Here is a 288358-nt window from a genome sequence, read left to right on the forward strand (position 1 = left end):
AGCAACTTGGAGTCCTCCAAGTCCCTAGTAACCGCAGGTACCACAATAAGCTGGTTCAGGTGAAACGCTGACACCACCTTCAGGAGAAACTGGGGACGAGTCCGCAGCTTTGCTCTGTCCGAATGGACAATCAGATATGGCTTTGTGAGACACAGCCGCCAATTCTGACACTCACCTGGCCGAGGCCAGGACCAACAACATGGTCACTTACCATGTGAGATATAACAAATCCACAGATTTGAGTTGTTTAAACCAATGTGATTTTAGGAATCCCAAAACTACATTGAGATCGCCCAGTGTCACTGGAGACATCGAAGGGGGTTGTAGTACTCCCTTAACAAACTTCTGGACTTCAGTAACTGAAGCCACTTTCTTTCTGGAAGAAAATCGACAGGCCGAAATTTTGAACCTTAATGGACCCCAATTTTAGGCCCATAGACACTCCTGTTTGCAGGAAATGTAGGAATTAACCTAGTTGAAATTCTTCCGTGGAGCCTTCCTGGCCTCACACTATGGAACATATATTTTTACCTAAGCGGTGATAATGTTGTGCGGTCACCTCCTTCCTGGCTCTGACCATGGTAGGGATGACCTCTTCCGGAATGCCTGTTTCCCTTAGGATCCGGCGTTCCCCCGCCCTGGCGTCAACGCAGCTGCGGTAAGTCTTGGAACAGACATGATTCTTGCTGAATCAAGATCCTTCCTAGTATCTCTTGAAGTTCCGGGTACCAAGTCCTTCTTGGCCAAACCGGAGCCACGAGTATAGTTCTTACTCCTCTTCTTCCTATCATTTTCCATACACTGGGTATGAAAAACAGAGGAGGGAACACATACACCTACTGGTACACCCACGGTGTTACCAGAGCGTCCCAGCTATTGCCTGAGGGTCTCTAGACCTGGCGCTTCATGTGGGACGCCAGCATAACCACCTTTGGTCTTTCCCAATGGTTTACAATCATGTGGAAACTTCCAGATGAAGTTCCCACTTTTCCGGGTGGAATTCATTCATGCTGAGGAAATCTTCCCAGTCGTCCACTCCCGGAATGAACACTGCTGACAGTGTTATCACATGATCTTTCGCCCAGCGAAGAATCCTTGCAGTCATTGCCCTCCTGCTTCTTGTGCCGCCCCGTCTGCTTACGTGGGCGACTGCCATGATGATGTCCTACTGAATCAGCACCGGTTGACTTTGAAGCAGAGGTCTTCCTAGGCTCAGAGCAGTGTAACTTGCCCTTAGCTCCAGTATATTCATGTGGAGAGAAATCTCCAGACTTGACCACACCTCCTTGGAAATTTCTTCCCTGTGTGACTGCTCCCCAGCCCCTCAGGCTGGCATCTGTGGTCACCAGAACACAGTCCTGAAAGCTGAATGTGCTGCCCTCTAGAAGATGAGCACTCTGCAGCCCCCACAGAAAAAACACCCTTGTCCTTGGAGACAGGGTTATACGCTGATGCATCTGAAGATGCGATCCGGACCATTCGTCCAGCAAATCTCCCTGAAAATGTTTTGCGTGAGATCTGCCGAATGGAATCGCTTCGTAAGAAGCCACCATTTTTCCCAGGCCTCCTGTGCATTAATGCACTGATACTTGGCCTGGTTTTAGGAGGTTTCTGACTAGGTCGGATAACTCCCTGGCTTTCCCCTCCAGGAGAAATACCTTTTTCTGGACTATGCCCAGAATCATTCCTAGGAACAGCAGACGTATCATCGGAAAAACAGCTGCGATTTTTGGAATATTTAGAATCCACTCGTGCTATCGTAGAACTACTTTAGATAGTTCTTTTCCGACCTCCAACTGTTCTCTGGAACTTGCCCCTTTCAGGATATCGTCCAAGTAAGGGATAATTAAGATGCCCTTTTCTTTGAAGAGAATCATCTTTTCGGCCATTACCTTGGTAAAGGCCCGGGGTGCCTTGGATAATTCAACGGCAACTTTTGAAACTGATATTGACAGTTCTGTATCACGAACCCGATGTACCCTTGTTGAGAAGGGCAAATTTGGACATGGAGGTAATCCTTGATGTCCAGGGACACCATATAGTCCCCTTCTTTCCGGTTCGCTATCACTGCTCTGAGTGACTCCATCTTGATTTGAACCTTTATGTAAGTGTTCAAAGATTTCAGATTTAGACTATGTCTCACCAAGCCGTCTGGCTTCAGTACCACAATATAGTGTGGAAGACTAATACCCTTTTCCTTGTTGTAGGAGGGGTACTTTGATTATCACCTGCTGGAAATACAGCTTGTGAATTTTTCCCAATACTGCCTCCCTGTTGGAGGGAGCCGTTGGTAACGCAGACTTCAGGAACCTGCGAGGAAAAGATGTCTCGACTCTCCAATCTGTACCCCTGGGATAATACTATTACGATCCAGGGGTCAACTTGCGAGTGATCCCACTGCGCGTCGAGACTCTTGAGACTACACCCCCACCTAACCTGAGTCCGCTTACACGGCCCCAGCGTCATGCTGGGGACTTGGCAGACGCGGTGGAGGGCTTCCTTTCCTGGGAAGGGGCTGTCTGCTGCAGTCTACTTCCCTTTCCTCTATGGCTGGGCAGATATGACTGGCCTTTTGCCCGCTTGCCCTCATGGGAACGGAAAGATTGAGGCTGAAAAGACGGTGTCTGTTTCTGCTGAGATGTAACTTGGGGTAAAAAGGTTGGATTTCCAGCTGTTGCCGAGACCCCCAGGTCCGTTGGACCGACCCCAAATAACTCTTTCCCTTTATACGGCCATACTTCCATGTGTCGTATGGGATATGTATCACCTGACCACTGTCGTGTCCATGACATCTTCTGGGAGATATGGACCACGCACTTATTTTGATGCCAGAGTGCACATATCCCTCTGTGCATCTCGCATACATAAATATATAATGCATCCCATTAAATGCTCTATATCAATCAGATATTTTCAGTCAGGGAAACCGACCAAGCCAACCCAGCACTGCATCTCCAGGCTGATGGCGATCGCTGGTCGCAGTATAACCACCTTATGTGTGTATATACTTTTTAGGATATTTTTCCAGCTGCCTATCAGCTGGCTCCTTGAGGGCGGCCGTATCTGGAGACGGTAACGCCACTTGATAAGCGTGTGAGCGCCTTATTCACCCTAAGGGGTGTTTCCCAATGCGCCTTAACTTCTGGCGGGAAAGGGTATAACGCCAATATTTGCTATCGGGGTAAACCCACGCATCATCACACACTTCATTTTATTTTATCTGATTCAGGAAAAACTACAGGTAGTTTTTTCACTCCCACATAATACCCTTTTTTTTTGTGGTACTTGTAGTATCAGAAATATGTAACACCTCCTTCATTGCCCTTAACGTGTGGCCCTAATAAGGAATACGTTTGTTTATTCACCGTCGACACTGGATTCAGTGTCGGTGTCTGTGTCTGTGTCGACCGACTGAGGTAAATGGGCGTTTTTAAAGCCCCTGACGGTGTTTCTGAGACGCCTGGACCGGTACTAATTGTTTGTCGGCCGTCTCATGTCGTCAACCGACCTTGCAGCGTGTTGACATTCTCACGTAATTCCCTAAATAAGCCATCCATACCGGTGTCGACTCCCTAGAGAGTGACATCACCATCATAGGCAATTTGCTCCGCCTCCTCCAACATCGTCCTCATACATGTCGACACACACGTACCGACACACAGCGCACACACACCGGGAATGCTCTGACAGAGGACAGGACCCCACTAGCCCTTTGGAGAGACAGAGGGAGAGTTTGCCAGCACACACCAAAAAACGCTATAATTACATAGGGACAACCTTATATAAGTGTTTCTCCCTTATAGCATCTTTAATATATTTATATCGCCAATTTAGTGCCCCCCCTCTCTGTTTAAACCCTGTTTCTGTAGTGCAGTGCAGGGGAGAGCCTGGGAGCCTTCTCTCCAGCCTTTCTGTGAGAGAAAATGGCGCTGTGTGCTGAGGAGATAGGCCCCGCCCCTTTTTCGGCGGGCTCGTCTCCCGCTATTTATTGTATTTAGGCAGGGGTTAAATATCTCCATATAGCCTCTGGGGGCTATATGTGAGGTATTTTTAGCCTTATATAGGTTTACATTTGCCTCCCAGGGCGCCCCCCCCCAGCGCCCTGCACCCTCAGTGACTGCCGTGTGAAGTGTGCTGAGAGGAAAATGGCGCACAGCTGCAGTGCTGTGCGCTACCTTTAGAAGACTGCAGGAGTCTTCAGCCGCCGATTCTGGACCTCTTCTTGCTTCAGCATCTGCGAGGGGGCCGGCGGCGCGGCTCCGGTGACTATCCAGGCTGTACCTGTGATCGTCCCTCTGGAGCTTCATGTCCAGTAGCCAAGAAGCCAATCCATCCTGCACGCAGGTGAGTTCACTTCTTCTCCCCTCTGTCCCTCGTTGCAGTGATCCTGTTGCCAGCAGGAATCACTGTAAAATAAAAAACCTAAGCTAAACTTCTCTAAGCAGCTCTTTATGAGAGCCACCTAGAATTGCACCCTTCTCGGCCGGGCACAAAAATCTAACTGGAGTCTGGAGGAGGGTCATAGGGGGAGGAGCCAGTGCACACCACCTGATCTGGAAAAGCTTTACTTTTTGTGCCCTGTCTCCTGCGGAGCCGCTATTCCCCATGGTCCTTTCAGGAACCCCAGCATCCACTAGGACGATAGAGAAAATGATTTACCGGTAGGTTTAAAATCTTATTTTTCATACTGTGGGGCCCATGTATCAAGGAGATTTAGCTATAAACTCATTGCGTATGATAAATGGTGTTCCAGCCAATCAGCTTCTGTCATGAAAAATGAAAGTTAGGAGCTGATTGGCTGGAGTACCGTTTGTCATACACAGTGGGGGTAATTCAGACTTGATCGTAGCAGCAAAATTGTTAGCAGTTGGGCAAAACCATGGGGGTAATTCCAAGTTGATCGCAGCAGGAATTTTTTTAGCAGTTGGGCAAAACCATGTGCAGTGCAGGTGAGGCAGATATAACATGTGCAGAGAGAGTTAGATTTGGGTGTGGTGAGTTCAATCTGCAATCTAATTTGCAGTGTAAAAATAAAGCAGTCAGTATTTACCCTGCACAGAAACAAAATAACCCACCTAAATCTAACTCTCTCTGCAAATGTTATATCTGCCCCCCCTGCAGTGCACATGGTTTTGCCCAACTGCTAAAAAATTTCCTGCTGCGATCAACTTGGAATTACCCCCCATGTGCACTGCAGGTGGGGCAGATATAACATGAGCAGAGAGTTAGATTCGGGTGGGGTGCATTCAAACTGAAATCTAAATTGCAGTGTAAAAATAAAGCAGGCAGTATTTACTCTGCACAGAAAGAAAATAACCCACCCAAATCTAACTCTCTCTGCACATGTTATATCTGCCACACCTGCAGTGCACATGGGCCCTCATTCCGAGTTGTTCGCTCGCTAGCTGCTTTTAGCAGCATTGCACACGCTAAGCCGCCGCCCTCTGGGAGTGTATCTTAGCAGAATTGCGAATATACATTTCTTAGCAGTTTCTGAGTAGCTCGACACTTACTCTGCCACTGCGATCAGTTCAGTCAGTTTCGTTCCTGGTTTGACATCACAAACACACCCAGCGTTCGCCCAGGCACTCCCCCGTTTCTCCAGCCACTCCCGCGTTTTTCCCAGAAACGGCAGCGTTTTTTCACACACACCCATAAAACGTCCAGTTTCCGCCCAGAAACACCCACTTCCTGTCAATCACACTCCGATCACCAGAACGAAGAAAAATCTACGTAATGCCGTGAGTAAAATACCTAACTTTTGAGTAAAATAACTAAGCGCATGCGCTCTGCGAACATTGCGCATGCGCAGTAAGCAACTAATCGCAATATAGAGAAAATCGGCAACGAGCGAACAACTCGGAATGAGGGCCATGGTTTTGCCCAACTGCTAACAAATGTGCTGCTACGATCAGGTCTGAATTACCCCCAATGAGTTTTAAATAGCTAAAACTCCTTTATGACAGGGCCCCTGTATTTGTCATTAATAATTGTAATTTATTTTTTGTTTCTTTTCATTAACCATGTCTCATTTTACACATTAATACCAAATGGATGCCCTCATTCACTGATAAATCTGCAGTGTTTTTCTCATTTTCAGTTAAACACATCCGATAAGTATTGCTGGGAAAATCCTCAGACGACTGAAGATTGTTAAAGGCATATATATAACCACATTTTCTCTGCAAGTAGCACAGATATTAATTGAGCTGTTCGCAGGGCCTGATTAACCAATAGGCTGATATGGCTGCGGCCTGGAGCGCTGGGTCCTGGGTGGCGCAGCGCTGGCACAATAGATTGTGCTGGGATGGGAGCACTTCCTGGTGTCGCTGGAGTTGGGGCTGAGCAAGGTCTCGTGAGATCTCCCCCGGGAACTGTGGGAGCAGCGGTGCCTGCTGGGATTGCCGGCGTCACCGAGGCAGGGACGTCGGAAAGAGGAGATCCAGCCGGGGCTGTGATTGATGCTACTACTGCTGTTGCCAGCACTGCTAGGGCAGAAAGTGGCAATATGAATGGAGTTGAGACCCGAGCCTGTTACAGATTTTTTACTGAACGTGAGTGAAAAAATTGGTAGTGGGGAGGGGAGGGGTTGGGGGGGGCACTACTGTATTAGCCTAGGACGGCTGGAACCCTTAATCAGGCCCTGGCTAATCGTCATATTTCATCCCGCTATTGTGCCTAATTCTAAAGTTATAGTAAAGCACAAATGAGCATTTTACTGTGCACCTTTTTAAAACCATGCTGCACTGCGGGTGGGTCATGGGCAGCTGCACTGCGGGTGGGTCGTGGGCAGAGTGATTTAGATTTGGAAGAGGACGGTGTCCAAACTGAAATCTAAACTGCAGTGTAAAAATAAAGCTGGCCAGCATCTGTGGACTACAGGGCTGATTCAGATATGGATGCCCCCCTGATTTGTCCAGAACAAAAAAGAAAGTGAAAGCAATATCAAAGACGTGCTGTAGCAAAGGTGTAAGAGCAGTTTACTGGGTAAATCTAGTAAATATACCAGTTATATCCATGTATACCCTCCAACAGTGCCAAGCCAAAAATCGGTAAAAATAAGGGAAGGGGCGTGGTCATGGGTAAAGGTGGCGTGGCTAAGTGACACTCCCATAGGCTTTAATAAGAATAGGAGACACTGGAAAACGGTACAATGACTCTTTTGGCCGGTACAGACCATAAAAAAATGGTACTGTACAGGCCAAAAAGGTACAGTAGGAGGGTATGTCCATAAATACTCGATACTGCACTGAAAAGATATCACCACTTATAAAAACAGGTCCCTTAATAATATCAGTATGGGTAGACATTGCGATGGAAGGTGGCATCAGTGTGCAATGGAGGTTAGTCCACATGGCAGTCCGCTTATCCAGGTGAAGGTATATTAACCAGAAACAGAAGACTCCTATTGTATAACTAAAGGCAATGTTACCATTGTGTACAGTTGTTCATTTAACGTACTGTATTGCACTTTATAGTACACTTACTTTACAGCGTTCTCTGTCTTCAGGAAGGACTCTCATTGAGACCTTTATTTAACAAACCTCTGTGTAATCAGAGATTGTTATACTGGAAGGGCAGAAGCCAAATCAGATCTTACCCATTATTTTCTTCTGTTAAGGTTGGATACCTCCCTGCGCTCTTACTCCCCTGTTAACTGATCCTCAGCACACAGGGAAGAGGTAAAATTAGGAGTTATCCACAGAAACATTGACACAGTGGCATATCTATAATGGTGCACATGGCCCCTGGGTCCAGGGGGGCCCACACCGCACTCCCTGCACCCATTTTTTCAATGCTTACCCCTCTGGAGTTCCTTGACAGTGGCAGCAGCGCTGCACAAATCACTGGGAAAATGGCATGGCGGACATTTTCCCAGTGTTTTGTACATATGCCGTTGGAAAATCAGCATGTAGCGTATGACTCTGGCCAACACTAAATTTGTACATCTTTATGCCCGAATTGTTTGTCATTTAGGGGTTAAACTATACTTACAGCAAATATTTATGGTAAAGTTTGAAAGTGTCATTTATTTCCTGCAATTCAATGCATGCCATTTATACCGCTTTTACATCGTAAACCCAGGTTGGACTCGGCTTTTGAACCTGGGTTCGACCTGGGTCCGAGCAGCCTTAGACCCTTTCACATATTCAGGGTTGGACTGGCCCACAGGGGCACAGGGGAAACCCCCAGTGGGCCCCACTGCCTGGGGGCCCACCTGCCCCTCTAGGGATCAGATTCCAGACTGTGCACTTGAATTATACATTATACATATGTTACCTTATGTTGCACAGGACTATGGTATTGGGCAATGCAGTGATATATCTGGTACTTTATCATGCATAGACTAGCAGTATTTGCTATATATATTTATCAAGGGGCCAAGACCGTGCACTCTAATGGTTAGCCAAACCTCTGTGGTGGCTGGCCACACCCCTTTTGGAGACTGCCATACCCCCAAACATGGGCCCCTACCACTGCATTCCCCCGGTGGGCCCTTCATGCCCCAGTCCAACACTGTCTATGGTAGACACTGTGATGTGATTTAAAATGGACTTTTCTGGCTCACATTGGTGAGGTTTCAAAGGAAATAAAAGGAGGGACTGGGGAATGCTCTGAGCAGACACATACACAGCCAATCAGCACAGGCTTTCACACTGCACGGCGACCCAGGTCCGACCCGTGTTTAATACCCCTTTCACATCGCCAATGCCAGATTCCATCCGGGAATTGGAAACGGGTCTTTCCCGGGTGGGATCCGGCATTGGATGTTACTGCTGGCTTCCCGACCCGGCAATATGCCGGGCGGGTTGCCATAGCGGTGGGGGGCGGAGCCAGCAGCGGGAGATGAGATCATCTCTGTGTCGCCTCTCCCTGTTGTAGTGAACGAGTCCCAGGTTGCATCGACCCAGGAACCCGTTCACGCTGCCACTGACCCGGTATTCAACCTGGTAATTACACCGCTTTATTCCCTGGTTGAATTACCGGATCAGGCGACCCGGGATTTCCACTATGGCGCTTTCACACCGCACGCCGACCCGTGGCATATTGTGGGTCGATACCGGGTTATTTGTGCGGTGTGAAAGGGGTATAAGCCTTCTTTTAACCCTGGTTGAAATGCAGGGTTGCTCAACCCGAGTTATTCACTTTGGCGCTTTCACACTGCCCATCGAACCGGGTCGACCCGGCAATAACCAGGGTTATTTTGGCGATGTGAAAGGGGTATCATTTATACTGCTTGTTACATGAGACAACTGCTACATTTATCTATGTCTTCAACTTTTATAAAAACAGCCCTGCTGCTGTTGTGGTTTCTAATTACAACATCTGTAACGCTTCTATTCGGATCTTCTGCATGCGATACCTGGTGGCATATAAATCCTTTACAACATTTATGTCTACAGCTCTGTCACCTAAACTATGCATGAGAACAAATAACTGAAAATCTTGTTTATACATGGAACATATACACTTTTATTTTGGATTAAGACACACGAAGCGAGCTGATAAAATATTCATGCCTCCAGCTCAGGGGGAAACGTTATTCTATCACCTGCATACTGTATTAGGTTTGGGAATAAATAATTCATGCAGGAATCGCATGTAAAAATACAATCAACAGTAACTAATTGTAAAAAGATGCCTATTTTTGCAAATGTCAGTAAAAGTCAGGAATTTTTATCAAATGATTTGCGCAAGATTAATTTCCTAGATACACAGGCTATTTAGGTCACTGCTGTGCATTCTGTCTGTAGACATAACAAACAACTGGTACAATATATTTAAGGTGCTCAAATAGCAATTCAGCGGTCTGATTCAGATGTGGGTGGAGGTGCTATCGCTCTTAATATCTCCTCTGACGGAGATCCTGGTCTCGTCCCTACCGTGCTGCAACGTCGGCGATGCACCTCCAGTTTGAGAAATGGAGGCCATCGTCACGCCCTCTGTTCCCCCGAACGGCATCAGATCAATCACTGACAGTCTGATGCTACAATGTGACCAATGTGCAGCAAGGGTCAAGCGTTTGCGCAGTGTACCGAACATTATGGTGTGCCGCTACACCGTTGGGACCTGAATAAGGTCTAATATGTTTAATTGATACTATACTTTGTAATTAGTGATTGCTTAAAAAAATTGTCTATCTTAGATATTAAGAAGAATGAAGTAATGAAAAAGAATTTCTCTTACGTCCTAGAGGATGCTGGGGACTCCGTAAGGACCATGGGGTATAGACGGGCTCCGCAGGAGACATGGGCACTATAACGAACTTTAGAATGGTTGTGCACTGGCTCCTCCCTCTATGCCGCCCCTCCAGACCTCAGTTAGATCCCGTGCCCAGAGGTGACTGGGTGCATTACAGGGGAGCTCTCCTGAGTTTCTCTGAAAAAGAATTTTGTTAGGTTTTTTATTTTCAGGGAGCACTGCTGGCAACAGGCTCCCTGCATCGTGGGACTGAGGGGAGAGAAGCAGACCTACTTAAGTGATAGGCTCTGCTTCTTAGGCTACTGGACACCATTATCTCCAGAGGGTCGGAACGCAGATCTCACCCTCGCCGTTCGTCCCGGAGCCGCGCCGACGTCCTCACAGAGCCGGAAGATAGAAGCCGGGTGAGTAGAAGAAAGAAGACTTCAAAGGCGGCAGAAGACTTCAGTTCTTCAGTGAGGTAATTGCTCCCACACACACACACACACACAACAGCGGGCACTGTAAGGGCGCAGGGGGGGGGGGGCCCTGGGCAGCAATTAATAGCCTCAAGGGACACTGGCACATGTACAGATACTGCGGAGGCAGTATATTATTAACCCCCGCCAGTTTTTTTATTATTTGAGCGGGACTGAAGCCCGCCGCTGAGGGGGCGGGGCTTGATCCTCCAGCACTAACCAGCGCCATTTTCTCCACAGCACATGCAGAGAAGCTGGCTCCCCGGACTCTCCCCCGCGGAACACGGTCACAGAGGGCAAAAAAGATGGGGGGCACATGTAATTGGCGCAGTGAGTGTTATTATATATATTTTTATATAAAAGCGCTGTCCTAACTGGGATTTTATTCCAGGGTCTGGTGGCGCTGGGTGTGTGCTGGCATACTCTCTCTCTGTCTCTCCAAAGGGCCTTATTGGGGAACTGTCTCCATATAGTTATTTCCCTGAGTGTGTAGGGGTGTCGGTACGTGTGTGTCGGCATGTCTGAAGCGGAAGGCTCTTCTAGGGAGGAGGTGGAGCAGATGATTGTGGTGTCTCCGTCGGGAACGCCGACACCTGACTGGTTGGATATGTGGAATGTTTTCAATGCAAATGTGGCTTTATTACATAATAGATTGGACAAAGCAGAGTACAGGGATAAAGCAGGGAGTCAATCCATGGCTTTAACTGTGTCACAGGGATCTTCTGGGTCTCAGAAACGCCCACTGTCCCAAGTAGCAGACACTGATACCGACATGGATTCTGACTCCAGTGTCGACTACGATGATGCGAGGTTACACCCAAGGGTGGCCAAAAGTATTCATTACATGAATATTGCAATAAAAGATGTTTTGCATATCGCAGATGACCCCTCTGTCCCTGACACGAGGGTACACATGTTTAAGGAAAAGAAGCCTGAGGTAACTTTTCCCCCATCTCATGAGCTGAATGAGTTATTTGAAAAAGCTTGGGAAACTCCAGACAAGAAACTGCAGATTCCCAAGAGAATTCTTATGGCGTATCCTTTCCCGGCAAAGGACAGGGTACGGTGGGAATCCTCGCCCAGGGTGGACAAGGCGTTAACGCGCTTGTCCAAAAAGGTGGCGCTGCCGTCTCCAGATACGGCAGCCCTCAGGGATCCTGCTGATCGCAGGCAGGAAACTACCTTGAAGTCAATTTATACATATACGGGTGCCTTGCTCAGACCGACAATAGCGTCGGCTTGGGTTTGTAGCGCTGTGGCGGCTTGGACGGATACCTTGTCAGCTGACATTGATACCCTGGATAGGGATACCATTTTATTGACCTTGGGTCACATTAAAGACGCAGTCCTATATATGAGAGATGCTCAGAGAGACGTTGGCCTGCTGGGTTTGAGCGCCAAAGCCATGGCGATTTCTGCTAGGCGAGCCCTGTGGACCCGCCAATGGACAGGTGATGCCGACTCAAAGAGGCATGTGGAGGTTTTGCCTTACAAAGGTGAGGACTTATTTGGGGAAGGTCTCACGGACCTGGTTTCCACAGCTACTGCAGGTAAATCTACTTTTTCTTTTTCATCCACTAGGGGTCACTGGAGTACTCTTGGGATATGGACGGCTTCCACAGGAAGTAGGCACTGAATAAATTAATTTTGAAACTACACCTCCCCTCCATATCCCTGAGTACCTCAGTGTTTTTTCTGTGCTCGACACAGTTAGTAGGCTTGTGGAGTTTGTCCACATTTCATTGGAATTTTTTCTAAGTTTTTTCTTTTTTCAACGATTTACCACATCCCTTCCCCCCTTCCAATAGGCGTGGGTCCGGGATAGTGAAGGCTGCTATAGCAGCTGTGGGTGTCGGACCTCTCTAAAAAAGAGCTCCCTCACTACCACGTGCAGGACTAAAACCTGCAGTAAAGGCTGGACGGAACTTACAGACAAGCCCCGTCATAGCCCTCACCACAGGGTCCAGGTATGTTGAACGGGGCGGTCAGCTCATGCTGCCGCCCCGCTGTGTGGGATACTGTGTGTGTGTGTGGCCGCCCGCCGCTGCCTTCAGCCACCCGCCGCCGCCGCTTCCAGCGCCGCTGTTGAAGCTGTCTCCCCAGCCGCTCTGAGCCGCGTCGGCCACGTGGTTTTATGCATAGGCCGCTTCACGGCTCTATGCAGTGCGCTCCCAGGCCCTCGAGGTACACGAAGCACGGGGGGGCACACAAATGAGAGACAAAAGGCAGGCTCCTTAGCCTAGTGAGTAACTTTGCTGCCACAGTGATGTTCCCTGTACACAGAAATGTCAGGGTCACTGGATATAATCTCATGATTCAACTCTTATTGATAAAGGGAATACAGCAGCGCTGCATATGTATTACAATAGGCTATGAAGTCTTTGTTAAAACATGATTAACCATGTTTCCTGTTGTATTTCCAGAATTTCCTGTGTTACATCTCTCCTCCATTGAAGGCGCAGGGGAGTTAAGGGGAATTTGGGATCAGGCATATTGCTGGCGTGCACTGCACTTGGCCAGATATATATTTATAGAGACACCTTAGTGCTATTTACTGAGTCGTGCAAGTTGTCTGTCTTTGTATTTTTTTTTGTATTGTCTGTCTGCATGAGTAAGACACCAGCAATTACTAATAAGCAGTTTCCCTGCCATGTCTAAAACATGGGTATACACTCACTTCTCTTACTAATTATTTATTTCATAACTGTTTATAATGATCCTAAAGACTGCAAATCTGAATCATGGCTGTGGCAGCCAAATACTGGCTTTGTTCACTGTTGTAAAGTAAGATATGTTATAACAATTGGTCAGCACATGGTGCTTATAAAACAGTATCTGTGGAGCACTACAAAGCATTGTGAGTTCAGGTCTCACCTGCAGCAGCTTTGGCTTAATTCACTTGGCCACACCACACTGGATACGCCCAATCTCATCTGATTTTGGAAGCTAAGCAGTGTTGGGCCTGATTAGCCACCTGGGAGTACAAGGTGCTGTAGGTATTTTTAATCTACAGCCACACCACTCTGGATACGCCCAAACTCATCTGAGCTTGGAAGCTAAGCAATGTTGCATATTGTTTTGCCATCTGGGGGAAACTGGTGATCCAACTAGATTGCATACTAATACATGCTAGTTTAAACTGTTAAAAATAGCTCAGTTTGGGCTTACACTATCAATATAAACCTGCCATAGGTTTTACAGTCAGGATAGCTCTCCAGAGGCCGCTCCCAGAGCGCGCTCCCGGCGTCGGCCACTAGATAGGACCCATTAACTAAGCTGTGGTTAAGCAGCAGTCATCTCAGGTTTTAAGCCTGTGTGAGGTCACATTTAGTTTCAGACTTCTAAAAATGTATTATACCTCTGTATCAGGATATATCTGGATATTTGTATATGGGTATATAATATATATGTGTATGTATGCATATATGGAATATATATATATATTTATTAAGGTCTGAGTATGTGTGAATATACATTATTGTATGTATGTGTAGATATATATATATATATATATATATATATATATATATATATATATATATAATATGCTGACATTAAAAATCTATTTTGCAGTAAGCAAGACTAATTGGTCAGCACACAGTGCTTATTAAACAGTATCTGTTGAGCACGGCAAACATGGTGAGTTCAGGCCTCATCTGCAGCAGCTTTGCTTATTGTTTTTACAGGTGGCTCTGTAGCTAAGTGGTTAGGTTTTTCGGCCGCAGTGAACTTTGTGATTGCATGGACACTGGTTCAGATCCTGGTTTAACAGGTGTTAAAAAAAAAAAAAAAAAAACATGGTAGGACACCATTTTCTTTTAACGTTACTTCCTGGTTCTTTCCTGGAGGTTGCTGCTCTACAACACTTAGCATCTGGAGGAGCGAGGTGTTGTTAGGAGTTTAATTTATTAATTGGTTTTTGTACAGCATGACTCTACAGGAAGATTCACTATTGCTGGTAACCACATGCACAGTAATGCAGGTTAATACACACGTTACTTCCGTGGTGTACTTACTGGTTGGAGTACATGATCACTAAGTCTAATGCATAGTCAAACAAGCAGCTTCGCTGCAAAGTCGGTCACACAGTGTGTCGGACAAATACGAATCTGGGCCAGTGGCGCAATGTATAACGCATCTGACTACAGATAACAAGATTGTAGGTTCGTCTCCTACCTGGCTCGTTTAAGTTGCCGTGATCGTATAGTGGTTAGTACTCTGCGTAAAAACTGCACAGACAGACCCTTACCGGTCCTCTTTTGGGGGAATGCGGGGGCATGTACTGCCTGAGGGGGGGGGGGAATTTTTTTTTTTACTGTTTCAGTTAAATTGTTTGATTTGCCGCCAGCCCTCATAGCACCAGGCCAGTACGTCAGGTTCTCGGCGAAGGCAGAACGATTTCCAATGAGAGACAATTACAATTATTGGGTGTTTTACTACCTATCGGAGTGTACCCTACACAGCAGTAGGGCTGTTGCTTCGCCCTGCTTTGGTAAGGGTTTTGAGGTAACAAGGCTGTAGTGGCAGGGCACTCCAGTTCAGGTTTGCCCTAAATAAAGACCACCTTACACTTCTTGCTGCCTACAGCTTCTTTGGACGTTGGCAGTTGGTTCTTGCGTTTTCAGCTTCGCTAGTGGCGCATAACGTCCACTTTGGCTACATTCCTAACAGGCGGAGTCGGATTCCAAACGAGATAGATCGCAGACCAAGTAGGGGGGAAAATCTGATTTCCTACCATTGTCTACGCGAATTCCTGAATGATTCCGTCTCAACGACTTCAATTCCTAGGCATGATTCTCGATACGGTAAATCAAAGAATTTACTTACCCGAACAGAAAGTACAGGTCATTCGTCATCTGGTACAATTAGTGCTCAAGCCACGCACAGTCTCGGTTCATTTGTGCACTCGCCTATTAGACACAATGGTGGCGGCTTTCGAAGCGCTTCAGTTCGGAGGACTTCACTCACGTCCTTTTTTAATTGGATGTGCTCGCACAGTGGTCGGGCTCGCATCTGCAGATTTACCGCAGGGTGAGGTTGTCTCCAAGGGCCAGAGTGTCTCTACTCTGGTGGCTCAAAGTACAGAATCTAACCGCAGGGAAACGGTTTGGTGCCTGGAATTGGATAACTCTCACGGCGGACGCGAGTCTCAGAGGTTGGGGAGCTGTAGTTCAAAATTATCAGCTCTAGGGTCTCTGGGCGGTTCACGAAAGATTGCTGTCTATAAATGTCCTGGAACTCCGGGCAATTTACAATGCGCTACGACAAGCAGTGCACAGGCTGCAGGCTCAGGCTGTTCAGGTGCAGTCAGACAATGCGACGGCGGTCGCATACATCAACAAACAAGAAGGAACAAAAAGCCGTATGGCAATGCGGGAAGTAGCTTGAATCCTCTATTGGGCCGAGTATCACCAAATGATATTGTCGGCAGTAGTCATTCCGGGAGTGGAAAACTGGGAGGCGGATTATCTCAGCCGTCTGAATTTTCATCCAGGAGAATGGGCATTAAATCCAGAAGTATTTCACATGCTGGTCCAGAAATGGAGTTACCCGCAGGTGGACCTGATGGCATCTCGCCACAATCATCAAACGCCCCAGGTCGTGTCCAGAACGAGAGATCCAAAGGCAGTGGCGGTGGATGCTCTCACAATCACGTGGCCATACAGTCTCGTGTATCTGTTTCCACCGTTTCCGCTGCGCCCTCTGTGGCTAAAACGGATCAAAAGGAGAGTCCGTCACAGTTATACTAGTGGCGCTTCTTTGGCCTTGGAGAGCTTGGTTCTCGGATCTCCGCGGTCTACTCGCAGTCGGTCTTTGGCCGCTCCCACTACGTTCTGACCTGTTACAGCAGGGTCCGTTCCTTTACCCCGATTTAGCGCGGCCGCGTTTGACGGGGTGGCTGTTGAGACAGCCCTCTTAAGAAGAGAGGGGCATTCCAGAATCAGTTATACCAACCATGTTACGAGCTAGGAAGCCGGTTACGGCAGCTCATTATTACAGAATTTGGCGTGCCTATGTAGGTTGGTGTGAAGCTCGGAAGTTTCCGACATCATCTTTTAAGTTATCCTGTCTTTTGTTATTTCTACAGATGGGGTTAGATAGAGGTCTGAGTTTATCCACACTTAAAGTGCAGATATCGGCGTTGTCCATTTATTTTCATAGTAGATTGGCCCTATTGCCGTCGGTTCACACCTTTATGCAGGGTGTACTCAGAGTTCAGCCTCCATTCACTCCACCTACTGCGCCATAAGACTTGAATCTGGTTTTTAGATTTCTTACAGTCTTTTTATTATGAACCCTTACAACAAGTGGATATTAAATTTCTCAATTGGGAAAACAATTTTTCTTTTAGCCTTAGCGTCAGCAAGGCGTGTTTCAGATTTGGGTGCTTTGTCGTGCAAGCCACCGTATTTAGTGTTTCATGATGACAGAGCGGAACTCCGGACGAATTCTGCTTTTCTACCAAAGGTAGTGTCATCTTTTCACATCAATCAACCAATAGTAGTTCCTGTGTTACAGGAGACTTTGGTAGGTTGGATGTGGTACGCGCATTACGCATTTATGTATCCCGAACGTCGACCGTTCGTAAGACGGATACATTGTTTGCTCTCTATGATGCTGCCAAGATGAGTTGGCCAGCTTCTAGGCAGACCTTATCCAGTTGGATTAAACTGACCATACGTCAGGCTTACCTTCATGCTAGGTTACAGCCGCCTACATCAGTAACAGCTCATTCCACACGTGCTGTGGGAACATCATGGGCAGCGAGTCGTGGAGCTTCTATGACACAGCTTTGCCGGGCGGCTACATGGTCTTCGGTGCACACATTTGTGCGCCTCTACAAGTTTGATACGTTGGCGGCATCAGCATCTAGCTTTGGCCACCTAGTATTACAGGTGCCAAACAGCTCTCCCGCCCACGGGGGAAACTTTGGTACGTCCCAAGAGTACTCCAGTGACCCCTAGTGGATGAAAAAGAAAATAGGATTTTGGTACTTACCAGGTAAATCCTTTTCTTTGAATCCATAGGGGGCACTGGACGCCCACCCAGAGCAGTTTACCTGGTTTGGGGTAGGTTCAGTAGATCTTATGGTAACACATTTTCACCGACTGGTTCAGATTAACAAGTTATGGTGTCAACTGTTTAGTTGTCAGTAATGTTGTGTCAACTTTATTGTTGTCCGTTATGTTATATGTAATTCTACATTGTCAACCTCTCTATCGCTGCTGTTCGGCTCAGTAAAAAACACTGAGGTACTCGGGGATATGGAGGGGAGGTGTAGTTTCAAAATTAATTTATTCAGTGCCTACTTCCTGTGGAAGCCGTCCATATCCCAAGAGTACTCCAGTGCCCCCTATGGATTCAAAGAAAAGGATTTACCTGGTAAGTACCAAAATCCTATTTTTACCTTATGTTTCCTCACAGCAAAAGAAAACGCCACAATATCAGATGCAGTCCTTTCGGTCGCATAAGTCCAGAAGAGGTCGGGGCTCTTCCTTCCTCATCAGAGGTAAGGGTAGGGGGAAAAACTGCCGGCTACGGCTAGTTCCCAGGAGCAGAAGTCCTCCCCGGCTTCTACTAAATCCACCGCATGACGCTGGGGCTCCGTTGAGGGAGTCAGAGGTGGATCCCTGGGCAATGAAAATTGTATCCCAGGGTTACAAGCTGGAATTCGAAGACGTGCCTCCTCACCGGTTTTTCAAATCAGCCTTACCAGCTTCCTCCCCAGAAAGGGAGATAGTTTTAGCTGCAATTCGAAAACTGTTTCATCAACAAGTGGTTGTCGAGGTTCCCCTACTTCAACAGGGGAAGGGGTACTATTCAACCCTGTTTGTGGTCCCGAAGCCGGATGGCTCGGTCAGACCCATTCTGAATTTAAAATCCCTAAACCTGTACTTGAAATTGGTTCAAATTCAAGATGGAATCGCTCAGGGCGGTCATCGCCAGCCTGGAAGGAGGGGATTTTATGGTGTCACTAGACATAAAGGATGCATACCTTCATGTCCCCATATATCCTCCTCATCAGGCGTACCTGAGATTCGCGGTACAGGACTGTCATTACCAGTTTCAGACGTTGCCGTTTGGGCTTTCCACGGCCCCGAGGATTTTCACCAAGATAATGGCGGAAATGATGGTGCTCCTGCGCAGGCAGGGAGTCACAGTTATCCCGTACTTGGACGATCTCCTGATAAAAGCGAGACCGAGAGAACAGTTGCTGCAAAGCATGTCGCTCTCCCTAAGAGTGCTGCAGCAACACGGCTGGATTCTCAATCTACCAAAGTCACAGTTGGTTCCAACGACCCTGTTGACTTTCTTGGGCATGATTCTGGACACGGAACAAAAGAGGGTTTTTCTCCCGATGGAAAAAGCCCAGGAACTCCAGAACTTGGTCAGAGACATGTTGAAACCGAAAAGTGTGTCGGTCCATCAATGCACTCGAGTACTGGGGAAAATGGTGGCGTCCTGCGAGGCCATTCCCTTTGGCAGGTTTCATGCGAGGACTTTTCAGTGGGACCTTCTGGACAAGTGGTCCGGGTCCCATCTACACATTCATCAAAAAATCAGCCTGTCCCCCAGGGCCAGGGTGTCTCTCCTGTGGTGGCTGCAGAGTGCTCACCTTCTAGAGGGTCGCAGGTTCGGCATTCAGGACTGGGTTCTGGTGACCACGGACGCGAGCCTCCGAGGATGGGGAGCAGTCACACAAGGAAGAAACTTAGAGGGACTATGGTCAAGCCAGGAGGCTTGTCTGCACATCAACGTACTGGAATTGAGGGCCATATACAACGGCCTGCGTCAGGCGGAGAATCTTCTTCGCGACCTACCGGTTCTGATTCAGTCAGACAACGTCACAGCCGTGGCTCATGTAAACTGCCAAGGCAGAACAAGAAGCAGAGTGGCAATGGCGGAAGCCACCAGGATTCTTTGCTGGGCGGAAAATCATGTAAGCGCTTTGACAGCAGTCTTCATTCCGGGAGTGGACAACTGGGAAGCAGACTTCCTCAGCAAACACGATCTCCATCCAGGAGAGTGGGGACTTCATCAAGAAGTTTTTACAGAGATAACAAGTCATTGGGGACTTCCTCAAATAGACATGATGGCGCCACGCCTCAACAAGAAGCTTCAGAGGTATTTTGCCAGGTCAAGGAACCCTCAGGCAGTAGCAGTGGACGCCCTGGTGCCACCGTGGGTGTTTCAGTCGGTCTATGTGTTCCCTCCTCTTCCACTCATCTCAAAAATATTGAGAATCATAAGACGAAAAAGTGTGCAAACAATACTCCATGTTCCAGATTGGCCTCGCAGGGCCTGGTATTCAGATCTTCAGGAAATGCTCTCAGAAGATCCGTGGCCTCTTCCTCTCAGAGAGGACCTGTTGCAACAGGGGCCCTGTCTGTTCCAAGACTTACCGCAGTTGCGTTTGACGGCATGACGGTTAAACACCGAATCCTAGCTGGGAAAGGCATTCCCAAAGAAGTCATCCCTACTCTGATAAGGGCTAGGAAGGAGGTGACAGCGAAGCATTATCACCGTATCTGGAGAAAGTATGTATCTTGGTGTGAAGCCAAGAATGCTCCTGCGGAAGATTTCCATCTGGGCCGTTTTCTCCACTTTCTACAGACAGGAGTGGATATGGGCCTAAAATTAGGCTCCATTAAGGTACAGATTTCGGCCCTATCAATTTTCTTTCAGAAGGAATTGGCTTCTCTCCCAGAAGTCCAGACTTTTGTAAAGGGAGTGCTGCACATCCAGCCTCCTTTTGTGCCTCCAGTGGCACCATGGGACCTTACCGTGGTGTTACAGTTCCTGAAATCTCACTGGTTTGAGCCTCTTCAAACGGTGGAATTAAAATTTCTCACTTGGAAGGTGGTCATGTTGTTGGCCTTGGCATCTGCAAGGCGGGTGTCTGAATTGGCGGCTTTGTCTCTCAAAAGCCCCTATCTGATTTTCCATGTGGATAGAGCAGAATTGCGGACCCGTCCTCAATTTTTGCCTAAGGTGGTTTCATCGTTTCATATGAACCAACTTATTGTGGTGCCTGTGGCTACGGGGGGGCTTGGAGGATTCCAAGTCCCATGATGTAGTCAGGGCCTTGAAAATTTATGTAGCCAGGACGGCTCGGGTTAGGAAAACAGAAGCTCTGTTTGTCCTGTATGCAGCCAACAAGGTTGGCTTCTAAGCAGACTATTGCTCGCTGGATCTGTAACGCGATTCAGCAGGCTCATTGTACGGCTGGATTGCCATCACCAAATTCAGTTAAGGCCCATTCCACTAGGAAGGTGGGCTCTTCTTGGGCGGCTGCCCGAGGCGTCTCGGCATTACAGCTTTGCCGAGCGGCGACTTGGTCGGGTTCAAACACTTTTGCTAAATTCTACAAGTTTGATACCTTGGCTGAGGAGGACCTAATGTTTGCTCAATCGGTGCTGCAAAGTCATCCGCACTCTCCCGCCTGGTCTGGAGCTTTGGTATAATCCCCATGGTCCTTACGGAGTCCCCAGCATCCTCTAGGACGTAAGAGAAAATAAGATTTTAAACCTACTGGTAAATCTTTTTCTCCTAGTCCGTAGAGGATGCTGGGCGCCCATCCCAGTGCGGACTAAATTCTGCAAGACTTGTATATAGTTATTGCTTACATAAGGGTTATGTTACAGTTTTGATCAGTCTTTGGCTGATGCTGTTTTGTTTCATACTGTTGACTGGTTCGTATATTCCATGTTATACGGTGTGGATGGTGTGGGCTGGTATGAATCTTGCCCTTGGATTAACAAATATCCTTTCCTCGTACTGTCCGTCTCCTCTGGGCACAGTTTCTCTAACTGAGGTCTGGAGGAGGGGCATAGAGGGAGGAGCCAGTGCACACCCATTCTAAAGATCTTTATAGTGCCCATGTCTCCTGCGGAGCCCGTCTATACCCCATGGTCCTTACGGAGTCCCCAGCATCCTCTACGGACAAGGAGAAAAAGATTTACCGGTAGGTTTAAAATCTTATTTTTTCTGCCTTCTTTTCTATCAGGGTGATTTATCAAAGCTTGGAGAGAGAGAATGTTCCAACCAATCAGCTTCTCACTGTCATTGTTCAAACGCAGCCTGTACAATGACAGAAGCTTATTGGAACTGTATTGCTCTCAGCTCTTTCTCTCTCCAAGCTTTGATAAATCTTCCCCTATTTTCTTCCCTAAGGGGTTTATTTACTAAGCCTTGGATGGAGATAAAGTCGCTGGAGATAAAGTACCAGCCAATCAGCTCCTAACTGTCATTTTTCAAACACAGCCTGTAACATGGCAGTTAGGAATCGATTGGCTGGTTCTTTATCTCCAGCGACTTAGCCATATCCTTATATACTGAAGGACAGTTCCCTGACCATAAAGGTTCATTTAGATTGTGGCTATGAGACAGAACATAAATGATTAAATTAATACCCCTTTTCCATCTGTAGCACGGGTCGCAGCCGGGAGCCTGACACGGCTGCGACCCGTGCTACAGACCCCTTTCCCACAGCGCTCACCAACCCGGCATATTGCCGGGTTGGTGACGCTGCTAGTGACGCAGCAGGGGCGGCGCTGGGAGATCACATGATCTTCCAGCGCCGCCCTTCCATTCACCTCGACGCGGCTTCCGTTCACACTACACAGCTTACCGGGTTGAATACGTGTTCAAGCGGGCAAGATACCCGGGTAGGATTCCTGGATCACTTGATCCGGGAATTTGCCGGGGGGGACTTTTCCACTAGGCAAAAACACAGGTATAAATGAGTGCCTCACAAAAGCGTCTTCTACTTTTTCTTTTGTTTTCTATTTCTCTTTTGTTTTATGTTTGCTACATTTAACTCTGGGTGCACCACCAACATTAAAGGGACAACTTAAACCCAATATAGGGACTGAATACCCACTTATTGTTACTTCATTAATCTTTTACACAAATATGATTGTGTGTAGAGTCAACCTGCCAATAACAGGTCTACACAGGATTAGCAGCAAGTACAGCATACAGTATAAGGATTAGCTAGTTGGAGCCATGAGCATTCGGGTTGCTGGGCATTGTGGGGTTGCTAGGTTGAACTCACTGAATAGAGATTAATCAGTAGTAGCAGTGTGATATATTGCGATGGTGGCACAGTAGATATTGGGGTCTCTGTAGGGTTATGACAGTGTGGATTTGACAGGGACGGTGGCGTAACAAGGGTGGGGACAGCAGGACACTTGCCCTGGGTGTTAGTGCAGAGGGTGTGTGTAATATGTGTACTACTGGAGTTAAATGCCACAAACCATGCTGCAGGGACTCCCCACATAGAGAATGTGTGCTGAAAGCTGACAGGGTGTGACCTAGTGACAGTGCCCTGGAATCCGCTCACCATTAGCACAACATTAGAGTGCCATTAGGTTAGGAGTAAGTTTAGGTTTCGGACAAAGAGTTATAGTAGTACAGCATGTAGATGGAGACGGGTTGGTATCGGGAGACCAGGGTTTGGGATCCCGGAGGTCAAATGAAGAGGAGGAAGGTCGCACAAGTCTTCTGTTATTTTGAAATAACCCCCTTAGGTATTTTCTGTTTTATTCATATAAATAGTCTTTATTGGGGGGAGCTACCACAGGCAAGGTAAGATAATATGTATACAGGAAGAAAACAAGATTGCCATATAGTGGTGCACGTTATTACTCATAATAAAATGTAACTTTTAATTCATATTATTAAAAAGAACATTGCGAAATATAGGATAAAATAAAGAAGTGAAAGAATAGAAAAAGTTTTTAAAATATGTGACTTCCCACACACAGGGCGTCCGCAAGCTATAGTTCTGTATGCCTATTATAGTATGTGTATATCCTTGTATTTTCTTGTGCTTATTAATAAATAGGTCACAATACCGGGTTCAGTATGGTATGCCGGCGGTTGGGCTCCCGGCGACCAGCATACCGGCGCCGGGACCCCGACCGCCGGTTTACTGACAGGGTGGCGAGCGCAAATGAGCCCCTTGCGGGCTCGCTGCGCTCGCCACGCTACGGGTACGGTGGCGCGCTATGTGTGCCATGCTATTTTATTCTCCCTCCAGGGGGGTCGTGGACCCCAACAAGGGAGAATAAGTCGGTATGCCGGCTGTCGGGATTCCGGCGCCGGTATACTGTGCGCCAGGATCCCGTCAGTCGGCATACTTAAGACCACCCCACAATACCGACCCCGGGACAACAGGGACAGGGGGCCTTATTCAGTATGAGACACATCTGAGATGTGATTGCATACTCTCAAATCCTGGCCCAGTGTGATCGCATCTCAGTAATGTGAACGCCTCTGCCTGATTGACAGGTGAGTCTGGGACGTTTTCAGGGCTACAATGGGACAAATTACTATTTGAAGGAAGGGAGGAGACCACAGATTTAAACATCAGAGATAAGGACCCTCATCCTATTAAGATTAATACCAGTCAGAGGAGGAAAAAATTGGGTTTGAGGATAGGGACCAACAGATCAGATCCGAGAAGACAATCATCTAATAAGGGGGACGGTCACAAGAGGTTTCCTATTAAGATGCATACCAGTCAGGGGAGGAAAAAATTGGATTTGAGGACAGGGACCGACAGACCAGATCCTAGAAGACAACCACCTCATAACGGGGATGGTCACGAGGTTTCCAAATCATGTTCATACCTCATGGAACCATAACCATCCTAGAGGTGATATAAACCTTACTACTAAGTGGAGAGATAACGGTACCCCCAAGTAGAGAAAACAGGAACAATATAGATATAGGAGGACAATGCAGTCTTACCCCAATAGATGGGATATATCACCCATCAGGACTACGAACAGGTACACTGTATTAGATAGGGAATACCCACTAACACCTTTTTTTAGAGAGGGGCAGGAGGACTCCATAATGGAGATAATCCTCAATTGAAGAGGCAAAAGATGAGGGAAGAAGCATAAACATAGGAAAAGGAAGAACAACAAAAGAGCTAATAAAAAAAGCATTAAAGCCGATTACAGTAAAAAAGAAAAAATAGGTACTAAGATTTTCAATCTTAGCTCTCACATTTTATTAAAGGAAGAGAGATCTTTTTTGGAAAAAGGTCTAAAATTTTGTCCTTCCACAAAGGTGGATCACTTTGGTATTTTTGTCGATGTACAACATTTTTTCAGAAAATGGACTTTAAAAATTTTTTTTAGTCTTAATCTAGTGAGGATGAAGTTTATGAACAAGTTAATATTGCCCCATTGATGCCTAAATCTTCATTCTTTCCTTCCTACCTGAAAGGGTGTTTTATAGAGTCATTTGGGGTATTAGTTCTAGAAGACCTGTAAAAGTTAGATATAGGGAATATTACTTATAATCTTACATTCAAGGAATGTAAAGCTCTTAAGAATATGATGGCAAACAAAGAGTTGGTAATCAAACCGGCAGATAAAAAGGAGGCAGGGGGTGGGAGATGTCATATATGATAAGCCTGACTATGAAGCAACAGTTTACAAGTTATTGGAAGATAAGGAAATGTATAGAAAAACACGTGGAGATCCCACAAAAAAAGATGAAGTTAACTTTAAAAGGACTGGTAGACCAATATAAGAGTAAGGGCACTTTAACAGAGACTGAATCCAAATTTTTATGTATAGAAGATCCGAAAATACCCACAATATATATCCTCCCCAAGGTATACAAAAACCCACTTAAACCACCAGGGAGACCCATTGTTTCTGGAGTGGAAACTGCCAATCTCTCACAATTCATAGACTTTTACTTACAACCATTAGTTTTAAGAAATGCATCTCATCTGAGGGATACTACAGAAGCCCTGAAATTCCTTGATACAATAGAATGACGATTATAATTACAGTAGACGTTAGTTCGCTATATACAATAATCGATCATAATCAGGAATTGGAAGTGGTTAAAAAAGCACTGGAGAATTCTACTCTTAACAGTAACTTGCAAGAGTTTTTAATTGAAGGTATTAACTTCATCTTTTTTAACAATTATTTCACCTTTAAGGAATTTTATATCCAAAAATGGGGTACCGCCATGGGCACTAGGTTCACCACAAGCTATTATTATCCTTTATTTATATGGCGCCACAAGGATTCCGCAGCACCCAATTACAGAGTACATAAACAAATAATCAAAACAGAAAAACAGCAATTTACAGTTGAAGACAATATAGGACATGTACAGGGTAAATAAACGTAGCTAAATCAGAAGATAACACTGAATAAGTATCAGATGGCAAAAGACTGCTGGATTTGGTGCAGTTGAAGATTATTAAAGAAAGAAAAAGGATAAGCACATGAGGGAAGAGGGCCCTACTCATAAGCGCTTACATTCTAAAGCTATGCAAACATTTTTATGGGTGCATGGGAAACAGAACAAATTTGGAATAACAGTTCATTTGGGGTGAACCCAGTGTCTTGGTGGAGGTACATAGATGACATTATTTTTATTTGTAGAGGAGATACAGAGCTTTTAGCTAAATTGTGTGATTATTTAAATAAGAATGATAGGAACATAGGCCCTCATTCCGAGTTGTTCGCTCGGTATTTTTCATCGCATCGCAATGAAAATCCGCTTAGTACGCATGCGCAATATTCGCACTGCGACTGCGCCAAGTAACTTTGCTATGTAGAAAGTAATTTTACTCACGGCTTTTTCATCGCTCCGGCGATCGTAATGTGATTGACAGGAAATGGGTGTTACTGGGCGGAAACACGGCGTTTCAGGGGCGTGTGGCTGAAAACGCTACCGTTTCCGGAAAAAACGCAGGAGTGGCCGGAGAAACGGTGGGAGTGCCTGGGCGAACGCTGGGTGTGTTTGTGACGTCAAACAGGAACGACAAGCACTGAACTGATCGCACAGGCAGAGTAAGTCTGAAGCTACTCTGAAACTGCTAAGTAGTTAGTAATCGCAATATTGCGAATACATCGGTCGCAATTTTAAGAAGCTAAGATTCACTCCCAGTAGGCGGCGGCTTAGCGTGTGTAACTCTGCTAAATTCGCCTTGCGACCGATCAACTCGGAATGAGGGCCATAGTCCTCACATTTGAGACAAGTCAATCAACTGTAAAATTTTTAGATCTTAGTATCTATACTGAGAAGGGAAAAATAAAAACAAAGAATTATATTAAACCTACGGACTTCCGCTTGTATATAGACAAAGTTGTCATCATAAGAAGTGGCTGGATTCAGTGCCTTCAGGCCAATTCAAGAGAATTAAAAGGAATTGTACTAATAGAGTAGTTTTTATGATGCAGGCGAATTAAATTTCGTCTAACTTTAAAACCAGTGGATATGACGAGCAATACATTTCTGATTCTTTGGATAAGGTCAATTTAATAGATAGGAAAGACCTCCTCAGAAAACAGGAATATAAAAATACTGGTCAGGAAAACAATGATAAATTTAAATGGTCTTTTGTTACGACCTAAACTTCACAACACCATCAAGTGAAAAAGCCTTAAAAAAAAACACTGGAAGATCTCTAAAAAAAGATCCAGTGAGGGGTATGGAGTTACCAAATAATCCTAACTGTATCTTTTGGAGGGCTCAAAAATTCAAATAGAGGTTGGCAAAGAATTTATGTCCCTCCTCACCCAAAACCTCTAAAGGCCCCCATCTACTAGTCCGATTTGGGCACTTTTCTTCAGATTTCGATGTATCTGACCGAAAAATCTGAAGAAAAGTGTCACATCGGGTGGCTCTTCCGATCCGATGCGCAGTCCCGTGTCAGATATGTCTGAACTACAGATTTGTGTGGCTGCCCCAACTATTTATCTGAATCTGAAGTAATCAGGTGCACATCAGAGCGTTTTTTTTACTTCAGATGTATCTGATCAGATTCATCTGAAGCGTCACTTGACTGGCATCTCCCTGGCCACTCCCACCCACCACAGGACGCAGTGGCAGCAGCAGCATCAGATCAATCAAGTGTAGCATTTGTGCATTAGATATATTAGATGCGATCTGGCACATGATAGATTGCATCAGATATATCTGAAGTGAATGTAGTGAAAATTAAAGCCAGGGTCCGACCCAATTCCCAGGACGCTCCCGGGAGAGTTCAAGAAAATCTGATGCAATCTTCATTTCAGACAAGTCTGAGTAGTGGATGGTCACCTTAAGGTTTTATCCATGGGTTTGTTATAGCCGTTCAAAATAATTGAAGAAAAATTAAGTTTCTTTGATAAATTTATTGCATTGTGAAATTCACAGGGCTCACGATAAAAGAATATCATGAACTAACCATTAACACATCATCTTATATACTTTTCATTACAGCGTTACATGATCCAATTAAATTAGCAGGCCAATCATATACATAAACCAATCACAATTAATTTATCAGAATATATTATTAATTCATATACTCCCCTTATGGGGAATTTCCAATTAATTAGCTCGACATCTTGTGATTATGACTGTTTAATATCAAAATACATTTTACCTTTCACCTACTTTTAATTATCTTTATTCTGCTAAATACAATTCCTTATTCTGCAAAACACTAGCTAACCGCAGCTGGCCTTAACTTCTTATTTTGCCTAAAAATCACAGTTTCTGCAAAAATATAAAAATCACATTTAAAACAACAGTTTCTTTTAAGCAATAGACAAACTGACATCCAGCTTCCATTTTGTATTCACTTATCTATATCAGGTTTTTTTTAGATGTGGAAGTTGTGTAGGATGTAAGACTGTGCCCAGCACATTTGGGAATAAAGTTATGGAGGTAGAAATAAATGGGGAAAAACATAAAATCAATGATTTCTTAACTTTTAATGTCATTTATGGAATGGAGTGCACATGTGGCAGATTTTATTTAGGAAGAGCCAGTAGGGCGCTGAAAGTCAGAATAGGAGAACATTTCTGGAACATCCGTAAGGGATTAGATACTGTCAGGAATCGGCGCTCTGCTACGTCTCACTTACCAGCGCGCTGGTGTGCGGGCCTCCGGAGGTCTTGTCCCCAGTTGCGGCTGCATGGGTGTAGTAACCGCGAGCGTTCTTGAGTACTCCTGAGTCTGGTCCTGTGTGGCTTTTGCGGCGTGCCGATGTCCAGCCTGTGTGGACGTTACCATGACACATGCACGCAGCTGATTCTGATGTTCAATCTAGCTTGTATCTCCGCCTGCAGTTTGTGTCCAATCACTGCTGGGCAGGAGGTATAACTTCCAGCTTGTGGCTCTCTCACATTGCCTCGGACAACAAGTCACACACCGTGTGCCTTAGTTCTTCTGGTTCCTGTTTCCAGCGATCCCCGTGGTTACTTCCGTTTGTTCCAGTCTTCATTCTCACAGCTCTCCTGTTAAACTCCGGACTCCAATTCCATCCAGCCACAATCACCAGCAGCAGAGACTCTCCTCAGGTGTTCGTATTACCATCTCACTTGTACACTGGCTATCTGTATTCCATCCGTGCATTTCAGCAGTATTACTATTGATGGCTTAGAGACTGTTTCCTGCTTGAGCCTAGTAAAGCTATCTGGACTTGTGTGCTTTATAGAGACTGAGTGTGTCTTATACATACCGGAGTTCTGCCTTTCAAGTTACTTTATCTTACGTTATACTGAGACTGTGTGCTATCAAGTACTATTGGACTTTAGTTATATCATCTGCCTTCAGTTTTGTTGTTTCACATTTCATTTGCAAGAGACCTCAGCTATTTAAATCCAGTTATCAACCATTGTCATTCCATTACCGGTTTTCTGTTTATACTGTGTTATCCGATCTGCTCAGTAACAATAAAACATCAGCGCCTATGCGCAGGACTTTTATATTGCCTCCACGTTTTATCCATCAGACCAACACTGACCCACTAGCGCCCCCGCCGGGGACAGACAAACCTAGAGACCTGACAGATACACATGCATTATCAAAGCATTTTAAATATGTCTACAATTATGACATCAAATGTATAAAGAATTTTTTTGCCCTTAAAAAGTGTCATCAGATATTAGAGGAGGAGACATTTCCACAAAATTAGCTACAGTAATGCGAAATGTCTGTGATATACAATTTTAAAACCTTGGCCTGATAGGGTTAAATAAAGATTTTGAATTTAAATGGTTTTTATGATATACTGATAGGTGGAATATGTTGTCATTTTAATATATTAATTGTTCAGGTCTGATTATTAATCATTGTTTTTATTTGTTTATTTTTTACCGTATGGACGATGCAAAAATGTATTAAGAGACATGGACAATCTTACCAAAGATGGCCACGCTGAAATTTTGGGGACTACAGTTTTGACAAGGATTACTTCCCTATTTTAAAGATGGATGATTGCGAGCACTGTAAATATGTCACCGGAAGTGACGTTCTGTCAGATATACCGGTGGAACGCAAGCGATTCACCGCCAGTTCCGGCTTGAGGGCAGTGTGGCGTCAAAGAAATGCGGTAGAAGTATATAGGAATGTCCGTAATGGACAAATGGAACGGACTTCTTTGGTGATTTATTAATGGATTGAATAGTTAGTAGATGGTCTATGTCTGGAATTAGGTCTTTCTTCTGATTGATTAAGGATGTTACTGTGGGAGAATAAATATGCATCCCAGGACAATAACACACTATGCCTTGATAAAGATACCGTGCAGTATCGAAACGCTTTGGAAAGAAATCTGCACTCACGGGGGACTTTGGAATGGAATGTGGAGGGACTTATAAGGTGCTGGGAATGCCTGGTTGTTCTAACATCATGCCTTATCTCTCTGCTGGTTAATGATGGACAACCCTACATGGTGAGAGCATTGTTTGTTTTATATGTAATAAAAGTGGTATTATACTATACCAGTTTTTTCTCCTATTGTGGATATGGAAAATACGAATGATCCATACTGGATATGGAGCAAGAGACGGAGTGAATTTCCATTAAGGCTTCTCCTATTTAGGCGTATATTGTATACAGATTCAGTAGACACTATGCTTCGGTACAGAGCCAATATACAGTGTTTCAAATGACTGTATAGTTTATAACAGTATTACACTATTGTTTCTTTCCTCTGTTTTATTTCATGAATGAGGAGATTCTAGTGATCTGGTTGAAAATAGAAAGATAATTACTTCCCAAACAGGAGTAATCTGTCAGCAGTCTGGTGATATCTATCTATCTATCTATCTGTCTATCTATCTATCTATCTATCTATCTATCTATCTATGTAAAATCTCCCCTGAAGATGTCCCTAATGCCATAAAGAGGACGAAACGCATTGGGCTATACAGTACACCCTCTTCTACTGATGCAGACTGCAGATAAGCATAGCTTATTATGCAAATTGTACGGGGCCATTACCTATATATGGTGTTTGTTTTTTATGCTATTTTTACTTTTTTCACCCACAGTCAGAGGCTGGCTGGGAAGGGGGACAGGGTGACATCTGGTCCCCGGGCCAGGAAAATTTAAGTGATCCAATACCACCTGGCTGCGAGAGGTAAACAGAGGTCCACTTGCTCCTGACTGCTCTGAGTTATTTACCCCCCTACCTGGCTGCTGAACAGCAAGGGCTTGCTAGCCCTTGCTGTTCAGCAGCCAGGTAGGGGGGCAAATTGCTTCCCTCATAGCAGACTAAAAGAAAATGTCCACCGCTGACCAATAGGGTGCCCGGTGACCTTTCCCAGAACCCTAGGTTCTGGAAAGCGGATAAAGGGGTTTGGGGCTTATTGGCGCAGTCAACCTGCTCTTACTTTTGTTAGAGAATTGTATGTACAGGGAAGGTGGGGAGCAGAGGCCAGTGCTATGTGAAGTTCCTGCATAGAGAATGAACTTCTGGGCCAGCTTCATCTCTGGAGAGATTGTATTGGGAGTCGGCAGCTTTCTGCAAACTAGAGCAGATAAAAAGTAGTACACTGGTATTGTACTGTATAGCTCCACCTCTGCCCCACCTTGTAGACACTGCCACTGTAAAGCTCTACCCCATTGTGCTCCAAAACTCCACAGTCCCACCTGTGCCCCCACTCTGTATACTCAGTCACTGTGCAGCCCCCTGTCTCCCCAGCCTTTCTACACTGGTACTATGCAGCCCCACCTGTGCCCACTGACACCATGCATCCTCTGTGTGCCCCCACCCTGTGTACACTGGTACTATGCAGCCTACTTGTGCCCACTAACACCGTGCAACACCACCTGAACATCATCAGCAACTTGATAGGTGCTATAGTTTTTGGCAAAAAACACATTTGTGTACATCCATAACCTCCATAAACTATAAACTGATGCTTACTCTGCATACATGTCGTTGCTGAAATGAGTTACAGTACTGTGTCATCTGTATGCTCCTGGAACAGTGATGTTAATGGTTTATTGTGATTCATTAATTGCTTATTCAAACGCATCAGTGTTGTGAATGTGTTTTATTCTGCACCTTCTTACTTTTTTTGTCTTGCTATACATGTTATGTAATTTGGACAATATGGATATTGAAGGAGCTGAGGGAAGTGATGTGAGGTGGTTATTGTACAGTACTGTATGTTGGACCTCATTCTGGTCCAGTTGCTGTTGCTACTTGTGCTGTAAAGTACCGATTATTGGTACTTTGCTCAGGCACAGGAACCATTGAGTATATGCGGAAATGGGTCCTGTGATGTAGGAAGTAGGATGGCAACAGATTGTTTGGGGGGGTCTTCAGTTTGCCAGGTGTCGGGATCCTGGCGCACAGTATACCGGTGCCGGAATCCTGACACCCGGCATACCGACACCTTCTCTCCCTCGGGGGGGTCCACGACCCCCCTGGAGGGAGAATAGATACTGTGACCGCAGCGTGGCGAGTGCAGCAAGCCTGCAAAGGGCTCATTTGTGCTTGCCCAGCTGTTGGTATGCAGGGCGGTCTGGATTCTGGCGCCTGTATGCTGGCCGCTGGGAGCCCGGCCGCCGGCATACCATACTACACCCGATTGTTAGTGATAGACAGTCTGCTGCCATTTTGGGGTGGGTGGGTGGGGGGGGGTTGGCAACGCCCTCGATTTCCCATAATGGAGGTATGTTGCCGCTGTTTAGGAGGAGGGAAGAAGCCAGGGATCTCCATCATTGGACAGAGATTTCCTGGCCTCTGCAACGGGTGGCTTGCGCATCCCCATGGGTGCCACAAGCCACCCAATGGGGTGTCGGTGATCTGATGCCTGCGTCCTAGAACACAAGTCAGATGACTATAGATGCCTCCTGCTGCATCACCATACAACACTATCACTGCTGCTTCAAAGGAAGTGACCGCCACTCCGTCCACATCTGCATTAGGCCCATTGTTTCCTATGTTTTCTATCAGCAATTTGCATGGTTTCTGTTTCTCAGACAGAGCTGGTAGGCGATGGGTTTGATTTTTCAGATATTTCACTACACGTTTGAACTGCATACACACTAGATAAACCACGCCTGCAGTTTTTTTGCCACATCCATTTTGCTATTGCCGTGCGCTGGTAGAGAAGCTGGGGCCACTTGATTACATTTGCCCCCCCCCCAAGCTACAAGTTGGCAGCCAGCCCACCCCTGCCCACAGTTCATAATATAAATAAACTTTTGGGAGGGAAGAAGACATTTTGAGGAGGAAAGAAATAAACTGCTACAGGTGTATATTTCACATCTATCTGGTATGCATATACCGTAAATGTCTTTTTAAGGAGCAGTGTTACACTGAAGGTGCTGAGTCCTATCACGATTCAACAATTTATGGATATGAGTTACATTTTAGGACTTTCAGCGGAATACAGACTACTGACCGGCGGGCGGGATGCAGCTGTCAAGATCGCGACAGCGGCTTCCTGCCTGCCAGAATGCTGGCAGCAGGGCAAGCGCTGAGTTCCCTTGTAGGCTCGCTGCGATTGACATGCTGTGGGCTTGGTAGCTCTGTTCACTCACCACAGGTTCTATTCTCACTCTGTGGGTGTCGTGGGCACCCCAAGTGGAAATTTGTCCCTGTGTGCTGGGATTCCATCTGTCGGCATTTCCGGCTGTTAGGATTCTTGCGTTAGTATTCTGACCGCCGGAATCCCGACAGCTGGCACATTGATTGCATCCCCTATCAGCACCCACATCATGAGGGAGTGTGTCTAATAGACACTTGGACTATTTTGTTATTATTGTATTTTAGTTTGTTTTTGCACCTTGTATCTGTAGTTTGTTAAGTTAATCACTTTTTAGGTTGCAGCATTTTTACACCCTGTATATACATACAGCACATACAGTGAGTGACTGACCTCACTGCTGAGTTACCAATAGCCACCAGTTGGTCAGATTCTAATGTATAGACAATGTCTAGGTCGACAGTCAATAGGTTGACCTCACATGATTGACATGCATTAGGCCGACATGGACAAAAGGTCGACCTATAAAAGTTTGACACTGGAAAAGGTCGACATGCACAAAATGATGACTTGTTCAAATGGTCGACATGGCAATGAAAAACACACATAACCTTTAGTAACTTTGTGTTGAGTGAAGCTGACACTGTGCCCGATGCATGGCGAGGGAAACGATCCCGTGAGGGGACTTGCTTCTACAAATGGTGGTCCCAGATGGAAAAACTATCCACACTAACCCCAAAAATGTAGAGAAAAAAAATGGCGTGTTGACAATTTTTTGTCGACCATTGCCATATCAACATTTTGATCCTGTCAACCTTTTCTCCTTGTCAACCTTTTCCTGTGTCGACCTTTTGTCCATGTCAACCTTTTGCCAGTGTTGACCTAATGCATGTCAGCCATATGGGGTTGACCTAATGACTGTCAACCTAGACATTGTAGATCTTCTATACCACAACCCAGTTGGTTTGCCCGCTTGTCCTATGTGCTGCTGATAGAGTGAAACAGACTCTGGTCAGACAATCACCCACTGCCCCCAGCTGCAGCCAGCCCAGTGTGTAATATCACTACAGTTGTCTCTTAAGTTGTGAATACAAGATACAGAGAGTCAGCCAGCAGCCCAAAGCACCATATAGTGAGAGCAGCTGCCAGCGGCCAGCACAACCATAGGAAAAGTCTAGGTAAACATTCTGGATCCACCATTACAAGGCAGGGTCGCACTGGAGGTCTAAGGAGCCGGCTAATTCCCCAGTGGGCCCTGCTACTTCAAGGCCCCATCCCTTTATGTGAATGAGTGGGGCTCAGTGGCCACAATTGGAGGGGGTGTTACTGGGAACACTACACAGCATGTTCTGGCTATGGGGGTCATTCCGAGATGATCGTAGCTGTGCTAAATTTAGCACAGCTACGATCAATCACACTGACATGCGGGGGGACGCCCAGCATAGGGTTATCCCGCCCCGCATGTCAGTGCCGCCCCTCCACCACACAGAAGTGAAAAGGCATCGCACAGCGGTGAAGCCTTTGCACTTCTAGAGTAGCTCCTGACCAGCGCAGCTTTAGTGTGCTGGCCGGGAGCTACTCGTCGCTCCCCGCATGACATCACATGCAGCCGCTGCGGCCCGCCCCCCCATTCGGTCCGGCCACGCCTGCGTTGGCCGGACCGTGCCCACGAAACGGCGCCGTTATGCACCCCCTGCCCAGCAACCGCCTCTGCCTGTCAAACAGGCAGAGGTGATCGTAACGGCCCGACGGCCTACGGCCGTCTGGCATGCACCGGCGCACTGCGACGCCAGCGCATGTGCAGTTCTGATCCGATTGCACCGCTGTGATAAACTGCAGCGTGCAATCGGGTCAGAATGACCCCCAATGTCAGAACACAGGAAAGACTCTGGTGAGCTCATTTATTACTGGCAGTTGGTTCCCACTTGGAAGAACCAGCTGCCAGCACCTGAGCTGTAAAGGGCCAAGTACTCCTTCTCCTCCCTTATACCCCCCCCCAAGTCCCTGCCCCCCCCCCATATCTTCCACCCTGTCTGTCTATTCTGCTAATCCAGAGTTTCCACCATTACAGTCTTGATTTTCAAGATATCCATGAGTGAGCACTGGTGACTTAATTAGAACCTTAGTACATTTGATTTAACCATTTGGACTCAAGCATAAATATCCTTAAAATCTGGACTGTAATAGTGGAGTTTGGGAAACTCTGTGCTAATCTCTCCTCATCCGTGAGTCTCTGACTCTTCCTCTCCTATAGATAGTCTCTGTGTATTCCTTTCCTGGGCTGTCAAAGAGGTCACTGTGATGTTCTCTGTATTATATGGCAGTCACTGCATTGATCTCTGTATTTTAAGATGGTCACTGTGGTGCTCTCTATATTATATGGTGGTCACTGCATTGTCTCTGTTATATGGTGGTCACTGCATTGTCTCTGTTATATGGTGGTCACTGCATTGTCTCTATTATATGTCGGTCACTGTGTTACTCTCTGTATTATATGGCGATCACTACATTGCCTCTGTATTGTCACTGACCTAGGTTGGAGGTGTTGTGAACTCGGGGGTTCTCCCGATGGTAGGGGAGAGGAACCACAGTTGGGTCGGAACAGGGATGGCTTAATATAGGTTTTCCTCATACAGGACTCTGACAGTAAAGCTTGGTGAAAATATTAAAGAACTTTATTGCAGGAAGAGAGCAACACAATGTCACATGGCAGAGAAGAAACGTATGGGGAAATGTCCAGGCCTATAGGAGAACTTGTAAGCAGTGCCAAGGATTCCAGGAAAGGAAGTACTTGTGAGTGTTGGTACAAGACAATAATGACTGAAGAACCTGTAAGTGATGTTTTCAAAGACACCGGTGATTTGAAGAACCGGTGAACGGTGGTCAAAGACTTTGACGATTTGAAACACTTGTGAGCGGTGGTTAAAGACACTGATGATTTGTAGAACTTGAGAACGGTGGTTAAAGACACTGATGATTTGTAGAACTTGAGAGCGGTGGTTAAAGACACTGATGATTTGTAGAGCTTGTGAATGGTGGTTAAAGACACTGATGATTTGTATGACTTGAGAGCGGTGATTAAAGACACTGATGATTTGTAGAACTTGAGAGCGGTGGTTAAAGACACTGGCAACTTGCAAAACTTGGGAGCGGTGGTTAAAGACACTGATGATTTGTATGACTTGAGAGCAGTGATTAAAGACACTGATGATTTGTAGAACTTGAGAGCGGTGATTAAAGACGCTGATGATTTGTAAAACTTGAGAGCGGTGATTAGCCCGCAGCACACGCTGACTCCAAGAAGCACTGGTGACTGGATTGCAGAGAAACACACCAGCCGCAGTATACGCTCAACTGTGCAGCAACTGGCACCTGGAAGTGCCGGAGACACTGGGGTACGACTGCAGAGAGATACATCGGGAACAAGAGCACTGGCATCCACGTCAGGGGAAAAGACGATAATCAGGCGCCTCCGCTGGATTGGCGGAACAGTCCGATGACGTCACCTGCTCCCCGCCCACGTTATGCCTGGTATCATGGCGGTGCCCCTGCCCCGGGGAACCGCCAGGAGCCATGCCAGCAAGACGCCGGAGCCCGCGGACCACCGAAGGCGGAGGCCGCAACACAGACCAGCAGGCACGCAAGGGTAAGCGCGGTGAACACCGCTTATGGCATGTGACAGTACCCCCTCCTCCAGGAGTGGCCCCCGGACACTTTCCAGGTTTTGTTGGATGTCTGGAATGGAAAATCCGCACCAGTCGGGGAGCCATAACTTCAGTAGCCTTGACCCAGCTCCTCTCCTCGGGGCCAAAACCTTTCCACTCCACTAAATACTGTAGATTCTTGTGAAGATAACGAGAGTCAAGAATAGCTTTGATTTCAAAGTCCGTTCCAGCTTCAGACTCTGCAGAGGTTGGCCTCGGGGACTTTAAATGGAACAGGTTTAAAATAAGGGGGCGAAGGAGAGAAACATGAAAGGAGTTTGGTATCCGGAGGTGGGAAGGCAATCCCAATTTGCAGACAACCGGATTCAGGACTTGTAACACGGGGTAAGGACCAATAAACTTTGGGGCGAACTTCATAGTGGGCACCCTTAACCGGAGGTTGCGGGTGGAGAGCCATACCCTGTTACCAACCTTGTATTGCGGAGGTGCTCATCGCTTCCTATCCGCAAAGAACTTATAGCGGCCGGAGACTCTCTTGAGATTAGCATGAACTCGACTCCAAATTTGACTGAAGTGCCGAAGAGTAGAGGCTGCAGCAGGAACATCCTCCGGAGGACAAATGGGTAGTTCAGGAACTTGAGGATGGAACCCATAATTAATTAAAAATGGGGACTCATCAGTCGAAGAGTGGTACAGATGATTATGGGCAAACTCGGCCCATGGCAACAGTTCCACCCAATCATCTTGCGAGGGAGAGAGATAAACACGGAGAAAAGTCTCTAAATCTTGATTGACGAGTTCAGTTTGCCCGTTGGTCTGTGGATGGTAAGCGGATGAAAACTTGAGTTTTATTTGTAAGGCCGTACAGAGAGCTCTCCAGAATCTTGCAGTGAATTGTACCCCCCGGTAAGAGACAATTTCCTGAGGTAAAATGTGCAGGCGGAAATGTTCTCGGATAAATAACAAAGCCAACTTGGGCGCTGATGGTAACCCGGTCAAAGGTACAAAATGTGCCACCTTAGAGAAACGGTCGATAATTACCCAGATAGTATTGTGACCCTTGGAGAGGGGCAATTCAGTGACAAAGTCCATAGAGATATAGGTCCAAGGCCAGTGGATGCCACAACCCCGCAGGAGGCAAACGAGGAATTTTGTGCTGAGCACACTGAGGACATGAGTTGACATAATCTTGAATATCCTTCTTCATAGTGTCCCACCAGTTAAACCTTCGTAGAAACTCCCACATCTTTTGAACTCCAGGATGACCGGAAAACTTGGAGAAATGAGGCCACTGCAACAACCTTGGTCGAAATTTAGCTGGCACAGACATTCTCCCAGGAGGAGGACCCAGAGAGGTGGGAGCCGCCGACATAGAAACTGGACTGAGAATCAAAGCCTTCAAAGCCTTCTCAATGGAATTCTCCTCACCCAAAGCTGTTAAAGAACGGGATAAACTATCAGCCTTGGTGTTAAAAGTCCCAGCCAGGTACTTAATGACAAACGAAAACCGAGTAAAGAAGAGTGCCCATCTAGCTTGACGGGGATTCAAGCACTGGGCCGTCTTGAGGTACAGCAAATTCTTATGATCAGTGAAAAATGTAATTAGGTGTTTAGCACCATCCAAAAGATATCTCCATTCCTCCAAGGCAGATTTTATTGCCAAAAGTTCTTTGTCTCCAATGGTGTAATTCTGTTCCGCAGGAGAGAATTTGCGAGAATGGAAACCACATGGATGTAACTTCCCATCTGGAGCGTACTGCGAAAGCACGGCACCCATGCCTACCGTGGAAGCATCAACCTCCAAAAAGAATGGTTTTGAAAAATCTGGTTGCTGAAGTACTGGAGCGGACATAAAGGCTGCCTTTAACTGAGCGAACGCTGCTATAGCTTCGGAGGACCAATGACTTGGGTCAGTACCCTTCTTGGTTAGGGCAGTAATAGGTGCCACGATGGTAGAGAATCCCTTTATGAATTTCTGGTAGTAATTTGCAAAACCCAGAAATCGTTGTACCGCTTTCAAAGAAAGAGGCTGAGTCCAGTCCCGGATGGCAGTGAGTTTCTCTGGATGCATACGAAGCTCCATGCCCGAAATGATTTAACCAAGAAATCGAATAGAAGAAACCTCAAAGGTACATTTGGAAATCTTGCCATAAAGATGATTCTCTCGTAATCGAAGAAGTACCTCTTTGACCTGTATTCTGTGCTCTGTGAGATTTTTAGAAAATATCAGAATGTCATCCAAATATACCATGACACTTAGGTATAGCATATCCCGAAAGACTTCGTTAATGAATCCCTGGAAGATGGCAGGAGTGTTGCTGAGGCCAAACGGCATTACCAGGTACTCGTAATGCCCGTCCCTGGTATTGAAGGCCGTCTTCTGTTCGTCTCCCTGTCGGATACGTGTCAAATTATAAGCTCCCCTTAAATCAAGTTTGGTGAAAACTCGGGCTCCGCGAACTCTATCAAAGAGCTCCGTAATGAGCGGCAAAGGATACTTATTCTTAATGGTGACATCATTTAGACCACGATAGTCAATACATGGTCTTAGCCCTCCATCCTTCTTCTTCACAAAAAAGAAACCAGCCCCCGCCGGGGAGGTAGAGGGGCGGATGAATCCTTTCTGCAGATTAGACTTGATATAGTCCGACATAGCTTGGGTCTCGGGTAATGATAAGGGATAAGTGCGACCCCGAGGTGGCATTTTCCCCGGAATGAGCTCAATGGGACAGTCCCAGGGTCTATGCGGTGGTAGCAAATCGGCCGCTTGCTCCGAGAACACGTCAGAAAACTCCCGATAGGCCTCCGGAATGAGCCCTTCATCTGACTTGGAAGATACACGGAGCGGATAGACAGGTGTGAGACAATTTGAATGACAAAAAGGACTCCAAGATGTTATTTGTGTCGAACTCCAGTCGACGTGAGGGTTGTGAAGTTTAAGCCAAGGAAGGCCAAGAACCAGATCGTGGGGCATCTCCCGAATCACCAGGAACTCCAGATGTTCTTGATGCAGAGCTCCCACTTGCAGTTTGATTGGTACTGTACAACTTGAAATCAGACCGTTAGAAATTTGGGTACCATTGATAGCAGTCAACGTAATAGGTCGTTCGACCGACCGTAGCTGAAAACCCAGATTCTGAGCACATGAAAGGGAAATAAAATTTCCTGCAGCCCCTGAGTCCAGCAGAGCCTTAACGGGTTTGGCTATTGACTCGGAGAACAGAGACACGGAGAGTAAACAGTCCACTGACGGAGAAGGTTTAGAAGAAACCCCTAGCTCGACTCCTCCGGAACAAGCTAGGACTGCCCGTTTCCCGGACGAGACTTGCAAAACTTGAGAAAATGATCCGCGGCTCCACAGTAGAGGCAGAGTCTACCCTCACGACGACGCTGACGTTCTTCTGGGGACAGCCGAGATCGATTAATCTGCATGGGTTCATCAGGACTTGGAATAACCGTTTGCTTAGATGGAAAAGATCGGACACTTGATCGATCTGACCGACTACGTTCGCCACCTCGTTCCTGCATGCGAAGATCGACCTTTACACAGAGCGAGATCAACTGTTCTAAAGAATCCGGCAAATCTCTAGTGACCAACTCGTCCTTTAGACAATCGGAGAGCCCGTTCCAAAAGGCAGCCTGAAGGGCATCATTATTCCAACGCAGTTCTGAGGCTATGGTCTGAAAATTAATCACATACTGTCCCACTGAACGAGAGCCTTGTCGGACACGAAGCAAGTCTGCAGAGGCAGCGGTAGTCCTGCCTGGCTCATCAAAGATCCTCCGGAATGACGCAATGAAACCAATGGATCAGATCGCTCCCATAACGGAGACACCCAATCCAACGCTGAACCCTTGAGCAAAGAAATAATGTATGCCACCTTGGACCGATCAGTAGGGAAGTTATGTGAAAGAAGTTCAAAGTGTACCTCGCACTGATTGAGAAAACCACAGCAATTCTTAGGATTCCCATTATAGCGAGAAGGAGTAGGGAGCTGAAGGCGTGACCTGGTTCCAGAGGAGGATGGAACATTACTAGAAACAACCACTGGAGCAGGCACTGGAGCTGGGGCCGGTACTACTGAAGCCAGAGAAGTCTGAATTTGATCCAGCCGGCCAGACAATTCCTGGAGATAATGCATCACCTGGCCCCGTGCTGCTATCTGACTTTGTACTCGAGAAATCAAGTCCTGGATGGTACTTGCCTCTGGGCTCCGATCCCCCGGGTCCATGAGGCCTGAGTATACTGTCACTGACCTAGGTTGGAGGTGTTGTGAACTCGGGGGTTCTCCCGATGGTAGGGGAGAGGAACCACAGTTGGGTCGGAACAGGGATGGCTTAATATAGGTCTTCCTCATACAGGACTCTGACAGTAAAGCTTGGTGAAAATATTAAAGAACTTTATTGCAGGAAGAGAGCAACACAATGTCACATGGCAGAGAAGGAACGTATGGGGAAATGTCCAGGCCTATAGGAGAACTTGTAAGCAATGCCAAGGATTCCAGGAAAGGAAGTACTTGTGAGTGTTGGTACAAGACAATAATGACTGAAGAACCTGTAAGTGATGTTTTCAAAGACACCGGTGATTTGAAGAACCGGTGAACGGTGGTCAAAGACTCTGACAATTTGAAACACTTGTGAGCGGTGGTTAAAGACACTGATGATTTGTAGAACTTGAGAATGGTGGTTAAAGACACTGATAATTTGTAGAACTTGAGAGCAGTGGTTAAAGACACTGATGATTTGTAGAGCTTGTGAACGGAGGTTAAAGACACTGATGATTTGTATGACTTGAGAGCGGTGATTAAAGACACTGATGATTTGTAGAACTTGAGAGCGGTGGTTAAAGACACTGGCAACTTGCAAAACTTGGGAGCGGTGGTTAAAGACACTGATGATTTGTATGACTTGAGAGCGGTGATTAAAGACACTGATGATTTGTAGAACTTGAGAGCGGTGATTAGCCCGCAGCACACGCTGACTCCAAGAAGCACTGGTGACTGGATTGCAGAGAAACACACCAGCCGCAGTATACGCTGAACTGTGCAGCAACTGGCACCTGGAAGTGCCGGAGACACTGGGGTGCGACTGCAGAGAGATACGTCGGGAACAAGAGCACTGTCATCCACGTCAGGGGAAAAGACGATAATCAGGCGCCGAGGCTCTGCCCGGCGTCTGACTTTGAATCTCGCGCCTCCGCTGGATTGGCGGAACAGTCCGATGACGTCACCTGCTCCCGCCCACGTGATGTCGGGTGTCATGGCGGCGCCCCTGCCCCGGGGAACCACCGGGAGCCGTGCCAGCCAGACGCAGGAGCCTGCGGACCACCGAAGGCGGAGGCCGCAACATAGACCAGCAGGCACGCAAGGGTAAGCACGGTGAACGCCGCCTATGGCGTATGACATGTATTATATGGTGATTATTTCAATGTTCTCTGTATTGCATGGTGGTCATTATGATGCTTTTTATTATATGGTGCTCACTGCATTTCTCTCTAGATTTTATGGTGATCACTGCAATGCGCTCTGGATTTTATGGCAGGCACTCTGACACACCTTGCATTATATGGCAGTCAAATAATATGGTGGGCATTGAATTCTTTTTGCAACAACCCTTCAATCAGCTGGCCACATATCTTCTGCTCTGTCTCCCTTCAGTGGGCCCCTACTATTGCATTCTCCCTTTGGCCCTTCATGTCCCAGTTGGACACAGATTGCAGGGTTAAATATCGGTCATTGGAACCATTTGACTGATGGTTCTGATTAAATTTGAAATGATTCCCTTCCCTAAAATCCAGGCCGAGGATGCAGAGCTACAGCAAACCCTGCCCCAGTCACACAGAAAAGAATCTTGTACACAGAGGGCTTAGGAGGCTGACGACACTGCTATGGGGAGGAGGCAGAGACATATGGGGATAGGGGGCTCAGGGCACTGATGGCACTGCCATGGGGGGGAGACCGAGGCATATGGGGATTGTGGTTCAGGGGGCGGATGGCACTGTTATGGGGGGAGACAGAGACATATAGGGAATGGGGACTTGGAGGGCTAATGACACTGCTATGGAGGGAGACAGGCATATTGGGAGTGGGGGATGACAATGCTATGGGCAGGGGGAGGCAGAAATATGGAGAATGGGGGGCTCGGGAGAGATGACAATACTATGGGAAGAGGAAGAAGCAGAAGAATATGGAAAGAAATGTATGTCTGGTATCTGACTAGTGTTTTCATTTGTATATCAGCATTGCTTGATTATTCAAGCTAAAATAAACTAATCAGACACTTAGGGCAGGAGGCTCCAACATTTAAAACGCGGCCTCAACATTAACATGTTCGGGGCTGCCATAAGTGTCGCATATGCGGGCACTTACTCCCGGGGCAAGCCTAATTTAATTGAGGTAGTAAACTGCTATGTGGAGAGGCCTGTTTTACATGTGGGGAGGCCTGCATTATCCGTGCGGAAGCCTGCATTAAATGTGGGTAGGCCATTGTGGCATGTGGGTTTGTTCTGAGTGGAAAACCAAGACACATGAAGAAATCTTGAGTGTCATGCGATTGGGTTTAAGGTACTTTTTGCATGTGGGAGGTCTGAGTGGCATATAGGGGTTCAGTGTGATTTACCGACGTACACAATACCAACGGTCATAATGCCGACAGCCAGTGACCTACAGTCAAAATACTGACACAGTCAAAATACTGAAATTCATTATGCTGACATGTTCAAAATGCCGACATAGAATACTACCGACATTTTAAATGTTGGAATTATGACCATCGGTATTGTGTCTGTCGGTAAATCAACTGCTACCCACATATAGTATATCCATCAGTGGCGTGCGGTGAGGTCAGTGGCTGGTGAGGCATGCTCGCTAAGGCCGCTGCTATGGCTGCCACCAAAGGTGGATTTAGACCTCATGAGGCCCTAAGCAAGACACCGTTTTGGGGCCTGACTGCACGTCCCTGATAGGCATGTATATATACACACATACAGACACCCATATACAATCACCAGCAGTGCCGTAACTAGGCATTTTAGCGCTGTGTGCAAGAAATGGCATTGGTGCCCCCCCCCATGCAAGATAGGGGCAGCCTCAGGCGCGCAAAAATATATAGGGGCCGTAGCCACAAAATAATACCAATTCATACTACGGTGCACAGTAGTCTCCATTATTCAGATTACGCTGCACAGTAGTGCCACTACACCAGGTAGAGCCCCTTTTTCACGTTACAGCAGACAGTCCCCCTTTTTACACATTATGGCAGACAGCGTCCCTTTTTTACACATTACAACAGACAGCATCCCCTTTTTTACACATTACGGAAGACAGAGTCCCCTTTTTACACATTGCGGCAGACAGCGTCCCCTTTTTTACACATTACGGCAGACAGCGTCCCCCTTATTACACATTACAGCAGACAGCGTCCCCTTTTTACACATTACGGCAGACAGCGTCCCCCTTTTTTACACATTACGGCAGACAGCGTCCCCTTTTTACACATTATGGCAAACAGAGTCCCCTTTTTACACATTCCCCTTTTTACACATTACAGCAGACAGCGTCCCCTTTTTTACACATTACGGCAGACAGCGTCCCCCTTATTACACATTACGGCAGACAGCATCCCCTTTTTACAGATTACGGCAGAAAGAGTCCTCTTTTTACACATTACGGCAGACAGCGTCCCCTTTTTTACACATTACGGCAGACAGCGTCCCCCTTATTACACATTACGGCAGACAGCGTCCCCTTTTTACACATTACGGCAGACAGCGTCCCCCTTTTTACACATTACGGCAGACAGCGTCCCCTTTTTTACACATTACGGCAGACAGCGTCCCCCTTATTACACATTACGGCAGACAGCATCCCCTTTTTACACATTACAGCAGACAGCGTCCCCCTTTTTACACATTATGGCAGACAGCGTCCCCTTTTTACACATTACGGCAGACAGCGTCCCCTTTTTACATATTGTGGCAGACAGAATAGAGATAGATAGATAGATAGATAGATAGAGAGGGAAGCGCATCCCAGTACTCACAGGAGTGCCGGGCAGCCAATACGGAAGGAGAGGGGACAGCTGCAGTGGCGCCACTACCAATTACAAAGCGCTGCTGTGGCTCCAGTCCCCCTCCCTCCTCCTCCTTCTCCGCTGCCTCTGGTGCTGCTCTCTCCTTCAGCGCGGCGCACGGCACAGAACAGGCGGCATGTAATAAGTCAATTTGACTCATTACATGCCGCTGGCCGTGCGCCCTCAGGGCAACTTCGCTATGTGCCAGGCACACCTGGCACACAGGTAGCTACGGCTCTGGTCACCAGCTACACATTATAGTTGCACACAGTATAATGGCTACATGAAGCGCTGCAGAGTCGGATAAGACACACACACATACCTGAGCGATGGCATCTGGAGCTATCGCCGCATCTAGCACACACATACAGCCTGCACACCTTGGATACCAGTACTCGCTACTCAGCACTATGGAATACACATGCTGCTTTGGTAACACTGGCTATGGTATCCGGGGCTCTATAGCTTACCAGCAGCCGCTACATTCACTATACCTTTATCTGGATAGGTGCTGCCCCGCACCAGGCGCACAGCCACGGGAGAAAGTTGTATCCCGTTACTGGGGAGGCTAGCAGGGCAGAGCACACATGCTGCCAGGTGTGGGCGGGTGGCACCAGCTCAGTGTCTGCCAGGGGCAGAGGGTGGGAGCACAGCGGATGGGTGAGCGCACGTCTGGCAATGGGTAGCCTCCTCCAGCCAGCAGAGTCACAGAGCACCGGCCCGGAGCGGGAGCACAGTCCGTGTAGGGTTAGCCCTGGGAGTGAGGAGCCGGGGAGAGTGGCAGGGCGGATGTACACGCACACACAGCCCCTGTACACACACTCATACTACAGGGGTCCGGTGAGGTGGAAAGGAGTCAGTCAGTCACAGTAAAAGTGGGCTGGACCACAGGGAGATCTCCAAATCTGGCACCCAATCATATTTGCCTCAGTGACAGGGGCGTGCTTTTATATGGGCTAAAAGCACGCCCCTGTCACTGAGGCATTTATTCTAGTGCCACATACAGTGCATTTTTTAATGGGCTTTTACAGCCCTCCGCTTGCCCCCGCCTCCTGCTTCCGGACCCTTAACATTGGCCGTGGGAGGCATTGCTCTCAGTGCCTCCGAAACACATTTGAACCGGTTTTATAACGTAAAAATTATTACAATAATATAAAGCATATACTTATATTATTGTAATCATTAATGACAGGGGAGGCACTGCCTCCCCTGCCTCCCCTGACTGCATGTCCCTGATATGCATGTGGCTTTCATCCCCATCCTATTCCCTTTCCAATGTGTATTTATTGAAGTACACTACCAATGTTAAAATCTTAAAACAGTTTTAAAGGGGCGCCAATTTTTCATTTACTGTGGACGCCGTTAATCCTAGTTATGTCTCTGCTCAGGGATGGACTGGGGCTAGTTTTCAGCATTTGTGAACGTGTGCGCACGGCACGGGCGCTCATTCGATACGGGGGAACAGACACTGCTCACAGGGGCATGCCGTGAGTCAGTGGGCTGTGGACTCACGGCACGCCCCCATCTTTACTACATACACACACTTTGGGCAGGAGAGGCGGCTAAACCAAAGTGCCGGAAGCTCCGTGCGGCCTTCCTGGCTCTCTGTGGGACCGGCCCACGAGACCATCGGCCTTTCTGCCATATGCCAGAAGAGCCAGATAGGCAGTCCGGCCCTGGCTCAGGGGCCTGTTCGTTTGTATAGATGGAGCTAGAGGAAAGATGCTACAGGAAACAGGCATCTGCTTCTCTGAGTCCGAGTGCCAGGAAGCTTTAGCAGTAAACATAGGCAGACCAGAGTGCTCCTTTGACAATCAGAAAGAGACCCCATGATTTCTAAGGTAGACATCTGTAAGATCTTTGATATTATTTTTCCCTAGCTGCCTGGATTTTAAAAGAAAAATGCCAATAGTTCTTTGTCCCTGCACAAAAAGTGGCACTCAGTTATAGTATACAATTTTTCCTTTAATAAGCTCCTACAGGAATGTTTCATAAAATAGAATATCGCAGCATCATCCCCCCTCCCCCACTTCAGCTGCTTCACCTGCACTCAATATGCACGGCACACTCTTTTATCATTATCATGTCCTGGTGCAGCAGGTGGCTGGGTCCCAAGTCCTGAGTGTGAGGCGATCCAGATGTCGGGCTGCAGCGCAGTCCAAAATTCAAATAGGGGAGCCACACCAAAAAAAAGTGGCAGTCCCTGTTGCTGAAATGATTGGTTTGTTAAACTGTGTGCATTTCCTTTTTGTGTGCATGTACTTTTTGAAAAAAATACAGATCCAAAACCAAGACTAAAACAAATGAGGGAGGCTTTGTCAAATTTAGAACCAGAACACAAAATCAATACACATCCAAAACAAAAACATGGGGGATTGCGCACCTCTCTAATCTTAAATATAAAATTCATTGGTCTGTTTGTTTGTCTGTCCAGATATGCATTCGGACACCCTTGCACTGATTTGGATGAAACCAACATGAGGTGGTCCAGTTGGGTCCTGGTCAGACCTCCCATTGGTATACATTGGACAGAAGTTTGACCCAGGGAGCCTGTTCTGAGCCTTCCACTTGATGGGTTTGTACGAAAACTTTACTGAGTGGTAACATTAGATCTCATAAGACATACTAGGGGGTTGAAGTCCCGGTTGGACCTCCCGTTGGTGTATGCTGGGCAGAACTTCTACCCAGGGAGCCTGTTCTGGGCATTCCATGGATGGATTTGGATGAAAACTTCACAGAGTGGTAATTTTGGATCCCAGAAGACATACTAGGGGGCGGTGGGGTCCTGGTTAGACCTCCTGTAAGTGCTCACCAGTCAGAACTTTGACCTGGTGAGCCTGTTCTGGGCCTTCCACTGGATGGATTTGGATTAAAACTTCACATGTGATAATATTGGGGCCAAGAAGACGTACTAAAGAGTTGAGGTCCTGGTCAGACCCAGGGCCGCAACTAGGGCAGTGATGAGTGTGTTCTACATATGTCCTGTGGGTGGAGAATCAGCTGCACCCCCGCATTGATCGTGACCTGGCATCTGCGATCATTGCCTACTGCAATGTCTGTATTCAAGCCAGTCACTGCTCTGCCTCTCGCCAGACACCTCCATGACACTCCCCATTTCCACAAACTGGCAAACAGCACTACATATGCGCACACCAGCCACCAGAGCTACCCAGGGACATGTCCGTTTTCCTACGCCGCGCCGCTCGGTCAAACTGCTAAACTCCTAATGGTTAGTATGTGCTAGGCAAGCTACCGGTTTGGGGTCCCTCCTAGTCATAATTATATATGCTGAAGATACCTGCATCTGGATATGGAAACCTATCATAGCTGCAGTCGTCAAAATTACTATCTGGACTTTCACCATGCTATGTGCAAAAAAATCCATCTAAAAAGTTTTCTAATTTTCAATCAGTGTGCGTATGTCTAATTCGGGGCATGCACGGTTTGCTAAGATTGCAAGCTTCATCTGCATTTTCACTTGTGTCCAAGGGTACTTCTCACACTGTTCTCCTTGATGGAATTCTACTAACCTAGAAATACATTGGGGATTAACCCCCGGTGTCCCCCAGCACACTAAGCTGTACCTGTACCAAGACATGAAGGACTATATATATAATAGAAATCCAGAGGTCTTAGTTACATACGTTGGCAAATATATGATAAAGCCACTGGGCCCCGACAAGGGTCCTCTTATGCTGGTGGTCCTTAACTTTAGGTCTGGGCCTGGGGTGCAGAACCCCACAAACTGTCAAATGCCAGCTACCCTTGGGCAGCACAATGTAAGAAGGTAAAGTGTTAGTACGTGTTAATAAAATGAAAGCAAAATCTATATACAAAAATTAATATACTAGTGAAGGTGTAATTAAAAGACCACAAGGATTAATAAATGTGTTAAGGGGGTGCTATATAAGAGCGCGATGGAAGCCAGGAGAAGGGGGAGTGGGGGCTTGCGGCTCCCTATATTGTAACTGAATAAGAGATCACAGTCAAGGCTGGATTATGGGATACTACAGGCCCCCTTGGACCTGACGGGCCCTAGGTGGTTGCTTAGGTTGCCTACTGGTGAATCTGGCCCTGCTTTGGGTCACCTTGAGAGCTGGTGTGCGGTAGCCCAGAACTTTCTACTCACGTGCTGGTTCCAGGTGGTTTGTTTGTCCCTGTTTTTTTCCCCACTGTCACCAATGAATGGTGTATCAACAGTATGGCTCGAAATATCCCTCACTATCACCATTGCCTTAATTAAACATATAGTACAGGGCACACTATACATTTGGTTATTATTACAATAAATAAATGAATAAATAAACAAACAATTAACAATATACAAGGCTGGGTAGTTGGCACATGTGTACTGTATGTAAATGTGTATGTGTACTGTATTTGTAAGTTTGTGTATGAAAGCCTGTTACAAATGTTTAGTTATACCATTTGGTTTAGGCTACAGATGCTTTACCCTTGGTACATAATTGACCTTTCTACATAGGCACTACACTATGCGCATAACTTGTGAAAGGAGCACTACTACTATATGGGCTTAACGTGTGTAAGTGTCACTACTACTATTCCTATATGGGCATAAAATGTGGAAGGGCACTACTCTGTGTGCATATTGTGGGAAATGGGGACTACTACTATATGGGCATAACGTGTGTAAGGGGCACTACTACTATATGGGATAATAGTGGTCATTCCGAGTTGTTCACTCGTTGCAGTTTTTCGCAATGCGCTTAGTTATTTAACACAAAACTTAGTAGATTTACACAAGCTCGAGCGACGTTTTTTCAACACTCGAGTGATCGTAGTGTGATTGACAGGAAGTGGGTGTTTCTGGGCGGCAACATGGCGTTTTCAGGGAGTATGCTAAAAATCGCAGGCGTGCCAGGTAAAAACGCAGGAGTGGCTGGAGAAACGGGGGAGTGGCTGTCCGAACGCAGGGCGTGTTTGTGACGTCAAACCAGGAACTAAACAGACCGAGCTGATCGCAATCTAGGAGTAGGTCTATTTAGTAGCAGTTCTGCTAATCTGTCATTCGCTATTCTGCTATGCTAAGATACACTCCCAGAGGGCGGCGGCCTAGCGTTTGCAATGCTGCTAAAAGCAGCTAGCGAGCGAACAACTCGGAATGAGGGCCTATGTAAATAAGGGACACTACTACTGTATAGACATAACATGTATAAGGGGCACTACTACTGTGTGGGCATAATGTGTGAAAGGGCCACTACTACTATATGTGGATAATGTGGGTAAAGGGCACTACTACTGTATTGGCATAACATGTGTAAAGGGTGCTACTTCTGTGTGGACATAATGTGTGTAAGGGTCACTAAATACTGTATGGGCATAATAAGTGTAAGGGGCACTACTACTCTGTGGGCATAACGGGTAAGGAGCATAACTACCGTGTATGCATAATGGGGGTGATTCTGAGTTGTTCGCTCGCTAGCTGCTTTTAGAAGCATTGCACACGCTAAGCTGCCGCCCTCTGGGAGTGTATCTTAGAATAGCAGAATTGCGAACGAAAGATTAGCAGAATTGCGAATAGACACTTCTTAGCAGTTTCTGAGTAGCTCGAGACTTACTCACAAATAGCGATCAGTTCAGTCAGTTTTCGTTCCTGGTTTGACGTCACAAAAACACCCTGCGTTCGGCCAGGCACTCCCCCGTTTCTCCAGACACTCCCGCGTTTTTCCGTGACATGCCTGCGTTTTTCCGCACACTCCCAGATAACGGCCAGTTTCCGCCCAGAAACACCCACTTCCTGTCAATCACACTCCGATCACTTCAACGATGAAAAATCTTCGTTCGGGCGTGAGTAAATCTACTAAGTTTTGTGTTAAAATACTAACCGCATGCGCTCTGCGAACCATGCTCATTTTTGCCTTAATCTCTCCGTTGCGAAAATCGTCAACGAGCGAACAACTCGGAATGACCCCCAATGTGTGTAAGGGACTCTACTACTGTGTGGACATAACATGTGTAAGGTAAGTGGCACTGGTGTGGTGCAACATGTATACAGGGCTGCCATCAGAAATTCTGGGGCCCGGGACTCACAAAATAGGCAGCCCCCCCCCCCCCCCAAACAAATGTAATAAAATAAAAATAAATTTTACACACACACACACACACACACACACACACACACACACACACACACACACACACACACACACACACACACACACACACACACACACACACACACACACACACACTCTCTCTCTCTCTCTCTCTCTCTCTCTCTCTCTCTCTCTCTCTCTCTCTCTCTCTCTCTCTCTCTCTCTCTCTCTCTCTCTCTCTCTCTCTCTCTCTCTCTCTCTCTCTCTCTCTCAACTTACCTGTCACAGGCTGGCCGGTGCTGTAGCAGCCTGATCCCATGTAGCTCCGACCCTCCATTTGTGTAGCCCCACCCCCTTTTCATGACAAGTGAAATGTGAATTTGTACTATTTAGTGGCCACTCCCCTTCCCCATGAAGCTGTCTAGGTTTAAGCTGCAAACAGGGAAGATTAGGGTTAGGGGGCTATTGGGGGAAGGTAAGTATACTTACCTTTCCCTGTCAGGATTTTGATCATCGGTATTTTGACTGCCGGCTCCCGTCCGCCGGGATATCCATCCCAACCCATTGGTATATAAGTTATTATATAAAACCAGGGCCGTCCCGAGCTTAATTTTTTTGGTAAGCAAATTTAGAATTTAGCGCCCCTTGATGGGATCAAATTTTAAAAGAGGTGTGGTCTCACAAGGAAGGGGCGTGGCCACACAATAGTACCCCCAGGGGTCCAGGGAGATTGTCAGTGACAGGAAGAAAGTGCATGACTGGGTGGCAGAGGTGATGGAGATAGTGGGTGACTGAGGAGGCTGGGGTCACAGGGAGATAGTGGGTGCCATGTGCCCACAGTGCTAGATATGCCCCCACAGTGCGACATATGACCCCACAGTACCAGATACAGATATGCCCCCACAGTGCCAGATATGCCCCCACAGTGCCAGATATGCCCCCACAGTGTCGGATACAGATATGCCCCCACAGTGCCATGTGCCCACAGTGCCAGATTTGCCCCCACAGTGCCAGATACAGATTTGCCCCCACAGTGCCATGTGCCAGATATGCCCCCACAGTGCCAGATATGCCCCCACTGTGCTGCATATGCCCCCACAGTGCCACATATGACCCCATAGTGCCACATATGCCCCCACAGTGCCATGTGCCCACAATGCCAGATATGCCCCCACAGTGCCACATATGACCCCACAGTGCCAGATATGCCCCCACAGTGCCATGTGCCAGATATGCCCCCACAGTGTTAGATATGCCCCCACAGTGCCACATATGACCCCGCAGTGCCACATATGCCAACAGTGCTAGCTATGCCCCCACAGTGCCACATATGCCCCCACAGTGCCAGATACGGATATGCCTCCACAGTGCCATGTGTCCACAATGCCACATATGCCCCCACAGTGCCACATATGACCCCACAGTGCCAGATATGCCCCCACAGTGCCATGTGCCAGATATGCCCCCCACAGTGTTAGATATGCCCCCACAGTGCCACATATGACCCCACAGTGCCACATATGCCAACAGTGCTAGCTATGCCCCCACAGTGCCACATATGCCCCCACAGTGCCAGATACAGATATGCCTCCACAGTGCCATGTGCCCACAATGCCACATATGCCCCCACAGTGCCACATATGACCCCACAGTGCCACATATGCCCCCACAGTGCCATGTGCCCACAATGCCAGATATGCCCCCACAGTGCCATGTGCCCACAATGCCAGATATGACCCCACAGTGCCAGATATGACCCCACAGTGCCAGATATGCCCCCACAGTGCCATGTGCCAGATATGCCCCCACAGTGTTAGATATGCCCCCACAGTGCCACATATGACCCCCACAGTGCAACATATGCCAACAGTGCTAGCTATGCCCCCACAGTGCCACATATGCCCCCACAGTGCCAGATACAGATATGCCTCCACAGTGCCATGTGCCCACAATGCCACATATGCCCCACAGTGCCACATATGCCCCCACAGTGCCAGATATGCCCCCACAGTGCTAGATATGACCCCATATTGCCACATATGACCCCACAGTGCCACATATGACCCCACAGTGCTAGCTATGCCCCCACAGTGCCGCATATGACCCCACAGTGCCACATATGCCCCCACAGTGCCATGTGCCCACAATGCCAGATATGCCCCCACAGTGCCATATGCCAGATATGCCTCCACAGTGTTAGATATGCCCCCACAGTGCCACATATGCCCCCACAGTGCCATGTGCCCACAATGCCAGATATGCCCCCACAGTGCCACACGTGACCCCACAGTGCCAGATATGCCCCCACAGTGCAATGTGCCAGATATGCCCCCACAGTGTTAGATATGCCCCCACAGTGCCACATATGATCCCACAGTGCCACATATGCAAACAGTGCTAGCTATTCCCCCACAGTGCCAGATATGCCCCCACAGTGCCATGTGTAGATATGCCCCCACAGTGTTAGATATGCACCCACAGTGCCACATATGACCCCACAGTGCCACATATGCCAACAGTGCTAGCTATGACCCCACAGTGCCAGATATGCCCCCACAGTGCCATGTGCCCACAGTGCTAGCTATGCCCCTACAGTGCCACATATGCCCCCATAGTGCTGCTCATTGTTTTATGGATGTGTGGAGAGCGCAGCGCGCGCTTCTCCTGCCTGCCGCTCTGCCCCTCAGTCTGGTCTCCGGCAGCGTGTATATCTCAAATCAGGCGCCTGTCCGCGAGCTCTGATTGGCTAACGAACCGGCACCTGATTTGAGCTATACACTCCGCCGTCACTGCCGGAGACCAGACCGAGGGTGCTGGGCGGCAGGCAGGAGAGGCGCACACTGTGCTGTCCTCGCCTGTTGTGCCGGCACCTTCAACAGTGTGGCGCCTTACCCGTGCGCGTAACACGTGTAATGGGCAGGCCGGCCCTGTATATAACACATACCACTTTTACTTCAAAATTTGGTTGCTACACAATGTTTTCATACTTTGTTTATTTATTTTTTATTAGCTACCTTTAAAAAGTTAAATATTAAGTTAGCTTGATTTGGATTTTTAACATATAGTAGAGACAGAACATGTTTTATGCAGGGCTGCAACTTTTTTGGGGTGTATGTAGGGGTGTCTAGGGGTGGCCACATGACCTGGGCACCAGATTTAAGGGGGCACAGAGACAGTCAGAGACAAAAAGCAGGCAACCTTTGTTGAGTCGGAAGCATTCCATAGTGGGGGTAGGCTTCAGAGCAAGGGCGTAGCTACCATAGGTGCAGGCAGTGCAGCTGCTATGGGGCCCAGAGCTGAGAGGGGCCCAGCTTCCCTGTCACAGTTACATGTGTTATATACATTTTTCGCTATTGGCTGGTACGTACGTAGGGGTCCTTTCAAACTTTTTCCTTGGGGCTTGCAATATATCTAGGTATGCCTCTGGACCTGCTCATTGTAGTGTGGTATAAAATGAACAGTAGGGCATTTTAATGTTATATAATATGAACCGCGGCACTGTAATGAGGCACAATATGAACGGGGAGCACTATATATCATAATGTGAATTGGGGGTACTGTGCGGCATAATGTGTACTGGCAGCTCTGAAATGTGACATAGGGATTACTTAAGCACTACTACGATTCGGAAAATAAACTAGGGCACTACTATGGGGCATAACATTAAATAAGGCTCTACTATGGTGCAGAAAAGGAACTAAGGCACTATCATAGGGCATACAACTATCAACTGCTGCAGAGAAGTATCTCTCTAGAAACATTGGGATAGGGGCCCCTTCAAAATGTTGCTATGGGGCCCACAAAGTTCTGGCTATGCTCCTGCTTCAGAGGGTAGGCAGTGCCTGTGCCAGTGACCTAATCAGCAGGGTGCAGGCATAGAGGTGCTGGGATCACCCATTGCAATTAATGTTTTATCCCTATCTGAGCTGCACGCGTGACGTCATGACATCATGCACGCTTAAGAAAAGTGTGTGAGGAGCTGGTCGCTGTCGCTGCCAAAAGAAGGAGCAAGGAGAAGATACAGGTAAGTGGTAGAGTGAGGAAAGGAAACACAAACACAGGCTGCTGCTGCAGAGCTATAGGTGGGAGAGAGACAGGCTGCTGCAGTGATACTGGAAGGGGGAAGACAGAATGCTGTAGAGACACTGAGGTGGGGTGGGGATAGGGGGGGCACAGACTCCTGCAGAGACACCAGGGGAGGGGAGGCAAATTACTGCTGTGCCCTGGGTGACAAATATCCTAGTTTTGGCCCTGATAGCAAATAAAAATAGTTGAAATATATTTTACAAAAAGTTACAGAAATTGCACAATGTGTTTTGAAATTACAGTCTGACTTGTCTGTTGCCGTTGGATGCTGAATAATGGTGGGAGGAACACTGACACAATGTCCTACGTTTACAACATGAATATTGCAGCACACATTCCTCATTGCCAAATCTGAAAGTTCCCACAAACTCAGTGCAATAGTGTTTATGTTACATGCAGGCAGAATAACTACATTTAGAGAGATGATTTATTATTTCAGGGAGAATGTGTATCATGTTTAATATAGAGATGAGCGGGTTCGGTTCCTCTGAATCCGAACCCGCCCGAACTTCAGGTTTTTTACACGGGTCCGAGCAGGCTCGGATCTTCCCGCCTTGCTCGGCTAACCCGAGCGCGCCCGAACGTCATCATCACGCTGTCGGATTCTCGCGAGGCTCGGATTCTATCGCGAGACTCGGATTCTATATAAGGAGCCGCGCGTCGCCGCCATTTTCACACGTGCATTGAGAGTCATAGGGAGAGGACGTGGCTGGCGTCCTCTCCGTTTAGAGAAGAGAGAGACACAGTATTTTGGGGAGCATTATTAGGAGGAGTACTACTATACTGTATACTACTATACTACTTGCTGAAGTGATATTTATAGATTAGATAATAGATAGTGTGACTGTAAGTGTATTATCTGACTTGTGGGGGAGACACTGACAGTGGGGAGCAGTTAGAGTCTGAGAGCAGGACTCAGGAGTACATATAACGTACAGTGCACACTTTTGCTGCCAGAGTCAGTGCCACACTGCCATTGTTGTGACCACACTGACCACCAGTATAATAATATATTTTGTGATTGTCTGCTTAGGCCTCGGAGTACTAGTTGCAAGTTGCAACGTGACCTGAAGTGACCACCAGTTTAATAATCAATCACCACCAGTTTAATATATATATATATATATATATATATATAATTGTATATAATATATATATATATAATATTGTATACCACCTACCCGTGGTTTTTTTTTTTTTCATTCTTCTTTATACATACTACTATAGTAGCTTACTGTAGCAGTCTGCGGTGCTGTGCTGACCTGACAGTGTCCAGCAGGTCCGTCATCAGTCATTACATAATAAATATATATAGTACCTGTCCGGCTGCAGTACTAGTGATATTATATTGATTTCATCTCATTATCAATAATTTATCATCCAGTATAGACTCTATATTAGCAGCAGACACAGTACGTTAGTCCACGGCTGTAGCTACCTCTGTGTCGGCACTCGGCAGTCCATCCATAATTGTATACCACCTACCCGTGGTTTTTTTTTTTCTTTCTTCTTTGTACATACTACTATAGAGTATAGTAGCTTACTGTAGCAGTCTGCGGTGCTGCTGAGCTGACAGTGTCCAGCAGGTCCGTCATCAGTCATCATTACCTAATAAATATATTATCTACCTGTCCGGCTGCAGTACTAGTGATATTATATATACATACATATATATATTGATTTCATCTCATTATCAATCATCCAGTCTATATTAGCAGCAGACCCAGTACGTTAGTCCACGGCTGTAGCTACCTCTGTGTCGGCACTCGGCAGTCCATCCACAATTGTATACCACCTACCCGTGTTTTTTTTTTTCTTTCTTCTTTGTACATACTACTATAGTATAGTAGCTTACTGTAGCAGTCTGCGGTGCTGCTGAGCTGACAGTGTCCAGCAGGTCCGTCATCAGTCATCATTACCTAATAAATATATTATCTACCTGTCCGGCTGCAGTACTAGTGATATTATATATACATACATATATATATATTGATTTCATCTCATTATCAATCATCCAGTCTATATTAGCAGCAGACACAGTACGTTAGTCCACGGCTGTAGCTACCTCTGTGTCGGCACTCGGCAGTCCATCCATAATTGTATACCACCTACCCGTGGTTTTTTTTTTTCTTTCTTCTTTGTACATACTACTATAGTATAGTAGCTTACTGTAGCAGTCTGCGGTGCTGCTGAGCTGACAGTGTCCAGCAGGTCCGTCATCAGTCATCATTACCTAATAAATATATTATCTACCTGTCCGGCTGCAGTACTAGTGATATTATATATACATACATATATATATTGATTTCATCTCATTATCAATCATCCAGTCTATATTAGCAGCAGACACAGTACGTTAGTCCACGGCTGTAGCTACCTCTGTGTCGGCACTCGGCAGTCCATCCATAATTGTATACCACCTACCCGTGGTTTTTTTTTCTTTCTTCTTTGTACATACTACTATAGTATAGTAGCTTACTGTAGCAGTCTGCGGTGCTGCTGAGCTGACAGTGTCCAGCAGGTCCATCATCAGTCATCATTACCTAATAAATATATTATCTACCTGTCCGGCTGCAGTACTAGTGATATTATATATACATACATATATATATATTGATTTCATCTCATTATCATCCAGTCTATATTAGCAGCAGACACAGTACGGTAGTCCACGGCTGTAGCTACCTCTGTGTCGGCACTCGGCAGTCCATCCATAATTGTATACCACCTACCCGTGGTTTTTTTTTTCTTTCTTCTTTGTACATACTACTATAGTATAGTAGCTTACTGTAGCAGTCTGCGGTGCTGCTGAGCTGACAGTGTCCAGCAGGTCCGTCATCAGTCATCATTACCTAATAAATATATTATCTACCTGTCCGGCTGCAGTACTAGTGATATTATATATACATACATATATATATATATTGATTTCATCTCATTATCAATCATCCAGTCTATATTAGCAGCAGACACAGTACATTAGTCCACGGCTGTAGCTACCTCTGTGTCGGCACTCGGCAGTCCATCCATAATTGTATACCACCTACCCGTGTTTTTTTTTTCTTTCTTCTTTGTACATACTACTATAGTATAGTAGCTTACTGTAGCAGTCTGCGGTGCTGCTGAGCTGACAGTGTCCAGCAGGTCCGTCATCAGTCATCATTACCTAATAAATATATTATCTACCTGTCCGGCTGCAGTACTAGTGATATTATATATACATACATATATATATATTGATTTCATCTCATTATCATCCAGTCTATATTAGCAGCAGACACAGTACGGTAGTCCACGGCTGTAGCTACCTCTGTGTCGGCACTCAGCAGTCCATCCATAATTGTATACCACCTACCCGTGGTTTTTTTTTCTTTCTTCTTTGTACATACTACTATAGTATAGTAGCTTACTGTAGCAGTCTGCGGTGCTGCTGAGCTGACAGTGTCCAGCAGGTCCGTCATCAGTCATCATTACCTAATAAATATATTATCTACCTGTCCGGCTGCAGTACTAGTGATATTATATATACATACATATATATATATTGATTTCATCTCATTATCATCCAGTCTATATTAGCAGCAGACACAGTACGGTAGTCCACGGCTGTAGCTACCTCTGTGTCGGCACTCGGCAGTCCATCCATAATTGTATACCACCTACCCGTGGTTTTTTTTTTCTTTCTTCTTTGTACATACTACTATAGTATAGTAGCTTACTGTAGCAGTCTGCGGTGCTGCTGAGCTGACAGTGTCCAGCAGGTCCGTCATCAGTCATCATTACCTAATAAATATATTATCTACCTGTCCGGCTGCAGTACTAGTGATATTATATATACATATATATATATATATATATATATTGATTTCATCTCATTATCATCCAGTCTATATTAGCAGCAGACACAGTACAGTAGTCCACGGCTGTAGCTACCTGTGTCGGCACTCGGCAGTCCATCCATAATTGTATACCACCTACCCGTGTTTTTTTTTTTCTTTCTTCTTTGTACATACTACTATAGTATAGTAGCTTACTGTAGCAGTCTGCGGTGCTGCTGAGCTGACAGTGTCCAGCAGGTCCGTCATCAGTCATCATTACCTAATAAATATATTATCTACTTGTCCGGCTGCAGTACTAGTGATATTATATATACATACATATATATATATTGATTTCATCTCATTATCATCCAGTCTATATTAGCAGCAGACACAGTACGGTAGTCTACGGCTGTAGCTACCTCTGTGTCGGCACTAGGCAGTCCATCCATAAGTATACTAGTATCCATCCATCTCCATTGTTTACCTGAGGTGCCTTTTAGTTGTGCCTATTAAAATATGGAGAACAAAAATGTTGAGGTTCCAAAATTAGGGAAAGATCAAGATCCACTTCCACCTCGTGCTGAAGCTGCTGCCACTAGTCATGGCCGAGACGATGAAATGCCAGCAACGTCGTCTGCCAAGGCCGATGCCCAATGTCATAGTACAGAGCATGTCAAATCCAAAACACCAAATATCAGTAAAAAAAGGACTCCAAAACCTAAAATAAAATTGTCGGAGGAGAAGCGTAAACTTGCCAATATGCCATTTACCACACGGAGTGGCAAGGAACGGCTGAGGCCCTGGCCTATGTTCATGGCTAGTGGTTCAGCTTCACATGAGGATGGAAGCACTCAGCCTCTCGCTAGAAAACTGAAAAGACTCAAGCTGGCAAAAGCACCGCAAAGAACTGTGCGTTCTTCGAAATCCCAAATCCACAAGGAGAGTCCAATTGTGTCGGTTGCGATGCCTGACCTTCCCAACACTGGACGTGAAGAGCATGCGCCTTCCACCATTTGCACGCCCCCTGCAAGTGCTGGAAGGAGCACCCGCAGTCCAGTTCCTGATAGTCAGATTGAAGATGTCAGTGTTGAAGTACACCAGGATGAGGAGGATATGGGTGTTGCTGGCGCTGGGGAGGAAATTGACCAGGAGGATTCTGATGGTGAGGTGGTTTGTTTAAGTCAGGCACCCGGGGAGACATCTGTTGTCCGTGGGAGGAATAGGGCCATTGACATGCCTGGTCAAAATACCAAAAAAATCAGCTCTTCGGTGTGGAAGTATTTCACCAGAAATGCGGACAACATTTGTCAAGCCGTGTGTTGCCTTTGTCAAGCTGTAATAAGTAGGGGTAAGGACGTTAACCACCTCGGAACATCCTCCCTTATACATCACCTGCAGCGCATTCATAATAAGTCAGTGACAAGTTCAAAAACTTTGGGTGACAGCGGAAGCAGTCCACTGACCAGTAAATCCCTTCCTCTTGTAACCAAGCTCACGCAAACCACCCCACCAACTCCCTCAGTGTCAATTTCCTCCTTACCCAGGAATGCCAATAGTCCTGCAGGCCATGTCACTGGCAATTCTGACGAGTCCTCTCCTGCCTGGGATTCCTCCGATGCATCCTTGAGTGTAATGCCTACTGCTGCTGGCGCTGCTGTTGTTGCTGCTGGGAGTCGATCGTCATCCCAGAGGGGAAGTCGTAAGCCCACTTGTACTACTTCCAGTAAGCAAGTGACTGTCCAACAGTCCTTTGCGAGGAAGATGAAATATCACAGCAGTCATCCTGCTGCAAAGCGGATAACTGAGGCCTTGACAACTATGTTGGTGTTAGACGTGCGTCCGGTATCCGCCGTTAGTTCACAGGGAACTAGACAATTTATTGAGGCAGTGTGCCCCCGTTACCAAATACCATCTAGGTTCCACTTCTCTAGGCAGGCGATAACGAGAATATACACGGACGTCAGAAAAAGACTCACCAGTGTCCTAAAAAATGCAGTTGTGGACATGTGGACAAGTGGAGCAGGGCAGGGTCAGGACTATATGACTGTGACAGCCCACTGGGTAGATGTATGGACTCCCGCCGCAAGAACAGCAGCGGCGGCACCAGTAGCAGCATCTCGCAAACGCCAACTCTTTCCTAGGCAGGCTACGCTTTGTATCACCGCTTTCCAGAATACGCACACAGCAGAAAACCTCTTACGGCAACTGAGGAAGATCATCGCGGAATGGCTTACCCCAATTGGACTCTCCTGTGGATTTGTGGCATCGGACAATGCCAGCAATATTGTGTGTGCATTAAATATGGGCAAATTCCAGCACGTCCCATGTTTTGCACATACCTTGAATTTGGTGGTGCAGAATTTTTTAAAAAACGACAGGGGCGTGCAAGAGATGCTGTCGGTGGCCAGAAGAATTGCGGGACACTTTCGGCGTACAGGCACCACGTACAGAAGACTGGAGCACCACCAAAAACTACTGAACCTGCCCTGCCATCATCTGAAGCAAGAAGTGGTAACGAGGTGGAATTCAACCCTCTATATGCTTCAGAGGTTGGAGGAGCAGCAAAAGGCCATTCAAGCCTATACAATTGAGCACGATATAGGAGGTGGAATGCACCTGTCTCAAGCGCAGTGGAGAATGATTTCAACGTTGTGCAAGGTTCTGATGCCCTTTGAACTTGCCACACGTGAAGTCAGTTCAGACACTGCCAGCCTGAGTCAGGTCATTCCCCTCATCAGGCTTTTGCAGAAGAAGCTGGAGACATTGAAGGAGGAGCTAACACGGAGCGATTCCGCTAGGCATGTGGGACTTGTGGATGGAGCCCTTAATTCGCTTAACAAGGATTCACGGGTGGTCAATCTGTTGAAATCAGAGCACTACATTTTGGCCACCGTGCTCGATCCTAGATTTAAAGCCTACCTTGGATCTCTCTTTCCGGCAGACACAAGTCTGCTGGGGTTCAAAGACCTGCTGGTGACAAAATTGTCAAGTCAAGCGGAACGCGACCTGTCAACATCTCCTCCTTCACATTCTCCCGCAACTGGGGGTGCGAGGAAAAGGCTCAGAATTCCGAGCCCACCCGCTGGTGGTGATGCAGGGCAGTCTGGAGCGACTGCTGATGCTGACATCTGGTCCGGACTGAAGGACCTGACAACGATTACGGACATGTCGTCTACTGTCACTGCATATGATTCTCTCACCATTGAAAGAATGGTGGAGGATTATATGAGTGACCGCATCCAAGTAGGCACGTCACACAGTCCGTACTTATACTGGCAGGAAAAAGAGGCAATTTGGAGGCCCTTGCACAAACTGGCTTTATTCTACCTAAGTTGCCCTCCCACAAGTGTGTACTCCGAAAGAGTGTTTAGTGCCGCCGCTCACCTTGTCAGCAATCGGCGTACGAGGTTACATCCAGAAAATGTGGAGAAGATGATGTTCATTAAAATGAATTATAATCAATTCCTCCGTGGAGACATTGACCAGCAGCAATTGCCTCCACAAAGTACACAGGGAGCTGAGATGGTGGATTCCAGTGGGGACGAATTGATAATCTGCGAGGAGGGGGATGTACACGGTGATATATCGGAGGATGATGATGAGGTGGACATCTTGCCTCTGTAGAGCCAGTTTGTGCAAGGAGAGATTAATTGCTTCTTTTTTAGTGGGGGTCCAAACCAACCCGTCATTTCAGTCACAGTCATGTGGCAGACCCTGTCACTGAAATGATGGGTTGGTTAAAGTGTGCATGTCCTGTTTATACAACATAAGGGTGGGTGGGAGGGCCCAAGGACAATTCCATCTTGCACCTCTTTTTTCTTTCATTTTTCTTTGCGTCATGTGCTGTTTGTGGAATGTTTTTTGGAAGGGCCATCCTGCGTGACACTGCAGTGCCACTCCTAGATGGGCCCGGTGTTTGTGTCGGCCACTAGGGTCGCTTATCTTACTCACACAGCTACCTCATTGCGCCTCTTTTTTTCTTTGCGTCATGTGCTGTTTGGGGAGGGTTTTTTGGAAGGGCCATCCTGCGTGACACTGCAGTGACACTCCTAGATGGGCACGGTGTTTGTGTCGGCCACTAGGGTCGCTAATCTTACTCACACAGCTACCTCATTGCGCCTCTTTTTTTCTTTGCGTCATGTGCTGTTTGGGGAGGGTTTTTTGGAAGGGCCATCCTGCGTGACACTGCAGTGCCACTCCTAGATGGGCCCGGTGTTTGTGTCGGCCACTAGGGTCGCTTATCTTACTCACACAGCTACCTCATTGCGCCTCTTTTTTTCTTTGCGTCATGTGCTGTTTGGGGAGGGTTTTTTGGAAGGGCCATCCTGCGTGACACTGCAGTGCCACTCCTAGATGGGCCCGGTGTTTGTGTCGGCCACTAGGGTCGCTTATCTTACTCACACAGCTACCTCATTGCGCCTCTTTTTTTCTTTGCGTCATGTGCTGTTTGGGGAGGGTTTTTTGGAAGGGCCATCCTGCGTGACACTGCAGTGCCACTCCTAGATGGGCCCGGTGTTTGTGTCGGCCACTAGGGTCGCTTATCTTACTCACACAGCTACCTCATTGCGCCTCATTTTTTCTTTGCGTCATGTGCTGTTTGGGGAGGGTTTTTTGGAAGGGCCATCCTGCGTGACACTGCAGTGCCACTCCTAGATGGGCCCGGTGTTTGTGTCGGCCACTAGGGTCGCTTATCTTACTCACACAGCTACCTCATTGCGCCTCTGTTTTTCTTTGCGTCATGTGCTGTTTGGGGAGGGTTTTTTGGAAGGGCCATCCTGCGTGACACTGCAGTGCCACTCCTAGATGGGCCCGGTGTTTGTGTCGGCCACTAGGGTCGCTTATCTTACTCACACAGCTACCTCATTGCGCCTCTTTTTTTCTTTGCGTCATGTGCTGTTTGGGGAGGGTTTTTTGGAAGGGCCATCCTGCGTGACACTGCAGTGCCACTCCTAGATGGGCACGGTGTTTGTGTCGGCCACTAGGGTCGCTTATCTTACTCACACAGCTACCTCATTGCGCCTCTTTTTTTCTTTGCGTCATGTGCTGTTTGGGGAGTGTTTTTTGGAAAGGCCATCCTGCGTGACACTGCAGTGCCACTCCTAGATGGGCACGGTGTTTGTGTCGGCCACTAGGGTCGCTTAGCTTAGTCATCCAGCGACCTAGGTGCAAATTTTAGGACTAAAAATAATATTGTGAGGTGTGAGGTATTCAGAATAGACTGAAAATGAGTGGAAATTATGGTTTTTGAGGTTAATAATACTTTGGGATCAAAATGACCCCCAAATTCTATGATTTAAGCTGTTTTTTAGTGTTTTTTAAAAAAAACACCCGAATCCAAAACACACCCGAATCCGACAAAAAAAATTCGGTGAGGTTTTGCCAAAACGCGGTCGAACCCAAAACACGGCCGCGGAACCGAACCCAAAACCAAAACACAAAACCCGAAAAATTTCAAGTGCACATCTCTAGTTTAATATACAATCTAGTAGATATATGATCAGCTTAGTAAAGTGAACAGCAATGGTTGAGATGAGAGGCAGTTACATGACCGGCGGTCGGGAGACCACCAGGCACAATACCGCCACCGGAATGCCGCCCCCTTACAGTCCCGACAGTCGGCATGCCGACTAACAGGGACTATTCCCACTCGTGGGTGTCCACGACATCCATAGAGTGGAAATATAACCTGTGGCGAGCTCGGCTCGCCACCAAGCCCGAAGCATGGCGAGCGCAGTGAGCCCGCAAGGGACTTTGCTCCACTTGCAGTCCGCCGGCCATCTACAAGCTGGGATTCCAGCATCGGTATGGTGACCGGCGGTCTCCTGACCGCTGGTCACGCATACCAAACCCGTTGATATAGGGCTTGTTTCAGACATGGACGCAGTACACACAGCAGCTGCTTCTTTGGACAAAGCTGCTGTGTGTAATATGCTAATGCTGCAGGCTGTGTTTTGTGTTAATAGACACCTCCTTCATGCTTGTGTAATCCTCTGTTTCATCCGACGACGCAGCATTGGATCATTCTGCGTGAACATCGATCAGCTGAGTAACCCTCAGGGCTGTTTCACACGCAGCGTTTTTGCCTGGATGGGAAAAAGCCAGACTAACTTTGTCCGGCTTTTTGTCATCCAGCAGTCTTTCACACTCAACGGCTTTGAGCCGTGTGTAATGCTGTGCGCATGCGCAGCAGCAGGCATGGCTTGATAAAAAACCGTTGTGTGTGAAATCTCCCATTCACACACATGACATGGTTCACAGCATACAAGGACGATACGGCAGCTGGACTTTTCAGTGGATATTTACGGCTGCAACGCAGCAGCCGTGTCGGGGCCGTGCCGTGTGAAAGCACCCTACACTTTACATTATTAATTACAATACCGGCACGGGAAAATGCCATCCGGCTCTTTCCCAGCCAGCAAAAGCCGCGGCGTGTGTAATAGCCCTCAGGCTACTCAGGATGTCCGGGAAACTCACACTGTAGGAGCCAGTAAATCTGCATCAGAAGATGCAAACACTTGCCTCAGCATTCCCACAAAACGGGGCAAACACGCCTCCATTTTAGAAAACGCTTCTCATCACTGCCCCCTCCCTGCCACCAAATAGCCTCAGCCTGTCAATCAGGCTTATCGGACACTTCATCTAACAATGTAGCACCCGTTCTGTCCATGCACAGTACAGAAAACATTGGATGTATGTACACAATTGGTTGGTGTCTATCTCTAGATCAGGCTTATAGTATAAAATAGGAACCACAATAAACATGTAAAATGTTTAATTGTTATTATTCTTCTAATTATAATAACTTACATCTGTTTTATATAGTGATGAGCGGGTTCGGTTTCTCTGAAACCGAACCCTCCCGAACTTCACCCTTTTTACACGGGTCAGAGGCAGGTTCGAACCTTCCCGCCTTGCTCGGCTAACCCGAGCACGCCCGAACGTCATCATCCCGCTGTCGGATTCTCGCGAGATTCGGATTCTATATAAGCAGCCGCGCGTCGCCGCCATTTTCACACGTGCATTGAGATTGATAGGGAGAGGACGTGGCTGGCGTCCTCTCCGTTTATAATTGTAGAAGAGACAGTTGATTGCTTGTTTTATTACTAATTGTGGGGAGGATTGGGGAGCAGCTGTTAGGACTCGGAGTAGAGTGCAGAGTTTTGCTGATAGTGACCACCAGTTTTTTTTTATCCGTTCTCTGCCTGAAAAAAACGCTCCATACCATATCTGTGCTCAGTGTGCTGCATGATATATCTGTGCTGAGTGCTCACACTGCTTAATTGTGGGGACTGGGGAGCAGCTATAGCAGGAGTACAGTGCACAGTTTTGCTGACAGTGACCACCAGTATACGTTTGTCTGCCTGAAAAACACTCCTGTGGTGGCTTTTTTTTATACTAGTTTAGCAGTCTGCTGACAGTGTCCACCAGGTCCATTATACTGTATATAGCAGTACGGTAGGCCACTGCTGTACCTACCTCTGTGTCGTCAGTCACTCGTCATCCATTAATAATAATAAGTATACTATCCATCCATCTACATTGTATACCTGTGGTGGCTTTTTTTCTTTATACTAGTTTAGCAGTTTGCTGACAGTGTCCACCAGGTCCATTTATTATACTGTATATAGCAGTACGGTAGGCCACTGCTGTACCTACCTCTGTGTCGTCACTCGTCGTCCATAAGTATACTATCCATCCATCTACATTGTATACCTGTGGTGGCTTTTTTTCTTTATACTAGTAGTACTAGTTTAGCAGTCTGCTGACAGTGTCCACCAGGTCCATTATACTGTATATAGCAGTACGGTAGGCCACTGCTGTACCTACCTCTGTGTCGTCACTCGTCGTCCATAAGTATACTATCCATCCATCTACATTGTATACCTGTGGTGGCTTTTTTTCTTTATACTAGTAGTACTAGTTTAGCAGTCTGCTGACAGTGTCCACCAGGTCCATTATACTGTATATAGCAGTACGGTAGGCCACTGCTGTACCTACCTCTGTGTCGTCACTCGTCGTCCATAAGTATACTATCCATCCATCTACATTGTATACCTGTGGTGGCTTTTTTTCTTTATACTAGTAGTACTAGTTTAGCAGTCTGCTGACAGTGTCCACCAGGTCCATTATACTGTATATAGCAGTACGGTAGGCCACTGCTGTACCTACCTCTGTGTCGTCACTCGTCGTCCATAAGTATACTATCCATCCATCCATCTACATTGTATACCTGTGGTGGCTTTTTTTTTTATACTAGTAGTACTAGTTTAGCAGTCTGCTGACAGTGTCCACCAGGTCCATTATACTGTATATAGCAGTACGGTAGGCCACTGCTGTACCTACCTCTGTGTCGTCAGTCACTCGTCATCCATTAATAATAATAAGTATACTATCCATCCATCTACATTGTATACCTGTAGTGGCTTTTTTTCTTTATACTAGTTTAGCAGTTTGCTGACAGTGTCCACCTGGTCCATTTATTATACTGTATATAGCAGTACGGTAGGCCACTGCTGTACCTACCTCTGTGTCGTCACTCGTCGTCCATAAGTATACTATCCATCCATCTACATTGTATACCTGTGGTGCTTTTTAGTTGTGCGCATTAAAATATGGAGAACAAAAATGTGGAGGTTAAAAAAATAGGGAAAGATCAAGATCCACTTCCACCTCGTGCTGAAGCTGCTGCCACTAGTCATGGCCGAGACGATGAAATGCCATCAACGTCGTCTGCCAAGGCCGATGCCCAATGTCATAGTGCAGAGCATGTAAAATCCAAAACACAAAAGATCAGTAAAATGACCCAAAAATCAAAATTAAAAGCATCTGAGGAGAAGCGTAAACTTGCCAATATGCCATTTACGACACGGAGTGGCAAGGAACGGCTGAGGCCCTGGCCTATGGTCATGGCTAGTGGTTCAGCTTCACATGAGGATGGAAGCACTCATCCTCTCGCTAGAAAAAAGAAAAGACTTAAGCTGGCAAAAGCACAGCAAAGAACTGTGCGTTCTTCGAAATCACAAATCCCCAAGGAGAGTCCAATTGTGTCGGTTGCGATGCCTGACCTTCCTCTTTTTTCTTTCATTTTTCTTTGCATCATGTGCTGTTTGGGGAGTATTTTTTTGAAGGGCCATCCTGCGTGACACTGCAGTGCCACTCCTAGATGGGCCAGGTGTTTGTGTCGGCCACTAGGGTCGCTTAGCTTAGTCACACAGCTACCTCATTGCGCCTCTTTTTTTCATTGCGTCATGTGCTGTTTGGGGAGTATTTTTTTGAAGGGCCATCCTGCGTGACACTGCAGTGCCACTCCTAGATGGGCCAGGTGTTTGTGTCGGCCACTAGGGTCGCTTAGCTTAGTCACACAGCCAGCTCATTGCGCCTCTTTTTTTCTTTGCATCATGTGCTGTTTGGGGACAATTTTTTTGAAGGGCCATCCTATCTGACACTGCAGTGCCACTCCTAGATGGGCCAGGTGTTTGTGTCGGCCACTTGGGTCGCTTAGCTTAGTCATCCAGCGACCTCGGTGCAAATTTTAGGACTAAAAATAATATTGTGAGATGTGAGGTGTTCAGAATAGACTGAAAATGAGTGGAAATTATGGTTATTGAGGTTAATAATACTATGGGATCAAAATGACCCCCAAATTCTATGATTTAAGCTGTTTTTAGTGTTTTTTGAAAAAACACCCGAATCCAAAACACACCCCGAATCCGACAAAAAAATTTCGGTGAGGTTTTGCCAAAACGCGTCCGAACCCAAAACACGACCGCGGAACCGAACCCAAAACCAAAACACAAAACCCGAAAAATTTCCGGTGCACATCACTAGTTTTATATCATGAGGACTTTCTGGTAGCAATATATGATTTGAGTTGAAAAGAAAACGTGTTATAGTATAAAAAACGAATGTATATTAAAACTTACATGCATTCAGGACTCAAGTTCATTATGTTTTGAAGACGCCATTATCTTTGCTTGCAAATCCATGTTCTTGATAGCAAGAAAAGAGAGAGAACTCTCAGAGTTGGGGAATTTTATTCTTGCTACCCTATATACAGGGCCGGAGCTTCCACTAGGCAGCTTTAGGCAGCTGCCTAGGGGCGCCGGGACCTGAGGGGGCGGCCTGCTACAGCTGCCTAAAAAAGGTAGCATAGTACTACCTTTCACAGCCACTGTAATCCCCCAGAATGCGTATTTTACAGTAGCCGTGACTGCTAAGCTCCCGTATTGCAGCCTCCAGCTCCACCTCCAACCGGCACAGGCAGTAACTTTGACAGCTTCTGGAGCCCTGGCTGGGGGTGACATGCAGCACTGCTCTTCATTCCAGGCTCTTTCACAGACTACTCAGTTCCAACTCTGCACTGCAGCCTGCAGGTAAGGTGGCTGCACAGTGCATTCTCTGCATTGATAAGGAAAGAGAGCAAGAGCAGCGGTGTAGTGAGGGGGTGGGGGGAGGGGGGAGATGAGGAGCAGGCATGCACACAGTCTGGGGGGATGAGCAGCAGCATGCACGCAGATTTGGGGGGGGGGTAGAACAGCAGACATTTAACAGAGTAGGGGGGAGGGGGTGAGAGCAGCATGCCTTTCATCTGAAGGGTGGGTAGGGGCAAAAGTTTTGCCTAGGGTGCCGCGAAACCTTGCACCGGCCCTGCCTATATACTAACTCTAGAGGGCACGATCAGTCCAATGTACTTCCAAAGGCAGTGGCGTAAGTTCTTCACAGTTGCCCGGAGGCAAGTTCATACCAGTTGCCCCCCCTATATTTAGATAAATGTGTGTGTGTGTGTGTGTGTGAATTGTAACTATATGAAGTTATGTGTAATTGTCAGAGAAGTATCTTCATATAGTTAAAAGATAGCGGCAGCCATAATTAACTTACTTCAATGGTGCCACAGAATGGGGGGAGAAGAGCCCCCCTTCAGAGCAGGAGCCCGGCGGCAGATGACTCCGTTGCCTCCCAGAGTTCTGCCTCTGTCCAAAGGCAATCATGCCATATTACAGTACTTCTTCAATATAAAATTGGTTTTAGAGATGTGCAGCGGACACTTTTTGGATTTTGTGTTTTGGTTTTGGATCTGGATGCCCACTTGTGTTTTGGATCTGGATTGGTTTTGCCAAAACCACCCTTTCGGGTTATTGTTTTTGGTTTTGTTTTGGATTGGGGTGATTTTGGAAAAAAACATAAAAACAGCTAAAATCGCCGAATTTTATCCTACGGTATTATTAACCTCAATAGCATTCATTTCCACTAATTTCCAGTCTATTCTGAACACCTCCCACCTCTCAATATTGTTTTTAGGCCCAAAAGGTGGCACCGAGGTTGCTCGATGACTAACCTAAGCAACACAAGTGGGCGGCACAAACACCTGGCTCATCTAGGAGTGGCACTGCACACACCCTTATGTTGTATAAACAGGACATGCACTTTTTAACAAACAAATCATTTCAGCAACAGGGTCTGCCACACGACTGTGGCTGAAATGATTGGTTTGTTTGGGCCCCCACTAAAAAAGAAGCAATTAATCTATCCTTGCACAAACTGGCTCTACAGTGGCAAAATGTCATCCTCATCCTCAGATCCCCCCTTCAGTGTTTACATCCTCATCCTCACAGAGAAATAATATTCAAACAAAACCACATCATTTAGGTGTCAGTGGACTGCTTAAGCTTCCAAAGTTTCTGAACTTGACAATGACTTTTGATGAATGCACTGCAGGTGACGTATAAGGGAGGATTTTCCTAGGTGGTTAACATCCTTACCCCTACTTATTATGGATTGACAAAGGCAATACACAGCTTCACACCTGTTGTCCGGATTTGTGGAGAAATAATTCCACACCGAAGAGGTGGCTTTTTTGGTATTTTGCCCAGACATCACAATGGGCTTTTTCATTCCATGGCCAACAACTGTCTCCACTGGTGCCTTATTCAAACAAATCACATTACCATCAGAATCCTCATCATTAACTTCCTCCACTGCGCCAGCTACACCTATATCCTCCTCATCCTGGTGTACTTCTACAGTGACATCCTCAATCTCAATATCTTCAAATGGACTGGCGGTGTTCCTCCCAGCACTTGCAAATGGTGGTAGGAGCCTCCTCTTCCCATTCAGTGTTGTGAAGGTCAGGCGCGGTCACAACCACGGACAGTGCCAGCACCCCTGTATTTTCACAACACCCCTGTAATTTTACAGCATACAAGAATAGGCCAGTGTACATTTATTTTCACTGCAGACCTGAATTTTTACAGCATACAAGACAGGGCCAGTGTACATTGATTTTCACTGCACCCTAGAATTATTACAGCATACAAGACAGGGCCAGTGTACATTTATTTTCACTGCACCCCTGAATTTTTACTGCATAAAAGACAGGACCAGTGTACATTGATTTTCACTGCACCCTAGAATTATAACAGCATACAAGACAGGGCCAGTGTACATTTATTTTACTGCACCCTACAATTATTACAGATACAAGACATAGCCAGTGTACATTTATTTTACTGCACCCCTGAATTTTTACAGCATACAGGGCCAGTGTAATGTTATTTTAACAGCAGCACCCCTATATTTTACAGCATACAACAGCAGTGTGCTTTTAATTTTTAACAACTGCACCCCTGAATTTTTACAACATACAGGGCCAGCGGCACCCCTATATTTTACAGCATACAGGAGGAGGACAGTGCCCCTGTACCCTGTACAACACAGTGACAGCCAGGACAGCAACACACATGTACAGTTGGAGCACCCGGCCGTAACAGCACATGAAACACCAGTGACAGCCTGGACAGCACCCCTAACACAGCACAGGTACACCACAGTGACTGCAGCAGCACCCCTACAGGGCACACACTAACCCCACCCGACATCACCACCCACAGAAAGAGACAAAGATCTGTCCCCCTCACTCTCTAAGTCCGGAGGGAAAATGGTGGCGACGCGCGGCTGTTTATATGGAAACCAAAATCCACGAGATTTCGACAGCGGGATAATTACATTTTGCCTCGTTCTGGTTTCTGAGTCTGGCGGGAAGTCCCCAGCCGGACTTGGATCCAGGCTCGGAGCGTGAAGTTTGGGGGGGGTTCAGTTCTCTGGGAACCGAACCCGCTCATCTCTAATTGGTTTATTTACATAAGTATAGATATGGACGTACAATTTGATGGCAGATAAGAACCACTTGGCCCATCTAGTCTGCCCATGTATATACACACACTTACACTCTAGGGTTCATTTTTCTCTGGGAGCCAATTAACCTACATGCATATTTTTGGATTGTGGGAGGAAACCAGTTTACACGGAGGAAATCCACGCAGTCATGGTATATTGGTATTCTACCAGACTGTTTATATAAATTTAAATTATACACATTGAAAATATATATTTTTTACTTTTGGTACTTACTAATCATATGGACACCAATGTAGCTCACCACTACCACCACTACTAATGTTTGATATATATATTTTATCCAGGATAAGTAAAGAAGGGTTATATGTGTCTTCTTCAAACAGTGCATTAAGCTGCTAATAATGTAATCTTTCCATACTAAAGTAGGCAACAAAAGTATCTGGCAGGATAAAAATGTTTTCCCAGGAAATTAATAGCGGTTGAGTTAATGTGCTTTTTAGGTGTGTGACTTGAACTTTATGGGCACCATAGCAACATCTTTAAGGAGCCCATTCTAGAAAGACACCTCTGTACACAGTGGTTGAACATTAAATACCCCATAGTAGTGGCCTTGTTCTTTTTATGCCCCATATAAGTGTCCTAGTTAATTTTATGCCCCATAGTAGTGCTAGTTAATTTAATGCCCCAAAGTTGTGCCCCTTGTTCACATTATGTCACACAGTGTCCTCAGTTCACATTAAGTCCCATAGTAGTACTCTAGTTCACATTATGCCATACAGTGCCCCCAAAAGATATGCCATAGTGTAGTGTCTCCCAGTTATCATTATACCACATTGTAGTGCATGCTCCCAGTTCATGTTACGTCATATTGATAAGCTCCCAGGTCACATTATGGTACACTGACTGCAGATAGAGGGATCCTGCTCAGAGGTGGATTTAGACCTCAAGGGGTCCTAAGCAAGACATCGATTTGGGGCCCCCCTTCCTCAAACTATAGAACTACATATTTTTGTGCCACGTGTGTGTGTGTTCCACAGTCAGTAAAACATGTTCTGTCGGCCTGAGCCCTTTTTGATCTCCTCCCTACTGCTCCACTGATGGGCAAGCCAGGCCCCTGAACAATGAATTTTTTTTATAGGGAGCATCATAATTGCAAACGGATGGGGTTGGTGTGGTCAGATGTGTGAATGGATATGTTCTGTGAATATAGGGCCTACTGGACTTGGCTCTGCTGTCAGAACGCAGTGGCACACCACTAGCTGGGTGCAAATGGGATTAATGAAAGCAAAAGGAAAAGGTAACCCATGTACCCCTCACACAACTACCAAACACAGTTCCCAGTAAAGGTGGCCTGTCTTTTTCTTTAGGTATTAGATATTCTACCTGTCATTCTGGGAGTACAGGTTGAGTATCCCTTATCCAAAATGCTTGGGACCAGAGGTATTTTGGATATGGGATTTTTCCGTATTTTGGAATAATTGCATACCATAATGAGATATTATGGTGATGGGACCTAAGTCTAAGCACAGAATGCATTTATGTTTCATATACACCTTATACACACAGCCTGAAGGTCATTTTACCCAATATTTTTTATAACTTTGTGTATTAAACAAAGTGTGTCTACATTCACAGAATTCATTTATGTTTCATATACACCTTATACACACAGCCTGAAGGTCATTTACTACAATATTTTTAATAACTTTGTGTATTAAACAAAGTTTGTGTACATTGAACCATCAAAAAACAAAGGTTTCACTATCTCACTCTCACTCAAAAAAGTCCGTATTTCGGAATATTCCGTATTTCGGAATATATGGATATGGGATACTCAACCTGTATTAGAATCTTGTTTTCTGCTAAAAAAGAAAAAACACTGTATTTGGAAAACAAAAGCTATGCATCAGAGTGAGCTCAATGTAATACAGATTAGCTTCCCACTGACTGCCATATAATACAGAGAGTATCCCACTGACTGTCATATATTTAAGACAGCTTACTAGTGACTGCCATATAATACAAAGAGCATACTAGAGTCTGCCATTTAATACAGAGAATGCCCTAGTGGGATGCGGTCAACATCCCGCCGAACGGAATCCCGGCGGTCGAAATACCGACGCCGGAATCCCGACCGGCACAATCCCGACATATTCTCCCTCTGTGGGTGTCCACGACACCCATAGAGGGAGAATAAATTAGTGTGCCGAGCGTAGCGAGGCACCGTGCCCGCAAGGGGCTGCGTTCCGCTCGCCACCCCTGTCGGGATTGTGTGGTCGGGGTTCCGGCGTCGGTATTTCGACCACTGAGATCCCGTCCAGCGGGATTTAGTACTGATCACGACACAGTGACCTCCATAAAATACAGAAATCTTTCTAGTGAATAACATATTATATATAGCATCGTAGTGATTGACTTTACTTACAGTAAAATAAGTGGGAGCCACTGGTGTATTTATAATGGGTGCAGTGTGTGTGGTGCACACGGGCCCCTGGGGTCCAGCGGGGGCCCACACCACACACCCTACACCTATTATTTTTAATACTTACCCTCTGGAGTCCCTCGGGGCAGCAGCACTACAGACATCACTGGGAAAATGGCGCAGTTCCATTTTCCTGGTGTTTCGCACATGCACAGTAGGATAATTACTGGCAAAAAATGGCCTCTGTGCCATTTTCCAAGAGATCTGCGCATGCGCTTTAGGATCTGGGACAGTGCTAAGGTCCCCTAGGAAGCCTAGTGCCCAGAACTACAGCACTGCCAGCTAGAGAGTAGGGGGCCCATATGGAGCCTGCATTATGTGCCTGGTACTACCGTGTTTCCCCGATAATAAGACACTGTCTTATTATTTTTTTTTGGACAGAAAAACACCAGAGGGCTTATTTTCAGGGGAGGGCTTATTTTAATGAACATTGACAGCAATTTTAATAAACAGGTAAATGTGAACAAAAAAAATGTACCTTTATTCAATAATGATCATCATGCCCCTTTTATCCTCCATCATGCCCCCTCACTCCCGCTTACATACCGGGTTTTTATGTTGTCCTGCCTCAGCTCTCCTCCGCGGCACTGCTCTCAATGGCGCCAGCAAGCAAATCACTGGGGAAGAACAGGATGACGCGCTCACTGCTGCAGCTCTGATTGGATGCAGCTCGGAGCGCGGCGTGCGTTTCACCCGGGGGGGGGGGGGGGGGGGGGGACGGTGCATACAGAGGGTACCGTAATGTCGTGTGTAGCGCAGGGGATCACCTTCACTACAGTAGCAATCTCAATAGGGCTTATTTTCGGGGGAGGGCTTATTTTAGAGGAATCTTACACAGTAAGGGGAGGGCTTATTTTTGGGATAGGTCTTATTATCGGGGAAACACGGTAGTTGGAGCCAGAGAAGGTGGGGTCGTTCATTCAGCTGATTATCATATACCACATAGCGCACCTGTTTGTATCTACGAATTACATGTCTATTAACAACATTGTTCACAGACATATCATGTTGGCCCTGCAGCATAGCTGATACCGATATACAGTATTTTGCTGATATAAAACTTTACAGCTGGATGTGTGTACGTCCAACATGTCCCTCTTCACTGGTGTGTTCTGCACCATTAAGATAAGCAGATAGAAATATCTATATGCACCCCGTTTTCACCCTCCTTGAACCAAGGGGACATGCAGCACACCGAGAAGGTACCGGATTAGAGTGCTCTGGCTGCCTGTCATAGATGGATAATTATCCTCCTGCTGATCATAGCGAAGCAGCTTACCTAAGCCTTACTGGCCAGTTTTCTTCCTTCTTCATTCTTTCTGCCAGCTCTGTTTTCATTTTCAGGGCCCTGGACTTGCCAGTACCTACACAGCCGCTTTGGATGCATAGTGGTAAATCCACTACTGGTCCTGCTCACCTCACTCCTCGATCTCAGAAACTCTTCCCGACCTGGGGGGTGGGGGTGGGGGTGGGTGGTGGACTGGTAGAAAGGGTTAGTCTACAAACTAACTGCCACACTCTACTGTAAACAATACACTGTAATGAAAACTGTATAATTGCAAATAATTTGCAGACTGTTACTTTCTGCATACAATACTGTGTCACCCATGGGCATAACTATAGTGGGTGTAAGGGGTGCCATTACTATGTGGCCCAGAGGCTGGGGTGGGGTGGGGGTGGGGGCTGAATCCAGGTTATAAAGTTAAATACTAATTTCCCAGACTTGCCTGTTAAACCAATGTGTCTGATCCACATGTGACATTTTCAGTGAGAGGAGTGTGTAGTTGTTGTTGTAATGGTAAGGGGGCTCTGCAATGTGGCATAATTTGAACTGTAGGCAACTGCAATGTGGCACAATATGAACTGGAGGGCACTGTAATGTGTCATAATCTGGTCTGCTCATTTTAATGTATAGGGCACTATAATGTTACAGTGACTGAAAAATGTATGTGGAATGAAAGACTGCGTAGGGAACATAATGTGACCATAGCAGCATAAACGCACCGACTGGGCTTCCGCAGCGCCGCTTAGTGCTCACCTTGGCTTGGAAGGGGTTAATGTTTTGTGGTGGGAGGAATGTAGAGAGAGGGTTCGGGGGTCTGATTGGCTGGATCGTGGATAGGGGCTGGCCTGTCATTCATATATGCTGCTTACTGGGTACTTCCTGCCTCTCTTCCAGCTGTTCTCGTGACTGCAAGTACACTCATTTATTACAGCATATATCCTTATTCTCTCTCTTACTTCCTAAAATCTCCCTTACACTTCTTTCACTCCCTCTCCTCTGTTCTTTTCCTTTCTATATTCCCACTTCTCCTTGCTTTCTTTACCCTTCTATTCTTCCCTTGTGCGCCCTGTGCCTCCCCTATGGCTGCCAGAATTCAACCCAGCCGCACCGCTGGCCTCCCCGCCCGGCTCCTGGACGCCTCTCAGGTCCAGCCAGCCCGGGGAGTGCCTGCTGCGGCTGCCGGAGAGGTTCGGGGTGCGCGCGGCCGGGCTCGGCCGCCCGTGCTCCCCCGCGAGTGCGCTCTCCATCCCCGCAGCTAGCCGCGGTGGGGGACGGAGCGCAGGGGGATAGAGGGTGCACGGGGTGGCTTGCCAGGGACGGGGCTCTGCCGTCCCTGAGCCCGTCGCTATTCGCTGCCCGCGGCCGCTCCGATCACGTGGGGCCGGGACGGAGCTCCCGGCTTGCGGATCGGCGGCTTGCTGCCACCAGGGGGGGCATCACCCACCTCCAGCATGGCGGCCACGATCCCTCCACTACTGGGGTTACTGGGCGGGCGGGGGGTCGCGCGGCTGCCAGACACGTGCAGTCTAGGCAGCGCGCTCGTGCTGCTTCTCATCCTGCCAGCTGGGGGGCCCTGATGAGGCCTGACCCATCTGGCCGGCTCTCCCCTTCGGCCGGTCAGGTCCGGCCTGCGCCCTCCCCTGACAGAGCGGGGCGTCGCCCCCGCTCTGCTGTTGCACATCCCCCGTTGCCAGTTGCGGGTAGGGCAGGGCCGGTTAGGAGAGGGCGTTCTGCATCCGCCCGCGGAGGGGCGGCCCTCCTGGCCTCTCCTGTCGTGGTTGGCCCCGTAGCGCCTGCCCCTCCCGAATTGACTCGGAGGGCGCATGGCGCTGCTGCCGCCGTCCGTGGCCGTGCGGCTCCTCCCGGGGTCACTCACCCCATCAGGGGGCGGCGTGCGCCGGCAGAGGCCGACCGTTCTTCCCCTCCCCGCGTCCTGTCGTCGCCTGCCGACGTCGCTGCAGACGGTTTTCATTCCGACGTCGCGCTACCTCCTTCCAGTAGTGACGACTCTCCGGTTTCTCATCCTGAGGGCAATGCTCGGAATAGGAGGAGGTCGCGCGCGGGCGGTTTGCGCGAGGTTCCTCGCAGCGGGACGGCTGTACCATGATGCCCGACAGTGAGGGTTCGTCTGGGTCCTTGCTCCCAACGGGAGGTTTACGAACCTCCCGTGGGGCGCACGACTCGCGTGGCGGCTCTGATCTTCCTATGCCTGCCACTGCGGCTGCACTCTTGGTGGACGCCACCGTTCTGTCCGCCATTTGTGCCGCTGTTGTGTCGGCGGTGGCGCCCTTGTTATCCTCCGTACCCGGGGGACTAGGGCGGCCCGCTGCTTCTTTGGCGGATAACATTGCGCAATCTCTTACCCCGCTTCTGTCCCCTGGCGCGACGGTTCCCCCACCTGCCTCGCTCCCGGTGGCTGCGGGTCCGGTGGGGGAGCTGGGGAAAAATGTCTCTTTTGTCTCCCCAGCCACGGAAGTCGTTTTCGCAATGGAGTCTGTCGGTGCATCCTCGAGTCGTCCGGTGGCCGTTGGGACGGACGGTGTTCCCTATCGTGCAGGTGAGTCTTCATCGGACCTCGACTGGTCCAGGGGGAGCGCGGTTACACCCCATAGCGGCTTGGGAGCGGGTACTCACTCCAGCTCCTCTAGCGTAGGCAGCAGGGCGCGTAGGGTTTCCAGCAAGCGCAGCAGGCGCAGGGACACGGACTCTTCCCTTGCTTCCACGTCCTCGGAGGGTCTGTCCTCCTCCGACGGCGGCTTGCACAGGGTTAAGCGTCGCAGACGGCGCGAGCGTCGGTATTCAACCTCGTCCGCCTCCCAAGTCTCGGTGGAATCGGACACCGTGCACTGCGCTAATACGGCCGTGCAATGTGGACTCAGTCCCCGGGTCCGGGACCGTATCCGTAAGGGCCAATATGTAAATATTTTCGCTCTTACTAGTGACAATCGCAAAGCCTTACTTTCAGCTAAGAAAAAAGGGCAGGCCAGCGAGGACGCTTTGCGGTCCTACCCGAATTGGGTGCGATGTATGTTGATCTTTGCTGGTTGTTACCTGGAGACGCGCCCAGACAAACACATGAACGTTGTGCGGTATCAATTCGTCATACACGTGCTGTACCATAAGTACAAAGGGTCGGCCTGGCGTCGTAATGATGAGGATTTTTGGCGCAAACAACACGGGCGGCTGATCTATAACTTTGGTAAGAAAGATGTGGAATTGGGCTCGGAACTGACCCAGGGTTTGGCCGACACTGAGGAAGTCGGCACGGCGAAGCGTTGGGCAAACCGACCTGCCTCTCGTTTGGCCGGCTTTCGCGGCGGTTCAGGGCGCGCGGGGCATGGAAAATGCTTCGCTTTTAATAATGCCCAATGTGACTTAGGCGGCCGGTGTCGTTTTCGTCACTCCTGTATCAGATGTGGTGGGGGCCACGGGATTAAGGACTGTCCTAGTCCAGCGACCGGAGGGGCTTCCGGACCACAGACCCGGCAGAGTCGCTCTCCCGCGGCCTCTGGCGTTGGCCACAGCTCCCACCCCAATTAGACTTTGGGCGCTCATTCCCAGGCTGCGACGGTACCCGCGGCCGGCGGACGCCCAATTCTTACACTCGGGTTTCGCGTCGGGCTTCCCCTTGTCGATACATGGACGGGTGGGTCCCGGGGCGGGTACGAACCTGCGCTCGGCTCGGGAGTTTCCGGACGTGCTCCGCCAGAAGGTGGAGGCTGAAGTGGCGTTAGGTAGAATGATAGGCCCTTTCCGGGTACCCCCCTTGCCAGATTTGGTCTTGTCCCCCGTCGGCATAGTGCCCAAAAAGACCGTGGGAAAATTTCGGCTTATCCAACATCTTTCCTGTCCTCTGGGGTCATCGGTTAACGATGCCATCCCTTATGAGCAGTGTAGGGTTGTTTACCTATCCTTTGATTCGGCCATAGACACCATCCGGTCTTTTGGGCCTGGGGTAGTGATGTGTAAATTGGACATCCAGTCAGCGTTCCGTCTCCTTCCGCTGCACCCGTCTGCCTTTCGGTTTATGGGTTTTAAGCTAGATGATGGCTATTACATCGATCGGTGCCTCCCTATGGGCTGTTCTGTTTCTTGCGCCTACTTCGAAAGATTCAGTTCTTTCCTCCACTGGTGTCTCGAGCAATCGACGGGCCAACGGGGAATTTCGCACTACTTGGATGATTTTCTTTTTATCGGCCCATCAGACTCGGATTGCTGCGTCAACTTACTGCAGGGGGCTCTGGCCCTCTTCGCACACTTCGGGTTCCGGTGGCACCTGAAAAGACGGAGGGTCCCTCCGCCTCCTTGGTTTACCTCGGGATTCAGATCGATACAGTCGGTGGTCTGTGTAGGCTCCCTGCGGACAAGGTGTTGCGCTTACACGACGGCATCCTATATGTGCTGGCTGCGGGCAAGCTCACTCTCAAACAGGCTCAATCCTTATTGGGCCTGTTTAACTTTGCTTGCAAGGTGATCCCCATGGGCAGGGTTTTCTGTAGAAAATTGGAACGGGCCACCGTGGGGATTAGATGCCTGCATCATTTTTTTAGGTTGTCCCTCGAAATCCGGAGAGATTTGCGTATTTGGGATGACTTTCTTGTTCGTTTCAACGGCATCTGTATTTGGCAGGAGGCGGCCGTGTCTAGCCCATCCCTAGAGCTTTTCACGGACGCCTCTGGCGCTTACGGGTTCGGAGCTTATTTCACGGGCCGTTGGTGCCCGTGTCCTTGGCCTCGGGCCTGGCTTAGCAAGGGCCTCACGGCGAACATGCTGTTGCTGGAAATGTTTCCCATTCTGGTCGCTCTGGAATTGTGGTGCGATGCCCTGCGTAACAAACATGTTATCTTCTGGTGCAACAATTTGGGCGTGGTTTTTGCCATAAACCGCCAAAAAACCACGTCCTTGCTGGTCCTACGGGTCCTTGCGCAGATAGTCTTGCTCTGTTTGGTGAACAACATTACGTTGCGAGCAAAGCATGTCCCTGGCGTGCGTAACTAACTTGCGGATGCCCTGTCTCGCGGCGATTGGCAGCGGTTTAGGCGCTTGGCTCCTGCAGCGCTAATCCAAGGGGAATCCTGTCCTGCTTATGTGTGGCAGGTCATCCACCCAGATTGGAGGAGTTAGCCCACAGGTCTTTGGCCCCTGCCATTTTTACGGCCTATCGGGCCGCCTGGGAGCGGTGGAGTCGCTTCCTCCTGGAGAGAGGCCAGAGTGGTAGGACCTCTCACGCTTTACTCTTAGACTACATCTGGATGTTGTACTCCGACGGGATTTCGCGGGCGTCTGTTAGCAGGATTCTGGCGGGTATATCATACTTTCTGCAGCTTCGGGGGGAAGCGGATTTTACATAGTCCTTTTCCTCCGGCGGGTGTTGAAAGGTTGGGCTCGGGCGATCCCGCCCCTCCCGGATACTCGCCTGCCGATCACAGGTGCTTTGCTGAGGCGGATTTTGGGATCCCTTAGGAGTATTTGCTCCTCGGGATACGAAGTTCGCCTCTTTATGGCGGCCTTTACGACGGTCTTCCACGGTGCATTCAGGGTGGGTGAGCTGGTGTCCGTCTCTCGGACTTCTGCCTCGCCCATGCTGGCAGCCCACGTCGACGTACGCCCCGACGGTTTGTGGTGCAGGATTCAGCGCTCCAAGACTGACGTAGTCGGCAGGGGGCAGTGGGTTCGAATGGGTTAGGGCTCGTGTGCGGGGCATTTGTCCAGTTGCCGCGGGCCAGGCTTATTCGCCCCTTCGGCCTCCAACGCCCCCCGGGTGGCTCGTCCATAGTGACGGTTCCCCGTTGACCAGATATCGATTCCGGTCGGTTTTGGGACGTTGTCTTTTGTACCTGGGTCTCTTTCCGGCCGACTATGGGACTCACTCTTTCCGCATCGGCGCTGCTTCAGCAATGGCTGCGGCGGGTTGGTCCGAAGTCGAAGTCCGGGCACTGGGTAGGTGGAGGTCTGGTGCAGTCAGACGCTATATCAGGCCTTTTCCTCCCAGTGCGCCCATTTGAGGACTAGCCGCTCGTCGCAGTTGCACTTTGCGATTGCGGGGGCCTTGAGGAATTTTCGTTTTATCGTTGGTTTTACCTACGGCTTTTGCCGGCTAACGAACTTTTGTTTTTGCCTCAAGTCAAATTGGGTGGCCCAACCCCCCCCCCCCCCCCTCCAATCCCCGTTAGGGATGCAGTTAGGTTGCCCATTTACAAATGCTATCTTTTATTTCATTTATTCACCTTCGTCACACCCTTCTTTTACAGGACGGCGGTTAGATCCGCACTTTATATGGTTTGTCGGCCATTCATACATCTATTGGCTGTCCGTGTCGGCTCTGGCCTGTGACACAACCCGGTTCCCGGAGCTGCAGGCTGTGCGCTGGTTGGGGCGTAGAGGCCTCTGCTGGGACGGCCTGCGGGACTGGCTTCGGGCGGCAGTTGGCCGATTTGGGTATCCACTGTTTTTGGTCTTGCATCTGGGTGGCAATGATCTGGTGCGCCGCACGGGGCTTGACATCGCCTCGAGATCAGCCGTCAGCTGTTGGAACTTATGGCTGACTGGCCGTTTTGCCTGATCCTCTGGTCAGACATCGTCCCTCGGCGGTCTTGGCGCGGAGCCTTTAACCCCGGGGCAATTGACCTAGTTCGGAGGTGGGTCAATTCGGTTGTCGGTCGTGCTGTCCTCCAGCATGGCGGGCTGGTCGTGCCGCACGGTGGTATCTCCTTCCGGGATCCAACACTGTACTGGTCTGACGGGGTGCATTTGTCGCCAGCTGGCATGCTGATCTTCTTGGAGGACATTATTCACGTTCTTCGGTCCCCTTAGGTAGTTTTTCTCTTTGATTGTCTTTTTGGGTTTCGTTGCGTTAGTTTGTATTCTACTTTTTAGGTCTCTTTAGTTAGTTTTGTTCTGCATTTTAGGTCCCTTTAGTTAGTTTTTCTGCCTTTTGGGTTTTTGAGTTCGGTGGCGGTGGCAGGTTGGTAACCTGGCAGTTGGCCGGTTTCTGAAAGGTTACTTAATTTTAATTATGAGTTCAAGGTTAGAAGTTTGGGTGTACTTTTAGGCAAATTTCATAGTTTTGAATTAGTTTACGGGCATCACTTTACCAAGTGGGGTCCATATAATTGGTATAAACATATGTGGATGGTGGGGCCGGTGGCCCAATTTTTTACCCCGTAGGGGCGGAGCGTACCTCCGTCCCTACAACTGTTGGTGGGCAGGGGTAGTGGCAGAAGGTCGACCCCTGTCCTTGGATTTTTTGATTTTCAATGTCCGGGATAGAGGCAGGAGGCCGATCCCGGAACATCTGGGGCAGAAGGCTCCCTCACACATATGTTTTTTATTGCTTGCTTTTTCTGTATTATGTTTATCACCCATGTTACGTTTATCATGTTTAACCGTTCTTCTCCCCGCCACCTTAGTTAGAGAGGGAAGTCTGCATTTTAGTTTTAGTATTTAATAGGCCCTCCTCTCAGTCAGAAAATAAAAGCTGACCCCTTTCACGCCAATTACAGTTGTTGTGTCTTTATTTTATAAGATAAGTGTGCTTGAGTGGCGCGTGGATGCATCTGATGTGTGAGGTTTATGACACAGCCATGTAGTGTTTCACAAGGTTCTATACTATCAGCCATGCTTATTGCAGTATATTTTAGAGATGAGCGGGTTCGGTTTCTCTGAATCCGAACCCGCCAGAACTTCATGTTTTTTTTCACGGGTCCGAGCGACTCGGATCTTCCCGCCTTGCTCGGTTAACCCGAGCGCGCCCGAACGTCATCATGACGCTGTCGGATTCTCGCGAGGCTCGGATTCTATCGCGAGACTCGGATTCTATATAAGGAGCCGCGCGTCGCCGCCATTTTCACACGTGCATTGAGATTGATAGGGAGAGGACGTGGCTGGCGTCCTCTCCGTTTAGAATTAGAATAGATTAGAGAGACACTTGATTTACTAATTTTGGGGAGCATTAGGAGTACTCAGTAGTGTACAGTGCAGAGTTTTGCTGATAGTGACCAGTGACCACCACTTTTATTTATAATCCGTTCTCTGCCTGAAAAAAGCGATACACAGCACACAGTGACTCAGTCACATACCATATCTGTGTGCACTGCTCAGGCTCAGGCCAGTGTGCTGCATCATCTATTATCTATATATAATATTATATATATCTGTCTGACTGCTCAGCTCACACAGCTTATAATTGTGGGGGAGACTGGGGAGCACTACTGCAGTGCCAGTTATAGGTTATAGCAGGAGCCAGGAGTACATAATATATTATATAGTGAGTGACCACCAGACACACAGTGCAGTTTATTTAATATATCCGTTCTCTGCCTGAAAAAAGCGATACACACAGTGACTCAGTCAGTCACATACCATATCTGTGTGCACTGCTCAGGCTCAGGCCAGTGTGCTGCATCATCTATATATATTATATATCTGTCTGACTGCTCAGCTCACACAGCTTATAATTGTGGGGGAGACTGGGGAGCACTACTGCAGTGCCAGTTATAGGTTATAGCAGGAGCCAGGAGTACATAATATTATATTAAAATTAAACAGTGCACACTTTTGCTGCAGGAGTGCCACTGCCAGTGTGACTAGTGACCAGTGACCTGACCACCAGTATATAATATTAGTAGTATACTATCTCTTTATCAACCAGTCTATATTAGCAGCAGACACAGTACAGTGCGGTAGTTCACGGCTGTGGCTACCTCTGTGTCGGCACTCGGCAGCCCGTCCATAATTGTATATACCACCTAACCGTGGTTTTTTTTTCTTTCTTTCTTTATACATACATACTAGTTACGAGTATACTATCTCTTTATCAACCAGTCTATATATTAGCAGCAGACACAGTACAGTGCGGTAGTTCACGGCTGTGGCTACCTCTGTGTCGGCACTCGGCAGCCCGTCCATAATTGTATATACCACCTAACCGTGGTTTTTTTTTCTTTCTTTATACATACATACTAGTTACGAGTATACTATCTCTTTATCAACCAGTCTATATATTAGCAGCAGACACAGTACAGTGCGGTAGTTCACGGCTGTGGCTACCTCTGTGTCGGCACTCGGCAGCCCGTCCATAATTGTATATACCACCTAACCGTGGTTTTTTTTTTCTTTCTTTATACATACATACTAGTTACGAGTATACTATCTCTTTATCAACCAGTCTATATATTAGCAGCAGACACAGTACAGTGCGGTAGTTCACGGCTGTGGCTACCTCTGTGTCGGCACTCGGCAGCCCGTCCATAATTGTATATACCACCTAACCGTGGTTTTTTTTTCTTTCTTTATACATACATACTAGTTACGAGTATACTATCTCTTTATCAACCAGTCTATATATTAGCAGCAGACACAGTACAGTGCGGTAGTTCACGGCTGTGGCTACCTCTGTGTCGGCACTCGGCAGCCCGTCCATAATTGTATATACCACCTAACCGTGGTTTTTTTTTCTTTCTTTATACATACATACTAGTTACGAGTATACTATCTCTTTATCAACCAGTCTATATATTAGCAGCAGACACAGTACAGTGCGGTAGTTCACGGCTGTGGCTACCTCTGTGTCGGCACTCGGCAGCCCGTCCATAATTGTATATACCACCTAACCGTGGTTTTTTTTTCTTTCTTTATACATACATACTAGTTACGAGTATACTATCTCTTTATCAACCAGTCTATATATTAGCAGCAGACACAGTACAGTGCGGTAGTTCACGGCTGTGGCTACCTCTGTGTCGGCACTCGGCAGCCCGTCCATAATTGTATATACCACCTAACCGTGGTTTTTTTTTCTTTCTTTATACATACATACTAGTTACGAGTATACTATCTCTTTATCAACCAGTCTATATATTAGCAGCAGACACAGTACAGTGCGGTAGTTCACGGCTGTGGCTACCTCTGTGTCGGCACTCGGCAGCCCGTCCATAATTGTATATACCACCTAACCGTGGTTTTTTTTTCTTTCTTTATACATACATACTAGTTACGAGTATACTATCTCTTTATCAACCAGTCTATATATTAGCAGCAGACACAGTACAGTGCGGTAGTTCACGGCTGTGGCTACCTCTGTGTCGGCACTCGGCAGCCCATCCATAATTGTATACTAGTATCCAATCCATCCATCTCCATTGTTTACCTGAGGTGCCTTTTAGTTGTGCCTATTAAAATATGGAGAACAAAAATGTTGAGGTTCCAAAATTAGGGAAAGATCAAGATCCACTTCCACCTCGTGCTGAAGCTGCTGCCACTAGTCATGGCCGAGACGATGAAATGCCAGCAACGTCGTCTGCCAAGGCCGATGCCCAATGGCATAGTACAGAGCATGTCAAAACCAAAACACCAAATATCAGTAAAAAAAGGACTCCAAAACCTAAAATAAAATTGTCGGAGGAGAAGCGTAAACTTGCCAATATGCCATTTACCACACGGAGTGGCAAGGAACGGCTGAGGCCCTGGCCTATGTTCATGGCTAGTGGTTCAGCTTCACATGAGAATGGAAGCACTCAGCCTCTCGCTAGAAAACTGAAAAGACTCAAGCTGGCAAAAGCACCGCAAAGAACTGTGCGTTCTTTGAAATCCCAAATCCACAAGGAGAGTCCAATTGTGTCGGTTGCGATGCCTGACCTTCCCATCACTGGACGTGAAGAGCATGCGCCTTCCACCATTTGCACGCCCCCTGCAAGTGCTGGAAGGAGCACCCGCAGTCCAGTTCCTGATAGTCAGATTGAAGATGTCAGTGTTGAAGTACACCAGGATGAGGAGGATATGGGTGTTGCTGGCGCTGGGGAGGAAATTGACCAGGAGGATTCTGATGGTGAGGTGGTTTGTTTAAGTCAGGCACCCGGGGAGACACCTGTTGTCCGTGGGAGGAATATGGCCGTTGACATGCCAGGTGAAAATACCAAAAAAATCAGCTCTTCGGTGTGGAGGTATTTCACCAGAAATGCGGACAACAGGTGTCAAGCCGTGTGTTCCCTTTGTCAAGCTGTAATAAGTAGGGGTAAGGACGTTAACCACCTCGGAACATCCTCCCTTATACGTCACCTGCAGCGCATTCATAATAAGTCAGTGACAAGTTCAAAAACTTTGGGTGACAGCGGAAGCAGTCCACTGACCAGTAAATCCCTTCCTCTTGTAACCAAGCTCACGCAAACCACCCCACCAACTCCCTCAGTGTCAATTTCCTCCTTCCCCAGGAATGCCAATAGTCCTGCAGGCCATGTCACTGGCAATTCTGACGAGTCCTCTCCTGCCTGGGATTCCTCCGATGCATCCTTGCGTGTAACGCCTACTGCTGCTGGCGCTGCTGTTGTTGCCGCTGGGAGTCGATGGTCATCCCAGAGGGGAAGTCGTAAGCCCACTTGTACTACTTCCAGTAAGCAATTGACTGTTCAACAGTCCTTTGCGAGGAAGATGAAATATCACAGCAGTCATCCTACTGCAAAGCGGATAACTGAGTCCTTGACAACTATGTTGGTGTTAGACGTGCGTCCGGTATCCGCCGTTAGTTCACAGGGAACTAGACAATTTATTGAGGCAGTGTGCCCCCGTTACCAAATACCATCTAGGTTCCACTTCTGTAGGCAGGCGATACCGAGAATGTACACGGACGTCAGAAAAAGACTCACCAGTGTCCTAAAAAATGCAGTTGTACCCAATGTCCACTTAACCACGGACATGTGGACAAGTGGAGCAGGGCAGGGTCAGGACTATATGACTGTGACAGCCCACTGGCTAGATGTATGGACTCCCGCCGCAAGAACAGCAGCGGCGGCACCAGTAGCAGCATCTCGCAAACGCCAACTCTTTCCTAGACAGGCTACGCTTTGTATCACCGCTTTCCAGAATACGCACACAGCTGAAAACCTCTTACGGCAACTGAGGAAGATCATCGCGGAATGGCTTACCCCAATTGGACTCTCCTGTGGATTTGTGGCATCGGACAACGCCAGCAATATTGTGTGTGCATTAAATATGGGCAAATTCCAGCACGTCCCATGTTTTGCACATACCTTGAATTTGGTGGTGCAGAATTTTTTAAAAAACGACAGGGGCGTGCAAGAGATGCTGTCGGTGGCCAGAAAAATTGCGGGACACTTTCGGCGTACAGGCACCACATACAGAAGACTGGAGCACCACCAAAAACTACTGAACCTGCCCTGCCATCATCTGAAGCAAGAAGTGGTAACGAGGTGGAATTCAACCCTCTATATGCTTCAGAGGTTGGAGGAGCAGCAAAAGGCCATTCAAGCCTATACAATTGAGCACGATATAGTAGGTGGAATGCACCTGTCTCAAGTGCAGTGGAGAATGATTTCAACGTTGTGCAAGGTTCTGATGCCCTTTGAACTTGCCACACGTGAAGTCAGTTCAGACACTGCCAGCCTGAGTCAGGTCATTCCCCTCATCAGGCTTTTGCAGAAGAAGCTGGAGGCATTGAAGAAGGAGCTAAAAGGGAGCGATTCCGCTAGGCATGTGGGACTTGTGGATGCAGCCCTTAATTCGCTTAACAAGGATTCACGGGTGGTCAATCTGTTGAAATCAGAGCACTACATTTTGGCCACCGTGCTCGATCCTAGATTTAAAGCCTACCTTGGATCTCTCTTTCCGGCAGACACAGGTCTGCTGGGGTTGAAAGACCTGCTGGTGACAAAATTGTCAAGTCAAGCGGAACGCGACCTGTCAACATCTCCTCCTTCACATTCTCCCGCAACTGGGGGTGCGAGGAAAAGGCTCAGAATTCCGAGCCCACCCGCTGGCGGTGATGCAGGGCAGTCTGGAGCGACTGCTGATGCTGACATCTGGTCCGGACTGAAGGACCTGACAACGATTACGGACATGTCGTCTACTGTCACTGCATATGATTCTCTCAACATTGATAGAATGGTGGAGGATTATATGAGTGACCGCATCCAAGTAGGCACGTCACACAGTCCGTACTTATACTGGCAGGAAAAAGAGGCAATTAGGAGGCCCTTGCACAAACTGGCTTTATTCTACCTAAGTTGCCCTCCCACAAGTGTGTACTCCGAAAGAGTGTTTAGTGCCGCCGCTCACCTTGTCAGCAATCGGCGTACGAGGTTACATCCAGAAAATGTGGAGAAGATGATGTTCATTAAAATGAATTATAATCAATTCCTCCGCGGAGACATTGACCAGCAGCAATTGCCTCCACAAAGTACACAGGGAGCTGAGATGGTGGATTCCAGTGGGGACGAATTGATAATCTGTGAGGAGGGGGATGTACACGGTGATATATCGGAGGGTGAAGATGAGGTGGACATCTTGCCTCTGTAGAGCCAGTTTGTGCAAGGAGAGATTAATTGCTTCTTTTTTTGGGGGGGTCCAAACCAACCCGTCATATCAGTCACAGTCGTGTGGCAGACCCTGTCACTGAAATGATGGGTTGGTTAAAGTGTGCATGTCCTGTTTTGTTTATACAACATAAGGGTGGGTGGGAGGGCCCAAGGACAATTCCATCTTGCACCTCTTTTTTCTTTTCTTTTTCTTTGCATCATGTGCTGATTGGGGAGGGTTTTTTGGAAGGGACATCCTGCGTGACACTGCAGTGCCACTCCTAGATGGGCCCGGTGTTTGTGTCGGCCACTAGGGTCGCTAATCTTACTCACACAGTCAGCTACCTCATTGCGCCTCTTTTTTTCTTTGCGTCATGTGCTGTTTGGGGAGGGTTTTTTGGAAGGGACATCCTGCGTGACACTGCAGTGCCACTCCTAGATGGGCCCGGTGTTTGTGTCGGCCACTAGGGTCGCTAATCTTACTCACACAGCTACCTCATTGCGCCTCTTTTTTTCTTTGCGTCATGTGCTGTTTGGGGAGGGTTTTTTGGAAGGGACATCCTGCGTGACACTGCAGTGCCACTCCTAGATGGGCCCGGTGTTTGTGTCGGCCACTAGGGTCGCTAATCTTACTCACACAGTCAGCTACCTCATTGCGCCTCTTTTTTTCTTTGCGTCATGTGCTGTTTGGGGAGGGTTTTTTGGAAGGGACATCCTGCGTGACACTGCAGTGCCACTCCTAGATGGGCCCGGTGTTTGTGTCGGCCACTAGGGTCGCTAATCTTACTCACACAGCTACCTCATTGCGCCTCTTTTTTTCTTTGCGTCATGTGCTGTTTGGGGAGGGTTTTTTGGAAGGGCCATCCTGCGTGACACTGCAGTGCCACTCCTAGATGGGCCCGGTGTTTGTGTCGGCCACTAGGGTCGCTAATCTTACTCACACAGCTACCTCATTGCGCCTCTTTTTTTCTTTGCGTCATGTGCTGTTTGGGGAGGGTTTTTTGGAAGGGACATCCTGCGTGACACTGCAGTGCCACTCCTAGATGGGCCCGGTGTTTGTGTCGGCCACTAGGGTCGCTAATCTTACTCACACAGTCAGCTACCTCATTGCGCCTCTTTTTTTCTTTGCGTCATGTGCTGTTTGGGGAGGGTTTTTTGGAAGGGACATCCTGCGTGACACTGCAGTGCCACTCCTAGATGGGCCCGGTGTTTGTGTCGGCCACTAGGGTCGCTAATCTTACTCACACAGCTACCTCATTGCGCCTCTTTTTTTCTTTGCGTCATGTGCTGTTTGGGGAGGGTTTTTTGGAAGGGACATCCTGCGTGACACTGCAGTGCCACTCCTAGATGGGCCCGGTGTTTGTGTCGGCCACTAGGGTCGCTAATCTTACTCACACAGCTACCTCATTGCGCCTCTTTTTTTCTTTGCGTCATGTGCTGTTTGGGGAGGGTTTTTTGGAAGGGACATCCTGCGTGACACTGCAGTGCCACTCCTAGATGGGCCCGGTGTTTGTGTCGGCCACTAGGGTCGCTTATCTTACTCACACAGCGACCTCGGTGCAAATTTTAGGACTAAAAATAATATTGTGAGGTGTGAGGTATTCAGAATAGACTGAAAATGAGTGTAAATTATGGTTTTTGAGGTTAATAATACTTTGGGATCAAAATGACCCCCAAATTCTATGATTTAAGCTGTTTTTTAGTGTTTTTGGAAAAAAACACCCGAATCCAAAACACACCCGAATCCGACAAAAAAAATTCGGTGAGGTTTTGCCAAAACGCGTTCGAACCCAAAACACGGCCGCGGAACCGAACCCAAAACCAAAACACAAAACCCGAAAAATTTCAGGCGCTCATCTCTAGTATATTTGCTACCACTTTGTGACATAATTAGATGTCATGGCCTGGTCTACCACTGCTATGCAGATGATATACAACTGTACCTCAATAGATAAGGACTCAGGGCTAAGAACCTAATGATAGACACTAAGGGGGTTATTCAAAGATGAAAGCAGATTGCTGCATATGCAGCCAGATCTGCGTTCACCTCTGCACATGCTGAGGACCGCCCAGCACAGGGCAAGGCCACACCCGCAATGCCGAAACTCCACCCCCGTCACGGCCTTATCTATCAATCACATTGTGATCGCATCCACTGGGGATGCGACCGCAATGTGTATGGCTGTGCAGCCACTGTGCATGCGCAGTTTGTCGCCACTGGCAAACTGCGCTGCGGACCGCTATTTCGGCCGGGTCAGAATACCTGGATCTGCAGCTGTCCTTGATCTAAACACTAAAGTTGTGATGGTCACGATGTTCCCGATGTTCCGATGGTCACGATGTTCCCAATCGATGTTTCAATGTTTGGGGGAAAATATATATATATATTTTTTTTAAATAAAAAAAAATCCTTTTTTTTACTAAAATCATGTTGGATAGGGTTAAATTCATGTTCTTCACCTAATTCACTCATAAAAAACCCTGACAATTTCGGAGCGGTTTTTGGGGAAATAAATCATCAGTTAAGCTGCTTGTGCTTCCTGTTTACAGTCATGCAAATAAGACGCATTTTCAGCAAAATAAGATTCCCATGATAGGCAGAGCTGCCCGGGAGCTGCTGACTCACTCACTTCAGGCATCTTGATGTGCTTGGCGTATGGGACTTAGATGTACAGTATGAGCACATATCTGTATATGTATTAGTATTATTACTTACAACTGTACATCTTTTGGGTACTGAGAACCCAATAACAACCCTAAATGGCTGTCTAGCTGAGCTCCAGGAGTGTATGAGTGCCAGTTGGCTGTGACTGAATCCTGAGAAAACAGAGGTCCTTTTGATCGGACCGCAGCATCAAAGGACAAGACTGCAGCATAGCCAACTAACTGGACTTACACTTGGAGTTTCAGAATTATAAAACACTGATCTTGTGTGGAATCTTGTTTTTTCCCTGGATGGTGGCTTAACACTTAAACATGATATATCAGCTACAATCAAATTCTCATTTTTTCAGCTAAGCAACATACCCAGAATCAAGCAATTAATTATCTCTGAGGATCTGCCAAAAGCCATATATGCATTTGTTTCATCTCGATTAGGCTATTGCAATGCCATCTACCTCATACCCTCCAACATGACCCGCCCCACTAGGTACAAAATGCTCTGTTTCTGGACTTCCTTCTTAATTTATTATTGCCATCACCTGTGAAGAAACAGCTTTCTTATCATTTAACTAGTTCAACACAGGTGATGGAAATCATAAATTAAGAGGGAAGTCCAGAAACAGAGCATTTTGTACCTAGTGGGGCGGGTCATGTTGGAGGGTCTGCTACCTTGGTCTCGCAGCAAAAGAATTGCACCGCTTACAGCTGGTACAAAACACTGCTGCCAGCCTAATAAACCAACCAGCCCCATTACAGTCACATAGCACCCAGGGCGGGATGTATTAACATACATTGCGCCCCTCTCATCGCAGCGATGTTGATCGCATATGTGCTAACATATGCGATCACAATGCAGTGACGGAGGCCCCCCGCGATACCTGTGAGGCAGTGTCTCTGTTACCTCCCTGGGCTTTCCACACTCCCCCCACACCGGGAAGCAGCAGCAGGCTGTCCCCGGCGCCTCCTCCTCCCCCCTGCAGCCGGAAGGACCTCCGGCTGCGTTGCTAGGGGGAGGAGGAGTTTACCTTCCGGGTCCAGGCTTCCTGGAGTAAGGTGTCAAAGTAAAAAAATATTGCAGTACACACATCACGTACAAACTACACACAGATGGCCTCCGCGCATGTACTTGTTCTGCTGTGCGTGCGCATATCCGCAATTTGCGTATGGTCGCTCCCGCAGTCCTGCGTATTAGCGCATGGTATGAGTATTTACGGTAGAGTTTGTGAACGCATGGAAGGCTATCAAAACACATTACATATATAATCCAAATAGTGCACAATGTACACATAGTCTCCCTGCACCACACCAGAAAGTAACAACAGTTTAAATGGTTTCAGAACAAAGGGATTCACCTTTACAGGATAGGAGGGGACAGAACAAGGTTATAAGGTGGTGTTTGGTATCCAGCTGAAGGGTATTTTAAGGGTAACATTCCGGTGTTGGTTTGAGAAAGATCGCATGTTCCTGTGGATAGTTATGTGCAGGAGCAGAATATAGATATAAACTGTATTTACTGTACATTATGTATGCGGCGGGAATCCAGAGGAGACCACCCACAAGAGCAGTTGGGAAAGACATTGCCTACCTATTCAAACCGACCTATGACCTCTCCTGTACTGTAAATGTGCATCCCTGTGTCCAATGGACAATACAGTATCTATTGTATTGCTTTTTGGAAGAATTGTATAAAGAGAGCCTGCTGCAGGCCTGGTCAGACACAAGACTCACAACGTTATCTATCAGATGACGGAGGACCGGACCGGGTAGCGCAAGCGAATCCACTCACGTATGTACCATTGAATGTAGCCATTTACTCTGTTATATTGTATTGTATTATTTGTATTGTAACCCCCTTTCAGCAATAATACGCTGTGGTTTCGGAACCCATCGGTTTAATTACAATCTGGTGTCGTGTCTTCATTGCCCTGCTAAGGTTTAAAGTGTATTATCATTGCATTGCATTGCTGTAAAAGGTTTAAAGTGTATCTCTGGGTGTGTACGCGCTGTGAGTACTTTGTACCGTCAGCGCGGCATTTGTACGCTAAGTCCGTGCACAGTACGGGACTTTGTACGCTAATAGCGGACAAAGTACGTAGAGTGTGTATTAAGTATAGCGGCCGCAGCTGCTCCATGGTAAAGAGTATTTAAGGTGTGTTTAAGGTATAGCTTTCATTCCTGTAAGATAATCAGCATTATCAAAGGTATGACAGGGGGGTTGCGGCGCGGGGGTGGGGGGGGGGTTGCGGCGGCTAGCGATAAGAAGCCCATAGGCTTCTATAGGGTATTACCATCCAAAGATGGCGATACCCTGGGCTGCAAAAACCCGGTGACCGGGTCTTAGTACATTTGAAAATGTGGTAAAACCCCCGAAAATGGGGGTTTTATTGCATTTTTCCCTTAGTACATCCTGCCCTCATTCTCTACTCCCAGGGGTTAAATTGGAGGGGAGCGAGGTGGAACTGAGTTTGCCCTGCACAGTAATTCCAACAGAAAAGCCTGCCCCATCACCTACGTCTATAGTGTCTCTGATGAGCTGCAGTCACCTCTCACTTCCTCAGGTCCTGGTGGCTCCATGTTCCTCCCACCCCTCCTGGTACTCACACATGCTGTGTCTGCTGGATAGCATTCATACCCTCCTTATATGCCAGTGGCTTTCTTTTCCGGCACTGCGAATGTGATGTCATGCAGTCACAAAGAGCCATGAAGAGTAGCAGGCTCTGTGCATCTTGTAGACAAGATGAGAAGGGACTGGAGGGACAAGAGAAGTGGGGAAGCTGCTGGAGGGATACAGGGCATGGAGCTGCTGTAGGGACACATGGGGTGAACTGATAGAGTGACAGAGGCAGAGATGTGTATAAGGGGCACTACTGTGGGCATTATGTGTATAAGTGGCACTACTGTGGTCATTATGTGCAAGGGGCACTGCTATTGTGGTCATTATATATAAGCGGCACTACATGCAATGTAATGTGAATAAGATTGTGCTACTGTGTGGTGTAATTAGAGTTGGTGGTACTATTGTGTGACCATGTTGCTTCTTTGCAAGATCAATGTCCCTTTTATAAAGTAAGGGAAGTAGTTCACTACTTTATAGATTGCAGGGTGTGCTGAAAACACTGGCACTGGCCCTAGCACAGGTTAACATGAGGGGCGGTGTGGGGGGAGGGGGGTTAGGTGGCAGGGTAAATGAGTTCCACCACCTCTCCAGGACCACTTTAAGCCCTGTCTACTCCTTCCACTGGCTACCTGTAAGATGGTGGATCTATTTCAAGATTGTCTTATTGACTTTCAAAGCCCTAAATAACCAAGGCCCAAGGTACTAAAGCAGCTTCTGTTTCTATACTGCCTGCACGATTACTGCAATGAGTAGATGAAGGACCTTTAGCAGTACCTAGAATCTCCTGGAATTCATCTGGGAGCCATGTGGCTCAGACTCTGTGTAACTCACTTCCCCACCCAATTTGAGAGGCCCCCACTCTAGAATTCTTCAAAAACAGACTCAAGACTTAAGTGTTTACTCAAGAATTTCTGTAAAGTCCCTTTAGTATCTCCATGCTCTCTGTATTTTAAGAAAAGATTTTCTGCACTTCATTGTTTTTGTGCTGTGTTATGTACATTCTATCTGCTAAGTGCCTTGAGTCCTGTTGGAGAAAGAGCGCTATATGAATAAAATTATTATTATTATTATTATTATTATTAAAGAACTGGGACACTTTAATGTGGCACAATATGAAGTGGAGGCACTATTGTGTAGCATAGCATGAACAGGGGGCACTGTAATGTGGCATAATATGAACTGACGACGACACTGTATGTCATAATGTGAATTGGGGATACTGTGTGGCATAATGTATACTCACAGCCCTACAACATCATGTAATATAGGGAACTACAATGGTTTATAAAAAAAACTAGTGCACTATTATGGGGCATAATGTTAACTAAAGCATTACTGTGGTTCAGAAAATGAACTAGGGCACTATAATAGGGCATAAAATGAATAACTGCTGTGGAGAGGTACAGTATCTCTCATGAAGCATTGGAACAGGGACCTCTTCAATATGTTGCTGTGGGGCCCCCAAAGTTCTGGTTTCGCCCCTGGTGTTATCTGTTTTTACGGTGCAGATAGATTTAGAGTTGGAGTGGAAAAAGTCCTAGCAGTGTAGAAAGAACATGCCTGGTATCAGTGTTCTAACATGCAAAAGCAGGCATTATTTTCCCTGCATGCATGCAACAACAAAAAGTAAATAAAAAAATTGCATTTGCACCACAACGTGTTCTTACTGGTCTAAATATTTGTTAAAGTGGTGATCAATTGAAACTGACTTCATTGGGTTTTTTCTCCACCTTTAATTATTTCAACTCTAAGTTTCATTGTGTGATCTATAAAAATAAGTAGTTAATGGTCTAAAATATATATATATATATATATATATATATATATATAGATTGGTAAAGAAGGCGGCACTCAGACAGACGTAAATTGCAGTAAAAATGTGGTCAGTTTATTCCGACATGTTTCGGGGTAATCACCCCGTCCTCAGGGCACGTTTGCTACCTAGCTTTACCAGGGGTCCTAACATCAAGGATCTGGTAGTACGGACAGATGTTACGGGGATGGGGCAATCCAAACAACACTTTCTCATGAGGAGGGGAGGTTGTTATAGATGTACTGGGTGCACGACATGTAGTGCTTTAATTACAGGTAATAAGTTCAGGCACCCTTATTCTGGTAAATAATTTTGCATCAGGCCTGCCCTTACCTGCTCTTCAAAATTTGTTGTGTATCTGCTGTCTTGCCCATGTGGTCTTCACTACGTGGGCAAGACAGAGAGGCAATTCAAAGAGCATATTGCCCAACACAGAACCGCGATTAGAGCGGCCCTAATTGCGGGGACCAGTGATCAGGCCGTAGCGCGACATTTTGCCTGTGCCCGACACAGTATGTCGACTCTTAGGTACAGGATGATAGCGCAGGTCCCCAAATCTCTTAGAGGAGGAGATCGGGCCAAAAAACTCCTCCAACTTGAGGCTTGGTGGATCTTTACTCTCGATACAGTCAGCCCCAAGGGGCTAAATGAGGCGTTAAGCCTATCCTCTTTTATTTAGGTTCAGATTAGTACATGTTTGTCCATATGGCTTCCCGTGAAGTCCTCCATTGTATAGGAATTCTTTTTAGGCCAGCTATTATTCAAAACACTGATATTGCATGCGTGCGCTAGAGGTATGTACCAGTTCCTTATGTCTGCTGCATTATCTTATACTAATTTCCTGCAGCTATTTATTTCTTTATTTATTTATGTGGTTGTGTTTTACAATTGCATGCAATCCTGTATACGTTTGTTCTGTATATTAACAGGTTGTCTACCCAGTGCAGTCACTATTTGTTGTTGTGTCACTATTTTATATTGTGGGGCTTTTCCTCACATCGTAATTGTTGTTTGCACATTTATTGATTTTGTTTTTGTATTGCTATGGTGACTCATGTATGCTCTGTGTGTTTCTTTCTGTCCCTTCCGACGCAGGTCCCCGTAGGTTCCCCGCTTCCGGTGACGTCAGCGGCCAGAATCCGGAAGTGTTCAGACGGGACCCGGGGCTGCGGCCGGCGGTGGGCGGGAGAACAGGCAGACTGTGAGTATAAATGTTTTATTATTTATGTACACATGTTATCCTGATGATGGGGTGAGACCCCCCGAAACGTCGATCTATGACTTAAAGTTTTTCACTTTTACAAATCTGGAAGTGCCGCCTCTTTCTTTGCTCTCTCTCTCTCTCTCTCTCTCTCTCTCTCTCTCTCTCTATATATATATATATTTAAATTAGGTCTGTATATGCAAATAATTTCATAACATATTCTGTTCCTGCCTGACTCCCTATTTGCATATCTGTACGTGTGAACATCTTTACATTTTGTATGGTATATGACTACTGATGTGTCATCATTCCATAATGTGATTCAGTTTGCTTAGTGGTGGATTTATAAAGTAATATCATGTCTGTGCTTACAGTATAATTAACATTCATATTTATGCTTTATTGTCTGTTCTTTGATTAGTGGTTTATGTGTGTTGGGATTTCAAAGCATTACATGTGACATGAAAGATTTTTGCAACAAAAGTTTACACAACAAATGAATATTCTTTATTAGGCATGTGACTTCTACAAGGTGGAGCAGAATAAAGGAGAAGTAGCCAAATTTACTAAGAAGCAACCTCATTATTAGTATTCACATTGCACGGGCTCCAGGAGGTGGGTATATTTTATTATTATGAGTACAAGGATAATATTTGGTATGTTTGTATGGTTTAATAAATAAGCTTTAACATTATAAAACATCATGGAGCTTGTCCTACATTGTCTTGTACTGTAAGTTGCTGTTTTCTTGTTTTGCTCATTTATGTACTTTGTAAGGTGCTGCAGAACCTTTCTGGCTCCATATAAAGGATAATAATAATAATAATAATAATAATAATAATTTATATTTTTACATACAGGCTGCTTTTTCAAGTTGGACAGTTTCATATTTTTTCTCTGCAAGTTACTGCAGATTTGACTTTAGACTCCATACCTCCCAACTGTCCCAATTTTCTTGAACTTGAATTGAAAACTCACAGCTATATTAATGTTATATTAGTGTTAAATAATCTATTTCATTAATCACTACTAGTAATGTATCTGATCACAAGTACTACTAACGTTGTAATGGGTATCGCTGAACAGAGAAACCAGAGAGTGGAATTCACAGGTACCTCCTGACTTAAAAGAGTTCCAAAATGTATTGTGATGAATGTTATATTTACACTGTGTTGAGAATTATTTGTTATTTACAGTGAAATGCTAACGGCAATGTAGATATTTTTTTACAGTATGAATTGGTCATTTCAGGGAATCAAACTGAATATAATAAACATCTATTATCTATTATAAAAACTTGTAAACTTTATGAAGAAAATAATACCTTACATTTTTTTTAATTATTATTATTATTATTATTATTATTATTATTATTATTATTATATACAGTACAAGGTGCCACAGGGGTTCTGTAGTGCTGTACTAGGTACAAAGCTGTCAAGAAATATAAGTACAGACTAATATGCAGTATATGAAGTCACGCAGACACATAGCGGCCTATGTGTCTGTGTGAGCGGCTATGCGGGATGCCAGATGAACGCGGATGTTTTTTTACAGGGGCAGTCATGTACAAGGCTAAACCATGCCTTGTTCATGATTGCCTCTTTAAAAAAACATCTGATTCCATCCGGCATCCCGCAAAGCCGCTGGACTGGGGCTAAGGAGGACATTTACTAAGCAGTGATAAGAACAGAGAAGTGAGCCAGTGGAGAAGTTGCCCATGGCAACCAATCAGCACTGAAGTAACATCTATAATTTGCATACTATAAAATGATACAGAGCTGCTGATTGGTTGATGGGGCCACTTCTCCACTGGCTCACTTCTCTGCTCTTATCACTGCTTAGTAAATGTCCCCCTTAATTACATCACAGTCTTAATTGAAGTGAGTATTTAGCATAATTATGTATTGAAGACACAGGGGAGAGGACCATGGAGAGGACCATGCTCATACCATGTACAATCTGAAGGTGATACGGGTTTACACAATAGGGAGAAAAGGGCAGAGTAGAGAGCAGAAACTGTAGAGTTAGGAGGAGGGGTGGTTTGCCAAAATGAGGCTGGGAAACTGGATGAAAGTCTAATGCAGCAAGGGAAGGTAATCCAGATGTTAGGAGTGGCCTGGGAGAATACTAAATGTGAAAGTGGGAAGTGGTGATCAAGGAAGAGATGAGGTAGCAACCATTACTAGAGCTAAAAAGGTGGGAGAGAGAACATGATATTAAGCTGGAGATGTAGGGAGGAGATGTGAGGCTCAGAGAGCTTTGGAGGTGAGAAAGAGGAGTTTGAAATCAGTTCTGATTCTGACTGGTATAGGGAGAGGAGTGACAGACTGAAAAAAGGAAGGCAGCAAAGTTAAGAATAGAGTGGAGAAGGGAGAGTCGGGAGCTATGAAGGCCAGAAAGGAGCACAGTAATCGATGTGGAAGTGATGAAGGCATGACTGGTAGTTTTAGTGACATACAGGGAGAGGAAGGGAAATTATTCATCCCTTAGCTCCATTAATTAGTTATGCTTCGTTTCCCACAAGGACACATGCCAACCTGCTCTACCAGCTATACCCCTGTTAGGCTGCAGGAGGAGTGTTAGGGTTAGGCTGCAGGGAGGGGGGGTTAGGACTAGGTACCCCCAGGGAGGCAGAGTTGTAACTAGACTTTTTGGTGCCAGAGAGAGAATTGATGCATTCCCATCCCATTTTTTTTCAATAGCGACATAAGATGCATGCCCCGTGCAGAAGGGGTATAACAAGTTGGATCACAGAGAAAGCCCATACTATTATGCTCCTTCCCACATTATTTATATATATATATATATATATATATATATATCGAACATAAGCCCCAATTCTGCGCTAGTGGTAAGCGTCACCTCGGGAGGTACCTTCTGTTAGATAAGGCACAATAAGAAGAAGATCGACAAAGGGGTTCCCAAGGGAGCTATTGTAATATTATATATTAATTCTCCAAACTCCTTTGACCACAATCATATAAATAAAATCCAATTTTATTCACATATACAATGGACCCCAATATATGTAAATAATATGTCAGCAATACATATGGTACATCCACAATATATATACAATTTCTTTAAAACCATATATAACACAATTAATTGTGGGAATAGAATCAATGATCCAATTGCTTCTCAGAGTCACATTAATAGACGCATGATGACTTCAAATCTGTAGAGAACACCCCCAACGCGTTTCGTCCAATGGACTTCATCAGGGGTCTGAATCAGGGATCAATGAAGTCGCCTGACAGACCTTATGTGATAATTAATGGGTCGGTTAAAATGGTCCCACAGTCAATTAGATCAATACGAGACTTTAAAAACAGTATATACTGAGTTTGCTGTTTGTAATAAATAAGTCAGGCTTGTCAGCTCTGAGATAGCACTCCTGAACAGCAATGATCACACCCTACTCATTGAGCTATTTGATCCTGCATAAAAACTATGAACACTATATGAACATTATATGAAGCTACTGGTACTTTGTAAAAAAAATAATCAGCATTGAAATTGAGCAGATCTACAGTATGTAGTGTGCAGCTACACATCCAATCTCTTACAGCTACACACTAAATAGATCTGCTCAGCCGCAATGCTGATAATTTTTCCACAAAGTACAAGGTAACCTTCAAATAGAATTCTCTAACTTAGCTCTACCTTTCTATGCAAGGTCAGATAGCTCAATGAATAGATTGTCTGACTGCAATGCCACAGGCAATGGATTCGAATCCCGGGTATGTCAGCATATTGAAATGTAGTAAAGGACAGTGTTGCTGAATAACAAAGAAATCTCAGGTTGAGTTCATGAATGCTATATAGGTATTAGTGACAGAAGGGGTCAGGGTAGGAGACTGTGGTGGTCAGGAGATGCTGGGCATTAAAAAGGGGGAAAGCTGCATGTGAAAGTAATTAAAACTAATAATTAACAAGAGCCGCCAAAAGCGCCCCCTTAACCTGCAGCGCTATGTGCGGTGACCCCTCCACACACGCCTAGTTAAGGCCCTGCGGGAGGGTTAGGGTTAGGCTGCGAGAAGGGGGAGGGGGGTGTTAGGCACCAGCGGGGAGGATTAGGGCTAAACTGCGGGAAGGGGGAGGGTTAGGTTTAGGCTGCGAGAAGGGAGGGTTAGGGGTAAGATACTTACCTTCCCCCTGTCGGGATTCACACTGTCGGGATGCCGCAGCTGGCATCCTGCTCACCGGTAAAACGAACCCAACCACTACATTCAGCCTAGGAAGGTGTCAGTTGCTGCACAATTTCTTGAAAAGAATGTCATTAAGCCTGGTGAAGTGATAAAGTGGAAGGTGATAACGTACCAGCCAATCAGCTTCTAACTTCCATGTTACAGGCTGGGTTTGAAAAATGACAGGAGCTGACTGGCTGGTGCGTTATCACCTCCCACTTTATCACTTCACCAGGCTTAAGAAATCTGCCCCATAAACCCCAAAGTATCAAGCCACCAGCTTCTAACTACCAATTTTCAACTACACCCTGTAAAATGATAAAGGCTGATTGGTTGGTACTTTATCACTCTCCACTTTATCTCTATCCAATTTTTAATACATCTCTCCTTAATCAGTTAATAGCTACCTGTGTTTGCTTAGAACAATAGCTGAAATTGATATATTTATTTATTTACATTTTTTTTTTTTACTTACTAACCTCAGAATTCATCAGAGAGTTTGGGATGAGCCCTTTCTTGTTTTTATAAGGAGGGGGGCTCACATTTTTGTGTGTGTATAGGTCTAACACCCTAGGTTGCTTAGCTCCGTGCTGACCAGTTCTGCTACCATTATTATATGAGGATCTACTGTATGCTGCCGGTCTCCCTGTTAGGTGACCATGGGGTCTATTCATGAAGCAGGGAAAAGAGTGAAGAAGTGAGCCTGTGGAGAAGTTGCCCATGGCAACCAATCAGCTGCTCCGTACAATTGTATAGTATGCAAATTATAAATGTTACTTCAATGCTGATTGGATGCCATGGACAACTTCTCCACTGGCTCACTTCTCCACACTTTTCACTGCTTCATGAATAGACCCCTATATCAGTATCACACAGAATGGTATTTAATCAAATCAATGTATTGGGCCATCACAGGTGGGAGGGGTTAATAAGACTAGAAAAAAAATTCTCCAGCACACTACAATAGTCCAGCAAAAGAGACATATCTTACCTTACATGATACTAGTAACAAAGAGATCTCCGATGCATACATTTGCATACATATGCCACCACCCACGGTAGTGCATCTCTCCTCTGGTGGTCCTACACTACATGATAACAGCACCACTTTGGGATATGTATTTATGTATTTCTAAATTGTGAGTCAACTCTATAGCTTTAACGTGCAAGTGTCTTTTCTGTTATAGGTACTAAAACGTATATTTTCATCCATAGCAGTGCAAGAGAATGGAGCCGTCCATAAAGAAAATCATCTTTGCATTGGTCATCTTTTTGCCCACATATGCTCATGCATTTCCTAATGGAAACGTTCTACCAGCCTGTGAAACAATGGAGCCGAGACATGGTGGCAATGTCTCTCAGACTATCACTGCTCCATATAGTCTGTCTTTTTCTAGTATCATCCACGCTGGAATAAATGCATTTCAAGGTAAATCAACAGTTTTATTATACATAGCAAGAAAAGTAGATAACAAGAGATACTGTAGGATGAGGGATTTGGTGTTGTTTTAAATTTGGAAGGGATATACTCTGGCAATGATTTGAAGGTGGAAGTGTGAGAGACTGGATGTGTGGAGAGGTGTTGAGGGTGGAGTGAATTATTACACCAATGAAACATGCATGAGGACTAGGAGAGAGTGTAATGTTGTCCACAAAGAGAGAGAGAGACAAGAAGAAAGGAAGTGACATTTGGAAGATTAAAGATGTTGAGTTCCGCTTTGTACATTATAAGTTTAAGGGGCTAATTCAGACCTGATCATTAGGCTGCATTTTTGCACAGTGGGCGATCAGGTCTAAACTGCCCATGAGTATGCACTGTAATGCGCAGGCACGTCGCACAGGTACAAAGCGGATCGTCGTTTAGTGATGGCTTTGTGCAAAGAATCCATTCGCACAGGCGATCGCAAGGAGATTGACAGGAAGAGGGCGTTTGTGGGTGTCAACTGACCATTTTCTGGGAGTGTTTGGAAAAACATAGGCATGTCCAAGCGTTTGCAGGGCGGGTGTCTGACGTCAAATCTGGCCCCGAACAGGCTGAAGTGATCGCGGTGGCTAAGTCCTGGGCTGCACAGAGACTACACAAAATCAGTTTGTACAGCTCTGCTACACATGCGTTCACACACTTGCACAGCTAAAATACACTCCCACTGTAGGCGGCGACTATCTGATCGCAGCAGTGCAAAAATCGCTTGCTAGTGATCAGGTCTGAATTAGCCCCTAAGTTCGCATTGGAATATTTTATTTATTTAGACATAGAGGTAGGAAGGCCCTGCTCACAAGCTTATGCAGATGGAGATGTAAGAGAGAAAGTTTTAAAACATGGGACAAAAAAGGGGGGAAGTAATCAGGATAGGAGCAGTATATTTGAGTGTCTTCTGCATAGAGGTTATTGGAAGAGCTGAAGATGCACATACAGTTGATAAGGGAAGAGGTATAAAGGAAAAAAGATGAGGGCTAAGGACAGATGTTTTAGGGACCCTGAAAGAAAGTTAGGATTTCAGCTTGGAAAGAACATTCCTGTGAAGTCCCAGGTAGCTTAGGGTGGTTAGCTGTACTGAAAGCACCAGAAGGATCAAGGAGTATGAGCAGGGGCATTTTATAAGGCAAGAGGGCCTATGTGCAACCTCAATGCAGACCTCTCCTCATACCGGTGCATGCGCAATGAAGACCCTGGGAGAGATTCAATTGTTTTCATTGCTGGCAACCAATAGATGGCATCCAACAGAGATATTCAATTCTTGATCCGTTGGATGGGATCAGCTGCCGGTGCCGGCATTTCAGCTTGCATCCCAAATTGGACTTTTCGCATTGCGCCCAGTACTTTGGTCTGGTTTAGCTGCTCTACACTGCTAAACCCGACCACTCTGGGTGTGATATGTGCAATAACAAAAATTTTTGAATATCACCTCTCCCCTGATCTTTTGTTACTTTAGACTAGAAGTGTGCACCGGAAATTTTTCGGGTTTTGTGTTTTGGTTTTAGATTCGGTTCCGCGGCCGTGTTTTGGATTTGGACGCGTTTTGGCAAAACCTCCCTGAAAATTTTTTGGCGGAGTCGGGTGTGTTTTGAATTTGGGTGTTTTTTTACAAAAAAACCCTCAAAAACAGCTTAAATCATAGAATTTGGGGGAAATTTTGATCCCATAGTATTATTAACCTCAATAACCATAATTTCCACTCATTTCCAGTCTATTCTGAACACCTCACACCTCACAATATTATTTTTAGTCCTAAAATTTGCACCAAGGTCGCTGGATGACTAAGCTAAGCGACCCAAGTGGGCGGCACAAACACCTGGCCCATCTAGGAGTGGCACTGCAGTGTCAGACAGGATGGCACTTCAAAAAATTAGCCCCAAACATCACATGATGCAGAGATAAATAAAATAAAAAAGAGGTGCAAGATGGAATTGTCCTTGGGCCTTCCCACCCACCCTAATGTTGTATAAACAGGACATGCACACTTTAACGAACCCATCATTTCAGCGACAGGGTCTGCCACACGACTGTGGCTGAAATGACTGGTTGGTTTGGGCCCCCACCAAAAAAGAAACAATCAATCTCTCCTTGCACAAACTGGCTCTACAGAGGCAAGATGTCCACCTCCTCCTCATCGTCCGATTCATCACCCCTTTCACTGTGTACATCCCCCTCCTCACAGAGTATTAATTCGTCCCCACTGGAATCCACCATCTCAGGTCCCTGTGTACTTTCTGGAGGCAATTGCTGGTGAATGTCTCCACGGAGCAATTGATTATAATTCATTTTGATGAACATCATCTTCTCCACATTTTGTGGAAGTAACCTCGTACACCGATTGCTGACAAGGTGACCGGCTGCACTAAACACTCTTTCGTAGTACACACTGGAGGGGGGGGGGGGCAACTTAGGTAAAATAAAGCCAGTTTGTGCAAGGGCCTCCAAATTGCCTCTTTTTCCTGCCAGTATACTTACGGACTGTCTGACATGCCTACTTGGATGTGGTCACTCATATAATCATCCACCATTCTTTCAATGGTGACAGAATCATATGCAGTGACAGTAGACGACATGTCAGTAATCGTTGGCAGGTACTTCAGTCCGGACCAGATGTCAGCACTCGCTCCAGACTGCCCTGCATCACCGCCAGCGGGTGGGCTTGGAATTCTTAGCCTTTTCCTTGCAGCCCCAGTTGCGGGAGAATGTGAAGGAGGAGCTGTTGACGGGTCACGTTCCGCTTGACTTGACAAATGTCTCACCAGCAGGTCTTTGCACCTCTGCACACTTGTGTCTGCCGGAAAGAGAGATACAATGTAGGTTTTAAACCTAGGATCGAGCACGGTGGCCAAAATGTAATGCTCTGATTTCAACAGATTGACCACCCGTGAATCCTGGTTAAGCGAATTAAGGGCTACATCCACAAGTCCCACATGCCTAGCGGAATCGCTCCGTTTTAGCTCCTCCTTCAATCTCTCCAGCTGCTTCTGCAAAAGCCTGATGAGGGGAATGACCTGACTCAGGCTGGCAGTGTCTGAACTGACTTCACGTGTGGCAAGTTCAAAGGGTTGCAGAACCTTGCACAACGTTGAAATCATTCTCCACTGCGCTTGAGTCAGGTGCATTCCCCCTCCTTTGCCTATATCGTAGGCAGATGTATAGGCTTGAATGGCCTTTTGCTGCTCCTCCATCCACTGAAGCATATAGAGGGTTGAATTCCACCTCGTTACCACCTCTTGCTTCAGATGATGGCGGGGCAGGTTCAGGAGTGTTTGCTGGTGCTCTAGTCTTCGGCACGTGGTGGCTGAATGCCGAAAGTGGCCAGCAATTCTTCGGGACACCGACAGCATCTCTTGCATGCCCCTGTCGTTTTTAAAAAAATTCTGCACCACCAAATTCAATGTATGTGCAAAACATGGGACGTGCTGGAATTTGCCCACATGTAATGCACGCACAATATTGGTGGCATTTTCCAATGTCACAAATCCCCAGGAGAGTCCAATTGGGGTAAGCCATTCTGCGATGATGTTCCTCAGTTTCCGTAAGAGGTTGTCAGCTGTGTGCCTCTTATGGAAAGCGGTGATACAAAGCGTAGCCTGCCTAGGAACGAGTTGGCGTATGCGAGATGCTGCTACTGGTGCCGCCGCTGCTGTTCTTGCTGCGGGAGGTAATACATCTACCCAGTGGGCTGTCACAGTCATATAGTCCTGAGTCTGCCCTGCTCCACTTGTCCACATTCCCGTGGTTAAGTGGACATTGGGTACAACTGCATTTTATAGGACACTGGTGACTCTTTTTCTAATATCTGTGTACATTCTCGGTATTGCCTGCCTAGAGAAATGGAACCTAGATGGTATTTGGTACCGGGGATACAGTACCTCAATCAATTCTCTAATTCCCTGTGAATTAACGGTGGATACCGGACACACGTTTAACACCAACACAGCTGCCAAGGCCTGAGTTATCCGCTTTGCAGCATGATGACTGCTGTGATATTTCATCTTCCTCGCAAAGGACTGTTGGACAGTCAATTGCTTACTGGAAGTAGTACAAGTGGTCTTCCGACTTCCCCTCTGGGATGACAATCGACTCCCAGCAGCAACAACAGCAGCGCCAGCAGCAGTAGGCGTTACACTCAAGGATCCATCAGAGGAATCCCAGTTAGGAGAGGACTCGTCAGACTTGCCAGTGACATGGCCTGCAGGACTATTGGCTTTCCTGTCTAAGGAGGAAATTGACACTGAGGGAGTTGGTGGTGTGGTTTGCAGGAGCTTGGGTACAAGAGGAAGGGATTTAGTTGTCAGTGGACTGCTTCCGCTCTCACCCAAAGTTTTTGAACTTGTCAATGACTTCTGATGAATGCGCTCCAGGTGACGTATAAGGGAGGATGTACCTAGGTGGTTAACGTCCTTACCCCTACTTATTACAGCTTGACAAAGGCAACAGACGGCTTGACACCTATTGTCCGCATTTCGGTTAAAATAATTCCACACCGAAGAGGTGATTTTTTTTTGTAATTTGACCAGGCATGTCAATGGCTATATTCATCCCACGCAGCGCCAGATTAAGGTCCTCATGGGCCTGGAGCTGAAATTTCTGCAAGGCCTATTACATACCTCCCGACTGTCCCAGCAGGGAGGGCATAGAGAGACGCGGGGCGGCATGGACAGCATAGAGAGACGTGGGGCAGTAGGAAGAGTATAGAGATGTGGGGCAGTAGGGAAGGTATAGAGATGTGGGGCGTTAGGGAGAACATAGAGACACAGGGCGGTAGGGAGGGCATAGAGACGCAAGGCGGTAGGGAGGGCATAGAGACGCAAAGCAATAGGGAAGGCATAGAGACATGGGGTGGTAGGGAGGGCATAGAGAGATGTGGGGCAGTAGGGAGGGCATAGAGAGACGCGGGGCAGTAGGGAGGACATAGAGAGATGTGGGGCGATAGGGAGGGTATAGAGATGAGGGGAGGTAGAGATGGCATAGAGATGTGGGGCGGTACATAGGGCATAAAGATACGTGGGGTGGTAGGGAGAGCATAGAGATGCGGAGCGGTAGGGAGAGCATAGAGACACGGGGCGATAGGGAGGGCATAAAGACGTGGGGCGGTAGGGAGGGCATAGAGACGAGGAGTGAGAGGGAGGGCATAGAGAGATGTGGGGCAGTAGGGATGGCATAGAGACACGGGGCGGTAGGGAGGGCATAGAGACGCGGGGCAGTAGGGAGGGCATAGAGATGTGGGGCGGTAGGGAGGGCATAGAGACGTGAGGCAGTAGGGAGGGCATAGAGACGTGTGGTGGTAGGGAGTACATAGAGACGCGGGTTGGCATGGATGGCATAGAGAGACACATGGCAGTAGGGAGGGTATAGAGACGTGGGGCGGTAGAGGGCATAAAGAGATGTGGGACGGTAGGGAGGGCATAGAGACTCAGGGCGGCATGGAGGGCATAGAGAGACGTGGGGCAGTAGGGAGAGCATAGAGATGCGGAGCGGTAGGGAGAGCATAGAGACGCGGGGTGGTAGATAGGGCATAGAGACATGGGGTGGTAGGGAGGGCATAGAGATGCGGGGTGGTAGGGAGGGCATAGAGAGACGTCGGGCGGTAGGGAGGGCATAGAGATGCGGGCGGTAGGGAGAGCATAGAGACGAGGGGAGGTAGGGAGAGCATAGAGAGACGCGATGTGGTAGGGAAGAGCATAGAGAGACATGTGGCAATAGGGAGGGCATAGGGAGAAGCAAGGCGGTAGTGAGGGCATAGAGAGATGCAGTAAGGAGGGTATAGAGAGACTGCAATATAGAGATTTAGAGATGCAGTATTTTTCTTGGGCTGTGTGCCTGACAAAAGTCCCAAATGAGGAAGTTGAGGGAGGAGAGGAGGAAAAGTAGTGGAGGGGGTGGACTCTGGGAGCAGAGACAATAGTGAACAGAAAGATGAATGGATACTGCCCTGCCTAGATAGGGTAGTGCACTGCCCCTTAAACTATGGGGGGGTCCTGGTGGATGTGACCAGCGCCGGATTGGTGACACCCTGACCACAAGCAAATCACTGGGTTGGGGTGGGGGCATGTTACTATGTGTGCCCACCACAGCAGAGCTCTCTTCTGGCCCCAAGCTTGTACCGGACACCGCACAGTGGAGCACTCACCTGTAAAATCTGTGCTGCGTCCAAACATCACCTCCCCGCAGTGTCACCCACTCTGCCCGTTCCTTCTCCATCTCTGGTCTTTCAGGCAGCAGGTCAGGTGCTGGGATGTGGAGTCTGGGGATCTGGGAGCGCTGGTGGCAGGGAGGCACCATGCGACAGTGACATCAAGTGCGAGGAGGAGGCGCCGGGTCCCAGTGAGTATGCGGCGCAGGGAGGGCTATGAAAGCCTTCCGCTGCGCCACCATCACAAACGGGCCGCAGCAGCAGTTGTTACACTGGCGCCGTGGCAGGAGAGTGGGGGGTGTTAATGCCGGAGGGGCAGGGGGCACTGACAGCAGGGCCTAGGAGACTGCTGTAAAAGGATTTATTTTCCTAATTACAGCAGAGACTTGCTGCAGCAGATGCAGTGGGCCTATTTTGGGGTGTGGGCCTGGAGCTGCAGCTCCATCCACCCCATTATTAATCTGGCCCTGACCCCACGGACAACAGGTGTCTCCCCGGGTGCCTGACTTAAACAAACCACCTCACCATCAGAATCCTCCTTGTCAATTTCCTCCTCAGCGCCAGCAACACCCATATCCTCATCCTGGTGTACTTCAACAGTGACATCTTCAATTTGACTATCAGGAACTGGACTGTGGGTGCTCCTTCCAGCACTTGCAGGGGGCGTGCAAATGGTTGAAGGCGCCACCTCTTCCTGTCCAGAGTTGGGAAGGTCAGGCATCGCAACCGACACAATTGGACTCTCCTTGGGGGTTTGTGATTTAGAAGAATGCATAGTTCTTTGCTGTGCTTTTGCCATCTTAACTCTCTTCAGTTTTCTAGCGGGAGGATGAGTGCTTCCATCCTCATGTGAAGCTGAACCACTAGCCATGAACATAGGCCAGGCCCTCAGCCGTTCCTTGCCACTCCGTGTCGTAAATGGCACATTGGCAAGTTTACGCTTCTCCTCAGACGATTTTAATTTAGATTTTTGGGTCATTCTACTGAACTTTAGTTTTTTGGATTTTACATGCTCTCTACTATGCCATTGGGCATCGGCCTTGGTAGATGACGTTGATGGCATTTCATCGTCTCAGCCATGACTTCAGCACGAGGTGGAATTGGATCTTGATCTTTCCCTATTTTACCCTCCACATTTTTGTTCTCCATTTTTTAATGTGTGGAATTATATGCCAGTAATATATCAATAGCAATAGCCTACTGTACTGTACTATATATGTATACTGCTGGTCACCAAAATGCTGCACTGTCCTACTATATACTGCTCACAATAATGCAGCACAGAGATAGTATTCTTGACACAGAGCTGCAAGATACAGCAATGGCCTACTGTACTGTACTATATATGTGTACTGCTGGTCACCAAAATGCTGCACTGTCCTACTATATACTGCTCACAATAATGCAGCACAGAGATAGTATACTTGACACAGAGCTGCAAGATACAGCAATGGCCTACTGTACTGTACTACTATATATGTATACCGCTGGTCACCAAAATGCTGCACTGTCCTACTATATACTGCTCACAATAATGCAGCACAGAGATAGTATACTTGACACAGAGCTGCAAGATACAGCAATGGCCTACTGTACTGTACTGTACTATATATGTGTACTGCTGGTCACCACAATGCTGCACTGTCCTACTATATACTGCTCACAATAATGCAGCACAGATATAGTATGCTTGACACAGAGCTGCAAGATACAGCAATGGCCTACTGTACTGTACTACTATAATTATATACTGGTGGTCCCCAGTCCCCACAATGCAACACACTGAGCACAGATATTTTCAGCACACTGAGCACAGATATTTGCAGCACACTGAGCACAGATTACGGAGCTTTTCAGGGAGGGAACGCAGCCACGTCCTCTCCGTTCAATCTCCAATGCACGAGTGAAAATGGCGGCGACGCGTGGCTCTTTATATAGAATCTCGCGAGAATCCGACAGCGGGATGATGACATTCGGCCACGTTCGGGTTAACCGAGCAAGGCTGCAAGATCCGAAGCTGCCTCGGACCCGTGTAAAATAGGTGAAGTTCGGGGGGGGTTCGGATCTCGGAGAACTGAACCCGCTCATCTCTACTTTAGATGGGAGATAAGGTGCGCTAAACAATTGAATTCAGCCCTCTGTGTCAGAGTTTACTGCTCATGTGCTTAACCTCTGATTTTCTTACACGTACAGTATGTGCATATCTCTGAGAAAATGGCACACCAATGAAGAGCCAAGTCAAGGAATAAACTGCTGTGGCAAATAATCCAATGATCCAATATATGAGTTTTCACTCTAGGATTATCTATCTATCTATCTATCTATCTATCTATCTATCTATCTATCTATCTATCTATCTTATATATACATAGATATATATTGTGATAGAAGCACTGGTAAAGTGATAAACAAGAGGATATGTGATATGTTTGTCCCAGATTTCTGGCCTATGTATTTTAAACCCTCAGGAAATGTCTGTTTTGCTAAACAGAATTGATTAGAGTTTGGACTTTCAGTAAAAGCCAGAGATGGGTCCTGGGGGTGTGGATGTGAGAGAAAATGGAGGGCTCCCTTCACAAGGCCCATTTTGGGTCTTTAGGCTTTCAGCCTGAGAGCAGGGTAATGTATTGCCTGCACCTGTAAGAGGCTGATAATAATAAAAAAAAAAAATAAAAAAATAATAATAATAATAATAATAATAATAATAATAATAATTTTATTTATATAGTGCTCTTTCTCCAACAGGATTCAAGGCGCTTTACAGACATCAAAAACAATGCACATAATACAGAGGATTTAAGTAATACAGCAATAGATAAGCCACAGAGACATAAAAGAAAACCTTAAGCACACAGGAAGCATAATGCATGATTGGTGTAGGCATTTTGAGTAATAACTTCCAAGGGTTTTGTATTCCACCCTCACAAGGTACCAGGTGCGGCAGCCATCTTGGGTGCACAGTTTAGGATTACCCAAGGTGGAATAGTCTACCCCTAGAAGAGATGACACTAAGTGGGGGTGATTTTAGAGTCCTAAAGTTCAGAGTAGGGTTCCAACAAAGCCACCAGGTCTATGTATTTTTCATCCCACCCACAAGCGTACCAGATGAGGTAGCCATGTTGGTCACACGTCGAAGGTTATACTGTGGGAGGTGAGCCATACAAGAGCCCAGTGTATACAGTGTATGGGGAAACTGACACTTGTGTAGTAGTATGATGTGCCCTGTATGTAGGGCGCAATGGCAGGGTGTGCAATCAATGGAGGTAAACATTACAGGAAAAGCACACAATGGGATCGAAGAGAGAAAAAAACTACAGGGAGGAAAAAACAATTGCAGGTAACCAGTGGCAGAAGGAAAATTGGGATAACATTATTTCGCTAAGATCATAGTATGGGTGGGTATGAGAATGTGGAAAGCACACTCAGGAGCAATGGAGATGTCCCTGCTGAGCCTGGTCCTGGTGCTCTCCCCCAACAGTTCCCTGCTTATCTTGAGGGTTAGGCCCAGGGGCAGACTTAATGTTCTCAGAAGTGGTAAGCTGTATCAGGGCTTGGCTCAGGGTCTGACTACATGGGGAAACAGGCAGCAGACCTGTTACGAGACACTGTGATTTACTGACTGTAAGAACTGTGCATATGCCTATGTTTGTGGTAGGGGCATTGCGTCCTATCACCCTGAGAGAGGGAATCTATTATGTTTAATTAGTGACTAGATGGGCTAGAATGTATTTTTATGTTTTATGTACTGCACAATAAAACTAGCCACGGTTAGTTTAACCCTGGACTGATGTGTTTTCCTGGCTGCTGTGTGTTTGGAGGTGCTCATTTAACCCATGAGAGGGCACGCCTACCCTGATCTCCTCACAACTGGTGGAAGCGAATGAGAGCAACACACTGAGAATTGCAGCAATAGGAAAAGTTTACATTTAAAATTTAAAATGACAGACACCAATCTGCTGTTTTGGACATCAACCCATATACTGTGAAATCCATGATGGTGGCGTCGGCAGATGCTTAGAGAAGCCAGATTCGGCTTCAGATCCATACCCAAAGATAATATGAAAGTCATTGTTAAGGCTTGCTGCAGGCTACGTCAGCTCAGCAGGACACAAACAAGATTCAGCAAGAAGCCACCAGGGCACATCAATTGGCCATAGAGGCAAACAGGAAGGCTGTTAAATGAGCTGGTACTGCAGCTAGCAGCCTGGTCTGGAGATGCTTCCACTGATATCCCAACTAACACCTGCTCCATATGGACCAGTCTCTTATTGCAATAGATGACCCAGAGTGATGAAGTTAAAGCTTATCTTACTACTTTTGAAAGAACAGTTGAGAGAGAGAGAGAGAGAGAGAGAGATGGCCTAAAGATCAGTGGGCCAGTCTTGTGTCACCCTTCATGTCTGTAGAACCACAAAAAGCATATTTTGAGTTGTGTCTGACTGATGCAAAAGACTATGGTAAATTAAAACAAGAAATCCTAACTCGATTAGGAGTCACAGTGTTTGTTCATGTCCAGCAAGTTCACCGCTGGGAATACCAAGCAGAAAAGCCTCCCTGCTCTCAAATGCATGACCTCTTACATTTAACAAAGTCTCTACAGCCAGAGTCACTAACAGGACCACATATCATAGAAAGGGTCATTACAGATCAATACCTACAGTCTCTACATACAACTCTCCCAAGTGATGAGCCAAGTGGACCCTAAAACATGTGACCAATTGGTTGAAATAGTGGAGAGGTATGTAGTGGCTGAGGATCTTTTGAGTGTACCCCACCAGGCCCTAATCCCACAAGGGGGATCTCCAGTGACCACTGGTAAAACCATTCCATGGGAGAAGGGTTCTGGGTGGAGGAAATTACCTAAGACTGTGGGTTTGGAACCTGAAAGCAGTGCCAGGAAGGTTCCTATCTGGTAAAAGACTTGATAATAATATGATACAATGTTTTCGGTGTGGTGGTTTGGGCCTTATTGCTGCTATTTTTTCACTTACCTCTGAACCTATGCAATGTGATACTGCTTTTGTTAATCGTAGAGTGTCTTTCTGCTCAGATAGCCTGCACTGCAGACATACATGCTGAAACAAATAAGAAAATATGTATAGTCACTATAGACGGCAACGGGGTCGAGGCTTTGTTGGATTCTGGTAGCCTGATTACTCTTATGAAAGCCGAATTGGTGAACCCCTTAAACAGTTGGTGTGACTTGCATAAATGGGGATAATTTGGTATTAAAATACAGATGGAGCCATCTTCATCTTTGCCTTTAATAGGATTAATTGAGCCAGGGCAGTCGGACTTAATCCCCTGCTGTAATGACTTAATCCCCTGCTGTATTGTTCTCATTGTATTGCAGCTGAGAACAATAGATGAAGGGTTTATGCTAATAAACCATGGTGTGCCTAGGCGCAGCAGAGAAGCCAAGATGAGCGTGGCTCTATCTGTAGGAGGAGGTTAACATAGAAACACAGTGTAGCTCTGCTCTAGACTGTGTGGGTTTGGTTCCTGGCTTGATGTATGATGCGATATTGGGGAGAGACTTTGCCCACTTCTGGAAGCTGTGGGAAAGTTAATTTGTTACAGAAGTAAATAACCCATACCATTTTGAAAATGTTACTGATACATTGGCTGTGGGAGCGTCTTCCTAGTCTGAAATGTGCCCTTTTTTTCAAGTATGATTGGGGAGCTAGAGAATGTTGATAACCGAGGAGGGGCAGAGAATGATATACATCCTACTGAAATAGAAAATTTGGTTGAACCAGTTAATCATCTGCCTAATCTTGAAGTCAGGAAAGAGAGCAGTTAAATGACCCTACTCTGGTAAAAACTAAAGAGAATGTAAAAGTGACTTGATGAAAACCCTGTAGACCCTAATAGTTGGTTGTCATATACTCACATGGCAATATGCCAGGATTTTTTGTATCAAGTGACTAAGAAAGAGGAAGATGTTGTGGAACAACTGGTAGTCCCAAAGGCATATAGAAGAATACTATTAGACCTAGCTCATGGTCACATAACTACAGGTCATCTAGATATAGAAAAAAACACTGATATTATTTATAAAAGTTTTTCTTGCCGGGGTCCAAAAAGACATATCTCAATATTGTGCATCCTGCTCTGTATGTCAGTATCATGCTCCAAGGCCACATTAAAATTTAATATTCTGCTTGTCCCATTACCCATTATTGACGTTCCATTTGAAAGAATAGCTATGGATTTGGTTTGACCTCTAATAAATCTGCCCAGTGCTATCAATATATTTTGGTGACAATAGATTGTGCTACCAGATACCCAGAAGCGATACCATTGTGCAATACAGATGGAGCCTCCCTTATCTTTGCCGTTTCTTCACCTAAACTTAGGTTTAGTCGCACCTAGGCGATAGCTTAGGTTGATGAGTTTATGCACGGACAGGCGCATTGATGCACTACTACATGCTGAGCATGCAATGCACATCTCCACCACTGGGTGACTAATGCTCCACTAATCCAGTAATTTAGAGCGAATAGTGGCAGATTGATCTACAAGCTCTGGCAAATGGTCAATGGCAACTGTAATGTTAATGTACTGTATACTGTACACACAGACCAATGGCCAGACGGTAGAGTCAGTAAAAAAATAGTTTATACAGATGCAAAAGAGCATGTTAAAACACTTATCCATTGCCGTGTTACTGACTGTGAGCGTCCAAGTCCCATAGACAAAGTAATTGTATACAGATGCAACTAATGTTTAAAAGCAATAATGTAGTTCATTGACGTTAAAGTATGTACCGTATTCTGCGTTATGAGCGTCCAAGTCCTGTAACGGCATACACAAACACCAATGGGGAGGGATCACTGCTTACAGTACATTTACACATGAGCTTGTTTATCATGAGGCGTCATGCCCGAGTGGTGTAGAGTGCCGCTTCCCCTGCTAAGAGTCCCGGGTTCGATTCCCACAGTGCGAGTACATGTTTTTTTCCCTGACACTTTATTAATTTTCTGTTATGTAAGCCCTCAGCTATGGTGCCAGCGGCGGCATCAATTTTGCAAGAGTCAGGGCAATGCTGAAGGAGTGTCTCAATACCCTAGTTCACAGGTTCTCAAACTCGGTCCTCAGGACCCCACACAGTGCATGTTTTGCAGGTCTCCTCACAGAATTGCAAGTGAAATAATTAGCTCCACCTGTGGACCTTTTAAAATGTGTCAGTGAGTAATTAATACACCTGTGCACCTGCTGGGTTACCTGCAAAACATGCACTGTGTGGGGTCCCGAGGACCGAGTTTGAGAACCCCTGCCCTAGTTATATTACACAGGAACAATAGGGATAAGTGAGCTCTATGCACATTATGATAAACCAGACTCAATCGCATAGCAAGTTGACAAAGTGGCTGCTGCCCGTGACCCTGCACCTCTTGGAAGCCCTCAGCTATGGAGCCAGCAATGGCATCAGTTTTGCAAGAGTCATGGCAATGCTGAAGGAGCATCTCAATACCCTAGCTAAAATACACAGCGGCAATAGGTCCCGTAGACATATCAATAAATATAAATAGTGTATCCTGATGCAACTAACTGTTCAAGCAACACAGCACTGTACTGTAGTTCATCAACATTAGTGATTCTGTGTTTTACTGTATGATAAGGGATCACTGCTACCATTTATACAACAGATCGTGTCTATACAGTACTGTGTTGTACATTTATTGTAACCTGACCTCCCTCCCTGTCTATGAAATGAGCAGGCTCCCAGGAGGGAAGTGGGATGGGGTTAGAGGGAGGTGGTGTCTAAATACCATGTTCTGCAATATGAGCATCCAAGTCCCGTCACAACATTCATATATTTCATTCATAACATTCATATATTTAAGAACCTTACATTCAATAGAATTATGCACACAGGAAAAGACCTGTTTTCATAACTGTTGGGGCATCTGACATGCAAATCCGTTGCATAGTGTACTATTTAATGTACATTCACTCTGGCCCTCTCTAGTCCTTTCCCCCAACCAAAGCAACTGTAGTATCTTCATTTACATAGTAGCCATACATTTACATACAGTACCGTGTTGGCAATTTATTGACTGTAAACTAGCCTCTTTGAAAACATCAGTCTCTCAGGGGAGGGGGGGAGGTGGTGATTAACCAGCTGTGGAAAATATTAATTATCCGTTAGGACCCCAAAAAAGAAACCAATAAATTAATAACTAAAAATAGTGTATACAGACACATATGAATATGTTAAAGCAATGGTCCATAGATGTTCAGTTTATGTGAGCTATTGAATTAAAATGTGCTTAAAGCTTAATATATCTGGTTCTGGGAATTCAATCGGCTCAGAACTGTGCTGGTATGAAAGGGGAGATGATCAGCTACCAGAGGATACCAACATCAAGTTTCTGTGACCCCCACAAGGCTAACGGCAAGCATCGGAACGCATGGTGGGTCTGAATTAACGGGCCCATTATAGTCTATGGGAAAATTGGTCCAATTTGCATCCTGATATCTCTGATTTTGGGTGTTCGAGAGACTCGAGACTGGTACCATACAAAAGAGGAGACTCTTGGCTTTCGGAGCAGACCAACTACTAGTTTATATGACACTGCAAAGGGAAACGGCAAGGAACCGTGTGTCGGGTCCTCTCCAGTTGTCCGCCCAGCTTGCACGTGGTACAGGGTTTCTGACTATATAGAAAATACTGTACAGAAATGCTAAGCACTATATGTTTTGGCATCCAGGAACTTAGGAAGGAGCTTTTATCTCTCCCCATTATACTTAGAAAGATAACACTTGCCAATGTAGCCTTTACAGCAGGGTACGTTACAAGCTGTTCATGCTATTTAGTACTCAAAGAGAAAATACTGTACAGAGATTCTAAGCATGGTGATTTGGCATCCAGGAACTTAGGGAGGAGCTTTTATCTCTCCCCATTATACTTAGAAAGATAACACTTGCTGCTGTAGCCTTTACAGCAGAGTACGTTACAAGCGATTCTTGCAGTTTATTACTCACATAGAAAATACTGTATAGAGATTCTAAGCACAGTGATTTGGCATCCAGGAACTTAGGGAGGAGCTTTTATCTCTCCCCATTATACTTAGAAAGATAACACTTGCCGCTGTAGCCTTTACAGCAGAGTACGTTACAAGCTGTTCGTGCTATTTAGTATTCAAATAGAAAATTCTGTACGAAGATGCTAAGCATGGTGATTTGGCAACCAGGAACATAGGGAGGAGCTTTTATCTCTCCCCATTATACTTAGAAAGATAACACTTGCCGCTGTAGCCTTTACAGCAGAGTACGTTACAAGCTGTTCGTGCTATTTAGTACTCAAATAGAAAATACTGTACAGAGATTCTAAGCACAGTGATTTGGCATCCAGGAACATAGGGAGGAGCTTTTATCTATCCCCAATATAGTTAGAAAAATAACACTTGTCACTGTAGTCTTTACAGCAGAGTACATTACAAGCTGTTCGTGCTATTTAGTACTCAAATAGAAAATACTGTACAGAGATTCTAAGCACGCTGATTTGGCATCCAGGAACTTAGGGAGGAGCTTTTATCTCTCCCCATTATACTTAATACTATGGGATTTGGACGCTCACATATCCCTAACATTAATAGACCATACCTGTAACACGTTCGTTTGCGTCTGTATATACTGCTATTTTTATTTGTTGATTTGTCTGTGGGACTTGGACGCTCACATATTCCTAACATCAATGGACTATACTGTGGCTCTATCACATTCGTTTGCATCTGTATATACTGTACTATTTGCGTCTGTACTGTGTATACTGTAATATACTGTATGACATACTGTAGCATATTGTAGCGTAATGAGATGCACCAGTAAAGTATTTCTTACGCTGTAGTTCGGTATTATATTTTAATGTATACCACACGCATGCGCAATGGTGATTTTAAAAAGCGACATCTGGTGGATGATCACAGGTATTACACTCAAAGGTAACGCCAAATGCTCTGTGCACCTCCCTATGACTAGGCAAGCCTCCTTGTGCCCAGGCATGCTGCGTATGCCTGATCGTGACTAATGCCTCAGCCAGCAAAGATAACGGAGGCTTTATCTGTATGTCAACAAAGACTGTTGCTAGAGAACTAGTATATGTCTTTAGCGGGTTGGGAATACCTAAGGAAATCCTGACTGACCAGGGTTCCCCATTTATGTAAAAAATCATGAAAGAATTATGGCGCCTGTTTAGAATTACTAAGTTAAGGACCACTGTGTACTGATGGTTCAGTGGAAAGGTGTAACAAAACTTTAAAAAACATGCTAAAGAAAGTGGTGGATAAAGATGGAAGAGATCTGGATTATTTAATTTATTTATTATTAACAGTCTTCCATTGCACTTTACAATTGGAAACAACAATGTTGAAACAAGAAAACAAAACTGGGTAATAACAGACATAGAGGTAGGAAGGCCCTGCTCGCAAACTTACAATCTATTGGGAAATAGGCATTGATACACAAGGATATATGCTATCTATTGTATAATTGTCCACCAGATTGCAAAGGTTCTTGGGAAGCTGTATTATAAGGTCACAGAGTGATGTTGGCCTGGGGTCAGGAGGGTATGTACAGAGTATATGTAACTGGATAGGAAAGCTTATGAAAGTTGAGTGAGCAGTTCTGGAATGTGATAAGCTAGCCTGAAGAGGTGAGTTTTCAGGAAACGCTTGAAGGTTTGGAGACTAGGGGAGAGTAATGTTGTGCATGGTAAGGCATCCTACAGAGTGGGTGTTGCCTGAAGAAAGTCCTGCAATCATGAATTGGAGCAAATAATGAGTGTGGATCAAAGACGTAGCTCTTTTGAAGAGCAGAGCTTTCGGGTTGGGAGATATTTTGAGATAAGCGAAGAGATTGGTGTAATTTGGTTAATGGCCTTGTGTGTGAGTAAAAGTATTTTACATTGAATATGGTAGAATACCGGTAACCAATGGAAGGACTGACAGAGTGGATCTGCAGACGATGAACATCTAGCGAGGAAGATTAGCTTTGCAGCTGCATTCAGAATGGATTGTAGTGGTGAGAGTCTCTTTTTGGTAAGACCAGTAATAAGACTATCGCAATAATCAATGCAGAAGATAATGAGAGGATGGATTAGAGATTTTGCAGTGTCTTGTGTACGGTATGGTTGTATTTTGGATATGTTTTTTAGATGCATGTAACATGATTTTGAGACAGATTGAATGTGGGGAACAAAGGACAGTTTAGAGTCAAGTATGACACCTAGGCAGCAAGCTTGTGGGGTAGGATTGATTGTTGAGATATCAGGTTGATAACTCTTAATGGCCAGTGGAAATATAATTAACTCTGTTTTGGAAATATTGAGTTTGAGGTGGCAAGATGACATCCAAGATGAAACAGCAGAAATGCATTCTGTGACACAACTCAATGCAGATGGTGAGAAATCTGGGGAGGATAGATAGATTTGAGTATCATCTGCGTACAGATGATACTGAAATCCAAAAGAGCTGATTCGTTTACCAAGAGATGAGGTATAGATTGAGAAAAACAGAGGACCTAAGACCAAGCCTTGCGGTACTCCACTGACACTGAAGGAGCGATTAGATAGGTAGGATAGGAACCAAGAGAGGGATGTGTCTTGAAGACCTAGGGATTTTAGTGTTTGTATGAGAAGAGAATGGTCAACAGTGTCAAAAGCAGCAGAGAGATCTAGAAGAATAAGAAGTGAGTAATGGCCTTTGGACTTCACAGTGACTAGATCATTCACTACTTTAGTCAGTGCTGTCTCTGTGGAGTGTTGGGAATGAAAGACTGACTGAAGTGGGTCCAATAACTTGTGTGAATTAAGAAAGTGTGTGAGGCAAGTGTAGGCAAGTCTCTCAAGTAGCTTGGAGAGACATGATAGCTGAGAAATGGTAGTTTGAGAAAGAGTTAGGGTCAGAATTTTGTTTTTCAGAATGGGAGTAATCACTGCTTGAACAGTGAATGAAAGATACCAGTAGAGAGAGAGATTACATGATGTTGGTTAAGGTTGGGATGAGCACAGGAGACAGAGATTTACTTACTTGTGAGGGTATAGGCTCAAGAGGAGAGGTAGTATAGTAGCAGGATGAGAAGAGGGTTCAGGAAGAGAATTGAGCAGGTCACTGGCTGAGGAAGAGCATATAATTTCATCTCGTGTCTTATCAATCTTGTCCTTGAAGTAGGAAGCAAGATCTAGCGCCTTGATAGTGGCTGGTGGGTTGGGTGAGGGAGAGTTTAGAAGTGATTTAAATGTATTAAAAAATCATTTGGGGTTAGAGGCTTGAGCACAGATAAAAGTTTGGAAATACTGTATGATTGTTTAGCAATGTTAAGGGCATTATAAGAGTGGTAGAAAGTCTTATATGTGAGGAAGTCACTAGGAATATGAGATTTACGCCACTGAAGTTCAACTTTCCTTGAGAGTTTTTGTAGGTGTCTTGTTAATTTAGAGTGCCACGGTTGACATCTAGGCCTACGTGGAGTGTGATTGGTAGCTGGAGCCACTTGGTCAAGGGCTATTTCTAGAGTTTGGTTCAGGTGTGATACAACCATCTCAGGAAAAGTAAATGCAGAAATAGGTGAGAGCAGTTGTTGCAGAGAGATAGACAGTTCTTGAATATTAATTGCATTAATATTTATGCAGGTTTGAGGAATGTAGGACTTCAATGACTTTGAATTTGAAGTAATGGTGGAGAGCATGCAGGTGATAAGGTTATGATCTGAATGAGGGAAAGGAGTGTTAGTAAATTCAGAAACTGAGCATAGTCTGGTGAATACTAGATAAAGGCAGTGGCCCTCCCGATGAGTAGAGGAGTCAGTCCATTGGGAGAGGCCAAGAGAGGAGGTTAGAGAGAGTAGTTTGGAGGCACGAGCAGTAGATTTCTGACTATCAATAGCAATATTGAAATCACCCATGATGGTGGAGATGTCAGAGGATAGGAAGTGAGGGAGCCAGGCAAAAAAATCTTCCAGAAATTGTTTGGGTTGCCCAGGTGGGCGATAGCTAGCTAGCTGCAACAAGCATAGAGAAAGGAGTGTAAATCCTGATATAATGTTCTTAAAATGATGTGAATGTGAGTTATGTATCCTGTGGTAGAATTGTGTATGTAAAATATTGGGAAAGTGATAATCCAACCCCACCTCCTTTACTGTTACCAGGCCTGGAGGTGTGTGTGAAGTGGAGACCACCATGTGACAGTGCTGCAGGGAAGGCAATGTCTGATTGTGTGAGACATGTTTCTGTTATAGACAGCAGATTGACATTGTTAGATATGAAGAGGTCATGTATGGATGTTAATTTGTTGCAAATAGAGCGTGCATTCCATAACGCATATTTTAGTGTTTTGGAGGGTGCAGGAAGACATGTGATGTTTATGATGTTGGCTGGATTTCTATATTTCTGTGAATCAGGTGGATGTGAGTAGGGCAAGTGGTTGGGTTTCGGATTTGGTGAAATGTCACCAGCTAATAGAAGCACCAGAGAGCGATAGACACAGTTGTAGGAGGTTTGTGAATGTTTTTATGGTGACCGGTTATTAATGTTATTGTCAAAGTAGAAAGATAAGAAAAAATCTCATGAGTATTAATAAGAGGGGAGTGGATAATTGAGGTGGCTATGTGTAACAAGGCGGTGATTTGCAGGGAGAGTGAAGGATGTAATTGTTTTTGAGAAAAAACAATGGAGTGCAGTGAAGAATATAAATTTTTGGTAACTGGTTAATTTGAGATAAAAGTTCAGTTCTTTAGGCTTAGAGTGTAAAGAAGTTGCAATATTTAAATTTAAATGTTCAAATACCTGTTTACTGGTATTGTTCAGCTGTTAATTTACAAACACTTAGTATTATGAACAATTTGCATATCTGAGTGCACATTGATCACCCTAGATTGCATCTAAAGGAATACTTGCGAAATTAATAAAGGCTACCAGTGAGGCAAATGTTTAGTTGGTGAAAGGCAAAAAATTACACTGTATATGACTATGCAAACACTAGGCCAGCATGCCTTCATTAACTGTGCATAACTGAGCAAAATTGCAAACCCAGGTATTTATAGTTGCAAGAAAATCATGATATAACAATGGATTTTCTTACATAAAAATTGGTTGCATTCTGTTCTTAGACTGCATGAAGATGTCAGAGAGAAAGATATGTACATATGTTTAAATGGACAGATGAGTTTGCATGAGGGTGAAAGACATGTTGATTGTCTGTTCCTTTGCTGCAAAGTTGTTTGGATGTTTCTGTTGGTTTTTGTACTGTTTAAGTCCTGGATAAGTCTTTTAATAATATTTCATAACCCTATTAAACAACCTTTTGAATATAACCCTTATCAGCCCGGCTGACCAGCCTAGCATCATTAATCTCTCCTTAAGAATCTCCTTATTTACTACCTTATTTATTGATGGCCATATGAGAGATTCCCCAATCCTCCACAGGGTTTTCACCTTTTGATTTGTTGTACGGGAGACACCCAAGGGGATTACTGGACATTGCCAAAGAGACTTGGGATGGACAATCCAGTTCATTTAAAACTGTTATTGAGCATGTTTCTCAGATGCAGGAAAGTATTACTACAGTTGTGCTGATAGTGAGAGAGCCCTATGGAACAGGTCTAATATGCCCAGCAACGGGTGTACAATCGCAATGCCAAGTTACATGTCTTGTGAAAGTAAATACAATGTGATGCCCTTGCAGCTGGTACAACAGTTCCATGCAGAACACCAAACAGCTATAGAATGTGAGGCTGCCAAGGAGGAATGACAGGCTAAGCACCTATACCAACTGGTATTAGGGGCTTTGAAAGGACTTGCCGACAGTTTGCCCTAGACCCCAGTCAGTGGGCTAGCTATTTAACCCCTGAACTGAGAAGGAGAACTTTGGAAGCATGTGCAGACCTTCCCCAGGAACTGGATGGTGAATATACACATATTAAACAAGCCTTTTTGAAGCATTTTAATATCACCCCTTAGGCGTACAGACAGAAATTCAGAGGTTTACAAAGCAGTGCCTCTGATACATATTCTTGACTTGTGGCTCAACTGACAACCCTGTTCTATCAGTGGGTTGATGGGATGAAGGCGACAGAATATGCCAAGGACTTAATTATGCAGGAGCAGTTTCTCTCACTGTGTCCAGCAGATGTAAAAGAATGGGTTGTGGATCGTGACCTTGAATCATCTGAGGAGGCAGCAGCCTGGAAGGTAAGTACACGAGCACTAGAGCTCCTGCCGCAGAGAAAATGTTTGGACCAACCTGGAAAGAGAGGCAACATGCAGAACCACCACAGTGTACCCCTGCCCTGCAAGTAAGCCAGCTGCTGCTGCATTGTGTGCACAGAAGTGCCTATGGCTTGAGTGTATCTTGACTGGGGAGTTGGAAGGGGTGTCCAGGACGTTGCGGTACTGGACAATTTACCTGCTATTGTACTGTTGGGGACTGATCTGGGAAAGATGCACACTGCATATATAAATGAGAGCGATGTCATTAATGATGCAATGATACCAGCTAACTCTGCTTTTCCTCAAATGATCCCCACTGATCAGCCCAGCATGAGTGCTGATGTATATGTTGGTAATGTTTCTGCTGTAAAAGATGACTCCTTGAGTTACACAGGGTCAGAAATGTGTCACAATGTATGCCCTAAAGTAAAGTTGTGTGATGTACAGTTAGAAAATGATATTGCAAATGTACCTGTTATGCACACCAGTGCCAGCAGGAATGTACTGGTGTCTGAACGGTGAGGGATGCAAAACAAATGAACTCACAGACAGACTGGGGAATATGACATTACATACACAGAAGGTGATAGGGTAACAAAATAAACACAAAGTGAACAGAGAAGCCCAAAGGCTAAGAAACTGGGTGTCTCCCTAGTATTAGGAATGCTCAGATGGAAAGAAGCGAGATGTAGTGATTTAATACGTAGAGAACCCGAAATGCTGTTGCTAAGGGCAACAGCAAAACCCTAAAGGGTTACCAACGGGTGTGGCAGTAAACTCCTTGGTCAGAGATGGAATAATAGACACAAGGAGAGTCTCCACAATCCTAGTCCTCACTTGCAGTGCACTGGTTCAGCTTACTGCCACTAAACTGACACCTGAACACCTTGCACAGTGAGAAAGGATTTTGGCAGGCAAGTCTGAGAATACAGCCGCAAACTTGCTAGGTTCACAGAGTAGCAAAAGAACCCCAGCAGGTTAAACAACTGACTCCAGTCTTACTGCTAGGTCTGGATTGGCAGAGTGTAATACCAAATCCCAAGGCCTATTTGCAGTAAGTAACAAACAAATACAAAGTTTACACAGTACTAGCTAGCTTTCAGGAACTGACTAACCAACAGAGATTCAGCAGCATCTGCCTAACCTGAGAAGAGGGTTTATATAGCAGGTGCTGTCCACGCCCCACTCAGACCTCACAGACTGTGAGCACAAAAACCAGCACCGGATCCCCTGCCGTGCACAGAGCCTGTAACCACTGCACAGCAAAAGACCCGAACCGGAGTATCAGCTACGCTCAGGTTACTCCGCTAGCACTTGTCTCCCGGTTGCCATGACGACGTGGCAGCACAGAGCAGGAGACCCTAACAGTACCATTAACAGGGAATGGTGTGAATATTTTGTGAAACCAGGTATCTAATGCAATCCTTGTTTATAATATATACTGCTCCAGTTCCCTACTGCGGACTGCTGCTAGTATGTACACCTGTGACTACGTTGCTGCACCTTGAAAAAGGTCCTTGTTTGGACCGAAACGTCGGTGAACTCTGTAACTGCTTGGAACTGTGAGATGGTTTTTTTCTTTCCAAATAAATTGTTTTTGTGTATTATTGGTATACAAGTCTGGAGAGTGCTATATATACATATTCCTTAATCGCATCAGTCTGGAGTGCATACCCAGTGTTGCTTCAATAGGGAAACACACTAATATCCAAAGTGCTCAAAATAACCGTGCACTCACCAAGGTCTTTTCAAGTAAGTTTATGTATTACAACCTTAAGACAGCATAGCAAGTGAACTTTTCGGCTCAGGACAGGACCACCACCACAGTATAGGACAGTTCTGTCCTGAGGAAGACCAAACGTTGACTTGCTATGCTGTGTTAAGGTTGTGAGTAATGCAAAAACTTAATTGAAAAGACCCTGGTGAGTGCACCCTTTAAACACTTTGTGTATAGCGACCCATCTGGCTTTGCATGGGAGAAATTTTACATTAACGGCAGTAAGTTTTTTTTAACCAGAGTCGTATAGGATTACTCTGAGGAAAATGAATCGTTTTTCACTTAAATGAAATAGGAATGGAAAAAAAGGAGAAAACAGAAATTTTGCATCAGTAAACAGGGCATACATACATTTTTTCTGAAGAAGCCAGGTAATATGAATATATATCTGCATAGTATGAAATAAAGCCCATCGTGATATCTCTTTAAATGGTTTTGGCAGCGTAAGCCAAGAAAGAGCTTGAATGGCCATTTTTTCTTTGACTTGATGCGTAAGCCAAGAAAGAGCTTGAATAGCCATTTTTTCTTTTACTTTACTCACTAAAATCATCACTACTCGGCTCACTTTTGTCATAAATTAATATTTCATACACCTAAACCTTCCTCAACAAATACTCTATAGAATTGTGTAAACTGCATCATAATCCTTCCAGTGGTTCTTTAGATTAGCCTAAACCAAGAAACAAACAAACAGACCGATGTATACCGTGGATTTTGAGGCCCATTTATAATTAATTACATATGCAAAGCGATTTAAGTGTGATTTTAGCACCCAGGATCACATTGCAATATGCGATCACTTCAGGTGAATGTAGTAACATGCATCCCTGCGATGTGCTTTGAGGTCTGTTGGGGCTTCTGCACATGCATGGTCTTGCTGACCACATATGAACAGAATATTTCCAGGGGAGACCCTCTGCCGGCTAAGATTCTGGTATGCAGCCCATAGGCTACAGCGGGCTACTGCCATTTTCACATGGAGATAGCTTCGGTATGCGTGAATCCCGGCTTGCAGATGGCCGTCGGGGGAAGGGGGGGACGAGCAGAGCAAAGCCATGCTGTGGGCTCGTGGGGAGCTGTGCTCATGACTGGTTATGTTCCCACTCTATGGGTGTCGTGGACACCCACGAGATGGAATAGTCCCTGCTAGTTGGCATGCCGACTGTCGGGACTGTAAGGAGGCAGGATTCCAGCGTCGGTATTGTGACCAGTGGTCTCCTGACCGCCAGTCACGTAACTGCCTCCCCATTCAATGGACCATATCTTTTCAATATATGGGAGGCATTCAATTAGCCAGTTGTTGGGATCCCAGCTGTCAGGAGACCGATGCCGGAATCCCGACACCCGGTGAAATAACGGCAGTCGGAATCCCAACCGTCGGCTGAAATCCCCACTCGGGTGGTCCCACCAGGCCCAAAGTGTGGTGAGAACTGCGAGCCCATGAGGGGACACGCTGCATTCGCCGCTGGTATTCCATCCGTTGGGATCCCGGCATCGATCTCCTAACTGCCAGGATCCCAACAGCCGGGATATCATACTGATCCCCAATATATTTATTTTGTTCGTAGTAAAGATATACCCCTGAAGAAGTCTCGGTAAGAGAAGAAACCCATTGGGTTAATAGCTGAGAGACTTTGTGAACCTATACTTTCCAACAGAAGGAACTTGGGAATGTATACCGACCTCACTCTTGTGTAGGCTCTTACAAAAATATAGAATACTGTCAATTAGCTTTTTGTGGTTTACTTGTTTAGACTGGTTTTAAAAAAACTTTTACATTTTTATATTCAATTTTGGCCATAGGCCTGGTGTTTTTGGATCCTTTGGGATAGAGGGTGTACTCATAGATCCATTACAGACAAGCTCAGTAATTTATGGGGCATTTATTAAGATATTTGATTCATTAGATAACATACAAAAGAACTGAATTCAGGTTCCAGAAACTTTAAGTGTGGAGAACTATAGGCCAGTACTGATGGGAGAGATGTGTGCTGAGCGATCTTAACACAGACCGCTCAGCACACATCTCTCCCCCTTCTCAGCACAGCGCAATGTGTGCTGAGCGAGGGAGGGGACGGGGGGCCGCTCATTTCACCCAGCGCTGAAGTGAGCGACCCGCTAAATTGAGCCTGCATGCAGGCTCAATCTAGCACTGGCGATAGCGATGTGAAGCGCTGCGCACCGCTATACCGGGGGGGCATACACACGACAGATCTGTGCTTAAAATCTAAGCAATCTAGTCAGAAGCTTCAAAAGGATTATCGCAGTTAGATTTGTAACATAGGGGGTCATTCCGAGTTGATCTTTCCTGTGCTAAATTTAGCACAGCTACAATCATTCACACTGACATGCGGGGGGACGCCCAGCACAGGGCTAGTCCGCCCCTCATGTCAGTGCCGCCCCCTCCCGCAGAAGTGCTAAGGCATCGCACAGCGGCAATGTCTTTGCACTTCAAGAGCAGCTCCCGGCCAGCGCAGCTTTAGCGTGCTGGCCAGGAGCTACTCATCACTCCCCGGCCCGCAGCGGCTGCGTGTGACATCACACAGCCGCTGCGGCCTGCCCCCCATTCGGTCCAGCCACCCCTGCGTTGGCTGGACCGCTCCCACGATACGGCGGCCAAATGCCGCCGTTCAGCCCCCTCTCGTCCAGCGATTGCCTCTGCCTGTCAATCAGGCAGAGGCGATCGCAGCCCTGCTACGGCCTTCGGCCGTCTGGCATGCGCCGGCGCACTACGGCACGGAGCATGCGCAGTAGGGACCCGTTCGCTCGGCTGCAACAAAAAGCAGCGAGCGAACGGGTCAGAATGACCCCCATAGAGTCTACATCGCTGCAGTTATATTGGCAGCATTGAGCCTTTATTAAATAATTGTTAGAATTAGTTCTACCACTGCCACGCCTTCCTAATTTTATTAGAGCTTTATAAATAACTGTTAAAAATAATAATAATTATGATGTTACTGTACGTCCCAGATGAAACTGTTATATGTACAAATGTGTCCTCATACATCCAACCTCAATATGCCATGCAGCGGCAGATGCCTGGCGTGAGTGAGCCACCAGGTCCCATACAACTCTGCTAATAACCAGTGTCTTTATTAGCTGAAAACACACAAGGAGAATGTGTTGATTAATTTGATATACAGGTGAATCTCAGAAAATTAGAATATCGTGCAAAAGTTAATTTTTTCAGTAATTTAACTTAAAAGGTAAAACTAATATATTATATAGACTCATTGCATGCAAAGTGAGATATTTCAAGCCTTTATTTGTTATAATTTTGATGATTGTGGCTTACAGTTTAAGAAAATCCCAAATCTAAAATTTCAGAAAATTAGAATATTGTTAAAAGGTTCAATATTGTAGGCTCAAAGTGTCACACCCTAATCAGTTATTTAATCCAAACCATCTGCAAAGGGTTCCTGAGCCTTTAAATGGCCTCTCAGTCTGGATCAGTACAATTCACAATCATGGGGAAGACTGCTGACCTGACAGTTGTGCAGAAAACCATCGTTGAACCTCAAAAGGAAATTGCAAAAGAAGTTGGATGTTCTCAAAGTGCTGTATCAAAGCACATTAATAGAAAGTTAAGTGGAAGGAAAAAGTGTGGAACAAAAAGATGCACAAGTAGCAGGGAACACCGCAGCCTGGAGAGGATTGTCAGGAAAAGGCCATTCAAAAGTGTGGGGGAGCTTCACAAGGAATGGACTGAGACTGGAGTTAGTGCATCAAGAACCACCACACACAGACGGATCCTGGACATGGGCTTTAAATGTCTCATTCCTCTTGTCAAGCCGCTCCTAAGCAAGAAGCATCTTACCTGGGCTAAAGAAAAAAAGAACTGGTCTGTTGCTCAGTGGTCCAAAGTCCTCTTTTCTGATGAGAGCAAATTTTGCATCTCATTTGGAAACTAAGGTCCCAGAGTATGGAGGAAGAATGGAGAGGCACACAATCCAAGATGCTTGAAGTCCAGTGTGAAGTTTCCACAGTCTGTGTTGATTTGGAGAGCCAAGTCATCTGCTGGCGTTGGTCCACTGTGCTTTATTAAGTCCAGAGTCAACGCAGCCGTCTACCAGGACATTTTAAAGCAGTTCATGCTTCCTTCAGCAGACAAGCTTTATGGAGATGCTGACTTAATTTTCCAGCAGGATTTGGCACCTGCCCACACTGCCAAAAGTACCAAAACCTGGTTCAATGACTGTGGGATTACTGTGCTAGATTGGCCAGCAAACTCGCCTGACCTGACCCCCATAGAGAATCTATGAGGCATTGCCAAGAGAAAGATGAGAGACATGAGACCGAACAATGCAGAAGAGCTGAAGGCCGCTATTGAAGCATCCTGGTCTTCCATAACACCTCAGCAGAGCCACAGGCTGATAGAATCCATGCCACGCCGCATTGAGGCAGTAATTCATGCAAAAGGGGCCCAAACCAAGTACTGAGTACATATGCATGATAATACTTTTCAGAGGGCCGACATTTCTGTATTTAAAATACTTTTTTTATTGATTTTATGTTATATTCTAATTTTCTGAGATTTTGGATTTGGGGTTTTCTTAAACTGTAAGCCACAATCATCAAAATTATAACAAATAAAGGCTTGAAATATCTCGCTCTACAAGTAATGATGGGTGATGAGTGGGTTCGGTTCCTCGGAATCCGAACCCCCCTGAACTTTACCCTTGTTACACGGGTCCGAGGCAGACTCGGATCCTCCCGCCTTGCTCGGTTAACCTGAGCGCGCCCGAACGTCATCATCCCGCTGTCGGATTCTCGCGAGATTCGGATTCTATATAAGGAGCCGCGCGTCATCGCCATTTTTCACTCGTGCATTGGAAATGATAGTGAGAGGACGTGGCTGGCGTCCTCTCACTTTATTTTCAGGGGGCTGCAGTGCAAATATCTTTATTCTGGGGACCAGCAGTATTATAGGAGGAGTACAGTGCAGAGTTTTGCTGACCAGTGACCACCAGTATTATACGTTGTCTGCCTGAAAAACGCTCCATATCTGTGCTCAGTGTGCTACATATATCTGTGCTCACACTGCTTTATTGTGGGGACTTGGGACCAGCAGTATAATATAGGAGGAGTACAGTGCAGAGTTTTGCTGACCAGTGACCACCAGTATACGTTGTCTGCCTGAAAAACGCTCCATATCTGTGCTCAGTGTGCTGCATATATCTGTGCTCACACTGCTTTATTGTGGGGACTGGGGACCAGCAGTATTATATAGGAGGAGTACAGTGCAGAGTTTTGCTGACCAGTGACCACCAGTATACGTTGTCTGCCTGAAAAATGCTCCATATCTGTGCTCAGTGTGCTGCATATATCTGTGCTCACACTGCTTTATTGTGGGGACTGGGGACCAGCAGTATTATATAGGAGGAGTACAGTGCAGAGTTTTGCTGACCAGTGACCACCAGTATTATACGTTCTCGGCCTGAAAAACACTCCATATCTGTGCTCAGTGTGCTGCATATATCTGTGCTCACACTGCTTTATTGTGGGGACTGGGGACCAGCAGTTTTATATAGGAGGAGTACAGTGCAGAGTTTTGCTGACCAGTGACCACCAGTATTATACGTTCTCTGCCTGAAAAACACTCCATATCTGTGCTGCATTGTAGTATATAGTAGGAGTACAGTGCATAATTTTGCTGACCACCAGTATATAATATATAGGAGTACGGTACAGAAGGCCACTGCTCTACCTACCTCTGTGTCGTCAAGTATACTATCCATCCATACCTGTGGTGCATTTCAGTTTTGCACAGTTTGCTGACCACCAGTATATAATATATAGCAGTACGGTACAGAAGGCCACTGCTCTACCTACCTCTGTGTCGTCAAGTATACTATCCATCCATACCTGTGGTGCATTTCAGTTTTGCACAGTTTGCTGACCACCAGTATATAATATATAGCAGTACGGTACAGTAGGCCACTGCTCTACCTACCTCTGTGTCGTCAAGTATACTATCCATCCATACCTGTGGTGCATTTCAGTTGTGCGCAGTATATATAGTAGTAGGCCATTGCTATTGATACTGGCATATAATTCCACACATTCAAAAATGGAGAACAAAAATGTGGAAGGTAAAATAGGGAAAGATCAAGATCCACTTCCACCTGGTGCTGAAGCTGCTGCCACTAGTCATGGCCGAGACGATGAAATGCCATCAACGTCGTCTGCCAAGGCCGATGCCCAATGTCATAGTAGAGAGCATGTAAAATCCAAAACACAAAAGTTCAGTAAAATGACCCAAAAATCAAAATTAAAAGCATCTGAGGAGAAGCGTATACTTGCCAATATGCCATTTACGACACAGAGTGGCAAGGAACGGCTGAGGCCCTGGCCTATGTTCATGGCTAGTGGTTCAGCTTCACATGAGGATGGAAGCACTCATCCTCTCGCTAGAAAAATGAAAAGACTTAAGCTGACAAAAGCACAGCAAAGAACTGTGCGTTCTTCTAAATCACAAATCCCCAAGGAGAGTCCAATTGTGTCGGCTGCGATGCCTGACCTTCCCAACACTGGACGGGAAGAGGTGGCGCCTTCCACCATTTGCACGCCCCCTGCAAGTGCTGGAAGGAGCACCTGCAGTCCAGTTCCTGATAGTCAAATTGAAGATGTCACTGTTGAAGTACACCAGGATGAGGATATGGGTGTTGTGTCAAGCCGTGTGTTGCCTTTGTCAAGCTGTAATAAGTAGGGGTAAGGACGTTAACCACCTTGGAACATCCTCCCTTATACGTCACCTGGAGCGCATTCATCATAAGTCAGTGACAAGTTCAAAAACTTTGGATGACAGCGGAAGCAGTCCACTGACGACTAAATCCCTTCCTCTTGTAACCAAGCTCCTGCAAACCACACCACCAACTCCCTCAGTGTAAATTTTCTCCTTACACAGGAAAGCCAATAGTCCTGCAGGCCATGTCACTGTCAAGTCTGACGAGTCCTCTCCTGCCTGGGATTCCTCCGATGCATCCTTGAGTGTAACGCCTACTGCTGCTGGCACTGCTGTTGTTGCTGCTGGGAGTCGATCGTCATCCCAGAGGGGAAGTCGGAAGACCACTTGTACTACTTCCAGTAAGCAATTGACTGTCCAACAGTCCTTTGCGAGGAAGATGAAATATCACAGCAGTCATCCTGCTGCAAAGCGGATAACTCAGGCCTTGGCAGCCTGGGCGGTGAGAAACGTGTTTCCGTTATCCACCGTTAATTCACAGGCAACTAGAGACTTGATTGAGGTACTGTGTCCCCGGTACCAAATACCATCTAGGTTGCATTTCTCTAGGCAGGCGATACCGAAAATGTACACAGACCTCAGAAAAAGAGTCACCAGTGTCCTAAAAAATGCAGTTGTACCCAATGTCCACTTAACCACGGACATGTGGACAAGTGGAGCAGGACAGACTCAGGACTATATGACTGTGACAGCCCACTGGGTAGATGTATTGCCTCCCGCAGCAAGAACAGCAGCGGCGGCACCATTAGCAGCATCTCGCAAACGCCAACTCGTTCCTAGGCAGGCTACGCTTTGTATTACCGCTTTTCAGGAGAGGCACACAGCTGACAACCTCTTACGGAAACTGAGGAACATCATCGCAGAATGGCTTACCCCAAATGGACTCTCCTGGGGATTTGTGACATCGGACAACGCCAGCAATATTGTGCGTGCATTACATCTGGGCAAATTCCAGCACGTCCCATGTTTTGCACATACATTGAATTTGGTGGTGCAGAATTATTTAAAAAACGACAGGGGCGTGCAAGAGATGCTGTCGGTGGCCCGAAGAATTGCGGGCCACTTTCGGCATTCAGCCACCGTGTGCCGAAGACTGGAGTACCAGCAAACACTCCTGAACCTGCCCTGCCATTATCTGAAGCAAGAGGTGGTAACGAGGTGGAATTTAACCCTCTATATGCTTCAGAGGATGGAGGAGCAGCAAAAGGTGATTCAAGCCTATACATCTGTCTACGATATTGGCAAAGGAGGGGGAATGCACCTGACTCAAGCGCAGTGGAGAATGATTTCAACGTTGTGCAAGGTTCTGCAACCCTTTGAACTTGCCACACGTGAAGTCAGTTCAGACACTGCCAGCCTGAGTCAGGTCATTCCCCTCATCAGGCTTTTGCAGAAGAAGCTGGAGACATTGAAGGAGGAGCTAAAACAGAACGATTCCGCTAGGCATGTGGGACTTGTGGATGGAGCCCTTAATTCGCTTAACCATGATTCACGGGTGGTCGATCTGTTGAAATCAGAGCACCACATTTTGGCCACCGTGCTCGATCCTAGATTTAAAACCTACGTTGTATCTCTCTTTCCGGCAGACACAAGTCTGCAGAGGTTCAAAGACCTGCTGGTGAGAAAATTGTCAAGTCAAGCGGAACGTGACCCGTCAACAGCTCCTCCTTCACATTCTCCCGCAACTGGTGGTGCGAGGAAAAGGCTAAAAATTCCGAGCCCACCCGCTGGCGGTGATGCAGGGCAGTCTGGAGCGAGTGCTGACATCTGGTCCGGACTGAAGGACCTGCCAACGATTACTGACATGTCGTCTACTGTCACTGCATATGATTCTCTCAAATTGAAAGAATGGTGGAGGATTATATGAGTGACTGCATCCAAGTAGGCACGTCAGACAGGCAGGTATACTGGCAGGAAAAAGAGGCAATTTGGAGGCCCTTGCAGAAACTGGCTTTATTTTACCTAAGTTGCCCTCCCTCCAGTGTGTACTCCGAAAGAGTGTTTAGTGCAGCCGCTCACCTTGTCAGCAATCGGCGTACGAGGTTACTTCCAGAAAATGTGGAGAAGATGATGTTCATCAAAATGAATTATAATCAATTCCTCCGTGGAGACATTCACCAGCAATTTCCTCCAGAAAGTACACAGGGACCTGAGATGGTGGATTCCAGTGGGGACGAATTAATAATCTGTGAGGAGGGGGATGTACACAGTGAAAGAGGTGAGGAATCGGACGATGAGGAGGAGGTGGACATCTTGCCTCTGTAGAGCCAGTTTGTGCAAGGAGAGATTGATTGCTTCTTTTTTGGTGGGGGCCCAAACCAACCAGTCATTTCAGTCACAGTTGTGTGGCAGACCCTGTTGCTGAAATGATGGGTTTGTTAAAGTGTGCATGTCCTGTTTATACAACATAAGGGTGGGTGGGAGGGCCCAAGGACTATTCCATCTTGCACCTCTTTTTTCTTTCATTTTTCTTTGCATCATGTGCTGTTTGGGGACTATTTTTTTGAAGTGCCACCCTGTCTGACACTGCAGTGCCACTCCTAGATGGGCCAGGTGTTTGTGTCGGCCACTTGGGTCGCTTAGCTTAGTCATCCAGCGACCTCGGTGCAAATTTTAGGACTAAAAATAATATTGTGAGGTGTGAGGTGTTCAGAATAGACTGAAAATGAGTGGAAATTATGGTTATTGAGGTTAATAATACTATGGGATCAAAATGACCCCCAAATTCTATAATTTAAGCTGTTTTTGAGGGGTTTTTGTAAAAAAACACCCGAATCCAAAACACACCCAAATCTGACAAAAAATTTTCAGGGAGGTTTTGCCAAAACGCGTCCGAATCCAAAACACGGCCACGGAACCGAATCCAAAACCATAACACAAAACCCGAAAAATGTCCGGTGCACATCACTAGTAATGAGTCTATATAATATATTAGTTTCACCTTTTAAGTTAAATTACTGAAATAAATGAACTTTTGCATGATAATCTAATTTTCTGATTTTCACCTGTATGACACATATATTATGTGTGACTGAGTCTGTATACTGAGCAAAACAGAACTTGTATTGGAAAAAAGCTGCAGCTGCTACATTGCAGCACTTCGTGTACAGATTCGGAGACTCAGTCGCACACAGATAAGCATGTGTCATACATAATAATAATCAGCACAGTCTCTTTGTACATCCTAATTGCCTATGTATTGAGAAGAATGTGCATTTTCAGCAAACACAATCAAAAAAGACACCCAATGTTTGAAGATTCTAACTCAACCTTGCATGCCAAGAGGGGATTTTGGCGTGACTGCAGCAAAGATGTAAGAGAACACAGCTGTACTCTCCAAAATGTAGTCAAAAGGTCAACAATAACAACGTCGGTCCCACAATGTCAAGAGTTATGATGTTGACATTGTTAAAATGTCGACAGGCAACGTGTTGGCATTCTTAGATTGTCGACATTAGGGTTAGACTGCTATGAGGAGAGGTTAGGATTAGGCTAAGGGGATAGGTTAGTGTATGCACTAGAAGAAGGGGAAGGGATTAGGGCAAGGGACAAGAAATACTGAAACGCCGGAGCATCGGATGTCTGATCTGGAAGTGACGGTCTCATGACCGCCAGGACCTGGAAGAGGCTGCTGGAGCTGCCATGAGTAGGTAAGTGACCGCTGGACCATCAGGAAATGTTGCCATTCTAGTATGTTGACATTTCATCACAGTCTACATGATGAACTTCAACATGTCAATGTCGACATTATGCACATGTCGACCTTCTCACCAATACTTTCCTGGTTTGTGCTTCATGACTGCTCACTTCTTCAGTATTTTGTTGCATTCTACTGCCTTGTGTGACCTCCCAGATCAAATCACTGTTTTCTAGGATATGCTGAAGAAAATGTTAAATTATATAACTTCATAAACTTTTTCAACAACTATTTTTAATACACACTTTTTTAGTTCGTCACAAGTTGTTCCATTAATTATAAGGCAATGAGCAAGCAATTACAAGTCACAGGGGAGTTTGCAAAAAAAAAGTAGGGACTGTACATACACTACTCCTAAGTACGTTTGGATCCAGCTCATGTCCACTGTAATCCATTTGTGGCTTTTCTGCTGCTGTGTGACGCCGGTGCAGCATGTCAGAAGGTTTGTAGTAACCTCGGCTTTCCAAGCATGTAGCTACATTCTTTATTTCGTTTTGCAGTGACTCTCAGCAAAGAATCAGACAGTATTGATTTCAAAGGTTTCCTGATTCAGGCTCGAGCACCTGATGGTACCACTCCTCTGGGCTCATTTGTGGTCAATGGATCAGATGTCCAGACTCTGACATGTACTACTGCTGCGGTGAGTCTATTGAAGGGTGCACTGGTTTCCCCATTATATTACAGTATGGTTCTGAAGGAATATAGAAATGGTTTGTAGATTTCAACTTTTATATCTTTTACAACTATTCAAGACCGCAATTATTTTTCCTTTTTCCTGTGATCACACACATTCAATATCAATGCCATCTATTCAATCTCATTCCAAATTTGATTTATGTCCCAGGTTACTTTAGAAACTAAAACACAAATGTAAAAGTTTTAGTGTAGGGCTATCCCTAGGTCTCTGTCTCATGGGAGTGGTTTGTTTCGATTTAGCTCAATTTCTGTTCTTGCTCACCTACCGCTGGTGTTTCTATAATGGGTGCAGTGTGTGCGGTGCACACGGGCCCCTGAGTCTAGAGGGGGCCCCCACCGCACATGCTGCACCCATTTTCTCAATACTCACCCCTCCGGAGTCCCGCGGCGACGTCCATGGCGGTGTTACAACTCTGTGAAAATGGCCCAGCGGCCATTTTCACGGAGTTCTGCGCATGCGCAGTAGAGAAATCTCAGGGGAAAATGGCTGCCGCGCCATTTTCCCAGAGATCTGCGCATGCGCAGTAAAGTCTGAGCGCTCTAGTGCTCAGACTCTCCCCGCTGCTGGCAGAGAGGAGGGGGCCTGAACGGAGGAGGCTGCACCCGGTCCTCCTCCTCTCTTAAAACGCCCCTGTCACCTACCCCTTTCTTAGAACACCTATTTGATAGGCTTGTTTGTTTTTCAAACATTTGTTAATTTGAACAGTTCTGAATGATGCAAATGAACCATCCCACTGAGATAATGCAGGTGGAATACATTTGATATCCCGGCGGTCAGGAAGACTGACCACGGCATCCCAACACTGAATATGCTGACATGATAGGTGTCCCCTATCCTAACCCTAGGTGGCTAGGGCTAACCCTCTGGGAGTGTTGACTACGAAAAATCCTCAGGGGGGGGGGCTAGGGGTAACCCCCCCTAATTCCTAACCCCCCTAGTGCCTACCCCTCCTTCATCCCAAGCCCTAACTCTAAGGTGGAACAGTGATACTCTCCTTCGGGTTTCACATGACCGCCGGCATCCTGACAGCAGGGATGCTAAATGCATCCCGCCTAGAATAATAGCTACCCCTATTCAAAAGCAAATTACCATCATTCAGTTTACAATAATGATCGGGTGTAGTATGGTATGCCGGCGGCCGGGCTCCCGGCGACCAGCATACCGGCACCGGGAGCCCGACCGCCGGCATACCAACAGCGTGGCGAGCGCAAATGAGCCCCTTGCGGGCTCGCTGCGCTCTCCGCGCTGCGGGCATGGTGGCTATTTATTCTCCCTCAAGTGGGGTCGTGGACCCCCACGAGGGAGAATATTTGTCGGTATGCCGGGTGTCGGGATCCCGGCGCCGGTATACTGTGCGCCGGGATCCCGACATTCGGCATACTGAAGACCACCCTAATGATCAGTATGCACTGAACCCATTAATGCACTCTCCTAGAACAGTATCAGTACAAATGATTGAAGCCACTTAATTTATATAAGTAAATTTCAACTTCAACTTGTCGTTAGTAACAAACTCTGCAGACATGCACAAGTTGGTCCAGATCAGATAAACAATGAATCCTCCATATAGTGGTCAGACAGTATTAAGCATGGAATTAAACAATATCACTAAAGATGTAGAGCTTCTTCCACCTTGCCATAAAGTGTGGGATATGGAGCAAACTTCACTTTCTCTGAAACTCTGTAGCTCTGTAGATAATGACCCCCACCCAAACATGATTAAATAACCCTTCAGCAAGTAATGGACTGCTATCAGGATAAAGGTTTAAAGTTCTCTGAACAATCCCTATACCTCTCTAAATTGAATTGCATGACTTTTAGAGCAAAAATCAGGCAGCATAAACTAAAATTCTACTAAATTATGCAGTAGAACTAAAGCTCCACTTCCCTTCCTTATTTTTTAATTTAAAAACAATTTCCTTGACAGCCCTCAAATAAGTTAGTAGTCTTCACACAGGGAGTTTCAGATGTAAATTTTGGGCCTGATCTAGAGGTGGTTGTGGCTGGTGCGTCTTTTGTCGGTCACCCATAGAAACATAGAATTTGACGGCAGATAAGAACCACTTGGCCCATCTAGTCTGCCCTTTTTTTAACCATATTTTTATCTCAAAACTTATTTGATCCTTATTTCTTTTTAAGGATATCCTTATGTCTATCCCATGCATGTTTAAATTATCTGTCTTAGCCTCTGCCACCTCGGATGGGAGGCTATTCCACTTGTCCACTACCCTTTCTGAGAAGTAATTTTTCCTCATATTTCTCCTGAACCTCCCCCCTCCAGTCTCAGTGCATGTCCTTGTGTCCTATTGCTTCTCTTCATATGGAGAATGTTTCCCTCCTGGACTTTGTTAAAACCCTTGATATATTTGAAAGTTTCTGTCATGTCCTCCCTTTCCCTTCTCTGCTCCAAACTATACATATTGAGATTTTTTAGTCTTTCTGGGTATGTTTTGTGATGTAGGCCATGCACCATTTTAGTTGCCCTTCTTTGTACAGTCTCTAATGAATTAATATCCTTTTGAAGATATGGCCTCCAGAACTGAATACTGTTATGATTCCTGAACTCCAGACCGGAGGAGATCTTATGACAGGGATCTGAGTTCAGGAAAATAAGCTGGTTGTGGGAGCTGGAAGGCCTAGTAACCCCTGGCGCCCTAACTCCGTTGTCTCGCCCGTGTTATCAGAAATCCCCTGCGAGACTATGGTTGCTTGAGCCCATGGCAGCCGCGTTCGAAGGGCGGATTATGTCTGCCCAACCCCGATGCCCCCGCAGGTCTTAATGGGAGACAAGGGGAAGTCCGAGACAGGGTGATAACAAGGGGCCCTCTAACTAAGCAACACGGCCAGGGGTTACAAGCTGACTTAACTAAATCAAAAGGTATGTGCGGATTTGCCGCCAGGGAAAAGGACAACCAAAGATCCACTGATCCGACACTCCTATCCGGCACCGCTGGACACCAGAGTGGATCTGTGGAAGCGGAATCCTCCGCAAAACTCCAGAACACAATATAAACAAAATAATAAATAGTAGCGGACTAGCCGCAACACACGGCTGCGCCGCGACTCACGACCACCACCAGATGTTAAAGGTGCTCGGTCAGACTCCAGGAACAGATGGTAACTTCCGAGTACAGGATCTCTGAGAACAGGAACAACCAAATAGACCGGGACTGGGAACTCTCTGCAGCAGACAAGGCAAACAGGAAACTATCACCGGCGTCTGTAGGAAGTCCTGAGGATGCCTTTATTCAGGCACCCTCCAATCAAGATCCAGACAGGACAATCAAAAGAAATGCCGTGCAGCTTGCATGCTGCACGGCCAGCACATAATCAGGGCAATAGGATAGACCCAGCAACGGGGAACGCGGCTGCACGTGGCGTCCCCGTTGCTAAGGCCAGAGGCGGCTCCGTGCGCCCAGCGTCTCAGCGTTGCCAGGGAGCCGGCGGCTGAACGCGCCCGGCGTCCCTGGTTGCTAGGCGCCGGGCCGCACGGCCGAGCGGACCCCGGCGCCTAACAGTACCCCCCCCTTGAGGAGGGGTCAAGGAACCCCCAAGGCCCGGTTTCCGAGGAAATTCATGAAAAAATGCCCTTTTCAGCCTCGGGGCATGAAGGTCTTCATCCAGGACCCACGACCTTTCCTCTGGCCCATAACCTCTCCAATGCACCAAAAAATAAAGCCGACCCCGGGACAACTTGGAATCGAGAACCTTCTCAACCAAGAACTCTTGCTGACCCTGTACATTAACTGGTGATCTCCCCTGAGATTTTTTACGAGGAAATCTGCTGGACGAAACATATGGTTTAAGCAATGAGCAATGGAAGGTATTTCCGATCCGCAAAGTCTTTGGTAAACGTAACCGGAAAGCAACTGGATTGACTTTTTTGATAATGAGAAATGGTCCAATAAATCTAGGACCCAATCTGGCTGAAGTTTGTCGAAGTTTGATGTTGCGAGTCGACAACCACACCCTGTCTCCTACTTTAAAAGTGCACGGCCGCCGGAGCCTGTCAGAAAATTTCTTTTCCCGGAAAGCTGCTTTTCTGAGAGCCAGGTGCACTTTTTTCCAAATAAGTTTAAGATGAGAGGTCAGGGCCAGAGAGGAGACAGAGGAATGTTGAAAAAATGAATTAGCTCTGGGGTGGAAACCAAAAACTGCAAAAAATGGAGACACATTGGTGGAGGAATGACAGGCATTATTATAAGCAAACTCCGCCAATGGAAGAAACTCAGACCAGTCATTTTGGAGTTTGGCCGAGTACAAACGCAAATATTGTTTTAGAGATTGGTTAACTCTCTCAGTCTGTCCATTGGATTGTGGATGATAGCCGGAGGTTAATGATAATTTCATCTTTAACGAAGCACAAAAAGATTTCCAAAATTGCGCAATGAATTGTGGACCCCTGTCAGAAACAATATCGGTGGGTAACCCATGGAGTCTGAAAACATGACGGAGGAATAAGACTGCCAATCCCTGGGCAGATGGCAATCGGGGAAGAGCGATGAAATGGGCCATTTTGCTAAAACGGTCCACTACTACCCATATGACTCGGCATCCTGCTGACAGAGGGAGGTCCACCACAAAATCCATGGAGATATGCGACCATGGCCTAAGGGGAACATTCAAGGGCATAAGTTGACCAATGGGCAAAGAACGAGGAACTTTATGCTGTGCACAGACCTGACATGAAAAAACAAACTCTTTAATGTCTTTGGAAAGACCAGGCCACCATACTGAGCGGGATACCAATTCCAAAGTCTTGGCGATTCCAGGATGCCCGGCAACTTTGCTATCATGGAACTCTGCCAAAACAGTTGCTCTCAAAAATTCAGGGACAAAAAGACGACCAGCAGGAGTATTTCCAGGAGCTTGATGCTGAAGCAGCTTTAATTGGGAAAATACATCCTGTGTGAGACCTGCCTGAATGACTGAAGACGGAAGTATGGGGGTAACAGGACTGTTGTCTTGAACCGGAAGGAAACTGCGTGACAGGGCATCTGCCTTGGTATTCTTGGAACCTGGTCTGAAGGTGATAATGAATTTGAAACGAGTAAAAAATAAAGCCCAACGAGCCTGTCGGGCATTCAGTCGTTTAGCCGATTCAATGTATTGAAGATTTTTGTGATCAGTCAAAACTGAAATGGTATGGGTCGCTCCTTCAAGCCAATGTCTCCACTCCTCGAAAGCCCATTTAATAGCCAGCAATTCCCGGTTACCAACGTCGTAGTTGGATTCTGCAGATGAGAATTTCCTGGACATATAGGCACAAGGATGTAACTCAAGGGAATCTGGATCCTTCTGAGACAGGATAGCCCCTACTCCAACCTCCGAGGCATCAACCTCAACAATGAAAGGTAATTCTGGGTTGGGATGTCTAAGGACAGGGGCTGAGACAAAGGCTTGTTTTAAGGCCTGAAAAGATAACTCAGCTTCACATGACCAATTGGTAGGATCTGCTCCCTTCTTAGTAAGTGCCACAATAGGAGCAACTAGGTCAGAGAAAGAGTGAATAAATCTTCTATAGTAGTTCGCAAACCCTAAAAAGCGCTGAATTGCTTTTAAATTGGTGGGTTGCGCCCAACTAAGGATGGCCTGGAGCTTTTTTGGTTCCATTCGGAATCCCCGAGGGGAAATAATGTACCCTAAAAAGGATACTTCTGTGACATGAAATTCACACTTTTCCAGCTTGGCATATAAGTGATTTTCACGTAATTTCTTTAGCACCTGACGCACCTGGGTAACATGCTGTTCCACGGAGTCAGAATATATCAAAATATCGTCTAAATAGACCACGACGAATCTTCCCAGAAACTCACGAAGCACATCATTAATGAGATCCTGGAAAACTGCCGGAGCGTTAGATAGGCCGAATGGCATGACCAGATACTCATAGTGGCCTGACTGAGTACTAAATGCCGTTTTCCATTCATCCCCTGACTTGATTCTGATGAGGTTATATGCTCCTCTCAGATCAATCTTAGAGAAAATAACAGCCGAACGTAGCTGATCAAAGATGACAGAGATCAGCGGCAGAGGGTAAGTATTCTTTACTGAGATTTTATTCAGAGCTCTAAAGTCAATGCAGGGTCTGAGTGAACCATCCTTCTTCTCTACGAAGAAGAACCCTGCACTTAAAGGGGATTTAGATGGCCTGATAAACCCTTTCCCAAGGCTTTCTTTCACATACTCATTCATGGCCACAGTTTCAGGACCAGACAATGCATATAACCTTCCTTTAGGCAACGTGGCACCAGGAATTAACTCAATGGTACAATCATAAGGCCTATGGGGAGGCAAAATATCTGCATTGCCCTTAGAAAACACATCAACAAAATCCTGGTATTCCCCAGGAATATGTGCGGAACCGGCGGCAGCTACTCGGATAGGAAGCGTAATACATTCTTTATCACAGATGGTACCCCATTGTAGGATCTCCCCGGACTGCCAATCTATGATGGGATTATGAAAGGCCAGCCAAGGGTGACCCAGAACCACAGGAACTGCTGGACAATGGGTAAGGAAAAACTCAATCTTTTCAGAATGCAAAGCTCCCACCGAGAGCAAAACTGGAGGTGTACATAGAGAAATAACCCCATTGGACAAGGGACTCCCGTTTAAACCATGCATGGTGATACACCTATTCAAGGTTAGCTGAGGAATACCTAAGGCCTTGGCCCATGTTAAATCCATAAAGTTTCCTGCAGCTCCACTGTCCACAAAAGCAGAGACCGAGGAACAGAGGCTGCCATAGGAAACTTTTAACAGGAACCAACAGTGAATTATTTGAGGAGATGAGCTGCAGACCAAAGTGAACCCCCTCACAACTCACTTGGTCAGGAAGTTTCCCGACTTGTTTGGACAACTACGGGCAAAATGTCCCTTACCTCCGCAGTATAAACACAGACCAGAATTTTGCCTCCTGGTTCTTTCTTCCGGAGACAATTTGGAGAGACCTATCTGCATAGGCTCCTCTATGTCTACAGGAATGGAAGGAACCCAGGAAGAGGACCCGACAGATGCCCCTTTTTCAGCCCTCCGCTCTCTGAGCCGACGATCTATCTTAATAGAGAGCTCCATGAGGTTATCGAGGGTCGCAGGAGCGGGATACTGGAGGAGACTGTCTTTTATAGATTCAGATAAGCCGAGGCGAAACTGACTGCGCAGGGCTGGGTCATTCCAGCCACAGTCGTTCGACCAACGGCGAAACTCCGTACAATAATTCTCTGCGGGATTCCTACCCTGTCTAAGAGCACGCAACTGACTTTCTGCGGATGCCTCTCTATCAGGGTCGTCATACAATAGCCCTAAAGATTTCAAAAAGGCGTCTACAGACGATAAGGCCGGATCGTCTGTCTTTAAACCAAAAGCCCTGGTCTGAGGATCCCCCTGGAGTAGAGAAATAATAATCCCAACCCGCTGAACCTCTGTACCTGAGGTAACTGGTCTTAAACGAAAATACAGTTTGCAAGATTCTTTAAAATTAAAAAACTGCTTTCTATCCCCAGAAAAACGGTCAGGCAGATGCATTTTTGGTTCAGGGACGACCCTCGGGGAGGTCCGTAACAGATCTTCCTGTGAGCTCACCCGGAGGGACAGATCCTGAACCATCTGAGTAAGTTCCTGAATCTGACTAACTAGAACAAAAAAGAAAATCAAGAGAGCGCTAGTTCACATTTGATGTGGATATTTTATTTATATTAAATGAAAAAAAGTTATAAGAAAAATTTATTATTTCTCTAGCAATGTTTAAAACATTTCAACTTATTGCCGGCCGGCAGAAACACTCTCACCACATAAAAAATAATAATAATTCTAAAACAGGACAATTCCCTTTCTTAAAAAAGAACAATTTGCATGAATCCTAAAAATACAGCTATTTATATAGTAATCAGTGAATGCTTCACAATTTTTCTCACAGATTGTATATGTATTAATTTTAACCATGGATGTAATACTAGTCACATATTTTAAGCAAAGTCTCTCCAGAGAATTGAAACCTGTATTCAGTTGCTTTTTGAAATCTTGCTACAATGTAACAGTCCACGTATCAAAATTGTGAAGGAATGCTGAAGATATTCCTGGGTATGTTTATGAAACAATGAAACAACATTCAAATGAGCTATAATGATTAGTGGCGTGTCATGACACTGAGGAAGCCGCCGATACTGAGGAGTAGGCGGAGAAACGCGTCTGTCTATCATTGCCCGCACAGTTAGCGGAGGAATCCATACGGAGGAACTCACACCAGCCTGATCGGTGTAAACCGACACCACCTGAGAAGGGAAAACTACCACCAGCTTGAATTCACGGACTCCGGATAAGGCTAAAGGTACAAGATATTACCATTAAAAGCCGGGAGGACGAACTGTCTGCTGCCGTGGATAGATGAGAAATTTAAGTCCCACAGCTAACAGGTGATCGGTGAGTCAATCAGCCGGGAGCACTATCACACGCACGGTGATTGCTTCGGAGACATTTTTGCATGACAAAACATTCATTCTATATATTTAGTACAGGCTACGGATAACTGGCTCAAACATCTGTGAAAGTATATTGGCTTAACGAGCATATTCATCTAAGAGCAAATAATTACCAGTGAAAGCAATTGCCACTAATCATTATAGCTCATTTGAATGTTGTTTCATTGTTTCATAAACATACCCAGGAATATCTTCAGCATTCCTTCACAATTTTGATACGTGGACTGTTACATTGTAGCAAGATTTCAAAAAGCAACTGAATACAGGTTTCAATTCTCTGGAGAGACTTTGCTTAAAATATGTGACTAGTATTACATCCATGGTTAAAATTAATACATATACAATCTGTGAGAAAAATTGTGAAGCATTCACTGATTACTATATAAATAGCTGTATTTTTAGGATTCATGCAAATTGTTCTTTTTTAAGAAAGGGAATTGTCCTGTTTTAGAATTATTATTATTTTTTATGTGGTGAGAGTGTTTCTGCCGGCCGGCAATAAGTTGAAATGTTTTAAACATTGCTAGAGAAATAATAAATTTTTCTTATAACTTTTTTTCATTTAATATAAATAAAATATCCACATCAAATGTGAACTAGCGCTCTCTTGATTTTCTTTTTTGTGCTTTATATTTGGGGCATATATACCAATAGCCCTATAGAGAGCAGCTTCAAAACATTTGTGTAAATCACAGCGCCAGGTTTGGTTCATTCTTTTGACTAACTAGAAACTGGCCAGGATTTGGCCCAACACCGGTGGGATTCATGAGGCCGACAAAAATTCTCCCAACTGAATAAGTGAAAAAATTAACTCTTGTTCAAATTTTTTCTTTTGTCAGGCCGGTGATAATGTTATGATTCCTGAACTCCAGACCGGAGGAGATCTTATGACAGGGATCTGAGTTCAGGAAAATAAGCTGGTTGTGGGAGCTGGAAGGCCTAGTAACCCCTGGCGCCCTAACTCCGTTGTCTCGCCCGTGTTATCAGAAATCCCCTGCGAGACTATGGTTGCTTGAGCCCATGGCAGCCGCGTTCGAAGGGCGGATTATGTCTGCCCAACCCCGATGCCCCCGCAGGTCTTAATGGGAGACAAGGGGAAGTCCGAGACAGGGTGATAACAAGGGGCCCTCTAACTAAGCAACACGGCCAGGGGTTACAAGCTGACTTAACTAAATCAAAAGGTATGTGCGGATTTGCCGCCAGGGAAAAGGACAACCAAAGATCCACTGATCCGACACTCCTATCCGGCACCGCTGGACACCAGAGTGGATCTGTGGAAGCGGAATCCTCCGCAAAACTCCAGAACACAATATAAACAAAATAATAAATAGTAGCGGACTAGCCGCAACACACGGCTGCGCCGCGACTCACGAACACCACCAGATGTTAAAGGTGCTCGGTCAGACTCCAGGAACAGATGGTAACTTCCGAGTACAGGATCTCTGAGAACAGGAACAACCAAATAGACCGGGACTGGGAACTCTCTGCAGCAGACAAGGCAAACAGGAAACTATCACCGGCGTCTGTAGGAAGTCCTGAGGATGCCTTTATTCAGGCACCCTCCAATCAAGATCCAGACAGGACAATCAAAAGAAATGCCGTGCAGCTTGCATGCTGCACGGCCAGCACATAATCAGGGCAATAGGATAGACCCAGCAACGGGGAACGCGGCTGCACGTGGCGTCCCCGTTGCTAAGGCCAGAGGCGGCTCCGTGCGCCCAGCGTCTCAGCATTGCCAGGGAGCCGGCGGCTGAACGCGCCCGGCGTCCCTGGTTGCTAGGCGCCGGGCCGCACGGCCGAGCGGACCCCGGCGCCTAACAAATACAGTATTCTAGATGAGGCCGTACCAATGACCTATACAGTGGCATTATTACTTCTTTCTTTCTGCTGCTGATTCCTCTCCCATTGCAGCCAAGCATCTGACTAGCCTTCCTCATTGCTTTGTTACATTGCTTACCTGCCTTTAAGTCACCTTAGATAGTGACTCCTAGATCCCTTTCCTCCTCAGTAGTTTCCAGTATAGTGCCATTAATACTATATTTAGCCTTTGGATTTTTGAGACCCAAGTGCATGATTTTGCATTTTTGGGCATTAAACTGTAATTGCCACACTCTTGACCATACCTCTAGTCTACCTAGATCCTCAGTCATTTGTTTTACCCCATCTGGTGTGTCTACCCTGTTGCATACCTTTGTGTCATCAGCAAAAAGGCATACTCTCCCTTTAATACCATTTGCAATGTCACCAATAAAGATATTAAAAAGCACTGGTCCAAGTACAGATCCCTGGGGTACTCCACTGGTAACATTTCCCTCCTGTGAATGCACTCCATTTACCACAACTCTCTGTTTTCTATCCCGCAATCAAGATCTTATCCATTCAAAAATCCTAGTATCCAATCCCAAGCTTCCAAGTTTATTTAGCAGTCTGCGATATGGAACAGTGTCAACAGCCTTACTGAAGTCTAGATAAGCTATATCCACCGCTCCACCTTTATCCATCACTTTAGTCACACAGTCAAAAATGTCAATAAGATTGGTTTGACATGATCTCCCCGCAGTGAATCCATGCTGTTTGGGATCCTGTAAATTGCTGGATTTGAGATAATCTACAACTCTTTCTTTTAAGAGTGTTTCTATCAATTTCCCTACTACTGATGTAAGACTCACTGGTCTGTAGTTGTTTGCCTCTTCCTTGCTTCCACTTTTGTGCAGTGGGACTACGTTCGCTCTTTTCCAGTCCTCTGGAATTACTCCTGTAGCTAATGACTGGTTGAATAATTCTGTCAATGGTGCTACCAGCACCTCTTTAAGTTCTTTTAGTATCCTTGGATGTATCCCATCTGGCCCCATAGATTTGTCCACTTTCAGCTTTGAGAGTTCTGTTAGGACCTTCTCCTCTGTAAATGTACTTGTGTACCCATCTGCGACTTTGAGCAAATGCCACTACAAAGTCCTTCTCTAGTCTATGGGGGGGTATGCAATTAGCTCAATTTTTTTCACCTAGGTGAAAAAAACTGAGCTTTTCGCTATTTTTAGGGCAAATGTGGATTTGCCCTAAAAATAGCAGGGACGTTTTTTGCGCATAGGCAAAAAATGAGGCACATGGATCGATTTTGAGTCATTTTTCACCAATGCCTTTTCACTTAAAAAAAATAAGGTGAAAAAAAGGCATTGCCGAAAATGCCTTCAAAACGGCCGTAAATGGCCGTAATTGAATACTTAGGGGGGTGAATCCATTAGCTCCGTAACGATCGGAGCTAATTGCATACACCCCAATATCTGTGCATATAAAAGTGCAAGTACTGATACGCCAACTTTGAGTGTCTGTAGATGCTGTATTACCTCCTGTTGTGTCTTTAGACACCACCATCTGACACACCATTGAAACCTATGGCAGGTTTCCATTTGATTATGGCCTCCTATGTCAGTGGTTGAGCATCTCTGTATTCCATTGATAGCCTTCAAGGGGGACTCCAGCCATGCTTCTCCATACAAAGCGTGGTTAAACCTATTTATTATGGACAGCTAATACCATCTCAGAATGGCAATAATAGATGGGTATCTATTGTAAGAAAAATGCTTTTTTATTAAAATAAAGTGTTTTTTTCTGTTTTCTTTTTTCCATTTTTTTTATTGTCAAAACTAACTTGGTTTAAGATTATTTTTTTTTATTGAATTTGAGACTGGAATCTCAAGTCCATTAAGTTGGCTCACATGTACTCCCTCACAACTAAATGGATTGGCTCATGGTAAGACTACTAAGCATTACTTACAGTAGCTGCCACTGACTATACAGCCTCCTGACAAATCTATGTTATTGTGTTGATTGTTTAAACAGGTCCCTTAGTGACTTTCCCTGTGCATCAGGCTCAAGTAGCTGGTGCCCTTTAACTGAGGCACCTGACTATAAGGAGTACCCCACAGTCATCTATTTACTAAACACAACAACTGATTGGCAAGCAAAATTCATTCCTTGACTAATAGAACACAGATAACTAGTACCTGAAAGCATCATCCTTAGGTATCAGCTATACCCGAGCTATATACAGTATTAACTAAAAAAAATAGAAAACACGCTGCTTGTTACTTTGCTTGTTTTTTTTTTTTTCATTTTATTTAACATTCTTGTTTAACCTGATGTTCCACAGAGTGCAGCGAGTCACACATCGGCCACTCCTAAGTCAAGAGTAGAGGTGATTTGGCTGCCTCCAGTACCAAGAGTCAAGTCGGCTGTACAGTTCAGGTAATGGATGGAGCTTCTCTGCAGAGCTAGGTGCATTACACATTGAGCACTTCATAAACATTACTCAGGATACATTACTAAGAAATGAGAATTTTGTATTTGATTTAAAAGTATATACCACAACAGGGTTCAAAGTGTGAGAATGTAAGCAAGATTGGATTCACAGTGTTAGATTATAGACACGGATAGGTTTTCTGTGTAAATGTGTAGTCAAGGTCAGAGAATGTAAGGCAGTATACATGATGAGGGTTTACTGTGCAAGGGTATTGGAATGGTCACTTGCAGAGTATAGATTTAGGCATGGATGATTTTATTGAGTAAAGGTGTAGGCAAGGCTAGCTTTAGTTTGCAATGTTGTAGGCATTTCTGGTGTTAAGGTGTAATGATGTAAGCAAATCTAGGTTTAGAGTACAATGTTGTTGGTAAGTTTGCATATACAGTGTGTGGATAAAGAGAGGTTTCATGCTGCTCCTAAAGCAGACAGACCTCGTCATTGATCTATGCACTGTACATGCATATAGTATTTGTAACCTATTTCACCCAAAAATGGGAAATTAAATTATACAGATATGGCCTAAAAACAGGATTGTATCCTGTCTCTCCAGCTAGCACACCTTTCCATCTCTCTAACCAGCACCCCTTCTGTCTCTCTAGTTAACACCCCTTCTGTCTCTCCAGACAGCAGGGCCGTTTCTAGACAATTTGGCTCCCATGGCGTGTGCCAAAAAAGGGGAGTGTTATCTCTGCAAGGGTTATTGCTTTGTAGGAAAATACTACCTTACACCCCAATTTTTCACCTTGCACCCCTAGACTTTGGCCACCCCAGGGAAAAAAATCCTGATTCATGCCCCTTACAGTATTTGATATAATGCCCCTTATAACATTAAGTGCCCCTTACACCATATTATGCCATACACAGTAATGCCCATTGCACCTTATGTCCCACACAGTAAAGCCCCTTAGACCATATTATGCCCCAGTTATGCCTCTGACACCACATTATGCCCAACATAGTAATGCCCCTTTCACCATATTATGCCTCACATAGTAATGCCCAACACCATATTATGCCCTGTCACCATATTATGCGCCACACAGTAATGTCTCGGACACCATACAGGTGAAACTCAGAAAATTAGAATACTGTGCAAAAGTTAATTTATTTCAGTAATTTAACTTAAAAGGTGAAACTAATACATTATATAGACTCATTACATGCAAAGTGAGATATTTCAAGCCTTTATTTGTTATAATTTTGATGATTGTGGCTTACAGCTTAAGAAATCCCCAAATCCAAAATCTCAGAAAATTAGAATATAACATAAAATCAATAAAAAAAGGATTTTAAATACAGAAATGTCGGCCCTCTGAAAAGTATAATCATGCATATGTACTCAGTACTTGGTTTGGACCCCTTTTGCATGAATTACTGCCTCAATACGGCGTGGAATGGATTATATCAGCCTGTGGCACTGCTGAGGTGTTATGGAAGACCAGAATGCTTCAATAGCATCCTTCAGCTCTTCTGTATTGTTCAGTCTTATGTCTCTCATCTTTCTCTTGGCAATGCCCCAAAGATTCTCTATGGGGTTCAGGTCAAGTGAGTGTGGAGGAGCTTCACACGGAGTGGACTGAGGCTGAAGTTAGTGCATCAAGTTGAATTGCTGAAATAAATGAACTTTTTGCACGATATTCTAATTTTCTGAGTTTCACCTGTATAATGTCCCCACAGTTATGACCCTGTCACCATATCATGCCCCACACAGTAATATGAATCCATACAAATGATGACACACTACCTGCTCATTGTCAGCCCCCCCACCCCCCACTGCGGGTCCATGGTTTTGGCACTTCTCAAAACCGCTGTTGCACTGGCCTCCCTTCACACACAGGTCCTCTTTTAAATGCCCCTCCAAAAATGGCTTCCACCTCAACTAGCTTCCTTCACAACTGTCTCCTTTGAAGTGGTGCCCATTTTGGGAGAGACATTTTGAACAGTATTCCATGTGGACGGCCAGACCGCATGGAATACTGACTGCAGGAGACACTGGCCATGTCTGCAGGTTCCCTGTGATATTGCATAGCTCACCCGGCCCTAGAAATGGCATTGCCAGCCAGTACCCTTTTGTCTCTCAAGCCAGCACCCTTTCTGTCGCTCCAGTCAATACCCCTTATGTCTCTACATTCAGCACCCCTTCTGTGTCTCTAACCAACATCCTTCTGTCTCTTCAACCAGCCCAACTTTCTGTGTGTCTCCAGCCAGCACCCTTCTGTCTCACCAGCCAGCCCCCCTTCAAACTCTCCAGTCAGTCCTCACCCTTCTGTCTCTCCAGCCAGTCCCTCTCTTCTGTCTCTCCAGCCAGCACCCCTTCTGTCTCTCCAGCCTGCCACCACAGCCCACAGACAGTTGCCTTCTTCTGTATCTGACTGCGGCTGACCTTTTTGTGATGCAGATGGCTCCTCTGCTATGCTGTCATGTGTTCCTTTTCACAATTGAAAAACAAAAACAAAAATACCTTTATTCATTGGACAAGGCAGCTGCTGGATAGGGCCAGTGGCTGCCCGGCCCCCAGACCACACTGGATAGGAGCCAGGGGTGAGCCAGGACCCCTTCTCTGTCCCGGCCTGGGACTCCAGTCCCAGCAGTCCCCCCTGATGGTGACCCTACATATTGTTAACCCCAAAATAGGCTAAAAGCAGCTGTTAACATTCTGTCATTGTTGACAATGTGAATAGATGTTGAATATTGATATTTCGTCCATGTCGACATTGTGGTTTCTACATTATGAATGTTGACATTCTGAGCGTATATCCTGTCAATATCTCACTAGATGCCAAGTGTGTATTGTAGGTGATCATAATTGAGGTACTAATATGGGCAATGTGCATTTTTCTTTAGCAGATTTTGCTTCCTATTTCAAGGACAAGATGGATAAGATCAGATATGAACTGCTCTTACACAGCCAACAATCTGCTCAATTACTTCCCTGAATTCTCTGACACATTCTTTTCATTTGATCCCACAAATGAAGATGAAGTAGCTATACTCTTCCCATCATCCCTCTCTACCACCTATCCTTTTTGATTCAATAACCTCATAAATCAGTAGAGCAGAGCTTTTCTGTGCTCATCCCAACATTAACTAAAATCTGTAATCTCTCTCTACTTGTATCTTTCCATCAAGCATGCATTACTCCTATTCTGGAAAAATGGAATTCTGACCCTAAGGGGTAAGATGGGATGTTGCCCATAGCAACCAATCAGATTTTACTTTTCATTTATCTAGCACCTTCTGGAAGATAATACCTGGAATCTGATTGGTTGCTATAGGCAACATCCCATCTTAAATAGAACTGCCATTTTAGTAAATTTACCCCTAACAGTGAAATTCCTGGCCGGGTGGTCTTCTGTATGCCGGCGGTCGGGCTCCCGACGCTCAGTATACCGGCGCCGGGAGCCCGACAGCCGGCATACCGACACTTATTTTCCCTCGTGGGGGTCCACGACCCCCATAGAGGGAGAATAAAATAGTGTGGCGCGCGTAGCGCGCCATTGTGCCCGTAGCGTGGCGAGCGCAGCGAGCCCGCAAGGGGCTCATTTGCGCTCGCCACGCTGTCGGTAAGCCGGCGGTCGGGCTCCCGGCGCCGGGATGCTGGTCGCCGGGAGCCCGACCGCCGGCCAGCCGTAGTGAACCCTTCCTGGCCTATCTCTCAGCCCCCATGCCCCTCCAAGCTACTTGAGAGACTTACCTATACCCATCTCAGACACTTTACCTGCACAATTTATTGGATACAGTTCAGTCAGGTTTTCGTTCCTATTACTGCTAAGTTTTATAGCCATTGCCAACTTCTTATTCTTCTGGATCTCTCTACTGCATTTGACAATGATGACCACTCTCTTCTCATACAAACACTTCAATCCCAAGATCTTCAAGGATCTGTGCTATCTTGGTTATTAGTCTGCCTTTCAAATTGCTCTGTCAATGTGCGTTTCTCAGAATCCACCTCCTCTTCCCATCATCTATGAGTTGAAGTACTGCAAGGATCAGTCACAGGTCCTCTGATTTCTTTCAATCTATGCCATATTCTTTGGCAAACTTATCAACTTCTTCTGATTACAGTATCATCTGTATGTGGATGATAGTCAAATCCACCCTAATAATAATAATAATAATAATAATAATATTTTGTTAGTAATCAATAACATTGCAGTTTAGTTGTATTTTTGTTATTTTTAAAATCCTATTAAATAAAAATTGTCCAAATTCTTTTAGGGCTACAGTGGTGCAACAATTCAGTACATTTTGGACGAACATTGGAAGTGATATTATACCGGCTGCATCCGCAGGGCCAGAGCTCTTGGTAAGTGAATTCTGAGGAACATTTTTTTTTTTTTTACTGTAGAGCAGGAAAGTTTACCCTACTTAAAAATAGATTCAGCTCTTCATATTTATAAAAACAGTTTCTGGCCTGTTTTAATACAAGCAAACTAAGGGCCTAATTCAGACCTGATCACTAGGTTGCATTTTCTCACAGCCTGTGATCAGGTTCGAACTGCGCATGCTTATGCACCGCAATGCACAGACGCATCGTAAGACTGCAAAGGGCATTGGTGCATAGCGACGGGATGGTGCGAAAAAAACGATTGCACGGGCAATTGCAAGGAGATTGACAGAAAGAGTGCATTTGTGGGTGGCAGCTGACCATTTTCAGCGAGTGTCTGGAAAAACACAGGCGTGCCCAAGCATTAGAAGGGAGGGTGTCTGACGTCAAATCCGGTACCGGATAGGCTGAAGTGATCGCAGCAGCTAACTAAGTCCTGGGCTGCACAGAGACTGCACAAAATCAGTTTCAGCAGCTCTGTTACATATGCGTTCGCACACTTGCACAGCTAAAATACACTCCCCCAGTAGGCGGCGACTATCTAATCGCAGGGCTGCAAAAATCGCTGCCCATCGATCAGGTCTGAATTAGGCCCTAAATTCCTACGCTGTGAGAATTTAGCTTTAAAATAGACGTGGGGCTAAACATGCTAGGACATGTGGTACCTATTCACTTCACAAAAGCCCCATTTGCCTTGGCAATATATATTATCATAATCAAATAAACCCATCTGAATATTTCATTCATGTAGTCTTAATGGTACAATTAGTTAAACCATTTTGTAGCAATAACAGTTTTTTATTGTACGATACAAGTGACCAAACTAAAATGAGTCACATCCACAAAATCATTGAAACGATTGAGGAATAAAGTACACTAGACGCAGCCCAGGGTTTATTTGCATGGGTCGAAGGTGAGTACTATTGTTACAGTATATCGATCACATTGGAACACTTTGTTTTGTGGTTTGGATTTAATGGCTGTATTTAGTATGGCACTCAAATGTTTTTTAGCCTGGGTAATTCTCCTCGAATAATTTGTAAAGGGAGGTATGATATGATACCAGCAAATGATTGATTAACCAAGGCACATTTCAAACAACCTATCTCCTGTTTCAATTTTGAACTGAAGGCTGGACAATACAATCTTTGGGTAAGAATGGACAACCCCTTTAACTACTTGGTAATTGACCACAGTGTTAACTAAAATTTCTTAATTTCACCATGTATACTGGAAATATCCTTGAAAGTGAACTCTATGTAAAATAAATTTTCATAATTCATTTTATGTTTCAGGCTCCAACTGTAAGCCAGTTTGTGCTCAGTTTTACTGTATTGAGCTACACCATGCTTGCCATGTGAAGACTAAGAACCGGAAGTCAAGTGGAGAATAATCCCAAATTCTTTCAGTATGTTTTCATATAACACATTTTGTACTTTTACTTTTTGTATGAATAAATGAACACGTTTCAAGACTCCATTGTTCATAGACTGCTTGAAATTCTTTAGAGGACTAGATACCATTACCCACCATCATTCATTTCAATAAGACAAAATAGTAGTGATGAGCACCGGAAATTTTTCGGGTTTTGTGTTTTGGTTTTGGGTTCGGTTCCGCGGCCATGTTTTGAGTTCGAACTCGTTTTGGCAAAACCTCACCGAATTTTTTTTGTCGGATTCGGGTGTGTTTTGGATTCGGGTGTTTTTTTCAAAAAACCCTAAAAAACAGCTTAAATCATAGAATGTGGGGGTCATTTTGATCCCAAAGTATTATTAACCTCAATAACCATAATTTCCACTCATTTTCAGTCTATTCTGAACACCTCACACCTCACAATATTATTTTTAGTCCTAAAATTTGCACCGAGGTCGCTGGATGGCTAAGCTAAGCGACCCAAGTGGCCCACACAAACACCTGACCCATCTAGGAGTGGCACTGCAGTGTCACGCAGGATGGCCCTTCCAAAAAACACTCCCCAAACAGCACATGACGCAAAGAAAAAAAGAGGCGCAATGAGGTAGCTGTGTGAGTAAGCTAAGCGACCCTAGTGGCCGACACAAACACCTGGCCCATCTAGGAGTGGCACTGCAGTGTCACGCAGGATGGCCCTTCCAAAAAACCCTCCCCAAACAGCACATGACGCAAAGAAAAAAAGAGGCGCAATGAGGTAGCTGTGTGAGTAAGCTAAGCGACCCTAGTGGCCGACACAAACACCTGGCCCATCTAGGAGTGGCACTGCAGTGTCACGCAGGATGGCCCTTCCAAAAAACACCCCCCAAACAGCACATGACGCAAAGAAAAATGAAAGAAAAAAGAGGTGCAAGATGGAATTGTCCATGGGCCCTCCCACCCACCCTTATGTTGTATAAACAGGACATGCACACTTTAACCAACCCATCATTTCAGTGACAGGGTCTGCCACACGACTGTGACTGAAATGACGGGTTGGTTTGGACCCCCACCAAAAAAGAAGCAATTAATCTCTCCTTGCACAAACTGGCTCTACAGAGGCAAGATGTCCACCTCATCATCATCCTCTGATAGATCACCGTGTACATCCCCCTCCTCACAGATTATCAATTCGTCCCCACTGGAATCCACCATCTCAGCTCCCTGTGTACTTTGTGGAGGCAATTGCTGCTGGTCAATGTCTCCACGGAGGAATTGATTATAATTAATTTTAATGAACATCATCTTCTCCACATTTTCTGGATGTAACCTCGTACGCCGATTGCTGACAAGGTGAGCGGTGGCACTAAACACTCTTTCGGAGTACACACTTGTGGGAGGGCAACTTAGGTAGAATAAAGCCAGTTTGTGCAAGGGCCTCCAAATTGCCTCTTTTTCCTGCCAGTATAAGTACGGACTGTCTGATGTGCCTACTTGGATGCGGTCACTCATATAATCCTCCACCATTCTTTCAATGGGGAGAGAATCATATGCAGTGACAGTAGACGACATGTCCGTAATCGTTGTCAGGTCCTTCAGTCCAGACCAGATGTCAGCATCAGCAGTCGCTCCAGACTGCCCTGCATGACCGCCAGCGGGTGGGCTCGGAATTCTGAGCCTTTTCCTCGCACCCCCAGTTGCGGGAGAATGTGAAGGAGGAGATGTTGACAGGTCGCGTTCCGCTTGACTTGACAATTTTGTCACCAGCAGTTCTTTGAACCCCAGCAGACTTGTGTCTGCCGGAAAGAGAGATCCAAGGTAGGTTTTAAATCTAGGATCGAGCACGGTGGCCAAAATGTAGTGCTCTGATTTCAACAGATTGACCACCCGTGAATCCTTGTTAAGCGAATTAAGGGCTCCATCCACAAGTCCCACATGCCTAGCGGAATCGCTCTGTGTTAGCTCCTCCTTCAATGTCTCCAGCTTCTTCTGCAAAAGCCTGATGAGGGGAATGACCTGACTCAGGCTGGCAGTGTCTGAACTGACTTCACGTGTGGCAAGTTCAAAAGGTTGCAGAACCTTGCACAACGTTGAAATCATTCTCCACTGCGCTTGAGACAGGTGCATTCCACCTCCTATATCGTGCTCAGTTGTATAGGCTTGAATGGCCTTTTGCTGCTCCTCCAACCTCTGAAGCATATAGAGGGTTGAATTCCACCTCGTTACCACTTCTTGCTTCAGATGATAACAGGGCAGGTTCAGGCGTTTTTGGTGGTGCTCCAGTCTTCTGTACGTGGTGCCTGTACGCCGAAAGTGTCCCGCAATTCTTCTGGCCACCGACAGCATCTCTTGCACGCCCCTCTCGTTTTTTAAATAATTCTGCACCACCAAATTCAATGTATGTGCAAAACATGGGACGTGCTGGAATTTGCCCATATTTAATGCACACACAATATTGCTGGCGTTGTCCGATGCCACAAATCCACAGGAAAGTCCAATTGGGGTAAGCCATTCTGCGATGATCTTCCTCAGTTGCCGTAAGAGGTTTTTAGCTGTGTGCGTATTCTGGAAAGCGGTGATACAAAGCGTAGCCTGCCTAGGAAAGAGTTGGCGTTTGCGAGATGCTGCTACTGGTGCCGCCGCTGCTGTTCTTGCGGCGGGAGTCCATACATCTACCCAGTGGGCTGTCACAGTCATATAGTCCTGAGCCTGCCCTGCTCCACTTGTCCACATGTCCGTGGTTAAGTGGACATTGGGTACAACTGCATTTTTTAGGACACTGGTGAGTCTTTTTCTGAGGTCTGTGTACATTTTCGGTATCGCCTGCCTAGAGAAATGGAACCTAGATGGTATTTGGTACCGGGGACACAGTACCTCCAACAAGTCTCTAGTTGCCTCTGCAGTAATGATGGATACCGGAACCACGTTTCTCACCGCCCAGGATGCCAAGGCCTCAGTTATCCGCTTTGCAGCAGAATGACTGCTGTGATATTTCATCTTCCTCGTAAAGGACTGTTGGACAGTCAATTGCTTGGTGGAAGTAGTAAAAGTGGTCTTACGAGTACGACTTCCCCTCTGGGATGACCATCGACTCCCAGCAGCAACAACAGCAGCGCCAGCAGCAGTAGTCGTTACACGCAAGGATGCATCGGAGGAATCCCAGGCAGGAGAGGACTCGTCAGAATTGCCAGTGACATGGCCTGCAGGACTATTGGCATTCCTGGGGAAGGAGGAAATTGACACTGAGGGAGTTGGTGGGGTGGTTTGCGTGAGCTTGGTTACAAGAGGAAGGGATTTACTGGTCAGTGGACTGCTTCCGCTGTCGCCCAAAGTTTTTGAACTTGTCACTGACTTATGATGAATGCGCTGCAGGTGACGTATAAGGGAGGATGTTCCGAGGTGGTTAACGTCCTTACCCCTACTTATTACAGCTTGACAAAGGCAACACACGGCTTGACAAATGTTGTCCGCATTTCTGTTGAAATACTTCCACACCGAAGAGCTGATTTTTTTGGTATTTTCACCAGGCATGTCAATGGCCCTATTCCTCCCACGGACAACAGGTGTCTCCCCGGGTGCCTGACTTAAACAAACCACCTCACCATCAGAATCCTCCTGGTCAATTTCCTCCCCAGCGCCAGCAACACCCATATCCTCCTCATCCTGGTGTACTTCAACACTGACATCTTCAATCTGACTATCAGGAACTGGACTGCGGGTGCTCCTTCCAGCACTTGCAGGGGGCGTGCAAATGGTGGAAGGCGCATGCTCTTCACATCCAGTGTTGGGAAGGTCAGGCATCGCAAACGACACAATTGGACTCTCCTTGTGGATTTGTGATTTCGAAGAACGCACAGTTCTTTGCTGTGCTTTTGCCAGCTTGAGTCTTTTCATTTTTCTAGCGAGAGGCTGAGTGCTTCCATCCTCATGTGAAGCTGAACCACTAGCCATGAACATAGGCCAGGGCCTCAGCCGTTCCTTGCCACTCCGTGTGGTAAATGGCATATTGGCAAGTTTACGCTTCTCCTCCGACAATTTTATTTTAGATTTTTGAGTCCTTTTTTTACTGATATTTGGTGTTTTGGATTTTACATGCTCTGTACTATGACATTGGGCATCGGCCTTGGCAGACGACGTTGCTGGCATTTCATCGTCTTGGCCATGACTAGTGGCAGCAGCTTCAGCACGAGGTGGAAGTCAATCTTGATCTTTCCCTATTTTTGGAACCTCAACATTTTTGTTCTCCATATTTTAATAGGCACAACTAAAAGGCACCTCAGGTAAACAATGGAGATGGATGGATACTAGTATACTTATGGATTGATGAGCGACTGCCGACACAGAGGTAGCTACAGCCGTGGACTACCGTACTGCGTCTGCTGCTAATATAGACTGGATGATAATGATATAAAAAAAATATATATATATCACTACTGCAGCCGGACAGGTATATATTATATAATGACGGACCTGCTGGACACTGTCAGCTCAGCACTGCAGACTCCTAAAGTAAGCTACTAGTAGTATCAAGAAGATAGAAAAAAAAAAACACCACAGGTAGGTGGTATACAATTATGGATGGACGAGCGACTGCCGACACAGAGGTAGCTACAGCCGTGGACTACCGTACTGCGTCTGCTGCTAATATAGACTGGATGATAATGAGATATAAAATATATATATATCACTACTGCAGCCGGACAGGTATATATTATATAATGACGGACCTGCTGGACACTGTCAGCTCAGCACTGCAGACTCCTAAAGTAAGCTACTAGTATCAAGAAGATAGGAAAAAAAAAAACACCACGGGTAGGTGGTATACAATTATGGATGGACGAGCGACTGCCGACACAGAGGTAGCTACAGCCGTGGACTACCGTACTGCGTCTGCTGCTAATATAGACTGGATGATAATGATATAAAAAAAAATATATATATATATCACTACTGCAGCCGGACAGGTATATATTATATAATGACGGACCTGCTGGACACTGTCAGCTCAGCACTGCAGACTCCTAAAGTAAGCTACTAGTATCAAGAAGATAGAAAAAAAAAACACCACGGGTAGGTGGTACACAATTATGGATGGACGAGCGACTGCCGACACAGAGGTAGCTACAGCCATGGACTACCGTACTGCGTCTGCTGCAGTGCTAATATAGACTGGATGATAATGATATAAAAAATATATATATATTACTACTGCAGCCGGACAGGTATATATTATATAATGACGGACCTGCTGGACACTGTCAGCAGAATGCGTTTATAGAATAAAAACACCACACGACGAGTGTTTAACTTTTTCAGGCAGACTCACAATATACTGGTGGTCAGTGGACACTGGTCAGTCACACTGGCACTGGCAGTGGCACTCTGGCAGCAAAAGTGTGCACTGTTAAAATATGTACTCCTGCTATAACTGCTCCCCAGTCTCCCCCACAATTAAGCTGTGTGAGCAGTGAGCACTCAGCACAGTCAGATATACAGTATTACATAGATGATGCAGCACACTGAGGGCACACTGAGGCTGAGCACAGATATGGTATGTGACTGTGTCACACTGCTGTGTATCGTTTTTTTTCAGGCAGAGAACGGATTAATTAAACTGGTGGTCACTGGTCACACTATCAGCAAGTAGTACTCCTAATATGCTCCCCAAAATTAGTAAATCAAGTGTCTCTACTACTCTCTGGTCTACTCTAAACGGAGAGGACGCCAGCCACGTCCTCTCCCTATCAATCTCAATGCACGTGTGAAAATGGCGGCGACGCGCGGCTCCTTATATAGAATCCGAGTCTCGCGATAGAATCCGAGCCTCGCGAGAATCCGACAGCGGGATGATGACGTTCGGGCGCGCTCGGGTTAACCGAGCAAGGCGGGAAGATCCGAGTCTGCCTCGGACCCGTGTAAAAAGCGTGAAGTTCGGGGTGGGTTCGGTTTCCGAGAAACCGAACTCGCTCATCACTACAAAATAGAAAAAGAAAAAATAGAAAGGTAGCGGTACAAATTAGTAAGAAATACCAGTATTGTGACAAACAATCCAGTTACCGCATAATTGAAGAACATTGAATCAAGCAAGACAAGACAAGGGGAGAAGGGAGAAGTAAAAGGGGAATGAGAGTATTCGAGGGTGCTAAATATGCACTATATGAGAAAACATAAGAGAAATCAGCAATCTGTTAAACATGGATTTAGAAGAGACCGTCTATTACTGATTCCCAAATCATTGGTTACAAGATCCTTACAGTCCTGACTAGATAAGACAGATAAACCTAAGTTGACTAGGAGTAATGTATAACCTTAAAGTTATGCAGTACTAATGAGATCTATCGATGAGTGCATGTCTATGCAAGAGTTAGATTATACAATACCAACATACTTACACATCACAAGGGGACTTCTCCTTGCAGAATACAGCACAAAAAACATTGTGATATATCTTGGAGATTTCAATATTATAGATGGATGTTATAAATAAAGTATAGGAGGAGGCCCTAAAGAATGGCTACAGAGGAGTTGAAGCTACATATAAGGTTAATCCGTTTATAGCAGGTGCATGATTTGAGTTTGCTGGTGTGCATCTAAGTTTTCAATATATTTGCCCCATTTTGTAAAAAAAAATTCTATAGGCAGAGATGCATTCATCAAAAGAGAACGTTTGTCAAACATCAATAACTGCAATAATTTGCTATTCAGTTCACATATAGAAGGGGCAGTTTTGACAGTCCAATGAATTAAAATAAGTAATTTTGCTACCGTTAAGATAATCGTTATAAGAGGAGTAATAGTAGATTTAGTGTCAGTTTTTTAAATTTATACATAAAAAGTCTAAAGAATCAGGCAATATATTGACAAAAAATGTAATTTATAAATTTTAATACTTTTCTCCAAAATCTGAGTATTTTATTAGAGGACCAAAAAAATTGAAACAATTTAGCATTCATCATCTTGCACTCATACCACTTCCCAGTCTCATCCTGTACCATATGTTTGCGTTGAGCTGGGCTGATGTATATTCTGTGAATTGATTTAAAATAGACTTCTTGTAAATATGTAGATTGAAGAGTTTTCATAGTGGAAGAGAAATGATGTAACAAAGTCTGCAAGTCAATAATTTCCGGTATATCTACCTTCCATGCTAGCGTTATGGTGTGACATGTAGAATCTAATGATGACTGAATGAGTACGTCATATAAAAAAATGTGCTTTATGAGCTTGTGTGTATAAGACCATGAAAAGAAAAATTAGAGGGTCTGGGTTATGGGGGGAGATGATAGAAGATATGAGTGGTGACATAATTGCGAACCTGTAGATACATAAAAAATTGAGATTGCAAAGGATGATACTTGTGGCATAATACCTCTAAAGGAAAAATGTTGCCTCCTGGGTCAAATAATTTCATGGCTAGATCCAGACCTTTACAGCGCCACCCTGCAAATGCATTATTTTGAAGAGAGGGGGGTAAATTTGGATTATCCCATATGGTAAGAAAAGGAGTTATTCTGAAATCCCTTTCAAGCTTTTTGTTTATTTGGCGCCAAGCATCACAAGTATTTTGCAAAAGGATGTGATTCAGTACCAGAGAAGGGAGAAGCCTAGGAGTGTGTAATAAAGCACTGAGAGAATAAGGCTCAAATAAAGATTTATCTCATTTTAGATCTGTGTAAGTCGATTTATCTAATAGCCAGTAATATAATGAAAATGAGTCGACCAGGCGTAAATCTGGAAATCAGGGATACTGAGGTCACCCATACATTTAGATTTGGTGAGTTTCGATAAAGACATTCTGGGTTCTTTACCATTCCAGAGGAATGATGACATAGCTTTATTAATAGTACACAAGTCCGATTTAAATCTTTGGGAATACCACAGTTTTCAGAACTGCCGCTCTACCAAGTAGAGACAGGGGTAGTTTATTCCAACACTCTAGTTGAGTCTTCATTTTAGACATTAAGGGCGTGAAATTAGTCTTATAGATTTTATAGGGATCACGAGTGATTAATGGCCCTCATTCCGAGTTGTTCGCTCGTTCTTTTTCATCGCATCGCAGTGAAAATCCGCTTAGTACGCATGCGCAAAGTTCGCACTGCGACTGCGCCAAGTAACTTTACTATGAAGAAAGTATTTTTACTCACGGCTTTTTCTTCGCTCCGGCGATCGTAATGTGATTGACAGGAAATGGGTGTTACTGGGCGGAAACACGGCGTTTCAGGGGCGTGTGGCTGAAAACGCTACCGTTTCCGGAAAAAACGCAGGAGTGGCTGGAGAAACGGTGGGAGTGCCTGGGCGAACGCTGGGTGTGTTTGTGACGTCAACCAGGAACGACAAGCACTGAACTGATCGCACAGGCAGAGTAAGTCTGGAGCTACTCTGAAACTGCTAAGTAGTTAGTAATCGCAATATTGCGCATACATCGGTCGCAATTTTAAGAAGCTAAGATTCACTCCCAGTAGGCGGCGGCTTAGCGTGTGTAACTCTGCTAAATTCGCCTTGCGACCGATCAACTCGGAATGAGGGCCAATATTTCCAGATATTTGATGTGGGAAGGCTGGATAGTAAATTGAGAAAGCGTATTGTGAGTCAAAATCGTGGGGGATAGAGCAGTAATAGGAAAAATTTCTGATTTGCTATCATTAATCTTATAGCCAGAGAAAGGACTAAAGGAGTCTATGATATTCATAATAACTGGTACGAGAGGGAGTTGGAGACGAAAAAGTAACATATCGTCCACAAAAAGGGCTAGTTTGAGTTCTTTATTTGCCACCGATATGTCTTTGTAATCAGGGGAGGAAGGAAGTGCTATTGTTAGGGGCAGGGCCGCCATCAGGGGGTGCTGAGGGCACAGCTGTCCCAGGCCCAGCCTCTCTGACAGAGAGATGAGACCCCGGGATGCTCATGCAGCCACCTGCCCTCCCGCCTCCATCCCCAACGTTCCGCGGTCGTCCCGCTGTTCTGCCGCTGTCCTCCGACCCTCCAGCAGCTCTGTATAGAAAAATTCCCTCCCAAAATGGCCGCCGCCACAGAGGAGACAGTTATTCAAGATACTACAGGAGCCCTCTAGTATAACTGTCTTCTATGTGGCGGCGGCCATTTTGGGACGGACGTTTTCAATACAGCTGCAGGAGGACGGAGGAGAGCAGCAGAACAGCGGGGATGGAGGTAGGCAGGCAGAGGCATCAGCATCCCGGGCCCTACGGACAGCGCACATGTATGTATGCATGCATGCATGCATGAGTGTATATATAATACACACACATGTGTTAACTGGTACTATTCTACAGTGGCGGGGGGCCCTACCTATTTTGTAAGTCCCGGACCCCGCAATTTCTGATGGCAGCCTAGTTAGGGGTTCGATGGTGATGGCAAAGAGGAGTGGAGAAAGGGGACATCCTTGTCTTGTTTCTCTTTGGATTGGGAAAGAAGAGGAGAGAAAACTATTACAGGCATCTTGGGATGTGGGATCTATGTATACAGTCTGTATGTAGGAAATATAAGATTGAAAAATTTCAAATTTGACCATCGTGGAGAAGAGATGGGGCCAGAGTACTAGGCACAAATGTTTTCTCAGCATCAATTGTAAGAATCACATTAGGAGGGCTTGAACAATTTTCTGAGTATAGGGCTTGTGTGTCAGGCCCGGGTGTTTTTGTGAATCCGTTAACCCGGAACCAACCACAGGTGTAGGTGCTGGGCTATGAAGAAAGCAGGGAGGACGAAGAAAGTTCCGATTCATATATTTATTCAAAATAATAATTCAGTAAAGGGTTAACTGACAAGTTGTTAATCATCATATTATACTGAAGTATTGCAGGAATAATATGCAAGAGAAAACTCAAAAATAAATAAAAGAAATGTTCATGGAAACATATGCAAAACAAGCTGATGAATAAATGTTGGATTGTCCAAATATAAACAAGCTTTGATGCAGAACTGCAGAATGTGATTAACTGGATAATGCAGACATGAAGAGATAACTGTAAGGATTTGCAATGGAGTTTTGAGAGTTAACTGAGAGACTGTGAAGAATTATCCTTGTTATGACAACATAGCAAATATAAACAAACTTTGATGCTGAACTGTAGAATGTTATTAACTGGATAATGCAGACATGAAGAGATAACTGTAAGGATTTGCAATGGAGTTTTGAGAGTTAACTGAGAGACTGTGAAGAATTATCCTTGTTATGACAACATAGCAAATATAAACAAACTTTGATGCTGAACTGTAGAATGTTATTAACTGGATAATGCAGACATGAAGAGATAACTGTAAGGATTAGCAATGAAGCTTTGAGAGTTAACTGAGAGACTGTGATGAATTATCCTTGTAATGACAACATAGCAAAAAGTACTGAATTGGGTTACTTGCGGGTTCCGGAGATCACTGTGAAACTGTAGTAGAAGACAAGGTGATGAATGGGTTAAATGCAGAGTTGAACAAACGAACAGCTGAGAGAAATGAGATCCTGCAGACTTTGTAGGATAAGCAGACTGACAAGGTAACCTCATGCAGGACACTGGGAATCCAAGTATTTCCAATAGGTGTGCAATTGACTGATAGCACAATGGAGAGCCGGTAGATCTTTGGCAGTGAAGGCTGCAAACGGACCTCTGGGAACGGAGGCGATATCTGGACCACGGGAATCACACAGGAATGCACGGAGAGAGTTCAGAGCTAGAGCACAGCTTTGATACAACAAAGCACTGGCCCAGAGTAACATAATCCCAGCCTACTTAAAGGCAGCACAAGCACGGGATTGGCTTACACCTGCCCACAGGTGTTTTCACAAGTGCTCTGTATTAGCTATTTGGTCTCCAACATGGCCACCTCCTATACAGCAGACACACCGCAGTGCCTTAGGCCATTTGGTCCCCGCACTCACAGTTCCCAGACTCTGCATCACCTGTGCCATTGATCACGCCGTGTCCCCACACGGGCGCACAGCACCGCAAGCAACCGCACTGGCAATGGATGAACCCCAGAACCCGCAGAGGTGAGAGACCGGTTCGTGACAGTACCCCCTCTTCTACGGGTGGTCTCCGAACACCTTTGAACCTTGTCAGGATCTTTGGAGAAGTATTTCTGTACCAGTCTTGGAGCATGAACATCTTCAGAGAAAACCCAGGATCTCTCCTCCGGGCCGTAACCCTTCCAGTCGACCAGAAACTGTAAACGACCATATCGGGAACGTGAGTCCACAATCTCTTTAACTTCAAATTCCTCATTCTGCAAAGAGTGAACTTTAGGAGATTTGGACTGGGTAGTACGGAACTTATTGAGAATCAAAGGCTTCAGTAAAGATGTATGAAAGGCGTTAGGAATTCTCAAAGACGGTGGCAATTTGACTTTGTATGACACAGGGTTGAGTACCTTTACAATGGGAAATGGACCAATAAACCTGAGAGCAAATTTCTTAGAAGGAACTTTGAACTTGAGATTGCGCGTAGAAATCCAAACTTGGTCTCCCACTTAGTAATTCGGTACAGCTTTACGTTTTCTATCTGCAAAAGATTTATAACGAGTGGAAGTTTTGACCAAGGACTTACGTACACAACTCCAGATGCTAGATAGACGTTGAAGCTCTTGATCTGCTGCTGGAACCTCTAGGGCTGGCAATGGATGAAACTCTGGTGGAGAACTTCTTGGACTCTTATGTTGGGCACATTTAGGACATGCTACTATAAACTCTTGGACATCGGCTTTGAGACGTGGCCACCAATAAGACTGTTGAATAAATTCGAGAGTCTTTAGAACCCCATGATGACCCATGAAGGAAGAGGAGTGAGCCCAAGTAAGCAGCCGTTTTCGGAGACTTGTGGCAACAAAGGTCTTGCCAGGCGGAGGAACTAGAGAGGTTCGAGTCATTAAAAAGGACGTAGGATTCACAATGGCTTGATTCGTGGTAGCATCATTTAATTCAGAAGAAGCAAAGGACCGGGAAAGGGCTTCTGCCTTTTTGTTCTGAGACCCTGGACGATAGGTGAGTTTGAAATCAAATCGTGAGAAGAAAAGCGCCCATCGAGTTTGTCGTGGATTCAAACACTGAGCTGACTGCAGATACAGAAGATTCTTATGATCAGTATAAACTGTAATGCGATGTTGAGCTCCTTCTAGAAGGTATCTCCACTCCTCAAATGCCAACTTGATGGCAAGTAACTCTTGCTCACCGATTGCATAATTACGTTCTGCCGGGAGGAACTTACGGGAGAAATATCCGCAGGGATGGACCTTTTTATCTTCAAAGACTTGTGACAACACAGCTCCTACTGCTTCTGTAGATGCATGCACCTCTAGTAGAAAGGGACGATTCAAATCAGGCTGTCGAAGAATGGGGGCTGACACAAAGGCTTGCTTTAAATCAGAGAAGGCTTTGATTGCTTCAGAAGACCAGTTCGTAGGATTTGCTCCCTTGCGAGTTAGGGCTGTGATAGGAGCAGCTAACGTAGAATAATTCTTAATGAATCTCCTATAGAAATTAGCAAAGCCAAGAAATCGCTGAATCCCCTTGAGAGTTGTAGGAGTGGACCAATCCCGGATAGCTCGCGTCTCTGGGATGGATAGCGGATGAATTTGTCCCCTAGGAGGGGTCTTGCCCGGAACCAGGACGACTGGGCAGTCCCATTCACGATGAGGAGGTAGAGAGTCTGCTGCTTGCTTACTGGAAACATCCGCAAGGGATTGATACACCGGAGGTAGATCGGAAAGGCTAATTGACCGAAGAGGTACAATTGCAGCTACACAGTCCTTGGTACAAGATTTACCCCATGAAAGGACTTCCATGGTTTGCCAATTGAGTTGAGGATTATGTTTCTGCAGCCAAGGTAAACCAAGTATCACATCTTGAGAGGCTTTGGGAATCACGTAGAAGGAGAGGTATTCGGAATGGAGCTCACCAACTTTCATCTTGAGACATACGGTTCGATGAGTAATTATACCATCTGGAATTCGACTTCCATCCACTGCTGTAACGGCAACTGCTGCTTCCAGAGGCATGGTTTGAACTTTAGACCGCATGACAAAGGCTGAGGAGATGAAGTTCTCGGCTGCCCCGGAATCTAGGAGAGCTGAAACTTTCACTGTAGAACTTGGAACTTCTAATAGAATAGACAAGGTCGGCTCTTTCCCTGAACGTGATTCTAGAGTAACTCCTAGCTTAACCTCTCTTGAATAAGCTAGGAGGCGAGAGTTTCCCGGTCGGAGTTTGCAGAATTTAACTAAATGTTCGGAGGACCCACAGTACATGCAGAGGTTACCCTGTCGACGACGAAGTCGTTCCTCCTCTGTGAGGCGAGAGCGCCCAATCTGCATAGGTTCTTCAGTCATTACTGGAGACTGTGATGAAGAATCTTGTCGAGGTCTAGGATGATCACGTGGACTGGATCGCTCTGCCCTGGATTTCTCTAAACATCGCTCCCTGTGACGTAGGTCAAATTTGTTACAGAGAGAAATCAATTCATCCAGTTTAATTGGCACATCCCGGATAGTTAAATCATCCTTGATTCTCTCTGAAAGTCCATTCCAAAATGCGGCGATCAGGGCCTCCTCATTCCAGTTTAACTCTGAAGACAACGTGCGAAACTGAATAATATATTGACTGACAGGACGTAAACCTTGACGTAGACGGAGAATCTCCAAGGATGCTGAGGTGGTCCTGCCTGGTTCGTCAAAGATTCTCCGGAAGGAAGATACGAACTCTTTGTAATTAGAGAGGATAGGATCACCTCTCTCCCATAATGGTGATGCCCACTCCAGAGCCTGACCGGAGAGGAGGGCAATAATATATGCAACTTTAGAACGAGCTGATGGGAAACTGGAGGACAACAGTTCGAACTGGATCTCGCATTGATTCAGGAATCCTCTGCAAAGTTTTGGGGTTCCGTCAAACTTACTCGGAGAGGGTAACTGCAAGCGGGACGTAGGTAGCGTCACAGGAGAAGCTGTAGTGGTAACTGGGACATCCAGGGTTGGAATCTGGACTTGGAACGTTTTAATAGCCGTATGAAGAGTCTCTAAACGGTCTGCCATAGTTTGCATAAACTGCACTATTTGTGTCTGTATAGACTCCTGATTTTCCAGACGGGAAAGGATATCTGACGTAGCACCGCCTCCTGCGAATTGGTCACTTGACGGATCCATGTGGCCAGTGCTTACTGTCAGGCCCGGGTGTTTTTGTGAATCCGTTAACCCGGAACCAACCACAGGTGTAGGTGCTGGGCTATGAAGAAAGCAGGGAGGACGAAGAAAGTTCCGATTCATATATTTATTCAAAATAATAATTCAGTAAAGGGTTAACTGACAAGTTGTTAATCATCATATTATACTGAAGTATTGCAGGAATAATATGCAAGAGAAAACTCAAAAATAAATAAAAGAAATGTTCATGGAAACATATGCAAAACAAGCTGATGAATAAATGTTGGATTGTCCAAATATAAACAAGCTTTGATGCAGAACTGCAGAATGTGATTAACTGGATAATGCAGACATGAAGAGATAACTGTAAGGATTTGCAATGGAGTTTTGAGAGTTAACTGAGAGACTGTGAAGAATTATCCTTGTTATGACAACATAGCAAATATAAACAAACTTTGATGCTGAACTGTAGAATGTTATTAACTGGATAATGCAGACATGAAGAGATAACTGTAAGGATTTGCAATGGAGTTTTGAGAGTTAACTGAGAGACTGTGAAGAATTATCCTTGTTATGACAACATAGCAAATATAAACAAACTTTGATGCTGAACTGTAGAATGTTATTAACTGGATAATGCAGACATGAAGAGATAACTGTAAGGATTAGCAATGAAGCTTTGAGAGTTAACTGAGAGACTGTGATGAATTATCCTTGTAATGACAACATAGCAAAAAGTACTGAATTGGGTTACTTGCGGGTTCCGGAGATCACTGTGAAACTGTAGTAGAAGACAAGGTGATGAATGGGTTAAATGCAGAGTTGAACAAACGAACAGCTGAGAGAAATGAGATCCTGCAGACTTTGTAGGATAAGCAGACTGACAAGGTAACCTCATGCAGGACACTGGGAATCCAAGTATTTCCAATAGGTGTGCAATTGACTGATAGCACAATGGAGAGCCGGTAGATCTTTGGCAGTGAAGGCTGCAAACGGACCTCTGGGAACGGAGGCGATATCTGGACCACGGGAATCACACAGGAATGCACGGAGAGAGTTCAGAGCTAGAGCACAGCTTTGATACAACAAAGCACTGGCCCAGAGTAACATAATCCCAGCCTACTTAAAGGCAGCACAAGCACGGGATTGGCTTACACCTGCCCACAGGTGTTTTCACAAGTGCTCTGTATTAGCTATTTGGTCTCCAACATGGCCACCTCCTATACAGCAGACACACCGCAGTGCCTTAGGCCATTTGGTCCCCGCACTCACAGTTCCCAGACTCTGCATCACCTGTGCCATTGATCACGCCGTGTCCCCACACGGGCGCACAGCACCGCAAGCAACCGCACTGGCAATGGATGAACCCCAGAACCCGCAGAGGTGAGAGACCGGTTCGTGACAGTACCCCCTCTTCTACGGGTGGTCTCCGAACACCTTTGAACCTTGTCAGGATCTTTGGAGAAGTATTTCTGTACCAGTCTTGGAGCATGAACATCTTCAGAGAAAACCCAGGATCTCTCCTCCGGGCCGTAACCCTTCCAGTCGACCAGAAACTGTAAACGACCATATCGGGAACGTAGAAAGATTTCTTCCAGGCTTAGGGAGGACTTTAATAATCACAGAGTTAAAGTGTGGGGGGAGGTGTTTGTTTAAGAGAATAAAGTTAAAGACCAATACTAGAATGGGTAGCAACCCGATCTGGAAACATTTGATAGAAATCTCCAGAGAATCCATCAGGACTAGGGGCTTTAGCAGGTTTCAGTGATTTTATAACTTTTAAACTTCATCTAATGTGATTGGATCCTTAGGGAAGATGTAAACTCAAGTAGATGGGGATATGGTAATTTGTCCCAAAAGCCGTGTAGATTTTGTGTGGTAGGAAGGGGAGAGGAAGAAAATGGTATAGTACAGTAGCTGAAGAAGAGGGAGACGAGTAGATGCTAGCATAGAACTCGCTCATTGCTTGGGATATTTGTGCGTGAGATGTGGTTAATGAACCATCAGACATTCTAGGGGTTTAACAGACATGGGTGGCCTAGTGCTATTTAAGATATTGGATAATAATTTACCGGACTTATTGCCGAATTTATGGTAACGATAGTTCGACATGAATTGCATTTTATCTGTCGTATTTTGAAGAAAACACTTTTGAGTAAGTATTAGGGGCATATATGGAGCAGAGAGTGTAAGCAGTGTTGTAAACAGTCAATGAAACTATGGATACTGGAGCGACATTCTGCATATAAACACAAAAACTGTATCGAACATGTTCCATAAAAATGGAATAAACAATTATAGCCTATGATCAGAACATGACAGATGCTCCAGGACCCATATTTTTAGATAACATATAACGAGCCATGTCAGGCAATTTGTATAGAAGGTAAGTTCAAACAATGAGAGTAAAACATACATGACTAAGTATATCTAGGCAGATCAGGCAGTGTGGTATACAAAGTCGTGAACCAAACATTTAGCATAAAAATGGAGAATAAAATAAAGACATTTATCAGCCAGGAACATGAATATATATGAAGACATAAGATGAGTGATTGTATATGAAATGGTGAGTAGGGCAATAGACCAGGAGGAAACTGGCTTCCAGATATATTCTGATATCGTAGATGTGCTCAGGGTCGGACTGGCCCACAGGGGTACCTGGGAAACCACCGGTAGGCCCCACTGACTGAGGACCCACTCCTTCCTCTAGGGATCAGGTTCCAGATTGTGCACTTGTATTATTCATGGTGGATATGTTGCATTACACTGCACTAGACTATTGTGTATTTCAAGCCTCTGTGGAAGCTGGCCACACCCCCTTTGTAGGCTGGCCACACCCTTAAGTATAGGACCCTATCACTGCCCTTCATGCCCCAGTCCGACACTGGATGTGGTAATGTTTAGCACATCTACGATTAGGTCTGAATTAGGCCCCATATACCATCTTGAATGGCATGTAAATGGGAAAGACATGCACATACTACTTCTATAAGCTGTCCCACTTATAACTACTGTATGTATATATAATAAAAAAATGAATATCAAATTGGCTTTTTTTATTATTTTATTAAATGGGCTTATAACCAATCAATAAAAATAATAAAATTAGGTTGGGGGGCAGCCATTACTGTTGTGCCTAGCGGTGCCATCACCCGAAATTCAGCTCCTGGAAAATGGGTGCTAAAGTTTGTTGACCTAAGGTTTATCAGTGCTTATTCAGTGTCCACTGCAAATGGAATTGCACCTATAACTGTTCAGTTGCGCCTTTAGTGCTCCATCATATAAAATTTGTATATAAGTTTCTTATATCATCTTGCTGTGTGGAAGTAAGAACCTTTCTCCTCATAGCAATAAGAGGTACCTTGTTTTAATAAGGTAACCACCATGAAATTACAAATAGGTCTTTAGGGATGACAAAAGTTGTTGCATTTATTGCACAATTCTATGCTTAATATCTTCCGTTAAAGTACACTGATAAATATATAGTACACAGAATAGCTACAGCACAATAGGCATTGAAAAATGTTATGTGTACAGTGTTAATAGTCAGAAGCAAAGGCAGCTCCTACTTACATTTGGTGGGGGGCTGCCGCTACTCCTGTGGCCAAAAGGAGACAGACGGCCAGTCCCCAGGTCCCAGCACCTGCGCAATGAGTCCAGCAGGTGCCAGGACCAGCGCATGCTCAGTGGTGGTGGTGGGGGGGGGGGGGGGGGGGGGGGAAGTCAGTCCTGCAGCCCATAGGTAAAATCCGCCACTGGTTAGAAGTACAGTGTATTGGTATAAAGAGTCAATTACTGAATCTGATCATGCATGCAGACATCAATAATCTGTACAGATAAGCGTGTTGTGGCAGTGTGGAGACCTTCTACATGCGAGCAAGAGGTTCAGGAGCTGATTCAGAGGTGCACGCAGACGTGGCTGCATCTTTTGCAGTGCCCGCACCTGTGCATTTATGCTAATGCAGCAACCAATTCTGGGCCTACTGGTGCGATTACGTCTTGGTGAATCTCTATTTGCACCATTGGCAGCAACATCAAAGCTTGCACCAGCCCTATGGTTTTCGATGAAGCTGCTGACAGCAACACCCCAACATTTGGCTCATCATCCCAATCTTACCTCCCAGGAACATCCTTGGAAAATCTCCCCCTCTGCATCCAAATTCTTTTTTTTGTCTCCGTGCAGTAATTATCGGGAGGCATGCGCAGACTGAAAACTTTGGCCACATGAATCCAACATTGCACAGCATCCATCTCTGAACCAGGCCCTCAGTCCTCACAAGTCTGATAGCTATGACCCTTCTCCAATTAATTGGGCAGTTGTATATCATTATAAAAGTCAAGTTTTATTTCTTTCTACCTGGACTGTTACTAGTAACTCTTTGAAAACGCTATCATTCTTAGATTTACTGGTCATTTGGATTGTTATACACTATATTCTGCATTTCCACTCATTATGCACCTGTTGCTGTCGATGTTTTCCTGCACTCAGATAATAAAAGTATTTTATTTAATGCACCCGTGACTACCTCAATTGTTACTAAATTACACACTCAAAAAGTTGGGGTTAGAATGGGATTGTCACGTCCTATCATCCAATGATGCCCTCATACATCTATTCATGCTGTCAAAACAGTTATAAAACTATAGTCTCCATTAACAGCAGCAGAAACCCCAGTTTTCTCAAATGGGTTATTTGAACAAGTTGATCTTATATTGTTCCAGCAGGAAACAATATAAGTAGCTTAATGTATATGGAGTTGGTGACAGAAGATGCCAATGACTATTGCAAAGTCAAGGATACCATCCTGGATCATCTCCCACTTATTTCAGAGACTGTATGGGTGTGATACACCGTTCCAGCGGTCAGGATGTTGACAGTCACATGACCGACACTGGCATCCCAACAATGAAAATGCAGACAGGGAAGGAGGTAAATATTTGACCACTCCTCTGCCCCCAACCCTAACCCGCCAGGGGTCGTGGCTAGGGCTAAGATTCAGGGGTGGCCGATAGGGCTAAGATTCAGGGGGTGGTGGCTAAGGCTGACCCATCCTCTAGTGCCTAAACCTACCACGCCTCCCAGGCCCTAACCCAAACAGTCACCCCAGACCCGATACTTACCTTTTGGTTGTCGGCGGCCGCTGTTCTGGCCCCAGGATTCCTAGTGGTGTCAGGATTCCAGCAATGGACGTATGACCACCGTCATCCCAACTGCTGGGATGCTAACTGCTTCCCGTCTATATTGGCAGCATAAAACTCACTGTATTGTATTGTTTTTGCCATTTAAACTCTCTATATAACATGATGCCTTAGGGCAGTGGTTCCCAAACTTTTTTAAATCACGGTGCCCTGGAGGGGTGTAGTATGTCATGCCGGCTGTCAGGATACGGGCGCCCAGTATACCGGCACCGGGATTCTGACCGACGGCATGCCGGCAGCGGGGCAGCGCAAAAGAGCCCCTTTCAGGCTCACTGTGTTCGCCACGCTGCAGGCACAGTGGCACGCCACGCACTCCGCACTATTTATTCTCCCTCCAAGGGGGTCATGGACCCCCCAAGAGGGAGAACAGTTGTCGGTATGCCGGCCCTCGGGGATTCCGGCGCCGGTATACTGAGCGCAGGGATCCCCACAGCCGTAATATCAAATACCTCCCCCCTAGAGTATCAGAATTCTTTTCACAGCACCCCTAGGCTAAAAGTTTCTATTTTTAAATTTACAAAGGAATATTAAATTAAATGAATTGTGTTTATATGTCATCCTTAGGTTCAGTTATGTGGTGAGGAACAATATTTGGCCCTCATTCCGAGTTGATCGGTCGCAAGGCGAATTTAGCAGAGTTACACACGCTAAGCCGCCGCCTACTGGGAGTGAATCTTAGCTTCTTAAAATTGCGACCGATGTATTCGCAATATTGCGATTACTAACTACTTAGCAGTTTCTGAGTAGCTCCAGACTTACTCTGCCTGTGCGATCATTTCAGTGCTTGTCGTTCCTGGTTGACGTCACAAACACACCCAGCGTTCGCCCAGGCACTCCCACCGTTTCTCCGGCCACTCCTGCGTTTTTTCCGGAAACGGTAGCGTTTTCAGCCACACGCCCCTGAAACGCCGTGTTTCCGCCCAGTAACACCCATTTCCTGTCAATCACATTACGATCGCCGGAGCGAAGAAAAAGCCGTGAGTAAAAATACTTTCTTCATAGTAAAGTTACTTGGCGCAGTCGCAGTGCGAACTTTGCGCATGCGTACTAAGCGGATTTTCACTGCGATGCGATGAAAAAGAACGAGCGAACAACTCGGAATGAGGGCCTTTGATTCTGTTTGTCCACATATTTTATGACTGGCAGCCACCAGCTCTTTTTTTGCCTATTACATTGACCATAAATAATTTGAATTGGTCCTGGACCACCAATCCAAGACACCCCTGTAAGAGCCTCATGACATCCCAGGGTGCCATGGCACACAGTTTGAGAACCACTGCCTTAGGGTATTCTCAACTTTTTGACTTTTTGAGGGAGTAATTGGAAAGCTTTTAAGGGCGAAAGTGTTAAACAATATGTATTAAACCTTAATAGCCATTTAGTTGTGGTTGATCAACATGTTGTGAATGGGTGTAGTATGGTATGCCGGCGGTCGGGCTCCCGGCGACCAGCATACCGGCGCCGGGAGCCCGACTGCTGGCATACCGACAGTGTGGCGAGCGCAAATGAGCCCCTTGCGGGCTCGCTGTGCTCACCACGCTGCGGGCACAGTGGCACGCTACGTGCGCCACGCTATTTTATTCTCCTTCCAGGGGGGTCGTGGACCCCCACGAGGGAGAATAAGTGTCGGTATGCCGGCTGTCGGGATTCCGGCGCGGTATACTGTGCGCCGGGATCCCGACAGCCGGCATACTGAAGACCACCCGTTGTGAACAGTGTGAAAAATCCACAGTATGCACAATAGCAGCTGCATTACAAAACTGCCTGTTCAGGTCATTTGCCCAGGGAGATAAGTATCAGTGTAGCAGAGTGAATTAGGAAATTTCACAGTCTTAAACTAAAAAATTAAAATTAATTCATAATAGTCTTTTGTAAGGTCTGGAAACAGCAAGACAATCAAGCATCAAATACCTATGTCTAATTCCAGCCATGCCTCTACAAGGACAAATAAGGGTCTCTCAGTATTTTGGTATTGTAAAGATTTTTTTTCAAATGTATAATCTGGCATCTCAACGTAAAGCAACTTGGCAAAGCAAAATATTGTTATACCACCAAGGTTCATGAGAGGAAATGGAATTTGGTCAAAATGGAGTCTTATGCCAGATACAGACTGGAGTGATGTCGGACCGATTTGCCATTTCATAACGACAAATCGCCTACATCGCTCAGTGTGTATGGGTGATTTGCGTGCTCCTGTGTTGTAGGACAGACATTTGTCAGCCTTGCTGCATGGCCAATCAGACGTTCTTTGCTAATGACCTATGTTATACAAATGAAGGGCAGAACAGTGATCATTCCGTCATTCATTAAATCTTGTGGAATCATCATTAAACACTCACGTTTGAATGCAACTGTGAGCACTTCATAATGTGCACTGTGCGAATGAGTACAAGCCATGCATTCGCATTTGAGTTGATACACCAGTACTTCCAAAAGTGAATGTGAACAGCAATCCTGGATGGCAGAATAGTGTTTGCCTGCAGCTGCATGTAATCTGTTTTAGGAGAGTTTAAAGTACCAGAACTGTGTCACCAGTTTTTCTAACACAGATCCTAACATCTCCTAAGTTCCTTGCTATGTGGAGTTTTTTCAAGTTATCTGCATTGTAAGGTCTGGCAGCTGTTATGAATAGCGATCTCGGATAGTATAGATGTAGCCATACACAGCTTGCTGCATGACATGCCAGGCTGCAACTATTCACAGCCACCGATCGCTCCAGGATTTGACTTCCCATGAGACTGTCTTTGCACCACTGCACTGTAGCTCCCTTGCAGCTGATGTGGGGGCCCCTAATGTGTAGGGGCCCCAGGATGATCACCCCTGATGTCCCTCTTTTAATCTGGTACTGGCCAGAGGTAAGAAGTTTGGCAGACATGCCAGCTGCATACAATTAACCAGCAGCTTGTGTTTATTACACTGCATAAACTAAGTACAGCCATACTCACTGTTACATACACATACAGTGGCCATACAGTACACCAGCAGGTCATGTATACAGGCGGGATCACAGGATTACATGGGGCCCCCCATGGAGCAAAGTTTACATCTTTGCACCACTGTGGCACTTAAACACAGTGGCAAGATGGTGTAGAGAATGCACAGATTAAAGAATGATGGCCATGCAGGAAAAGGATCAGATGCTTCAATTAGGAGTATCATGGATTAAGCTCAGTAACACACTCCATGTCCCAATATTTATTACTATACGGAAAATTAAATCTGAAACATGGAACAAATTATTAAAAATCAAGCTTCCAAATGTGAATTTTCAAATGGAAACTGAATCCAAACAGCAATCACAGGCTTCAGGCCAGTAAAGATGATTTCTGCCAGAGTAAAGTCTAAAGGTGCATACACAAAGTGCAATGTATGCTTACAATTTTGACTATATAGTCAAAATCGTAAGGAAAATGATTCAATATCGCACCGTGTGTACACAGCACATACCGATGTACACTCCCGTGGGGTCGGTATAGAAAGGAAGAATAGACTGCGCAGGCTAGGCTATTTTAACTATTTAGTACAATGTATAGTATAGTCAAAATCGCACATAGCCAATATCTCAAGTAAAAATAGTCAAAATTGGCACATACTGTAGTTAAAATTTCAAGTAAAGATAGTCAAAATCAGAGATAGTCAATATCTCACTGTGTGTATGCACCTTTATAGAAAACTAGATCACCATCACATTTACTCCAAACAGCAAAACACAGGCTTCAGGCTAGTACAGGTAAAAACAGATGGAGTAACAGGCTAGTAGTCTGTACGACAATATACTGTAGCAAGGTTGCAAAGTCCATAATGAAAAGTGGTGAACAATGGAATTATCTTTGGGTCCTCCCCACACCCTTATGTTGTGTATTAAATAGGACATGCACAGTTTTACACACTAAGCTCTTCTGCGACAGATACTGACACTTTTGAGGCTAAAGCACTTGGTTTGTTTGAGCCCAAACAAAAGAAAGCATTTTGGTGGTTTGGTTAAACCACAATGGGCTTATGGCTAACAGTGTTAATCAGGCTCAAAATTTAAGATGTCAACATCCTCATCAACATTGTTAATATCATCATTACACAAAATTAGCTCATCCCAACTAGAATCCAATGCTTTAGTCTCTCTTTGTATTGACAGCAAAGGTATATTCCTCATATAATTTGTAATTTATTTTAATGAACAACAAATTTTCCATATTGATTTAGAAGTAGCCATCTATGCCGATTGCTTACAAGGTTCCCATCTGTGCCAAACACTCTTTCCGAGTACACACTGGAGTGTGGCCAGCTTAAGTAAACCATAGCTAGTTTGTACAAACTGCAGGGACCTGTCAATATTTAGGAAATTCTGAACCACCAAATTTATTGGTGCACAAAACATGCTACTTGTGGAAATTACTTCAGTCATAATGCTTGGACAATGGTGGTAATTCTGAGTTGATCGCAGCAGGTACTTTGTTAGCAGTTGGGCAAAACCATGTGCACTGCAGGGGAGCAGTGTCGGACTGGGTCATGCAGGGCCCACCGGGAAAATGCAGTGGTAGGGGCCCATGTTAGGGGTGTGGCCAGTCTGAAGAGGGGGTGTGGCCTGCCACCTCATTGGTTTGACTAACCATTAGAGAGTGCAACATTTAGGTCCCTACATAAATATATACAGTAAATTCAGCTGCTGCATGCATGATAATGTACCAGATTAACAACAGATTAATAACAGCAATGCACTGTAGAAAATACACTATAGTCCAGTATAAGATAACATGTGTATAATGTATAATTCAAGTGCACAGTCTGGAACCTGATCCTTAGAGTAAGAGGTGGGCCCCCAGGCAGTGGGGCCCACTGGTGGTTTCCCCTTTACCCCTGTGGGCCAGTCCAAGCCTGCAGGGGAGGCAGATATAACATGTGCAGAGAGAGATTGATTTGGGTGGGGTGAGTTCAATCTGCAATCTAAATTGCAGTGTAATAATAAAGAAGCCAGTGTTTACCCTGCACAGAAACAAAATAACCCACCCAAATCTAACTCTCTCTGCACATGTTATATCTGCCCCCCCCCCCCCCTGCAGTGCACATGGTTTTGCCCAACTGCTAAAAAATGTCCTGCTGCGATCAACTTGGAATTACCCCCCATGTTAGTTCTCTTGTCTGAAATGACATATCCTGAGGAGAGTCTTAAGGGTCTATTTACTAAGCCTTGGAGAGAGATAAAGTGGACAGAGATAAAGCACCAACCAATCAGCTCCTGTCATTTTTCAAACAGCCTGTAACACAGCAGTTAGGAGCTGATTGCAGGGGCAAACGCAGGATTTGCAAAGGGGGGTTTCCAGATATATATATATTTACATGCACGCTCGCGCACGCACGCACGCACACACACACACACACACACACACACAGTGATGCGGGTGGCACTCGGTGGACTTGGAGGCAGTTGTGGTGCTTGGTCGTTTGTACCTGTGTCTTATGGTGGACCCCCGTCGTCAGGGACAGCACTGTCCCTGATGACGGTGGTCCACCCCGGGGCAATAGAAGTCTGCTATACATATATATATATATATATATATATATATATATATAAAACCCAGCCCCTTGCCAAAAAAAAACCCATAATGAAAATAATAATAATAATAAAAAATATATATTATTATATATACAGTATATATATATATATATATATATGTAGGTATATATATTATACATGCACCGTTGCACACAAACAAATGCATAAGGAAATCAACTGCACCTGAAGCTGGACGAGTGCCTCCCGTTCCAGAGTGCAGTCCATCCAACTGGCCACCGCCCCCGCAAGTTTGCCTGCAGCTCCCCTCGGTGGGCCACTGCTGCAGAGTACTGTCCTGCAGCTCCCGTCGGCCGCCTGGCAGCCTTCCGCTGCCCGCCGCTGCCTGTATCTCCTATGCTGTGGAAAGCATAGAGAGCTGCCGTCAGCTCCGATCTTGGCGGCAGCGGAAGGGATGGCCGCAGCGGTCACTGTAGAGAGACGGAGACAGAGCTGTCTCCGTCTCCAAAAAAACAAAACGTAAAACACTTGGCCCATCAGGGGGGGGGGGGGGTTTCTGGGTACTCGGAAACCCCCCCTGCATGTGCCACTGGATTGGCTGCTACTTTATCTGTGTACCCTTTATCTCTCTCTAAGGCTCCGCAAATAGACCCCTTAGTGTGGTAAGCCATTTTGCCATCACATCCCAGAGTTTTTACAACAGTTTGGCACTGGTGTGCTACTTAGTGAAGCCTCCATTCTTTTGCAAATGCTTGTTTCACTGACAATTGTTGTTTGAAACTGCTAGTCTTCTTTGTCCTCTACTGTAATGAAGATTCAGTCCGAGCAGCAGCCCTAGCACGCAAGGATTTTTCTTGTGAATCATGGATTTCTTAGGGAAGACAGTTTACCTTTGCAAATTTGATTCTGGAGAACTACCTCCAATCACTAAAGAGGAGGTATATGATGAATGGTTTGGTGGTTTGGTGGTGGAGATTGCATGTGCTAGTCTCTATCTATGACACTGGTAGCTGATGCTAGTCTGCATATTATTATATATGATGTTCCAGATTTTGATAAGTAACTGGAATGAATTCACTGAAAATGAAGTCACAAGGAAGAGGTGCCTAGATGGTTAATGTTCCTACTTTTTTGGTCTTTTTCCCATGCATGACAATGTGCTTCTTGTCACCGACATGAGGGACTGACACTGGTGGCTGATATACTTCAACACAAACAACATAATTCTCCTGAATTTTATCAACTTGTTCTTGTCAAACACATTCATCATCATCATCATCATCATCATCATCCTCATTCGTGTTGGATACACAATTATCCCCCTCATCCTGTTGTACATTTACAACTTCCAAAGCAGCATCCTCAATTTCTATGTCTAAACCATCTTCAGCCTTACAGAAAATGCAGATGCATGCACAGTATGAAAAAATTCCAGTTGGATCGCACACTGGGATTCAACCTAAGTTAGCCCCTCTGTGCTGACACCTAAGAGTCTGCTGACTGTAGGCTTAAATAATACACTGTTGTCACTGCTCTCTATCTGGAGATTATTCACTATAATCCCCTAGAATGGTGAGAGCAGAATGTGCTCCTGTGCACTTGTGGCGCCCAGGGCAAAAGTTTCCATTGGCGCCCCCGCTCCTCCATGTAAAGTAGTATTAGCACTAGAGATGAGAGGGTTTGTTTCCCTGAGAACCGAACCCCACCCCAAACTTCACGCTACGAGTCTGGATCCGAGTCCGGCTTGGGTTTTCCCGCCAGACTTGGAAACCAGAACGAGGCAAAATGTCATCATCCCGCTGTCGGACTCTCGCAGATTTTGTATTCCATGTAAGGAGCTGCGCGTTGCCGCCATTTTCACTCCAGTCCTAGAAAGTGTAGCGAAAGGACGTGTCTCCTCAGTGTCTGTGCGGGAAAGTGTCGTAGCACATGGGGTGGCAACCTGCTCTTTTGTATCATTCCAGTGGTGCTGTCTTGTGCTGCATCAGTCCAGTGGTAGTGTCTTGTGCTGCCATAAGTCCAGTGGTGGTGTCCTGTGCTGCCATAAGTCCAGCGAAGCTGTTGTATAAGTCCAGTCCAGTGGTGCTGGCTTGTGCTGCATCACTCCAGTGATGCTGTCCTGTGCTGCCATAAGTCCAGTGGTGGTGTCCTGTGCTGCCAAAAGTCCAGTGGTGCTGCAGTTTAAGTCCAGTCCAGTGGTGCTGCCGTATAAGTCCAGTCCAGTGGTGCTCTCATATAAGTCGAGTCCAGTGGTGCTGCCACATAAGTCCAGTCCAGTAGTGCTGCTGTATAAGTCCAGCGGTACTGCCGTATAAGTTCAGATGTACTGCTGTATAAGTCCAGGGGTACTGCTGTATAAGCAGGACTGCCAAGAGATTCCCTGGCCCTGGTTCAACAACTTCCTGGGCCCCTTTACCCCTTCTGGAGGGGATGTGACCTGTCAAAGTCAGAAAAATATCACGCTGCACGTTGCCATATATTCACCTCATGCGCGTGCCTGCTGCACGTGCACATTCTCTCCCGTGCGTGCGGATACTCGCAGCCGCGTGATGGCGCCTCGGCCATGCGCTCGAGCGCGTGGTATGTGCATTTACGGTAGAGTTTGTGTGCGTCTAGCGGGCGACTCAATCGTTAGATAATAAATCCATATAGCATGTTTTATAGATAATATTCCCCTTAGTAATAACTGTAAGTTTGTTTAATGTGACTTGTTCACGGACTTGGGAATCCCTCTTTGTATGGTACGAAGGGTCAGACAGGGTTTGAACAGCTGTGTCTGGTACCTAACTGAAGAGTATTTTAATAGCAACAATCCGGTGCTGGTTAGGTAAAGATTAATCGCTCCTGCGTATAGTTATGGCCATTAGTAGATTCTGGACATTTCATATATTTGCGATTCATTATCCATGCGGCGGGAATCCGGAGATTCACACCCACCTGAGCTGTTTGAAATAGTCACAGCCCACCTGTTCAAACTAACCTATGACCTTTTGATATGATGCGAGGAGACATTCCTGTGTCCAATGAACAATGAGATTGTAGGTCCCTTTGTAGTATACTGTACTCAGTGTATATAAGATCAGCCAGCCTGAACAGCTCCCCCACTCTCCACAAACGGTTTTCATATTGATTAACTCGGAGCTGGTACCAGGCTGCGCTGCGATCGTTCCCAGTGTGTGTAAGTAATTCTCTGTGATTATCTCGCTCTTTGTTTGTATTGGCCACATTCTCTCTCTCTCTCTCTCTGTTTAGTTTAAGATTGTAACGTTATTGTATATTTCTGTCTAGATATTCTGTTAGAATTATATGTTAGTATGTAGTGTATGACTTGTAACTGTTTTACCCCTTTTCGATATAACTAAAAGCTTGTTAGTAAAGGTGTTGGATCCTTAGCACGGTATTGTGTGTTCATTACATTGCAGAGGGTAATAGGAGCGTCTCGATCGCTCAAACAGCTTTAGTGTTAACAAGGTTAAGCAGCGTTATATCGCTACAGTGTTTCAGTACAAGGTTTACAGTATAAGAATATCCTTTCTGTGTGTTACATTCAAGGTTTACTGATTGTCATCTTGTGAGCGTCTGCGCCGCTCGTGATCTCCTCGTGGTCTCGAGCGTCCGCTATGCTGATAGCGTAGCATTACGGTTGTCACTCGCCTATAGCGTGCTCGACACCACGCATTAAGCTGTGAGTGAGCGTGCCGCATTGGCGTCTCGATCACGGCCTAGCGTATGCTACGCTAAATACGTACCCTTACGGTACCCCATACGCCAATTGCGTACTGTGTCTCTTACCCATTATTGTGAAGTTATAAGGTAATCTAAATCAGCATTATCAATTGGCGGCTCGTCCGTCCTCCACATATCCGCACTAGCGAAAACAAACGTTATCCGTCAGCAAGGGCGGGAAGGCAGTATCCCTTCGTATCGGGATACAGGAGTGCTGACTAGATAAGCGTCTGTTTCGCTAGATTGAAGGAGTGCTGGTGGGATCCGGAACCGGAGGTAAGAACAATACGCTATTGTTTTTTTTTAAACTGTTTATTTCTGTTTTGCGTACACACGCACGCACACACACAACTGTATATCTTTTTCATTTGTGTATTTTCACATATCACCTTCCTGTTTGCCATTTCACAATTGATAACGTGCTGAGAAAGATTTGTTGCTATTGGTAGTTAAAAGTTAATATTAATACGTAAGGAAGAAATTTGTAAAACACGCACACGGCTTGCCTAAAATACAAGGAAGTTCTGTGTGGTGTTCAGTAGATGATTACAATTAAAGGTCATTTACATTGATAAACGTGTTAGTTGTGTTACTGTGGACATACCTGGCTTATGTACACGTGTCTCTAACAAGGGGCAGAACGAGTGTACGCGACGCAAGGGTCGACGCACGGAGCGTATATTACGCAACGGAACGTCTGGGTACGCCCACATAATACAAATCACACGATAGTATTATTTTAAGTAGGCGAAAAGGAGGTAACGCGATAATAGCGCAAGTCAATTTCAGTGTCCAAAATTTTAAGCTAATAGATCCTTCTCTAATTTGCAACTCATCTGGACTGAACTGTGTTACTGAATGAAAGGGATTTCTGCGCAGAAACGAAAGTAAAGTGTATATGAGGTGAAAGAGTGTGTATACATATATATATATAAGTTTCTAAAAATTTTTGGGGTTGAACCAAAGGAAATCGAGTTCTCGTGAAGGTACATACGTGTAAGTGACTGCATGGTGGCTTGGGAGGCATCCCTTGTTAAACATTAAAAAAGAGCATTAGAGTATAGCAGACCCCAGGAGGTCTACTGTAGCACAGACCAGGAGGTCCAGGTACAGCAGACTAAGAACAAAGAAAAACAACTAGCAGCGCTATATATGTGTATTAAAAAGTTAAAAAAGAAGAAGGATTGAGTGCTAATATGTAATGTAATTTAATCAATAATGATCACTAACATGGTAACAAGATACAAATAAAATAAACCAATTGTTAAAAATATTACTAAAAATTGAGGGGTCACAATAAGGGCTGCCTGCTTAATGTGTAGTCCGTTCCTAATAAATATAGACCGGATAGTGCACAAATGAATGGTTGTCCCTGGACTGACAGCGCAGTCTAAGGGTTTTTTTTTTATTATTTACCACAATTGGCCGCTGGAGGAAAGAGTCCCTTATAGTTGTTATTGCGGGTCCTCACTGCATCGCGGTGTCTCCTTGTTTGCAGAAGAGTGGTAGTGGTTCTGTGGTAGAAAGTTCATGCAATCTTGAGCTTAAGCACAATGTCCAGTCCTGGTCCGGATACACTTGGCAGCAGATTTCCAATGGATAGTGACCCCCAAAAGGCTTGTTCCCTGACGCGTTTCGCTGCAGGTCCTGCAGCTTTTTGAAAAATACGGATCACACACAGAAGTTTTGTGCGATGAATGGGAAAGAATGACTGTGCACGATGGGGAAAAGTTCCCACGGGTAGGCAGTTTTAGCCCAGATGTGTTGAAAAATCTAAGGAGAAGGATATGTCTCATTAAATCTGCAAAGAGACGAATCAAACATTATGACTATTTACAGTTATGGCAGCAGGAGGGTGAAATACAGAGAGGATTGGCTCAGGCGGCTGGATCTAACCCTATCAAGAAACTGATAGCCACGGCGCCACCGCCACCATACATAACGGGAGAGCAGGTGGTCACAGAGAATGGCACACTGGTGAATGATAAACATGCACTTAGTAACTGTATAAATGTTAAGAATAATGTGACTAAGATTATTGATGCAAATACTAACCCGTGCAAGCTGTACCCTGTTTTAAACTTTCCCCAGGAGTGTGATCAAGAGGATGAGCCAACAACAATATCGGCACTCTCTCTAGCAGCCACCATAGCAGAAACAACAGTGGGCACGGCCCAACCCCTAAGATTAGCGTCAAAGCCCCCTAGCGGAGGGACAGGTGAGGTTGTATCATCTGGTAAGTACGGCACCATACACTATGCTGAAACCATTTCACCACATATTGTAGAATCTACTCAGAAGGATGTTATTGGACTTAATCCCGTTAGGGTAATAGCAGTGCCAAATGGGAAAACTGACACTTCAGGAATCACTCCTGTCAGAAACATCGCCATGCACTGCCCCTTTTCCCGAATGGAATTAAGAACAATGGTGTCTGAATTCCCTGATCCTAGGAAAGATCTAGCTGCTAGTCAGAAATACATTAGAGATCTAGGAAATACTGTGGAGCCCAATAACAAAGACTGGCAGATATTGCTGAGGGCATGTTTACCCTCCAATGTCGACTCAGCAAGATTTTTAGCTGACTGTAAATTAGATGAAGATGTACCCCTTACGGATGTGTACAACCAAGATAATGTAAAGAGAATAAATTTACAGTTAAAAGAGTATTTTCCAGCTGTTGCCAAATGGAATAATTTTTTTCCCATCAAACAAAAAGAGGGAGAAACAGCTGCTGATTATTTTCATCGGGCACTACAGGAAATGGCTAAGTATACAGGCATAGAAGATATTTCGACAAATGTAAATCATAGAGCAGTAGCAGTATCTGTGTTAATGGAAGGTTTAAAAGAAGTATTAAAGACAAGGGTACAGACCACCCAACCATGTTGGCGAGGTCTGTCGGTGGCTACTTTGAGAGAGGCCGCTGTTGATCATGAACGGAATATCACCAGACACAGGGAGTCACAAAGTGATAAGTTAATGGCCGTAAGTATACAGGCCCTGACCACAAGGCCATCTCTGTATAAATCTCCGACCCCTGTGGGTAAGTCAAATGTGGTAACTTGTTATTACTGTCATAAAGAGGGACATTTTGCACGAGACTGTAAATCAAAGAATGCACAAAGATCATACCAACCCCCTAGACAACGACATGACACACGAAATTGGGAGCAAGGACCGCAGAGACGGAGTTATGAGCCACACGCAGGGGAAACAAAAAGGTATCCCCCAAAAAGAGACTGGCAAGTCACTGATAAATCCCATTTACCCCCTTCACAGGTAATAGCTGCCAGCGCAATACAGGGAGGCCACCACGCACCATAGGGGCGAAGCCACACCTGTAATCTGCAGCCAGTGAAATTAATTGCGAACCTTGGAAGTGAACCCGAGGTCACAATTTATGTAGCTGGTAAATCTCTAAATTTCCTTGTAGATACGGGGGCGGCCAAGTCAGTGATAAATTCGACCGTGGGCATGAGAACCACTGGTAAAACAATTCCAGCCATGGGAGTAACAGGCGTAGTACAGCACTACCCTTTAAGCAAACCCGCAGAGATTACGATAGGGCCTTTGCATACCAAGCATTCTTTCCTGCTGGCTGCATCGGCTCCGACTAATCTCTTAGGGAGAGATTTACTGTGCAAAATGGGATGCGTCATATACTGTACTCCTGAAGGTGTGTTCTTGGACATACCCGAAAACCACGCTCAGGAAGCGCAAGATATGCTAGACTCCCCAACAAGATTAATGTCACACACTGTTATTATAAATAGGTGTCCGTCCAAGGTAGAAGAAATGATTTCCCAGATACCGGAGTCACTTTGGACCAAAGATGGACAAGACACTGGATTGATGGCAAATGTAGCCCCAGTAGTTGTGCAAGTAAAAGATGGTAGGATAGCTCCAAAAATCCCACAATATCCTCTGAAGCCAGAGGTGGAGTTAGGAGTTTACCCTGTAATAGAGCGCTTGCTACAACAGGGCATTCTGGTAAGGACGTCCAGCACTGCAAATAGTCCCATCTTCCCTGTTAAAAAGAGTGGGGGGAGGGGTTACCGATTAGTGCAGGATCTAAGAGGGATCAACAAACTAGTTGAGAGTCAATTCCCCGTAGTGCCAAATCCAGCTGTCATCCTAATGCAAATCCCTCCCACTGCCAAATTTTTCACTGTGATTGACCTCTGCTCCGCTTTCTTCTTGGTACCTCTACACCCTGACAGCCAATACTTATTTGCATTTACATACAGAGGAGTTAAATATACATGGACTCGCTTACCCCAAGGTTTTATAGACAGTCCAAGTATTTTCTCACAAGCTCTGCATGATTGTTTACAGTCTTTCCAACCAGTGAGTGGATCAGTATTGATACAGTACGTGGACGATTTACTACTGTGTTCAGATTCATTGGAAGCGTCCCTGAGAGATACGAAACAGCTCCTGTCTCATCTTTCAGACACAGGACACAAGGTTTCCAAAGACAAGTTACAATTATGCCAGACTCGTGTGAAGTATTTGGGACACTGTCTAACACAAGGATTGAAATGACACCTGAGCGCTGAGAATAACAAGACCGGAAGCTTGTCGAGCCAGATTTCTTTTTCCCATTTGTTATTTTCTCCAGTTCCCACCTCCCTCCTATTTCCTTTCCCCCTTCTTATTTTTCTCCTTTTACTCCTCAAAGATGGACTTGCCCCAAGAGACTGTGATCCGGATTTTCCTGTTGACCATGATGTTGACCAGAGCAGTCTGTTTCGGTGAGAGTACCATGGAGGTCGAGAAAGGATCAGGAATGGGTTCTGATGACCAGGATGCAGGCGTAGATTTCCAAGAACAACATAATCTCCGAGTAAAGGCGAGTATCAGAAAACGATCTGGTAGTATTGACAATAGGAGGAATTGTGAAGGATTGTTAGCTGAAGAGAATTGCATCTGTAGGCATTGTGACAATATAGTTGAGGATGGGTGCATAAAGAAATGTCAGTCCAGTTTTAATGTCCACATGGACCGGCATCCATTGAGTGACTATCACTCCTTAGTGGGTAAAGTGTTAAATCAGACAGACTGTTGGGTATGCTCTCAAGTACCTCAAGGCCATAGCAAATCAGGACTAGTACCATTCCCTTTAACGGTAGGAGAGGTACTTGAGCTAAGTGGTGGGAGGCCGGTGGACAAGAGGTTTAATATCTCTAGTCCTCCTAGTTTGAAGCTCCACCAATATCATGTGGATAAGTCCTTAGTGTGCTTTAACATTTCCAATCCCCGAAAGCCGGGAAATTGGGAAGTGTCATGGAGTAATCAAACCATGACATTCTCACATAGAGCCGACAGATTGCCCATAGACACAGAACTTATACGCCAGATAGCCGACCATAGGAAATTCTTTCGGTATAGGTACACCTTAGGAAGTAGGATCATGCGAGTTGGAGAAGTATCACCAGGATACTGTGCACAGATTGTACAAACTGATACGTGTACTAAACAGATGGAAGAATTAGGGTTAGGAGAGTTCACATGGAAAATCTGTAATATGGTTATGTCACACTCCGTCCCATATGTTCTCCCCGATGATGCATACTTCATATGCGGGAGGAAGGCGTATAAGTGGCTTGCCCCAAACTCAAAAGGGTTATGTTATATTGGAAAAGTACTGCCTGAGGTAATGACTGTACCCCACACTAAAATGAAAGATATTCACCGTGGTGCCCAAGCTCCTTATACTCACACTCATTACGAGCACATCGTTAAACGGCACCTGATAGAAAGAACAGAGCATTCAGCCTCTGACCTGATCCATGAATCCACCGGGATTCAATTCCTACTCGCGTTAGATATCACTCGTACCGCTAGAGGAGTGATAAATTATAAATATATATCTGCGCTTGCAAATTTATTAGACAATATCACCGAAATGTATGACGACACATTCAGGTACACTGGGAAAGAGTTACAAGCCTACAAAACAGAACTGGTTCAGCATAGGATGATTCTCAATTACCTCACAGCTGTGACAGGCGGGTATTGTGTAACCCTGGCAACTCAATATGGAATCAAGTGCTGCACGTACATTACAAACAGCACGGAGGACCCAGCCGAGGTCATAGACCAAAAGATGGATGACATTTTACAATTAAAATGGGAGTTCCGAAGGAAACACAATCTCACCCTTGCTGCTGTGGGTAATGAGCTGACCAGTTGGGTGTCATGGTTGAACCCACAAAATTGGTTCTCTGGTTTAGGAGAATGGGCCCAAGGTATTATCATGGATGTAGGGAAATTTCTTTTGTGTATTCTGGGTGTCATCATATTGGTCGGTCTGATATTTAGATGCGTTCGGGTTTTGACGAAGTGTAAACGTAGTGCCCGAGTGATGAGTTTAAGAAGCGAGGACACTGTATTAACAACGAATAATTTGATGTATGACCCAACAATAGAGACAATGTTGTGATGAAAAATGTGATTCCACGGTCCGTTTCTTTCACCGGTTTCTCCTTTGTTTTCCTCCAAGGTACAAAGACATCCGCTTGGAAGAAGAATTTGACAACCTTTTACACAGACCATTGATGGACAATGCCATAGACCCCCATTTTCCCTAGTGACTCTAAAATTTTACGATAGCCCAACACTTCAAAGATTGTAAGTCTATGGACATTGAGAAAGCTTTTTGCTCAAGCAATTATAGCAAAAGCATCGGGAGACTACAGTCAACATGTACATCGAGACAAGACACAAGACAAGACCTCAAGCAACAAATGTACATTAAACTCACATAGTTTATGACTGCATTTACCATAATTGCTTCTTATCTTCATCTCTACAACCTTCAGGTAATGACACACATAGTCGATAGGGAATATAGGCACAGATATCAGCACTCACATATCCCCCCATTCATGTATCATCAACTAAAATGTGCTCCCCCATTTTGTTGCAACCAAAATCCGAAAAGAGCTCGGTAAAGTTTGACAGCCCATCCACAGACCCGTACTACGGGATAAGAAGGAATTCAAATGTATACTTCGCAATACCTCGAAGCTTGATTTAAAACACGTACGGCACGATGATACATGACCCCTCAAACATGGACTCATACATACATGCTTCTACTATCTCACTAGGTCATACCTTTTTCCCACCTTCTTCTCTTCTCCCTTACCCAATCATAGAAATGTATTTTTACATGACATATATTTTTCTCTTTTTGAACTGTTTTTAGGAAGTGGCAGTTATTGATGACTGCCAAAGGGTGGACTGTCAAAGTCAGAAAAATATCACGCTGCACGTTGCCATATATTCACCTCATGCGCGTGCCTGCTGCACGTGCACATTCTCTCCCGTGCGTGCGGATACTCGCAGCCGCGTGATGGCGCCTCGGCCATGCGCTCGAGCGCGTGGTATGTGCATTTGCGGTAGAGTTTGTGTGCGTCTAGCGGGCGACTCAATCGTTAGATAATAAATCCATATAGCATGTTTTATAGATAATGTTCCCCTTAGTAATAACTGTAAGTTTGTTTAATGTGACTTGTTCACGGACTTGGGAATCCCTCTTTGTATGGTACGAAGGGTCAGACAAGGTTTGAACAGCTGTGTCTGGTACCTAACTGAAGAGTATTTTAATAGCAACAATCCGGTGCTGGTTAGGTAAAGATTAATCGCTCCTGCGTATAGTTATGGCCATTAGTAGATTCTGGACATTTCATATATTTGCGATTCATTATCCATGCGGCGGGAATCCGGAGATTCCCACCCACCTGAGCTGTTTGAAATAGTCACAGCCCACCTGTTCAAACTAACCTATGACCTTTTGATATGATGCGAGGAGACATTCCTGTGTCCAATGAACAATGAGATTGTAGGTCCCTTTGTAGTATACTGTACTCAGTGTATATAAGATTAGCCAGCCTGAACAGCTCCCCCACTCTCCACAAACGGTTTTCATATTGATTAACTCAGAGCTGGTACCAGGCTGCGCTGCGATCGTTCCCAGTGTGTGTAAGTAATTCTCTGTGATTATCTCGCTCTTTGTTTGTATTGGCCACAATCTCTCTCTCTCTCTGTTTAGTTTAAGATTGTAACGTTATTGTATATTTCTGTCTAGATATTCTGTTAGAATTATATGTTAGTATGTAGTGTATGACTTGTAACTGTTTTACCCCTTTTCGATATAACTAAAAGCTTGTTAGTAAAGGTGTTGGATCCTTAGCACGGTATTGTGTGTTCATTACATTGCAGAGGGTAATAGGAGCGTCTCGATCGCTCAAACAGCTTTAGTGTTAGCAAGGTTAAGCAGCGTTATATCGCTACAGTGTTTCAGTACAAGGTTTACAGTATAAGAATATCCTTTCTGTGTGTTACATTCAAGGTTTACTGATTGTCATCTTGTGAGCGTCTGCGCCGCTCGTGATCTCCTCGTGGTCTCGAGCGTCCGCTACGCTGATAGCGTAGCATTACGGTTGTCGCTCGCCTATAGCGTGCTCGACACCACGCATTAAGCTGTGAGCGACCGTGCCGCATTGGCGTCTCGATCACGGCCTAGCGTATGCTACGCTAAATACGTACCCTTACGGTACCCCATACGCTAATTGCGTACTGTGTCTCTTACCCATTATTGTGAAGTTATAAGGTAATCTAAATCAGCATTATCAGACCACAGCATGGTGGGGGCATGGCCACACCTCTTTGGGGTATGTCTAGCACATGATAAGCACCCACTCACAGGGACATGGCATGCCTCCCAGCCAGGGCAGTGGAGAGCCTGGCTGGGACCAGGTACTTTTCAGGGGGCATGGACTAAACACAGGAGGTGTGGACTTGGGCCCCAACTGGGCCCCTCTATAAGACCTAGGCCCAGGTAATTTGTACTCTCTCCCCCATCTCGTATAAGTCATGGGGTACTGCCGTATAAGTCATGGGGCACTGCCGTGTAAGTCCAGGGGTACTGCCGGATAAGTCCAGTGGTGCTGTATAAGTCCTGTCCAGTGGTGCTGTCTTGTACTTAATCAGTCCAGTCACTCCAGTGGTGGTGTCCTGTGCTGCCATTTAAGTCCAGTGTTGCTGCCGTATAAGTCCAGTCCAGTGGTGCTTCCGTATAAGTCCAGTCCAGTGGTGCTGCTGCATAAGTCCTGGGGTATTGCTGTATAAGTCCAGTGGTACTGCCGTATAAGTCCAGGGCTACTGCCATATAAGTCCAGTGGTACTGCAGTATAAGTCCAGATGTACTGCCATGTACAGTAAGTCCAGGGGTACTGCCATATAAGTCCAGTCCAGTGGTGCTGCTGTATTAGTCCAGGGGTACTGCTGTATAAGTCCAGTCAAGTGGTACTGCCATATTAGTCCACAGGTACTGCCGTATAAGTCTAGCCATACTGCCATATAAATCCAGAAGTACTGCCTTAAAAGTCAAGGGGTGCTGCCATATAAGTCCAGTCCAGTTGTGCTTCCGTATAAGTTCAGTGGTGCTTCCGTATAAGTCCAGAAGTGCTGTCGTGTAAGTCCAGTCCAGTGGTGCTGCCGTATAAGTTCAGCCCATTGGTGCTGCCATATAAGTCCAACGGTGCTGCCATATAAGCCCATGGGTACTGCTTAATAAGTCCTGTTCAGTGGTGCTGCCGTATAAGTCCAGCGGTACTGCCACATTAGTCCAGAGGTATTGCCATATAAGTCCAGTCCAGTGGTGCTGCTGTATAAGTCCAGGGGTACTGCCATATAAGTCCATCAGTACTGCTGTATAAGTTCAGGGGTACTGCTGTATAAGTCCAGTCTAGTGGTGCTGCCGTATAAGTCCAGTGGTGCTGCCGTATATGTCATGGGGTACTGCCGTATAAGTCCAGTTGTACTGCTGTATAAGTCCATTCCATTGATGCTGCTGTAAAAGTCCATTCAAGTGGTGCTGGCATATAAGTCCAGGGGTACTGCTGTATAAGTCCAGCTGTACTGCCATATAAGTCCAGGGGTACTACTGTATAAGTCCAGCAGTACTGCTGTATAAGTCCAGCAGTACTGCCATATAAGTCCAGAGGTGGTGCCGTATAAGTCCAGCGGTACTGCCGTATAAATCCAGTGGTACTGCCGCATATGTCCTGCGGTAATGCCATATAAGTCCAGTCCAGTGCTGCTGCCATATAAGTGCAGGGGTACTGCCATATAAGTCCAGTGGTACTGCTGTATAAGTCCAGGGGTATTGCCATATAAGTCCAGGGGTACTGCCATATATGTCCAGTCCAGGGATACTGCCGTATAAGTCCAGCGGTACTGCCGTATAAGTCCAGGGGTACTGCGTATAAATCCGGTGATGCTGTCCTGTGCTGTATATTATTTACTCCAAATAAAGGGGTTATTAATATTTAATACAAATAATTTTTACAGGGATTGCCCTGTGTGGTGTAGGGGTATGCTCTCCTGTGTATTTTGTTATATAACTCCAGCAAAATAATGGAGAACAAAAATTTGGAGGATAAAATAGGGAAAGATCAAGAACCACTTTCTCCTAGTGCTGAAGCTGCTGCCATTAGTCATGACATAGATAATGAGATGCCATCAACGTCATCTGCCAAGGCCGATGCCCAATATCATAGTAGAGGGCATTCCAAATCCAAAAAGCCTAAGTTCAGTAAAATTAACAAAAAAATTAAATTTAAATTGTCTCACAGGGACATGGCATGCCTCCCAGCCAGGGCAGCAGAGAGCCTGGCTGGGACCAGGTACTTTTCAGGGGGCATTGACTAAACACAGGATGTGTGGACTTCGGCCCCAACTGGGCCCCTCTATAAGACCTAGGCCCAGGTAATTTGTACTCTCTCCCCCCATCTCAGCGCCACTGCATATAAGTCCAGGGGTACTGCCATATAAGTCATGGGGTACTGCCGTGTAAGTCCAGGGGTACTGCCGGATAAGTCCAGTGGTGCTGTATAAGTCCAGTCCAGTGGTGCTGTCTTGTGCTGAATCAGTCCAGTCACTCCAGTGGTGGTGTCCTGTGCTGCCATTTAAATCCAGTGGTGCTGCCGAATAAGTCCAGTCCAGTTGTGCTTCCGTATTAGTCCAGTCCAGTGGTGCTGCTGTATAAGTCCAGGGGTATTGCTGTATAAGTCCAGGGGTACTGTCGTATAAGTCCAGGGCTATTGCCATATAAGTCCAGTGGTACTGCAGTATAAGCCCAGAGGTACTGCCATGTACAGTAAGTCCAGGGGTACTGCTGTATTAGTCCAGTCCAGTGGTGCTGCCATGTGAGTCCAGTGGTGCTGCCGTATAAGTCCAGGGGTACTGCTGTATATGTCCAGTCCAGTGGTACTGCCATATAAGTCCACGGGTACTGCCGTATTAGTCCAGCCATACTGCCATATAAATCCAGGGGTACTGCCATAAAAGTCCAGGGGTACTGCCATAAAAGTACAGTCCAGAGGTGCTGCCATACACATCCAGTCCAGTGGTGCTTCCGTATAAGTCCAGTGGTGCTTCCGTATAAGTCCAGAAGTGCTGTCGTGTAAGTCCAGTCCAGTGGTGCTGCCGTATAAGTTCAGCCCAGTGGTGCTGCCATATAAGTCCAGGAGTGATGTCATATAAGACCATGGGTACTGCCGAATAAGTCCTGTCCAGTGGTGCTGCCGTATAAGTCCAGCGGTATTGCCACATTAGTCCAGAGGCATTGCCGTATAAGTCCAGTCCAGTGGTGCTGCCGTATAAGTCCAGGGGTACTGCCGTATAAGTCCATCAGTATTGCCATATAAGTCCAGGGGTACTGCCGTATAAGTCCAGTCCAGTGGTGCTGCCGTATAAGTCCAGTGGTGCTGCCGTATAAGTCCAAGTGTACTGCCGTATAAGTCCAGTTGTACTGCTGTATAAGTCCATTCCATTGATGCTGCTTTAAAAGTCCAATCAAGTGGTGCTGGCATATAAGTCCAGGGGTACTGCTGTATAAGTCCAGCTGTACTGCCAAATAAGTCCAGGGGTACTACTGTATAAGTCCAGCAGTTCTGCTGTATAAGTCCAGCGGTACTGCTGTATAAGTCCAGCGGTACTGCTGTATAAGTCCAGCAGTACTGCCATATAAGTCCAGAGGTGGTGCCGTATAAGTCCAGCGGTACTGCTGTATAAATCCAGGGGTGCTGCCGCATATGTCCTGCGGTACTGCCGTATAAGTCCAGTCCAGTGCTGCTGCCGTATAAGTGCAGGGTTACTGCCGTATAAGCCCAGCGGTATTGCCGTATAAGTCCAGGGGTATTGCCGTATAAGTCCAGGGATACTGCCATATAACTCCAGTCCAGGGATACTGCCATATAAGTTCAGCGGTACTGCCGTATAAGTCCAGGGGCACTGTATATAAGTCCAGTGGTGCTGTCCTGTGCTGTATAATATTTACTCCATATAAAGGGGTTATTAATATTTAATACAAATAATTTTTACAGGGATTGCCCTGTGTGGTGTAGGGGTATGCTCTCCTGTGCCACATTTTGTTATGTAACTCCAGAAAAATAATAGAGAACAAAAATTTGGAGGATAAAATAGGGAAAGATCAAGAACCACTTTCTCCTAGTGCTGAAGCTGCTGCCATTAGTCATGACATAGATGATGAGATGCCATCAACGTCATCTGCCAAGGCCGATGCCCAATATCATAGTTCAGGGCATTCCAAATCCAAAAAGCCTAAGTTAATTAAATTGAACCAAAAAATTAAATGTAAATAGTCTCACAGGGACATGGCTCCCAGTAGAGAGCCTGGCTGGGACCAGGTACTTTTCAGGGTACATTGTCTAAACACAGGATGTGTGGACTTGGGCCCCATCTGGGCCCCTCTATAAGACCTAGGCCCAGGTAATTTATACTCTCTCCACCATCTCAGCGCCACTGCGTATAAGTCCAGGGGTACTGCCATATAAGTCATGGGGTACTGTCGTGTAAGTCCAGGGGTACTGCCGGATAAGTCCAGTGGTGCTGTATAAGTCCAGTCCAGTGGTGCTGTCTTTTGCTGAATCAGTCCAGTCACTCCAGTGGTGGTGTCCTGTGCTGCCATTTAAGTCCAGTGGTGCTGCCGTATAAGTCCAGTACAGTGGTGCTTCCATTTAAGTCCAGTCCAGTGGTGCTGCTGTATAAGTCCAGGGGTATTTCTGTATAAGTTCAGGGGTACTGCCATATAAGTCCAGGGGTACTGCCATATAAGTCCAGTGGTACTGCAGTATAAGTCCAGAGGCACTGCCATGTACAGTAAGTCCAGGGGTACTGCCGTATAAGTCCACTCCAGTGGTGCTGCCATGTGAGTCCAGTGGTGCTGCCGTATAAGTCCAGGGGTACTGCTGTATAAGTCCAATCCAGTGGTACTGCCATATAAGTCCACAGGTACTGCCATATAAGTTCAGCCATACTGCCATATAAATCCAAGGGTACTGCAGTAAAAGTCCAGGGGTACTGCCATTTTAGTCCAGGGGTACTGCCATATAAGTCCAGTCCAGTGGTGCTGCCATATAAGTCCAGTCCAGTGGTGCTTCTGGTATAAGTCCAGTGGTGCTTCCGTATAAGTCCAGTGGTGCTTCCGTATAAGTCCAGAAGTGCTGTCCTGTAAGTCCAGTCCAGTGGTGCTGCCGTATAAGTTCAGCCCAGTGGTGCTGCCATATAATTCCAGGGGTGCTGCCATATAAGCCCATGGGTACTGCCAAATAATTCCAGTCCAGTGGTGCTGCTGTATAAGTCCAGCAGTACTGCCACATTAGTCCAGAGATATTGCCGTATAAGTACAGTCCAGTGGTGCTGCCGTATAAGTCCAGGGGTACTGCCGTATAAGTACATCAGTACTGCCGTATAAGTCCAGGGGTACTGCCGTATAAGTCCAGTCCAGTGGTGCTGCCGTATAAGTCCAGTGGTGTTGCCGTATATGTCCAGGGGTACTGCCGTATAAATCCAGTTGTACTGCTGTATAAGTCCATTCCATTGATGCTGCTGTAAAAGTCCAATCAAGTGGTGCTGGCATATAAGTCCAGGGGTACTGCTGTATAAGTCCAGAGGTACTGCCATATAAGTCCAGGGGTACTACTGTATAAGTCCAGCAGTTCTGCTGTATAAGTCCAGCGGTACTGCTGTATAAGTCCAGTGGTACTGCTGTATAAGTCCAGCAGTACTGCCATATAAGTCCAGAGGTGGTGCCGTACAAGTCCAGCGGTACTGCTGTATAAATCCAGGGTTACTGCCGCATATGTCCTGCGGTACTGCCGTATAAGTCCAGTCCAGTGCTGCTGCCGTATAAGTGCAGGGGTACTGCCGTATAAGCCCAGCAGTATTGCCGTATAAGTCCAGGGGTATTGCCGTATAAGTCCAGGGGTACTGCCATATACAGTAAGTCCAGTCCAGGGATACTGCCGTATAAGTCCAGCTGTACTGCCGTATAAGTCCAGGGGTACTGCATATAAGTCCAGTGGCGCTGTCCTGTGATGTATATTATTTACTCCAAATAAAGGGGTTATTAATATTTAATACAAATTATTTTTACAGGGATTGCCCTGTGTGGTGTAGGGGTATGCTCTCCTGTGCCGCATTTTGTTTTATAACTCCAGAAAAATAATAGAGAACAAAAATTTGGAGGATAAAATAGGGAAAGATCAAGAACCACTTTCTCCTAGTGCTGAAGCTGCTGCCATAAGTCATGACATAGATGATGAGATGCCATCAACGTCATCTGCCAAGGCCAAGGCCCAATATCATAGTAGAGGGCATTCCAAATCCAAAAAGCCTAAGTTCAGTAAAATGAACCAAAAAATTTAATTTAATTTGTCTCACAGGGACATAGTAACACACAGAGTAACATAGTATCTAAGGTTGAAAAAAGACAATTGTCCATTGAGTTCAACCTATTTGTGGTCTCCTATGCATGATTATTTGGTAGAAAATTTTGACAGAAGTTGATGACTGCCGTTACGTTTTACCCCTCTTTTTTATAATAACCATAGTGCGTGACTATGCCCCGTAACCCTGGATATCCTTATCCATTAGGAATTTATCTAACCCATTCTTAAAGGTGTTGACTGGGTCTGCCATTACAACTCCCTCAGGCAGGGAATTCCAAACACGTATCGTCCTTACCGTAAAAAAGAATTTACGCCGTATTGTGCGGAATCTCCTCTCCTCTAACCTGAGCGAGTGTCCACGAATTCTCTGTGTTGATCTAACCAAAAACAGGTCCTGCGCAAGATCTGTATAATGTCCCCTTATATATTTGTAAATGTTGATCATGTCCCCTCTTAATCTCCTCTTTTCTAGTGTAAACATGCCTAGTTTTGCAAGCCTTTCCTCGTATTCCAGCGTCTCCATACCCTTAATTAGTTTGGTCGCCCGCCTTTGAACCTTTTCTAGCTCCAGGATATCCTTTTTGTAGTAAGGTGCCCATAATTGTACACAGTATTCAAGCTGTGGCCTCACAAGTGATTTATATAACGGGAGTATAATACTCTCGTCCCTAGCATCAATTCCCCGTTTTATGCATGCTAATATCTTATTAGCCTTCTTTGCTGCAGTCCTACTTTGGGTACTACTGCTTAGTTTGCTATCTATGAGGACACCTAAGTCCTTTTCCAGTACAGAATCCCCTAATTTTACCCCATTTAGTAGGTAGGTGTTATTTTTGTTCTTGTTACCACAGTGCATTACCTTACAATTGTCTGTATTGAAGCGCATTCTCCATTTCGCTGGCCAAGCTTCTAATTTAACTAAGTCGTTCAGAAGCGACTCAGCATCCCTCTCCGCATTTATAACTTTACACAATTTGGTATCATCTGCAAAAATTGACACCATGCTCTCTAGACCTTCTGTTAGGTCGTTAACGAAAATATTGAACAATAGCGGTCCTAATACTGAGCCTTGCGGAACACCACTTAGCACTTCAGTCCAAGTTGAAAAAGATCCATTAACCACAACGCACTGCTCCCTATTATCTAACCAGTTTTTGACCCAAGTGCATATTGTGCTTCCTAGCCCTGATTCTTGTAGCTTGTGGATAAGTCTCATGTGTGGTACAGTGTCGAATGCTTTGGAAAAATCTAAAAAGATTACATCCACCTCTTTACCCTGATCTGGGTTTACGATTACTGTTTCATAAAAGCCAAGTAAATTGGTTTGACAGGATCTGTCCTTCATAAACCCATGTTGATTCCTTTTAATGACCTTATTGACTTCAAGGAAATTCTGAATACTATCTCTTAGAATACCTTTCAATACTTTCCCCACTGTAGATGTAAGACTAACTGGTCTATAATTACCTGGTTCAGCTTTACTTCCTTTTTTGAATATAGGCACTACTTCCGCTATACGCCAGTCTTTGGGAACCATACCTGATATTACTGAATCCTTAAAGGTCAAAAATAGCGGTTTTGCAAGTTCAGAGTGAAGCTCCATTAGAACCCTTGGGTGAATACCATCGGGACCTGGTGACTTATTAATCTTTAAATGTTTTAATCGGTCACAGACTACTTCTTCGCATAAATAAGTACCTATCAGTGGGATATTCTCATTATTGAGATTGTGTGTTAGTCCCTGAATTGGGTCCTCTCTAGTAAATACTTTTGAAAAAAACTCATTTAGTGTGTCCGCTATGTCATTATCATTTTTGCTTAAGACTCCCAACTTGTCTTTTAAAGGGCCAATACTCTCCTTCTTTAATCTCTTGCTATTAATGTATTTAAATAATTTTTTGGGATTTGCTTTGCTTTCCTTTGCTACTAGTTTTTCAGTTTCTACTTTAGCTGCTCTTATTTCCTTTTTGCACATTTTGTTACATTCCTTATAGTGCTGAAATGACTCCTTTTCTTGCCCATAAGTTCCTTTATCTTTTTGTTAAGCCACATCGGTTTATGATTTTTATTCCTTTTATTGCTGCTCGTAGGAATAAATTTGAGTGTATTTTTAGCTAGCAGGAATTTTAGTTCCTCCCATTTCTCTTTTATATTTTTTCCTAAAAACAAACCTTCCCATTCAATATCCCTGAAAAATACCCTCATCTTTGCAAAATTCGCTTTGCTAAAGTTTAGAGTCCTAGTTGAGCCAGTATAGGGCTGTTTATGAAAACTGATATTGAATGTGACCATATTGTGGTCGCTGTTTCCTATGGGTTCCCCTACTATAATACCTGATACCAAATCCCCATTGTTTGTTAATACCAGATCTAAGATTGCATTGTACCTAGTTGGTTCCTCAATTAGTTGAACTAAGTAGTTATCATTAAGTGTGTTTAAAAACATATTGCCCCTAGCAGTATCACATGAATCGTTTTTCCAGTTTATCTCTGGATAGTTAAAATCTCCCATCACTACTATGTCTCCTACTCCTGCTGCTCTTTCAATTTGCTTTAGTAATAATTCCTCATCAGATACGTTGATACCAGGCATACACCCAATACTAACTTTTTTATTTATTTTTCCCCGGATGCAATTTCTACCCATAATGTCTCGACAGTGTCTACAGTCTCCTCCTGAATATCTTCCCGTATATCAGGTTTTAAAAAAGGCTTTACGTAAAGACACACCCCTCCACCCTTTTTATTTAGTCTGTCTCTCCTAAACAGTGTATAGCCCTCTAGATTGACTGTCCAATCATGAGATTCGTCCCACCAAGTTTCAGTAATGCCTATAATATCATACTGTTTGCTTGCTGCAAGTATTTCTAGTTCGCCCTTTTTACCAGTAATGCTTCTAGCGTTTACATACATACAACTAAGATAAGTATTTTCCCTTGCGTTAGGGACATCTTTCACCTTATGAAGCAATGATGACCTGTAATCATCATTGGTTAGTGCTTTGGTAAAATCTCTTTTAGTACCCATGTTAGTAACCTTACCGCCTGCTCTTACCCTCCCCCCAACTTCTCCCCCATTTCATTTACTGCCGCCATCCCCACTATTCTCACTGCATGACCCGTAGTTTCTAGCTAAACCCTCCCCCCAGGCTCCTAGTTTAAAATCTCCTCCAACCTTCTAACCATCTTTCCCCCCAGCACCGCTGCCCCCTCCTCAGTCAGGTGCAATCCGTCACGACAAAAAAGATGGCGCCTGACTGAGAAGTCCGCCCAGTGTTCCAGGAACACAAACCCCTCTTTCCTGCACCAATCCCTAAGCCACACATTTACCTCCCTAATCTCCCTCTGCCTCCCTGGACTAGCGCGTGGCACGGGTAAAATTTCGGAGAATATTACCTTAGATGTCCTTGCCTTAAGTTTCTTTCCTAAGTCCCTATAGTCTTTCTTAAGGACATCCCACCTTCCGCTAACTTTGTCATTGGTGCCAATGTGCACCAAGACCGCCGGGTCTTTCCCAGCCCCTCCCAACAATCTATCTACCCGTTCCGCGATGTGCCGTACCCGAGCACCCGGGAGACAACAGACTGTACGGCGATCACGGTCCCGGTAGCAGATTGCCCTATCTGCCTTCCTGATGATAGAATCCCCTACCACCACCATCTGACTAGGTACCTCACTATCTTTTATCCCAACTGCGCCAGAGGGACCGCTCCTCTGGATGCTAGAGGTAGCAGTCTCCTCTGGCACCATCATTTCTTCACTATCATCCTCCGATTCCTCGTCCAGTAAGGCAAATTTGTTCGGGTTTGATAGTTCGGAGATGTCGAGCCTCCCCCTCTTTTTCTTCCTTCTAACTGTGACCCAGCTGGCTACCTGATTATAATCCTATTCTACCAGTGACCCCTCCCGCAACTCCTCCACCGTTCTGTCTAAACTTCGCTTGAGATTGTGAATCTCCCTCAGTTGCATAACGGTTTGCTCTAGATCAGTTACCTGGGCTTCCAGGGCAACCGTTCGCATACACCTCGTGCAGATGTAATCACACTGGGCCTGTAGCTCCAGGTGTGCATACATCTTGCACGACATGCACTGAGTGAGGTCCCCAATCACAGCCCCTCCCATATTGTTTGTAAGGTCTAACTCCCTGTTACTCTCAAAGAAAAAGAAGCAAAAAGAAAAAGTAGAAGACAAACAATCTCACTTATACAATAATTAAGCTGGCTTATACTTTTCTATCTTTGTGCGTTCTTGGTCCTTCACTTTTATGCAGCTGTAGTACTCTCTCCTGTGGCACCGATACTTCACTTAGCAGTTGCAGTTGTTCCAGCTCACTGCACCTCCTTTTCACTCGGCTTACAGCTCCTGCTAAAAAAAAAAAAAAAAAAAAGCCCCTCACCCACGCACAATCACAGCCCCTCTGCTACTCCAAGTAAGAGACCCTCTTACTCACTCACAAGGTCAGCCCCTTGCAGCCTCACCAGAAGTTTAATGGTACTGCAAATATGTGTGTTACTGATTGTGTATTATAAAACTCACCTTTTTCTGTATTCTAACTCACCTTTTGCTGTTACCAACTCACACTTACAAATCCAAGCGCACTTTAAAATACAAGCCCTTACAATGAGCAAGCTCCAATGAGTCTAAACACTGATTATATAGGCTCAGCCTGCTGCTTTAGTCAGACCTTCCTCCTCCTGATTACTCACACCTGATTCAACCCCCTCCCCCTGGCTTTCTCCTCACACTTTTTTTTCCTACAAAAAAAAAAACCCAGTACAGATACAAACAAAAAAAAAACCCCAGTATAGATACAAACAATCTGATTCAGATTATCTTTCTCTCACAATATTACTATCTCAATATGGCTAGACAGAGAATAATCAGAACTCAAATTTTGCTGTTACCAACTCACACTTACAAATCCAAGCAGCACTTTAAAATACAAGCCCTTACAATGGCAGTAGAGAGCCTGTCTGGGACCAGGACATTTTCAGGGGGCATTGACTAAACACAGGATATGTGGACTTGGGCCCCAACTGGGCCCCTCTATAAGACCTAGGCCCAGGTAATTTGTACTCTCTCCCCCATCTCGGCGCCACTACGTATAAGTCATGGGGTACTGCCATATAAGTCATGGGGTACTGCCGTGTAAGTCCAGGGGTACTGCCGGATAAGTTCAGTGGTGCTGTCTTGTGCTGAATCAGTCCAGTCACTCCAGTGGTGGTGTCCTGTGCTGCCATTTAAGTCCAGTGATGCTGCCGTATAAGTCCAGTCCAGTGGTGCTTCCGTATACGTCCAGTCCAGTGGTGATGCTGTATAAGTCCAGGGGTATTGTTGTATAAGTCCAGGGGTACTGCCGTATAAGTCCAGGGCTACTGCCATATAAGTCCAGTGGTACTGCAGTATAAGTCCAGATGTACTGCCATATACAGTAAGTCAAGGGTTACTGCCATATAAGTCCAGAGGTACTGTTGTGTACAGTAAGTCCAGGGGTACTGCCGTATAAGTCCAGTCCAGGGGTGCTGCCATGTGAGTCCAGTGGTGCTGCCGTATAAGTCCAGTCCAGTGTTACTGCCATATAAGTCCACAGGTACTGCCGTATATATCCAGCCATACTGCCGTATAAATCCTGGGGTTCTGCCATAAAATTCCAGGGGTACTACCATATAAGTCCAGTCCAGTGGGGCTGCCATATAAGTCCAGTCCAGTGGTGCTTCCGTATAAGTCCAGTGGTGCTTCCGTATTAGTCCAGAAGTGCTGACGTGTAAGTCCAGTCCAGTGGTGCTGCCATACAAATTCAGCCCAGTGGTGCTGCCATATAAGTCCAGGGGTGCTGCCATATAAGCCTATGGGTACTGCCGAATAAGTCCTGTCCAGTGGTGCTGCTGTATAAGTCTAGTCCAGTGGTGCTGCCATATAAATCCAGTGGTGCTGCTGTATAAGTCCAGGGGTACTGCCATATAAGTCAAGTCCAGTGGTGCTGCTGTATCAGTACTGTCCAGTGGTGCTGCTGTCTAAGTCCAGAGGTACTGCCATATATGTCCAGGGGCACTGCCGTATAAGTTCAGTGGTACTTCCGTATAAGTCCAGGGGTACTGCTGTAAAAGTCCAGTTCAGTGGTGCTACCGTATAAGGTCAGTCCAAAGGTGCTACTGTATAAGTCCAGTGGTGCTGCCATATAAGTCCAGGGTTATTGCTGTATAAAGCCAGTCCAGTGGTGCTGCCATATAAGTCCAGCGGTACTTCCGTATAAGTTTTGGGGTACTGCCATATAAGTCCAGTGGTAATGCCGTATAAGTCCAGTCCAGTGGTGCTGCCGGATAAGTCCAGCGGTACTGCCGTATAATCCAGGGGTACTGCCATATAAGTCCAGGGGTACTGCCATATAAGTCCAGTCCAGTGGTGCTGCCATATAAGTCCAGTCCAGTGGTACTTCTGTATAAGTCCAGGAGTGCTGCCGTATAAGTCCAATCCAGTGGTGCTGCCGTATAAGTTCAGCCTAGTGGTTCTGCCATATAAGTCCAGGGGTACTGCCATATAAGCCCATGGGTACTGCCGAATAAGTCCAGTCCAGTGGTGCTGCCGTATAAATCTAGTCTAGTGAAGCTGACATATAAATCCAGTGGTGCTGCTGTATAAGTCCAGGGGTACTATCATATAAGTCAAGTCCAGTGGTGCTGCTGTATCAGTCCTGTCTAGTGGTGCTGCTGTCTAAGTCCAGGGGTACTGCCATATAGGTCATGGGGCACTGCCGTATAAGTTCAGTGGTACTGCCATATAAGTCCAGGGGCACTGCCGTATAAGTTCAATGGTACTGCTATATAAGTCTAGTGGTAATGCCGTATAAGTCCAGTGCAGTGGTGCTGCCATATAAGTCCAGCGGTACTGCCGTATAAGTCCAGGGGTACTGCCGTAAAAGTCCAGGGATACTACTGTATAAGTCCAGTCCAGTGGTGCTGCCATATAAATACAGTGGTGCTGCCGTATAAGTCCAGTGGTGCTGCCGTATAAGTCCTGTCCAGTGGTGCTGCCGTATAAGTCCAGTACAGTGGTGCTGTCATAAAAGTCCAGTAATGCTGCCGTATAAGTCCAAGGGTACTGCTGTATAAGTCCAGGGATACTACCGTATAAGTCCAGTCCAGATGTGCTGCCATATATGTCCAGGGGTACTGCCATATAAGTCCAGCGGTAGTGCTTTATAAGTCATGGGGAACTGCCGTATAAGTCCAGGGGTACTGCCGCATAAGTCCAGGGGTACTGCCGTAAAAGTACAGTGGTACTGCTGCATTAGTCCAGGGGTATTGCCGTATAAGTCCAGTCCAGTGGTGCTGACGTAATTGTCCAGGGGTACTGCTGTAAAAGTACAGTTCAGTGGTGCTACCGTATAAGGTCAGTCCAGAGGTGCTGCTGTATAAGTCCAGTGGTCCTGCCATATAAGTCCAGGGTTATTGCCGTATAAAGCCAGTCCAATGGTGCTGCCATATAAGTCCAGCGGTACTTCCATATAAGTTATGGGGCACTGCCATATAAGTCCAGTGGTAATGCCGTATAAGTCCAGTCCAGTGGTGCTGCCATATAAATCCAGCGGTACTACCGTATAAGTCCAGGGGTACTGCCATATAAGTCCAGGGGTACTGCCATATAAGTCCAGTCCAGTGGTGCTGCCATATAAGTCCAGTCCAGTGGTGCTTCCGTATATGTCCAGGAGTACTGCCGTATAAGTCCAATCCAGTGGTGCTGCCGTATAAGTTCAGCCTAGTGGTTCTGCCATATAAGTCATGGGGTGCTGCCATATAAGCCCATGGGTACTGCCGAATAAGTCCAGTCCAGTGGTGCTGTCGTATAAGTCTATTCCAGTGATGCTGCCATATAAATCCAGTGGTGCTGCTGTATAAGTCCAGGGGTACTATCATATAAGTCAAGTCCAGTGGTGCTGCTGTATCAGTCCTGTCTAGTGGTGCTGCTGCCTAAGTCCAGGGGTACTGCCATATAAGTCCAGGGGCACTGCCGTATAAGTTCAGTGGTACTGCCATATAAGTCCAGGGGCACTGCCGTATAAGTTCAGTGGTACTGCCATATAAGTCCAGTCCAGTGGTGCTGCCGTATAAGTCCAGTCCAGTGGTGCTGTCATAAAAGTCCAGTGATGCAGCCATATAAGTCCAAGGGTACTGCTGTATAAATCCAGGGATACTACCGTATAAGTCCAGTCCATATGTGCTGCCATATATGTCCAGGGGTACTACCATATAAGTCCAGCGGTAGTGCTTTATAATTCATTGGAACTGCCATATAACTCCAGGGGTACTGCCGCATAAGTCCAGGGGTACTGCCGTATAAGTCCAGTGGTACTGCCACATTAGTCCAGGGGTACTGCCGTATAAGTCCATCAGTACTGCCGTATAAATCCAGGGATACTGCCGTATAAGTCCAGTCCAGTGGTGCTGCCGTATAAGTCCAGTGGTACTGCCGTATAAGTCCAGGGGTACTGCCGTATTAGTCCAGTTGTACTGCTGTATAAGTCCAGTCCAGTGATGCTGCTGTAAAAGTCCAATCAAGTGGTGCTGGCATATAAGTCCAGAGGTACTGCCATTTAAGTCCAGGAGTGCTACCGTATAAGTCCAGCAGTACTGCTGTATAATTCCAGCGGTACTGCTGCATAAATCCAGTGGTACAGCCTTATAAGTCTAGAGGTGGTGCTGTATAAGTCCAGCAGTACGGCCATATAAGTCCAGAGGTGGTGCCGTATAAGTCCAGGGGTACTGCTGTAAAAGTCCAGTTCAGTGGTACTACCGTATAAGGTCAGTCCAGAGGTGCTGCTGTATAAGTCCAGTGGTGCTGCCACATAACTCCAGTCTAGTGGTGCTTCCGTATAAGTAAAGTGGTGCTTCCGTATAAGTCCAGAAGTGCTGACGTGTAAGTCCAGTCCAGTGGTGCTGCCATACAAGTTCAGCCCAGTGGTGCTGCCATATAAGTCCAGTGGTGCTGCCATATAAGTCCAGTGATGCTGCCGTATAAGTCCAGTCCAGTGGTGCTGCCGTATAAGTCCAGTACAGTGGTGCTGTCATAAAAGTCCAGTGATGCTGCCGTATAAGTCCAAGGGTGCTGCTGTATAAGTCCAGGGATACTACCGTATAAGTCCAGTACAGATGTGCTGCCATATATGTCCAGGGGTACTGCCATATAAGTCCAGCGGTAGTGCTTTATAAGTCCAGGGGTACTGCCGTATAAGTCCAGGGGCACTGCCGCATAAGTCCAGGGGTACTGCTGCATAAGTCCAGGGGTACTGCCATATAAGTCCAGTGGTACTGCCACATTAGTCCAGTATAAGTAGAGTCCAGTGGTGCTGCCTTATAAGTCCAGGAATATTGCTGTAAAAAGTACAGTTCAGTGGTGCTACCGTATAAGGTCAGTCCAGAGGTGCTGCTGTATAAGTCCAGTGGTGCTGCCATATAAGTCCAGGGTTATTGCCCTATAAAGTCAGTCCAGTGGTGCTGCCATATAAGTCCAGCGGTACTTCCATATTAGTTATGGGGTACTGCCATATAAGTCCAGTGGTAATGCCGTATAAGTCCAGTCCAGTGGTGCTGCCGTATAAGTCCAGCGGTACTGCCATATAAGTCCAGTCCAGTGGTGCTTCTGTATAAGTCCAGGAGTGCTGCCGTATAAGTCCAATCCAGTGGTGCTGCCGTATAAGTTCAGCCTAGTGGTTCTGCCATATAAGTAATGGTGTGTTGCCATATAAGCCCATAGGTACTGCCGAATAAGTCCAGTCCATTGGTGCTGCCATATAAGTCGAGTGGTACTGCCGCATTAGTCCAGGGGTATTGCCGTATAAGTCCAGTCCAGTGGTGCTGCCGTATAAGTCAAGGGGTGCTGCTGTAAAAGTACAGTTCAGTGGTGCTACCGTTTAAGGTCAGTCCAGAGGTGCTACTGTATAAGTCCAGTGGTGCTGCCATATTAGTCCAGGGTTATTGCCGTATAAAGCCAGTCCAGTGGTGCTGCCATATAAGTCCAGCGGTACTTCCATATAAGTTATGGGGTACTGCCATAAAAGTCCAGTGGTAATGCCGTTAAAGTCCAGTCCAGTGGTGCTGCCGTATAAGTCCAGCGGTACTGCCGTATAAGTCCAGGGGTACTGCCATATAAGTCCAGGGGTACTGCCATATAAGTCCAGTCCAGTGGTGCTGCCATATAAGTCCAGTCCAGTGGTGCTTCTGTATAAGTCCAGGAGTACTGCCATATAAGTCCAATCCAGTGGTGCTGCCGTATAAGTTCAGCCTAGTGGTTCTGTGGTTCTACCATATAAGTCATGGGGTGCTGCCATATAAGCCCATGGGTACTGCCGAATAAGTCCAGTCCAGTGGTGCTGTCGTATAAGTCTATTCCAGTGATGCTGCAATATAAATCCAGTGGTGCTGCTGTATAAGTCCAGGGGTACTATCATATAAGTCAAGTCCAGTGGTGCTGCTGTATCAGTCCTGTCTAGTGGTGCTGCTGCCTAAGTCCAGGGGTACTGTCATATAAGTCCAGGGACACTGCTGTATAAGTTCAGTGGTACTGCCATATAAGTCCAGCGGTAGTGCTTTTTAAGTCCAGGGGTACTGCTGTATAAGTCCAGGGGCACTGCCGCATAAGTCCAGGGGTACTGCTGCATAAGTCCAGGGGTACTGTCGTATAAGTCCAGTGGTACTGCTGCATTAGTCCAGTATAAGTCCAGTCCAGTGGTGCTGCCGTATAAGTCCAGGGGTATTGCTGTAAAAGTACAGTTCAGTGGTGCTACCGTATAAGGTCAGTCCAGAGGTGCTGCTGTATAAGTCCAGTGGTGCTGCCATATAAGTCCAGGGGCACTGCCGTATAAGTTCAGTGGTGCTGCCATATAAGTCCAGTCCAGTGGTGCTGCCGTATAAGTCCAGTCCAGTGGTGCTGTCATAAAAGTTAATTGATGCAGCCATATAAGTCCAAGGGTACTGCTGTATAAGTCCAGGGATACTACCGTATAAGTCCAGTCCATATGTGCTGCCATATATGTCCAGGGGTACTGCCATATAAGTCCAGCTGTAGTGCTTTATAAGTCATGGGAACTGCCGTATAACTCCAGGGGTACTGCCGCATAAGTCCAGGGGTACTGCCGCATAAGTCCAGGGGTACTGCCGTATAAGTAAAGTGGTACTGCCACATCAGTCCAGGGGTATTGCCGTATAAGTCCAGTCCAGTGGTGCTGCCATATAAGTCCAGGGGTACTGCCGTATAAGTCCATCAGTACTGCCATATAAATCCAGGGATACTGCCGTATAAGTCCAGTCCAGTGGTGCTGCCGTATAAGTCCAGTGGTGCTGCCGTATAAGTCCAGGGGTACTGTCATATTAGTCCAGTTGTACTGCTATATAAGTCCAGTCCAGTGATGCTGCTGTAAAAGTCCAATCAAGTGGTGCTGGCATATAAGTCCAGAGGTACTGCCATATAAGTCCAGGAGTACTACCGTATAAGTCCAGCAGTACTGCTGTATAATTCCAGCGGTACTGCTGCATAAATCCAGTGGTACTATCTTATAAGTCCAGAGGTGGTGCTGTATAAGTCCAGCAGTACGGCCATATAAGTCCAGAGGTGGTGCCGTATAAGTCCAGGGGTACTGCTGTAAAAGTCCAGTTCAGTGGTGCTACCGTATAAGGTCAGTCCAAAGGTGCTGCTGTATAAGTCCAGTGGTGCTGCCATATAACTCCAGTCTAGTGGTGCTTCCGTATAAGTCAAGTGGTGCTTCCGTATAAGTCCAGAAGTGCTGACATGCAAGTCCAGTCCAGTGGTGCTGCCATACAAGTTCAGCCCAGTGGTGCTGCCATATAAGACCAGTGGTGCTGCCATGTAAGTCCAGTGATGCTGCCGTATAAGTCCAGTCCAGTGGTGCTGCCGTATAAGTCCAGTACAGTGGTGCTGTCATAAAAGTCCAGTGATGCTGCCGTATAAGTCCAAGGGTGCTGCTGTATAAGTCCAGGGATACTACCGTATAAGTCCAGTACAGATGTGCTGCCATATATGTCCAGGGGTACTGCCATATAAGTCCAGCGGTAGTGCTTTATAAGTCCAGGGGTACTGCCGTATAAGTCCAGGGGCACTGCCGCATAAGCCCAGGGGTACTGCTGCATAAGTACAGGGGTACTGCCGTATAAGTCCAGTGGTACTGCCGCATTAGTCCAGTATAAGTCCAGTCCAGTGGTGCTGCTGTATAAGTCCAGGGGTATTGCTGTAAAAGTACAGTTCAGTGGTACTACCGTATAAGGTCAGTCCAGAGGTGCTGCTGTATAAGTCCAGTGGTGCTGCCATATAAGTCCAGGGTTATTGCCCTATAAAGCCAGTCCAGTGGTGCTGCCATATAAGTCCAGCGGTACTTCCATATTAGGTATGGGGTACTGCCATATAAGTCCAGTGGTAATGCCGTATAAGTCCAGTCCAGTGGTGCTGCCGTATAAGTCCAGCGGTACTGCCATATAAGTTCAGTCCAGTGGTGCTTCTGTATAAGTCCAGGAGTGCTGCCGTATAAGTCCAATCCAGTGGTGCTGCCGTATAAGTTCAGCCTAGTGGTTCTGCCATATAAGTCATGGGGTGCTGCCATATAAGCCCATAGGTACTGCCGAATAAGTCCAGTCCAGTGGTGCTGCCATATAAGTCCAGTGGTACTGCCGCATTAGTCCAGGGGTATTGCCGTATAAGTCCAGTCCAGTGGTGCTGCCGTATAAGTCAAGGGGTACTGCTGTAAAAGTACAGAGCAGTGGTGCTACCGTATAAGGTCAGTCCAGAGGTGCTGCTGTATAAGTCCAGTGGTGCTGCCATATTAGTCCAGGGTTATTGCCGTATAAAGCCAGTCCAGTGGTGCTGCCATATAAGTCCAGCGGTACTTCCATATAAGTTATGGGGTACTGCAATAAAAGTCCAGTGGTAATGCCGTTAAAGTCCAGTCCAGCAGTACTGCCGTATAAGTCCAGCGGTACTGCCGTATAAGTCCAGGGGTACTGCCATATAAGTCCAGGGGTACTTCCATATAAGTCCAGTCCAGTGGTGCTGCCACATAAGTCCAGTCCAGTGGTGCTTCTGTATAAGTCCAGGCGTACTGCCGTATAAGTCCAATCCAGTGGTGCTGCCGTATAAGTTCAGCCTAGTGGTTCTGCCATATAAGTCATGGGGTGCTGCCATATAAGCCCATGGGTACTGCCGAATAAGTCCAGTCCAGTGGTGCTGTCGTATAAGTCTATTCCAGTGATGCTGGCATATAAATCCAGTGGTGCTGCTGTATAAGTCCAGGGGTACTATCATATAAGTCAAATCCAGTAGTGCTGCTGTATCAGTCCTGTCTAGTGGTGCTGCTGCCTAAGTCCAGGGGTACTGTCATATAAGTCCAGGGACACTGCTGTATAAGTTCAATGGTACTGCCATATAAGTCCAGCGGTAGTGCTTTATAAGTCCAGCGGTACTGCCGTATAAGTCCAGGGGTACTGCTGCATAAGTCCAGGGGTTCTGTCGTATAAGTCCAGTGGTACTGCTGCATTAGTCCAGTATAAGTCCAGTCCAGTGGTGCTGCCGTATAAGTCCAGGGGTATTGCTGTAAAAGTACAGTTCAGTGGTGCTACCGTATAAGGTCAGTCCAGAGGTGCTGCTGTATAAGTCCAGTGGTGCTGCCATATAAGTCCAGGGGCACTGCCGTATAAGTTCAGTGGTGCTGCCGTATAAGTCCAGTCCAGTGGTGCTGCCGTATAAGTCCAGTCCAGTGGTGCTGTCATAAAAGTTAATTGATGCAGCCATATAAGTCCAAGGGTACTGCTGTATAAGTCCAGGGATACTACCGTATAAGTCCAGTCCATATGTGCTGCCATATATGTCCAGGGGTACTGCCATATAAGTCCAGCTGTAGTGCTTTATAAGTCATGGGAACTGCCGTATAACTCCAGGGGTACTGCCGCATAAGTCCAGGGGTACTGCCGCATAAGTCCAGGGGTACTGCCGTATAAGTAAAGTGGTACTGCCACATCAGTCTAGGGGTATTGCCGTATAAGTCCAGTCCAGTGGTGCTGCCATATAAGTCCAGGGGTACTGCCGTATAAGTCCATCAGTACTGCCGTATAAATCCAGGGATACTGCCGTATAAGTCCAGTCCAGTGGTGCTGCCGTATAAGTCCAGTGGTGCTGCCGTATAAGTCCAGGGGTACTGTCATATTAGTCCAGTTGTACTGCTATATAAGTCCAGTCCAGTGATGCTGCTGTAAAAGTCCAATCAAGTGGTGCTGGCATATAAGTCCAGAGGTACTGCCATATAAGTCCAGGAGTACTACCGTATAAGTCCAGCAGTACTGCTGTATAATTCCAGCGGTACTGCTGCATAAATCCAGTGGTACTATCTTATAAGTCCAGAGGTGGTGCTGTATAAGTCCAGCAGTACGGCCATATAAGTCCAGAGGTGGTGCCGTATAAGTCCAGGGGTACTGCTGTAAAAGTCCAGTTCAGTGGTGCTACCGTATAAGGACAGTCCAGAGGTGCTGCTGTATAAGTCCAGTGGTGCTGCCATATAACTCCAGTCTAGTGGTGCTTCCGTATAAGTCAAGTGGTGCTTCCGTATAAGTCCAGAAGTGCTGACATGCAAGTCCAGTCCAGTGGTGCTGCCATACAAGTTCAGCCCAGTGGTGCTGCCATATAAGACCAGTGGTGCTGCCATGTAAGTCCAGTGATGCTGCCGTATAAGTCCAGTCCAGTGGTGCTGCCGTATAAGTCCAGTACAGTGGTGCTGTCATAAAAGTCCAGTGATGCTGCCGTATAAGTCCAAGGGTGCTGCTGTATAAGTCCAGGGATACTACCGTATAAGTCCAGTACAGATGTGCTGCCATATATGTCCAGGGGTACTGCCATATAAGTCCAGCGGTAGTGCTTTATAAGTCCAGGGGTACTGCCGTATAAGTCCAGGGGCACTGCCGCATAAGCCCAGGGGTACTGCTGCATAAGTACAGGGGTACTGCCGTATAAGTCCAGTGGTACTGCTGCATTAGTCCAGTATAAGTCCAGTCCAGTGGTGCTGCTGTATAAGTCCAGGGGTATTGCTGTAAAAGTACAGTTCAGTGGTACTACCGTATAAGGTCAGTCCAGAGGTGCTGCTGTATAAGTCCAGTGGTGCTGCCATATAAGTCCAGGGTTATTGCCCTATAAAGCCAGTCCAGTGGTGCTGCCATATAAGTCCAGCGGTACTTCCATATTAGGTATGGGGTACTGCCATAAAAGTCCAGTGGTAATGCCGTATAAGTCCAGTCCAGTGGTGCTGCCGTATAAGTCCAGCGGTACTGCCATATAAGTTCAGTCCAGTGGTGCTTCTGTATAAGTCCAGGAGTGCTGCCGTATAAGTCCAATCCAGTGGTGCTGCCGTATAAGTTCAGCCTAGTGGTTCTGCCATATAAGTCATGGGGTGCTGCCATATAAGCCCATAGGTACTGCCGAATAAGTCCAGTCCAGTGGTGCTGCCATATAAGTCCAGTGGTACTGCCGCATTAGTCCAGGGGTATTGCCGTATAAGTCCAGTCCAGTGGTGCTGCCGTATAAGTCAAGGGGTACTGCTGTAAAAGTACAGTGCAGTGGTGCTACCGTATAAGGTCAGTCCAGAGGTGCTGCTGTATAAGTCCAGTGGTGCTGCCATATTAGTCCAGGGTTATTGCCGTATAAAGCCAGTCCAGTGGTGCTGCCATATAAGTCCAGCGGTACTTCCATATAAGTTATGGGGTACTGCAATAAAAGTCCAGTGGTAATGCCGTTAAAGTCCAGTCCAGCAGTACTGCCGTATAAGTCCAGCGGTACTGCTGTATAAGTCCAGGGGTACTGCCATATAAGTCCAGGGGTACTTCCATATAAGTCCAGTCCAGTGGTGCTGCCATATAAGTCCAGTCCAGTGGTGCTTCTGTATAAGTCCAGGCGTACTGCCGTATAAGTCCAATCCAGTGGTGCTGCCGTATAAGTTCAGCCTAGTGGTTCTGCCATATAAGTCATGGGGTGCTGCCATATAAGCCCATGGGTACTGCCGAATAAGTCCAGTCCAGTGGTGCTGTCGTATAAGTCTATTCCAGTGATGCTGGCATATAAATCCAGTGGTGCTGCTGTATAAGTCCAGGGGTACTATCATATAAGTCAAGTCCAGTAGTGCTGCTGTATCAGTCCTGTCTAGTGGTGCTGCTGCCTAAGTCCAGGGGTACTGTCATATAAGTCCAGGGACACTGCTGTATAAGTTCAATGGTACTGCCATATAAGTCCAGCGGTAGTGCTTTATAAGTCCAGCGGTACTGCCGTATAAGTCCAGGGGTACTGCCGTAAAAGTCCAGGGATACTACTGTATAAGTCCAGTCCAGTGGTGCTGCCATATAAATACAGTGGTGCTGCCGTATAAGTCCAGTGGTGCTGCCGTATAAGTCCAGTCCAGTGGTGCTGCCGCATAAGTCCAGTACAGTGGTGCTGCCATAAAAGTCCAGTAATGCTGCCATATAAGTCCAAGGGTACTGCTGTATAAGTCCAGGGATACTACCGTATAAGTCCAGTCCAGATGTGCTGCCATATATGTCCAGGGGTACTGCCATATAAGTCCAGCGGTAGTGCTTTATAAGTCATGGGGAACTGCCGTATAAGTCCAGGGGTACTGCCGCATAAGTCCAGGGGTACTGCCGTAAAAGTACAGTGGTACTGCTGCATTAGTCCAGGGGTATTGCCGTATAAGTCCAGTCCACTGGTGCTGACGTAATTGTCCAGGGGTACTGCTGTAAAAGTACAGTTCAGTGGTGCTACCGTATAAGGTCAGTCCAGAGGTGCTGCTGTATAAGTCCAGTGGTCCTGCCATATAAGTCCAGGGTTATTGCCGTATAAAGCCAGTCCAATGGTGCTGCCATATAAGTCCAGCGGTACTTCCATATAAGTTATGGGGCACTGCCATATAAGTCCAGTGGTAATGCCGTATAAGTCCAGTCCAGTGGTGCTGCCATATAAATCCAGCGGTACTACCGTATAAGTCCAGAGGTACTGCCATATAAGTCCAGGGGTACTGCCATATAAGTCCAGTCCAGTGGTGCTGCCATATAAGTCCAGTCCAGTGGTGCTTCCGTATATGTCCAGGAGTACTGCCGTATAAGTCCAATCCAGTGGTGCTGCCGTATAAGTTCAGCCTAGTGGTTCTGCCATATAAGTCATGGGGTGCTGCCATATAAGCCCATGGGTACTGCCGAATAAGTCCAGTCCAGTGGTGCTGTCGTATAAGTCTATTCCAGTGATGCTGCCATATAAATCCAGTGGTGCTGCTGTATAAGTCCAGGGGTACTATCATATAAGTCAAGTCCAGTGGTGCTGCTGTATCAGTCCTGTCTAGTGGTGCTGCTGCCTAAGTCCAGGGGTACTGCCATATAAGTCCAGAGGCACTGCCGTATAAGTTCAGTGGTACTGCCATATAAGTCCAGGGGCACTGCCGTATAAGTTCAGTGGTACTGCCATATAAGTCCAGTCCAGTGGTGCTGCCGTATAAGTCCAGTCCAGTGGTGCTGTCATAAAAGTCCAGTGATGCAGCCATATAAGTCCAAGGGTACTGCTGTATAAGTCCAGGGATACTACCGTATAAGTCCAGTCCATATGTGCTGCCATATATGTCATGGGGTACTACCATATAAGTCCAGCGGTAGTGCTTTATAATTCATTGGAACTGCCATATAACTCCAGGGGTACTGCCGCATAAGTCCAGGGGTACTGCCGTATAAGTCCAGTGGTACTGCCACATTAGTCCAGGGGTACTGCCGTATAAGTCCATCAGTACTGCCGTATAAATCCAGGGATACTGCCGTATAAGTCCAGTCCAGTGGTGCTGCCGTATAAGTCCAGGGGTACTGCCGTATTAGTCCAGTTGTACTGCTGTATAAGTCCAGTCCAGTGATGCTGCTGTAAAAGTCCAATCAAGTGGTGCTGGCATATAAGTCCAGAGGTACTGCCATTTAAGTCCAGGAGTGCTACCGTATAAGTCCAGCAGTACTGCTGTATAATTCCAGCGGTACTGCTGCATAAATCCAGTGGTACTGCCTTATAAGTCTAGAGGTGGTGCTGTATAAGTCCAGCAGTACGGCCATATAAGTCCAGAGGTGGTGCCGTATAAGTCCAGGGGTACTGCTGTAAAAGTCCAGTTCAGTGGTACTACCGTATAAGGTCAGTCCAGAGGTGCTGCTGTATAAGTCCAGTGGTGCTGCCACATAACTCCAGTCTAGTGGTGCTTCCGTATAAGTAAAGTGGTGCTTCCGTATAAGTCCAGAAGTGCTGACGTGTAAGTCCAGTCCAGTGGTGCTGCCATACAAGTTCAGCCCAGTGGTGCTGCCATATAAGTCCAGTGGTGCTGCCATATAAGTCCAGTGATGCTGCCGTATAAGTCCAGTCCAGTGGTGCTGCCGTATAAGTCCAGTACAGTGGTGCTGTCATAAAAGTCCAGTGATGCTGCCGTATAAGTCCAAGGGTACTGCTGTATAAGTCCAGGGATACTACCGTATAAGTCCAGTACAGATGTGCTGCCATATATGTCCAGGGGTACTGCCATATAAGTCCAGCGGTAGTGCTTTATAAGTCCAGGGGTACTGCCGTATAAGTCCAGGGGCACTGCCGCATAAGTCCAGGGGTACTGCTGCATAAGTCCAGGGGTACTGCCATATAAGTCCAGTGGTACTGCCACATTAGTCCAGTATAAGTCCAGTCCAGTGGTGCTGCCGTATAAGTCCAGGAATATTGCTGTAAAAAGTACAGTTCAGTGGTGCTACCGTATAAGGTCAGTCCAGAGGTGCTGCTGTATAAGTCCAGTGGTGCTGCCATATAAGTCCAGGGTTATTGCCCTATAAAGTCAGTCCAGTGGTGCTGCCATATAAGTCCAGCGGTACTTCCATATTAGTTATGAGGTACTGCCATATAAGTCCAGTGGTAATGCCGTATAAGTCCAGTCCAGTGGTGCTGCCGTATAAGTCCAGCGGTACTGCCATATAAGTCCAGTCCAGTGGTGCTTCTGTATAAGTCCAGGAGTGCTGCCGTATAAGTCCAATCCAGTGGTGCTGCCGTATAAGTTCAGCCTAGTGGTTCTGCCATATAAGTAATGGTGTGTTGCCATATAAGCCCATAGGTACTGCCGAATAAGTCCAGTCCAGTGGTGCTGCCATATAAGTCGAGTGGTACTGCCGCATTAGTCCAGGGGTATTGCCGTATAAGTCCAGTCCAGTGGTGCTGCCGTATAAGTCAAGGGGTACTGCTGTAAAAGTACAGTCCAGTGGTGCTACCGTTAAAGGTCAGTCCAGAGGTGCTACTGTATAAGTCCAGTGGTGCTGCCATATTAGTCCAGGGTTATTGCCGTATAAAGCCAGTCCAGTGGTGCTGCCATATAAGTCCAGCGGTACTTCCATATAAGTTATGGGGTACTGCCATAAAAGTCCAGTGGTAATGCCGTTAAAGTCCAGTCCAGTGGTGCTGCCGTATAAGTCCAGCGGTACTGCCGTATAAGTCCAGGGGTACTGCCATATAAGTCCAGTCCAGTGGTGCTTCTGTATAAGTCCAGGAGTACTGCCATATAAGTCCAATCCAGTGGTGCTGCCGTATAAGTTCAGCCTAGTGGTTCTGTGGTTCTACCATATAAGTCATGGGGTGCTGCCATATAAGCCCATGGGTACTGCCGAATAAGTCCAGTCCAGTGGTGCTGTCGTATAAGTCTATTCCAGTGATGCTGCAATATAAATCCAGTGGTGCTGCTGTATAAGTCCAGGGGTACTATCATATAAGTCAAGTCCAGTGGTGCTGCTGTATCAGTCCTGTCTAGTGGTGCTGCTGCCTAAGTCCAGGGGTACTGTCATATAAGTCCAGGGACACTGCTGTATAAGTTCAGTGGTACTGCCATATAAGTCCAGCGGTAGTGCTTTTTAAGTCCAGGGGTACTGCTGTATAAGTCCAGGGGCACTGCCACATAAGTCAAGGGGTACTGCTGCATAAGTCCAGGGGTACTGTCGTATAAGTCCAGTGGTACTGCTGCATTAGTCCAGTATAAGTCCAGTCCAGTGGTGCTGCCGTATAAGTCCAGGGGTATTGCTGTAAAAGTACAGTTCAGTGGTGCTACCGTATAAGGTCAGTCTAGAGGTGCTGCTGTATAAGTCCAGTGGTGCTGCCATATAAGTCCAGGGGCACTGCCGTATAAGTTCAGTGGTGCTGCCATATAAGTCCAGTCCAGTGGTGCTGCCGTATAAGTCCAGTCCAGTGGTGCTGTCATAAAAGTTAATTGATGCAGCCATATAAGTCCAAGGGTACTGCTGTATAAGTCCAGGGATACTACCGTATAAGTCCAGTCCATATGTGCTGCCATATATGTCCAGGGGTACTGCCATATAAGTCCAGCTGTAGTGCTTTATAAGTCATGGGAACTGCCGTATAACTCCAGGGGTACTGCCGCATAAGTCCAGGGGTACTGCCGCAAAAGTCCAGGGGTACTGCCGTATAAGTCCAGTGGTACTGCCACATCAGTCCAGGGGTATTGCCGTATAAGTCCAGTCCAGTGGTGCTGCCATATAAGTCCAGGGGTACTGCCGTATAAGTCCATCAGTACTGCCGTATAAATCCAGGGATACTGCCGTATAAGTCCAGTCCAGTGGTGCTGCCGTATAAGTCCAGTGGTGCTGCCGTATAAGTCCAGGGGTACTGTCATATTAGTCCAGTTGTACTGCTATATAAGTCCAGTCCAGTGATGCTGCTGTAAAAGTCCAATCAAGTGGTGCTGGCATATAAGTCCAGAGGTACTGCCATATAAGTCCAAAAGTACTACCGTATAAGTCCAGCAGTACTGCTGTATAATTCCAGCGGTACTGTTGCATAAATCCAGTGGTACTATCTTATAAGTCCAGAGGTGGTGCTGTATAAGTCCAGCAGTACGGCCATATAAGTCCAGAGGTGGTGCCGTATAAGTCCAGGGGTACTGCTGTAAAAGTCCAGTTCAGTGGTGCTACCGTATAAGGTCAGTCCAGAGGTGCTGCTGTATAAGTCCAGTGGTGCTGCCATATAACTCCTGTCTAGTGGTGCTTCCGTATAAGTCAAGTGGTGCTTCCGTATAAGTCCAGAAGTGCTGACATGCAAGTCCAGTCCAGTGGTGCTGCCATACAAGTTCAGCCCAGTGGTGCTGCCATATAAGACCAGAGGTGCTGCCATGTAAGTCCAGTGATGCTGCCGTATAAGTCCAGTCCAGTGGTGCTGCCGTATAAGTCCAGTACAGTGGTGCTGTCATAAAAGTCCAGTGATGCTGCCGTATAAGTCCAAGGGTGCTGCTGTATAAGTCCAGGGATACTACCGTATAAGTCCAGTACAGATGTGCTGCCATATATGTCCAGGGGTACTGCCATATAAGTCCAGCGGTAGTGCTTTATAAGTCCAGGGGTACTGCCGTATAAGTCCAGGGGCACTGCCGCATAAGCCCAGGGGTACTGCTGCATAAGTACAGGGGTACTGCCGTATAAGTCCAGTGGTACTGCCGCATTAGTCCAGTATAAGTCCAGTCCAGTGGTGCTGCTGTATAAGTCCAGGGGTATTGCTGTAAAAGTACAGTTCAGTGGTACTACCGTATAAGGTCAGTCCAGAGGTGCTGCTGTATAAGTCCAGTGGTGCTGCCATATAAGTCCAGGGTTATTGCCCTATAAAGCCAGTCCAGTGGTGCAGCCATATAAGTCCAGCGGTACTTCCATATTAGGTATGGGGTACTGCCATATAAGTCCAGTGGTAATGCCGTATAAGTCCAGTCCAGTGGTGCTGCCGTATAAGTCCAGCGGTACTGCCATATAAGTTCAGTCCAGTGGTGCTTCTGTATAAGTCCAGGAGTGCTGCCGTATAAGTCCAATCCAGTGGTGCTGCCGTATAAGTTCAGCCTAGTGGTTCTGCCATATAAGTCATGGGGTGCTGCCATATAAGCCCATAGGTACTGCCGAATAAGTCCAGTCCAGTGGTGCTGCCATATAAGTCCAGTGGTACTGCCGCATTAGTCCAGGGGTATTGCCGTATAAGTCCAGTCCAGTGGTGCTGCCGTATAAGTCAAGGGGTACTGCTGTAAAAGTACAGTGCAGTGGTGCTACCGTATAAGGTCAGTCCAGAGGTGCTGCTGTATAAGTCCAGTGGTGCTGCCATATTAGTCCAGGGTTATTGCCGTATAAAGCCAGTCCAGTGGTGCTGCCATATAAGTCCAGCGGTACTTCCATATAAGTTATGGGGTACTGCAATAAAAGTCCAGTGGTAATGCCGTTAAAGTCCAGTCCAGCAGTACTGCCGTATAAGTCCAGCGGTACTGCCGTATAAGTCCAGGGGTACTGCCATATAAGTCCAGGGGTACTGCCATATAAGTCCAGTCCAGTGGTGCTGCCATATAAGTCCAGTCCAGTGGTGCTTCTGTATAAGTCCAGGAGTACTGCCGTATAAGTCCAATCCAGTGGTGCTGCCGTATAAGTTCAGCCTAGTGGTTCTGCCATATAAGTCATGGGGTGCTGCCATATAAGCCCATGGGTACTGCCGAATAAGTCCAGTCCAGTGGTGCTGTCGTATTAGTCTATTCCAGTGATGCTGGCATATAAATCCAGTGGTGCTGCTGTATAAGTCCAGGGGTACTATCATATAAATCAAGTCCAGTAGTGCTGCTGTATCAGTCCTGTCTAGTGGTGCTGCTGCCTAAGTCCAGGGGTACTGTCATATAAGTCCAGGGACACTGCTGTATAAGTTCAATGGTACTGCCATATAAGTCCAGCGGTAGTGCTTTATAAGTCCAGCGGTACTGCCGTATAAGTCCAGGGGTACTGCCGTAAAAGTCCAGGGATACTACTGTATAAGTCCAGTACAGTGGTGCTGCCATATAAATACAGTGGTGCTGCCGTATAAGTCCAGTGGTGCTGCCGTATAAGTCCAGTCCAGTGGTGCTGCCGTATAAGTCCAGTACAGTGGTGCTGTCATAAAAGTCCAGTAATGCTGCCGTATAAGTCCAAGGGTACTGCTGTATAAGTCCAGGGATACTACCGTATAAGTCCAGTCCAGATGTGCTGCCATATATGTCCAGGGTACTGCCATATAAGTCCAGCGGTAGTGCTTTATAAGTCATGGGGAACTGCCGTATAAGTCCAGGGGTACTGCCGCATAAGTCCAGGGGTACTGCCGTAAAAGTACAGTGGTACTGCTGCATTAGTCCAGGGGTATTGCCGTATAAGTCCAGTCCACTGGTGCTGACGTAATTGTCCAGGGGTACTGCTGTAAAAGTACAGTTCAGTGGTGCTACCGTATAAGGTCAGTCCAGAGGTGCTGCTGTATAAGTCCAGTGGTCCTGCTATATAAGTCCAGGGTTATTGCCGTATAAAGCCAGTCCAATGGTGCTGCCATATAAGTCCAGCGGTACTTCCATATAAGTTATGGGGCACTGCCATATAAGTCCAGTGGTAATGCCGTATAAGTCCAGTCCAGTGGTGCTGCCATATAAATCCAGCGGTACTACCGTATAAGTCCAGGGGTACTGCCATATAAGTCCAGGGGTACTGCCATATAAGTCCAGTCCAGTGGTGCTGCCATATAAGTCCAGTCCAGTGGTGCTTCCGTATATGTCCAGGAGTACTGCCGTATAAGTCCAATCCAGTGGTGCTGCCGCATAAGTTCAGCCTAGTGGTTCTGCCATATAAGTCATGGGGTGCTGCCATATAAGCCCATGGGTACTGCCGAATAAGTCCAGTCCAGTGGTGCTGTCGTATAAGTCTATTCCAGTGATGCTGCCATATAAATCCAGTGGTGCTGCTGTATAAGTCCAGGGGTACTATCATATAAGTCAAGTCCAGTGGTGCTGCTGTATCAGTCCTGTCTAGTGGTGCTGCTGCCTAAGTCCAGGGGTACTGCCATATAAGTCCAGGGGCACTGCCGTATAAGTTCAGTGGTACTGCCATATAAGTCCAGGGGCACTGCCGTATAAGTTCAGTGGTACTGCCATATAAGTCCAGTCCAGTGGTGCTGCCGTATAAGTCCAGTCCAGTGGTGCTGTCATAAAAGTCCAGTGATGCAGCCATATAAGTCCAAGGGTACTGCTGTATAAGTCCAGGGATACTACCGTATAAGTCCAGTCCATATGTGCTGCCATATATGTCCAGGGGTACTACCATATAAGTCCAGCGGTAGTGCTTTATAATTCATTGGAACTGCCATATAACTCCAGGGGTACTGCCGCATAAGTCCAGGGGTACTGCCGTATAAGTCCAGTGGTACTGCCACATTAGTCCAGGGGTACTGCCGTATAAGTCCATCAGTACTGCCGTATAAATCCAGGGATACTGCCGTATAAGTCCAGTCCAGTGGTGCTGCCGTATAAGTCCAGTGGGACTGCCGTATAAGTCCAGGGGTACTGCCGTATAAGTCCAGGGGTACTGCCGTATAAGTCCAGTCCAGTGATGCTGCTGTAAAAGTCCAATCAAGTGGTGCTGGCATATAAGTCCAGAGGTACTGCCATTTAAGTCCAGGAGTGCTACCGTATAAGTCCAGCAGTACTGCTGTATAATTCCAGCGGTACTGCTGCATAAATCCAGTGGTACTGCCTTATAAGTCTAGAGGTGGTGCTGTATACGTCCAGCAGTACGGCCATATAAGTCCAGAGGTGGTGCCGTATAAGTCCAGGGGTACTGCTGTAAAAGTCCAGTTCAGTGGTACTACCGTATAAGGTCAGTCCAGAGGTGCTGCTGTATAAGTCCAGTGGTGCTGCCACATAACTCCAGTCTAGTGGTGCTTCCGTATAAGTAAAGTGGTGCTTCCGTATAAGTCCAGAAGTGCTGACGTGTAAGTCCAGTCCAGTGGTGCTGCCATACAAGTTCAGCCCAGTGGTGCTGCCATATAAGTCCAGTGGTGCTGCCATATAAGTCCAGTGATGCTGCCGTATAAGTCCAGTCCAGTGGTGCTGCCGTATAAGTCCAGTACAGTGGTGCTGTCATAAAAGTCCAGTGATGCTGCCGTATAAGTCCAAGGGTACTGCTGTATAAGTCCAGGGATACTACCGTATAAGTCCAGTACAGATGTGCTGCCATATATGTCCAGGGGTACTGCCATATAAGTCCAGCGGTAGTGCTTTATAAGTCCAGGGGTACTGCCGTATAAGTCCAGGGGCACTGCCGCATAAGTCCAGGGGTACTGCTGCATAAGTCCAGGGGTACTGCCATATAAGTCCAGTGGTACTGCCACATTAGTCCAGTATAAGTCCAGTCCAGTGGTGCTGCCGTATAAGTCCAGGAATATTGCTGTAAAAAGTACAGTGCAGTGGTGCTACCGTATAAGGTCAGTCCAGAGGTGCTGCTGTATAAGTCCAGTGGTGCTGCCATATAAGTCCAGGGTTATTGCCCTATAAAGTCAGTCCAGTGGTGCTGCCATATAAGTCCAGCGGTACTTCCATATTAGTTATGGGGTACTGCCATATAAGTCCAGTGGTAATGCCGTATAAGTCCAGTCCAGTGGTGCTGCCGTATAAGTCCAGCGGTACTGCCATATAAGTCCAGTCCAGTGGTGCTTCTGTATAAGTCCAGGAGTGCTGCCGTATAAGTCCAATCCAGTGGTGCTGCCGTATAAGTTCAGCCTAGTGGTTCTGCCATATAAGTAATGGTGTGTTGCCATATAAGCCCATAGGTACTGCCGAATAAGTCCAGTCCAGTGGTGCTGCCATATAAGTCGAGTGGTACTGCCGCATTAGTCCAGGGGTATTGCCGTATAAGTCCAGTCCAGTGGTGCTGCCGTATAAGTCAAGGGGTACTGCTGTAAAAGTACAGTTCAGTGGTGCTACCGTTTAAGGTCAGTCCAGAGGTGCTACTGTATAAGTCCAGTGGTGCTGCCATATTAGTCCAGGGTTATTGCCGTATAAAGCCAGTCCAGTGGTGCTGCCATATAAGTCCAGCGGTACTTCCATATAAGTTATGGGGTACTGCCATAAAAGTCCAGTGGTAATGCCGTTAAAGTCCAGTCCAGTGGTGCTGCCGTATAAGTCCAGCGGTACTGCCGTATAAGTCCAGGGGTACTGCCATATAAGTCCAGGAGTACTGCCATATAAGTCCAATCCAGTGGTGCTGCCGTATAAGTTCAGCCTAGTGGTTCTGTGGTTCTACCATATAAGTCATGGGGTGCTGCCATATAAGCCCATGGGTACTGCCGAATAAGTTCAGTCCAGTGGTGCTGTCGTATAAGTCTATTCCAGTGATGCTGCAATATAAATCCAGTGGTGCTGCTGTATAAGTCCAGGGGTACTATCATATAAGTCAAGTCCAGTGGTGCTGCTGTATCAGTCCTGTCTAGTGGTACTGCTGCCTAAGTCCAGGGGTACTGTCATATAAGTCCAGGGACACTGCTGTATAAGTTCAGTGGTACTGCCATATAAGTCCAGCGGTAGTGCTTTTTAAGTCCAGGGGTACTGCTGTATAAGTCCAGGGGCACTGCCGCATAAGTCAAGGTGTCAAAGTCAGAAAAATGTCTTAATGCACACTGCCATATTTGCACCGCACACTGGTCCGTGCTGCGCGTGCGTACGCTCTCCCGTGGAAGCGCATACCCGCAATAGCGTGCACTCGCACGCGCAGTATGCGCATTTACGGTAGAGTTTATGTGATCGTAGCGTGCGACTCAGTAGTTGCAAATGTTCACAATTAATGTAGTTTATAGATCATGATCCCTTTGATAGTTTCTGTAAGTTTGGTTAAAGTACAATGTCCCAGAGCTGAGGAATCCCTCCTTATATCGTACGAAGGGTCTAACAGGAATCATACAGCAGTGTTTGGTACCCATCGGAAGAGTATTTAATTAGCAATATTCCGGTGTTGGTTTGGAGCGTATTAATCGCTCGTGCGAATAGTTATGGACATAAGAAGTTTATGTCCATTTCTATTATTTACACATACTCAGGTATGCGGCGGGAAACCCAGTTTCCCACCCACCTGAGCTGTTGGAAATCGTCACAGCCCACCTGTATGAATCACCCTATGACCTTTTGTTATGATACAGGGCCGAATTCCTTCGGCCAATGGACAATGGGATTGTAGGACCAGGAGATTGCATTGTGTGTGGGGCATAAATAGGCAGGCCGACCACATCCAGCTCTCACTCTCTCATCAACGGTTATCTGCTGATAATCGGGAGCTGGATATCGAGGCGCAGGCGATCATACCCTTTGTGCGTAAGTTCTCTCCATAATCATTGTCTTTCTGCGAGCCAATATCTCTCTCTCTCTCTCTCTCTCTCTCTCTCTCTATCTCTCTCTCTCCTCTTTTCTCTTAAATACTTCATAGTATTATTGTATTGTATTGTATTTAGGTCAGCGTAGTATTGTCTATTTGTAGTTATTGTTTAGTTCTGTGGTTAGGAGGTCTCTGTTATATTGTAGCGTATCATATGTACTGTTATCCCCTTTTACAAGTATATTAGATATAATACAGTTAATAGGCTTTGGAAACCTAAACCAGTATCAGTGTATTTACTATAGTGTTAAGTGTTCACTTGAGCGTCGGTGACGCTCAAACAGCTTTGTAGGTAGTCAGGTTACACAAGGTTGCATTTACACCCTGTACTCACATTAAGGTATTCTGTGTGTTTCATCGGTATAAGGTTTAATATCAAGGTATAGTGTTGTGAGCGTCTGCACCGCTGGTGACCTCCTCGTGGTCTCTAGCGTATGCTACGTTACAGCGAATCTTTCCCCTAGACATAACCAATAACGTGTCCTGTGATCACTGGGCCGTGAGCGAACGTGACGCTTGAGCGTCTCGCCTACGGCTGAGCGATCGTAACGCAAATAGCGTATCATTACGGTATTTCTTAAGTAAACAGCGTACAGTGTTCTTAGCTTCATAAGGGTTGTTTATACGACAAAGGAATTTAGCATTGTCAATTGCGGGCTCGTCCGGTCCTTTTCACATCTGCACTAGGTAGATCAGCAGACATTATCCCCCAGCAAAGGGTGGGAGGTTGTCTCGCAGTTGCTGACGGGATAAGCGTCTGCTTCGCTTAGGTAAAGAGTGCTGAAGGAATCCGGTAACCGGAAGTAAGAACAAAACGCTTGTGTTTTTTTTAAAACTGTTTATTTTTCTTTTGTCTTGCGTACGCACGCATATATCTGCATTTCTGTTTCATTTTCGTATATCACTATTCCTGTTTGCCAAATTTTATAGTTGATAGAAAGGGCTCAAAGGAGATTTGCTGTTATTTAATAAGTAGAGGTAATAGTTAAAGTATAGAACAACACACGGCTTGTCCGAGAAGACGAGGCAGCCAGTGTGCAGTGTGGATTGCGGTAGATGATCAGGGATCATCTACATTGATAAAATATATATTGTGTTACGGTGGATCCTTTGCATTGCGTACACGTGTCACTAACAAAGACTAGCGTACGCAATCCGAAAGGCAGGACGCACGCAGCGTACATTACGCAACGTAGCGTCTGGTTACACCCACGTAGCTCAAGTTGTGATAAAGTTGAATTAGCGCAAAAGGCGATAAGTAGCGCAAAGGCGATAAGTAACGCACAGCGGTAGATAACGCGACGCGGTAAATAACGCAAATCTATTTTTGAAAAAAATCTGAAATTTAGTTTAACAGATCCTGCTCCTAATTGGTAACACTTTTGGCCTGAAGACAATTTCTGCGCAGAAATAGACATAGAAACAAAGTGTACATGTGTTGAGTGAGTGTGTTTTGTATACAAAAGTTTATATAACTTTAAGGTGGAACCAAAAGGAAAGCCGGGTACTCGTCAAGGGACATACGTGTAAGTGACATATACGGTGGCTAGGGAGGCATCTCTGGTTAAATAATATTTGAGCATTAGAGTATAGCGGACCATAAGGTAACAAGACCAGGAGGTCATAAGGTAACAGACCAGGAGGTCATACGGTAACAAGACCAGGAGGTCATAAGGTAAAAAGGTCCGCTATAAAAGTCCAGTGGCACAACGCCTGGGGTGTTGGTGCAGAACCCATATAGGCCATACAAGCTCTGGCTGAAGGAATCACAGCCGGAAACATAGATTCCATTGATCTTTCAGTACATGACAAGTAGTGCTCGTGTACTGAACGATTGGACCGCACGTAATTGTGTGCAGTAGTTAGTAATCTGACCTAATACCATTAGAGTAAAGTGGTCACAAACGCTATTTGTACATTCTGACGTGATTTGTGTAATTTTTTATTTTTGGAAGGGAAGTTCGCTGGTCACTCAGGAACTATCTAACAACCCCAACGTTTACTGGAAAGAGTAAGTGTCCTGCGGGTATCCCTCATATGTTCCAGTAAACTGAAGGTTCCATAGGGGCCCTGTATCGAGTACGCCAGCACCATATCGGTGTGATCAGGTCGTATTGGTCGAGGTGGGCGAGTGAGTGGGGTACTCGGTAAACCGCCACCGCCGGCCTACTGTGGAGTAATTTGGTTGTCTGTAAAGGCTTGCTGAAAACCTTGATACAGAAAATCCAAGGAGGACTAAGCAACACCTACAGACTATGGGGGCCAGTTGCTCAGGTAGGGGGCGATCAACCCAGGTTCAGGTTGATTCTGTGAACCGACCAGTTGGGTCGGCACGATATGTAATGTGTGAAAAATACGGTAGTCACACAGAGGTTTTATGTGATGAATGGGAGAGAATGACTGTACAAGACAGGGACAAGTTCCCAAGAATAGGTAGCTTCAGTCCAGAGGTGTTACAAAATTTAAGGAGGAGGATATGTCTCGTAAAATCATCAAAGAGACGAATTCAACATCATGATTATTTACAGTTATGGCACCAGGAAGGTGAGATACAGAGAGGTTTGGCTCTGGCGGCAGGATCTGGGGCAGTCAGGAAATTGATTGCCACAGCTCCTCCTCCACCATACATTGCAGGAGAGAAGTTGATTGCGGAGAGAAACGCACTGGGTTGTAAAACACAAACTCTTAGTAACAATGTAAATGTTAATGATGTTAACCAAATAACTCATGCAAGTATTAACCCGTGCAAGTTGTACCCTGTTTTGAACCTTCCCCAGGAGTGTGAACAAGAAGACGATTTGGCAACAATTTCAGCGCTCTCTCTAGCGGCCACCATATCAGAAACCACAGTAGGCACAGCACCACCCACGAGATTAGTGAAGGCCCCTAGCGGAGGGATAGGTGAGGTCGTGTCAACGGGTAAGTACGGCACCATGCACTACACTGAAACAATTGTACCACAACAAGCTGTAGAATCTACACAGGAAGAGGCTGTTAGAATTGCTCCTGTAAAGGTGATAGTAGTTCCCAATGGGAAAACAGATGCATCAGGAGTCACACCCGTCAGGAACATTGCCATGTATTACCCGTTAACTAGAATGGAATTAAGGACCATAGTGTCTGAATTCCCAGACCCCAGAAAGGATTTAGTGGCAAGCCAAAAATATATCAGGGATCTAGGAAACACTTTAGAGCCCAATAATAAGGATTGGCAGATAGTGCTAAGAGCTTGCTTACCGCCCAGTGTCGACTCAGTTAAATTCTTAGCTGACTGTCTATTAGATAAAGATGTACCACTTACAGATGTGTACGATCAGGATAATGTAAAAAGGATAAATTTGCAGCTAAAAGAATATTTCCCAGCCGTTGCTAAATGGAATAAACTATTCTCCATTAAACAAAAGGAGTCTGAAACGGCAGCAGAATATTTCCACCGGGCATTATCAGAAATGGCAAAATACACTGGTATAGAAGACATAAAGACCAACCCAAACCATCGAGAAGTAGCAGTATCTGTACTGATGGATGGTTTGAAAGAAACATTAAAGGCTAGGGTACAGACCACACAACCATGTTGGCGAGGTCTGTCAGTGTCCACTTTGAGAGAGGCTGCGGTTGATCACGACAAAAACATCACTAGACACAGGGAGTCGCAAAGTGATAAGTTGATGTCCGTAAGTATACAGGCGCTGACCACAAGGCAGCCTGCGTATGTACCACCGAATCCTGTGGGTAAGGCAAGTGTAATAACATGTTTTTCTTGTAACAAACCAGGACACTTTGCACGAGACTGTAGAGTAAGAAATGTACAAAGATCTTTTCAACCCCCTAGACAACAACACCACACACGACATTGGGAGCAGGGTCCACAGAGGCGGAGTTTTGAGCCACATACAGGGGAAACAAAAAGATATCCCCCGAACAGAGATTGGCATGCCTCTGGTAGTTCCCAGCTAAACCCCGCACAAATAGTTGCTGCCAATGGGATTCAGGGAGGTCAGCATACCCAATAGGGGTGTGGCCATACCTGTAATCTGCAACCAGTTAAATTGATTGCCAGTCTTGGAAGCGAACCAGAGATTGCAATCAATGTAGCCGGTAAAACTTTAAACTTTCTTGTAGACACAGGGGCGGCCAAGTCAGTGATCAATTCGACAGTGGGCATGAGAACCACTGGTAGGACAGTTCCAGCCATAGGAGTAACAGGAGTAGTCCAGCACTACCCTGTTAGCAAACCAGCCGAGATTACAATAGGGCCTTTGCATACCAAGCATTCCTTTTTGCTGGCTGCATCGGCACCAACCAATCTCCTGGGAAGAGACTTACTATGTAAAATGGGTTGCGTCATTTATTGTACTCCTGAAGGTGTATTCTTGGACATCCCTGAGAATCACGCTCAGGAAGTACGAGACATGTTAGACTCCCCATCAAAATTAATGTCACACACCGTTATAACAAATAGGAACCCATCCCAGGTAGAAGAGATGACATCTCAGATACCAGAGTCACTTTGGACAAAAGATGGACAGGACACTGGATTAATGGCAAATGTAGCTCCAGTAGTAGTACAAGTAAAAGATGGTAGGATAGCTCCAAAAATCCCACAGTATCCTCTGAAGCCAGAGGTGGAGTTAGGAGTTTTCCCGGTAATAGAGCGCTTGCTACAACAGGGCATTCTAGTAAGAACGTCCAGCACAGCAAATAGTCCCATCTTCCCTGTTAAAAAGAGTGGGGGGAGGGGTTACAGGCTAGTGCAGGATCTAAGGGGGATTAACAAAATAGTCGAGAGTCAGTTCCCCGTAGTGCCTAATCCAGCTGTCATCCTAATGCAAATTCCTCCCACTGCCAAATTTTTCACTGTTATTGACCTCTGCTCCGCTTTCTTTTCGGTACCTCTGCACCCTGACAGCCAATATTTGTTTGCATTCACATACAGAGGAGTCCAATACACATGGACTCGATTACCCCAAGGTTTCATAGATAGTCCAAGTATATTTTCTCAGGCTTTGCATGATTGTTTACAGTCTTTTCAACCAGAGAGTGGATCAGTATTGATACAGTATGTGGATGATTTACTGCTGTGTTCAGATTCACTGGAAGCCTCCCTGAAGGATACGAAACAGCTCCTGTTTCATCTTTCAGACACAGGTCACAAAGTTTCCAAAGACAAGTTGCAATTATGCCAGACTAAGGTAAAATATTTGGGACACTGTCTAACACAAGGACTGAGACACCTGACCGCTGATAGAATCCAAGCCATTAGAGACATGACACTGCCACAAACCCAGCAACAGATAAGGACGTTTTTAGGAATGTGTGGGTATTGCCGTAATTGGATCCCAGGGTTTTCCATATTGGCACTACCTTTGCAGGAAATGGTCTCCTCAAACAAACCTGATCGGATTTCGCATACAGACGAATCTGAAACAGCATTTGAGAGACTCAAACAGTGTCTAACGCAGGCACCAGCACTAGGTATGCCAGACTATGGGAAACCCTTTGAACTATACGGAACAGAAAGTGCTGGGTGCGCAGCAGGTGTACTAACACAAAAACACGGTGACGCCAGCAGGCCAGTTGCATACTACAGCGCTCAGCTAGATACGGTAGCGCGGTCCCTCCCCACATGCTTGCGTAGCGTTGCAGCGATAGCATTGCTAGTGACGAAAAGCGAAGATGTCGTGCTAGGCCACAACCTCACAATCCATACACCACATGCGGTATCGGCCTTATTAAATTCTGCCCAAACCAGACATGTCTCATCAGCAAGGTTTACGAGATGGGAATTGGCATTAATGGCCCCAGTAAACATCACCATAAGGAGATGCAGCGCATTAAACCCTGCAACATTTCTCCCAGGTGTGCCTGGACAGGCACAAAGGGTGGGAGGTGAGAGTGATGGGGAAGGAGGATTTAATGCAAAGGAAGATACACATGATTGTATGGAATATTTGACCCAAAATTTTTCCGCAAGGCCTGACATCAGTGACAATCCACTAGAAGATGCAGAACTCACGTTCTACACGGACGGTAGTTGTCACAGACAGTCAGACTCGGGAGACTTGTGTACTGGATACGCAGTCGTAGATGACCAAGACACCATAGAAGCGGAACCGCTAGGCCCACCTCACTCAGCCCAGGTTGCTGAACTGGTCGCCCTAACCAGAGCATGTGAATTGGCTAAGGGTAAGTCTGCCAATATCTACACCGATTCTAGATACGCGTTCGGGGTAGTACATGATTTCGGAGCGCTATGGCGTCTCAGAAATTTCATGACGGCAGCTGGTACACCGATAGCGCATGCAGCTCACATAAAAAGGCTTCTAACAGCGATACAGGAACCCGACAGAGTGGCTGTTATCAAATGTAAAGCACATACATATAGCCAAGACCCAGTATCCCTTGGTAACAGCCGAGCAGACGAAGCTGCAAAGCTTGCAGCTGCTACCCCCATACGGACAGACACCACACAACTGATGGTATTTAATACCATCAACACACAAAAGTTGTGTGAAATGCAGAATTTGTGTTCCACTCAGGAGAAGGCAGTCTGGAAGGCAAAGGGATATGGCCAGGAGTCCTCAGGGCTCTGGACGGATGGACATGGTAAACCAGTGGCCCCCAGGGCATACCTTCAGTGTCTGGCTGAAGCAGCTCACGGGCTGACTCATCTAGGCAAGGAGGGGATGTGCAAATTGGTAAGAGCATACTGGTGCGCCCCAGGATTCTCCTCTCATGCTAGTAAAAGAGCAATGTCATGCCTTACCTGTCTGAGAAAGAATATTGGAAAAGCAATACCAACAGAACCATCCCATATCCCACCTGCCGGCGGCCCTTTCCAAGTAATACAAATTGACTTCATTCAATTACCCCCATGTAGAAATTTAAAGTATGTACTTGTCTGTATAGATGTTTTCTCGAATTGGGTTGAAGCTTTTCCAGCAGCTACAAATACCGCTATGTTTACAGCTAAGAAAATTGTGCAGGAATTTGTATGTAGATATGGTATCCCTAGAATCATTGAAAGTGATAGGGGTACCCATTTTACAGGTGATGTCTTTCAAGGAATGTGTAAGTTGATGGGAATTGATAGTAAGCTGCACACTCCGTACCGTCCACAGGCGAGTGCGAAGGTCGAAAGAGTGAACAGCACTATTAAAAATAAATTGAGTAAAGTAATGGCAGAGACAGGATTGACGTGGCCAGAAGCTTTACCCATTGTTTTGTATAGCATCAGAACCACTCCCAGGTCCCCTCTTAATCTGTCTCCTTTTGAAATTCTGTTTGGTCGACAACCGCATGTCATGATTAACCCTCAGGATGATTTGAAATGTAACAATGAAGTAACTGTAAAGTACTTAATTAATATGAGTAAGCAGTTGAGGAATCAAAATGATAATCTGAAGTTGGTGATTCCTGATTTACCAGATAGTAATTGTCATGACATTGAACCTGGGGATTATGTAATGATACGAAATTTTCTACGCTCAGGTTGTCTTATTGATAGATGGGAAGGACCATACCAGGTCTTATTGACTAGCACCACAGCATTGAAGGTTGCTGAGAGAGAGACTTGGGTCCATTCGTCCCACTGCAAGAGGGTTGCTGATCCAGAGAAGTCCCGTGATAAGGAACAGACGGTAGAGGTTGTATCACTGGAGTGTCTGTTCCAGGAGGACTGAGGCGGCACCTGAGCCTTGAAGACCGGAAGCAGTTGTCGACTCCCCTCTCCCTTTTATTGTTTTTCTCCACTTCCCATCCCCTCTCCCTTAAAATTTCTGTTTCCCCCTTCTCATTCTTCTCTATTTTCTCCTCAAAGATGGACTTGCCCCAAGAGACTGTACTCCGGATTTTGATGTTAACCATGATGTTGACCAGAGCAGTCTGTCCCGGCGAGAGTACCATAGAGGTCGAGAGAGGTTCTGGAATGGGTTCCGATTATGATGATGGAGGCGTAGTTTTCCAAGATCAACCAAACCAACGAGTAAAGGCGAGTATCAGAAAACGATCCGATAGAAGAAATTGTGATGGATTGTTAGCTGAGGAAAATTGTATCTGTAGGCTATGTGATAATCTGGTTGAAGATGGATGCATAAAGAAATGCCAATCTAGTTTTAATATCCATATGGACCGGCATCCATTGAGTGACTATCACTCTCTAGTGGGTAACGTGTTGAACCAAACAGATTGTTGGGTATGCTCTCAAGTACCTCAGGGTCACAGCAAATCAGGGCTAGTACCATTTCCTTTAACGTTAGGGGAGGTACTTGAGCTAAGTGGTGGGAGACCGGTGGACCGGAGGTTTAACATCTCCAGCCCTCCTAGTTTGAAGCTCCACCAATACCATGTGGATAGGTCCCTCTTATGTTTTAACATCTCCAACCCTAGAAAACCGGGAAATTGGGAAGTGTCATGGAGCAACCTTACCATGACCTTTTCACATAGAGCAGATAGAATGCCTACAGATACCGAACTCGTACGCCACATAGCCAGTAGAGGAAAATCATTCCGGTATCGATATACCTTAGGAAATAGGATTACTAAAGTTGGAGAGGTATCACCAGGATACTGTGCACATATCGTACAAACCGATACGTGCATTAAGCAGATGGAAGAATTAGGGTCTGGAGATTTCACCTGGAAGGTTTGTAACATGGTCATGTCCTTCTCCGTCCCTTATGTTCTCCCCGATGATGCATATTTCATATGTGGGAGAAAGGCGTACAAGTGGCTTGCCCCAAACTCTGAAGGATTGTGTTATATTGGAAAAGTATTGCCTGAAGTGATGACTGTTACACATGACAAAATGAAGGACATACACCGTGGTGCCCAAGCTCCTTATACTCACACTCACTACGAGCACCTTGTTAAAAGACAACTGTCAGAAAGGTTAGAGCATCCGGCCTCTGATCTTATCCATGAATCCACCGGGATTCAGGTTCTGGTAGCGTTAGATTTCACTCGTACCGCTCGAGGAGTGATGAATTATAAATACATTTCCGCACTCGCCAATTTGTTAGATAATATCACTGAAATGTATGATGACACGTTTAGATACACTGGAAGAGAACTTCAAGCTTATAAAACAGAACTAGTTCAGCATAGGATGGTTCTTAATTATCTTACAGCAGTAACAGGCGGATATTGTGTTACATTGGCAACACAGTACGGCATAAAGTGTTGCACGTATATCACAAATAGCACCGAGGATCCGGTAGAGGTCATAGACCAAAAGATGGACGATATTCTGCAATTAAAGTGGGAATTTCGTCGAAAACACAATCTCACCCTTGCTGCTGTAGGTAATGAGCTGACTGGTTGGGTGTCATGGTTGAACCCGCGAAATTGGTTCTCCGGTTTAGGAGACTGGGCTCAAGGAGTCATAATGGATGTTGGAAAGTTTCTCCTATGTATTTTGGGTGTCGTTATATCTATTGGATTGATATTTAGATGCGGGCAGGCTTTGATGAGGTGCAAGCAAAGTACGAAAGTGATGAGCTTAAGGAGTGAGGAAACTGTAATTAACCTGGATTTGATTTATGACCCAATGCTAGAAACCATGACGTAATGATGTAATGAGTATACGGTCCGTCTTTCACCCATTTCTATGTTTTCCTCCGAGGTACAAAGACCCACGTAGACGAAGGATTTGATGAGCCAAGGGGCCGACAACGGAAAGATGGAAAGAAGAAGAGCAGACGACCTGATATACAAGATTTTGATGGACAATGCCATGGGTACCCCAGTTTCCCTAGGAACTTTAAAATCACGCTAGCCCAACATTTTTTGTAAATCCATGGACGTTGTTTGCTTTACTCACGATTTATGAGCAAAAGCACAAAGAAGAAGACTCCAATCAACCGACACCAATCAAGACCTCAATCGACGAACGTACATTAACCTGACATAGAATATCATTGCATTTTCCATAAGTGTTCTTTATCTTCATCTCTACAACCCTCAGGTAATGACACACATAGTCGATAGGGAATACAGGCACAGATAGCAGCAACCACATACCCCCCCAATTCATGTATCATCAACTAAAATGTGCATCCCCATTTTGTTACAACCACAGCCGAAATGAGCTCGGTAGAGTTTGACAGCCCATCCACAGACCTGTACCACAGGATAAGAAGGAATTCAAATGTATACTTCGCAATACCTCGAAGCTTGATTTACCACACGTACGGCACGATGATACATGACCCTCCAAACATGGACTCATACACACATGCTTCTGCTTTCTCACTAGGTCATACCCTCTTCACACCTACTCCATTCTTCTTCCTTTCCCCACCATGGAAATCAATTAACCCCTGACTTACATTTTTCTCCTTAAATATTTTGTGGCAGTTATTATTGACTGCCAAAGGGTGGACTGTCAAAGTCAGAAAAATGTCTTAATGCACACTGCCATATTTGCACCGCACACTGGTCCGTGCTGCGCGTGCGTACGCTCTCCCGTGGAAGCGCATACCCGCAATAGCGTGCACTCGCACGCGCAGTATGCGCATTTACGGTAGAGTTTATGTGATCGTAGCGTGCGACTCAGTAGTTGCAAATGTTCACAATTAATGTAGTTTATAGATCATGATCCCTTTGATAGTTTCTGTAAGTTTGGTTAAAGTACAATGTCCCAGAGCTGAGGAATCCCTCCTTATATCGTACGAAGGGTCTAACAGGAATCATACAGCAGTGTTTGGTACCCATCGGAAGAGTATTTAATTAGCAATATTCCGGTGTTGGTTTGGAGCGTATTAATCGCTCGTGCGAATAGTTATGGACATAAGAAGTTTATGTCCATTTCTATTATTTACACATACTCAGGTATGCGGCGGGAAACCCAGTTTCCCACCCACCTGAGCTGTTGGAAATCGTCACAGCCCACCTGTATGAATCACCCTATGACCTTTTGTTATGATACAGGGCCGAATTCCTTCGGCCAATGGACAATGGGATTGTAGGACCAGGAGATTGCATTGTGTGTGGGGCATAAATAGGCAGGCCGACCACATCCAGCTCTCACTCTCTCATCAACGGTTATCTGCTGATAATCGGGAGCTGGATATCGAGGCGCAGGCGATCATACCCTTTGTGCGTAAGTTCTCTCCATAATCATTGTCTTTCTGCGAGCCAATATCTCTCTCTCTCTCTCTCTCTCTCTCTCTATCTCTCTCTCTCCTCTTTTCTCTTAAATACTTCATAGTATTATTGTATTGTATTGTATTTAGGTCAGCGTAGTATTGTCTATTTGTAGTTATTGTTTAGTTCTGTGGTTAGGAGGTCTCTGTTATATTGTAGCGTATCATATGTACTGTTATCCCCTTTTACAAGTATATTAGATATAATACAGTTAATAGGCTTTGGAAACCTAAACCAGTATCAGTGTATTTACTATAGTGTTAAGTGTTCACTTGAGCGTCGGTGACGCTCAAACAGCTTTGTAGGTAGTCAGGTTACACAAGGTTGCATTTACACCCTGTACTCACATTAAGGTATTCTGTGTGTTTCATCGGTATAAGGTTTAATATCAAGGTATAGTGTTGTGAGCGTCTGCACCGCTGGTGACCTCCTCGTGGTCTCTAGCGTATGCTACGTTACAGCGAATCTTTCCCCTAGACATAACCAATAACGTGTCCTGTGATCACTGGGCCGTGAGCGAACGTGACGCTTGAGCGTCTCGCCTACGGCTGAGCGATCGTAACGCAAATAGCGTATCATTACGGTATTTCTTAAGTAAACAGCGTACAGTGTTCTTAGCTTCATAAGGGTTGTTTATACGACAAAGGAATTTAGCATTGTCAAAGGGGTACTGCTGCATAAGTCCAGGGGTACTGTCGTATAAGTCCAGTGGTACTGCTGCATTAGTCCAGTATAAGTCCAGTCCAGTGGTGCTGCCGTATAAGTCCAGGGGTATTGCTGTAAAAGTACTGTTCAGTGGTGCTACCGTATAAGGTCAGTCCAGAGGTTCTGCTGTATAAGTCCAGTGGTGCTGCCATATAAGTCCAGGGGCTCTGCCGTATAAGTTCAGTGGTGCTGCCATATAAGTCCAGTCCAGTGGTGCTGCCGTATAAGTCCAGTCCAGTGGTGCTGTCATAAAAGTTAATTGATGCAGCCATATAAGTCCAAGGGTACTGCTGTATAAGTCCAGGGATACTACCGTATAAGTCCAGTCCATATGTGCTGCCATATATGTCCAGGGGTACTGCCATATAAGTCCAGCTGTAGTGCTTTATAAGTCATGGGAACTGCCGTATAACTCCAGGGGTACTGCCGCATAAGTCCAGGGGTACTGCCGCATAAGTCCAGGGGTACTGCCGTATAAGTAAAGTGGTACTGCCACATCAGTCCAGGGGTATTGCCGTATAAGTCCAGTCCAGTGGTGCTGCCATATAAGTCCAGGGGTACTGCCGTATAAGTCCATCAGTACTGCCGTATAAATCCAGGGATACTGCCGTATTAGTCCAGTCTAGTGGTGCTGCCGTATAAGTCCAGTGGTGCTGCCGTATAAGTCCAGGGGTACTGTCATATTAGTCCAGTTGTACTGCTATATAAGTCCAGTCCAGTGATGCTGCTGTAAAAGTCCAATCAAGTGGTGCTGGCATATAAGTCTAGAGGTATTGCCATATAAGTCCAGGAGTACTACCGTATAAGTCCAGCAGTACTGCTGTATAATTCCAGCGGTACTGCTGCATAAATCCAGTGGTACTATCTTATAAGTCCAGAGGTGGTGCTGTATAAGTCCAGCAGTACGGCCATATAAGTCCAGAGGTGGTGCCGTATAAGTCCTGGGGTACTGCTGTAAAAGTCCAGTTCAGTGGTGCTACCGTATAAGGTCAGTCCAGAGGTGCTGCTGTATAAGTCCAGTGGTGCTGCCATATAACTCCAGTCTAGTGGTGCTTCCATATAAGTCAAGTGGTGCTTCCGTATAAGTCCAGAAGTGCTGACATGCAAGTCCAGTCCAGTGGTGCTGACATACAAGTTCAGCCCAGTGGTGCTGCCATATAAGACCAGTGGTGCTGCCATGTAAGTCCAGTGATGCTGCCGTATAAGTCCAGTCCAGTGGTGCTGCCGTATAAGTCCAGTACAGTGGTGCTGTCATAAAAGTCCAGTGATGCTGCCGTATAAGTCCAAGGGTGCTGCTGTATAAGTCCAGGGATACTACCGTATAAGTCCAGTACAGATGTGCTGCCATATATGTCCAGGGGTACTGCCATATAAGTCCAGCGGTAGTGCTTTATAAGTCCAGGGGTACTGCCGTATAAGTCCAGGGGCACTGCCGCATAAGCCCAGGGGTACTGCTGCATAAGTACAGGGGTACTGCCGTATAAGTCCAGTGGTACTGCCGCATTAGTCCAGTATAAGTCCAGTCCAGTGGTGCTGCTGTATAAGTCCAGGGGTATTGCTGTAAAAGTACAGTTCAGTGGTACTACCGTATAAGGTCAGTCCAGAGGTGCTGCTGTATAAGTCCAGTGGTGCTGCCATATAAGTCCAGGGTTATTGCCCTATAAAGCCAGTCCAGTGGTGCTGCCATATAAGTCCAGCGGTACTTCCATATTAGGTATGGGGTACTGCCATATAAGTCCAGTGGTAATGCCGTATAAGTCCAGTCCAGTGGTGCTGCCGTATAAGTCCAGCGGTACTGCCATATAAGTTCAGTCCAGTGGTGCTTCTGTATAAGTCCAGGAGTGCTGCCATATAAGTCCAATCCAGTGGTGCTTCCGTATAAGTTCAGCCTAGTGGTTCTGCCATATAAGTCATGGGGTGCTGCCATATAAGCCCATAGGTACTGCCGAATAAGTCCAGTCCAGTGGTGCTGCCATATAAGTCCAGTGGTACTGCCGCATTAGTCCAGGGGTATTGCCGTATAAGTCCAGTCCAGTGGTGCTGCCGTATAAGTCAAGGGGTACTGCTGTAAAAGTACAGTGCAGTGGTGCTACCGTATAAGGTCAGTCCAGAGGTGCTGCTGTATAAGTCCAGTGGTGCTGCCATATTAGTCCAGGGTTATTGCCGTATAAAGCCAGTCCAGTGGTGCTGCCATATAAGTCCAGCGGTACTTCCATATAAGTTATGGGGTACTGCAATAAAAGTCCAGTGGTAATGCCGTTAAAGTCCAGTCCAGTAGTACTGCCGTATAAGTCCAGCGGTACTGCCGTATAAGTCCAGGGGTACTGCCATATAAGTCCAGGGGTACTGCCATATAAGTCCAGTCCAGTGGTGCTGCCATATAAGTCCAGTCCAGTGGTGCTTCTGTATAAGTCCAGGAGTACTGCCGTATAAGTCCAATCCAGTGGTGCTGCCGTATAAGTTCAGCCTAGTGGTTCTGCCATATAAGTCATGGGGTGCTGCCATATAAGCCCATGGGTACTGCCGAATAAGTCCAGTCCAGTGGTGCTGTCGTATAAGTCTATTCCAGTGATGCTGGCATATAAATCCAGTGGTGCTGCTGTATAAGTCCAGGGGTACTATCATATAAGTCAAGTCCAGTAGTGCTGCTGTATCAGTCCTGTCTAGTGGTGCTGCTGCCTAAGTCCAGGGGTACTGTCATATAAGTCCAGGGACACTGCTGTATAAGTTCAGTGGTACTGCCATATAAGTCCAGCGGTAGTGCTTTATAAGTCCAGGGGTACTGCTGTATAAGTCCAGGGGCACTGCCGCATAAGTCCAGAGGTACTGCTGCATAAGTCCAGAGGTACTGCCGTATAAGTCCAGTGGTACTGCCGCATTAGTCCAGTATACGTCCAGTCCAGTGGTGCTGCCGTGTAAGTCCAGGGGTATTGCTGTAAAAGTACAGTTCAGTGGTGCTACCGTTTAAGGTCAGTCCAGAGGTGCTGCTGTATAAGTCCAGTGGTGCTGCCATATAAGTCCAGGGTTATTGCCCTATAAAGCCAGTCCAGTGGTGCTGCCATATAAGTCCAGCTGTACTTCCATATAAGTTATGGGGAACTGCCATATAAGTCCAGTGGTAATGCTGTATAAGTCCAGTCCAGTGGTGCTGCCGTATAAGTCCAGCGGTACTGCCATATAAGTCCAGTCCAGTGGTGCTTCTGTATAAGTCCAGGAGTGCTGTTGTATAAGTCCAATCCAGTGGTGCTGCCGTATAAGTTCAGCCTAGTGGTTCTGCCATATAAGTCATGGGGTGCTGCCATATAAGCCCATGGGTACTGCCGAATAAGTCCAGTCCAGTGGTGCTGCCATATAAGTCCAGTGGTACTGCCGCATTAGTCCAGGGGTATTGCCGTATGAGTCCAGTCTAGTGGTGCTGCCGTATAAGTCAAGGGGTACTGCTGTAAAAGTCCAGTTCAGTGGTGCTACCGTATAAGGTCAGTCCAGAGGTGCTGCTGTATAAGTCCAGTGGTGCTGCCATATAAGTCCAGGGTTATTGCCTTATGAAGCGAGTCCAGTGGTGCTGCCATATAAGTACAGCGGTACTTCCATATAAGTTATGGGGTACTGCCATATAAGTCCAGTGGTAATGCCGTTAAAGTCCAGTTCAGTGGTGCTGCCGTATAAGTCCAGCGGTACTGCCGTATAAGTCTAGGGGTACTGCCATATAAGTCCAGGGGTACTATCATATAAGTCCAGTCCAGTGGTTCTGCCATATAAGTCCAGTCCAGTGGTGCTTCTGTATAAGTCCAGGAGTGCTGCCGTATAAGTCCAATCCAGTGGTGCTGCCGTATAAGTTCAGCCTAGTGGTTCCGCCATATAAGTCATGGGGTGCTGCCATATAAGCCCATGGGTACTGCCGAATAAGTCCAGTCCAGTGGTGCTGTCGTATAAGTCTAGTCCAGTGATGCTGCCATATAAGTCCAGTGGTGCTGCTGTATAAGTCCAGGGGTACTATTATATAAGTCAAGTCCAGTGGTGCTGATGTATCAGTCCTGTCTAGTGGTGCTGCTGCCTAAGTCCAGGGGTACTGTCATATAAGTCCAGGGACACTGCCGTATAAGTTCAGTGGTACTGCCATATAAGTCCAGGGGCACTGCTTTATAAATTCAGTGGTAATGCTATATAAGTCCAGTGGTAATGCCGTATAAATCCAGTCCAGTGGTGCTGCCATAGTCCAGCGGTACTGCCGTATAAGTCCAGGGGTACTGCCGTATAAGTCCAGGGGTACTGCTGTATAAGTCCAGTCCAGTGGTGCTGCCATATAAGTCCAGTGGTGCTGCCGTATAAGTCCAGTGATGCTGCCGTATAAGTCCAGTCCAGTGGTTCTGCCGTATAAGTCCAGTCCAGTGGTGCTGTCACAAAAGTCCAGTGATGCTGCCGTATAAGTCCAAGGGTACTGCCGTATAAGTCCAGGGATACTACCGTATAAGTCCAGTACAGATGTGCTGCCATATATGTCCAGGGGTACTGCCATATAAGTCCAGCGGTAGTGCTTTATAAGTCCAGGGGAACTGCCGTATAAGTCCAGGGGTACTGCCGCATAAGTCCAGGGGTACTGCCGCATATGTCCAGGGGTACTGCCGTATAAGTCCAGTGGTACTGCCACATTAGTCCAGGGGTATTGCCGTAAAGGTCCAGTCCAGTGGTGCTGCCGTATAAGTCCAGGGGTACTGCCATATAAGTCCATCAGTACTGCCGTATAAATCCAGGGGTACTGCCGTATAAGTCCAGTCCGGTGGTGCTGCCGTGTAAGTCCAGAGGTACTGCTATATAAGTCCAGTTGTACTGCTGTATAAGTCCAGTCCAGTGATGCTGCTGTAAAAGTCCAATGAAGTGGTGCTGGCATATAAGTCCAGAGGTACTGCTGTATAAGTCCAGCTGTACTGCTGTATAAGTCCAGCGGTACTGCTGTATAAGTCCAGTGGTACTGCCTTATAAGTCCAGAGGTGGTGCCGTATAAGTCCAGCGGTACTGCCATATAAGTCCAGAGGTGGCACCGTATAAGTCCAGCGGTACTGCCGTATAAATCCAGGGGTACTGCCGCATATGTCCTGCGGTACTGCCGTATAAGTCCAGTGCAGTGATGCTGCGTATAAGTGCAGGGGTACTGCCGTATAAGACCAGCGGTATTGCCGTATAAGTCAAATCCAGGGATACTGCCGTATAAGTCCAGCGGTACTGCCGTATAAGTCCAGGGGTACTGCATATAAGTCCAGTGTTGCTGTCCTGTGATGTATATTATTTACTCCAAATAAAGGGGTTATTAATATTTAATACAAATAATTTTTACAGGTATTGCCCTTTGTGGTGTAGGGGTATGCTCTCCTGTGCCGCATTTTGTTATATAACTCCAGAAAAATAATAGAGAACAAAAATTTGGAGGATAAAATAGGGAAAGATCAAGAACCACTTTCTCCTAGTGCTGAAGCTGCTGCCATAAGTCATGACCTAGATGATGAGATGCCATCAACGTCATCTGCCAAGGCCAATGCCCAATATCATAGTAGAGGGCATTCCAAATCCAAAAAGCCTAAGTTCAGTAAAATGAACCAAAAAATTAAATTTAAATCGTCTCACAGGGACATGGCATGCCTCCCAGCCAGGGCAGTAGAGAGCCTGGCTGGGACCGGGAAATTTTCAGGGGGCATTGACTAAACACAGGATGTGTGGACTTGGGCCCCAACTGGGCCCCTCTATAAGACCTAGGCCCAGGTAATTTGTACTCTCTCCCCCCATCTCGGCGCCACTGCGTATAAGTCATGGGGTACTGCCATATAAGTCATGGGGTACTGCCGTGTAAATCCAGGGGTACTGCTGGATAAGTCCAGTGGTGCTGTATAAGTCCAGTCCAGTGGTGCTGTCTTGTGCTGAATCAGTCCATTCACTCCAGTGGTGGTGTCCTGTGCTGCCATTTAAGTCCAGTGATGCTGCCGTATAAGTCCAGTCCAGTGGTGCTTCCGTATAAGTCCAGTCCAGTGGTGCTGCTGTATAAGTCCAGGGGTATTGCTGTATAAGTCCAGGGGTACTGCCGTATACCGTATAAGTCCAGGGGTACTGCCGTATAAGTCCAGGGGTACTGCCATATAAGTCCAGAGGTACTGCCATGTACAGTAAGTCCAGGGGTACTGCCGTATAAGTCCAGTCCAGTGGTGCTGCCATGTGAGTCCAGTAGTGCTGCCGTATAAGTCCAGTCCAGTGGTACTGCCATATAAGTCCACAAGAACTGCCGTATATGTCCAGCCATACTGCCATATAAATCCTGGGATTCTGCCATAAAAGTCCAGGGGTACTGCCATATAAGTCCAGGGGTACTACCATATAAGTCCAGTCCAGTGGGGCTGCCATATAAGTCCAGTCCAGTGGTGCTTCCGTATAAGTCCAGTGTTGCTTCCGTATAAGTCCAGTGGTGCTGACGTGTAAGTCCAGTCCAGTGGTGCTGCCATACAAGTTCAGCCCAGTGGTGCTGCCATATATGTCCAGGGGTGCTGCCATATAAGCCTGTGGGTACTGTTGAATAAGTCCTGTCCAGTGGTGCTGCCGTATAAGTCTAGTCCAGTGGTGCTGCCATATAAATCCAGTGGTGCTGCTGTATAAGTCCAGGGGTACTGCCATTTAAGTGAAGTCCAGTGGTGCTGCTGTATCAGTCCTGTCCAGTGGTGCTGCTGTCTAAGTCCAGAGGTACTGCCATATAAGTCCAGGGGCACTGTCGTATAAGTTCAGTGGTACTGCCGTATAAGTCCAGGGGTACTGCTGTAAAAGTCCAGTTCAGTTGTGCTACCTTATATGGTCAGTCCAGAGGTGCTGCTGTATAAGTCTAGTGGTGCTGCCATATAAGTCCAGGGTTATTGCTGTATAAAGCCAGTCCAGTGGTGCTGCCATATAAGTCCAGCGGTACTTCCATATAAGTAATGGGGTACTGCCATATAAGTCCAGTGGTAATGCCGTATAAGTCCAGTCCAGTGGTGCTGCCGTATAAGTCCAGCGGTACTGCCGTATAAATCCAGGGGTACTGCCATATAAGTCCAGGGGTACTGCCATATAAGTCCAGGGGCACTGCCGTATAAGTTCAGTGGTACTGCTGTATAAGTCCAGGGGCACTGCCGTATAAGTTCAGTGGTACTGCCATATAAGTCCAGTAGTAATGCCATATAAGTCCAGTCCAGTGGTACTGCCGTATAAGTCCAGGGATACTGCCGTATAAGTCCAGTGGTGCTGCCATATAAGTTCAGTGGTGCTGCCGTATAAGTCCAGTGGTGCTGCCGTATAAGTCCAGTCCAGTGGTGCTGTCATAAAAGTCCAGTAATGCTGCCGTATAAGTCCAAGGGTAGGCTCTACTAAACGGCCAAGGAGCTTCATAATCCGAAACTGAGGCGCGAGAAGCAGACACGTGATCGAGAGAGGTCATGTGTATGTGACAATGCACATACGTATGCGCTCCACTCGGAAACGAGGTTTGGTAAGGAGACGCTACGCACATCTACAGGCGGGAGAATAGCCGCTATTTAAACACGGCCACGGAGACATGGGGTTATACTTCTCTGAGGAAGCCGCTGAATGCACTAAAGGCGGAGAAACGCGTAAGAGACCCCCAACACTCGTCCGGTACCGGTCGGATTTTACAAAGACCTGCAGGCACTTTCCAAACACTTGGACACTCCAGATATGGCACCGCTAATGGGATGATAAAGCACCAGGAGCCGGGAGATACCAATACATGGAACCAGAAGCTAAAACAGGTTCTTTATTCATTTATTTGTGTGGATCACTGCCATTGTTTTAAAGCTATAGAGAACAGCATGCTGTACTAACTACTAAATACTAACTCTAAATAATTGTTGCAACAAAACAGTCAATATCAGTGATACTAACTACTGCACCGCTAAGTACTCCTAACCAATTAAAGTCAAGAGACTGACTAATCAGCTGAGTTTGGAAAACTGATTTACTAACCACACTAATAAGGAGCTACAATTATATTTGTGTTTGATGCTTAGCATGATCGGCCGGAACGCAGGAGGATTGTTGTTATTAATAATTGTTGAATTTTTTATATTATATTAATAAAGGTACATATTTTTTTAATAAGCGCTGTGAATTGTGTTTTTTTAGTTTTTGTCATTCAAGGGTGGAGTACTCTCCCTTTCAACAGCTGCTATTGATCAGTGTGTTCCTTTATGTAGATTTTAATTTATGTGTACTTATCTACCCAGCAAATAGCGCCGAGACATTTCTTTGTGTAAGTTATTGCCATATAAGCCCAGTCCAATGGTGCTGCCGTATAAGTCCAGGGGTACTGCCATATAAGTCCATCAGTACTGCTGTATAAGTCATGGGGTACTGCCGTATAAGTCCAGTCCAGTGGTGCTGCCGTATAAGTCCAGTGGTGCTGCCGTATAAGTCCAGGGGTACTGCCGTATAAGTCCAGTTGTACTGCTGTATAAGTCCAGTCCAGTGATGCTGCTGTAAAAGTCCAATCATGTTGTGCTGGCAAATAAGTCCAGGGTTACTGCTGTATAAGTCCAGCTATACTGCCATATAAGTCCAGGGGTACTACCGTATAAGTCCAGCAGTACTGCTGTATAAGTCCAGCGATACTGCTGTATAAGTCCAGTGGTACTGCCTTATAAGTCCAGAGGTGGTGCCGTACAAGTCCAGCAGTACTGCCATATATGTCCACAGGTGGTGCCGTATAAGTCCAGCGGTACTGCCATATAAATCCAGGGGTACTGCCGCATATGTCCTGCGGTACTGCCGTATAAGTCCAGTCCAGTGCTGCTGCCATATAAGTGCAGGGGTACTGCCGTATAAGTCCAGCGGTATTGCCGTATAAGTCCAGGGGTACTGCCATATAAGTCAAGTCCAGGGATACTGCTGTATAAGTTCAGCGGTACTGCCGTATAAGTCCAGGGGTACTGCGTATAAGTCCAGTGGTGCTGTCCTGTGTTGTATATTATTTACTCCAAATAAAGGGGTTATTAATATTTAATACAAATAATTTTTACAGGGATTGCCCTGTGTGGTGTAGGGGTATGCTCTCCTGTGCCACATTTTGTTATATAACTCCAGAAAAAATAATAGAGAACAAAAATTTGGAGGATAAAATAGGGAAAGATCAAGAACCACTTTCTCCTAGTGCTGAAGCTGCTGCCATTAGTCATGACATAGACAATGAGATGCCATTAACGTCATCTGCCAAGGCCGATGCCCAATATCATAGTAGAGGGCATTCCAAATCCAAAAAGCCAAAGTTCAGTAAAATGAACCAAAATTTATTATTTAAATCGTCTGAGGAGAAACATAAACTTGCCAATATACCATTTACGACACGGAGTGGCAAGGACTGGCTAAGGCCCTGGCCTGTGTTTATGACTAGTGGTTCAGCTTCACATGACGATGGAAGCCCTCATCCTCCTGCTAGAAAAATGAAGATTTAAACTGGCAAAAACACAGCAAAAAACTGTGCGTTCTAAGATGGTATCACAAATCCCCAAGGAGAGTCCAAGTGTGTTGGCGCCAGCGGTTGCGATGCCTGACCTTCCCAACACTGGATGGGAAGACGTGGCTCCTTCCACCATTTGCACGCCCATTGCAAGTGCTGGAAATAGCACCCACAGTCCAGTTTCTGATATTCAAATTGAAGATGTCACTGTTGAAGTACACCAGGATGAGGATATGGGTGTTGCTGGCACTGAGGAGGAAGTGGACGAGGATTCTGATGGTGATGTGGTTTGTTTGAATCAGGCACCAGGGGAGACAGATGTTGTCCGTGGGATGAATAAGCCCATTGAAGCCACCTTTTCGGTGTGGAATTATTTCTCCACAAATCCACACAACAGGTATCAAGCTGTGTGTTGCCTTTGTCAATCCGTTATAAGCAGGGGTAAGGGCGTTAACCACCTAGGAACATCCTCCCTTATACGTCACCCGCAACGCATTCATCAGTAGTCATTGTCAAGTTCACAAACTTTGGGTAAAAGCATAAGCAGTTCACTGACACCTAAATCCCTTATTCCTCTTGTACCCAAGCTCCTGCAAGCCACACCACCAACTCCCTCAATGTCAATTTCCTCCTCAGTCATGAATGTCAGTAGTCCTGCAGGCCATGTCACTGGCATGACTGACGAGTCCTCTCCTAACCCGGAACACCTCCGGAGGATCCTTGAGTGGTACACCTACTGCTGCTGTTGCCGCTGCTGTTGTTGCTGCTGGAAGTCGATTGTCATCCCAGAGGGGAAGTCAGAAGATCACATATACTCCTTCAACTAAGCAATTGACTGTCCAACAGTCCTTTGCGAGGAATATGAATTATGACAGTAGTCATCCTGTTATTTGAGGCCTTGACAGCTATTTTGGTGTTAAATGTGCGTCTGGTATCCACCATTGGTGCAGTAGGATTTAGACAATTGATGGACGTAGTGTGTTCCCGGTACCAAATCCCATCTGGATTACACTTCACTAGGAAAGTGATTCCAGGACTGTACAGGGACATTAAGAAAAGTGTCCTCAGTGTCCTGAAAAATGCAGTTGTACCCAGTGTCCACTTAACCACGGACATGTGGAGCAGGGCAAACTAAGGACTGCATGACTGTGACACCCTACTGGGTAGATGTATTGCCTCCCGCAGCATCTCACAAACGCCAGTTCGTTCCTAGGCAGGTTACGCTGTGTATCTCCATTTTCCGTAAGAGACACACAGCTGACAACCTCTTAGAGAAACTGAGGGACATCATCACACAATGGTTTACCCCACTTAGACTTTCCTGGGGATATGTGATATCGGACAACGCCACCAATATTGTGCATGCATTACATCTGGGCAAACTCCAGCACGTCCCATGTTTTGCACATACAATTAATTTGGTGGTGCAGAATTTATTGAAAAATGACAGGGCCATGCAGGAGATGCTGTCGGTGATCCGAAAAATTGCGGGCCACTTTCGACTTTCAGCCACTGCGTGCCGAAGATTGAAGCGCCAGCAAACACTCCTGAACCGGCCCTGCCATAACCTGAAGCAAGAGGTGGTAACGAGGTGGAATTCAACACTCTATATCAGTGTTTTCGAAACTTTTTTGAATCACGGAGCCCTAGAATATCAGAATTTTTTTCACGGCACCCCTAGGCCAAAAGTTTCTTATTGAGAAATTTAGAAAGAAATATTACATTTAGTAGATCGCGTTTATATGTCATCCTTATGGTCAGTTGTGTGGTGAGGGACAAGATTTGCTTCTGTTTGGCCACATAATTTATGACTGGCAGCCACCAGCACTGGTTTTACCTATTATATTGACCATTAATAATTTGAATTGGTCTTGGACCACCTACCCAGGGCACCCCTGCAAGTGTCCCGAGGCACCCCAGGGAGCCATGGCACAGTTTGGGAACCTCTGCAAAGGAGGGGGAATGGACCTGACTCAAGCACAGTGGAGAATGATTTCCGTGTTATGCAAGGTTCTCCAACCCTTCGAACTTGCCACACGTGAAGTCAGTTCAGACTCTGTCAGCTTGAGTCAGGTCAATCCCCTCATCAGGCTCCTGCTAAAGCATCTGAAGAAATTGAAGCAGGAGCTAAGAAGGAGTGATTCCGCAAAGTATGTGGGACTTATGGATGGAGCCCTACATTCGGTTTGCCAGGATTCAAGGGTGGTCAATCTGTTGAAATCAGAGCACTACATTTTGGCCACCCTGCTCGAGCTAAGAAGGAGTGATTCCGCAAAGTATGTGGGACTTATGGATGGAGCCCTACATTCGGTTTGCCAGGATTCAAGGGTGGTCAATCTGTTGAAATCAGAGCACTACATTTTGGCCACCCTGCTCGATCCTAGGTTTAATGCCTACATTGTATCTCTCGTTCCGGCAGACACAAGTCTGCAGAGGTGAAAAGACCTGCGGGTGAGAAAATTGGAAACTCAAGCGAAACGTGACCCTTCAACAGCTCCTCTTTCATTTTCTCCTCCAACTGTTGCTGCGAGGAAAAGAATACCATTTCCTAGCCCACCCACTGGCAGTGATGCAGGGCAGTCAGGAGGAAGTGCTGACATCTGGTCCAGACTGAAGGGCCTGCCAATGATTACTGACATGTCTACTGTCACTGCATATAATGCTGTCACCATTGAAAGGATAATGGAGAATTATATCGGTGACAGCATCCATGTAGGCATGTCAGACAGTCCATATGTATACTGTCAGGATAAAGAGGCAATTTGAAGGCCCTTGCACAAATTGTCTTTATTTTACCTATGTTGCCCCCCCCTCCAGTGTGTACTCCGAAAGAGTGTTTAGTGCAGCCGGTAACCTTGTCAGCGATTGGTGTAGGAGGGTACTTCCAGAAAATGTGGAGAAGATGATGTTCATCAAAATGAATTATAAATTCCTCCGTTAAGACATTTTCCAGCAATTGCCTCCAGAAAGTATACGGGGACCTGTGGTGGTAGATTCCAGTGAGGATGAATTGATACTCTGTGAGGAGGAGGAGGATGTACACACTGAAAGGGGTGAGGAATCGGAGGATGAGGATGACATCTTGCCTCTGTAGAGCCAGTTTGTGCAAGGAGAGATGAATTGCTACTTTTTTGGTGGGGGAATTAAATGCTTCTTTTTTGTTGGGTCCCAAACAAACCAATCATTTCAGCCACAGTCGTGTGGGAAACCCTGTCGCTGGAATGATTGGTTAATTAAAGTGTGCATGTCCTGTTTATATAACATAAGGGTGGGTGGGAGGGCCCAAAGACAATTCCATCTTTCACCTCTTATTTTTTTTCTTTGCATTATGTGCTCTTTGGGGCCTAGTTTTTAAAAGTGCCATCCTGTCTGACACTGCAGTGCCACTTCTAGATGGGCCAGGTGTTTGTGCCTCCCACTTGTGTCGCTTATCTTAGTCATCCAGCGACCTCATTGCACCTCTTTTTCTTATTTGCATTATGTGCTCTTTGGGGCCTAGTTTTTAAAAGTGCCATCCTGTCTGACACTGCAGTGCCACTCTTAGATGGGCCAGGTGTTTTTGCCGCCTGCTTGGGTCGCTTAGCTTAGTCATCCAGCGACCTTGGTGCGACCTTTTGGCCTAAAAACGATATTGTGAGGTGAGAGGTGTTCAGAATAGACTGGAAATGAGGGGAAATGAATGTTATTGAGGTTAATAATACTGTAGGATCAAAATTACACCCAAATTCTGTGATTTTATCTGTTTTTGTGTTTTTTCAAAAATCATCCAGATCCAAAACCAAAACCAAAACCCGAAAGGGTGGTTTTGGCAAAACCAATTCAGATCCAAAATACGAGCGGGGATCCAGATCCAAAACCAAAACACAAAACACGAAAAGTGCCCTCCGCACATCTCTAGTTAGTGCGCGCCTTATGTCCATGGCAAAAAATAGTGGCATGGCCAAAGAATAGTACAAATTCAAATTACACCACACAGTAGTGTCCGTCAGTCACATTACACCGCACAGTTGTGTCCGTCAGTCACATTGCACCACACAGTAGTACCCCTTATACACATTACACTACAAATATTATTAGGGCAGTACGGATGGTGTAATAGTTAGCATTACTGCCTCACAGCACTGAGGTCATAGGTTCGATTCCCACCATGGCCCTTACTGTGTGGAGTTTGTATATTCTCCCCGTACTTGCATGGGTTTCCTCCGGGTACTCCGCTTTCCTCCCACAATCAAAATATATACTGGTAGGTTAATTGGATCCCAACAATTTTTTTTTTCACCCTAGTGTGTGTGCGTGTACATGTGGTAAGGAATATAGATTGTTAGTTCCACTGGGGCAAGGACTGTTGTGAATGGCCAAATATTCTCTGTAAAGCACTGCGGAATATGTGTGTGCTATATAAATAACTGGTAATAAATAATACACCAGGTAGAGCCCCTTATACAACATATTAAAAACATAAACACCTGAAAAAAATGGATTCATGCCCTTTACATTATTTGTAATTTTTCCTTCTTATAGTAATGCTTCTTACACATTATGCCACACACCGTAATGCCCATTACACATTATTCTACATACCATAATACCCTATTCACATTATGGCACACACCGTAATGTCCATTACACATTATGCCACACACCATAATGCCCATTACGCCACACACCGTTAATCCTATTACACGTTTACCAGACAACGTAATGCCCATTACTCATTATCCCACACACCAGAATGCCTATTACAACTTATGCCACACACCATAATGTCTATAACATGTTATGCCACACACCGTAAAGCCCATTACATGTTATGACACATGGTAATGCCCATTACACGTTATGCCACACACTGTAATGCCCATTACATGTTATGCCACACACCGTAATGCCTATTAAACTGTAATGCCCATTACACATTATGCCACACATTATGCCATACAATGTAATGCCCATTACACATTAGGCCACATACAGTTATGCTCTTGACACCATTTTATACTCCACACACAATAATGTCCCTTACAAATTATGCCCAAAGTAAGGCTTCTAATTATTTTTAAATTACCCTCTCATTGCCAGGGATCAAATGTTCATTGCCAGGGGTCTCATGCTCAATGCCAGGTTTCTCATGCTCATTGCCAGGGGTGTCCCTCTTGTTCCCAGGGGTCTCATGCTCATTGCCAAGGGTTTCATGCTCATTTCCAGGGGTTTAATGCTCACTGCCAGGGTTCTCATACTTATTGCCACTGTGTTCATGCTCGTTGCCAAGGGTTTGGCTGCCCGTACCCCTGCTGCAGCAGGTGCCATGGGCTGCATGGGTGCCTGCTGCAGCCAATACCATTAAGGGGAATCACTCAGATGCTAGAGGTCCTACTCAACCTCTAGCATCAGTCTCCCTTCTCTCCTCCAGATGCTAGAGGTAAAGTAGGAACTCTAGCGTCCGAGCGTTGACATCTCAATGGCACTGTCCTTGTGAGCAGCAAATAGTCTATACTGTCACTTACCAACGTATGTGTTCTTACTGCCACTGCTGAGGTATCTTTCTAGGTTTCATTTGTGATGCGTGCGAGTAGAGTTACAGGGATACCAACCTGATTTCAAGCACTGATATTAGGCTCTTCTCACCACCAACTGTTGACCATACCTCCCAAATATCTAAAGTTGGGAGGCGGGACACAAACACGTGCCAGAAATTAGGAGGCATGGCCTCCCAAGAAGTGCCACGATCATGGGACAGCCCCCGTTTTCAGCAATGTGGGGGCATGACCAGAGTTCTACGAGGTGCTGGCCATACCTCCAGACATGCCCAGTGTCTATTCACTGCTACTCTGCTAAGCAGAACAGCAGGTGATAGACGTCTCACAAGTGCCCCCCCTCACCGGGGACTCTGCGAACAATGGGTGGGACAGTTGGACATTCCCATAAAAATGGCACTGTCCCACCAAAATCGGGACACTTGGGAGCTATGCGACATCTGCCTCTGGTGTCTCCTCTATATGGATACAAGTTGCGGGACACTGCTCTCTCAAGAGACTCCTTTAATTGCCCTAACTGTCCACCTCAGCTTGCTGCAGCTAGTTCCAGAAGCTTCTAAGGCATGTAAAGGCTCACAGCAGCCTATATCAGCTATATACATTAAATTGAATAAATGTCTTAACAATATCTGTTGGGGTGTAGTATGGTATGCCGGCGGCTGGGCTCACGGCAACCAGCATACTGGCGCCGGGAGCCCGACCGCCGGCATACCGACAGCGTGGCAAGCGCAAAGGAGCCCCTTGCGGGCTGACTACGCTCGCCACGCTGTGGGCACAGTGGCGCGCTACGCATGCCACGCTATTTATTCTCCCTCCAGGGGGGTCGTGGACCCCCACGAGGGAGAATATCAGTCGGTATGCCGGATGTCGGGATCCCAGCGCCGGTATACTGTGCGCCGGGATCCCGACATTTGGCATACTGAAGACCACCCCTCTGTTGGTGTGTCACACTATGACTGCCAGCCTGATACTGGGATGCTTCTGTTCTACTGTATTTGAACACTTTCTGGTAGGCACAAATTGTTACGCTTACTTTCCCAGAGTAAATCAGGAATCCCTAAAGAACAAAGGGTTGCAGGTAATTCAGGGTTTTTATTGAAAAAAACAAGTACACAGTTTATCTTCAAAACTGAGGCAAAGCAGGTAAGTAAATAGTCCAGGTATATGCAGAAATGGCAGAAAACAAACCACAAGATGTTTGCAGACTGAGGTAATGTAGGTAAAGGGATTGTCCAAAGAAATGCAGAAATTACCAAAACTAAGGCACAGGATACTTGCGGACTGAGGTAATCTTGGTAAATGGATTATCCAGGTATATGCATAAATTAATAGAACTCAGTTAATAGAGTATTTGCAGATAATGAAAAGGCAGGAATATACGAGAGGAGAAACGGATACTGACAGGCAGGAGTGATGCAGAAATCATAGGTACAGCTAGGCCGACCTTGCAGTATGTATACATGCCTGGAATCCAAGAACAACTGCAGCTTGGACTTTGGCAGATAGGCAGACAGGTATAATAAGAACAGCTCCGAAATCAGCAACCTCCTCACATCGGACCAGGAAACAAATTGACCAGCAAAGTGTATAGGCCTCAAGCAGACTTTAAAAGCCAGATGATAGGAGTTCAGATTTTGCTGATTAAATGATCACTCACCAGGCACCTGATCTGCAAGACTGTCCAAAGAGCAACACCTCAGGCAGGGAGTGGAACTGCAATCCAGAAATGTCTGGTGTCCCCTGGTGGTGAGCAGGGCTTAAAGTGGTCCTGGAGAGGTGGTGGAACTCATTTATCCCACCACCTACCCCCCTTCCATCACATTAAGCAAGCCCAGGGCCAGTGGTAGTGTTTTCAGCACCCCCCTGGAAACTATAAATTAGTGCCCTACTTCACACAATAATACCCCCAATTCAAATTACATCACACAGTAGCACAATCTTATTCACATTACACCGCATGTAGTTCCTCTGATTCATTTTACACCACAGTAATGCCACTTATTCAGGTTACATCACTCAGTAGTGCCCTGTATTCACATTTCAGTACCCTCTATGCATGTTATACCACATAGTAGTGCCCCTTATATACAAGGCCCACAGTAGTGTCCCTTATACACAATTCCCACAGAAATAGTGCCCCTTACACATAATGCCCACAGTTGCAGTGCCCTTTACACGTAATGACTACAGTAGTGTCAATTATACACAAAATGCCCACAGTAGTAATGCTGCTTATATACAGAATGCCCACAGTAGTAGTGCCCCTTACACATAATACCCACAGTAGTAGTGTTCTGTACACATAATGACCACAGTAGTGCCTTTTATGCACATAATGCCCACAATGTGCCCCTTATACACATCTCTGCCGGTGTCACTCCAGCAGCTCACCGCCTGTGTCCCTTCTTCAAGATGTACAGAGGCTGCTCCTCTTTACTTCAGCAGTGGTGATAGCATGACATCACATATGCAGTGCTGGAAAAGGAAGCCACTGGGACCTGAGGAAGGGATGAATGGTGTCCAACAGACACAGCGTGTGTGAGTTTGAGGAGGGGTGGGCTGTACATGGAGGACCATGGAGCAACCAGGACCTGAGGAAGGGGGAGGTGGTTGCAGCTCATCAGTAACACTAGCACCGCCTGCATCATCTATTGATATTGATGGATCGTTTTTTTCTGTTGGAATTACTGTGCAGGTCAATGAAGGTGGTGGAACTAGTTCCCCCTAACATTACAGGTGGTGGAACTCAGTTACAGACTTAAATATTTCACACATGGCTAGTTGGTGTTGAATAACTTTTTTCCCATCAATTAATTAAATGATCATTTATCAACTGTATTTTGTGTTTACTCAGGTTGTCTATTGTTTGAAGAGCTGAAACAATAAATGTGACAAATATGCAAAAATAGAGGAAATTAGGAATTGGCCAAAAACTTTTTCATGCCACTGTGCATACACTGGTACTGGCATACTCATACATACACTTGTAACTGAAAGAGGAAAGCCTACAGTACAGCTTCTGTATACTGCTGCAAAAGAATCATAATTTTCTATATGAGCTGACCGACTATTTCTATCTGCACCAGCCATGGCCAGGATGTAATGCAAGCTAGCAGTGCAGCCTGTGTTCTATGAAGAGAGACAGATGTTCCTGTATGTGTATATATATATATATATATATATATATATATATATTTAATATTGTTGTAAGCTGCACAGAAAAGTACAGCAGGAATGCACTTTGGTGCACATAAAAGTAATATAAGTATAGTTGAAGCATAGTTCAGGGTATGTTGCGGGTAATGTGGGTAAAAATGGGTTTAAGCAAGAAAATAGTGTAAACAAAATCCAAGGCATACTTGCTGACTTTATTGCTCCTCTTCCATCTAATCTTTATTTCTCAGTCCTCTATCTCTTTCTCGCTGTATGCATTTGGGGGGCAGGTACATGGTGCATCTTAGAAAATAGAGTCGTTTCCACCTTCGTTTCTGGGGCATGCCGAAGCCAGCAACTGCATTCTAGGATGCAGATTCACTGGGTATCTGGATGATAGATCGTCAATGTATTGGTCGACTATCAATAGGAATGACACTATATTGTGGATATGAATTAGGTCGACAGATCAATAGATGAAAGGTCGACAGGTTCACTTTTGTGATTAACATGATAATGGTTGACACAGACTTTTTGGGGGTTTTCCAATTGTCTAACATCCCAACATTTGTTTGATTTATATCTACAGTATGTGGACAGCTATTGAAAATAGTTACCTTGCCCAAAACGTGGCGAGTGAAGCGAACCCACACGGGTTCACATTTGTACTGATGATGGTAACATAACATGAAATATACAAGATTTAGCCACCCCAAAAAATCCAAAATATGTGTTGACCATTTGTGTGTTGACCATTGTCATGTCGACCATTTGATTCTGTCAACCTTTTGTACCTGGTGACCTTAACCACTGTTGACCTTTCATTAGTCGACTTTTGTACCTGTCAACGTTAACCACTGTTGACCTTTCGTTAGTCAACCTTTTGAACCTGTTGACTTAATGCATGTCGACCAAAACATTGTCAATCTATTAATCCACACTCGATTCCCTGGCGTAGGCATCTTAGTTGCAGTGGCCATTCCACATCCCAAACTTTCCCTGGGCCTTCCAAAGGCTTAATCCAGCTCTGTGCTAACATAGAGTTACAATAGATATTGTAAACACTTTTTACTTATAACCCATAATTCTCATAGTACATTAATGTTTTCAATGCTAAATTGCATCTCGGTTTAGCCAGTCCCAGGATTTAGCCATGAAACTAGCTGACAGTTACTGTAGCTTGAATGTTATGTGTGGAATTCCGCCACCCAGGACAATTACCACTATGCCTACCTGTCATAAGAGGTGTGTGGTATGGGGAAATGGTTCTGTTTTAGGAAGCATTAAACTGTTTTTAGTTAATGTAATTAAAGGATACTGTCTAATGTGGCTGTTATCACCTTCTCAAAAAAGATTTGAACAACAAACAAACAAACAAACAAACAAACAAACAAACAAACAAACAAACTAATAAATAAATAAATAAATAAATATATACAGTAAATAAGAAACAATCTTCTTGTATTTATATACTGTGCCATGTGACATTATTCATTACTGGGAATGCCATGTAATACTTTCATGGTCATTTGGCTGTCCTTTTTATACACCCTCTATTGTCACATTTTCTTTTCTCCTTACACATGAAATGTTCCATTAGGAACAATGGAAATTATTATCAAATTGAAAAAGATTTTTAAATAGTAATTTGCCCTTATTCTTGCGACTCTATTTTAAGTTCACCAGGTGTCTGATCACAGCCATAAGCACAACTCACATCATTTTTTAAAAGCAATGTAACTTTATATTGCAGCAACTCATAGAAAATGCAATATGAGAAGCCCCTCCCATAGCTGCATGATTTATACGACTGTCTTTGTATGCGTAAGAAAAAGGAAGAGATAACTTGCTAATGTATATGTGAAGAGTCTGAGAGAGGACGGCAAAGTAAGGATATTCCTTGTTTAACTTTTGTTCATGTTTTCTTGTTTGATAATTAATCTTTAATTTTTGCTACTTTTCTTTTTTTATATATATTTTTCAATATATTACTCTTTAGTAAATTAAGAAAAACAAAATATTGCTCACTGCAATAAGCTGCTACTTAAAACGTTTACTGACTTTTTCCTAGAATTTTTCTTTATGTAAATAGACATACAACTAGGAATGATGTTGATATTTTTGTAATTGGTCGCGTGTTAAAAAATAACTCTTCATTGTCAGACACCAGGGGGTACATTTCCTAAAGTGCCGTTTTTTTTAGAAGTGGAGATGATGCCCATAGCAACCAATCATATTCTGGCTATTATCTTCTAGAAGGTGCTTGATTAATGATAAGCAGAATTTGATTGGTTGCTGTGGACAACATATCTACTTCTAAAATCCCGCCCTTTAGTAAATATAGCCCTTGCAGTGTTTCCCAACTCCACTCCTCAGAGCATATTTTCCACACTCGTTGGGATCAAATTAATGACTTGCAAAGTGCACAAGTTGTCCTTGCAAAGTGCTAGAGTTGTCCTTGAAACTTGCTGCCACCACAACTCATGCTCCGCATTACCTGCATCCACACATCATTGCTCAAATGTGGCTGCAAGGAAATATCCACGATTCCAGGTACTGTTTGTGTGGCAAAGAGCGGCACTTACTTGCAGCCTTGAGTAAATCACAGCTAACTGAATTGACCCCTTTTCCGGAGCACATTTATTACTAACTCATGCATTTTAAAAGATTCAAAGGTTAACTAATTATTTCACATGCAATTCTGTGAGGGGATTTGGAAAACATGTACTGTCAAGGTTCCCTGAGGACTGGAGTTGGGAAACACTTCTTCAGGCCTGGTCAACCTGTGACTCTCCAGCTGTTGTGAAAGTACAAGTCCCAGCATGCCCTGCCACAGTTTTGCTATTAGAGAATTCTAAAACATTGGTAAGGCATGCTGGGACTTGTAGTTTCAGAACAGCTGGAGAGCCACAGGTTGGCTGTGCCTGCACTAATTAATAGTGTATGTCCCTATACAAAAATTTGCAATAAATGAATATATAACTTAATAATAATAGTAATAATAATAATAATAATAATACAGGTTGAGTATCCCTTATCCGAAATGCTTGGGACCAGAAGTATTTTGGATATCGGATTTTTCCGTATTTTGGAATAATTGCATACTATAATGAGATATCATGGCAATGGGACCCAAGTCTAAGCACAGAATGCATTTATGTGTCATATACACCTTATACACACAGCCTGCAGGTCATTTTAGCCAATATTTTTACTAACTTTGTGCATTAAACAAAGTGTGTGTACATTCACACAATTCATTTGTTTCATTTATATCTTATATACACAGCATGAAGGTAATTTAATACAATATTTTTAATAACTTTCTGTATTAAACACAGTATGTGTACATTGAGCCATCAGAAAACAAAGGTTTCACTATCTCAGGCTCACTCAAAAAATACTGTACTTCGGAATATTCCGTATTTCGGAATATTTGGATATGAGATACTCAACCTGTAATAATAATTGACAGCTGTTCCTTTGATTTCTTTCTCACAGAAGAATACTTACATGAGGTGATATAAAAAAATCTGTACTTTAGGAGTAACGTTTCTGATTACACAAGATGGTTAAAGTTAAGGGATAATTACATTACCAACATTGATGCGCTGTGTCATTCCAGAATGGCACATCGTATCCTGCAATGTCGGCGCTATCATAAGTGACCAATACGTATACAGCCAGGCATCATTTCAATGCCTGGCAGTCCTTCCTGCACAACTGAATTCTCCCTTTAGGTGGAAGTTCTCTGTAAAATAGGTGTCCTTTACATAGTAAAAATTCTACAATATTCACTAACTTAAAGCAGCCAGTCCGCAGTTTTCTTTGATCGATCTATTGCAAATTAGACAGATTTGTTACCATCTGTATTGGGCCGTGTCACTGAATGCCTTTCTGCTGTTTCATCTTGGATGTCATCTCACCACCTCAAACTTAATATTTCCAAAACAGAATTAATTATATTTTTACCGACCAATTATAGTTGCCAACCTGATACCCTTTTTCACTGTTGAGAACTCTGCAATCATTCTTATCCCAAAATCTTGCTGCCTAGGTGATATTCTTGACTCTGAACTGTCCTTTGTTCCCCATATTCAATCAGTTTCAAAATCATGTTACATGCATTTAAAAAACATTTCCAAAATACAATCATACCTTACACAAGACACAGCAAAATCTGTAATCCATGCTCTTATTGGCCCTCATTCCGAGTTGTTCGCTCGCTAGCTGCTTTTAGCAGCCGTGCACACGCTAAGCCACCGCCCTCTGGGAGTGTATCTTAGCTTAGCAGAAGTGCGAACGAAAGTATCGCAGCGATGCTACAAAAAAAGATTGTGCAGTTTCTGAGCAGCTCCAGACCTACTCCTAGCTTGCGAACACTTCAGACTGTTTAGTTCCTGATTTGACGTCACGAACACGCCCTGCGTTTGGCCAGCCACGCCTGCATTTCCCCAGGCACGCCTGCGTTTGTATCTGACATGCCTGCGTTTTTCCACACACTTCCAGAAAACGGTCATTTACCTCCCAGAAACACCCACTTCCTGTCAATCACTCTGCGGCCAGCAATGCGACTGAAATGCATCGCTAGACCTTGTGTAAAACTACTTTGGATGTTGTGAAAGTACGTCGCGCGTGCGCATTGTGCCTCATACGCATGCGCAGAACTGCCGATTTTTTGCCTGACCACTGCGTAGCGACCGAAAACCGCTAGCGAACAACTCGGAATGACCACCATTGTCTCCCGTATTGATTTTGCAATAGTCTTCTTACTGGTCTTACAAAAAAGAGACTCTCACCACTACAATCCATTCTGAATTCAGCTGCGAGGCTAATCTTCCTCACTAGACGTTCATCGTCTGCAGATCCACTCTGTCAGTCCCTCCATTGGTTACCTGTATTCTACCGTATTCCATATAAAATACTTTTACTCACACAGAAGGCCATTAACTAAACTACACCAACATATATCTCTTTGCTTATCTCAAAATATCTCCCTACCCAACCTTTTTGCTCTTCACAAGATCTACGTCTCTCATCCACACTCAATATTTTCTCACATTCACTATTGCAGGACTTTCTGTGGGCACCACCTACTCTGTAGAATGCCCTACCATGCACAATAAGACTCTCCTCTAGTCTCCAAACCTTCAAGAGTTCCCTGAAAACTCACCTATTTAGGCTATCATTCCAGAACCAGTCACATAACCTTCATAAGCTTTTCTATCTAATTAAATCCCCACTGTACATTCTGCACATATACTCATACATCTTCTCTTCCTTCACTTTCCCTTCCTCCTGAACTTGGTTTATCATAACTGTGTGGCCATATCTTGCAGCCCACCGAGAACTGTTGCAATCTGGTGGACAACTACGCAATAGATGGCACCTAACTTCTTGTATCAATGCCTATTTCCTCATAGATTGTAAGCTTGCGAGCAGGGCCTTCCTACCTCTATGACTGTTTGTTATTACCCATTTATGTTTAATCAGTGTAAAGCACAATGGAATTTGCTGCGCTATATAAGAAAATGTTATTAAATAAATAAATAATAATAATAAAAAAATCTTCTACATATATATATATATATATATATATATATGTATGTATATTTTTCTGCCACTGAATAACCCCTTATTGTTGCACAAAAAGAGCATTACTTGTGACATTGGTGTTCTGATTTTCCGGTTCAAACATACGGATGCATCATCATAGATCATAGGGGGTCATTCTGACCTGATCGCACGCTAGCTATTTTTTGCAGCACTGCGATCAGGTCAAAACTTGTCAAAACTGCTCATGTGTATGGACTGCAATGCGCAGGTGCGTCCTATGGGTACAAAGCGGATCTTTGCTGGGCAATGGATTTAATGAAGAATCCATTCGCACAGCCGATCGCAAGAAGATTGACATGGGTGTCAACTGACCATTTTCAGGGAGTGGTTGGAAAAATGCATACGTGTCCAAGCGTTTGCTGGACAGGTGTCTGACGTCAATTCCGGGACCGGACAGGCTGAAATGATTGCAGTGGCTGAGTAAGTTCAGACCTACTCAGAAACTGCACAAACTGTTTTTATACTGCTCGGCTGCACAAGCGTTCGCACACTTGCAAAGCGAAAATACACTCCCCCATAGGCGGCGACTATCTGATCGCAGCGCTGCAAAAAATAGCTAGCGAGCGATCAACTCGGAATGACCCCCATAGTCTATTATGTAAACATAAAAAGAGGGTGTTTGTGTGATGATGTGGGTGATAAATTTAGCATTTGTTGGATGTGAAGATACAATAGTACTCAATAGCAATACAATGTAATCTACTGTAAGTTGCTGTAACCATTATGCAAAGCTCAGAGTACTGCACAAAGATATCAGTATTGTAATCTTGTATTTGCTAAACTATACTCAGGGATAAATTTACTAAGATGGGAGTTCTATTTAAGATGGGATGTTGCCCATAGCAACCAATCAGATTCCAGGTATTATCTTCTAGAAGGTGCTAGATAAATGAGAAGTAGAATCTGATTGGTTGCTATGGGCAACATCCCATATTAAATAGAACTCCCATCTTAGTAAATGTACCCCTTAGTGTCTGATTTCCTAAGCACTTCTCTCCCTCTCTCAGATCACAACCTTGTCACCTGCAATCCTATATCCATTACTTCATGTTTTCTTTTATTGAACTCTACTTAACCACCAAAAATATAAACTCTATTCATTTTCAACAACTTTCAATTTCTCTGCAACAACTTTTCTCAACAATTTCTACATTTATTTCTCCTAATATTGATGTTTTGTTTCCAGGTATAAAACACACTTTTACTAGAGATGAGCGGGTTCGGTTCCCTGAGAACCAAACCCCCCCGAACTTCACTACCCGAGCCCAGATCCGAGTCATGCTCGGGTTTTCCCACAACACTCAGAAACCAGAACGAGGCAAAACATCATCATCCCGCTGTCAGATTCTTGCGGGGTTTGGATTTCATATAAGGAGCCGCGCGTCACCGCCATTTTCACTCCAGCATTGGTGAGTGTAGCGAGAGGACATGTCTCCGTCCACTGTGTCCTTCAGTATCCTGCATCAGTACAGTGGTAGTGTCTTGTGCTGTATAAGTCCAGTCCAGTGGTGCTGTGTTGTGCTGCATCAGTCCAGTCACAGTGGTGGTGTCCTCTGCTGCCATATATCCAGTGCTGCTGTATAAGCTCAGTCCATTGCAGTGGTGCTGTGTTATCCTGCATCAGTACAGTGGTAGTGTCTTGTGCTGCATCAGTACAGTGGTAGTGTCTTGTGCTGCATCAGTCCAGTCACAGTGGTGGTGTCCTCTACTGCCATATGTCCAGTGCTGCTGTATAAGTCCAGTGCAGTGGTGCTGTGTTGTGCTGCATCAGTCCAGTGGTGGTGTCTTGTGCTGCATCAGTCCAGTCACAGTGGTGGTGTCCTCTACTGCCATATGTCCAGTGCTGCTGTATAAGTCCAGTCAATTGCAGTGGTGCTGTGTTGTCTTGCATCAGTCCAGTGAAGGTGTCCCTGTGCTGCTGTATATGTCCAGTGGTACTGCCGTATATGTCCAGTGATACTTCCGTATATGTCCAGTGATACTGCCATATATGTCCAGCGGTACTGCCGTATAAATCTAGTGATACTGCCATATATGTCCAGTGGTACTGCCATATAATTCCAGTGATACTGCCATATATGTCCAGTGGTACTGCCATATAATTCCAGTGATACTGCCGTATACAGATGGGTCCACAGTTATCTTGGCTAGTTTGCTGCGCATAGGCACAACATGGTTTATTAACATAAACCCTTCATCTATTGTTCTCAGCTGCAATACAATACAGAGAACAATACAGTAGGTGATTAAGTCATTACAGCAGGGGATTAAGTCTGACTGGTCAGTCTCAGTTAATCCTATTAAAGGTCAAGATAAACATGGACCCATCTGTATGTCCAAAGGTACTGCCGTAAAAATCCAGTGATACTGCCGTATAAGTCCAGTGGCACTTCCGTATAAATTCAGTGGTACTGGCGTATAAATCCAGTGATACTGCAGTATCATTCCAGTGATACTGCCGTATAATTCCAGTGATACTGCCATATAATTCCAGTGGTACTGGCGTATAAATCCAGTGATACTGCTGTATAAATCCAGTCCAGTGGTACTGCCGTATAAATCCAGTGGTACTGCTGTATAATTCCAGTGATACTGCCATATAATTCCAGTGATTCTGTAGTATAAATCCAGTGGTACTGGCATATACGTTCAGTGATACTGCCGTATAAATCCAGTCCAGTGGTACTGCCGTATAAGTCCAGTGGTACTGGCGTATAAGTTCAGTGATCCTGCCGTATAAATCCAGTCCAGTGGTACTGCCGTATAAGTCCAGTCCAGTGGTGGTGTCTTGTGCTGCATCAGTCCAGTGGTGGTGTCTTGTGCTGCCATAAGTCCAGTGGTGGTATTCTGTGCTGTATATTATTTACTCCAATTAAAAGGGTTATATACATTACTTATATTATTATCCAAATAATTTTTACAGGATTTGCCCTGTGTGGTATAGGGGCACGCTCGCCTGTGCTGCATATTATTAAAATAGCTCCAATAAAAGGGTTATTATTATCCAAATTAATTTTACAGGCTTTGCTGTGTGTGTGTGTGTGTGTGTGTGTGTGTGTGTGTGTGTGTGTGTGGTTTAGGGGTATGCTCTCCTGTGCCACCAATATTGTGCATGTACTACATCTGGGCAAATTCCAGCACATCCCATGTGGTTTGTGCCGCACACTTGTGTTGCTTAGCTTAGTCATACAGCTACCTCATTGCACCTCTTTTTCTTCTTTGCGTGATGTGCTGTTTAGGGCCTAGTTTTTTTAAGTGCCATCCTGTCTGCAACTGCAGTGCCACTCCTAGATGGGCCAGGTTTTTGTGCTGCACACTTGTGTCGCTTAGCTTAGTCATACAGCTACCTCATTGCACCTCTTTTACTTCTTTGCATGATGTGCTGTTTGGGGCCTATTTTTGAAATCTGCCATCCTGTCTGCCACTGCAGTGCCACTCCTAGAGGGGCCAGGTGTTTGTGTCGCACACTTGTGTCGCTTAGCTTAGTCATACAGCTACCTCAATGTGCCTCTTTTACTTCTTTGCATGATGTGCTGTTTGGGGACTAGTTTTTTTAAGTGCCAGCCTGTCTGCAACTGCAGTGCCACTCCTAGATGGGCCAGGTGTTTGTGCCGCACACTTGTGTCGCTTAGCTTAGTCATACAGCTACCTCATTGCACCTCTTTTACTTCTTTGCATGATGTGCTGTTTGGGGCCTATTTTTGAAATCTGCCATCCTGTCTGTCACTGCAGTGCCACTCGTAGATGGGCCAGGTGTTTGTGTTGCACACTTGTGTCACTTAGCTTAGTCATACAGCTACCTCACTGCTCCTCTTTTACTTCTTTGCATGATGTGCTGTTTAGGGACTAGTTTTTTTAAGTGCCATCCTGTCTGCAACTGCAGTGCCACTCCTAGATGTGACAGGTGTTTGTGCCATGCACTTGTGTCGCTTAGCTTAGTCATCCAGCTACCTCATTGCGCCTCTTTTACTTCTTTGCATGATGTGCTGTTTGGGGCCTATTTTTGAAATCTGCCATCCTGTCTGACACTGCAGTGCCACTCGTAGATGGGCCAGGTGTTTGTGCCGCACACTTGTGTCGCTTAGTTTAGTCATACAGCCACCACGGTGCAACCTTTTGGCCTAAAAACAATATTGTGAGGTGTGAGGTGTTCAGAATAGACTGGAAATGAGTGAAAATGAATGTTATTGAGGTTAATAATACCGTAGTATCAAAATTACCCCCAAATTCTATGATTTTAGCTGTTTTTATGTTTTTTTCAAAAATCATCCAGATCCAAAACCAAAACTCGAAAGGGTGGTTTTGGCAAAACCAATCCAGATCCAAAACACAAACATGAAACCAGAACCAAAACTAAAACACAAAACGCGAAAAGTGCCCGCTGCACATCTCTAACTTTTACCAACAGATGATTATTTATATTAATTATTTAATTTAAGCAAATGTGTGTCTTAACTCTGGAAGCACAACATTGATTTAGATCAATTTTCATTAGTCTGAAATGCAAAAATGATGATGATAATAATAATAATAATAATAATCATAATAATAATAAAAATAATAATAATCATAATAATAATAATAATAATAATAATAATAATAATAATAATCATAATAATCATAATAATAATAATAAAAAATGCAAATAAAAAATCTATGAATATCAACCTTTGGTAACATACCCCTATGTATCATTCTCTTTTCATACAAATGCTACAATCCCTAGATCTTTAGTACACCACCCTATCTTGGTTCTCATCCTTCTTTCTAAAACTCTTTCATTCCCACCATCCATGTTGGCCCTCATTACTGTCTACTATTTTATCTTGGATGTCATCTCACCACCTCAAACTCAAACTTTCAAAGGCAGAGTTAATAATATTTTCAATGGCCAATAGTATTTAACAACATGGGCAGAACTCCCAAAGGCAATGGAGATGCCTACCCCCGGATTCCAAGCCCTGAAGGGGCACCTGCATGTACAGCAGCACCTGTATGGTATACAGTGGTATCCAAGTGTGACCACTGCTCTTCCATCGAAGCTTCGAACCACTGAACCACTGCTGCTGCAGAGTTAATCGGCTCTGTCCCAGGATTGCGATAGGGGACAGGATGGCTGCCGTCTGCAATGGTCCACCTGATGCCACTGCTGGACTGTGAGATGGGACCAGCGGTGCAAGTGGGCGGGTACGTGTGGGTATGGCATACACTTAAGAATTTAGCGTGGCTACGCCATACCTACTGCCGGGCCACCACTCCCTCCCTCCGCTGCTGCTCACCGCGCCGCTGCTGCATGAGGGGAGGAGAGCACAGCGTGTGCCTCTCCTGCCCCTCAGTGTCTACCTTCAATTCGGTGCCGGCCCGTGAGCCAATCAGAGCTCGCGGACCGGCAGCTAAGGCTCCTGATTGACTGCCGGACCACGAGCTTTGATTAGCTCATGGATCGGCGCCTAATTGAAGTTAGAGTGACACCCGCACCGCCGCCAGAGACTGAGGGGCAGGAGAGGCGCACGCTGCGCTCTCCTCTCCTCACACACAGGAACAGGACATCAGCAGCACGGTAAGCAGCAGGGGAAAGGGGGGGACATGTGTACCTGGCACGGGGGGGCATACCTGGCACTGCGGGGATATGTGTATCTGGCACTGGGGGCATATCTGGCACTGGGGGCATCTCTGTATCTGGCACTGGGGACATATCTGGCACTGGGGGCATATCTGGCACTGTGGGAGCATTTCTGTACCTGGCACTGGGTGGACATGTGTTTCTGGCACTGGGGGCATTTCTGTATCTGGCACTGAGGGCATATCTGGCACTGGAGACATCTCTGTATCTGGCACTGGTGGCATATCTGGCACTGTGGGGGCATTTCTGTATCTGGCACTGGGGGCATATCTGGCACTGGGGGGACATGAGTATCTGGCACTGGGGCATTTCTGTATCTGGCACTGGGGGCATATCTGGCACTGGGGGGACATGAGTATCTGGCACTGGGGCATTTCTGTATCTGGCACTGGGGGCATATCTGGCACTGTGGGGACATGTGTATCTGGCACTGGGGTCATTTCTGTATCTGGCACTGGGGGCATATCTGGCACTGGGGGCATATATGTATCTGGCACTAGGGGCATATTTGGCACTGTGGGGGCATTTTTGTATCTGGCACTGGGGGGCAATGTATATCTGACACAGTGGGGGCATTTGTGTATCTGGCACAGTGGGGCAATGTGTATCTGGCACTGTGGGGCAATGTGTATCGGGCACTGTGGGGCAATGTGTATCTGGCACGGTTGGGCAATGTATATCTGACACTGTGGGGCAATGTATATCTGGCTCTGTGGGGCAACATGTATCTGGCACTATTGGGGTCATATGTGTATCTGCCCCCCCATATGTGTATCATGCCCCCATTTTCATTGGCCATGACCCATGTGGCATTTGGTCACACCCATTTTTTTGGCCTATACCTGTAAGACATTTTTTTCTACTTGTACCACTGGATAGGACAGACTAGTGTACGCTGATTCTGCATGCTGCAGACTGCTGATTCTCATGAGTATGACCCTGGCCCACCAACTGTTGTCACACAGCGTAGGTGGAGACCTGTCAATTTACTGCGGCCTCAGGTCCCTGTAGATGGGCTGAGAGTGCTACCCATATAATTATATATATAAAGCTAGAAACCATGTAAAGTGTATTGGAAAAGCCGGAAATCACAGGAAATGCATTAAACATGCTGGGAAATCATAGTAAATGCATTGGAAAATACAGAAACATAGTAAATACAATGAAAAAGCCGGAAACAATGTAAAGTGTATTGGAAAAGCTGGAAATCATAGTAAATGTATTGAAAATGCCAGAAATCATATTAAATGCATTGAAAAAGCTGGAAATCATAGTAAATGCTAATTGCATATGTACTAACATATGTGATTAGCATCACAATGCAATGACAGAGGCCCCCTGCGATACCTGTAAGAGGGTGTGTGGGTGGTTTACGTCACCTCCCAGCCTCAGGAGGTGACATCTGGCTGTGTTGCTGGGGGAGGAGGAGTTTGAGTTCCGGGACCACAGGCTGCCTGCACCCAAGTATGTGCACCCAGGTGGGGTCAGCGTGAGCAGTGCGGGGCAATGGGATGCGGCAGCGAGATGTGGTAAGATGCCCATAGGCTTCTATAGGGTATCACCATAAAAAGCTGGCGATACCCTCTGCATCGTTAAGCGGGCAGCCGGGGGCAAGTACATTTGAAAATGCGGGTTTTGCCACATTTTTCCTTTAGTACTTCTCAGCCATAGAGCATGGAGATATTAAAGGGACAATTATGGATATGCTGAGTAAACAGGAAAGTCTTGAGTTCATTTTTGAAGGATTCTGTAGTTGGGGCCTCTCGCACTGTATGGGAAGAGAGTTCCATAGAGTTGGAGCCACATGGCTAAAAACTCGAACCCCAGATGAATTATGGGAGATTCTAGGTACTGCTAATAATCCTTCATCTACAGATTGCAGTAGATGGTTTACGGCTCTTTCAATGCATTTACTATGGTTTCCAGCGTTTTCAATACACTTTACATGGTTTCTGGCTTTTTTTAATGCACTTTACTATGATGTCTGGATTTTTCAATACATTTACTATGATTTCCGGCTTTATCAATACATTTTACATGATTTCTTGCTTTTTCAAAATATTTACTATGATTTCTGGCTTTTTCAAAACATTTACAGTACTATAATTTCCGGGTTTTTCAATATATTTACTATGATTTCCGGCTTTTCCAATACACTTTACATGGTTTCCAGCTTTTTCAATGCATTTACTATGTTTCTGGCTTTTATCCTCTTCCGTTGTGAGGAAATAATAATCCCTCAGACTCTGAGGTAAAAATGGACTCATAATAAACGATTTTCTGAAGTAGGCACATGTTCAAGACTGATGTTGCGAAGAAAGAAAGAAAGAAAGAAAGAAAGAAAGAAAGAAAGAAAGAAAGAAAGAAAGAAAGAAAGAAAGAAAGAAAGAAAGAAAGAAAGAGAGAAAGAAATCCTCACAGGGATGTCAGCTGAGACATACACACAAAGTTCCCTGATATTGCCTGTAGTTGACAAAAACATTAGAAACCCATCTCTGAATAAGAGATAATAGGGGTCATTCCAAAGTTGATCGTAGCTGTGCTAAATTTAGCACAGCTACGGTCAGGCACTCAGACATGCGGGGAGACGCCCAGCACAGGGCTAGTCCGCCCCGCATGTCAGTGCCACCCCCCCTCCCCCGCAGAAGTGCAAAAGCATTGCACAGTGGCGATCCTTTTGCATTTGAGGAGTAAAACCCGGCCAGCGCAGCTCCTGCGGCTGGCCAGGAGAACCTCTTCACTGCCCCTGGTCGCAGCGGCTGAGTGTGACATCATACAGCCGCTGCGGCCCGCCCCCCTCATGGTCCGGCCATGCCTGCGTTGGCAGGACCTCGCCCCCAAAATGGCGGCCAAACACCGCCGTGCCACCCCCTCCCGCCTAGCGACCTGCTTCTGCCTGTCAATCAGGCAGATGCGATCACTGGGGAACGACGGCCTATGGCCGTCCGGCATGCACCGGCGAACTGTGGCGCCGGCGCATGTGCAGTTCCGACCCGATCGCTGCGCTGCGATAAACTGCAGTGAGCGATTGGGTCAGAATGACCCCGTATGTGCCTGATGGCCAATGTCACTAACACTTTCCCTTCCTAATAATCCCCACACTTCTGAATGGGAATCCTAATACCAGATCGCAGGGGTGGCTCTCGCTGCCAGGATAAATCTGCCTAATCTGTACTCTGTCCTCACACTGGGCTTTACATTCGCAATCTGAGGTGCATGAAAATTCTAAACAGGCATTCAGGTCTACACTTATATAGTTACACGCTCGTGTGCCGTCCACTGTGTGTTCAGCCACAATGATAGCCAGTAGATCTAAATAAACACTACTTCTTTCACGAAAAAAAGGCTTGGAGTGCTGCCTCTCTCTCTCTCTCTCTCTCTCTCTCTCTCTCTATACTGTATATACACAAAATGAAGGAAACATAGGCGGTGGCAATAGGCTGACTGTTGTAAGCACAACATATTTGTGCCCCATGACTGCTGTTGCCACCTATGTTTGTTTTATTGTATGTTCTATATAAGGAAACTGAATTATGGAGGCCACCAGGTAACATTATTGTTTTGAGTGCTGGCCAACAAATATATATTTATATGTCCACCATTCCATAAAAAAAAAAGTGTAATCAGCAGACTTCAGATCAATGTGGGGTAACTAAATAAGATGATTACTATATTCACCTGCTGGGTGAGCTGCCTTCTGTCCTGCCATCTGAGTGCTATGCTTACAGCTTCATGCGTTCTGATTGGTGGACAGCTCCAGCCATCCACCATTCAGTGTGTTGAAACATCCCACCACTGTGATTGGTGGATGGACAGAGCCATTCACTAATCAGCATCAAGGCTCTGCAGCCACACAGAGTGGAAGATGCTGCAGTGACTGTGACAGGTGCCAGCGGCTTGGAGACAGGAGTGATCGGGTAGTGCACCGCTGATCATCTTAATCCACAGATTCGGGGCCCGGGTGGCAGTGGTGTAGAAAGCGCCGGGCCGCCAGTGTTGCACTAGCGCAACAGCAAGCAGCGGCTCTTGATTGGCTGCTAGTACAATGAGCTTCCAGCTCCTGATTGGCTGGCTGTCTGGAAGCTCCCACTGGTTCACGGCCAGTGCCACGATTGTAATGCTGCTGGTGCTGTCTCTAGTTACATTATGGATGCTGCTTGCCGGTGAGCTATCTGAAACACTGGTGGCCCAGCGCTATTTATAACGCTGCCATCCTGGCCCCATTCTGTCCGGGCCCGGGACAAAAGTACCCTCAGAACCCCCTTGGTGGTGGCCCGGGATGGTTCACAGGTCCTTTCTGGTGCTGAAGCCTAGAGCTCAAGGTAAACATACTGTATGAAGCCCTTTGAGCATTGTGCTTCCAGAGCTAGACTTTAGTAAAGAGAGCTTACCATAGACAAAATGGTTAAAGACAATACAAGTTGGTGTAAACTTGCCATTAATTTAATTTCTCATCAAAGGCATATGCAGTACACCGTTTGATATGTAGTCCCATCTGAATGAAATATTACAAACTGTTCTCTGACTAGAACAAATTAGAGATGGAAAACCCATTTTTGCATAGCTGATCGGTCATAACTTCCCTATCAAAAATAAATAAATACATAAAAGAAAAATTTGCATTTGTCATTCAGACCAGTATTAAATGTAAGAGTGCAAAACAGCTTTTCAAAACCCATAAGATTCCGTGTTGAGAGTTTGCATGGTATTTTCTTTTTACTAAACCAGAATGGTTTATACATTAAAATAGATCTCCAGAATGCTTTCCTTCCCATTTCCATACATCTTTACAACAGTAGGTTACAATTTTATTGGAATATGCTTTTACTCCAGTGTTCTGTGATGTTATTTTGCTTCTCAAACACACCTTATATTTTACCTATTGGAACAATAGTAGTCACCGCATCTCTCCACCTACATGGAGTGTAGAGAGTGGTATACATAAACAATGTGCTAAAATCATTAGAAATGAGCGGGTTCAGTTTTACTCAGATTTACTCGGATTTACCCAAATCTCCTTATTGGCTATCGGATGCCACGTGTTTTGGTTAACCAATAGGAAAAGTCCAGAAAATAAGAAATGGCGATAATTCTGGCATAAAGAACCGAGTAAATCCGAACTCGCTCATCTCTAAAAGTCATACACGACATAGACTTAACAGTATGTTTCATAATAGAATTAGCCTTTATCATAAACTGCCATAATAGGGCAGTCAACAGATCAGGGCCTCTACAGCTAAGATTCCTAAGGTTGAGACCCGATAAAGCACCCCTTCTTTACAGTACATGCTTTAAATAATGGGACCTGCCTCCTTCAAAGAAATGGGGAGCAACAGAGTGTTTGGCTCTAATGTTCTTGCCTAAGCTAAAAATGATGTAGCAGCATTAACTGGAACAAAGGTAGATCTCACTTACATGTTTTCTCTCCTATGCAGGAACTCACAAGCTCTCCTCAGGTTTTCTTAAAAACTGTCACTGCTAGTCAAGCATACATATCTTCTCATGTCATATGGGAGATGTCTAATTGGAATTCTCTGCCAATTTCAAAATTATAGGCCCACATTAGACCGTCTGCTGATTTTAATGATAACATCAGATGTGTCTCAACTGGGATAGGATAGCTTCTCCCAACAAAGATGCATACAAGGAGAATTGTCATGAAGAAATAACCTTTGTAAAAGTACCTTAGAACTGAGAAGTGGTAAACGACTGTTGAATCTCTTTAACCTCTTAAGACACACAATGCTCTAGTTCTACTCTGGACAATATGACACCTATGTCCCACATAACAGAATAGAGAAAATCTTTTAATGTTCCTTTACATAGCAGATTTGGACATTTTGCAGGCGATCATAGAAAGGAACATAATTCTAAAAGCAATAAACCTGCCTGGAAATATTATCTAACTTGCAGATTCCCTTTCCTCTCTTTGACTACCTTGATTTCCTTATTATCTATTATGTCTGTCTCTAAAATACTGGTTTCCCTCTTAGCTTTAGCATTTGCAAATAAGAGGAGCTGATATTACCCTAGTAGTTTTCTCAAAACCATTTCTCAACCCCCAAAAGTGTACCAAATTATTCTCAAGGGTCATACCAAAACATATCTTATGTAGAATTCTTAGTAGAATTAGAAAAAGTAAAGATAATAAAGAACCAAACCATTACATTGTCTCCTGTTTATGCATAGTCATGCATTATAGTTACTATAAATAGGGATAAAATGCAATGGCTGACAGCAGCATCAGTCAGAAATTTTAGTCAAATCATCATGCATAGGACACCACAAATAGGTTGAACTCGATGGACAATTGTCTTTTTTCAACCTCAGATACTATGTTACTATGTACTTACCTTGCTCTTACCCTACTTGTTACAATATACAGCAATTATTTATTAAGTGTAGAAAACCTTTGTGTACGGCTAATCCCTCCACCCTTACAGGATACATTGTCACATGATAGTGTCTGGTATTGATATTTCTCAATTTAGATGCCTCTCTTTACTGGGTGACACTTCTTCTAGAGCTGCTTCAAAGTCTTACCATGTCAAGCTATCATGTATGCCGCAAGCTGGTCATCTGCACGTGCATTGGCAAAATACTACGGTGACTGGTGATCAGGAGGTTTACTTCCTATACCCTCCAAGTAGCTTGAAAGGAACTTTACCTCACACACTGATATACCCTCAACTTCAAAAGACATGACACTACGCAAAGGCCACTTTTGAGAGGACTTACCAAAATGAAGGCACCTCAGAAGGTCTTCTCTCGCAAATAATTATATACAAGGCTCATTTGTCATCAATGCGGTCATGTGCATAACATTATTAGAGACTTATAATGAAGAAAAGATCAGGGGGCCTATTTATTAACATTATTTTTTACAAAAATAATGTGAAAAAAGGTGTTTTCACACCCCTTTCACATTATTTTAGTATCACCTGAATGTGTTAAATGGCATTTGGAGCAGTTTTCATGAAAAACTGCTCCAAACCCTTTAATTCACTTTTTTTTTTTTTTTTTAAGTAATCCACATCTCATTCCCCATACTTACAATGGAAAATGTGATGTGGCCAAATTTACTAAAAAAAATGTGAAAAAATACTGCAGTGTGCCCTGTGACAATCTCGCCAGCTCAGGCTGGCGAGTTCACAGGGCAGCACTGCGATAAACACCCTTTTGCCCAGTTTTCCCTGCCCCTGGCAGAGAAAACTGAGCGGGGACTCAGCAGAGTGATCAGCTATGTGTGTCCGATGGACACACAAGCTGATAACAGTGTAAAAATGGGAAAAAAAAGTAAACAAAACAAACATACTCACCTGTCCAGGGAGCCGGTATCCGCTGCTTCGGTGAGTGCTGCCGGGCGCCGGGTCCACCATATGCTGCAATGTGACCCTGATACAGTAAAGTGATGCTGCAAAATGGCAGCACACTTTACAGCACCGTGGGTCACAGACAGGTGAAGGACCCGACGCCCGGCAGCCTCCTGAAGTAGCGCGGACCGGCTCCCTGTACAGGTGATGGGGGTGTCCGCGGCACGGGTGGTAGTTGCGAAATGGGGGTCACCTAGGTGGCGGCGGTAGCGGTGATGTCGGCGGGGGCGGCGCATGCACAGCAGGACATCGGGGTATTTTTTTACAAAAAATACCCCAATGATGCTGCGAAGAGGCATAGCAGGGGCAGAGCTTGACCGCAAGCTCTGTTCCTGCATATGATAATTGATACATCCCTGCAAAGTTTGTGCGATTTTATCACCTGCCATCCGCATCCTGGATGCGGATGGTGATAAATAGGCCCCTCGGTCTCTCAGAACAGCCAACAGGTGTCTGCTCACCTGCTGTTGCTAGGTGCCAATCCTCCTGATGAACAAACAGTAGTTTGCAGGAACCTATGACCTGCAAACTTCCTTTGTTCTAGGGAATAGGATTGCCACCTAGCAACAGCACCCCCCAAAAATAATATATATATATATATATATATATATATATATATATATATATATATATATATATATATTACAAAGTAGCTGTTGCTCTCTGTTGGTTACTCTTCCAGACATTAATATATTATCTTTTTAGGCCCTCTGAGGGACATGAATATAACAGAGTCTGACTACAGTGAACCCTAGAAATTGAGAAGCTTTAATTTTTTCTATTTGTTTACTTGCAAAACAAATATAGCTGAAAAAGTCAGTTCACACATAAGACTTTAGTCACTAGTTGTGTACACTTATTGCTATTCCAACTCAATTGTCTAAAATTATAAGAAAGTTCTGTTCTGCTTATATACACTGCTCAAAAAAATAAAGGGAACACTAAAATAACACATCCTAAATCTGAACGAATGAAATATTCTTATTAAATACTTTGTTCTTTACATAGTTGAATGTGCTGACAACAAAATCACACAAAAATTATCAATGGAAATCAAATTTATTAACCCATGGAGGTCTGGATTTGGAGTCACACTCAAAATTAAAGTGAAAAAACACACTACAGGCTGATCCAACTTTGATGTAATGTCCTTAAAACAAGTCAAAATAAGGCTCAGTAGTGTGTGTGGCCTCCACGTGCCTGTATGACCTCCCTACAATGCCTGGGCATGCTCCTGATGAGGTGGCGGACGGTCTCCTGAGGGATCTCCTCCCAGACCTGGACTAAAGCATCCGCAAACTCCTGGACAGTCTGTGGTGCAATGTGGCGTTGATGGATGGAGCGAGACATGATGTCCCAGATGTGCTCAACTGGATTCAGGTCTGGGGAACGGGCGGGCCAGTCCATAGCATCAATGCCTTCGTCTTGCAGGAACTGCTGACACACTCCAGCCACATGAGGTCTAGCATTGTCTTGCATTAGGAGGAACCCAGGGCCAACCGCACCAGCAAATGGTCTCACAAGGGGTCTGAGGATTTCATCTCGGTACCTAATGGCAGTCAGGCTACCTCTGGCGAGCACATGGAGGACTGTGCGTCCCCCCAAAGAAATGCCACCCCACACCATTACTGACCCACTGCCAAACCGGTCATGCTGGAGGATGTTGCAGGCAGCAGAACGTTCTCCTTGGCGTCTCCAGACTCTGTCACGTCTGTCACATGTGCTCAGTGAGAACCTGCTTTCATCTGTGAAGAGCACAGGGCGCCAGTGGCGAATTTGCCAATCTTGGTGTTCTCTGGCAAATGCCAAACGTCCTGCACGGTGTTGGGCTGTAAGCACAACCCCCACCTGTGGACGTCGGACCCTCATACCACCCTCATGGAGTCTGTTTCTGATCGTTTAAGTAAACACATGCACATTTGTGGCTTGCTGGAGGTAATTTTGCAGGGCTCTGGCAGTACTCCTCCTGTTCCTCCTTGCAGAAAGGCAGAGGTAGCGGTCCTGCTGCTGGGTTGTTGCCCTCCTACGGCCTCCTTCACGTCTCCTGATGTACTGGCCTGTCCCCTGGTAGTGCCTCCATGCTCTGGACACTACGCTGAGAACAAAGCAAACTTTCTTGCCACAGCTCACATTGATGTGCCATCCTGGATGAGCTGCACTACCTGAGCCACTTGTGTGAGTTGTAGACTCCGTCTCATGCTACCACTAGAGTGAAAACACCGCCAGCTTTCAAAAGTGACCAAAACATCATCCAGAAAGCACAGGAGTTGAGAAGTGGTCTGTGGTCATCACCTGCAGAACAACTCCTTTATTGGGGGTGTCTTGCTAATTGCCTATAATTTCCACCTGTTGTCTATTCCATTTGCACAACAGCATTTGAAATTGATTGTCAATCAGTGTTGCTTCCTAAGTGGACAGTTTGATTTAACAGAAGTGTGATTGACTTGGAGTTACATTGAATTGTTTAAGTGTTCCCTTTATTTTTTTGAGCAGTGTATATTATGCAGTGCAAATATAACCGGAGTTAAAAGAGAGAATATATATATGTGTGTATTTTCTGCTCAGTGTTTGCCTATCACAAGCCTCACCAGTACTGTATGCCTAAATAAATGGTTCAGTCAGTTCAGATCTAATGTGTGGATATTACTCTCCTTTATTCCAAACAGGGGTGGATTTGCCGCTAGGCAACACAGGCACTCGCTTAGGGCCCGGCTAGTGTCAAGGGGCCTGGCCGCGGCCACCCGTGAGGGCATCCTAACCGTCTCCATTGCCTCCTGTGTACTGCCTTGCCACTACATTCATACGCTGAGCAGCGCTGCAGCACTCACTAGCTCGGTGCAGTGGTAGGGAAGGAGGCGGGGGTTGTTGGCAGCATCACCCGCCTACTCACAGCCCTGCTGCCTGCTTCCCTCATGGACATTGGACACCCGCCCTTTTTCCCACTGCCACACAGTTGCCACCGCTCAAGCTATTTGGCCAGTCCCAAACACCCCTTGGTGGGCCGGACCAGGGCCGTAACTAGGTATGTGTGCTGTGTGCCTTGCACACAGCGCAGGATGAACCGGGGCACACCCAGCCGCCAGCACAATCAATATTTTACAGTTCTTGTATCACAGTTCCGCCACGCCAACCTCCTCCCACCCCCGTCGCCGCGCCGGAGCTTACAGTGCAGCTGCGGGAAAGTACTGCCCCACCCCCCTATCCCCCTTGTGGTTGCACTGTGTTGCTGCCACAAGCAGTACTGGCCGACCCCCCACCCGCAGGAGCGTACAGAGCACCGGGCACCTGGCTCCTCTGTGTGTTCAGTGCAGATCCGTGGCTGTGCTGTAGTGCTGTGCTGCTGTGCTTGTGTAAGCTGAGCTCCGCCTCCTCCCAGCCTCCGGATGTCTGTATAGAGTGACTGGAATCGGCTATACCTGGGGAGCCACTCTGTGGTTCAATACAGGATTTGTAGGGTGGGTTTCCATTGAAAATATATATACAAAAAATCAGTGATGCCCGCTACTCTTAGCAACATTCAGAATGGCCCTGGTGCCTTCCAAAAACATTCAATAGCAGACATACTAGAGGCTGCACTCAGCTGACTTCATAATGCAAATAAAGTACTGTACATGTGGTCAGCACAATGATCTTTATTTACATTAAGAAGTCCGCTGAGTGCTGCCTCTAGTATGTCTGCTATAAGTATATATATATATATATATATATATATATCAGTGGTGGAACTACCACCAGTGCAAGCTGTGCCTTGCACTGGGGCCCGCCACTGTGAAGGGGCCCAAAGCTGCCTGCCACTGTGTGCTGTGGGCTGCCACCGCCGAGGAGAGGAACACAGGCACAGGGACGCAACCACGGGGAGAACGAGGGAGGGGGACTCCGGAGCCGCAGCAGCGCAATGTAATTGGTGGAGGCACCGCTGCAGCTGTCCCTCTTCCATCTACCATTTGTGAACCCTCTGCAAATGTTATGATGAGTAGTAGTAAAAGTAAGGATGGTGATGGTTTAGAGTCAGAAATGGAAACGAGGATGCTACTGTGGGAGTGCAACAGGATGAGGGGGATGTTTGTGTATCTGATGCTGATGAGGATGTTGATGATGAATATGTTGGACAAGAAGAAGTTGATTAAATTCCAGAGGAGGACGTTGTTTGTATCAAAGTAAGTCAGCCTCCAGTGGCAGTAGTTCTTGCCAGTTATGAATACAGTAAGAAGAAGGACATTGGGGGTCATTCTGACCCGTTCGTACGCAGCGGTTCTTTGCTGCGGTGCGAACGGGTCAGAGCTGCGCATGCATGGCGTGCGCATTGTGCACACGCATCGTTGCCTGGCAACGCATCGACGTGCACAGCAAAAAAAAAAAGACGCAGTGCCGATCCCATGAAGATTGACAGCGGAGAGGATTTCCGGGGCGGATACTCACCATTGGATGCCGTTTTTGGGGAGTGGTCATCCGAACGCAGGCATGTCCAGGCTAATGGAGGGTGGATGTCTGACGTCAAAGCCAGGAGGAACATAGCTGGATCCGTCGCACAGGGTAAGTAGTTCCAGCCTTACTCTTCAACTGCCAAAAACTTTTTTAGTTAAGCAGGGCTGCACAAGCGAACGCAGCCCTGCTAAGCTAAAATACACTCCCCCATAGGTGGAGATTAGTTGATCGCACCAGCAGCAAAAAGTTGCTGGCTGCGATCAACTCGAATAACCCCCATTATCATGCCTAGGCATAGGACTAAAAATCCATCACTTTCACTTGGAATTATTTTAAACTAATTCCTGATAACATTTCTTCAGCATCTGTACCAGTTTAGAGAATAAAGTAAGTAGAGATAGGCAGACGCGGATTAAGGGGACAGGCTTCCCATAGGCACAACATTATTGGCTTCCCTTCCATACAAAATATAAAATTAATGTTGTGCCACTCCCCATATTATAGCATAAGTGACTCTCTATAGTATTGTATATGTTTCCCCAACCCATACTGTCCTTATTATGATGGATTTGAAGGAAATAACAAATGTATTCCAAATTAGAATTTCCAATACAATACATTACAGACAGAAGCTTGGGAATAGGAAACCAGTATAATACTTAACTGAAGTGTTAATAAAGTGTACAGGAAGAAGTATAAGACATATACAGCAGCAGGTGGGGACTGGGATGTTACCTCTCTGTACAAAACTAACTACAGACATGGGACATTACTACAGACATCATGGTTCACACAACACGCCACTCCTGGTCTCCGAGTCACAGGCCTTTCAGCCACCATGTAGCCCCCTCCTCCCCCTCTGCCGGCAGCATGTCTAAGCCTGAAGAGGAAGACTTGGAGAGTGGAGAGGGTGTGAGAGAGGAGCCCAGACTGGGGACATGGATGATGGTCTGAGACCAACACCGCCAAGCAGCAGCAGCCTGTAACATGAGAGGAGGCACTGGCAGGAGTCCACAGGCAGATGGCGGCAGCACGGACCTCCCAGAATGCACTCCCAGCACAGAGACCTGACCACCCAGTAACAAGAGATTCCCATATGTCCCCCTCCCATCAGGCAGTCCCAGACTGGAGTCCAGCAGCAGCAAGCCATCCCCATAAGCCTGAGATACCCTCAACTGGCTGCAGCAGCACTAGTACACTGGGCTAAGGGCTTCATGTTACTCCCTGCACTCACCATGATGCTGATGTGCCATCCTCAGAAAGTGGTGCCTGTAGGCACATGTCTAGGGTGCAAATCCCGGGATCGGGATCAGCAAGACCCAAGGTTTTTGGCATAAAATTGGCCAGGATTGAATCAAGGGATTGGTGCTGCCTATCCTGGGACTTCGGGATTAGCCAGATAGCGTTTTTTTTAAAAGCCAGGCAGCACTAAGCACCGTCAGCAGACGGCTCAGACACTTCCCGGCTCCCCCCCGCCCGATGCTGCATGGCTGTGATGTAAGAGGTCACACTAAGCAGCTTGACACTACCCGTGCCACCGCCAGGACCGCCCGCACCTGCATGCCACCACAAACAGCGCCACCAGCAGGACTACCCACTCCGGAACCCATCCTTGCTGCCTACCCGACCACTCAGAGAGGATGCTGTGTCACTGTGGGGGCTGGCCATGAGGCATTAAATATTTTTTTTTCACTAACCTAATCCCTATTATCCCAGGAATCCCGGGATTGATCATTTTTCAAGTTCGAATCCCAGGATTAAATAAAATAAAACCTGGACTTGTCCTCCCTACAAATGTCTCATGTGCCTAGTGGAAAATCTGCCATTGGAGTTAAGGATGTTAACCATCTAGGCATCACATCCCTGTTACATCATTTGCAGCGAGTTCATGCAAATTAACATATCCTGAAAAATCCTCTAAAATAATAACAGTCTCCAATATCAGCTACCAGCTGTTTGAAGCAGCACATGCAATCTCAACCACCAACACCCTAATCATCAGCCTCATTAATGATCTGAGGTAGTCCTGCTGTATCCCATCTGCAAAGTCTAACCAATTCCTCCACTCTGCAGAATTCCCAAGAATAATCCTTCTGTGCTAGGGCTGCTGCTGCTCATCCCAGAAAGAGGCAAAGAAGACTAGTAGTTTCAAACAATTGACTGTAAAACAAGCATTTGCAAGAGGAACCAATTATGAGAGCTGCCATCCTGTTGCACAGCGGACCACTAGAGTCATGATGGTTATGTTAGCATTAGATCTGCATACAATATCTGCCATCTGGTTTTAGACAATTGAGATCATGTGACCCCACTGCAAAATTCCATCTTGATTCCATTTTACCAGAACAGCAATTCCTCACCTGTACCAGGAAGTTAAAAAAAAATTATTCTTTGCCCACAAAATACAATTGTAATGACTATAAACTTAATTACAGATATGTGGACAAGCAGCAGTGGTCAAACTAAGGATTACATGAGTGTACCTGCCCACTGGTTGGGTGTACTGCCTTCAGCAGCAGCAGCAGCAGCATCAGTAGTATCTAGCAAACAACACCAGTGTATTCATAAGCAAGATACTCTCTGTATCACTGGCTTCACTAAGAGGCATGCCAGTGCCAATCTGTCAGAAAAACTCTGGGATGTGATAGACTGTCTTTACACAAGTAACATTGCATAAGCAATATGAGTGCGTGAATTTCAACATGTACTATGTTTTGTGCACACAATAAACTTGGTGGTATAGAGTTTCCTAAAAAATGACCAGTGCATGCAGGGCATGATGACTATAGCTCAAAACATTTTGGGCATTCAGCAACTACATGTAGAAGAATGCAGTGGCTGCAAGAAAAGATGCATTTACCATGCCTCCTACTAAAGCAAAAGGTAGTAACCAGGTGGAATGCTACCCTCTATATGCTTCAGTGACTGGAGGAAAAGCAACAAGCCATCCAAGCGTATATATCAGAGCATGAGATAGGGAAAGGGTAGACATGTTACCTTAGTCAAGCACATTGGAGAGCACTCACAGTTTTAAGCTACAGAAACCATTTGAAAATGTAACCAGTGAAGTGAATTCAGACACTGCCAGCCTGAGTGATGTGATTATCTTAATAAAACCACAGGAATAGCAGCTAGAGAACCTGAAGGAAGAGATGAAACAAAGTGCTTCTAAATATTTTGGACTTGTAGTTCAAGTTCTTTTTTTTATTTGCCAGGACACAAGGGGTTGCAACATCTTGACATTAGATAATTACATTTTTGGCAACCATGCTAGATCCTAGGTTTAATTCCTATGCAAAATCTTTCTTTCCAAATGACCCATATTTTAAAGATACAAAGAGCTCCTTGTGAGCAAGATCGCAGGTCAAGTGGCTTCAGCTTCTTCTGCTGCAACTGCTGTGGCCAGGGAAAAACCTGACATTTTCCAAGAGACCCACTGGTAATGAGTCAACTCAGCGCACTAGAGTGAAACAACATTGTGACATCTGGCCATGCTAAAAAGAATTACCCATAATTATTGACACCTGTACTGTCAATCAATCTTATACAGTAAGCATCAATGGAATAGTGCTGAATTATTTTAACAACAATGTAAAAATTAGCATGTCACACAGTCCCATTGAAAACTGGGAAGAAAAAAAGCAATTTTGGAGCCCCTTGTACAAACTCATTTTCACCCTCCAATGTGTACTTGGAAAGAATTTTTAGCTATTTACAAAAAGAAGTGTAGACACTCATGTTCATTTAAATGAATTACAAATTCTATGAGGAAGACCTCCTGTGCCTTCAATGACAACAAACAGAACTTATTCTGTGGATTCCAGTAGGGATGAGCTAATATTGTGTGGTGGTGGTGGTGGTGGTGATGATGATGATGATGATGATATTAACAACAGTGAGGATGAGCATGATGAGCCTGACATGCTCAAAATGTGACTATGAATGGTAACACTGTTAGATGCCGTAAGCCAATTGGTAGCTTTGTTTAACCAAACCACAAAAATGTGGTATTTTGTAGGGGCCCAAACAAACCAAGCACTTCAGTCACAAAAGTAGCAGTTGCTAATGCTTAAGTTCTTGGTTTATTAAACTGTACATATTCTTTTTAATATACAACATAAGGGTGGATGGGTTGTATTTTTTTTTTGAGCTTTGTTGACTATCATCTTTCTTTCACAACTCATAAGTCGATCCATGGGCAGTCTAGATTGGCCAAGTGGTTCTTATCTGCCATCAAATTTTATGTTTCTATTATCTTTACCAGCTTATGCTTCTTATTAGCATCCTGTCTTGTGTGTGCTTGACTAGCAGTGTATAATAATAATAATAATAATAATAATAATTGAATAATATTGTATTTTTTTTTTTGGGTGGAGGGCATTGTTGATGGTCTTTTGTCTTTCACAAGGCCATTTTGTATTGTCCTGAGGCCTGTGATTTGCTGAATGGATCACTTTGCAATTGCATTTGAATTTAGAAATCAAACCTCCTATTAGAATTTTTGCTGTTTAATAATTTGTTCCACACCTCTATTTTTCTTTTTTAATGAATTTATAAATTAGAATTAGTCAATCAACCAATCAACCAAAACAATCAATCAAACTTGCCTTCCATTTCATTGTACTGACTTTGAGCCTCTGATATATTGTAGTTCTTTATTAATTAAAACATTCTTTCCATGGGGTTGTTTAGTTTATTAAACTGCCAAACGGCACAATGTTTTATTGATGTGCTTTATTCTTTTAAACTGTGTTTGCACTGCTGCTTTGTCGCTTCATCTGGCAAATTTTGGTTAACATGAACAATATTGTGAGCTGTGAGGTTGTTGAAATTGACTTGAAATACTGGAAATTAAAATTATTCATGTTTTCTCTGACGTCCTAAGTGGATGCTGGGGACTCCGTCAGGACCATGGGGTATAGCGGCTCCGCAGGAGACAGGGCACAAAAATAAAGCTTTAGGATCAGGTGGTGTGCACTGGCTCCTCCCCCTATGACCCTCCTCCAAGCCTCAGTTAGGTTTTTGTGCCCGTCCGAGCAGGGTGCAATCTAGGTGGCTCTCTTAAGGAGCTGCTTAGAAAAAGTTTTTAGGTTTTTTATGTTCAGTGAGTCCTGCTGGCAACAGGCTCACTGCATCGAGGGACTTAGGGGAGAGAAGTTCAACTCACCTGCGTGCAGGATGGATTGGCTTCTTAGGCTACTGGACACCATTAGCTCCAGAGGGAGTCGGAACACAGGTCTCACCCTGGGGTTCGTCCCGGAGCCGCGCCGCCGACCCCCCTTGCAGATGCTGAAGATTGAAGGTCCAGAAACCGGCGGCAGAAGGCTTTTCAGTCTTCATGAAGGTAGCGCACAGCACTGCAGCTGTGCGCCATTGTTGTCACACACTTCACACCATAGGTCACGGAGGGTGCAGGGCGCTGCTGGGGGCGCCCTGGGCAGCAATGTATAATACCTTTTATGGCTAAAAAATACATCACATATAGCCCTTGAGGCTATATGGATGTATTAAACCCATGCCAGATATCTCAAACTCCGGGAGAAAAGCCCGCCGGAATAGGGGGCGGGGCTTATTCTCCTCAGCACACAGCGCCATTTTCCTGCTCAGCTCCGCTGTGAGGAAGGCTCCCAGGACTCTCCCCTGCACTGCACTACAGAAACAGGGTAAAACAGAGAGGGGGGGGCACTTTTTTTGGCGATATTTTATATATTTAAGCTGCTATAAGGATACAACACTTATATAAGGTTGTTCCCATATATATTATAGCGCTTGGGTGTGTGCTGGCAAACTCTCCCTCTGTCTCCCCAAAGGGCTAGTGGGGTCCGGACTTCGATAAGAGCATTCCCTGTGTGTCTGCTGTGTGTCGGTACGTGTGTGTCGACATGTATGAGGACGATGTTGGTGTGGAGGCAGAGCAATTGCCGATAATGGTGATGTCACCCCCCAGGGAGTCGACACCGGAATGGATGGCTTTGTTTATGGAATTACGTGATAATGTCAGCACATTACAAAAATCAGTTGACGACATGAGACGGCCGGAAAACCAGTTGGTACCTGCCCAGGCGTCTCAGACACCGTCAGGGGCTGTAAAACGCCCTTTACCTCAGTCGGTCGACACAGACCCAGACACGGACACTGAATCTAGTGTCGACGGTGAAGAAACAAACGTATTTTCAAGTTGGGCCACACGTTATATGATCACGGCAATGAAGGAGGCTTTGCATATCTCTGATACTGCAAGTACCACAAAAAGGGGTATTATGTGGGGGGTGAAAAAACTACCTGTAGTTTTTCCTGAATCAGAGGAATTGAATGATGTATGTGATGAAGCGTGGGTTAACCCAGATAGAAAAGTGCTAATTTCAAAAAAGTTATTGGCATTATACCCTTTCCCGCCAGAGGTTAGGGCGCGCTGGGAAACACCCCCTAGGGTGGATAAGGCGCTCACACGCTTATCAAAACAAGTGGCGTTACCGTCTCCTGATACGGCCGCCCTCAAGGATCCAGCTGATAGGAGGCTGGAAACTACCCTAAAAAGTATATACACACATACTGGTGTTATACTGCGACCAGCCATCGCCTCAGCCTGGATGTGCAGTGCTGGGGTGGTCTGGTCGGATTCCCTGACTGAAAATATTGATACCCTGGATAGGGACAGTATTTTATTGACTATAGAGCAATTAAAGGATACTTTTCTTTATATGCGAGATGCTCAGAGGGATATTTGCACTCTGGCATCGAGAGTAAATGCGATGTCCATATCTGCCAGAAGAAGTTTATGGACGCGACAGTGGTCAGGTGATGCGGATTCTAAACGACATATGGAAGTATTGCCGTATAAAGGGGAGGAATTATTTGGCGTCGGTCTATCGGATCTGGTGGCCACGGCAACTGCCGGAAAATCCACCTTTTTACCTCAGACCCTCTCCCAACAGAAAAAGACACCGTCTTTTCAGCCGCAGTCCTTTCGGTCCTATAAGAACAAGCGGGCAAAAGGACAGTCATATCTGCCCCGGGGCAGAGGAAGGGGTAAGAGAGGACAGCAAGCTGCCCCTGCCCAGGAACAGAAGCCCTCCCAGGGTTCTGCAAAGCCCTCAGCATGACGCTGGGGCTTTACAAGCGGACTCAGGAGCGGTGGGGGGTCGACTCAAGAATTTCAGCGCACAGTGGGCTTGCTCACAGGTGGACCCCTGGATCCTGCAGGTAGTATCTCAGGGTTACAGGTTGGAATTCGAGAAGTCTCCCCCTCGCCGGTTCCTAAAGTCTGCTTTGCCAACGTCTCCCTCAGACAGGGCGACGGTATTGGAAGCCATTCACAAGCTGTTTTCTCAGCAGGTGATAGTCAAGGTACCCCTCCTACAACAAGGAAAAGGGTATTACTCCACGCTATTTGTGGTACCGAAGCCGGACGGCTCGGTAAGACCTATTCTAAATCTGAAATCTTTGAACCTGTACATACAGAAATTCAAATTCAAGATGGAGTCACTCAGAGCAGTGATAGCGAATCTGGAAGAAGGGGACTTTATGGTGTCCCTGGACATAAAGGATGCTTACCTGCATGTCCCAATTTGCCCTTCACATCAAGGGTACCTCAGGTTCGTGGTGCAAAACTGTCATTATCAGTTTCAGACGCTGCCGTTTGGATTGTCCACGGCACCTCGGGTCTTTACCAAGGTAATGGCCGAAATGATGATTCTTCTTCGAAGAAGAGGCGTATTAATTATCCCTTACTTGGACGATCTCCTGATAAGGGCAAGGTCCAGAGAACAGCTGGAGGACGGAGTAGCACTAACCCAATTAGTGCTGCAACAACACGGGTGGATTCTGAATTTTCCAAAATCTCAGTTGACACCGACAACACGTCTGCTGTTCCTGGGAATGATTCTGGACACGGTTCAGAAAAAGGTGTTTCTTCCGGAGGAGAAAGCCAAGGAGTTATCCAAACTTGTCAGGAACCTCCTAAATCCAGGAAAAGTGTCTGTGCATCAATGCACAAGAGTCCTGGGAAAGATGGTGGCTTCTTACGAAGCGATTCCATTCGGCAGATTCCACGCACGAACTTTTCAGTGGGATCTGTTGGACAAATGGTCCGGATCGCATCTGCAGATGCACCAGCGGATAACCTTATCACCACGGACAAGGGCGTCTCTTCTGTGGTGGTTGCAGAGTGCTCATCTGTTAGAGGGTCGCAGATTCGGCATACAGGACTGGGTCCTGGTGACCACGGATGCCAGTCTGAGAGGCTGGGGAGCGGTCACACAGGGAAGAAACTTCCAGGGAGTATGGTCAAGCCTGGAGATGTCTTTTCACATAAATATACTGGAGCTAAGAGCGATTTACAATGCTCTAAGTCTGGCAAAACCCCTGCTTCAGGGTCAGCCGGTGTTGATCCAGTCGGACAACATCACGGCAGTCGCCCACGTAAACAGACAGGGCGGCACAAGAAGCAGGACAGCAATGGCAGAAGCTGCAAGGATTCTTCGCTGGGCGGAAGATCATGTGATAGCACTGTCAGCAGTGTTCATTCCGGGAGTGGACAACTGGGAAGCAGACTTCCTCAGCAGACACGATCTACACCCGGGAGAGTGGGGACTTCATCCAGAAGTCTTCCACATGATTGTGAACCGTT

The 288358-nt window shown here is 45.8% G+C and overlaps 1 protein-coding gene across 4 annotated transcripts; it reads left to right on the forward strand.

Moving 5' to 3' along the window:
* The first annotated feature begins 6337 nt into the window (after positions 1 to 6337).
* LOC134957843 (putative ferric-chelate reductase 1) lies at positions 6338 to 156151 on the forward strand. 4 transcript variants are annotated; one of them, XM_063940054.1, is made up of 8 exons: positions 6339 to 6554; positions 97523 to 97628; positions 98146 to 98246; positions 103040 to 103253; positions 137371 to 137510; positions 150198 to 150292; positions 154566 to 154653; positions 155970 to 156151. In XM_063940054.1, the coding sequence occupies exons 4-8, from the start codon at positions 103052 to 103054 to the stop codon at positions 156033 to 156035; spliced, it is 591 nt and encodes a 196-aa protein (XP_063796124.1). In that variant the 5' UTR covers positions 6339 to 6554; positions 97523 to 97628; positions 98146 to 98246; positions 103040 to 103051; the 3' UTR covers positions 156036 to 156151. The 4 variants fall into 4 exon arrangements, with proteins under 4 accessions (XP_063796126.1, XP_063796125.1, XP_063796124.1 ...); XM_063940056.1 differs by lacking the exon at positions 97523 to 97628 and having other exon boundaries at positions 6338 to 6554; positions 103012 to 103253; XM_063940055.1 differs by lacking the exon at positions 97523 to 97628 and having other exon boundaries at positions 6338 to 6554; positions 103043 to 103253.
* The last annotated feature ends 132207 nt before the right edge of the window (positions 156152 to 288358 follow it).

The sequence above is a fragment of the Pseudophryne corroboree genome, chromosome 9 (genome assembly GCF_028390025.1).
Source record: "Pseudophryne corroboree isolate aPseCor3 chromosome 9, aPseCor3.hap2, whole genome shotgun sequence".
NCBI classification, from domain to species: Eukaryota; Metazoa; Chordata; class Amphibia; order Anura; family Myobatrachidae; genus Pseudophryne; species Pseudophryne corroboree.

Coding starts and splice junctions, on each gene's coding strand:
- LOC134957843 (XM_063940056.1), top strand. CDS start 103,052: ATGGAGCCGTCCATAAAGAAAATCATCTTTGCATTGGTCATCTTTTTG. Junction 103,254..137,370: donor TGGAATAAATGCATTTCAAG/GTAAATCAACAG, acceptor TTCGTTTTGCAG/TGACTCTCAGCAAAGAATCA. Junction 154,654..155,969: donor CCGCAGGGCCAGAGCTCTTG/GTAAGTGAATTC, acceptor TTTATGTTTCAG/GCTCCAACTGTAAGCCAGTT.